The sequence below is a fragment of the Pinus tabuliformis genome, chromosome J, assembly GCF_031772625.1.
Source record: "Pinus tabuliformis cultivar Carrire ecotype Pingquan chromosome J, CPIR1, whole genome shotgun sequence".
NCBI lineage: Eukaryota > Viridiplantae > Streptophyta > Pinopsida > Pinales > Pinaceae > Pinus > Pinus tabuliformis.
The window spans coordinates 136,933,385-137,221,742 of NC_142295.1; the positions used below are offsets into that span (position 1 = coordinate 136,933,385).

At 38.6% G+C, this 288,358-nt stretch overlaps 1 protein-coding gene and 1 pseudogene across 3 annotated transcripts; both read left to right on the top strand.

Moving 5' to 3' along the window:
* Positions 1-85,993: 85,993 nt before the first annotated feature.
* On the top strand, positions 85,994-219,653 carry LOC149226006 (uncharacterized). 3 transcript variants are annotated; one of them, XM_089377375.1, is made up of 3 exons: positions 85,994-86,208; positions 99,894-99,998; positions 217,971-219,653. In XM_089377375.1, the coding sequence occupies exon 3, from the start codon at positions 217,990-217,992 to the stop codon at positions 219,073-219,075; it is 1,086 nt and encodes a 361-aa protein (XP_089233501.1). In that variant the 5' UTR covers positions 85,994-86,208; positions 99,894-99,998; positions 217,971-217,989; the 3' UTR covers positions 219,076-219,653. The 3 variants fall into 3 exon arrangements, with proteins under 3 accessions (XP_089233501.1, XP_089233502.1, XP_089233500.1); XM_089377376.1 differs by lacking the exon at positions 99,894-99,998 and having other exon boundaries at positions 85,994-86,171; XM_089377374.1 differs by lacking the exon at positions 99,894-99,998 and having other exon boundaries at positions 85,996-86,208.
* Positions 219,654-246,723: 27,070 nt separating this feature from the next.
* LOC149226007 (ubiquitin C-terminal hydrolase 12 pseudogene) lies at positions 246,724-248,103 on the top strand (annotated as a pseudogene).
* Positions 248,104-288,358: the final 40,255 nt, after the last annotated feature.

Consider the following 288,358-nt stretch of genomic DNA (forward strand, 5'->3'; position numbering starts at 1 on the left):
TGAAGGTGTCATGAATTTCATTAGGGTCGATTATTATATAATTTTCCTAATTCATGTCGACCCTAGGTGACTGAATACATCCTCCTAGATCTAGGAATAACCTATATAACCAAACCCTCTCAAGGGTGGAAGGAGAGGAAATAGATAGTATATCGTACTATTATGCTATAGAATTATCACTAGGAGACCATTCCATGATGCATAGATGTTCCTAATCTATGTTTGTGAGTCAGGGAAGGATTGAAATCGAGGAACCAGTGAGGAACACCTCGTTTCCAAGGTAAGTTGTATTTGTTGACCAAGTCTAGTATTTCTTTTGCCTTCAATACCTTACATATTGTTAAACTTCAAACTTCATTTCCCTCTTAGTCTTCAAAAAAATTACAAATTGTTCTGCAAGATGTCCTTCCTTGAATTCATCCTCATCATCTACTTATTCTTCTATTTTTGAGTTGCTTATTTTGGATTCTCTAACTTTATCACCATATTCAGACTCTTTTGTTCTTCTCCTAAGTCCTTGCAATTTTTGTTCACTACCATTTAACTATATGTTCTCTTAATTATTCTCCCATGGCTATGTCATCTTCTTTGAACCTTCATCTTACTTAGCTCACTCTTACAAAGATTATAACATTTATCTAATATGAGTTGGCACAATAAAGGGTTTGGCATGGCCAATTTTTGTTCCAATGATTTGTAAGAATGTGGTTAAATTAGAATGCACTATGACAACAATTAAGCATTCTATCTCTCACAACAATGTAGAAAAAAATCATAATAAGTCCCAATGATATCATTTATACATTCTTATTGAGAGTCAAAAATACCTATACAAATTTCAGATTGCTCTCTTGGCGTTATACTTGGCTCTTCATTATATCAATAAAAAACTTCCTAATTATTAAACCATTGGCTAATTGACATTAATGAATGTGGTCGTATTTATTCTTTATTGGTTTACTATCCAACTTCCATGAGCTCTTCACCTTTCTTCTTATGATTTTGTGTTCCTCTTTTATTGCTCAAATATGCATTTTAATCTTCACTTACCTCACCTTTGTTGATTGTAATTGTTCATCTTCTTTGGGGTATCATGGAAATGCCCATGCCACAATTATTCCATATCATGGTCATCATTATCTGCACTTCCTTTGGAATATCATGTACTTATTTCCTTTGTGCTCGAACTTCACAATGCACTTCTCTATCATGATTGCGCTTCTTATGGCAGAATTCACTTCTTCATCCGACACACTTCTTCTTCTGGCACACTTCCTTGTGTCACACTTGCTTGTCACATATTTGTACTTAACTTTATGTTGCGGCCTCAGAATTATGTTGCCGAAACTTGGGGGATAACCACCCGGTCCAGACCTTAAGACAGCTCCTTTTCCATTTAAAGTGGTGGCTCCGACTGGGGATAATGGGAAGAGTTTTCCAGTGTGGGTTTTAAGATGAGAGTGGGTGGTTCATGAGTGTTTGCAATAGAATAATGATAATCTAAGTGAACTATTCTATGATGCAATTCTCTAACTAACTTATTCTAATATAAACTCAGGTATTCTTGTGTGGTATGTGATCTACAAAGATATCTGTTTAACATGTGATAATAAATATTGAACACAATTAAACAGAGATGATAACGTAAAATATAATTCCTTTGACTAAATAATTAGTCAAAGAAATTTATAAAATATATCGCATATATGATGACTTATATATGAAAATCACAATTCTAGCTAGGCATCATACAAAAGTGCAATTAACGCTTAACAGAAACAATAAATCTCACATATAATTCATGAAAGTAAAGTTTTGCCACTAATTAAATGTAAACAGAATCAATCATACAAGATAATAGTACCATATGTGTGAAGTCCTGCTCATTTGACAAATGACATAGACCAACTTCTTTCTTCAAATCAAATTGTCTCCCAAGAATACAAAAGTGCATCAACAAAGGAAAGTAGTCTGATATCTAAAAGAAACGATCATGTTCCATAATTTCACCAAAGCATTCACAAACTTACAATAGTGCATTCTTTTCAAATGTTTTTGATAAAATTCTGGACCCTTCTCTAAATGCATGAGAAGGGTATAAATACTATTCTAACTAATGTGCAAAAATAGATTATACAAAATTTGAGGAGGTTTCAAACAACCTTCCTCCTAACTAGGTAACTAACTCCAAAAATAAACAGAGGCTAAATAAACAGAACTAAGAGGATGACTTGTTGTCTTCCAGCTTGTCCTTTAAATCGCAAATATCGGTCATCGGTTGAATTTGAGGAGGTGCCCCGAAATGTGTCCTGAGCTATCCTATGAAGATCGCATCGGTGAGCGATGGCAGCATTCGTTCAGTCGTATGAAGGGAACAGTTTAGAGTCATAATCTGGCTATGTGGCTTAATAAGATACTGCCAATACGACTCCCAGTTGGTCATGGTCAGTTTTGTAATTGCCTCTCTTTGACTCCCCGCCTTTTCTTGCCAACCTTTATACAGAGCATTTAAATCAGGCATTTCTTTTGTATTGCCTTCTTTAATGAGATTGGTGGTGAACAGGATGTGATTCACTGCCTTAATGATATTCTTTGATACCCTGGCTACCCTTGCGACTGCTAGCTCGGCCTATTTGATTCTTACATCCCAATCCGTGAAGAGAATGTCTTTATGAGTTTCCTCAATCTCGGGTAGATTGGATTTCCTTCCATCTTCTATTTCCTGCCATTCGATGAACTCAGAGATTCTGGTGTTTAAATTGTTAAACTCCGTTCTCTGGTCGATTGCCTTATCTATCAGCTGGTCACTAGTAGTCAGATAGGGAGTAATGTGTGACATCTTCTGGCAGAAATACTCCTGTTGTTTCACCATAAGGGAATTTAATTCCAGGGCCTCTTTAATAAACTCTTCAGTAGTGGGAACATCCTTGTATCTTTCCATGGATTGCTGCATTTCTTGGAGTTGCATGTTTTTGGCCGATATATCGGCTTCATGGCTTATTTTCAGGACCTCCATGTCTTGCTGCAATTGTGTGAGCTGCTCAGCCACTTGCCTATTTGCACTTGCTTTCTCTGTCTCGAGCTCTTGTTCGAGCTGCGCAATCCTCTCCTCTTTTTCCCTTAGTAAAGTAGAGACCTCAGTAGCCTTGTCCATAGTGGCTAATGCGTATGCTCCTATGAACTGTGATAGTCTAGTCAAGTTCTCAGCCGGATTGAAAGGAATGTCCTTCCAAACAACGTCCATCGGCTCGTTTCCAGGTGGGAATTCGGGTGTATCTACCCTTCTCCTTTTTCTCTGCCTTCTAACTATAGCCTTGTGGAGAGGGCTATAGAACACATCAAGTGGAGGTATTTCAGTTACTTTCAGAACAATTTCTGATGTGGGCAGAGTAGGGATAATTTCAGTATGCTGGGACGTTGTCGCTTGTTCCTCCATAGGCTTGGACTATTTGCCGATAGACTTGGGCTCTATATCCTTATGAACATGTAGAGGAGTTTTACATTCCTCTGTTTCTTGGGTATTTGAGGCTTTGGGAGTGCCTTGAAATTTCTTATTAAACTGATCCCACTCCTGCTCCAAACTACTGCTTTTGGCCTCTGAATTGATCTTTATAGTCGAGGTTCTCATCAGTTGTTTCTCAGCTGACTTCCTGCTGGACTTAGCAGTGTTGTCTGCGTCTTGAGGTTTCCCTGTGTATGATGTCTTCTTAGTGTTTACCTGAGACTATACTTGAGAGCTAGGACCTCCACTATTAACAATGACACTTGGTGTATACTTATCCTCGGGCTTCAGTAGATGCATTGGGATCACCTAGAGCCTCCCATTTCTGAATTCCTGGAATCTTTGAAAATCATCAGGGTTCAGATTTGCCTTTTCCCATTCGAACGCTTTTTCGGAGGATACAGACAACTGTAACAAATCCTCAAAATAATTATCTTCATGGTTGTATGGCTTGAGATTTACTCCAGTAGTGACATTATATGCCACTTTGTTTGGATCAAATTGCCTCTTAGGCAATGTATGAAGCCTGAGGGCTTCCATATGTGTTGATTCCTTAGTAGCATGAACAAAATTCACTAAAGAAAAAGAATCGCATTTGACAGGGAAATTGCGCCATAATGACTTATTGTCGTCTTTGAGAACTTTATTCAAGCCCCTTCCCATAGTTTGGTAGGCAATCTCTCTTGCTATTAACTTATCAGATACATATAAAGGAAGGATGTGTGGATCGGTTGTGCTACCAAAAACCCTAATGTAGGTGAACCATTCTTCAATGAAATACTTGCCGACAGTAAGCAGGTCTGTTGCGACTTCTTGGGAAAACCTAGGGGCTTTCTTATTGAAAATTATTTGATGTAGGGGCAACACAACAACATGAAATATCTTATAGAAGTGAGGTATGTAATGTGATTCCCATATTTGTTTATGACTGAGATGGATTGGGTAGGGGTCCTGTAAGGTCCATTTCCAACCCATGGTTGGAAATGTCGTGCAAAAACAGATAACATCCATAATGTAGGCACTAAAATAGAATGGAGGGAGGTTATCTGAAGAGGAGGCTTTCTTCTGTCGATATTCGGTAATGGTGGTGGCTAGGTTGTCAGATAGGATGGAGGGCCAATTCATGATATGGGAATTAACACAGGCATCAATCAGAGGAATCCATTCTATTGAAAACTTAGTATTATTGGGTAGCCCATACAATCTACATAACATGGTTGCTGCATAGTTGTAGGGGTTTTCCAAAGAGGTTATAGCATACATACCCGATTTTTCATATTTGAATTTGTTGTCCAACACCCTCCGACCCTGAATTAGATTGAATAGGTATGGGTTCTTCTTTGCGAAGTTATCCACAAATGTGTTGTCATAGATATCCTGCGGGTCAGGTATGTGGTAAATTTTCTTCAAGTCCTTTGCTCTGAACAACCCTATGAGTTCCATTCTTGAATTCTTGAACTGTCTATCTTCAATGATAAGGTTTTCGATCACCCACCTGATCATATCCATGTATGGGAGGATTTTAGCTCTTGCTCCTATCCTGCGAAGGAAGGAACAGGAAGCATATTAGTATTGAAGTCTTGAAGGCCTTGTTGAGTCAGTTTTTTCTCTCATGACAGTTGTTATCACCTGGATTGACCTCAGGCTAAAGGGAGGCAATTCTAGAGTAACCACAAACCACGCTTAACCTAGTAGCTAGCCCTACTAGGCCAGGAGAGGGCTCTCTCCTTATGGATCTCAGCCAAGATGACTGGATCAGGGACAAGATTTTAGGCTAGGTATAGTAGCACAATGTTTTTATTGAATTTGTTGGTATTTTGCTGGATCAGATGGAGCTGGGCAGTTTAGGTCTACGAAATTAGGTCAGAAATGTAGGGTGTTCTATGGGGCAAGGTAGGCATAGGCTTTAGCACTCTTAGGCTTGATGAGGTGAAGTCTTTGACTGGTGAGAAGCTAAGAAGGGAATGTGGAGGTAATGGATCCTTCTTAAACAGTAGAAAAACATGAAATGTTGTGTGCTTTCCCAAGGCAGAGCATCAAAATTCATGGATTCTACCTATCTGACTTGAAAACATTCAATAAGAAGCAATGAAATGAATGATGGCATACATAAAACATGCAAAAACATGATTACAAAAGAAGAAAATGTGCTAAAACTCCATACTATAGGGATCCCATAAAAATAGCTGCAAATCTTATTAATCTCCTTGCCAAACTGCTTTCAATGATGTATAATCAAGCTCTGAGCATCCAAGTGAGTCCAACCTCTCACAAAGAGAAAGAAGAAGAAGATAGAGACAAACATTCAACCTCCTCCCATCCTTAGGTGTTGAATCCCTAATATGAGGAGCTGATCTAACGGATACTAAACAAGAAACAAGAATATAGGCATCAGAAACAACCTGCCTCTAAAAATGAAAAACTTATTCATTTGACTTAAAACTAACTCCTAAAGCAATGAATATACCCTCTACAAATTTTTAAACATCATATTTACAAGCCATGACATCATTTACAATATTGAATAATCCACCATGAGATAGAATCCATGATCATAGAAAAAAACTGGAAAAATAGGCATCCTGAGCAAAATTTTCCCTATGCGCAATGCCATTTCAGGTCCCTTTTGAAGGCCTTCCCGGCATCCAAATTGATCCCATGATAGCTCATTGGAAAATTCTTCAAGTCTAATATCCAAAACACCTAGCATTTCTACATTTGGAGCTCATTTGACCCCTCAAAACTTGATTCTCCCAAGACTACTTCTGTGTGTCCAAAAAGTGGCAGAAAGGTCATTTTTAGGGTATTTTTGACCTTTTGGTGGACCAGTTCTGCCCCAAAAACTTTGAAACTTGCTAGGGTGCATGTCCTCATCGCTCTAAATCCAAAAATTCAAACCATTTCTTCATTGGGTTCCCGTTGGAAAAGCACAACGCCGGTGGCGCTGCGCTTCTAGACAGTTTTCCTGTGTGTGCAATTTCCAAAATTTGCAAATGAAAAAAAATTCTCCAAACTTGCCCAAATTGGTGAGCAGCACCACCATCAACCATCTTGATGAGCCAAGGAAGCTTCAGCAAGCAACCTAAGCCTATCCTCCTCTTTTTTCCCTTTCAGGTCCCGCCTTAGCCTAGATTTCATTTTCTTGACCCTTATGTTGCAAATTTTGTTTCGGGTCTTGTAATGATAGGCCATGTGTCTGATCATCTGATTGTCTCTGTTGGCCTTCCGTAGCTACTTCCCAAGGTGCAAGTTGACTCTCTCAAGCAAAGTCTCTCTAACATTTTCAATTTCCTGCTCAATACGGGTCAAAGTGACTTGTGTCTCTTTGTCACTTTGTCGTTTCACCTTGAGCATTTCCAGCTCCATGAGGACTTGTTTGTAACTCAATTGTTTGTTTTCTTGCACTAATTATGTGATGACATACTTGGCCCTCTCCAAATTGTCCATTAGATCCTGTACTTGGGCCTCCTTTTCTCGAATGATGATGTCTTTGATTGTTTCTTCATCCTGAGCCTCTAAATCAATGGTTTGGGTGTCATGTTGCTCAAGCTCATCATACTCTGCCAGATCAAAGTCTCTTTCCTCCTCATCATCAAGGTCTTCCTCCTGTCCATGTTTGCAAGGTATAAAGCTATACACTCCTAGAAAAGGGATAAGGGGAATGAATAGGAGTGTTTTATGAGTGAATGGATGTTTTAGGGTAGACTAGAAAATGAAGGGTAAGATGTGAATTATGAGAGTGAGGGAGAGGGGTTTTAGGATGAGGGGATATAATAAGGGGATATAGATGAGGGGATATATAGTGATGAAAAGAGGAGATTTAATTTTTAATGATAAGTAATGGGAACAAACATAGGGGGTTAGGGTTTTTAGAATGATATGGAGTGAAACTAGGGTTTGATTTTTAGCATGGAGAATGATGTTTATGATTTCAACATGCAAACCAAAAATGAAGCAAAGGAGGTCAACTTACTTGAAATAAGGGTAATAGAGAGAAATCTGGAAATTTCTTGAAGTTTTGAGGGCTTTAGAACCCTTCTCCCCCACGCGCAACGCCGGTACCCAGACACGCAACGCTGGCCTCAACGCGCAGCGCCAGTGTAAAAATACACTGTGAAATTTTGCCAAACGAGCAGTGTCGGCCTCAACGCGCAGCGCCACCTACTGAACGCGCAACGCTTTTTGCAGGCCACTTTTGGAGGCCTTCCCGATGTCCAAATTTGGCATGGGATAGCATGTTGGAAAGCTTCTTGAGTCTAATTTCCAGAACATCTTGAATTTTTCAATTTCGGTCTCATTGGCCCTATCAAAAGCTCAATCTCCCAAGACTGGTCAAAATGTGAAGAATGAGGCTACCAAAATGCAGAGTATTATTTCAGTCAACTTTAGGAGGTCTTCCTCAACTCCAAATTGAGCTCATGATAGATCATTGGAAATCTCTTTGTGTCTAGTTATCATTTGACTCATCAAGAAAGTCATTTGGTCATTCCATCTAGGAGAAAAAAGTTATTTTCCCAAGGTCACTCCAGAAGTGCAACAACTCTCCTGTGGCAAATTATTGTTTGGACATTTCTCCAAAACCATGAGACCTGTGTAAAAAATGAAGGAGTTTTTTCTTCTTGGGTCTATTATGGACAAAAACCTCTCTCAATTTTGTAAAATTCATCTTTTCTTGCTCAGAAACATCATTTGAATAAAACCTATCCCGATGTGTGGAATAAGGGATTTGTAGAAATGAAGGGAGATGAAGGGGATGAGGGGCTTCTAATTTCTTGAGAAAATTTTGGGAAGTAGGGAGGGATGTTAGGAAATAGGGGAAAGTGGAATTTCAAGGATTGAGTGAGGGGAAGGGGTCCAAAAGGGAAAAACACAGGCCTAACCTAGAAAAGTGTCAAATTGTAGCAATAGGCTAGGGTTTGTGGGAAAATGATGAATTTGAGGGATATCAGTGATGGGAAGTGTTTAAGAAGGTATATTAAGGATAGGGGAAGGTGTATGAGCATCAGGATACAAGTTTTTGTTGATGATTTTACCATCGGATTCATGAAACCAAGAAAAATTGCCTTCAAAACCCTAGGAGAGGGAAATGAGCCTTACCTAAGCACAACTGAAGCACAAACAAGGTGTAAAATGACCCATTGGAACATGAAATAATGATGACAACTCTTTGAATGATGGTACACTCATCCGAATGGTGACATGGACCAATATTTGGAAAACTTTGGAAGGAGTAAAACCAATCCTAGACCTAATACCTAATGACCAAATTTTACTTGAAGACTTACTGAAATGACAAAATTTGACTTTGACACCCTAAGACCACTTTGTAAGAGCATGTTTGATCACTGGTGGAAGGTTGCAAAGACTGACTCTAACATTGGCTCCATTGGGGATGGTAGCTCCTTGGAGGTGCCAAGAACACCGTAGACCAAGTAGCCTTATCCATTGGGCATGGAGTCAGAAAAACTCAATCTAAAATACATGACTGAATATTGATGACTCAAAGACACAAACTAACTCGAAACTGACTTGAAATTGACTGAAAAAATGACTCAAGACTTACTTAGTTGAAACAAGTACTTAGAAAACTTATTAATGGCAGCAGACCATCGAGTTGAGGACTTCAAATACTGATGACAACCACCTACCTACTGAAGAAATATGTACAATCATGTGAAGTGAACCTTCCAATGTAACCAATCCAGCAGATGGCTACTCACTGAAATTCTGCTCTCACTTTCCTCAAGCAAGCAGAACGATGTACATGTAGGCAACTCACAATAACAACTGAAACCAAGGCTTATGCTAACGAACCAGGCAACATTCATCTTCTCTAATGCTTGCAAAAGAATGCCGAAGGGATCTTGAAAATCCTGAAGCACTAGCTTGTCTTGAGATCCAGCAGCAAAAATACAAGTACTCCCTTCATTCTGATCTGAAAGAACAGTTGGTTGTTGATTGATAGGAAGGCATAGAGAAGTATAAGCTTCTGCTATCTGAGTGTTGGCTGTAAATTCCTCGAGCATGAGAAATTCTGACTCGATTTCTAGCATATTGTCTCTCTCAGGCTCATACTCCTCAATTTCATAGTCTAAGTCATTCTTAAACAAAAAACATTCTTCAAGATTATCAAACATGACAGCCCTATCATCTTCATGAAAGAAAACAATATATGTTCGTTGATCTATAAATCTAATTTCAAGACTGTCCTCATTTTCAAAAGTGGAAGAAGCTTCACTAACACCTTCTTGACTATGTGAACACTGCAGACTTGCATTAGCTTGGGCTGTAACATGACCTTTCAGGAGTTGATCTATCTCATCTTCAGACAAAGGAGATAGTACCTTTTGTTTTCTTTTTCCAAAACAATAATTGTCTTCTTGAAATAACAATTCAAAACATGAAATATGAGAAGAAAAATCTGAATGACAGTCCTCAATTCCCTGGTCTTCTGAAATTTGAATACATTGTTGATCATCTTCATATGACATGGCAACCAGATTGTCATGTTTCTTATCGCACTCATCAGTCATACGAGGGAAAACTTCAGATAGTTCTTGAAACTCAAAACTAACACTTCTATCATTTACCACTGAGTTATCCAAAGAAGATTTTTCACTTACTTGAACAAAGATCTCATCTTGTTTTTCATAAAATGACTGGATTACCTCCTCGTGAAGGCTTTGTTCTAATGAAATGAGAACACTTGGGTCAATAACTTTGTTTTCTTCATTCCAGATGATCTCAACAATAGAGCTCTCCTTCATGGGATTCAAAACAAGGTACTCTTCATCATCACGATCTGAATCTAGATCTGAAATAGCCAACTTGACTTTATCACAATCTGAAATTGGAACTTGATTTTCCTGCATACTGTCTTCTGCTATGAGCATATCTCAAATAAGACCTTGGCTTCCATCATTCTCAATTGTACTAACATCTTGAACCTGTTGCAAATTTTTCTAAGCATCTTGATAAGTATCCTCTAAGTTTTCTTTATGCTGCTGAAATGGATTTTCATACAGGGCTTCCATGATCTCATCGTCCATGAAGTCATCATCTTCATAAACTTTCTCAAGATTTTCAATAAAACTATAAACATGTTTACAACAGTTCTCAACTAATATTAAGGATGGACAAGATTCTTTATACCTTTCAAAGAACATGGTATGAAAATCCTTTAAACAGTAAATACTAGCAGGTGGCAAACTTTCATACCAAGATCGGGCTTCACCTTCCAGAGTGGCCATGAATATCTTCATCAAGCAGTCTTCAGGAAAATCAACCTTCAACTTGCGAGTATGCATGTGAAATCTAACCAGATGTAAAGCAGCATCATTCCTATCATCATCTTTAAACATAGGCAAATTCCTTTGCCAATCTACCTTAGGAATTTTATTTGGGAAACCTGGAATGTGATCTTGGCTCATGGGAGCATACCTTCGAGCAAACGAATCCATTTTGATAACAATGAATTCACCAAGAAATTCTTCAGGCTACTAGTTCTTGAAGAGTGGAGTTGCCATAAAAATTCTGAAGCTTGGGATTTTTTGACACTGGAGTCGCCAGGTGAATGATTTCAGCCTTCCGGTGTCTGATCATTGTCCACCATCAACAATCAGATCTAAACTTGATACATTTTATTGAGGAACATAAAACTACTTCCCCAGTATGGTCGCCACTATGTTATCACCTGGATTGACCTCAGGCTGAAGGGAGGCAATTCCAGGGTAACCATAAACCACACTTAACCTAGTAGCTAGCCCTACTAGGCTGGGAGAGGGCTCTCTCCTTATAAATCTCAGCCAAGATGACTGGATCAGGGACAAGATTTTAGGCTAGGTATAGTAGCACAATGTTTTGATTGAATTTGTTGGTATTTCGCTGGATCAGATGGAGCTAAGCAATTTAGGTCTAGGAAATTAGGTCAGAAGTGCAGGGTGTTCTATGGGGCAAGGTAGGCATAGGCTTTAGCACTCTTAGGCTTGATGAGGTGAAGTCTTTGACTGGTGAGAAGCTAAGAAGGGCATGTGGAAGTCATGGATCCTTCTTAAACAGTAGAAAAACATGAAAGTTGTGTGTTTTCCCAAGGCAGAGCATCAAAATTAATGGATTCTACCTATTTGACTTGAAAACATTCAATAAGAAGCAATGAAATGAATTATGGCAGACATAAAACATGTAAACAAATTATTACAAAAGAAGAAACTGTGCTAAAACTCCATACCACAGGGATCCCATAAAAATAGCTGCAAATCTTATTAATCTCCTTGCCAAACTGCTTTCAATGATGTACAATCAAGCTCTGAGCATCCAAGTGAGTCCAACCTCTCACAAAGAGAAAGAAGAAGATATAGACAAACATTCAACCTCCTCCCATCCTCAGGGGTCGAATCCCTAATGTGAGGAACTGATCTAACTAATACTAAACAAGAAATAGGAATATAGGCATCATCAACGACTTGCCTCTAAAAATGAAAAACTGATTCATTTGACTTCAAAATAACTCCTAAAGCAATGAATCTACCCTCTACAAATTTTTAACCATCATATTTACAAGCCATGACATCATTTACAATATTAAATCATCCACCATGAGAGAGAATCCATGATCATAGTCAAAAATTGGAAAAATAGGCATCCTGAGCAAAATTTGCCCTACGCGCAGCGCCACTTTCAGGTCCCTTTTGAAGGCCTTCCCGGCATCCAAATTGAGCCCATGATAGCTCATTGGAAAGGTCTTCAAGTCTACTTTCAAAAAGACCTAGAATTTCTGCATTTGGAGCTCATTTTCCCCTCAAAACTTGATTCTCCAAAGACTGCTTCTATGTGTCCAAAAACTAGCAGAAAGGTCATTTTTAGGGTGTTTTTCGACCTTTTGGTGGACCAATTCTGCCCCAAAAACTTTAAAACTTGCTATGGTGCATGTCCTCATCTGAATCCAAAAAGTCAAACCATTTCTTCATTGGGTGCCCCTAGGAAAAGTGCAGCGCCACCGAGATAGTTTTCCTGTGTGTGCAATTTCCAAAATTTGCAAATGACAAAAATTTCTCCAAACCTATCCAAAATTGGTGAGTAGCACCACCATCAACCATATTGATGAGCCAAGGAAGCTTTAGCAAGAAACCTAAGCCTATCCTCTTATTTTTTCCCTTTTAGGGCCCACCTTAGCCTAGATTTCATTTTCTTGACCCTTATGTTGCAAATTTTGTTTCGGGTCTTGTAATGATAGGCCATGTGTCTGATCATCTGATTGTCTCTGTTGGCCTTCCGTAGTAGCTTCACAAGGTGCAAGTTGACTCTCTCAATCCAAGTCTCTCTATCATTTTCAATTTCCTACTCAATAAGGGTCAAAGTGACTTGTGTCTCTTTGTCACTTTGTCGTTTCACCTTGAGAATTTCTAGCTCCATGAGGACTTGTTTGTCACTCAACTATTTGTTTTCTTGCTCTAAGTATGTGATGACATACTTGGCCCTCTCCAAATTGTCCATCAGAGCCTGTACTTGGGCCTCCTTTTCCCGAATGATGATGTCTTTGATTGTTTCTTCATCCTGAGCCTCTAAATCAATGGTTTGAGTGTCATGCTGCTCAAGCTCATCATACTCTGCCAGATCAAAGTCTCTTTCCTCCTCATCATCAAGGTCTTCCTCTTGTCCATGTTTGCAAGGTCTAAAGTTGTACACTCCTAGAAAATGGATAAGGGGAATGAATAGGAGTGTTTTAGGAGTGAAGGGATGTGTTAGGGTAGACTAGAAAATGAAGGGTAAGATGTGAATTATGAGAGTGAGGGAGAGGGGTTTTAGGATGAGAGGATATAATAAGGGGATATAGATGAGGGGATATATAGTGATGTAGAGAGGAGCTTTAAGTTTTAATGATAGGTAATGGGAACAAACATAGGGGGTTAGGGTTTTTAGAATGATATGGAGTGAAACTAGGGTTTGATTTTTAGCATGGAGAATGATGTTTATGATTTCAATATGCAAACCAAAAATGAAGCAAAGGAGGTCAACTTACTTGAAATAAGGGTAAGAGAGAGAAATATAGAAATTTCTTGAAGTTTTGAGGGCTTTAGAACCCTTCTCCCCAATGCGCAGCACCGGTACCCAGATGTGCAGCGCGGGCCTCAATGCGCAGCACCAATGTAAAAATACACTGTGAAATTTTGCCAAACGCGCAGCGCCACCTCTTGAACGTGTAGTGCTTTTTTCAGGCCACTTTTGGAGGCCTTCCCGGTGTCCAAATTGGGCGTGGGATAGCTCGTTGGAAATCTTGTCGAGTATACGTTCCAGAACATCTTTAATTTTTCAATTTGGATCTCATTAGCCCTGTCAAAAGCTCAATTCCCAAGACTGGGCAAAATGTGAAGAATGAGGTTGCCAAAACGCAGAGTGCTATTTCAGTCAACTTTAGAAGGTCTTCCTCAACTCCAAATTGAGCTCATGATAGATCATTGGAAATATTTCTATGTCTAGTTATCATTTGACTCATCAAGAAAGTCATTTGGTCATTCCATCTAGAAGAAAATGTTATTTTCCCAAGGTCACTCCGGAAGTGCAACAACTCTCCTGTGGCAAATTATTGTTTGGACATTTCTCCCAAACCATGAGACCTATGTAAAAACTGAAGGAGGTTTTTCTTCTTGGGTCTATTATGGACAAAAACCTCTCTCAACTTTGTAAAATTCATCTTTTCTTGCTCAAAAACATCATTTTAATAAAACCTATCCCGATGTGTGGAATAAGAGATTTGTAGAAATGAAGGGAGATGAAGGGGATGAGGGGCTTCTAATTTCTTGAGAAAGTTTTGAGAAGTAGGGAGGGATTTTAGGAAATAGGGGAAAATTTAATTTCAAGGATCGAGTGAGGGGAAGGGGTCCAAAAGGGCAAAACATAGGCCTAACTTAGAAAAGTGTCAAATTGTAGCAATAGGCTAGGGTTTGTGGGAAAATGATGAATTTGAGGGATATCAGTGATGGGAAGTGTTTAAGAAGGTATATTAAGGATAGGGGAAGGTGTATGAGCATCAGGATACAAGTTTTTGATGATTATTTGACCATTGGATTCATGAAACCAGGAAAAATTGCCTTCAAAACCCTAGGAGAGGGAAATGAGCCTTACCTAAGCACAATTGAAGCACAAACAAGGTGTAAAATGACCCATTGGAACATAAAATAATAATGACAACTCTTTGAATGATGGTACACTCAGCCAAATGGTGACATGGACCAATATTTGGAAAACTTTGGAAGGAGTAAAAACAATCCTAGACCTAATACCTAGTGACCAAATTTTACTTGAAGACTTACTGAAATGACAAAATTTGACTTTGACACCCTAAGACCACTTTGTAAGAGCATGTTTGATCGTTGGTGGAAGGTTGCAAAGACTGACTCTAACAACAGTGATTTTAGGACGCTCGTCCTCCAGCCTATTGTAAATCACTTCCCAAGCTATTGCGCCTACGACAGCATCACAAACTATATCAGCGAAGATAGGAGCCATCTCTGTAAACTCGGTTTCAACAATGGTCTGCCTAGTATGTTTCTGCATCACCTTTCTTAATGACATGTCTTTTGTAGCTTGCCTGAAATAAATAAGATATATCAGTGCAGACGATATCAGGTAATTAAGACTGAAAGCTTCTTTGAAATGACTTTGGATCATGAGAAAGGTTTAATGAGATACTCGATTATAAATACCCATAACCTAGAAAATGATTATCCTTCCTCGGGCCGCTAAATATTTATTAACCTGTCAATTCGTTTGTTTTGGTATTTAAAACGTAATTATTTCACACGTTTTACCGCTCTTAATTGCGCATCGCAATCTTTAAAGGGATACAGTATAGCGCTACCAGATGCATCAAGTGAAATGCAATTGCGGATATCGCAATATCACATTTCGCAAATCACTAACGGTCATTCTAATGGCATGGTTAAGTTTCTTGCGAACTCTGCGAAGTGTGAAATGCGATTGCGAAATGACAAGGTGCTGTTATCGGGTTATCGCAGCGGGAGACCTAATCGCAGATCACAATTTTTTAAAGGTGTTTTAAGATAGTCATGCGGAAAAGTGTGATTTGCGATTTTCGATGTGGATTTCATCCTTAGTTCGTTTTGCAAGGTTTTGCTAGGTATTTTCTTAGAGTTAGGTATTATTATCCTAAGCCTAAAAATTTAAAAGGGTCCCCATTTATAACTCTAACCTTAACTATTATTCTTTATAAATGGGGGGGGTTGTTTCGTAGTACAACAATTGGTGATTCACTTGGGAGAATCAGTTATCTCCGAGTAGTTTTCTAAAAAATTTAAAAACTTTCAAAGTAATTAGAGTAATAAGAATAATGATTACATGAGTTATAAGGTAAACAACATTTCTCTGGAATCATCATTTCTCATTTTATTTACCTAATTACTTTACTCTTGTAATGGTAGAAGTATAAACATTCGCATCAACCAATTATAAGGTTTAAAGTAATATAGCATGTATCTTCTGCATACTAGTTTTTTGGTGTTTACTCATTTATCACAGATAGAGCCTCTGCTGCCAGTGGGCGTTCATAGCCTTGATAGGGTTATCTTTTAACCAACAATAATTCATTATCCCATCTGTATGAATTTTCAAATTTCAAAATGATATTCACTTGGATTGAATCTCACTTGGACCTTGTCCCTTTTTTCCTTTTTTGAATGTAATATTTTTCTTTTTTGGTTTCTTAAAAGACATTGTATAGGCTTGGTAACCTACTGATGACAATGCCATTCATTGGTTGTAACTAAACTGAACAAGTTGGCTCTTGTGAGACCCCTTGTCTTCTGATCGAGGAGATCATTGGCTATTACCCTGTTTGATATGCAGTATTGGTAATATCAATTTAATCACTTCCCTATGAACATGGTAAACAAGCTCGTAATGAGACTTTTTATCTTCTAAGATCATATATTTTAGAATTACACTCTGAAAAAAGGAAACTTTTAACAGATGGGGTGGATCATTGGCTCTTTTGAGAGTTTTGGGTTATAATGATAGAGTTTTTAAGACACTGATGTGCAGAAAGTCCTTACTAGTTTAAAGATTCTTTTCTTGATTGATAACAAAACCTTCATATTCTATAAAGATCAGAGTTTGTTCGTAAAATAAATGTTTTAATCAAGATCAAGTTTTTCCAAAGAAATCAAGTTTACTTTAGTACTCAAATGCCCTAATTATTCCTTTTAACTCTTACTTTCTTATAAAAACGAAAAACATAAATGTTATCAAAGATTTTATTTTGAAAAGCCAAAAATAAATACTAGTTAACCATTATTTTCCTAAAAAGAAATATGTTACAAAATTGGAAGAGGTTATCTCTTAGGAAAAGTATTTTTTCAAAATTTGCCCATTAACGGGCAAAGAATCCTTCTTACCTAACAAGTCTTGTAAAAGAAACGTTGATTGTCCAATTTTTTCAATGATTTGAAAAGGGCCAAGCCATAGTCTTTGGAATTTGGTATGTCTACCTTTTTCCTCGTGTGCTTTGTCCCATTTCAGAACCAAGTCACCTACTTCAAGAGTTTTTTGACTGGCAGAAGTTGTGTCAAAAGAAGCTTTGACTAATTGTTGATGATGGAAGTGGGTTGCTTTAGCCTTTTCTCTTTCTTCTTCAAGCTTGAGAATTTGAAATTGTCTAGCCTGGAGAGAAGATGAAGGGTTTTCATCGATGAATTGTACTAGGGCAAGAGATGGGATTGCTACGTTTGTGGGAAGAACAGCTTCTTTTCCATAAACTAAAGCAAAAGGAGAAGAACCAATAGAGGCTTTCTGAGTAATCATGTCTGCCCATAGAGAAAATGTTAATGCTTTGTGCCAATTCCTGTGATTTTGATCAATAGTCCTTTTGATAATTCTGATGAGGTTCTTGTTTGTTGATTATGCTAATCCATTACCTTGAGGATAATAATTGGCTGAATATTTCAACTTGAAACCTCACTTTAGAGCAAATTATACCATTGTATTTCCAGAAAAGTAAGATGCATTGTCAAACATTAAAGTTGAGGGTAATCCAAACCTGGTAATTATGTATTGATCAACGAAGTCTGTGATGTTTTCTGTATTAGATATCTTAAATGGGACAGCTTCTACCCACTTTGTAAAATAATTAGTAGTTGTAAGGATGTACCTATGTTTTTTGGAAGAGTTAGGAACAATCTCACCAATTATGTCTAATCCCCATTGTTTGAATGGTTGTTGGATGTTAACTGGTTGTAAAGGGAATGTTGGCTTTCTTTCTCTTCCGGTTGTGGTTTGACAAGTTTTACACTTCCTTGCATATTCATGTGCATCTTTAACTACCGTTGGTCAATAGTATCCTGCATGTAAGATTTTGTGAGCTGTGGCATTTCCTCCAAAATGTCCTCTAGCTGATCCATCATGTAATTCCTGCATGACCTTTTCGACTTCAAGTTTCTCTAGGCATCTTAGCAATACTGAATCATAATTTTTCCTAAACAATACATCATTGACTAGCTCATACTAATTTGATTTCAATCTTAAAGCTCGCTTTGTTTTATAATTAAGATGCATAGGAGCATATCCATTTTTTAGATAAAATTTCAAATCAGCATATTGTGATTGTGTATCATTGAGGCTTACCTCTGATATTTGCACTTCATTACCTTGATCTTCTTCTGGTGGTAACTGGGAAGCTCTTGTTAACATCCTGCAAAAACCTTGGCCCCTGACAATTTTAGCTGGCCGGATTTCTACATCATATTCTTGGAGTGCAGTCACCCAATTAGCTATTTTCTCCCCTTCTTCTCTTTGGACCAATAGTTGTCTTACTGCAGGGTAAGGTACAACTATCTTTGTATGGGTTTTAGGAACAAAAGGTCTAAAATGTTTCAAAGTTTTAAAAACAGCAAATGCTTATTTCTTGACAGCTGAATAATTTAATTCGGCGCCTTGCAAGTTATAATTGAAAAAGGAAATGGGTGCCTCGATATTTTCATCGTTCAATTGTGTCAAAACTGTTGCATATGATGTATCGAATGAAAAAGTATATAATACAAAAGGTTTGAGAAAGTCAGGGGTTGTCAATGAAGGAGCATTAATAATGGATTTTTTAATCAACTCAAATGACTCTCTTTCATCCTTGTTCCATTTGAAAATTGCGTTTTTTCTTATCATTGCTTAAAGGGGTAGGACAATTTGTGAAAAATCTGGGACAAATCTTTTTAGAAAATTTATTTGGCCTAGGAATGATTGCATGGTTTTTTTGTTGTGTGGGAGGAGAATCTTTTCAATCTCTTGGACCCTATCAGGATAAATGTAAATTCATTTCTTGGATACTATAAACCCAAGGAGTTTGCCTTATAGTAAAGCAAAATAAGATTTTTTGGGATTTAAGGAAATGCCATATTTCTTGCATCTTTCAAAAATGTGCTTTAGGTTACTTAAGTGATTGTTTCTATCCTTAGAATAAACTGTGATGTCATCTAAGTAAATAACAACCGATTTATTAATTAGACCTCTGAAGGAAATGTCCATAGCACGTTGAAATGTGGCACCATCATTAATGAGTCTGAAAGGCATCTTCTGATAGGCATATGTTCCCCACTTGGTCCTGAATGTTGTCTTTAATTTGTCATCTGGATGAACAAGAATTTGATTATATCTTGAGAATCCATCTAAAAAATACATTAATTCGGAACCTGCAACTGATTGCAATATTTGTTCCATAGTAGGCAAGGGAAAATTATCTTTTTGGCAAGCTTTATTCAGGTTTCTAAAATCAATACAAATCCTAATATCACTGTTCTTTTTCCTTACGAGTACCATATTCGATACCCACTTAGAATGTCTAACAGGGAAGATTATTTTGGCCTTCAGAAGCTTGTTCAATTCAGATTTGATTTGACTCTCAAGGTTTGGGTGAATTTTGTGAAGCTTCTGTTGAATTGGATTTTCATTCGAAGTCATAGGTATGGTATGTTGAATTATAGAGGTATCGTAGGTCTTGAGATCTGCGTAATCCCAGGCAAATATGCCTTTATATGTTTTCAATAACCTAATGAATGATATTCTTTCTTCAGATGATAGGCCAAGACCTAGGTTGACATTTTGAGGTTTTTCATTTGACCCTAGGTTTACTACTTCAAATCTCAGAGTAGAACTTTGAGTTTTGGAGTTAGTAATTCTCTTGAACCTATCCTTTAGATCATAGAGATATTCCATCTTAACCACAGACTTTGGGATTGGGTTTTGATCATGATTATGTTTGATTTCTAGATCATGCTCATGTTCATCTATGATTTGTTCTTCATACGACCCTTCTGATGTAAGGAAATTAACTATATCCACATCATTGTTAAATACTCTCCAATTTGTTACAATGTCGGGGATAGATGGCCTAAATATTAACTCTATTGAAAATCTATCTAGACTAAAGTGTTATGAGGGTATAAACCTGGATTCCACATTAGCAAGTAATTTAGCACTTGCGTTTTGCAGTCTAGGGACTGAAGATATGTTAAAAGCAGAAAAATGAGAAGTCAATTTCTGAGCTAAAGATTGATAGTGTTTAAGGTGCCCAGAGACACAATGGATTGTATTTCTCACATGTTTCACAATTATTTTAGAATCACCATAGACTTGCAGGTATTTGACATTAAGACCGATGGCTTTATACAGTCCTTGGATCAGTGCTTCATATTCAGCGATATTATTAGTGCACTGGAATTCAAGTCTGCAGGCTAGCATGGTTTTCTCTCCTTGCGGATTGATCAAAATGCATCCTGCACCTACGTCGTCTTCTGATTTAGAACCATCAAAATAGAGAGTCCAGAACAGAGAGTTATTAGAAACTTTATCTACTAAATTTAGACATTTGGAAGCATCTGTTTGTGAAAAAAATTCGATTTGAGAAACTACAGCGTTATCTAAAAAGGGAGACCTTTGAGCATTAAAGGATCCTAAAGAGGACTCAGCTGAGTAATTTCTGATGATATTATTAGTGAAGGAAATAGGTTCGTTGCTTCCCTCAAGATGAGTAACTGTATATTTCATGAATTTCTCTCGATCTGCCTTGATTTGGTTTGGTTTACCGTTGTGTGGAAACCACATGTGAGACCAATCAGTTGCGAAATAAACGTGCAACTTTTCAGACCAATCCCTACTAAGAATCAAACCATAAAATTCAGGGATATTAGCCACCAAAATATCAATTATTTATGAAAATTTTGGACTAGAGGAAAGCCTAATTGAAACTGATGCTATTTCTCCAAGCACCTCTACTTTTGTCCTATCTAACTGAACTATGTGTACTGCATATTTTTGAGGTGTAATGTTCAATTTGGTACACACAGCTCTTGGCATTATATTTGAGGAGGCTCCTAAATCAATAAGGCAGTTGTGAACATTCCTGTTGAAAATTTCATAAGTGAGCAGAAATGGAGGAACATGAGAAATAAACCTATCACCAATCAAAACTAGATCTGAAGGATCTACTTTATTTGAGGATGAGGGAGGTTTTCCCATATTGTAGGCAATTTGAGTAACTATAGTAGATGGCAGGGGAGATACTAGAATTTCTTTCAACTCTCTTAATAGAATCTTTTGTTGCTGCTTGAGTTTAGTGAGCTCATGCAACGAGATGTTAGCTCTAGTATTTTTCATGTCTTCCACTATATTGTATTCGACTGTATCTGAGATTACCAATGTTTTTGAGGCATTTGGGGAATCTAGAGGAATAGGATCAGTTTGGCTAGTCTTAGATTTCTTAGCTATTGTTTTCTCCTTTGCAAGAGTAGCAGCTTTTTGCTTCTGATTTGTGATAGACATGTCAGGAGAGTTTTTACTTCTTGTAGTCATTGGCATTGCTTGTGCCTCTTCTTCAGTTGGGAGGATGAAATCCCACATCCCATTTAGTTCAATTTCTTCTTCCGTTTCAGCTTCCTCTTCGTTTGGCAAATCTTCTTCTGCTTCTTGGTCAGACTCAACATTTGAAATGGTGTTTGGGGGTTGTGATGTAGAAGAAGGGTTCCTTTTGAATGATCGAAAATGTTTCTTGGGAGCAGAGGATTCAGCGACCTATTTCTTGATCTGGACCATTTCATTAGACATTGTTTTTAACACTTTCTGAAGGCCTTCAAGATCGAAAGGTTCCTTTGAAGTTTTCTTCTTGGATCCATCCTTAAATGTTACTTTCTTTGACTTCCTTTCGTCTGTTTGTGATCTCTTTTCCAAAGCTATGATTCTTCTTTCTACATATAGGGCTTCTTTCATGTTTTCTACAAGGGTAGCCTTATTGGCTCTATCTACAAAAATCAAAATATTAGAAGGAAGAGATGATATATACCACTCTATTTTTACATCTACAGTAGGTTGAGAAGCAGCTGGGATTTTATTTAGAAATCCGTTAAATCTGGATTTGAAATCTGTGATCTTTTCATCTAGATTAGCTTTCAAATTAGAAAGATCATTGATCAAGGATGCTATGGTCCTATCATCACCAAATTTTGCAAGAAATACTTCTTGAAAAGTATCCCAATCTCTAATTGAACCCACTGGAAGGGAAAAATACCAAGACCCAGCAGATCCTTGGAAAGTATAAGGAAACAGTCTGATTACAACATCTTCATGTGCAACCCCATTGAGATTCATGGCTAACATAAAATTATTTATATGTTCTTCAGTCGGGAGAGCATCGTCAGGATTATACTTAGGCAACCATTTTTATGGGTTTGCTGGGAGTGCATTTGGATTTGCAACTAGGACAGCACCAGGATTTGTCCAAGGTTGATTGGCCATAACTTGAGTTGGGAACTGAGAAGATGGGAAGGTCGGTCCAGAAGTAGGTATAGATGGCGAAGAACTTACTACTGGATTAGTACTACTAATTGTAGTACTAATTGGAGAAGTGGATAGGTGAGAAGTCGTGGATTGTAGTCGCGGTTCTCATCACTTGTTTCTCAGCTGACTTCCTCCTGGACTCAGCTGTGTTGTCTACATCTTGGGGTTTCCCTGTGTCTAGTGTCTTCTTAGTGTTTACCTGAGAGTCTACTTGAGAGCTAGGACCTCCACTATCAACAGTGACACTTGGTGTAGACTTATCCTCGGGCTTTAATAGATGCATTTGGATCACCTAGAGCCTCTCATTTCTGAATTCCTGGAATCTTTGAAAATCTTCAGGTTTCAGATTCGCCTTTGCCCATTTGAATGCTTGTTCGAAGGATACGGACGACTGTAACAAATCCTCAAAATAATTATCTTCATGGTTGTATGGCTTGAGCTTTACTCCAATAGTGACATTATATGCCACTTTGTTTGGATCAAATTGCCTCTTAGGCAATGTATGAAGCCTGAGGGCTTCCATATGTGTTGATTCCTTAGTAGCATGAACAAAATTTTCTAAAGCAAAAGAACTGCATTTGACAGGGAAAGTGGGCCATAATGACTTATTGTTATCTTTGAGAACTTTAGTCGACCCTTTCCCACAGTCTGGTAGGCAATCTCTCTTGCTAATAACTTATCATAAACATATAAAGGAAGGATGTGTGGATTGGTTGTGCTACCAAAAACCCTAATTTAGGTGAACCATTCTTCAATGAAATACTTGTCGACAATAAGCAGGTATGTTGCAGCTTCTTGGGAAAACCTAGGGGCTTTCTTATTGAAAATTATTTGATGTAGGGAAAACACAACAGCATGAAATATCTTATAGAAGTGAGGTATGTAATGTGATTCGCATATTTGTTTATGATTGAGATGGATTGGGTAGGGGTCCTGTAAGGTCCATTTCCAACCCATGGTTTGAAATGTCGTGCAAAAACAGATAACATCCATAATCTAGGCACTAAAATAGAATGGAGGGAGGTTATATGAAGAGGAGGCTTTCTTCTATCGATATTCGGTAATGGTGGTGGATAGGTTGTCAGATAGGATGAAGGACCAATTCATGATATGGGAATTAACACAGGAATCAATCAGAGCTATCCATTCTATTGAAAACTTAGTATTATTGGGTAGCGCATACAATCTACATAACATGGTTGCCGCATAGTTGTATGGGTTTGCCAAAGAGACTATAGCATACATACCCGATTTGTCATATTTGAATTTGTTGTCCAACACTATCCAACCCTAAATTAGCTTGAAGGGGTATGGGTTCTTCTTTGCGAAGTTAGCCACAAATGTGTTGTTGTAGATATCCTGCGGGTCAGGTATGTGGTACATTTTCTTTAATTCCTCTACTCTAAACGACCCTATGAGCTCCATTCTTGAATTCTTGAACTACCTATCTTCAATGATAAGGTTTTCGATCACCACATGATCATATCTGTGTATGGGAGGATTTTAGCTCTTGCTCCTATCCTGTGAAGGAAAGAACACGAAACATCTTTGTATTGAAGTCCTGAAGGTCTTGTTGAGTCATTTGTTGCTCTCGTGACAGTGATTTTAGGATGCTTGTCCTCCAGCCTATTGTAAATCACTTCCCAAGCTGTTTCGCCTGCGGCAACATCACAAACTATATCAGTGAAGATAGGAGCCATCTCTGTAAACTCGGTTCCAACAATGGTCTGCCTGCTCTGTTTTTGCATCACATTTCTTAGTCACATGTCTTTTGTAGCTTTCTTGAAATAGACAAGATATATCAGCGCAGACAACATCAGGTAATTAAGACTGAAAGCTTCTCTGAAATGACTTTGGATTGTGAGAAAGGTTTTAATGAGATACTCGATTGTAACTACCCATAACCTGGAAAATTATTATCCTTCCTCGGGCCACTAAATATTTATTAACCTGTCAATTCATTTGTTTTGGTATTTAAAACATAATTATTTCACATGTTTTACCGCTCTTAATCATGCATCGCAATCTTTAAATGGATACAGTATAGCGCTACCAGATTCATCACGTGAAATACGATTGCAGATATCACATGTCGCATTTTGAAAATAGCTAATGGTCATTCTAATGGCATGGTTAAGTTTCTTGCGAACTCTACGAAGTGCGAAATGCGATTGCGAAATGACAAGGTGTTGTTATCAGGTTATCGCAGTGGGAGACCTAATTGCAGACCGCAATTTTTTAAAGGTATTTTAAGATAGTCATGCGGAAAAGTATGATTTGTGATGTGGATTTAATCCTTAGTTCATTTTTTGAGGTTTTGTTAGTTATTTTCTTAGAGTTAGGTATTATTATCCTAAGCCTAAAAATTTAAAAGGGTCCCCATTTATAACTCTAACCTTAACTATTGTTCTTTATAAATGGGGGGGGTTGTTTCGTAGTACAACACTTTCATACGGTGATGTTGTATCGTGTATCCAAAGTAACATCCTTGTCCTGAAATGTTTATTTTGGACCATTATCATTATTTGAATACAAAAAATGTATGTAATATCTCACTTTTAAATGTTTACACATGCAAAAACACATCTAAATTGTCCCACTATATATATGCATCTTCCATCTTGTTTGTCAAATTTCTCCCTTATCAAGATGATAATGTCCATGTACCTTACCATTTCTCATCACTTTTCACAACCCTTTAATTGCATGCCCATGTCCTATGTAAATATTGCAAATATATATAGGGTAAATAATGATAAAATGAGTGCATGTTCTCATGCTTCCAATGAATGCAATTTCATTAGATGAGTTAAAGAAATACAAAATTGTATAATAAATGGCCTAAAGATAAATTTAATACAAAAGTGTCTAAGAATCACAGATTGAAAGAAAATCATACTTAAATGCTCTAACCTCACCTCAAATAAAGTTTCTTCTCTATCTATAAATTATTTCAAAAAAAAACTAAATGACAAAACAAATAAATTTAGAGAGAATTTTTCTTTGACCAATTTTTTTTATGTTAAGTGTAATCAATAGGATACCAAGATCACTAATGATGTTAATACTAAGTGAAAGAAGATGCTAACTTAAGTACTTGCATCTAGACTAACAAAAAATCTGGCACTTCTAATCTCTTGTAAACTATCTTAGTCTCACAATTGTTATGCATATAGTATTAATCACAATACACATTCCCAAAACAATGTTAACACACATAGACAATTCAGAAGAGGAGTAATGATATGGATCAAAATTCCAACATAGGGATATACCCCATTGTTACAAAATGGTCTGCAACATCACAAAGATAACAACCACTTGCCAAAGATCACATCAATTTGACAATTTACACCTTAAAACCAATTTCTAGATTGAAAAAACTTTTGGTATGAGTAATACCTTATAAACCATCATTGTCTCAAATTATTGTGTATGTGGAATTTTTCATAACAAACAAACAAGGTTGACAATGTTAACACATATTGTAGAAGCCCAAAATTGTCTCTTTTTGACAACCTTCTTACACTCCATCCTCATTCTTTTTCACCCTAATAACTCTAATTGAGCATCAGTTTACAAGGTTCATGGTAATAGCAGGTACTTAAACATCTTTTATTTCATAAGTTTCATTGTTCTTTATTATTTAACTCAATATTTGCATAAGCTACTACATTGCACCAATAATGACTGATTCTGCAGCATAGTTGAAGGTTCGATGGGTTCCGAAACTCCAACCGAGGAATGAGACATATGGGCAGGTAGCTAATAGCTATCATAATGATATTTACCTATCTTCATGACCTGGATTGATCATAAGAACACCGTATAAGCCTAGTCAACGCGCAAGTCAACCAACAAAGAAGGAGCTGAAGGCGAACTAGGCAAGCGAGAGAATGAATGGAAACATGTATTTAGCCTCATGATTTGCTTCTCTGATATAAAATCATGAGGAAATCATGAGATATTATCTTCTTATGTTATTTTTAGTCTTTTTCGACTAGGATAGGCCCGTAAGTATCTAAAACAATTATTGATAGAGGTTATAAATCTACCTCTCGAAATGATAAACAACAGTTTTGCATATTGTTTTGTAAACTTTCTTTACAGTTATAAAAATTTTGTTTTGTTTGATACCTTTGTTGTGTGTTATCTCAATGTCTATATAATCCTTTTAAGAAGTCGTATTTTTACCTACATCTCACAAGAGGGCCCCCTGGAGTTGCAAAGTTTTATTGTTTTAATTAATATTTCAATTCTGCATTTTATATAGTGTTTAATTAGTTCATCTAACTGTCCAATTTCGATTTTGAATGAATGTTTAGGACTGAGTTGGAAGCAGGATTTGTTTAATCATTTTGTTGTAGGATGAATGAGTGAAGCCGAGATTAGGGAAAATTTTAAGAACCCCCCTAAATTTATATGTATAATAAGTGGGTGTCAGGTGAATCCCCATGATACATAGGAAAAATGGAAGGTGACTCTATCAATAATATAATATGTATATATAACTTTTTTGGCGAATCTCTCACTAGATTATATTATCTTGTAAAATCATGGCGCATCTTTCACTGAATTATAAAATCTTGTAAGATCTTGGCAAATTTTTCACCGAATAATAAAACATTATGAAGTCTTGGCGAATTTTTTGTTAAAGTATGAAAACATTTATGATAATAGGAAAACATATTCATTAAACTGTAATATACGAACTTACATGTTTGGAAGCTTCAGTGCGCGTGTTTGTCAAGGCTCTTACTGGACACTCTTGCATATCCCTCTATTAGTTTTGATAATATTCCACCACAAAGTTCTTGTATGTGTTGATCTTACCACCACTTCTATCCAGGTAGGAGAGATTAATCTTTTCTCTACCACTTCTGTCAAGCTATGAGAGATTAATGTTTGCACAAATTTTGTTTTACTTTTCTCCCAACTTCTCTTTCCTTGAGTGTTTCCATAACTACCTTGTTGATTCCATATCAAACCAATTTCTCAAATGCCAGCCTAACTGTGACAAAGGACTTTCTTGCTTCTACAAATTTGCAACCTCTTGCCTTATATCCATTATTTTGACTTTAAGTTGGCAAAGCCCAGGGCTCAAAATTTGTTCTCTCTTTTGCTTGGCAGTTCCCTACAAGCCCTTTTAGAATTTTTGATGATTATAGTTTTAACATTTATATTTTCGTCTGTAGCAACCCTGGTGACATGGGGAATGTTTCAATTCACCCTTTTCAAAAGGGTTCAAATGTTATAATTAGGCCTTATTCATAGAGGACATGCAATGTCTTCTGTGTGGGGGAATGTTGAAGCCCAAAATTGTCTCTTTTTGACAACATTCTTACACTCCATCCTCATTCTTTTTTACTCTAATAACTCTAATTGAGCATCAGTTTACAAGGTTCATGGCAATAGCAGGTACTTAAACATATTTTATTTCATAAGTTTCATTGTTCTTTATTATTTAACTCAATATTTGCATAAGCTACTGAATTGCACCAATTATGCAACTAATGATTGATTATGCAGCATAGTTGAAGGTTCGATGGGTTTCGAAACTCCAGCCGAGGAATGAGACATATGGGTAGGTGGCTAATAGTTAGCATAACAATATTTACCTATATTCATGACCTAGATGGATGATAAGAATGTCGTATAAGCACAATCAAAACGGAAGTCAGCCAATGAAGAAGGAGCGGAAGGCGAACCAGGCGAGTGAGAGAATTAATGGAAGCATATATTTAGCCTCGTGATTTGCTTCTCTGATACCAAATCATGAGGAAATCATGATATATTATCTTCTTGTGTTATTTTTAGTCTTTGTCGAGTAGGATAGGCTCATAAATCTCTAAAACAGTTATTGATAGAGGTTATAAATCTACCTCTCGACATGATAAACAACAGTCTTGCATATTGTTTTGAAAACTCTATTTACATTTATAAAAACTCTATTTTGTTTGATACCTTTAATGTTCATTATCTCAATGCGTATATATTCCTTTGAAGAAGTCGTGCTGTTACCTACATCTTACAGGAGCCCCCCCTGGAGTTGTAATGTTTTATCATTTTAATTAACATTTCAATTATGCATTTTATATAGTGTTTAATTAGTTCATCTAACTGACCAATTTCGATTTTGAATGAATGTTTAGGACTAAGTTGGAAGCAGGATTTGTTTAATCATTTTGTTGCAGGATGAATGAGTGAAGCCAAGATCTCTTATGCACATGAAGAGTAGTATGACAGAGTGTGGATTGAATTACGATTTGTAGTATAGTTTGAGTTACATCCGAGTTAAATTACATTTGAGTGAACAAGATTTCAATTTCCAATTAGTGTGATCATAGAGTTAATTTCTATTTTTTTATTGGAGTGATTTAGATTTAATTTCATTATTTAGCTAAGAAAGTGTGATATTAATTTCTACAAGTGTGACCTTTATTTTGAGCAAGTGTGATAATTCTAGTGTGATATTTCTTTCAAGAAAATGTGATAAACTTATTTTCATTTCTATTAAGTGTGACATCTTTACTTTATGCAAGAGTGATAGTTGTTAGAGAAAACATGTGCATCTTCATATCTCAATTTAATCTAGGAATGGATTGAATAATAAGGACTCCTAGCACAAACAATGCACATATATTTCATTAGTATACTAGCCTTGGTCGATAATTTATGTAGTAATTTAACATCAATTAAATTACCAAACACATATATATGCACAAATTATAAGAGGAGGATTGATGTGGAATAAAAATCCAACACAATAATAAAATAGATTGCAACATTACACAAATAATAACCATAAGGAATGACAATGAAACCATTAATGATGTTAGTATTGAAGTGTGGGCAAGACACTAACATACATTGGTGACTCCCCCAAATTCAATACCCAATTGATAAAGCTTTTGGTGGGTAATACCTTTTAAAGCATCATTGTTTTACAATTGTTATGTATGTGGTATCATTAACAACAAACACGCCTATGATTGTACAATATCCAATACCCTTTATACTAACCTACTAATACTTAATTAACAAGTGCAAGAAAACAATGTAGGCTTATGAAATATTTAACCATTCAATCACAATGGAACCGTAAATTATAATTACAGGTTTACAAATACGAATGAGACTAAACAAACTAGATATTAATTGCAATATTACACATGCAAACAAAACTCAAAAAACTAGAACGTGATAAAATTCATGACATAGATAAAACACATTTAGCCTAATTCATAATTATATTCATGAAAAATCATCTTTTCTAGAAATTATCCACCAAGTTGTTGCAACAACAACAAAAAATGTTCCACACAACCATAAGCTCCCTATTGCTCCAATTATGTAATGATAGAGGCCACCCCCAAATTAATACTCTGAATCCACAAGGTCAAATTTGTCCCATGGTTGGGTTTTATTCTCTTCACATGGTCCAATTCATAGGTTCACATTCAATTTTCCACCCAAAATAGTCTCAATCCATAGCTCTTTTTCCCTGTCTTCCTACACAACCCAAGGAATGGGATCCCTTCTCTACTCAGTAGTTCCTCACGCTATTCCACTTCCCTTCAAGGCTCCAACACATGCTAGCTAGTGAATCCCCCTACTAGGATTCAAGGGGTAAACAGTTACAACAAATTCATTCAATATCAATAATTATAAATTTGTATAGTCACAATTCATGGTTTTATCTTTCCATAACCCAATTATAGTAAAGTCTAGGGCTATTCTATCCCAAGGAGTAACTCTCCCAATTTCCCCAACATAATGACAATTCAAGCTCTTTCTCAACATAATGACAACTCAAACGCTCCAATAATTGGTAATTTAAATTCTAGCTTCAAATGATAATTTGAACAAAATAATGATTTAGACCAAAATGGTAGTTTGAATATACGGGTTACTCGAACTATTTGGTACACTAAATTCCTTAATGAGCTCTTAGGTAATTCAAATTGTCCCCCAAAAACATTTGATTTCCCTTTCTCCATTGCACGACCAAAAAAGGCATAGGGTAAAATTACATGTGAATGAGAAACCATGTGTCTCATGGAAAACATACATTTATCGTCTCTTATAACTAATTTCAAGGATTTAGAAATATTACTTAAGAAAGGTTAAGGAGTTGGGCTTATTAATAAAATATTATTACCTCTCTTTAGCCCCCTTGAGCCATGTCAAACCCATTTATTTCCCCTCTTGTGGAGTCAAAGCCCCCAATTTTTTTCTCCTTATCCTTCTATAACCTATGATGTAGTTTTTTATCATCATTCAATGCATAATATTACATATTACATCATTTAGATTTTAGTCATTCATCATAAATGTACACAATACTAAATTAGGAACCAAAGCTAGGTCATTAGATTGCCCTTCTCCTAGATTTTACATTGTCTTTGGTGCACATCACCATTATATACAACATTTTTTACATCAAAATGTCAAATCAAATGTGAATATGCCTCCTTCATTACATCCGCTAGCTCCCATGTTGCTTCTTTGAGGTTGTAGTGGGTCCATTTGACCTTTACTTGCCCTATGACTTCATTTCTGAGCATATTGATCTTTTTGTCCAATATACACATTGGTTGTACTTGGAAGTCTTCTTCTAATTCCACCTGAACGAAAGCTCGATTAATGACATGGTTAGGATGGCACGCATACTTTTTCAACAATGACACATGAAACACACTAATAATTTTTATGGTGGCAAGCAATGCAATCATGTAAGCAATGAGTTCTATCTTATTGAAGATCTCTAATTGGCCACATTATTTGGTTTTAAATTTAGTGGAACTCCCTAACTTCATTGAACTTTACTTTGGTTTCACGTTCAGAAATACATGCTCCCAAATTTTAAATTTCCTTCATTTTATAACTTTATTTTTCATATATTTTTGTCTATCCTATGTTTCCTTTAAATTCTACTTGCTAATTTTTCTTCCATTTATTTGAGCAACTCTGTCCCAAGTACTAATATGTATGATGGATTATCCTATCCATCTAGAGTTTTACACTTTCTATCATATAATGCCTCAAATAGGCTATCTTCAATGAAGTTCGATGTCAATTATTGTAAGTGCACTAATCCTTCATCTTGGATGGTTGATCCATCAGACACATTCTTAACATGTACTCAATCATTCAATTGACTCTTGCATTTTCCCATCTATTTGTGGGTGATAAGCTATACTAAAGTTAAGATTTGTACCGAAATCTTGAATAATCCCTTCCAAACTTTGGATTTTTGTCTAAAATAATTGCCTTAAGTATTGCATGTAACTTGGAAATATCTTTCAAGTAAATCTCTACTATATTTACTACCTTATTGATCCAAATTGGATTTTTTCCAAAATATTTTGTAAACTTTGTACAAGGCATTTAGTTGTTTTTCTGGGAAAAGTTGAGAGAATATCCAAATTACTTGGAAGTTGAAATGAACCATTATAATGGTTGGCCTCCCAAAGAAACCCACTAAGAATGAAGTTCGTGGTGAATAAGGACATCAACAACGGGATGAAAAATAGATCTTCATAAGCTTGAATGGCAGTAGCAAAGATGAGATCTTGAAGAATGCAACAGTCTTGAAGATCGAAGGATGAAGGAATCAAGTAGCCTATCCATGATGAGAAAAATTGTCTCTAAGCCATGAACATCTACATTTTTGTTTTTATAATGAGTAACAATGCATGGGATTTTTGAAGATACATATTTCAGCCTTTATAATGAATTTCTGAAGCATAAGAAGAATTGTTGGATCTAGTTTTCTGAGTTGGATTTCTAAGGTAAAATATTTATCTCTATTATTCAATGCTATGTGGATGTGTTTATGATAGATGTAACAACCCCGTGTTAAAATTTCATGTAATAAAGTTAATAAATACAAAATAAGACAAAGGTCATGGGACACGTATTCCAAGATGAATGTTGGGAAAAACATCCTAGTGGGTGTTCATTTGGTTTATTATGGCTAAAAAAATTGGAAAAAACAATGGCAAAGGTATTGAAAAGACAAAGAGGCATTAATTGACATTTTATTTATGAAAATAATGGAAAATAGGAGAAAAGGAAGGTGAAAGGTCATAGGTTTCATGTGAGGAGGAAATCAAAGGAAAATAATGGAAATTGAAGAAAATAGAGGCCTCATTGATAGAAAGGATTTTGAGGATCAATTCACAACCTTTTGTTAGTTCATTTTTGGAGCTATCTCTCTATTCTCTATATTCTTTCATACTCGTTCACACTTAGAGAATTCTTGGAACAATCTAGCATTGAAGAAAGGATGACAAAGGAAGGACAAGAAAGCAAGCGGAAGCAAAGATCAAGCAAGAAAGAGTTGGATCAAGCAACTAAAGTGGAACTACTTGCAGGTATTGAGTTGCATGTACGATTTCCTTGCTAGGTTTGGCATGTATGGTATATGCATGTGTGTATTTAGTTCTCTTGTTGTCATTGACATGGGTTTTGCCAGGTTGTGGTGAAGTAAAATTATAAGTGCGGACACGAATGAATTCCTCTAGCTCGATGATGGGTCTAGCCACAACAAATACATTCTATGGAAGATTTTCTTAGGTTAGAATCAATCAAGAGGGCCTACCTCTTGGTCGCTTATCCTGCTTGATGGTGTCCTCGCTTGCTCGCTCCATTAATCTCTCGCTTCCTTCTTCAAGCTCCTGAAACAAGTAAACAACAACAGCAAACAAACATAATAATAGACAGATTGCAATTCAACCTACTTAATGAGTCAAGAAGCATTAAGACACGAATATGTAATATTACAACACGTATGAAATTAATCGATAGTTGCATATATTAACATCAAAGAGATATTACAACCATTCGTCTTGACGTCGCAGTCTTCCTCTAACAAGACCGGGTTCCCACACACTTCTGCTAGCATTCCATGATGGCTTCAAACAACAATAGTTTAAAGGCTCTTCCCTTTAGGCTTCACTCCAAACCAAACACACTTCTCCCTCCCACAACTAGATGGATACAACTAGTAATAGCTTTCTTGTCTAATCAAAATAGTATACTCACACTCAGCCAACACCCTAACTAGCTTATGCTTGGGAAGAAGGGAGGTTTATATAGGAAATATGGATGGGAGATGGATCCTCTTCTCATTGGAGAAGGACTTATCCCTTGAGGTAATTCCATCATTATAGGGGAAAGGAGACCACACTGTCATCCTCGACCACATCCGGCCAAACCATTTACCAGAATTCTGTTACGAAGCTTCTAGAGTTGGAAACTTCGGCTCTAATTTCAAAAACTTTCCATAACAAAACCGGCGCGACTGGAACATAGCTCAGTCGCACCAGTCGGCGCGGGGAATAGTGCTAATCTTTGCACATCGACACGGGGGAGACAAAGGTCATTAACGTCGGCCTTGTAAACTGGGAAAAACAGAAGTTTCAGGGGAAATGGTGCAAAAGGGAAATGATTTGCTCATGAAGAGGGACATAATGGGACTTTCTCCATGAAGGCAAAGCATGCGGGGTTCACTGTAGAGGTCCTCCAATATCAAGGAATGGGGAGTACAGGGACAATGACAAAATGTTGTGTAATAGATGCCCCCTAAAGCATGAAGGTCGAGCCGGAGTGAGGGTTGAAATGCTTTATAAATTAGTCCGGGGAACCAGTCCGCCGTCGGAAAACCCTGCAAGCAAGTACATATACATATACATAAACTGAGATCTCCGTCAAATGATACATGAATCGTGGCATGGACGCAACCATCCAGAGAATGTCATGTAAATGGATCTAGGTATGGGCGCAGCCATCCGTCAAAGAGGATCATAACGAAACCAAGGTATGGTCGCAACCATCCAATAATAAGAAGGATCGCATATGATAACCCATGGTCTGGTCGCAACCGGCCATGTAAAAGAGACATGCGTATCATCATAACCATGTCACATCACTTCGCAACCTGGACTAGTGTGATCTGAGTCCAGGGTCTTGCGCTCCAACATGACCCGATCAATGTACAAATCCTAGCATGTGAATATATGTGTTGACGTCAAACATGCTAGAAAGTCACTTGATCACAAGTCAATGATATAAATTGTTAACAAGCGTGAGAGAAACCACCAATAATGACAATGGCCCTCAAGGTACTATCAGCACAATTCACGGAATGTGAATACAGGAACTGAAGTTGAACACCCGTGAAATCACTCGATCGAAAGCCAATGATGTGAACTTGTCGTCGAGTGCGAAGAACTTGCCATTAAGGCATGCAAGCTCTAAGGTACTGGAAGGGAGTCTCTCGATCAACTTCCCAGATAATGAGTTGAAGTCGATGGAAAGCGACCATGTCGAAGGAGGGTCATAATGAATCCCACATCATTGACGCGAGACGAGAGGATGCAAAATGATTTTGGATGATACAGAGAAACAGAGGTAAGTGTAACTACAGAAGGACAACTCTTGAACATATCAACGACACAACTGGAAGTTTGGCAGCTTTTGGATCCATGGGATCGGTGGTCATAATGACATGGCAAAGATAAAATGGAAGGCAAAAATGAATAGCCCAAATCCAGGAAGGTCAATGATACAAAGGAGGATGTCCCAACCTGACATGAAGCAAAGAGTGTCATGTTCAAGAGTAAGCTGCCGACACGACTTGATAGATTTCCAAATTTTCCCCCACCATTTCTGGCAAGTACCCCAATTATTTTTTAATCGCAAGCTTAAAGGGGATAGCATATGCTTGCACTGTAAGTTCATCCTTCAGACGAATCCGACCTAGTAAGTTTAACGAGCCCTAGGAAGGAGAAGCTCATGTCCATCATGATGACGAATCCGATGTCGTTTAATAGTTTAACGAGTCCAACAAAGGTGTAACTCAGTATCTTTTTCATGTTTAGAGAGTTTGAAAAATACATGTAAAAGAAAAATACACATGGTCCCTTTTCGTACCTTTGTGTCTCTCGAGCCCGAAAAGGTAGAAAACAATACTTGAGAGAACCGCTTGACCATTTCAGTCAAGGAGTACTTTTTTCGTAAATAGTGCCTTCCATCTCGAAAAAGGGGTAAACTTATACTAGGCACACGATGTTTCGCATCCATTAACGAGTTCGAAACGACAAGGGCTCGGCCATCTTTTTTCTTTTAAAGGGTTGGAAAAGCGTTGAAAGCGGACCCCCCATTTTTATTCTTTTTAACAAGTCAAAAAGGGAAAAAATACTCGGCAATATTTTCATATGAGTTTAACGAGTCGAGAAAAGAGCTTAAATGTGACTCATCATCATCGTCGAACATCCATCACCTGTTGCTGCACAAGTAAGGCAAAGTGTATTATCGAGTCCTTGAGGTAAAATAGGTCAAAATATTTACAAAACCTGATATTTTCATGAAAAAATGAATAAAAAGGGGAAAAGTAAATATATTTTTACCATTTACCATTTTACCTTTACAGTGAAGACTTTTTACCCACTTTTGCCCTAGTTTTTCCGAAGCAAATTACGGGAGATCCGGGAGGTCAATCGACAAGCCGTCAGTTCCAGGTAATAGCCGAAGCCCTGAGCTCCATTTTCATGCTATTCATTTCTATTTTTAGCCATTTTTTAGGATTTTTAGGGAGGTTTTTGAGAAAAAAAATCGCCCTCGGTCGGCGCGATTTCCAGGCACGGGATCGTGCCGACCGAGGGTTATTTGCATAACCATCCGCACCAACCGATGCGACTGTTTCTAAAACAAGCGCGTCGGCACCGTGGATAGGGAAAAACCATTTTTTCTCAAGAACTGACCATTAAAACTTGAATTTTATGTGCCAAAATTGATGATTGACTCAAATAAATGGCTTTTGCAAGAGAGAAATTGTCGAAAATGGTGGATTGGAAGGAAAGAGAACATGAAGATGTTGACACCCAGGCATTGAATGATCCAAATTTCCTGGAGGCTTTGAGGGCTTGCGGGCTCCTCAAATTTTTCCTTACACCAGGGATGCGGGCCCAGCCCGAGTTGCTTCGATACTTGATAAGCCTTTGGGACATCAATCGTCAAATTTTTGTCATTGGGAACCAGGAGCTGGAGTTGATAACTTCATATATCTACTTCATCACTGGATTGTCTTACAGAGGCGAGCCAGTGAACTTGTATGGGTCACGTCCGATCGGGGTAAGCATATATTCCCTACTTGCCGAACACTCTCCTGAGGCCCTGAAATCCAAGAGTGGGAAGATACAGATTTCCAGTGTGCAGGATATGATACTGAGGGTGCTTCTATTGACTATCAACAAAGCGGTGGGGTCCCAGGCGGAACATGAGACTAACAAGTTGAAGTTCCTTTATGCTATTGACTGCACAACTGCTACAATCTTCAACTAGGCAGAGGCCATGAAGATGAACATCAAGCGCTAGTTGTCCAATGCCAAGGCAGGGAATCTGAAGCAATTTGGCTTTGGATCAGTACTTGTGACCTTCTTCTTGGAACAAGTGCCACTGTTCCAGTATCAGTTGATTGAGGTCGATCCTCCTGCGCCACGTAATCCGCGGATGGCCCGCTGGAGTCGTCTAATGCCCAAGATCACTGGGGGTCAGCATATGTCATACCAACCAGAATTCTTCTCATGGCTACGATGACAGAAGATCGTCGTGGAGGACTGGTCGTATAGCGGCACTGATTTCCGTGGAGATCTAGATATGCCCTTACCAGATGGAGAGGACTTTGATGACGAAGGTAAAAAATCAAAACTTTTTTATTTTGATGTTTTTTAATTGTTTTTGGTATATGCATGCTTATAACATTTCTCTTGTTTATGCAGATGTTGGACCAGAGCGGCCAGTCGGGATGTCCCCGATAGCCAGGCGTGTCCCCCGTCCTATTGATGTTGTCACCCCTTATTAGGAAGGGAGTGATAATGAGGAGGAGATCGCGAGGAACCTTGAGGGGTTGACTCATGGTATCTCGAAGTATGCTCGGATAGGAGACATGCCCCGACGGTACTAGAGGCACACAGTGAGAGTCTTAGATCGGATCCGCCGACTGCTGATTCATGTTGCACAAGCTGTCTTGTGCTACCATGACCACTATGCTGAGTAGTTCCTAGGTCCAATAGTTACATATTTTTTGAGGCCTGCGTGCCACGGATGTACGAGGCCTGCAAGCCACTAATGTTATTATAGACACACATATTATTTTTTGGGGTTCTGATGTATCAAACATTATCACACACACACATATATATGTTGTATTTTCCTGTCTATTATGGTACAAATGGTTTACCTTATCTTTTACATGTTTCATAAATGTCTATCCAACACGTAATTAGCTAATGCATCTGTCAATGTATTCATACGTCTAGGAATATGATGATATGTAATATAATCAAAATGTCTTTCCAATAGATGGATACGTAGATACATACGTAATATTTGAGGGTTCCTGACGGAATATTGCCCGTTGATTTGAAGGATGACAAGCTATGAATCCAGGTTGAAAACCAATTCTCTGATGCCCAGAGCGATGCCTTTTGACAACAGTTTGATGACCGCATTGTATTCAGCAATGTTGTCGATTGTACGACCCAAGCAGATACCTTGAAGGTCAATCAACTGACTGTTAGGGTCATAGATAGCCCATGTCGTGGATGATAAGTTCTGGGTACTACGGCAAGCACCATTGGTGAAACCAACGTGAGGAGTTGTAGACATCTGCAAAGGAAGAAAAGCATAGTAAACAGGAAAGTTGTTTGAAAACTATCACACAAAACCACGTTGTACAAAAATGAATCACACACTAATGTACATAAGTATCCATGCAAGATGGCCTAAGCATAGTACATTTTGAGGTAGAGCCTGTTTCGGGGCTTATCGAGAGGATTTCCTTCATAATCAACAAGCTCATAGTCTCCTTTCTGCAAAACGTGTTTTACAATATAGGGCCCATGCCACATAGGTTCGAACTTGCCTGCCCCCAACTTATCGTTAGCTTGGTCGTATAGCAGGACCAAATCACCCTCAAAGAAAGTGCGAGGGGAGACTAACTGATCGAAATGGGATTTGACCCGTTTCTTTTGTGCTTCGATGACCAAGGCAGTGAGACGGTGAGTCTCGTCCAGTCATTCTAAATATAAGAGGTGTTCCTCTTGAGGTGATGTTTCGGGGAGGAGTTCAACAGCTAGATTGAGTGAAGGAATCTCACATTCGATCGGAAATGTTTCTTCCAGACCATAGACCAGCTGGAAAGGTGTGAAACCAATTCCGTCTTTGGTTGAAGTTCGTTAGGCCCACAGAGTTGAAAAAAACATGATAGGCCAATTTGACATGTGCATCCCAATAGTACGTTGAAGCATGGTGACCAAAACCTTGTTCATGGCTTCAACTTGGCCGTTGGCCTAAGGGTAATATGGGGTCGATCCATTGTGGCGCAAGCCCAATGCAGATGTCAATTCTGCCATCGTGTAATCTCTGAAATGGAAGCCATGGTCTGTGACAATGGCTTGGGGTATGTCGAACCTAGAAATAACATGGTTAAAAAAGAATTGAGTCGTCGTCTTACCATCTTCAGAATATGTAGGCATCGCTTCGGCCCATTTGGTGAAATAATCCACAGCGACGATAATATAGCCATGCCCTCCGGCCGAACGAGGGTTATAGGTCATATAATCAATGCCCCATTTGGAAAAGGTACCAATGATAATGACGAGGTGTAGGTGAGCGGGTGGGGCACGGATCTTGCGTTGGTAAATTTGGAATTCGTGACACTTGCAGACATATGTCTTGATCTCATCCGGAGAACAAGATACCCCAATATGAATGTGTTCAACGACACTGGGTTTGATATAAATTCCAATCGGTATCATTTGGGTAATATTACCCAAATTTCCTTCCGACCATACTTCATGAGTAACAGGCGGTGGGGGAAATGGAGAAGAGGACTCTTCGAAAGTGGTAGACATGGTCGTCGGGCGAGGCAGGAACGAGGATCGATGATGAGTATCGATCCATCGTGGTTCCTCGAGAGACATGATTTCCATGATACCTTCATCAGCGAGGAAGGTCTCGGCTAAGCGATCAAATGATTCCAAAGTGCCAAGCTAGGGGGATTAAGAATACATATCGAGAGAGGTCTTCGACATATGAGAATCAGAGGATGCAGAGTACGAAGCCGAACAATTTCCACATAATTGACTTCGGCGGGACTAAGCGGCATGACCTCGCCCCTAGAATCAACAAGATCTCGTGCAGGTATGACCCAGGGATCAGATTTGACCGAGACCATGTTGACAGAGGAAATATGAGGAGGTGGGAGTGGAAAATTTCCCATTAAGGCAGAATCTTTGAAGAGACATGTCCCCACACTCTCATAGGGAGCACCAAAGTGCTTGATGTACGGAACATTGCCATCCAAGGAGGAAGAGGCAAAGAAATACAATTGATCGACGGTGACAATCTTCCCTTGATGGGGAAAACAGATCACGCGAAACAAAGAGGAGACCACGGTATGCATGGCATGTGTCCAACTTCGGCTGAGTAGAAGATTATAATTGAGATTGGCGTCAACAATCTCTACTTCAACTTGCACTGTCTTGCCTTCCAAGGTGATGGCAAGGTTAGGTAAGACACTGAAGGGTCACGAATCGTACCCATCAAAAGCTTCCAAAGTGTTCGGAGACTGATTCAGTGCAGGGGAACCAATATCCTTCAACATGCAATTGACATGATGTAGGTAGAATCACCTTCATCAATGATAGTGCAGTGGATGGTCTTCTCATTAATGATTACCTGAATAAGGAAGGCAATCTGATGAGGGAGTCGTGGAACATGGTTCTCCAAATCGAAACATATCAAATTAGAATCAGTGGGATCGATGCCCCCGATAGCTGACAACAAAGATTTCCGTTGCGATGGGCATCTTTGGAGTACCTCAAGAGCTGACATAGCTGACAGTGCCTGAGCCAAATCTTCAACAATATTGTAGTGTTGAGTGGCTTGGGCATTGGGATTATACGAGGATTTCCGTAGCACACCTCGAGAGGGTGGCCGCGTAGCGGAATTAGGGTTAGGGCGCTCGATTTGCAGAGGGCCAGAACTCAGGGTAGAAGAAGAAGGTGCAGCTTCTTTTTCTTTCCCAGCTGCCAGAGCTGGAGTTTGATAATCTTTTGATCGGGTAGCCACATTAATGGGCATGTTCATCATGAACACTTGAGATCCAGAGGAAGTAGATCGGGGTTGGTCTACCATTTGAGTCTGCTGAGACGGAAATGGCTCTTTAAGGACAACAGGGGTCCCTTTGAGCAGGCGACTAACTTTAGATCGTCGTGGACAATCCTTAGTATAGTGATCCTCCTCGCAAATGAGGCAGGGATACTTAGGTTTCCGTTGCGAAGATTCGCCAGCAGACGATTTGGGAGGACCCTATTTCAGGGCATCAGCTTTAGCTTTGCCTTTACCTTTATTTTTTCCTTTCGAGGATTTGTCTACTGTGGTAGACTAGATAACGTGGAGCTCTGAGGTTTTACCAGGGCCTAGCGGATTTTGAGATGAACTATTAGGACTAGCATTCGAGACCGACTTCTGTTTGGAAGAATTTTTAGTAGGGGTCTGGGATACTAAACCAATAAATCCATCAACGGGAGGAACAGCTAGTGACTTTGATGCTACAGGATCAAATGATGGTCGTGGAGCATTGGGTAACAACTCGTATAAGGTGCCAGACTGAGAGTAGACCAGATCCAAGTACTGGGCACGAGCAATGGCTTGCTCTTCAGTGACGCATCCACCCATAGCTATATCGTGAGCAATTGGGGCTATGAATGATTTGGTAAACCATTCAGTGAGCAACTGATCAGCTATCTCGAACTTGATCAGGCGACGTCTACGTCTCCATTCATGGATATGATCAGAGATGTGCGTCACAGTGTCTTGCTTAAGTGATGTGAGCAAATAGGTGCTAGTTTCATAATGAACCGGCAGTTGAAAATGCGTGAGGAAAGCCATGGCTAATGAATTGAAGTCATGGAAAGTACTTCAAGGTAGCTCGATGTACCATTTCGCTGCGGCACCCATGAGGGTCCGTTGGAAAAGACGAAGATGAATGGAATCGTCCACGTACGAGTTCGACGAGCACCAGAGGTGATATGTCATCACATGGGCCTGAGGATATTCTTTAGCTTTTCCATCGAACTTTGGGCAATCACTTGGTATCTTGGATGGCACCGAAGGCCAGTACGACAAATGAAGGATCAGATCATTCGTAAGGCACGATACATCTGGCAACTCAAGTGTAGCCAAGAAAGGTAATTGAGTGTTAAAAGGCATGGGAGGTCGATAAGCGGGCCCATAGGGAGGAGCCCATCCCTGCTGGTAAAGATTTTGGCCCTGTAGTGGAGGATTTTGACCATATGGCATCTGAGGTTGCCCCCATTGCGGATTACCTTGACCAAAGGGAGGATTATGACCTTGAATACCTTGAAATTGTCCAAGAACAGGTTGTTGATAGGCAATGTATCGGTTGAAAGGTTGTTAAGCCCATTGACCTTGGATATATGGATATGTTCTGGACCTACAATCCTTGGGCATAAGGTTGATACACTTGTTGCCCTTGGACGTAGGGGTTTTGTACCTAGTGCCCTTGGCCGGCAGGATTTTCAACCTATTGACCTAGGACAAGAAGATTTTGCGCCTGCTACTGCAGGACTTCACCTTGACCCTGTCCCTGTAAGGGTTGACTTTGTCGATATGTATACAAGGGTTGTTGTTGCCCCGATTGGTTTTGCTCTTGCAAGGGTTGACCTTGTGGTTGCAAAATTTGTCCCTAGGTTTGTAGAGGTTGGCCCTGTGAGGGTATGGGTTGAGAGGTATGTGGAGCATATTACATCTGTTGCTGCGCGGCCTGTTGCAACTGTTGGAAGGATTGGCCTTGCAGTTGTTGCAGGAGACTTTGTTGCGGGATAATCTGCCCTTGCTATTTCGCGAAAAACCCTTAATGCAACAAAGGTTGCCCTTGCGGTAACAAAGGCTGCCATGGTTGTTGTAAAGGTTGTCCTTGTTGTTGCAAGGGTACTTGAACAGTGCCCGGGAAATTACCGAATTGAATCTGGTCGTAGCCAAGTTGGATGTACTGCCCAGATTGGAGGGTGTAAGGTTGATTAACCCAGAACACGTCTCTAGCCTAGACCTTCTAGATATGATCATTAATGTCAAATGTGCCTTAGGTTAATTTAATTCATTTTAGAGTTGATCTTGAGTTAAGTTTCAGTTTTCAGGTCTTAGCGATGCTACTCGAAAAACCTAAAATGCAACTAAATGGGACAAGACCCTTTCAATTCGATGAAATTCCTACACTAGAGAGGGTAGAAACTACTCAATCAAATGCAAACAATCAAGCAACTGAAAACGAAATGATCTTTCACTACTTCATTTTTTCAAAAAATAAACTAATGAAAAATGCATTCCAATTCCTAATTTCCTGATAAGCACTTATCTATCAGTCCTTTCAAAATGAAAAAATTTCTCTTCCTTTTTCAAATGCTGATGCAATTCTAGTTTTTAAGAGATGCAAATCATAATGATGCAACAAGCTAGAATTTCATACTTTCTCATGAAACAACAAAACAAACTTCGCATACAATCTTTCAATGAAAAATTTTTCGAGACTATGAGCTCTTCACGCAGATGAAAACATGAAAATAGAAGTTCATTCAGATCAATGAAATACCAACTTTACCAAACACAAGACCAACAATGTAATCTATGCCGAAAAAAGACGTTCAAGCTAGTAAACAAAACCTTTTTCAAACTTGTGCAAAAAGAGGTCAAAGTTGTAAAAGAACCAAAAAACAAATGCCCGGACTTGATGAGTCCACAAGCCGCTGAATGGGTGACCAACTACATACCCTAGTGTCGCTGACCACTCAATGACTCAGTCAATCAAATAGAAAGATGACAAGCCAACAAGCAAGCAAAAACCAAATGAAAGGTAGCTTCCTAATCAGGGAGAAAACAGTCAAAAGGGCTCGCGGGGTCAAAACCACAAGAGCAGAACACACTGGCCAAGATTCGGGTCAAGCCCTAATCTTCACTTACAGGTATCGACGTGACTACCTAATTGACAACAAGCACCAGAGGCTGGTCGGCACGAATATCAGCGGATTAAACGCGCTGGCCGAGGCAACTAAGGAAAAGTAAAAAGTAAATATTAAAACAGGGACCAGATCTGCTACTATGAATTTTAGACTTAGGCCAGTAAGCAGGAGAAAAGAAACAGAACCAAAGGGAAAATGCGAAACTAGCAAAGTTCTCACAAAATCATGAAAACCAAAACAAACAAAAGATGGGACCTCCCCAACGAAGTCGCCAATTTGTGGTGAAGTAAAATTATAAATGCGGACACGAACGAATTCCTCTAGCTCGATGATGGGTCTAGCCACAACATATACATTCTATGGAAGATTTCCTTAGGTTAGAATCAATCAAGAGGGCCTACCTCTTGGTCGCTTATCCTGCTTGATGGTGTCCTCGCTTGCTCGCTCCAGCAATCTCTCGCTTCCTTCTTCAAGCTCCTGAAACAAGTAAACAACAACAACACACAAACATAATAATAGACAAATTGCAATTCAACCTACTTAATGAGTCAAGAAGCATTAAGACACGAATATGTAATATTACAAAACATGTAGGAAATCAATCAATAGTTGCATATATTAACATCAAAGACAGATTACAACCATTCGTCTTGATGTCGCAGTCTTCCTCTGACAAGACTGGGTTCCCACACACTTCTACTAGCATTCCATGATGGCTTCAAACAACAATAGTTTAAAGGCTATTCCCTTTAGGCTTCACTCCAAACCAAACACACTTCTCCCTTCCACAACTAGATGGCTACAACTAGTAATAACTTGCTTGTCTAATCAAAATAGTATACTCACACTCAACCAACACTCTAACTAGCTTGTGCTTGGGAAGAAGGGAGGTTTATATAGGAAATATGGATGGGAGATGGATCCTCTTCTCATGGGAGAAGGACTTATCCCTTGAGGTAGTTCCATCATTATAGGGGAAAGGAGCCCAAACTTTCATCCTCGACCCCATCCGGCCAAACCATTTACCAGACTTTCGTTACGAAGCTTCTAGAGCTGGAAGCTTCGGCTCTAATTTAAAAAAATTTCCATAACAGGACTGGCATGACTGGAACACAACTCAATCGCACCGGTCAGCGCGGGGAATAGTGCTAATATCTGCACATCGGCGCAGGGGAGACAAAGGTCATTAGCGTCGGCCTTGTAAACTGGGAAAAACAAAAGTTTCAGGGGAAATGGTGCAAAAGGGAAATGATCTGCTCATGAAGAGGGACATAATGGGAGTTTCTCCATGAAGGCAAAGCATGTGGGGTTCACTGTATAGGTCCTCTAGGATCAAGGAACGGGGAGTACAGGGACAGTGACAAAACGTTGTGTAACATAGGTGTGAAAGTGGTTTCAACTTTTCCTTGTCGTTATTGGATAGCCATGGTGTGATGGGGTTCTTTCATTTGGTTGAGCTGGATTGCCAAATGGTTTTGGAACAAGTGAGGTGGTCTCAGAAAATTTCCCCAAGGGCCTAGGAATCCCTTAACCAGTAATGAAGAAATAAATGGCAAAGCCTGAGGGTGGAGATGAGAAAATTCCTCAAGGTATTGGTGAAGAAATCTGAAGGCATCCATGGTTATTTAGGGCCTAGTGATCCCTTGACCAGTTTTGGCAGGATTCCGGTAAAGCCTGGTAGTGTATGTTTATTATTTAGCATGAGGAAGCCCTGGTTGTTTTGTTGTAAGCCTGACATTCGTGCTTGGAATATGGCACAGGGGTGATTGGCTAAAAAAAGATTTGGTTCAACCCAATCTATGGTCGGGTGGTACGTGGAAGTCCCTGACTTGGTTGGTTTTTGCATATGTTAATAAGAGTTATTTTCCTCTTGTATTTATACTTGTTATTATATGGATTTGATGGTTGTTCTATCATTGTTATTATTTTGGTCATATGTTGGTTATAAGCATGCTTTTATGACAGACTTTAGTTATGGCTCTCATCATGTTTTGATGAGCAAATGAATGCATGACCTAATAGATGTTATTGCGGCTATTGTGAGAGGGCATCAAACCTTCTTGATGATTTTCAGGTAAGTATGAAACCCCTCTATTCAAATATGCATTTCTAGCCTGTAGATTACACGTTCACAATGTGTTTGACGAAATGTCTGTCATGTTCAGGATTTGTTAGGTCAAGTTATTGTATAAGATTTGAATTAATGGCTTTGACCTTGTGTCATTCATCAATCTGGAAAGTTCTATAAAGTTCCGGGCAGAGGTTTGTATCCTAGCCTTAAAAAAGTGGCTCAGATCTTGGGGCAGCATGCACAAAGTTGGGTGAATTAGACTGCAGTCATTAGGAGGTAGGCTTATCCATGTGACTGGAGGCTTACTATCATTAGAATGCCTTGTTATGAATGTGACTAGCAACCTAGGTCAGTGAAAAAGCAAGTTAACTCAGGTTTTAAGCACCTGGAGTGGTTGTTTAGCTCCTGAGGGTTTTGTAGCTCCTAAGGAGGGTCGGTAAGGTTTTAGCCTGTCGATTCCACTTCATTAACCGTACCTAGGAGGTTGAGTTATATCATAGTAACTCTTCGTCACATATTTACCCCGGTGGACCGGTGAACTTGGGTAAGTGTGGGAGGAGGGTGTTATAGATTGGTATAAGAGCATATTGCATTCTCTTTGGGTGATCTCTGATACTACAGAGTGGTATCAAAGCATGGTTCAACACTTGGACTAGATGGGCGGGATGTGTTTATCATGAATGCATGTCGGTTGTATATGTATTTTTTATGCATGTTAGTTGTCTATATGGTTGTTATGCATGCATTGTTATGGTTATGGTTATCATGCATGAGGTCATGGTATGTAGTTGGTATTTTCATGCATGATGTCAGTTTATTGATGTGATTATGATTATACATGTATCGTGCTAATCTGGTTGATCTTGCAAACGAGATATCCTCCCCTGAACTATACTGAGGTATGTTGGTTATGTTTATGTTTGGTTATCTGACATGATATACATGCAGGAAGAAGAGGATCAAAGATGACTAGCAAAATGGTGGATTATAATTCATGAGACTCTCCTTACAGATCAAATGAGCAACTTGGTGATGGGTACTTTCCTGACATAGCAGACACCTTGAGAAGTTTGAATGCGATGATAAGAAGTTTCAAACAATATAATGACAAGATCATTCAATCACAAGAGAGACTTTCCAAGGCACAAGAGAAACAAACAGAGATCAACGCAGTCATCCTTCAGAGCTGTCATATTTGCAGAGACATGGGCAACCATAGATCAGTTATGGGCTAGAGGATGGGACTAATGGGTTATATGGTAGCGGGTCTCATGGTGGGCACAATTTGGATAGAGATGACACAGTCAAAGATGGCAAGTTCTTGGATACACGTGACCGGAGAGGTGATGGACATGGGTTCTATTCTAGTTTTGGTTCAAATAGGTATCATGGTCGTCATCACTATCATCCTTATAGGAGGTATGATAGGGGATATTTTCCAGATGAGTTCAAGAATTCCAAGCCACCTACATTTAATGGAGAGTTGAAGAAGTCAGATGATGCAGAGGCGTGGTTACTTGGAATGAAAAAGTTCTTTGAGCTACATGAATATATAGAGAACATGAAGGCCTAGATAACTATTTTGAGTCTCAAAGGGAAGGAAAACATCTGGTGGGAAGATGTGAACCGTGTCAGAGATATCAATATAGAGGAGTTAAGTTGGCATGAATTCAAGAGACTCTTCAGGAATAAGTACTTTTCAGAGAGGTACTATAACGGTAAGGCCAAGGAGTTTTATGAGTTAAAGATGGGATCGATGATAGATGAGGAGTACATGAATAAGTTCCTTGAGTTATTGAGGTGTGTATCATATCTTAGGGATGATAAGGCCAAGTTTCAAAGATTTGTCAGTGGATTTCCAATAGCATAAGGATCAAATTGAGTATGATGAGCCTCGGTCACTAGAAGAAGTCATTGGGAATTTGAAACATTGTTATGAGCAATCGAAGCGTAATACAGAGTCTCAGCAAGGTTGAAAGGGAAAGATAAGACTAAAGGTAAATAGCCACCGTAGCGAACAAGATCTCAAGATGCAGGTGAGAAAGAGAATGTTGTTTCTTATAATAATTTTAATGCAGTTGAGAAGGGACATGGGTCGCAACCTAAAGACGGTGGTAGGGGACAATTGTAGTGTTGGATATGTGGCAAGGAGAATCTCAAGAAGGATTGTACATCATATCAGGGTGGTAGGCCTCAGATCTACAATGCATAGGAAACACAAACAATTGGGGATGTTGGGTAGAGCATTCTCAGATCTATGCGGCATTGGATAATAGGTAGGTGGATAACCAAGCATCTATTATCAAGATGGATGGTAAGCTTTGTGATCAAGTTGTTTCTATTTTGATTGACCCTGGATCTAATTATTGTTATGTTAACCCTGATCTGGTGGACAATGTGGTTTGAGAAAAGAAGTCATGCAGAGTCTTGGTTAGTGCAGTTTGCTACAGGTACTAAGAAGAGAGTTCATCATTACGTAAGATCTTATGAATTTGTGTTGAATGGTATGCCTACATCAGCACATCTGAATGTACTTCCATTAGGATCATACAATATGCTTTTGGGTATGGATTGGTTGTATCTTCATAGGAATAAGGTGGATTGTTATGAAAAGACTATTGAGTGTTTGGATGACAATGGAGAACAAAGAATCTTGCAGGATAAGAAGAAGACAACATCAGTCAGAATGGTTACAACTATGCAAGCAAAGTGCAATCGCGGGAAAGGATGTGTGTTATTTTTAGTTCATATATCTAGTGATAAAGGTAAGCATGTTGAGGATGCAGAAGAATTGAAGAGGTACCCAGTCTTCCAGCAGTTTCAGGACGTGTTTCCAGTAGATATTTTTGAGTTTCCACCTCACAGGGAAATATATTTTTCTATTGAGTTGGTACCAGGAGCAGCACGAGCATCAAAGGCACCATACAAGATGAGCAAACCAGAGTTAGTGGAATTGAAGTTGCATTTGAAGGAAATGCTTGATAAGGGATACATTAGGGCAAGTGTATCGTCGTGGTGTGCACCGTATTGTTTGTGAAGAAGAAGGATGGTACTCTCAGGTTGTGCATCGATTACAGGTAGTTGAACAAGGTGATAGTCAAGAACATGTATCTGTTGTCGAGGACTGATGACTTGTTTGACCAGTTGAAGGAAGAAACAGTGTTCTCAAAGATTGATTTGAGATCAGGATATCATCAAGTAAGCATCAAATAAGAGGACATCTATAATACTACTTTCTAGACTAGGTATGGGCATTATGAGTTTGTTGTAGTACCTTTCAGTTTGACTAATGCTCCAACTACTTTCATGTGTTTGATGAATAGTGTATTGCATCCTTATCTGGAAAATTTTGTGATTGTATTAATTGATTATATATTGATATATTCCAACAACGAGGAAGATCATGTTGAACACTTAGCAGCAATATTGAGGTTGCTAAGAGAGCATCAGTTGTATGCCAAGCTTAGTAAATGTAGTTTCTTTCAGACACAGGTACATTACTTAAGGCATGTTGTTTCCAAAGAAGGCATAGCAATGGATCCATAAAATATCAAAGCTATCACAGAATGGGAAGATATTAGGAATGTGGATGAGGTTAGATCATTCATGGGGTTAGTAGGTTACTACAGGAGGTTCATCAAGAAATTTTCACATATTTCCTATCCTATTACATCATTGCAGAGGAAAGAAAAGAAATTTGAATGGACACAAGAATGTGCCATGTTTTGAGCGATTAACCAGTTTCTTACAAATGATCCAATTCTAAAGATTGCAGATCTAGATAAAGAGTTCGTGGTGTGTACAAATGATTACAAGAGAGGACTTGGTGGAGTCATTATGTAAGAGGGACAGGTGGTATGCTATGAATCAAGGAAACTGAATGAACACGAGTAGAATTGTGTGACACATGATATTGAATTAGCAATAATCATTCATGCATTGAATATGTGGAGGAACTATCTTCTTGGAAGGAGGTTCATTATGATTAGTGATCGCAGTGGGTTGAGGTACTTATTTGACCAACCTAATCTGAATGCTAGGCAAGCTAGGTGGTTGGCCACACTGAGTGAGTTTAATTTTGAGATAAAGTACATCAAGGGTAAGGAGAATAGGGTTGCAGATGCTCTTAGCAGAAGAGTGCAGGTAAATCACATAGCGACTATGAGTTCATACAGGACATATTTACATGATCAGATGTTGCGTGAAGGAAAATAGGATTACAGGTACAGGGAGCTTAGGCACAGGTTCCAGCAGCAGGGCACAGGTGAATAGGATGTAGATTATCTTGACAAGATCTATGTTTCGAACAACAATGAACTCAAGAATCTTATCTTGAGGGACTTTCATGTTAAGTTGTATTCAGGTTACCTGGGATATCAAAAAACAATGACAATGGTTAATAAGTTCTACTATTGGCTGAATATAAAGAAAGAGGTAGTTGAGTTTGTTGCAAGGTGTTTCGATTGTCAACAGGTAATGGCAAAATGTAAGCATCTGGTGGTTTACTACAACCAATTTCGATTCTAGAATGGAAATGGAAGGTCATTTTTATGTATTTCATTACATGTTTGCCAAGGACATATAGGAAGCATGATTCCATCATGGTTGTGGTTGACAGGTTGACAAAGGTAGTTCACTTCATAGTAGTCAAATCTACTTATTTAGATAGTGAGGTAGCACAGGTCTTCATCAGGGAGATAGTGAGAGTATTCTGAAGAAGATTGTGTCAGACGGAGATGATAAGTTCACTTCTAGGTTTTGAAGGGATTTATTTGCAGGCTTCGGTACAGAGTTGGCTTACAGTACAACTCATCATCCACATACAGATGGATAAACAAAGAGGGTCAATAGGATTTTGGAGGACATGTTGAGAATGTATGTTATGCGTTAGCAAATGAGGTGGGAGGAGTATCTTCCACTGGTAGAGTTTGTGTATAACAATGGGTATCAAGAATCTTTGAAGATGAGTCAGTTTGAGGCACTTTATGGGTGGAATTGTAGTACTCCTATCATCTAGAGTGTTCTAGTGAACAGGGTGTTGATAGGACCAGACATGTTGGCAAAGATGGAATAGGAAATGCAGGTTATCAAGAAGAATCTAAAGACAACACAAGATAGACAAAAGAGCTATCAACACAAGTTGTTTAAGGAATTTCAAGTTGGGGAACATGTATACTTGCACATCAATCCCAAGAAGAGATCCATGAGGATTGGGTCATGTACGAAGTTGGCACCTCAGTATTGCAGGCCTTTAGAGATCCTTGAGAGGAATGGACCAGTGGCCCACAGAATGGCACTTCTTCCGACAATGAATGTCCATGATGTTTTTCATGTTTCATTGCTTAAAATATATATAAAGGATGTCGATAATGTGATTGATTGGTTTGTATTACAAGTGGATCCAGAAGGAGAATTATAGTCGAAACCTAAGTGCATTTTGCAGCGGAAACAACTCATGCGTCGGAACCGAGCAATCGAGTAAGCTAAAGTGCGATGGAAGCACTTTGGGCCTAATGAAGCTACATGGGAGATGGTTGATAGGATCCCGGTTATGTATCCTTCATTATTTGTCGGTGGAGGCAAATGAGTTTTGGTAGATGTACATATAAATGTATGGTTGTTATTGTAAATACTGCAGTGATTTTTGTTATAAATCTCCAATAAGTAGTATGGTTGTCATGTTGTCATGTTTGCCATGGTCATTTGCTTTTCAGCAGGTTGTTCATTGTAAATATTGCATTGAGCTAAGTTATAAAGCTCCATGGGTAGTAAGTTTTGGTCTTTAGTGATCTTACTGGTTGTAGGTGTCATAGAACATTGAGGACGATGTTCCCCTAAGGGGGAGGTATCTATAACAACCCCACGTTAAAAGTTCATGTACTAAAGTTAATAAAGGCAAAATAAGACTAAGTTCACAGAACATGTATTCTAAGTTGAATGTTGGGAAAAACATCCTAGTGGGTATTCATTTGGTTTATTATGGCTAAGGAAATTGGCAAAGGCAATGGAAAAGGAATTGAAAAGGCAAAGAGGCATTAATTGACATTTTATTTATGAAAATAATGGAAAATAGGAGAAAAGGAAGGTGAAAGGTCACAGGTTGCATGTGAGGAGGAAATTGAAGGAAAATAATGGAAATTGAAGAAAATAGAGGCCTCATTGATAAAAAGGATTCTGAGGATCAGTTCACAACCTTTTGTCAGTTCATTTTTGGAGCTCTCTCTCCATTCTCTCTATTCTCTCATACTCTTGCACACTTAGAGCATTCTTGGAGCACTTTGGCATTGGAGAAAGGAAGGTAAAGGAAGGACAAGAAATCAAATATCAATCAAGGAAGAGTTGGATCAGGTGGCTACAATGAGATTACTTGCAAGTATTGAGTTGAATGTAAGATTTCCTTGCTAGTTTGGCATGCATGGTATATGCACGTGTGTATTTGGTTCTCTTGTTGTCATTGGCATGAGTTTTTCTACGTATGATAGTGGCTTCAACTTTGCCTTTCCATTTATGGATAGCCATGGTGTGATGGGTTTCTTTCATTTGGTTGAGCTGGATTGTCGGTGTTATCACCTGGATTGAACCTCAGGTTGAAGGAAGGCAATGCCAGGGTAACCACAAACCACGCTTAGCCAAGTAGCTAGCCCTACTAGGCCAGGAGAGGGCTCTCTCCATAAGGATCTCAGCCAAGATGATTGGATCAAGAAAATGATATTAGGCTAGGTATAGTATCACAAGGTTTAATTTGATTTTTGAAGGGTTTTGCTGGATCAGGAGGAGCCAAACAGTTAGGGCAAGGAAATTAGGTCAAAATTGCAGGGTGTTTGATGGGGCAAGGTAGGCACAAGGCTCAACACTCTAGGGTTTGATGGGTGAGGTGATTTCAAGACAGGTGAGGAGCTAGAAAGAGCATGTAAGCAACATGGATTCTTCCTAAACTGAAGAAAACATTAACTGTGAATATTTTCCCAAAACAAAGCATAAATATTATGGGTTTTGCCTATCAACTTGAAAACATCCACTTAAAAGCAATGAAATGATTGATGAAGTACAAAAAACATTTTAACATATGATCACAATAGAGAAAACTAAACTGAACATCATACCACATGGATCCCAAAGAAATAGTTGCAACTTTTCATTAATCTCCTGTTGAAAACTGATACAAAATGATGTCTACTCAAAGCATAAGCATCCAACTGAGTCCAACCTGTAAAATGACTGAGAAAATACATAATATAGGACAACAACCAGCTCATCCTAGGCATCAAGGGTCAAATCCATGAGTGGAAGAGCAGTTGCAAGAAAGGTTGAACTGATAGCTGGAGTGTAGGGTGGTCAAAGTGACCCCCCCCCTCACTCTAGCAAACTGATTCATTACATGCCACATAGGCTATCTAACTGATGTATCTAACCTAGGTAAAAGTAAAAACATGATAATTACATCATCTAAATCAATTACATAGGTAAAACTTGAATTTCCCATAGATAAAAGTCAACTTGGAATGAAATAGTGAAAAATGTCGAAAACTATCAAACGCGCAGCGACACTTGTAAACACGCAACGTCCTCTTCAAGCTGACTTTTGATCGCCTTCTCGATGTCCAAACCTAGCCCAGGATAGCTAATTGGAAAGCTTATCCTATCTAGTTTCCAAAACTATCCTTGGTTTTAAAAATGGGCTTTCTTTACCCCTCCAAAATTGCAATCTCCCAAGACTGCTCAAATGCACAGCGACAAGGCCAGAAAAGAGGCAGAAAGGTAATTTTTTGATAGTTTTTGACCCTTTTGGCTGACCAGTTTTGCTCCAAATTCTTAGAAAAAGTATAGGGTTCATGCCCTCATTATTCTGAATCCAAAAACGTTGACCATTTTCTCATTGGATGCCCCAAACAAAAGTGCAGCATCTTAGGTGTTGCGCATTTGACCATGTTGACAGTGCCAAAATTTCTTCAAAAAACACAACAAAACACATCTTGCCAAAATTGTTCAAAAATGGCCAAAATTGGTGGGTTGATAGCTGGCTATATGTTTGAGGCATGGAGTGATGCCTCGGCAAGGATATCCAACCTCTTTTTCTCCTCTTGCTCGGTCAAGGCCTCGATTTTTGCATGAGCTCTTTTGAGATTGGCCCTTGCGATTTTTTCTCTCATGGCATAGTGCTTCGCCATCCTTCTTTGAATATCATTGTCCTTCTTGGCCTTGCCTAGGAGGTTCTCCAGATGGTAATTTACCTTGCCTAGGAGGTTCTCCAGATGGTAATTTACCTTATCAAGCCAATATTCTCGGCTTTCACTTACCATCTTGGCAAATTGCTCATTCAAGGTGAGCTGATTGGCCATTTCTTCCTCCCTTTTCCTTTCCTGCTCCAAGGCTCTTTTTAGGCCTCTAGTCCTTGGCCTTATTCTTGGCACCTATTCATCAAGTGGCTCACCATACTGCCCATATGCCTCATCAAGTAAGGCCTTTGCCTTTTCAGCCTCTCTCTTTTCCTTTCTGAGTTGAATCTCCATGAGCTCATTTTTTACCTCAAACTGCCTATTTTCCTGCTCATAGTAGGAAATGATCCATTTGGCCCTTTGCAAGTTGACCTCGAGCTCTCCTATGAGTGCATTCTTCTCCTTGATGACAATAGCTATGCTTTTACTGTCATCATGTTCATCTCACTCAACTAATTGAAACTCATGCTCTATCTCACAGAGGTCTTCCTCCTGCTGCTGGACCTTTGCCTCTACAAATTTTTCCTTACCCTTCTATACTTGCTTTGTCGATGAAGAAGGCAAGGCCCCTCCCACAATCAGTGGGGCAAACACTTTCCTATGCCCTCTCTGATAGGTATGTGCCAAGGTACCTAAACCAGCCCTTTTGGGCTTGTTGCTCTCACCATGCTCAATATGCTCTTGCTCACTTCCTTTATGTCAGCCATATGAATGAATAGGTTGATGAAATGGTGATGATGGAGGTGATGGTGTGGCTAACTCATGAGATGAAGATGAATGATGTTTAGGCTAAAGTGGAGGAATGGAGGTGGGTGGATGAGAGGATGAAGGGGCCTCTTGGCCATGCTGAATAGGTGGGACTATGAAAATCTCATTGGATATGAAAGTGTCCCATGCAATGTTAAGCTGATCAAGGCAGTGTAGGACTATCATTTTGATGAGAGAATGGTGAAATATGCTTTGCATTTGATGATCATGATCTTTCCTTCGGGAAATGTATGACATCTTGTCGATATCCCGGTAAAGATAGTAGGGCAGATTGAGCATTCTGACTCTTGTAAAATGCATGAGTAACCGAATATGATAGGAATAGAGCCTAGAAAACCTGCCCTCACATGTAAAGTACTTCATGATGATTTTCATCATAGGAACATATCTATCTAGGAGGTAAGAGAAAGGAAAAATCCTCCTTCTTTCATTCTTATGGTTGGGTTTAAGATATGGCTCATAATAGCAATAATCCAAATCTGCCTGTTTAAACCACTTTTCCCAACATCTGGGATCTTAGTAGCAGCTGATATGATAGCAGAAGATATGGTAAAGGTGACACCCGCCAAGGTTGCTTGATTTTCATGGAGGTTGATAATGAACTGTCTGGTCAATTCAGAATGATGTTGTGTCCTTTCCACCTTCTCACAAAACTCAAAACAGCCCATATGTTTAAAGCTTGTGACAGTGATGGGAGATGCCATGAGCTCTCTAGTATTGGTTGGTTCATATCTAATGATTTTCCCTCCTTTTTTATATTTCCTCCTTTGTTGTTTTTCTCCATCACTCTGACTTGTGTGTTCTTCTTCTGCCATGATTCGTTGCCTTTAAAACCCTAGGGGAATGATAGAATGGACTGTGGGTATTGGAAATGTGGAATGATGTGAGGAGAGATGATGAAGAGGAGATGGGGATATGTGGAATGAGGGAGATGATAGGGAATAGTCGTTAAGTGAGGGAGGAATAGTGATGAAAACTAAGAAATGTGCTTGTGAGATGATGGGAATGAATGGCTAGGGTTAGATCTTAGGAAAAACAACAAACAATTTAAACCCTATGTAGGCAAACAAAGGAGGGTAGGAGTGAGTAATTCTTCCACCAACCTGATTTGCTGGAGTGAATGATGATTAACCTGGAAACTTGGTGGCGAGGAAGGGTTTTTAGAACGTTTGGCTCCTTCCAGGTAAACATGCGGCCACTGCTATAGGAGCGCAGCGACTAGGCTAAATGCGCAACAATCTTGTTGAATGCGTCATCTTTCTCTGTTTTGCCCAATTTCACCTAAAAATCGCCAATTTTCTTTTGCTAAGGATTTGTGAGTGGTAGAGTGCAAATGAGGCTTTCATGAATGCGTTGAGAGGATTTATACTTGAATTGACTTTAATTTATGAGTTTGCATACCCACTTTCTAAAGTTCTTTGTCATTTTCAAATTCTCACTTTAATGCCTTTTTTACTTTCTGACCTTTTTTGCTCTTGACAGGTGGATGATGCTTTGGCAATCCTGATTTTTTCAATGGTTTCATTTTCTTGCAGCAAGGAGAAATGCTTGGGGCAGCTGGGAACACTTATTACATTAAATGACTTGAATTACATCAAAAAATATAAATCAACTAAAATACTATGTTTTCATCTCAAAAACATGTTTTTGAGATGAAAATTACATTAGTGAAATAAGATCTTTGTACAATAACCATGACTTACTAGCAATCACTCTTTGTTTATTGGTCATCCTCATACCTTTGATGCCCTTTATTTACACTTGAAACTATGCTTTTGACCTTGAAAATGAACCCTAAGACCTAATGGAAACATAATTGTTTCGACTCTAAAAATAACATAACTGAATACAACATGGAGATGGGTCAGCAAATGTACCTCATGAGGGAAAATTTGATTTTCTGAGAAGAAGACAACCATCAGTGGACCATTTTGACATGACCTAGTGGAATGATCCAAAAAATTCAGTATGAGACACCTAAAATGAAAATGCAAAGAGCAGATTTGATCCCTGATGGAAGTATGCAGATACTGACACTAACAGTCAGATGGTTTTGGAACTAGGTGAGGTGATCTCAGGAAAATTCCCAAGGGCCTAGGAATACCTTGACTGATAATGGAGGGATATACAGTAAAGCCTGAGGGTGGATACGATAAAATTCTTCAAGGTATTGGTGAAGAAATCCAGAGGCATTCATGCTTGTTTAGGGCCTAGTGATCCCTTGACTGATTTTGGTAGGATTGCGGTAAAGCTTAGTAGTGTATGTTTATTCTTTGCCCTAGTAATCCTTGACTGGTAATGGTGGGATTGCGGTAAAGATAAGTTGTATAAATGAGGGTTTTGGGCCTAGAAATCCCTTGACCGGTAATGGTGGGATATGTGGTAAGGCCTGCGGAAGCCCTCATTGTTTTGTTGTGAGTCCCACATTCATGCTTGGAATATGGCACGGGGGTGATTGGCTAAAAGAAAGATTTGATTCAGTCCAATCTATGGTCGGGTGGTACATGGAAATCCCTGACTTGATTGGCTTTTGCATATGTTAATAAGAGCTCTTTTCCTCTTGTGTTTTATGAGTATTTATAGTTGTTATTATGTGGATTTGATGTTTGTTCTATCATTGTTATTATTTTGGTTATATGTTGGTTATAAGCATGGTTTTATGATATACTTTCGTTATGGCTCTCATCATGCTTTGATTAGGAAATGAATGGTTAATGAATGCATGATCTAATAGATGTTATTACAGTTATTGTGAGAGGGCATCAAACATTCTTGATGATTTTCACATAAGTATGAGACCCCTATGTTCAAATATGCATTTATAGCTTGTAGATTACATGTTCACAATGTGTTTAACGAAATGTTTGTCATGGTCAAGCCTTGTTAGGTCAAGTTCTTGTCTAAGTTTTGCATTAATTCCTTTTTCCTTGTGTCATTCATCATTCTAGAAAGTTCTATCAACTTTTGGGCAGAGTTATGGCTCCTAGCCCTTAAAAAGTGGCCCAGATCTCAGGGTCGCATGCACCGAACTGGGTAAATTAGATTGCAGTTGTTGGGAGGCATGGTTATCCATGCGACTGGAGGCATACAATCACTAGCATGCCTTGTTATGCATGTGAATGGCATCTTAGGTCAATGAAAAATTAAGTTAACTCAAGGTTTGGGCACCTAGAGTGGTTGTTTAGCTCATGGGGGTCTTGTAGCTCCTACGAGGGTTAATAAGTTTTTAGTATGTTCATTCCACTTCCTTGACCGTACATAGGAGGCTAAGTCATATCATAGTAACTCTTCGTCGCATATTTACCTTGGTGGACCAGTGAACTTGGGTAAGTGTGGGAGGAGGGTATTGCAATAGATATCCAACTTTATTGGTCAAATATGTTCCCCAGTTCTCCATATAAACAACCTCTACTCTCCTATTACAACCGATTTCTCTCCACCTTCTCTACTTTTCTGTGTAAATATCTTCGCTCTTGTCTTGTCATCTTGGCTTGGAATTGAATTAGTAACTTAGTGATCCTTTTATTTTGTGTGAGTTAGCTGTGCATAATCTACATCGACAACCACATTAAACATAATAAATGCATTCTTAGAGGAATTTCAAGTGATTAGATGCGAGCTCCTTGACTACATTTGAGTGTGAAAATAAATAGAAATTTAAGGGTGAGTGGAGTTTACTTTGAGTAGGCTCACCATCACTTCCACATTATGCCATCTTTTTGGATTAATCTACAATGTTCTTGGAGTTTTTTTTTTTTTTTTTAGCTTACCATTGGTCAATTTATCTTTCCCAATGTATTGATTCAACTCCTCTTGACTCAAATGCTTGATTTTAAATGCACATGCAATAAATTCTCTACTAGAATATGATCTTGGCATTATAGTTCATTAACTAGCTTCAATTAAAATATTTCTTAGCAATGGCGCATTCTCTTTTACTTAAATCATTGTCAAAACTTCACCCTATAATGCACTTTAAATTTTCTAAGGTTGATTTTGTAAATAAACTAAGTTTTCATTGCAAGTGACGAACATAAAGAAGCTTGAACTCATAACCTATTTGTGGTTGCAATTGTGAAAAAATATAGCTACTCTATGAGTGCTATGTAAGAAAATTTAGAATGAAACATACATGTCATTAAACAATTGTTGAGCCTTTATGACAAAAATAGAAAGCTACATCCCAATTAAAGAATGAGAAATGAAGAAGCTTGAATTTTGAATTGTATAGACATTGAATTCAAATACACAAAAGATGCATGTTGATGAAGCATACATCCATAGGCCTACTATTTATGGATCATAAGGTATCAAAACAAGTTTTAAAGACTTGGAGAAGAATTACATGGTAAACACATGTAGCGGCTACCAAAATAGAGAAGCATTGCTACAAGGACTATTACAAAGCAAAAAACCTACGATGGTTGAAATGTATCATGAACAACATGACATAGAGGATCAAAAATCCAAGTTTACTCAGCTAGAGAAAAGCATTGCCACATTGACAAAATTGATAATGCAAATGTTGGTATCATAGAAGCAAACTTAGTAGAGACTAAGCATCAAGAAGACAAGGAACCCCGAGAAGATCCCACACAAAATGATTTGGGTAAAAATTGCTCTTTTTCTTCATCTTCCAATATTCCTTTCAAAGTCGAAGTGAAACTAGAAGTAGCCATGTTTTATGGAAAACTTAATGCTAAAGTCTTGACAGTGGGCTAAAACAAATGAAATTTTCTTTTTTCCTTTATAAAAACCAAGAAACATAATAGGTTTCTTTTACACATTTGAAGATGACCAACAATGCACTATTATGGTGGGAGAGTAATGTGGATCCATTGAGGGTAGGTAAGAAGCCCTTGATTTTGAAATTGTAGGTTCTAACCTCGTATAGAAATTCCCTACATACGAATTCTAAAAATAGAAAATAAACAATGGCGAGAGCATAAAACATAAAACATATATACACATAGATTTTCCCCTGGATCCCAAAACCGGGACTACCAGATTGATTTTTCATTATGTTCCTTTCAATGTTACAATACATATATATACATTCTAAAGCATCCATAAGCCCCAATCCATTAACCCTGGATTAGAACATAACTGTAGTTCCCTTGACCGAATCTACAAAATACCATGGACCGAAAAACATCGTGCCCAAAACCATTTGGGAAATTCATGCACAAAATCATAGGTAGGTTCACCCACCTAATATAGGGTCCAAAAAGAATTTCCCAGGGAGCTGCCCCAGACCCTGTGTAGGGGGATACTGCCCCCCGACAACGCCCGGCACAACGTACAAGGGGAACTAGTCGTGGAAAGAATATAACACAACCCAACATAGATGGGAGGAATTCAAGGCTTTGTTGAAGTCACAATTTTATCCCATAGTCTATGAAGAGGAGTAACTCATGAAGTGGTAGTAACTTTGAAAAGAATAAGGACAAGAGGTGCAAGAATACAATTATGAGTTAAGGAGGTAAACCATTAGGTTTGGTATCTCTTTAGAAGAACCAAGGGTAGTGGTGAAGTACCATAAAGGACTTTTCAACCACATCTAATGAAAAGTATAGATTAAGCGAGAAAGAAGGATTTCTATATTGATCCAAACTCCAAGAAGGGGCTGCAACATATAACCAATAAGAAACCAGTAAGGGAAAAGACAAGAAGAGTGTATCCACAACCCAAAAAATGAGGGATCCTAATGGGCATTATGAATGTTATGACGTGGATGGGAACATAGAAGAAAAGTGTTAAAAACTTCATTCAAATTTTTGATGAAAGTCGCTAAAGTCCAAGGACAAAGCAAAGGAAACTATCAAGACAAAAGAAGAAGTGGTAGAAAGCACCTCCAAACTGTACAAAGTCATGGTTTGCACCACATTGCAACAATCAAATGTGAGTATATATAAAACATGCAATATTTTGAATCAAAGTTTCAAGTAAAGAACTGGAAAGTAAATGTTCTATTTGACAACAATTCTCAATGTAATATGATTCCAAAAACATTAATTGATGGGCATGGTCTAGAAACTCATGAACAAGTTTAGCTAAGTTTACTAGTATGGGTGCAAAGGAAATTTGTCATGAGGATCATTGATAGATGTAAAAGCAAGTTTTCCATTAATGCTAGCTATGTCAGTGAAGTAGAATGTGAAGTTGTGCCATGAGACATACATGGAGTGATGTCTAGTAGACCATGCATATGGGATAAGGCTGCTACCATCTATAGAAGAGAAAAAAAATCTCATTTGGTCAAAGGTGGCAAGACATCCTTTGTAAAAGCACATAAAGGGTGGGAGATAATCACTCCTCTGAAAACAAAACATGGGAAAACAAGTAAGAAACAAGCAATCTTCGCCAATAATGGAATGTTGGATATGAAGAAGCAAATGGAGGTAATGTGCTTCCATCTCCTTAATGATTTGGCTTTTGGACACTAAAAGCCCACAAATACGAAGATGTGATCCAAAATGAATGCTTCCCATACTCCTTTGAAAACTTTGTCATAAGCACTTAGATGTTATTTTTGGAAAAGTTGAGAAAATTTCCAAAATTTACTTGGAAGTTGAAATGAACCATTGTGATGGTTACCCTTCAAAGGAAACTATTAAAAATGAAGGTTGTGTTGAAGAAGGATATTAATAGGGAGATTGGAAAGGAGAATTGGGAAGTTTGAAGGGCAGTGACAAAGATGAGAGCTCAAAGAGTGAAACCTTATAGAAGATCAGAAGATGAATGGGTCAAGAAGCATGTTCATAGCAAGCAAATGTGTATTTGAGCCATGGTCAGGTGTAATATTTTTGTAGTGAGTAACAATGCATGAGATTTCTAAGCATGCATACCTCACCATTTGTGAATAATTTCAAGCACAGTGAATCCCTATTAGATCTTGTAATATCCCCTGATAATAATAAATAAATAAAATAATATAATATTAAAATATAAGTAAATAGATAATAAACAATAAAGAAAAGATAATAATGGTAAATAAATAGTAAACAATAAAGAAAAGATAATAATAGTAAATAAATAATAAATAATGAAGAGAATATAATAATAATAAATAAATAAAATAGTAAATAATAAATTGGAGTTCTAAATAAATATATATAAAAGTAAATAAGTAAACTTAACAAAAAGTAAAAATGAATAAAGTAAAACTTAAATTAAGATAAATATTAAATTAAAATAAAGAAATAAAAGTTGCATGTTGACACATGGAATATGTGCACGCGAACCACTTTCTATTTTTTGGTCTACTTGATGGACGATGTAACAAAAAATTGAAAATGAAATAACAAACATGAATATATGTATACATATTTATTAATGCCCATATTTTATATGACTAAAGCTAAAGTGCGTTTTTTTCTTTTTTCTTTTTTTTTTGAAATATTTAACCTGTCATGAATGATTTGATTCATAATTACCAAACTAATGAAGGGACCATATAATACAATGTTGAATCCCTTGATATCGTTTAAATTATAGACTTGGGTACGATACATCATTAAACAAGGATTATTATACATATGATTTTTATTCTAACATTAATGTCGATTCGCCGATGAATTTAATCGTCCTAGGTTTGTGGTTGGCCCAGGCGCTAGTGGTACAAGCCCGTGCCTCGATCTCTACATGTGTATTAATCCTCTACGATTTTGGGGCTTGCTGGCAGCCTGAGGGCTTTCCGTCTATCCTTCTTCAACCATGCTTCTCGGAGTCTGGCCCTTTCATCGACGGTTCTCTGTAGCTGGCCGGATCGGACGGCTCATCGGTTGTCAGGCATTCATAACTCGGCTGAGGGGTCTCATTTGGTTATGGTTTTGCTTTGAGGGTTTTTGGCTCCCACCTGGTTCAGGTTCTCCGCGACAATGTTTCTTCGATTTGGCATCGTGGTCCCTCATGGAGGGTTCTGAGACTTCGCCATTACTCTGGAACACCGTCAATAGAGGCATGCATATCTTTTTCAGGTAATTAAAATGGTTAAGGTCTTTATTTAAGCTTTCATTTTGTTTTACAGCTCTGGTTCGATCTCAGGAATGCATATCCCGTGAGGTTCTAATACTGTTTCTTGTCATGGTGCAAGGTGAAGATCTCCGGACACGGGGGTTTGGAGTGGGTCTGCGGCTAACCCTTCAACTGGTTGTACTCTCCGCATTCTTACTGGGTATTCTAATCCTCTTCCGGTTCTAGAGTTAGCACAGGGTTGTTGGTTGTTCAGTTAAAAGTTTGTAATGGTTATTTCAAATGGAATCATTGAGTCTGTAGTAGTTTTGAATAGGTGAAATGAGACCGCAGGGGGTCGGCACTCCGCGGTTAGTTTTGTGCTGAATGTTATTTACTTTTTAAAGAGCCTTACGGCCTCAGCCGAAGGTGAAAGATCTGGCACTTGAGAGGATTGGTCGTTCTGTTTTCTCATTATCTAGACTATTTGATGGTTGAACCCTTTATGGTAATCTTTGGGGACAGAGACATTAATAGCGAGGTTTTTCTTTTCGTTTCACTTCTATGTATCTATAATGCTGCTTTTGGAATGTCGAATGGTTATTCACAACGTTCTTCAGAGTGAACCCTTGAATGTCTACTCTGTTTCTCCATATGTGATTCTCATCTATTTTTGTTGTCGAAAGGACTTCTGGTCGGATCTTTGGACATACTTAGGGTTTCTAAGTTAACTCGTAATTTCCTTTATGCTTATAAGAATAGTTTTTCTCTCAGAAATTCCTATCGATCTCGTGGTAAACACAAGATTTCCTGTGTTGTAGCCGTGAAGCTTTTGTGTAAGTAGAGAATGTACTTATTCTGTTTCGACTTACGTTACATGGTTTGGTTTATATTATCCCGTTGGGAGCCAAGTAAATCTGTGGTAAATTCACTTCTTGTCTTGAAAAAAAAAATCCTTTTCCTTTTTTTTAAAATGACTATTCTAGCTATTTTCCTGTTCTTGATTAAATGTTAATTCTATACATAACTGTGCAAGTCACGAACACCGAAGTCCTATCTTTTACAAAAAATTTGTCATTTTCGGCAAGTCATAGAAATTCCTTACTTTCTTTCTGTTTCTCTATACTCAATGTACAGGGTTTCTTTCACTTCCAGTTTTATCATGCAATTAGGAAATTTTAAATTACTTTTTCATCTAAATACAACAGTAATAATCACAAAATCTTTAACTAGCATAAAGTATTTTCTTCTAGATTTTTCTATATTTACTTTGCTTTTATTTATCAATGAAAACGACTCTGGAATGAAATTGATAAGGTTCTCTTGCCATAACTAAAATATCAGGGACCCTGCCTTTTAGTTTACAGCTGACACCTACAGTCATGATTTATTGAAATGGTTCTGAAATGAGATTAACAAGATTCTCTCACCATGCTTAAATAACAAAGATCATGTCTTTAAGTTTACAATAGTTACTTACAGTCATGATTTAATGACACAGTCTTAACAGACAAGCTAGATTGCAATAAATAACTTATATCAGAGATTCTTTTTACTTATCTGTTTCCGCTACTCCAGATTGATTTAAAAATCAAGATTTGCACTTAATTCCTCCCTGCCTTGAGATACCAGATTTGGTCAATCTCCCCCCATGCTACTCCTGGCTTCAGGAGTTCTCTACCTCAGAGATTTAATAATTTACTAGCTATCTGATCCTTACCAGACATAGCTTTCTCAAACTGTCTAACCCTTCAGCACAGTTTTCAAATTCTTAGTTCCTGATCTCAGATCCCCATCCTCTTGATCATTTACTGTATTATACTCTAGGATTTAGTTTTGAAACAGATAATTATTTCCATAACCAATTACCTAGTAAGAAAAAGAATAGTATTTACCCATAACTGTAAAATATTATCCTTTAATAACTGAAATTCCAAAAATAGTTTATAATTCAAACAAATAGTAATAGTCTGTTTGGTTGCAGTAAAATTAAAATATTTACATTAATGGGGGATATTACATCTTCCCCCCCTAAAATGGAACATCGTCCCGATGTTCTCCTCCTGCAAATAAACCCGGAAAGTTCTCTTTCATGACCTGTTCATCTTCCCAGGTAGCCTCTTCCGGCCCAAAGTGTTGCCACTGCACTTTAACTTGGGTGATTACTCGTTTCTGCAACGTTACTTTTGTCCGATCTAGTATAACCAAAGGCTCAACCAAGAATTCGCCTTCCGGTTCGACCTGAACATTGCAAAAAAATGTTAAGTCATTAACTAGTTATTTAACACATTTATAACATATACTTCACACATAAATATACCTCACCTGGATATCTTGCCATTGAATTATGTGTTTAGCGTCATATACATATTTCTTAAGTAGGAGACGTGAAATATGTTGTGTACACGAATATGACTAGGTAAGGCAAGTTGATAAGCCACCGGTCCTATTCGAGCCAAGATTTTAAATGGCCCGCAATATCAGGGTGCTAGTTTGGCACACCCGACCCATTGTAAGGTGCTTTTCTTGGCTTGCACTCGAATGTAGACATGATCTCCTACCTGGAATTCTCGGAAACTCCTCTTCGATCGATAAAGTTCTTTTTTCGGTCCTGAGCAACCTTTAAATTAATCTGAACCTTTTTCACCATTTCTTCCATTTCCTCCAACATGTCCGGCCCTAGTAACAATTTGTCCTCTGGTCCACTCCAACTTAAGGGTGTTCTGCATTTACGACCATATAAAACTTCAAAGGGGCTCATGTGAAGAGATGCATGGTACCCGTTGTTATATGCAAACTCTACCAGGTGTAAATAATCTTCCCATTTTGTGGGTTGTTGCATTACATACATTCGCAGCATGTCTTCAACCACTTGGTTTACCCTTTCAGTCTGCCCATCCGTTTGCGGATGGTAAGCTGTACTGAAGTGCAGTTGTGTGCCCAATCCCTCAAAGAGGGCTTTCCAGAAGGCTGATGTAAATTTTACATCTCAGTCAGAAATAATCATCTTAGGGATTCCATGCAGTTTAAATATGTTCTGCATAAAAATATTAGCAATTTGGACTGCCCTATAAGTTGATTGAACAGGTATGAAATGAGAAGATTTGCTCAGCTTGTCCACCACCACCATGATGGAGTCATTTTGCTTCCTTGATTTAGGTAGCCCGGTAATAAAATCTATAGATATGGTTTCCCATTTCCATTCTGGAATAGGTAGAGGGTGGAGTAACCCTGCTGGGTGTTGATGCTCAACTTTCACTTGCTAGCATTCCAAGCATCTGGCTAAATATTCTGCCACTTCCTTCTTCATACCAGGCCAGAAGAATTCCTTCCGCAAGGCAGAAATCATCTTTTGGTATCCGGGATGACCTGCATAAGGAATCTTATGGTATTCATCCAAAATTAAATTTTTGAGATGCTGCTGGTTGGGCACATAAATTATTTTCCTATAAACTAGTAAATTTTCTGCATTTATTTCATAACCCAGTTGTTGTTCATGGTTGTTAGAAATTTTTGCTTGCTTCCATAGTTGTCTATATGTAGAGTCCTGCATGGTTGATTCTTGAATCTGCCCAAAAAAAGTTGTTTGTGATTCACTAAAAGAAATTTCATATAAACAACTTACCTTTCGACTTAAAGCATCTGCCACTCAATTTTCCTTCCCTTTTATGTGTTTGATTTTGAAATCAAATTCACTTAGGAAGTCTGCCCAACGAGCTTGCCTGGCATTTAAAGTTGGCTGCTTGAAATAATTAATCAGACTATGGTGGTCAGTCATTAATAAAAATTTCTTACCTAAAAGATAATGGCGCACATTTTTAAGGCATGGATGACCACTGTCAATTCTAAATCATATGTTGAATATTTTTTTTCATATTCCTTTAGTTTTCTAGATTCATAAGCCACCACCCTGCCTTCTTGCATAAGTACGCCACCCACTCCCTCCTTACTAGCATCCGTACAAACCACATATTCCTTGTTGGGATCAGCGATGCTCAGAATGGGTGTGGTGGTAAGCAGATGTTTGAGCTGATCAAAACTCTTTTGACAATCAGGGGTCCACTTGAAAGTTCTTCCTTTCTTTTGTAAGGAAGTAATAGGATATGCCACTTTAGAGAATCCCTCCACAAACCTTCGGTAGTAACCAGCCAGGCCCATAAATGATCTTATGTCGGCCACATCCTTTGGCACTGGCCACTCCATAATGGTTCTTATCTTTTCCGGATCAACCGCAATTCCATCCTTGGTGATAACGTGTCCCAAGTATTGGATCTGCTCTTTAAAGAAGTCACATTTACTGTACTTAGCGTACAGTTGATGCTCTCTTAGGACTTGCAGTACAATGCGGAGATGTTCCTTATGCTCCTCCATATTCCAAGAGTAGATCAGAATGTCATCGATGAAGATTAATACAAATTTATCTAAAAACTGATGGAAAATGTTATTCATAAGACACATGAAGGTAGTTGGGGCATTAGTTAGCCCAAAAGGTAAAACCACAAACTCATAATGACCATAACGTGTCCTGAAAGCAGTTTTTGCAATATCTTCCTCCTTGATTCTGATCTGATGATACCCAGAACAGAGATCGATCTTTGAGAAGATGGTTGCACCCTTCACTTGGTCAAAAAGCTCATCTATACGGGGAAGGGGGTATTTGTTTTTAATGGTCAGCTTGTTTAGCTGGCGGTAATCCATGCACATTTGCAGGGTTCCGTCTTTCTTTTTAACAAATAATACCGGAGCTCCCCAAGGAGACACACTAGGACAAATATATTTCTTATCAAGCAACTCTTGGAGTTGCATCTTTAATTCTATTAGTTCGGGGATACTCATTCGGTATGGTGCCCGGGACACTGGGGCAGCTCCCAGAATCAGCTCAATAGTAAAATCTATGTCTCTTTTTGGGGGTAGGCCTGGTATTTCTTCGGGAAATACATCTGGAAAATTTTGTATTACAAGTATGTCTTCTAGTGATGTGGGTTTATCCTTAGAGTCAGCATACCCTACTTGTATAGCATATATTTGGCAACCTTTCCTGATGCATTTGGCTAGTTGGGAAGCTGTTATTGGCCTTATTTGCAGAGGTTTCTGAACACCCAGAATTTCTTGTCTTTCACCCTTTTCATCTCGGTAGCTAATAGCTTTTGTCTTACAATTTACCAAAGACTAGTGCTTTTCTAACCAGTCCATACCTATCAAAATGTTGTATGACCCTAGGGGTAGCACATTTAAATCAGCTATAATAGATTTACCATCTAATTTCAAGGGGCAATTATTTACCTTAGACAAAACTCTTCTTTTTGCTCCTGTGGCTAGTTGTACTAACCATGGGTTTTTAAATTTAACCACTTGTAATCTACATCGTTCTACTATCTTGGGATTGACATAACTTAACGTAGCTCTAGGATCTATTAAAATAGAGCAAGTCTGGTAAAAAATAGTACCTTCAAATTCAACCATAGTTGGTTGAAACTCCACCTGATGATCTTCAAGAGCTGTGTTGATCTTAGGGATGCTTCTAGCCACTTCTCCCATAGTGGAGGCCTCCTGAATTTGCGAAATCTGGTCTTCTCCCCTGCGTTGAGGGCAATTTTTAATATAATGCGGGCCTCCGCATCCCCAACACTGTACAGGGGGTCTATTAACTATTTCTGCTTCATTTTTTCCAGTTTGTTCATTGGTCCTAGTTTCTCCTGGTACCTTAAATCTGGGCTTATTCATATTCCGATTACCTTGACCTTTAAATAATCCCTTGTTGTTGTTGTTCTTATTTCCCTTATGGCTGGAAATGAATTTATTTCCCTTCTTGTCTGCCCACCTTTTACTCATATCTCCTTTTGGTTTATTCTGCTGATAACAGATTCGTGCTTTCCGAATGACCTCGTCCATGGTTTTTGGGTTGTCAAACTCCAGCCGTTCTTTCATAAATAATGGAAGACTACTGACAAACCGTTGTACTTTGGCCTTTTCTTCGCGAATATAAGGAACGTATCTCAGCAATGAGGTGAATTTTGTTATAAATTCATCCATGGTCATTTGGCCCAAGCGGAGGTCATGGAACTCCTTAGCTTTCTCATCATAAAATCTCTCGGTCAAATACTTTTCCTTGAAGAATTTTTGGAATTTATCCCAGGTTATACTCTGTTCATTGACCCCATGGACTGTTTTTACTTCTTCCCACCATAATGTAGCTTTCCCTTGAAGCTGGAAAATGGCCAGACAGGCCTTCAAATTGTAATCATATTCATACAATTGGAAATATTTGTTCATATTAATTAACCATGCTTCCACAGCCTCTTCTTGTTCCCCGTCGAAGAGAGGAGGCTTGATTTTTCGAAATTCTCCTTGGATTTCAATTTTCTGTTTCTTCTTTGTCTTGTGATCTGACACATTTCCTGATTCTTCCTCCTGGTTTTCTTCTCCTCTTTCTGTTTCCATGTTTTCAGTTCGGAATTCTTGTTCCCCAGTTGTGTGATCGTGCTCCGGACTAGGGGCTAGTGGATGGTGATTCTGTCTATTCGACAAGCTCTTTAAGATTTTCTCTTGTTCCTGCATTAGTCTTTCATTGTCTGCCCGGAGTCGGGCCATCTCACCTTTCAGTTCTTGGACAGTGGTTCGGAGGTCTGCGTTGGATTTTGTGTATCATCGCCCAGCTGCACCCAAACTTCCGGATTGCCTTCATGAAATGTTGTTGGCCATGTTCCCATTATGGAACCATGTGGTAAATTTCCGGTTCGCCTCATACTAAACCTTGTTGCTTCCTACGTGCACATTATCAAAAACTGTTATTTCTTACCCAGAGGTCTCAGTTTTGGAAACCTGAGTCCGCTCTGATACCATATGTAACACCTCCATATTAGACATATAATTTTTTTTTTGAAAATGAAACAACAAACACGAATATATGTATACATATTTATTAATGCCCATATTTTATATGACTAAAGCTAAAGTGCGTTTTTTCAAATATTTAACCTGTCATGAATGATTTGATTCATAATTACCAAACTAATGATGGGACCATATAATACAATGCCAATCCTTTGAAATCGATTAGATTACAGACTTGGGTACGATAATCATTAAACGAGGATTATTATACATATGATTTTTATTCTGACATTAATGTCGATTCACCAATGAATTTAATTGTTTTGGGTTCGTGGCTGGCCCAGGCGCTAGTGGTACAAGCCCGTGCCTCGATCTTTGCATGCGTATTAATCCTCTGCGATTTTGGGGCTTGCTGGCAGCCTGAGGGCTTTCCGTCTGTCCTTCTTCAACCATGCTTCTCGGAGTCTGGCCCTTTCATCGACGGTTCTCTGTAGCTGGCCGGATCGAACGGCTCATCGGTTGTCAGGCATTCATATCTCGGCTGAGGGGTCTCATTTGGTTATGGTTTTGCTTCGAGGGTTTTTGGCTCCCGCCTGGTTCAGGTTCTCCGCGACAATGTTTCTCCGATTTGGCATCGTGGTCTCTCACGGAGGGTTTTGAGACTCCGCCATTATTCTGGAACACCGTCAACAGAGGCATGCATATCTTCTTCAGGTAAGAAAATGGTTAAGGTCTTAATTCAAGCTTTCATTTCGTTTTATAGTTCTTGTTCGATCTCAGGCATGCATCTCCCATCAGGTTCTAATACTGTTTCTTGTCATGGTGCAAGGTGAAGATCTCTGGATACGGGGGTTTGGTGTGGGTCTACGGCTAACCCTTCAACTGGCTATACTCTTTGCATCCTTACCGGGTATTCTAATCCTCTTCCGGTTCTAAAGTTTGCACAGGGTTGTTGGTTGTTCAGATAAAAGTCTGTAATGGTTATTTCAAATGGAATCATTGAGTCTGTAAGTAGTTTTGAATAGGTGAAATGAGACCGCAGGGGGTCAACACTCCGCGGTTAGTTTTGTGTTAAATGTTATTTACTTTTTAAAGAGACTTACGACCTCTGCCGAGGGTGAAAGATCTGGCACTTGAGAGGACTTGTCGTTCTATTTTCTCATTATCTATACTATTTGATGGTTGAATCCCTTTATAGTAATCTTTGGGGACATAGACATTAATAGCGAGGTTTTTATTTTCGTTTCACCTCTATGTATCTATAATGCTGCTTTTGGAAAATCGAATGGTTATTCACAACATTCTTCAGAGTGATCCCTTAAATGTTTACTCAGTTTCTCCAGATGTGATTCTCATCTATTTTTGTTGTCGAAAGGACACTTGGTCGGATCTTTGGACATACTTAGGGTTTCTAAGTTAACTTGTAATTTCCTTAATGCTTATAAGAATAGTTTATCTCTCAGAGATTCCTATCGATCTCGTGGTAAACACAAGATTTTCCTGTGATGTAGCCGTGAGGCTTTTATGTAAGTAGAGAATGTACTTATTCCGTTTCGACTTACGTTACATGGTTTGGTTTTATATTATCCTGATTGGGAGCAGAGTAAATCTGTGGTAAATTCACTTCTTGTTTTGAAAAAGAAAATCCTTTTCCTTTTTTCTTAAATGACTATTATAGCTATTTTCTTGTTCTTAATTAAATGTTAATTCTATACATAACTCGGCAAGTCACAAACACCGAACTCCTATCTTTTACAGATTTTTTGTCATTTTCGGCAAGTCATAGAATTCTTTACTTTCTTTTTGTTTCTCTATACTCAATGTATAGGGTTTATTTCGCTTCCAGTTTTATCATGCAATAGGAAATTTTAAATTACTTTTTCATCTAAATACAACAATAATAATCGCAAAATCTTTAACTAGATTTTTCTATATTTAGCTTGCTTTTATTTATTAATGAAAACGACTCTGGAATGAAATTGATAAGGTTCTCTTGCCATAACTAAAATATCAAGGACCCTGCCTTTTAGTTTACAGTTGACACCTATAATCATGATTTATTGAAATGGTTATGAAATGAGATTAACAAGATTCTCTCACCATGCTTAAAATACAAAGATCTTGTCTTTAAGTTTACAACAGTTACTTACAGTCATGATTTAATGACACAGTGTTAATAGACAAGCTAGATTGCAATAAATAACTTATATCAGAGATTCTTTTTACTTATTTGTTTCCGCTACTCCGGATTGATTTAAAAATCAAGATTTGCACTTAATTCCTCCCTACCTTGAGATACCAGATTTGGTCAATCTCCCCCCGTGCTACTCCTGGCTTCAGGAGTTCTCTACCTCAGAGATTTAATAATTTACTGGCTATCTGATCCTTACCAGACATAGCTTTCTCAAACTGTCTGACCCTTCAGCACAGTTTTCAAATTCTTAGTTCCTGATCTCAGATCCCCATCCTCTTGATCATTTACTGTATTATACTCTAGGATTTAGTTTTGAAACAGATAACTGTTTCCATAACCAATTACCTAGTAAGAAAAAGAATAGTATTTACCCATAACTGTAAAATATTATCCTTTAATAACTGAAATTCCAAAAATAGTTTATAATTCAAACAAATAGTAATAGTCTGTTTGGTTGCAGTAAAATTAAAATATTTACATTAATGGGGGATATTACAGACGATGAGGAAGATGAGATCCCAAATGCATCTATCACTAAATCCCAAAAATCCAATCGAGTTCAAACCTTACTCTCACACCATATGTAACCACCCACAATTTAAATATACAAATAAGTGAACATTTTTAAGTTTAAAGTATATGTTATAAGAACTATGAGAATTAGTAAATCTTAAGTATATTTTAAATAATATAAAATAAATTCTGAGGGTTATATAATATTATATAACCCTCAGAATTTATTTTATATTATTTAAAATATACTTAAGATTTACTAATTCTCATAGTTCTTATAACATATACTTTAAACTTAAAAATGTTCACTTATTTGTATATTTAAATTGTGGGTTGTTACATATGGTATGAGAGCAAGGTTTGAACTTTATTAGACCTTTAAGATTTCATATTCTCATTTATTAATAATTATAAATAATATTTGATAATTAATTAAAAAAATGATAATATTGATGAAAAATGTATATATCTAAATCATATATATAATATTATTTGTCTTTATTTCAATTAAAAAGTAATTTAAAATTTATTATTATTTTTTAAATTAAAAATTATGTTAAGTTAATTATTTATAATTAGTGATAAATAACTAAAAGTTATTTGGTTCTCATTTTAAACTTTATGATTTTTGAATCAAAAATTATTTTGAAAATAGCTTTTTAAAAAAAAACCTAATTATGAACCATTTTCAGTGAACAATACCAACTAATTATGAAAATAAGTGAACAATTTTAAGTCTAAAGTATATGTTATAAGAATTATGAAAATTATTAAATATTAAGTATATTTTAAATAATATAAAATAAAGTATGAGGGTTATATAATATGAAATAAAATAAATGTTTTACATTGAGTTAAAGAAGGCTCTCACATATATTGTGTAGATTTTTTTTTAATCTATATATATTTTGTGAATTTGTTATCATATACTTTTTTTTTGTTGATAAGTGGGTGAATCCTGAAAATCACTCTTACCCTGTGGCTGAGAGGCCACGACTCAGGGGCATCTAAGCCGTCAAAATCACCCGGGGATCGCACCCGGCCTGAGCCGCACCAGCGGAAACCATGCTGGATTTTTTGGTATCAGCGAGACTAGAACCGGTGACCTTTGCATACGGAGCGCCTTAACAGCGTGCTCCTTCACCAACTGTTCTAGATCTCTTTGATTGAATTTGTTATCATATACATAATTATTAATAATATAAATTTTTTTATTGATGTTTACTCAAGTAAATTAATAGGATATTGGGTGAAAGTAATATTGATAGGGTATAATTTTAGTTATTTTTTATGTCAACATGAAAATGTTGATGTATAATATTGTGACAATGTTTCATGGCATGATGGTATGTGGTAAATGGTATAGTTTTGATGAGAGATTAATGATGCATATGTGTTGCTTATTTATTTATTTGTTATGATAATGATGTTGTATGTTTATAATGAATATGATATGCATAACAATTATGATGTTATGATACGAGGTATATTGATATGTGCATTTATTATGTAGTGATATGCGTTTGATGTTAATATATTGATTTTATAACTTGGGAGGATATTATTATGTGAAGCATGTGGTGATTGTATGTAGATTTATGACATGCAAAATTTTTTGATAACAAGGATGTTATGATCTCATGATGACATGCAAGAGTTGGCATGTGGGTTATCTTCTATGATATTATAATTATAACTAATGCATCACATGAATGTTGAGATGTGGTGATTGACAATAAATCCACAAATGGGCTGCGAGGGCAGATTTATTTCATGATCTCGTGGGTGCCCATACTTGCGAGGGAGAATATGTAACACCATATGGGTTGGGGACAAACTCAATCAACACTACATATGCCAGTGGTTCATTTTTCTTGTATAGCTCTTGATGGATATCTCTTGAGGGGCTATGGGACCATCTTGAGGAGGTCAAGTGCCTGATATTGGATTGGGATGCCGAAGTCTGGTAGGGGTGTGAGGACTTCAATCCTGGGGCTATGCACCTTAGTGAGTGTGGAGGGAGTGGGTCAGCCTTTCGAGATGCCTGGAGTACTACTGCATGGAGTACTGAGTCGGGTGCCTGCCTTAGGGCAGATGAGGTTTGAGTCAAGTGCGAGCCTTGACTATGGTATAGACCGATGAGGTTTATGCCTGGTTTCGAAAGTGGGAAAAATGACAGAGATTCCTTGAGATTTCCCGGGTGTTATGGAACCTTTCGATGCTTGCTGGTTATACTAGTTCAACAGAGGGTGTAGGGAAAACGTGAAGTAATAACTAAATAAAATAAAATAAAATGTTAAATGGTTCAACTTAATTTCGGGACGAAGTTCCTTAAAGAGGGAGAGTATATAATGTCCCATAATAATAATAAATAAATAAATAAAATAATATAATATTAAAATATAAGTAAATAAATAATAAACAATAAAGAAAAGATAATAATGGTAAATAAATAGTAAACAAAAAAAATTAGTAATAGTAAATAAATAATAAATAATGAAGATAATAATATAATCATAAATAAATAAAATAGTAAATAATAAACTTGGAGTTCTAAATAAATATATAAAAGTAAACTATAAAAATAAGTAAAGTTAACAAAAAGTAAAAAAGAATAAAATTAAATAAAAATTAAATTAAGAAAAATACTAAATTAAAAGAAGGTTGCATAGCTAGCATTTCCCTACAGCTTAGTTCAATTATTGAATTTTGAAATGTATGAACTAACTATTGTATTTGAACAAGGGCTACTTTGTAGATATTCTTGCTTATTTTAAGTATCCTTAAATTAGAGGCCCATGTCACAAATGTTATCAAATGTATTATTATAATAAACGTACATAAACACATGTTATAAACATTGACTAGGGCCAACCTAATTTTAAATATTAAATTAGTTTGTTTATACATAGGGCCCTAATAACGTGAAAGTGTTTATAAATAACGTTATAATATCAAATAATAGATATTATATAATTTAACGTGAATTTTAGTAAATTAACCATTAGTTATACATGGTTTAGGATAATATGTACTTTGACTGATTTGTAAATAAACAATAATATCATTAGATAGTGATAATATTATAATATTATTATCTCCATAGGCTAACGTGAAAGTGTTTATAAATAACGTTATAATATCAAATAATAAAAAAATTATAACTTTTTCATTTTTTTGAAATTTTAAACATTAAAATATAACTTTTAAAGAAAAATTTAACAGTTTCCAAGGCATCTTAATGATATAGATTTCTAATTGTGCTTGCCTTTTCCACGAGGAATTTCTATTTTTATCAACAAAAGCTCCACGCTATGCTTGGAGAAGGAGGCCAAATAAATTAATAATGATGGTATGTGGGAGGTATTTTGTTAGCTTGAATTTCCAGAAAAGGGGCCCACAATAATGATGGTGATTGCTCTAGGTCAATTATTTAATATATAGGTTTTAGATATTTATGTGGCTGAGAATGAAGCACATACACATCGAGCCTCACGATTGTGAAAGACGGGACCCGAAAAGTTGGTATGTAGTGTTGTACTTAATGCGTAATCCAACGGGGATAACGACTTTACTAAATGAATTTATTATGTGTACATTTGAATGAATTAACATTTTATTTTTTAGTATGGAGTACATCTATCATTTTATAGTGGAAGTTGTACATTAAATTGTACAATATTAATTAATAGTGAAGTACATTTGCCATCATTACATAATAAGAGGTGAAAGAATTGAACCAATAATATTTTAGATAAATGAATTTAAATATGGTTTAAAAATAATAAATTTTAATTTATAATGTTAAACTTTAGAAAAGTTTCATAAATTTTTGGACAACTTAGATTTAATGTCAACATCAATTTTTTTTTAATACGTTATTACCCTACTGCTGCAGGGAATAATAACTCTAATAGCATTGTATACGTATATCCTTCATTAAGCGAGAGGATACTCTATGAGGGTTTGGTTAGCTTGTGGCTGACTCACAAGGCATAGCCCTCATGGCTTCCTGGCTTGTTATCGTGAAAGTTAAACTACATTCTATGTTTCCTTTATTTTGTTAAAAAAATAATAAATTTAAAAAATCACTTTGCGTTTTTGTCTCGCATGGAACTTTAAACCACATGGGACAAATAAACTTGAAATTTTGTTTGATGGGCAAACCTTCGACTATATTTTTGAAACCTTTGGAAAAGGTGGGACATGCTCAATTATGATCATTCAAATCCCGGCTCCTTGACATTTGAACGACAAAAATAAAAGGAGTGTTCACTTGATGACAAACTACGAGGGAGTAGTTTTTAGTTTTGCCGGCGTGCATTAAATTCGAATTTCTGATATTATTTTACAGATTTCATTTGACATGTGGTGTTGGGATTTGCGTGTCCAAATTTCATTTGCCATTTAATCTTGCTATTTGTGCGTTGGGTGTTAAAATCAAGCATATTTATTATGGTACAATATGCAGTTCCTACTATACTATTTTGCATTTTAATATTAATTTTATAGTGGAAGTTGTACATTAAATTGTACAATATTAATTAATAGTGAAGTACATCTGCCATCATTACATAATAAGAGGTGAAAGAATTGAACCAATAATATTTTAGATAAATGAATTTAAATATAGTTTAAAAATAATAAATTTTAATTTATAATGTTAAACTTTGGAAAAGTTTCATAAATTTTTGGACAACTTAGATTTAATGTCAACATCAATTTTTTTTAATACGTTATTACCCTACTGTTGCAGGGAATAATAATGAAATAAAAGTTGCATGTTGACACATGGAATGTGTTCATGCGAACCATTTTCCATTTTTTGGTCTATTTAATGGATGATGAGGAGGATGAGATTCATCATTCCTTCATCCATTCTCTTGGGAGAAAAGTGTTGTGAGACAAAGGATTCCTAGCAGTAGTACGTTGATTGAGGGTTAGGGGTGGCCAGCTGTAGAAAGATTATGTGTCACTGAGCCTATGGTTGGGTGGAGAGTCATCCCAAAACTTTGTTACGGTTAACGAGATTCAAATAGCGTTCAACTCCGAAATTACATGTAAGGAATATCATCGCTACAGGTAAGTTGTCTTTGCTCATATTTTTCAAAATTCTATGCTAATTAGTTGAATAGAGGTGTGCTAATTATAAATCACATAATTGATCTAATTAGTTCTATATTTTAATTTCGGGTTGTTACATATCTACTTTTCCTAGTTGATTTTCCAGGGTCAAATCTTTGTGTCTCCATAATCTAATAAAGTGTGAATGTGTTTATGATAAAGCCACCTTTCTTAGGTCATCCCCCCCCCCCCATGTGTTGCATATGAATAATTTATCTTCCTTATCACAATATCTTTCTCTCTACATTTTCTATTTTTTTTGTATGTGATTATCTTCACTCTCATTTTTTCATCTTGGATTGTAATGGAATTGGTGAATTAGTGATGTTTTTATTCTAAGTGAGTCAGTTGGTTATTATATAGATTTGTAGGCGCATTGTCGACAATAGAGACATTGTTAGAAGTGTTTTCAATCATTGGGTATGGGATATTCCACTACATTTGAATGTGACAATAGATAAAGAGTCGAGTATGCATATAGTCTGCTTGGACTAGACCCACTGCCACTTACACTTTGTGCTATCTTTACCACATTGATTTGTGGTGTTTATGTTTTTTTTAAACTTACCACTAACCTATTTATCTTTCTTGATGTATTGATTTGACTTTGCTTGGTTTTGATACCTGATTTTAAATGCAAATTCAAATGCGAATACTCTTGTAGATTGTGTTCTTGGAGGTATACTTCATTAGTTCGCTTCAATTGAAATGTTGCTTAGTGCTATTGAATTATCTTTTATGTAAATCATTGTCTAAAGCTCACCCTACAATGTCCTTTAACTCTTCCAAGATCAATTTTCTGAATAAACTAAGTTTTCATTCCGATGATTAATTATGCACAAAGAAACTTGATCTCAGAGCTTGCTTGTGATTACAATTTTGTAGAGAGATGGTTGTTGTGTAAGCATATTTAAAAAGAAACATACTTGTAATTGAACAATTGTTAAGCCTTAAAGACAACAATAGAAAGGTACATCTTGAGTAAAGAACAATAAATGAATAAGCATAAAATCTGCATTATAATTGACTTCAAATTTCTACAGAGCATCTGTGTTGATGAAACTAATAGGCACAAGCCTCCCATTTATGGATAATTTATGAGTCAACTTAACTAGAATAAGCTAAACAACTTCCATTAATTTGTCCACCACTACCATTATTAAATCATGTTTCCTTGATATCTTGGGCAACTTAGTGTCAAAATCAATAGTTACCACTTCACATTCCCACTATGGAATTGGTATTGGTTGTAAGGAACCTATTGGATGTTTGTGCCTTGCCTTTAGTCTTTGACATTCACATACCCTGGTGATATAATTAGTCACATCCTTCTTCATTCTTAGCCAAATGTATTGAATTATTATTTCTGCAATCGTCTTTTAGTATCCATTATGTCTAACATGTGGAACATTATGCTTTTCTTTTAAACTAGTTTCCTTAATTTGGATGAATTAGGGACACTATTTTTATGCATTATAATTCCATTCCCTTCCAACTTGTAGCACTCATAATTTCCTTGTATATTCTTTGGATGTAAGGCTTCCTTTATTTATAAGTATTGCTCATAAGAGATAAGGGCCTCTAGATTTGTGTTCCTCAAATCAAATATGCACATATTAATGGTTATAATATGCATTAATGCATGTACTCTTCTATTAAGTGTGTCAAAAACCTTTTTCTCCTTCCCTCTAGTATGTTTAACATCAAAGCAACATTCACTAAGAATTTCTTGTCATCTTGTTTGCCTAACATTTAAAGCTTATTGTTTAAATAAATATTTTAGACTACTATTATCTATTCTTAATTCAAAAATCCCCCCCATTGAGTAATGTCTCCACATATTTAGTGCATGAGCAAATGCAATGAGTTCTAAGCCATGTGTGAAATAATCTTTTTCACGCTTGTAAGATTCTTGCATTCATAACAAATCACATGTCTATCTTGAGTAATAACTCCACCAAGTATCTATTTTCAAACATTGTACATACCACAAAATATTTATTTGGATCAACAATATTGAGAATGGGTGCACTACTAAGCAACTCCTTTAATAGCTGGAAACTTTATTCACATTTCGATATCCATTATTATTATTATTATTATTGTAAAGACGTTGTGGTATAAATAATCTTAGAAATTCCTCCTATGATCTTTTGTAGTATCTAGCAAGCTCTTTGAATGTTGGTACTTGTTCTATGTTCTTGGGTGTACTCTTTCCCCTAATGGCTTCGATCTTCTTTGGATCCACTATTATTCATTTCATAGAGATGATATGTCCCTAGTAATGAATCACCCTCTCGTAAAAGAAACACTTGCTTAGTTTAGAATACAACTAATGCTTTCTTGGAACTTCTAGTACCAAATTCAAGTGATCTTCATACTTGTCCTCTAACTTTAAATAAATAAGAATGCCATCTAGGAATACAATGACAAACTTCCCAATTAATTTCTAAATATTCCATTCACTAAGAACATGAAGGAGGTGCATTTGTTAGTCCAAATGTCACCACTACAAATTTGTAGTGGCCATATGTTGTTTTGAACTTTGTATTACTAATGTCTTCATCCCTTATCTTTATCTTATCGTAGCCTAACCTCAAATATGCATTTGAAAAGATATTCCTCCGCTTACTTGATCAAACATGCCATCAATTCTTGGTAGAGGATACTTATATCTCATAGTTACCTTGTTCAACCATCTAAATAAAAGCATAGTTGCAAAGTCCCATCTTTCCTCTTGACAAAGAGTACCAATGCTCCCAAAGGAGAGATACTTGGGTGTATATATCCTTTCTTTGACAATTATTCTAATTGCATTTGCAACTCCATTAATTCAGGTGTAGTTGTTTACGTGGAGACTTGGATATTGGAGTAGTTGCAGGCATCAAGTTAATAGATAAATCAAGATCTCCCTTTGGTGGTAAACTTAATATTTCTCCAAACACATCTACATGCTCATGCAGCTCTATAAAGTCCTAGATTTTTTAGCTTATGCACTTTCCTAGCTCTTCTGCATGAGCTACATAGAAATTGAACCCTTTTTTGCAGTATCTCTTCATCTATAAAGATGAAATATCCCTTAGAGAAATGGGTTCAGGAATGCCATTAACTATTCTCTACTTTCCTTCTTTATCAAGACAGGTGAAAATATTGTTATGATAATCTAGGAAAACATCATGTGCATCCAATCAATCCACTCCAATAAGAGTACCATATGAGTCAAGTGTTATTGTGCTTAGTTTCACAACAATGTTGACATCAATATCTAATGAGCTACCTTCGACAATCTCATTATTTTCATTTTAGTCTCAATAGCCAATGGAACCAACCATGGTTTCTCATGCTTACTTATTGCCAAATGAAATATTTCTTCCAAATTAAGGGCAATGTAACTGTGATTTGCTCCTAAATTGTTTACATTACAATAGGTGGATTGGTAATTTTGCCTTCAACATCAATCATGTTTGAATAATGATATGTTGGTTGATCTTTTAGGGTGGCATATATTCTTTGGATGGTTCTTCCCACATCTTATGTTGTAGTTCCCTCTTGTATGTGGTCCACATTCCTCATTCTACTTTCAAATTGAGGGAAATATCTATAGGAATGGTCTCCTTCATGTCCCCAACATTTGATTGGTTGCCTTGCACTTTTCCCCAATAATTATGTCATCTTAATTATACTATGAGTAGGTACTCTTTGCTAATATATAGTAGGAATATTCTCGAAGAAAGGACATTGAAAACCTTTCTTCTTCTAATCTTTCTATTCCTCTTTCCTATCTCTCCAAGACTTTTGAAACTTAACTTCGCCTTTGCTTTTGTCATACAAGTATTTGGCCTTCTTAATTGTCTCTTCAAGAGCCTTGGGTTCATCATTTTGACTTCTTTCTTTGCAATGTAAGAAACCCACTTAGGAACCTCTATATCTTTACCTTCTCATCTTTAAAATTGCTAACAACCATAGTAGCTCCAAAAACTTTTCATATTCTTTCATGGTCATGTTTCCCAACTTAAGTTAAAAAAATCCCCACATATTTTTGTCATACTAGCACTTAGAAAGATATCATTATTTGAAATAATTTATGAATTGCTTCCAAGAAATTATCCCCTCGTTAATGTGCTTGGCTTGTTTCAACTTAGTCCCCCAATAGAAGTTTCTCCTCATAGGTTGTATATGGTGATAATGGCTTCTACATTGAGTTATATTTATGCAGTGGAAGTAATTTTTTATCCTAACAACTAGTCTTCAACATCCTCTCCCAACTTGTTTTCACCATCAAAGGTTAGTGGCTTTATCTTCCTAAGATCTCTTTGAAAATGTTTTTTCTCTCACATTCTCCTTTGATATCTAAATGGGTACACTTATAGGTTGCTCCATGGTTATTCAAACACATATGGATTCCTCACTAAGGGTCCTAATAAGTAATGACATCTTTGAGTTTAACAACACTTTTTTAGTTCTTAGATCTATCATGCTTTTATCTTCTTGAATGGACTGGCCTCCTTCCTCATACCTTGAACCTAATCCATTCTTCATTTGCTTTTGTAAATGATTTAAGATTTGGAATAGATAAATGTTCACATGATTTTGCTTCTCTTGATATTTCAACATCCTCTCATTGCTAACTCTACAACTCTACACCTCAATATTCAAGCTCCTTATAGTTTCTACCAACTCCAATGACTCCATGCCCTTTCTATGACCATTAGACTATGTCTCTTCTACATTTATATTCAAGCCTCTAACTTCCTCTTCATGGATATAAGGTCCTTGTCCATCTTCTATCTCTCTTCTTCGATAATATTCTTCAATTTTGTTCTTTACTTGTCCTTATTGTAGCTTTGACTCTACAAGAAGTTTGCATACCAATAAAACTATTTAATACATCTCAATTCTAGATCTGCAACATTTTATTTCAAATTCTGGTAAATATGCACCTCATCGATTTTATCAAATCAAGGCTATTGCTCTCTTTCTTCTCAAGTTTTGAAATATTCTAAAGAACTTCTCCCAAATATGAGCCATCAAAATTATTTCCCTTGGAATTAACTTTCCAATGACTACTCATACCTAATTTGGGCTTTTGAGCTGAAAGTTATGGCTCTAAAGTCTCTTTCCCCATTTTTTTTCTAATCAAAGGGCATGCGATCACCATGAACCTTAAATATATGACTTCTCTAGTTCAATCCCCAATTGAATTATTTTGACCCTCTAAAGAAAATTTCCCCATTCCCTAACAATTTGATGCCACTATGACTAATTTAACTCATGTCCTCCTCTAAAATTAGGTATTTTCACAAATTTCTCAATCTTACACCAACTTGACACAAAGTTGAATTTTGTGATTGTATAATTTTCCTCAACACCCACTTCAACTCAACACTATGCTCTATTAGAAGTCATGATTCAAATATTTTAAGACTAGCAATTCTCAATTACGACTCGATGTCATGTTTTCTCATCATGGACATTTCATCAAACAATCAACTACAAACTACATTTTTACTCAATCTTCCATGAAGTGAACTCTACAATTCATGAGTTACACCAATTATACTTCTTTCGCTGTCCACTTACTCTAACATTATTCTAATATAAGAATTAGAGCCAATTTTAGATTTCTACACTCCCAGATATTCTCATGGAGACATTTTGTCAAACAATCCATATACAATTGTAATTTCTTCTTATACACATTGTTTTTTGGCCAATTTAACTCCAACTTTGTTATAACCAATAGCTCTAATGCCATATTTTAGCATACCTAATATCCTTTGTGCCTCGTTAAGGATACGATAAACACCAAATTTCACATTGATTGGTTATTCTAATACCTTTAGCAATAACCTACTACTAAGTAATTAACACGTGCTAACAATCAATGTAGGCTTATGCAACAATATTTAACCATTTAATCACAATGGAACCATAAACTATAGTTACGAGCTTACACATGAAAACATGATTAAAAAATATAGAAAGTAATAAAATCCATGACCTAAACAACATTAATTCAACAAATTCATGGGTAAATTCATGAATATTTATCTTTTATAGAAATTGTCCACCAACTCGCCGTGAAAGAAGGACATTCCATGCAACTATAAGGGCCCTCCTGTACCAATTCTCTTTGCAAAAGAGACCATCCTCGAATTGAGGCCACAAACATATAAATGTGAATTTTTCCTATGGTTGGCTCTAATTCTCTTCACACAACCCAACTCCTAGCTCCATATTCAATTTCTATTGTTGCATTCCCAATCCATAGCCTTTTTCCCAATTAGCCTATGCAACCCAAATAATGGAATCTCCTTCTCTTCTCAATAGTCATAGTGATCATACACTACATTATGTTTGAACTACCATTCCAATTTGGATCATCATTGCAATTTAACTATCATTCAATGGTAGAATTTGACTTATCAATAGTTGGGAGTGTTTGAGTTGCCATTCGGTTTGGAAATTTAGGGGAGCTTGACTTACCAATCTACTTGAGGAATTTTAGAGAGTTACTCCCTAAGCTAGAATGATCATAGACATACTATAATCAGGTTATGGAAACATACAATCATCAATGATGAGATAATTGTAACAATATGGAATGACAAACTATTGCTATTGAGTAAATTTAGCTACAACTGATAACCCATATAGTCCCAACATTGAGATTTCTCAGCTAGCCTATGTTTGAACCTTAAAGGGAAGTGGGATAGCTCGAGGCATTGCTTAGTAGAGAAGGAAATCTCATTCCTTGAGTTATGCAGTTTGAAGGGGAATGATGATATGGATTGGGAATCTTGTAGCTAGAAATATGAATGTCAATATTTGAATTGGGCTATCTGAAGAGAACTAGATCCAGCCATAGAAATACTTATGCCTATGGATTCATAGTTGTAGCTTGGGGTGGCCTTAGTCATGAATAGAATTTGGGCAACAAGGAGCATATGGTTAGGTGGAATGTCCTTCCCACAACCCAAGGAATGGGGTCCCTTCTCTGTTCAATAGTCCCCTAGGTTATGCCACTTCCCTCTAAGGCTCGAACAAAGGCTACCCATGAAATCTCACTGTTGTGCCCAAGGATTATTAGTTACAACTAAATTTATTCAATAACACCAATCATCATTTATATAGTCACAATTATCTCATCATTCATGACCATATCTTTCCATAACTCGATTATAATAACTATATGGTCATTCTAGCTCAGGGAGCAGTTCTCTCAAATTTCCTTAATAGAATGGTAATTCAAGCTCTCTGAAGTTTCCCAACTGAATGACAACTCAAACTCTCCCAACTATTGATAATTCAAATTTCTGCTATTGAATGGTAATTCAAACAGAATGATGATTCAAATTGGAATGCTAGTTTGAATATAATGGTCACATGATCCTGCTTGGTACTTTGAACTCCCTTATAATTTGAATTCTCAAGTAATTCAAATTGCCCCCAAAATATTCAAGCTCCCTCTGTTCCTTGCATGGCCAAAAAAGGTATCGGGTAAAATTGCATGTAATAGTGAGAAAGCACATGTCTTCATGGAAAGTACATAATTATCCTCTTATATAACCAATCCGAAGGATCAAGGGATACTAATTAAGCAAGGCTAAGGATTTATGCTTATTAATAAAATGATATTATCTTTCTTTAGCCTCCTTGAGCCCCCTAAGTGCCCTTTCTTTTCCCTCTTGTAGATTCATAGCTCCTAATTCTTTTGTCTTTCTCCTTTTGCGACTTGTGATGTAATTTTTTTTTTTTTTATTGTCACTCAATGTACAATCTTACATATTACGTTGTTTTAATTTTATCCATTCATCACATATATACCCAATACTAATAAATGAATCAAAATTGCCTATCATAATGATAATGTTGACACACACACACACAATTAGAAGATTAGTATTAATGTTGAACAAAATCCCAACACAAGGATATGCCATGACAAGAAGACAACTTGTAGCATCACATAGATAATAGCTACAAGCTAGAGATGACTCATAAGGCATGATGTCTTATTCATCAATAATTATAGCATTATAGAGAGGGAAGATGATATCACATTAACCCCAAGGACATGCACCTTAAACGCCAATGTTTAGATTGGTAAAGCTTTTGGTATAGGTAAAAGACAACTTGCAATTCATGACATCAAAATTGCTTGTAATTTTACTACCATAGTGAGGGTGGGTGCTATCACATCAATCTAAAGACTAGATTAATAAAACTTTTGGTGTGGTTAAAAGCTGATCCACTAGGCATAACACCAAAACCAATGGCGATGCTAGTGCTGATGTGAGGTAGGATGCTATCATATAAACTTGAGGAGTTGCACCCGCAAGCGAACTTCTAAAATAGCAAAACTTTTGGTGGAGGTAAAAGACAACTCACCAAGTATGATACAAAATTTGCTAAAGACACTAATATTAGAGTAAAGGAGAATGATATCACATCAATCTCAAGATTTGCACTCCAAAACAAGCTTCCAAATTAAGTAGAGGTTTTGTTGTAGGTAAAAAATGATACATGAGACATGCCATAAAATTGACTTCTAAATTTATGAAGGTTTTGATATGCACAATACCTTAAATTTATGAAGGTTTTGATATGCATAATACCTTGAAAAAGATTTTTATTGCACAATTATTATACATAATATTTACATTTTTTTAATATAGAAAATAAGGGATATTTTAAAACCCAACTCTATTTCTTAGTTATTATACATATTAGATTTTCGCAAAGTGAGAAAAGTACACAATTATTATACATATTAGATTTTCGCAAAGTGAGAAAAGTACATAATTTAAGGAAAAAATATAAATGCCAAATTTTAACATAGCAAAATAAATGTAAGACCAATGCACTCTTCGTATGTGTGCTGAATTATTTCAAACTTTATAATAGATGCGCTTGCTAAAAGCTGGCCCGCGTGTCTTTTGCCTTCCGACAAGAGTAAAGTTGATTGCTATTTTAGGTATCAGTCCGAAAAGTACCTGATTGCTATTTAAGTGTGCGTCTTAAAACTTCGTCGTAGCAAAGCATGTCATGTATTTGTATTCGATGCATGAATTCATTGGTGCAGGCATTTGATACAGAGGAGAAGATACTGCAGGTAGCCTTTCATCTAGTCCATCTGAACAGGGAAATAGGTAATACTCATTAACACTTCAATTGCTGATTGCTTCTCTTTGTATGCTTTTCAAATTACTTTTCCTACTGGGTTTTGCATAAAAGCCTAAATCTCATTCACGGATTAGTGGAGACTGTTTCATTAGCGGGTTACTGCTGTTTTTTGACCGAAAACATTCTGTGTAGTTCCCGATTTTTTACTCATTTGGGTTTGAACCTAACAATAAGCATACAATTGCCTTATTGTATATGTTTTCTTGACTTCATCCATACTTCATAGTTTCAGGATTTTCATGCAAATGGGTTTGAACCAAACAATCAGTATACAATCCCCTTATTGTCCAAGTATGTATATAACTAGTTGAATGAAATGGGTATTGTCTCATGTTAAGCGATGGCCTTTTCAAAGAGCCACTGCAGACCCAAAAATGCAGAAGGGCAGAATTTAGGGTGGGTAGATAAATATATTGTTTTTTACTCATACTTCACTGGTCGTGATGAAAGCTTTGTTTGTGGAGGCGTGCCATCTGACATTGCTACCGTCTTTGCAGACCTACTCAGACGCTCTTATTTGACCTCAGGATATTAGTTAATTAAATGAATCTTTGTTTAATGCATGCATATTCAAACTTAAAGAGGCAATCAGCTTCTAGCATTGCTTGAAATCAACGGGGGTGATCTGACTACCAAAAAAAATAGAGGAAACCACGAGACAATTAGTTGATGCACATCAAGGCACCTGGATATCTGTCCACATGACATTGGCAAGTTGGAGTTGCAAGATATCCAGGGGTGGGGAGGGCTAGAAGACAGAAAATGGGTCACTTTGTACCACTTCAAAGCCTTAAACCTGCAATAAAATGGACTGGAAATTCACTTGTTGAGCTTTTGGCGTCAAAACCTCCTGGATGCAAACCCATAAAATTATTCCAGCTAGATATGAAGGTTCTAATGGCTGGAAATGACTATTTTTTGCTACAAATGAAGATATAAAGTTATAAAATCAGACTTGAAGTTAAAACAAGGTGTGTTTAAGATACCTACCTGAAAAAATGCACCCTGTTTGGTGAGAAATCTGCAAGGAATGTCTAGCTACAACTGTAACTTGCTTCAGATCTGCACAAGTAACTTAGTACACCCATGAAATATATATACGTAAAATAAGCTCAAAATGGATGTACTTTATTCCTTAGCTTAGATCTAGAATTAATTGCTCTTTTACCCAATGATTTACTAACTATGTATGATAAAATTTATGCAGCAAGTTAGTTAATAAAACAAAAAATAGTTTTTTTTTTTAGATTTTATAAATAATGTGGTTGATGGAGTGAGATTTACCTTGGCCTAACCTACCACTTTGCTAAGTTGTGATCACAACCCTTTCTTTGTCAACTTTTCCTTGAGGACTAGAAATGAGTGAAGAGTCCGGGGTGAGACTATCTCACTCAACTTTTAGTCAAGAATATGTGCAAGAAATATAATCCCACTGTGAGGATCTACTTGTTCGAGATGCTCCAACTGCTATACAAACAATAGCTTCAATCCACACCTTTGTTGAAGATACCCCTTAAAGGGTTTGTCCAACTCTTGGGCATCTCTTCGGGATACTAGCTAAGGGTGAGCTCGAGGCCTTGAGCCTACATCTCCTCTTCCATCCGATTGTCTGTCCCTTAATGAATTATTATATCAGCTTTGTGATAACAAAATAGTACCTGCAAGTTAGTTCTTTAAAGCACAAATTAAAAGCTAACGCTCAGAACAAAGAGCAAAGAAAAATCAATCTGACACACAAGTGTCTTTGCAAATGGTTTCTTTATTGAATGGCATAAAATGATCTCATAATTAACAACAACATTTCTAGAGGAGAGATAAGCCTTTTATAAAACTTCTCTAGTGGCTAGTTACACAATTTCTCTGAAAAATAATATTTACTAGTTATCCACATATCGAAGATTTATGAATTTAATAAAATATTACATTACATTCATGAATTTCTCTGCTAAGGGTCAAAGTGACACAAATTTCCCCTGGAGGTCCATATTTCCTTTGCTTATGTTTGCGGAAGACCAAAAATAAAGAATAGTAAACATTGGAGAACGTCCAACTTGGAAAACTCGATTTCCTCATGGAATTTGATTTGGTTGAAGAGAAGACTCTTGATTTTCTAACGACTACATTTTTGTCCACTCATCAACTTTTTGGTCCATAACACCCCAACATTCCATTTGACTGTCTATAATGGCTAGTTTGAAGCTCTAATAGCTAATGGACTTGACCATTAATGCATAGTAAACTTGACTTCACCACCTTTTTCTTGATATTTAACGCCTTGGTGAATTTGATGATTCCGCCACGTGGATTTGCTGTAATCTGCCTTGATTTCACCTTGGTCTTGCTCCAATTTTTCATGTCATGCCATGTGTTGCCACATCATCACTACATTTTCCACATCATCACTCCCATGTGTTAGATCTCTAACTCCTTGAAGAACTTGGAAAATATGAGACATCGGTTTTGTTCCTCTTCTTGTAGACCACTTTTGACGTAATGCATGTCCAAAACTTTTCAACATTGCCTTTGTTCTGCCACTTGGAAACTTGTAGTACCTGTTGACCAACTTTGACCAACCATAACTTGAAAATGTATTCACTGTTTGGAAAAAATCAATTTGGCATGCCATCCTCTCATCAAATTAAACAAATTGGAACCAAGTTGACTTTTTGACTTCTAAGACCACTTGCATTAGGAAACATGAGTTGCCTCAGGAAGTGTGAAAAGTTGACTTTGTGAGACTATCACTTTGAGAAACATTTGAGGGATATTACACCAAGGCCAAGGCCATATATAGACTCAATATACACAACCATGCGGTAAGACATAGGTGCTTCTTGATGTAGGTTGGATTGGTCCCTACATTGGTGATCACCCCTACAAAAGCAAGATCCTCTAAAACCATGAATCCTCAAGTAAGCTCATCTAAGTCCCTCCAATCCTATCCAGGATGAAAGGAGCGAGAGATAAACCTAAAGGGATAGGCCATGGTTTGACCAAAAACAAAGTCTAGGACACCTAATACAGGGCCTCAACATGGTTGTTACAAGGCTTTAACTTGTGACAATAGTGTGAAAAATGCTACGAAAATATATATGTACCCTTGCTGAAATGGGGGCAATAGGTCATAAGATTGCATATGTTATCCATGTTAGATGGATTCTTAGGATGTAACTAGTTGCGAGTAAAGGATGAGGATAGACACAAGACAACTTTTACCACCCCATGAGGAATATATGAGTATTTGAGAATGTTATTTGGGTTAATGAATAATGAATGCAGGATCTACTTTTTAAAGGGTTGTGAATTTTGCTTTTAGGGACTTAATTGGGAAGATAATTGAAATATATCAGGATGATTTGTTCATATTTTCCAAAAATAGAGGTGATCATGTGTAGCATTTGAGGTAGGCATTTGAAAGGTGTGGAAAATGTGGGATATCATTGAACTAGAAGAAATGGGTCAAACTCCATGCGGGTCATCTTATTTATGGCAGGCGATATTTTTCTTGGATCCCTCTCATCGAGAGGTGTAGGATTGATCTAAAGATCATCCGATTCCGATAAGTATTCATGGAGTTATGAATTTATTTGTGTTATAAGACAATTCGTCAAGGTGGGCCAGCAACCAAATAAACCCCACATGTGCTCAACGTTTTAGTATAAATAGAGGTGGTCTTCAAGTCATTTGAACACACACTTGGGATTTCTTCCTCTCTCTACTTGTCTTTGGGTTTTAATAGGAGGAGAGATCCTAAGGGATAACGCTGTCCTGATCCAGAAAGTCGGAAAAGTTGGAACCGCCGGAACTACCGGAAAAGCCGGAAAAGCTGGAATTGTCTGAATTGCTGGAAAAGCTGGAACTGTCGAAAAAGCCAGAACTGTCGAAAAAGCCAGAACTGCCGGAAAAGCCGGAATTGCTGGAACTGTCAGAAAAGTCGGAAAAGTCGGAAAAGCCGGAAAAGCTGGAACTGCTGGAAAAGCCGGAAAAGCTGGAAGTGTCGGAAAAGTCGGAAAAGCCGGAAAAGCTGGAAAAGCTGGAAAAGCTGGAACAGTTGGAAAAGCCGGAAAAGCCGGAACTGTCGGAAAAGCCGGAAAAGCCGGAACTGCCGGAAAAGCTGGAATTGTTGGAAAAGCTGGAAAAGCCGGAACTGCTGGAAAAGCTGGAACTGCCGGAAAAGTCGGAACTGCCAGGAACAGCTGGAAATAGCCGGAACTGCCGAGAACAGTCAGAACAGCTGGAGCATCTGTCTCCGAAGGAGAGCAACATGCAAGGGATAACTAACTAACATTGGGACAGTTGTATGGTACTTAGCAGCAAATACACCAAGCATGCAATGTTACAGCTAGCATGCAAGGGACAACTAGCACGCAACAACAAGCATGCTAGGGACAACAAGCAAGCAAGAGACAACAAGCAAGCAAGGTGCAGCCAACACATAGGTCAGGATGGCAACATGGTGCAGCAATGGCACATAATGCAGGACAGTGATGGGTACAGTCATGATTAATGAAGCATGATGAAATGCAGCATAGTGATGATGGGTGCAGCATGGTGCAGCGCGGTGAGGTGCATCATGATGACGAAATGCAGCACAACGATAGGTGAAGGAGTCACCTTGGAGATTCAGTTGAAGCAGCATGTCTTCAATTAATCTCATGTATCATCTTCTTAGAGATGATCTATGCTCTTATCTAGATAAGTCAAAGTGTTGACTTCTGTTGTAAACGTACTATCTCTTTCTCTCTCTCTGCTAAACTATTGAAGAACATATAAGAAGATTTGATCAAGGGTTTCCCCACATTGGGGTTTGTCCCTGGCTAGCGCCACATCTTGTGTCCTCTTGTCTTGGCTTGTCTTCTGCTATTTATATTTATGTTCTATCTGCAGTTTACTTTAATGCTGATGTGATTGCTAATCTAGAAAAGTTATTGAGCTAACTGTGAAAATTGAAATAAATTGCTCTAGCATAGAACATACCTAAAATTAACATGGTATCAGAGTTGAGGTGAAGACAATGCCCAAGCAAGAGTGAAAGAGCAATCACTGAAGACAGTTGGGAAAGGACAAAAGGATCAGTGAATTCCTCATCCCTCTTCAAATTCACCGAGGGTGAAGTCGAAGCAGAGAATATTATCAGAATGGCGCAGCGGAAGTTTCTGATGGCCTACCCAAAGATCACTTCATTGGGAAGTTCGGATCTAAGGGTGGAAGGAAAGGCGGATGCTTTGGTTGTAATAAGTTTGGCCATTATGCGAAGGAGTGTTTGAATGGCAGAGACACATCTCTTGATGAAGATAACAATTATTCTAGGGATATCTTCAATGATCAAAGGAATGACAGGTAATGCAGGTCATCAAGGAAATGGTCGACTCTTCAAAGAAGGCAAGGAACCCTAGGTATGAAGAATCAAATGTTGTTTCTGATAAGATAAAGAAGTGTTATCTTGTATTGGCCCTCTCCTTCAGATTCTTTTGGAATCTGGCTTATTGATTGTAGTGCTTCAAAGCACTTCATCGGATAGATGGGTGCACTCTCTAATTTGGTAGAGATGGAAACAATCACGGGATTATACTTGGAGCCGATACCACCTATCCCGGAAAGGGTGTAGGGAATGTTATCCCTCAATTGAATGAGGGTAACTCAATTCATTTACAAAATCTCTTTTATGTACCTGATCGCAAGAAGAACCCGGTGTCCATTTCAGCAATGGAAGTCAAAGGTTTCAGCGTGGCACTCATCGATGGAAAGGTACGTGTTTGAAAATAGAATTTTCAAAGATGTTTTTGAGTTCAGGGTTTTATCAAGTTGTAGGAAGTCCACTGGGGACCATGCCCATTGACACATAGCACTGAAGGTCTGTGAGTCAGATGGTGACAGGGATGCTTGAATTCAAAAAGAGCATGAAAGTACATGTTTGAGATATATCGAAGGAAAATCTTACGAGGAGACCATTCCCCTCATGTAGCAGGTCCACAAGTTTGGAACAACCTGAGGGGTTTGAGATTGATGATAAGGAATCTCACGTATGCAGGTGGAAGAAAGCCCTCTATGGCTTGAAGCAAAACTCCCCGGGCGTAGTATGAGAGGATTGATAGCTGTCAGATGAAGCTGAGATTCACTAGGAGTGAAACCGATCCAAACCATTACTCGAAGGTTGTGGATGATAGACCTCTCATACCGGAACCTTATGAGGACGACCTATTTCTGACAGGTGCAGACCATCTCATTTGCAGAAGTAAGAGGGAGTTGGATTCCGAATGTGGAATGATAAAATGCAAGCCTATGACTACCTCGAGGATCTTAACTTTCAGAAGTTATATGGTAGTGATGTCGGACTAGATTTGGGAAATGCCTCTAAGTTTCATAAACTCATTCGTGTTGATGTTCTTGGTGAACTTCCATCCGGACATATGTTTTGTAGTTAGCATGGTGAGCTCATATTTGGTTGAGCCTTATTGGATTGGTGCCAAGAATCTTCTGAGATATCTTCAAGGGCACAATCTCTTATGGATTGAGATACACTGTCGGAAATATGAAACTGCATGATTATTCGAATGCTGAGTGGGCAGGCAATGTGGAGGATCACTAGAGCACTTCTCAGTGCTGGTTCTCTTTGGATTCTGCTTCGATATCATGGATGAGCAGGAAGCAGAAATCGGTTGCTATAAGCACCGTCGAAATCGAATACATAGCTGCGAGTATGATCTCGTGTGAAGCTGCATGGTTGCAGAAGCTCTTAAGTGAGTTGTTTGTACGTATGATCCTGTGATTCTCTGTGACAACCAGAGGTGGGATTCGATTATTGAGGAATCCTGTATTTGATGATTGCTCCAGCAAATAGACCAGATACTGCCTTATCTGGGATATGGTAAGTCGATGAGCGAGGAGGCTTCATCACATTGAGACTGATGTATAGATTGCAGACATTTTGTCAAAGCCCTGGGGAAAGGTCAAATTTGTGACTTTCCCGAACGACTTGGAGTCGTTGAGAGACCTTCTTATAAGGGTCCTGCATGTTGCATGCATTGAGCTCTGGGAGCTTTGGGGAGCTTGGGGTACTTACTGGAGCAACATATGACCACAGGGCGACTCACCCTCCCCTGGTGGTGCGCTATGAACAGGATGATTAGTTCTCCTGTGGGCCGGGATGATTAGTTCTCCCATGGCAACTGTGGAACAAGATGATTAGTTCTCCCGTGGGCCGGGATTATTAGTTCTCCCGTGGCAACTGTGGAACAGGATGATTAGTTCTCTTGTGGGCCGGGATGATTAGTTCTCTCATGGCAACTGTGGAACAAGATGATTAGTTCTCCTGTAGGCCAGGATGATTAGTTCTCCATGGCATCCACTGGACAGGATGATTTGTTTTCCTATGGACAGGATGATTAGTTCTCCTGTCGAGGCATCCTACCCATGCAGTCTGGGACTCATGGGAAGTACCTCTCATCTGATCAATGAGCAGGGAAATGAGGATAGGGACCATAGTAGTTCTATCGATGGACGCATCGTTGTATCTACCGTACTCCCTATGCTAGGATGACCTCCATTGATTTGGGATTAGTATGAGTGGTTTGAGACACTCTCTTGTGACATTGATCTGGGATCAATGAAACTGATCTGGGATCAGTATGAGTGGTTTGAGACACTCTCTTGTGATATTGATCTGGGATCAATAAAATTGACTTCGGGTCAGTAAGAGTGATGTGACACACTCTCTTTAGATAAAACTGACTTCGGGTCAGTAGAGAATGGTATGAGACATTCTCGATCAATTCTTCTTCTTCATGGTTCAACAGAGTAGAGCAAAGCAAAGCAGAGCTCAGCAGAGCAGAGCTCAGCAGAGCAGAGCAATGTAGGGCACTGATGGCAGAAATAGTACAGTCGGACATATGGATCAGCGGATGGAGTTCTCCATAGTTGAGAGGGAGTGCTAAAATTGGCAACTAGGGCCAAACTCCATGTGGGTCATCTTATTTATGGTAGCTGATATTTTTCTTGGATCCCTCTCATCGAGAGGTGTAGGATTGATCTAAAGATCATCCGATTCCGATAAGTATTCATGGAGTTATGAATTTATTTGTGTTATAAGAGAATTCGTCAAGGTCGGCCATCAACCAAATAAACCCCACATGTGCTTAACTTTTTAGTATAAATAGAGGTGGCCTTCAAGTCATTTTAACACACACTTGGGATCTCTTCCTCTCTCTACTTGTCTTTGGGTTTTAGTAGGAGAAGAGATCCTAAGGGATAACGCTGCCCTGATCCAGAAAGCCGGAAAAGCTGGAACTGCCGAAAATCTGGAAAGGCCGGAATTGTCGAAAAAGCTGGAACTGCCGGAAAAGCTGGAAAAGCCGAAAAAACCGAAAAAGCCAGAATCGCTGGAATTGTCGGAAAATCTGGAAAAGCCGTAATTGCTGAAAAAGGCGGAATTGCCGGAAAAGTCGGAAAAGCCGGAACTGCCGAAAAACTGGAACTGCTGGAAAAGCCGGACTTGCCGGAACTGCTGGAAAAGCCAGAACTGCTGGAAAAGCCGGAACTGCCGAAAAAGCCAGAAAAGCCGGAACTGCCGAAAAAGCCAGAAAAGCCGGAAAAGCTGGAACTACCAGAAAAGCTAGAACTGCCGGAAAAGCCGGTAAAGCCAGAATTGCGGGAACTGCCGCAAAAGTCGGAACTGTTGGAAAAGCCGGAACTGCCAGAAAAGCCAGAAAAGCCAGAAAAGCCGGAACTGCTAGAACTGCCAGGAACAGCTGGAACTTCCGGAACTGCAAGAACTGCCGGAACTGTAGGAACTGCCGGAAACCGAAACTGTCAGAACTGCCGGGAGCAACGGAAACTGCCAGAACTGCCGGAACAGTCGGAGCATCTGTCTTCGAAGGAGAGCAGCATGCAAGGGACAACTAACTAACATTGGGACAGTTGTATGGTACTTAGCAGTAAATACACCAAGCATGCAATGTTACAGCTAGCATGCAAGGGACAACTAGCATGCAACAACAAGCATGCTAGGGACAACAAGCAAGCAAGGGACAACAAGCAAGCAAGGTGCAGCCAACACATAGGTCAGGATGGCAACATGGTGCAGTAATGGCACATAATGTAGTACAGTGATGGGTACAGTCATGATTAATGAAGCGTGATGAGATGCAGCATACTGATGATGGGTGCAGCATGGTGTAGCGCAGTGAGGTGCAGCATGATGATGAAATGCAGCACAACGATAGGTGAAGGAGTCACCTTGGAGATTCAGTTGAAGCAGCATGTCTTCAACTGATCTCATGTATCATCTTCTTAGAGATGATCTATGCTCTTATCTAGATCAGTCAAAGTGTTGACTTCTGTTGTAAATGTACTATCTCTGTCTCTCTCTCTGCTGAACTATTGATAAACATATAAGAAGATTTGATCAAGGGTTTCCCCATATTGGGGTTTGTCCCTGGCTAGCGCCACATCTTGTGTCCTCTTGTCTTGGCTTGTCTTGTGCAATTTATATTTATGTTCTATCTGCAGTCTACTTTAATGCTGATGTGATTGCTAATCTGGAAAAGATATGGAGCTAACTGTGAAAATTGAAATAAATTGCTCTAGCATAGAACATACCTAAAATTAACACATATGTTATCCATGTTAGATGGATTCTTAGGATGTAACTAGTTGCGAGTAAAGGACGAGGATAGACACAAGACAACTTTTACCACCCCATGAGGAATATATGAGTATTTGAGAATGTTATTTGGGCTTATGAATAATGAATGCAGGATCTACTTTTTAAAGGGTTGTGAATTTTGCTTTTAGGGACTTAATTGGGAAGATAATTGAAATATATCAGGATGATTTGTTAATATTTTCCAAAAATAGAGGTGATCATGTGTAGCATTTGAGGTAGGTATTTGAAAGGTGTGGAAAATGTGGGATATCATTGAACTAGAAGAAATGTATTTTCGAAGTTGATGAAGGAAAGCTCCTCTGTCATGTCCTATGTAAGGAAGGAGTTAAGGTCGACCCATCAAGAATTGAATCCAGTCAACAAATTCCCCTATTATGAAGCAAGAAAGCAGTGCAATCTTTCTTTGGAAATATCAACTCCTTTTGGAGATTTATACCCAACTTTGCAGAAGTCGGGAAGGCAATAGCTAACCCGTTGAAGAAAGATCACGAGTTCAAATGGATTGATGAAAGTAGGAAGGCATTCAAGATGATTAAGGAAGCTATTATATTATCATCCATGTTGGTAAGCCCATATTATGCAAAGGGTTTTTTTTCATTTCCATGAAAGGACACTATTGTAGGTATGTTATTATAGATGAACAATCAAAATATGAAATTTCTTGTAGCATATATGAGCAAGGTGCTGAGAGATTTAGAGTTGAAATACCACATCATGGAGGAGTACGCATGTGCTCTGGCTCAGTCTCTAAATCATTTAAGGAGTTATGTGGGGTTTGCTAAGATTATAGCATATGTTCCTCATGTAGTTGTTAACGATATCTTGAGCTAGCAAGATTGTTTGGGCATTAGGGGAAAATGGGTGTTTAAAATTCAAGAGTATGACATGGAGGTTAGGTCAACAAAATTGGTAAAAGGATAAGGGTTAGAAAAAATGCTTACAAAAGGGAATGAAAAGGCATTGGATATGGATAAGGAGGAAATCTTGGAGATGATATTTTCAACTTTGGATGGATTAGATCAACATGAGTGTTACATGGACAATATTTACTATTTGAAGAATATGACGTCCAAATCAACTTGTTGATTACAAAATAGGAGGCTTGAGACTTAAAGCATCAAGATATAGTATTTTTCAAGGGGATCTAGGTTGGAGGAAGCTAGAAGGTTTGATCTTGATATGTGTAGATCATGTGGAGGTTTAGAGGTTGATGATAGAGCTACATGTTGGATTATGTGGACATTACACACCTAAACCACTACATAAGATCTTGAGGCCCGATTATTCTTGGTTGACAATATTTGTAGATGTCCATTAGCACGTTTGAACATGTCAACCATGTCAAATGTTTGGAGGGAAAGGTAGGATTTAACATTCTTACCTTTGCAGCTTTCTAGCAATGGGGCTTAGAAATGGATGATTCTAGAAATGGATTCTAGAAATGGATTCAAATGGATCCTTATCGCCAATGATTTTTTTGCCATGTGGGTTAAGGTGATACTCACTAAGAGGGCAAGCGATGGTGTGGTTATGGAATTTCTAGAAGATAAGATTATTATTAGATTCGATACCCCAATGAAGATAACAAGCAATAATAAAAAAGCATTTAGTTTAGCATACTTATCTACATCTTTTTCAATTATGGAATTGTCTTATCCCATCATCAAATTATTATCTAGAGGGGAATGGATTGGCGGAGTCGAGCGACGAGAATTTAATGGTTGGTATTAAGAAGAAAGTGTGTGAAAACAAAAGAAGTTGGCAAACTAACATTAAATATGCTCCATGGGTGCACAAAATAGCAAAGAAGCAAGCTACAGGGTAAAGCCCATTTGAGTTAGTGTACATGATGGAGGTTACATTGTCAATCCATTAAAAATCCTAGTTTTATAGTTATTGCAACACTTTACCACAAATTCAGAAGCAATTTAGGCAAGGGTGAACTAGTTGTTAGAGTTAGAGGAGATTAGAAGGAAAGCGTTCAATCACATCATTCAAAGTCAAGATAAAGTGAAATGGACATTTCATAAGAGGGCTCATCCAAGGATTCTATTAAAAATAGATCTTGTTCTCATGTGGGACAAGAGAAACAAGAACCTAGGAAAGCATGAAAAACTTGATAAGTTGTGGCACAAATTTGTTTTGCCTCAAGCACTTAAGCGGAGAGGTATTGCAACTACCTCTGAATGGGAAAATCTTGAAGCATTATTATTCTGATGGCAATCAGTGCCATAGTATTGGTAGAAGTAAGAAATGAATAAGTTCGTGTGAGCAATAGAGTAGAGTAGTTGCTTCATTTCATGTTCCCTTGGACATTTGGATCCTGTGTTGTGTTAGAGCTATTTTTGACCTCATGTAGTATATTTCATGCACTTATGTACTGTTTTGATTACTTTTTATGGTGGCCTAGGGTGATATTCTCACATTGTTATGTGGATCTTCTCTTTTCATGTTGAGCTATATTAGGTCATTGATTGAATAATAGAGTTTTCATGTACTCTATTTTAGAGCACATGCCCCCATGATTGGAGCTAATTGTAACCTCTCATAGTGTATGAGGTCACATCTATGATTCTTATCGCTAATAGTTGCACGTGATATACTTTGATGTCATTGATTGATTAGATGTAGGGTTTTATGGACGCACACACTTTCCATTGCATTACCCTTGTGGTTCCATTGACTAATCGCTTCAAGAGTCAGGTGTGTGATGTCTAGATAAGATAAAATAAATGTATTAATGTCTAGTTAGTAGGCCAATGGGAATATTAGGTACAATAATGTTTATACAAACTTCAAAGTAGGAGCACTAAAGTGGATCCTATATAAAAGCAAGAAGTAGGAAGTAAAATAGAATAGAGGTCTAATCTAAACCCTAGAAAGTCAATCCCAAAGATGGAGAGGTGATTTAGGAGAGAGATGTACAAACTTACAAAGTGAGTTGCTATTGTTTGCTCATAAATTTGATAAAGTAACCAATGAAATTCTTCAAGGTCAACTTGCTATGATGAATATATTGGCTATTTTAGAGAAGGATAAGTGACCACATCCTAGTTATCTTGCTAGACCTCAAGTCAATAAGAATAGGCTACCAAGAAGGACCTAAGACCAAAACCATATACCTGCTCCTAAGTAAAATGTTCCTAACATCTTTGCTCCTTCAGACATGGTTAACCAAGCAGGCGATGATGAATGGTGTCCTTATTGTGAGCAACCTCTTAGTATTGATGGCTGCCCTTATAATCAAGAAAGTGGTGAGGAAAATCCTGAACATTTAAACTTGATCAATGATACATATCACCCTATAATGTTACCCAAGAAAGAGTATCATCTCATAAAACAATAGCTTGAGGATTTGGTCAAAGGTCATATGAAAGTGAATGCAATTGAAACAAGGAACATGTTTAGTAAAGGGTTGCACTATACAAGAAGAAATAAGCAAAACACTAACCTTCCAACCAATAATGATAATGTCCCTTCTAGTGGATGGACTAGAACTTCAATACCTTTAAATACCAATCCTAGTTCTCCCTTAACTCAAAAGAATGATGGAGTTGCTTTGAATGTTGATTTGGGTAATGAGCTTGGTAAAGTAAATGTGTCCCTTCCCATCATTGAGTTGATTAAACTTGCACCCAAAGAGATCAAGTCAAAAGTTTCTCCAACTTTGACAAAGAACCGAAAGACCCTCTTGTTATATTACAAAACATGCATTATGAATGAAGAAATAGAGGGCATCGATCTTTCTTTCTCCCATTAGTTGTTAACAATCTTTGCTTCATAATTGTATGCTTGATTCTGGTACTTTTGCTAATGTGATGCCATTAAAGGTCATGAATAAACTTGAATTGCAAATTACTATACATTATAGGATTTTTTGTGGTGTTGATTCTAAATCTTTCAAGGTGCATGGTCTCATTAAAGACTTAAAGGTTACTCTTTCTACTTGCCCTGACATATCTATGCTCATGGATGTTGTTGTGATAGTTATCCTTGATGCATGGGGCATGCTGTTGTGTTAGAATTGGTCTACTACCTTGGGATGGAACTTGCAAATGGACCTATGATATGCTACCATTCCCACTTTTGAAGGTAAATCATTTATGTTATACAAAGAACCCACTACAAGGTACCATGTAGAGGTCCTAAATGATACTATCTATCAAGCATGTCATGCTAGTAGAGAGTTACAGAGTCATCATGACTCCACTAATTCAATGGCACCAACTAGAGAACATCCATATTCTGTTTTTCTTTAGAAGAGAATATTGATTAAGAGGTTTAGGAAACTAGAGCAAATGAAAGTGAACATATCAAACCTTTAAATCGTGATATTGCTTGGCAACATTTTAACCTTCAAACTCCTTTAGGGAATATTAATTTGGAAGAAAGGGGTAGAGTAGGAAATGAGATATGCAATTTAAATGCCTTGAAGAATTGTCTTCTCCTACTATTCAAACATTTATAACTCATCCATCTGATTGAAGGGTGAAAAGAAAGAGGAGACATAAAACCAAGAAGAACCCTAATCACAATATTAAAGGGGAAATATTTGAAAAAGGAAACTCAATAATAGTAGATGATGACCCCTGCTCATACAAGGTTCATGAAGTTATTGTGGTTGATTCTTTCTACATGACCAACCTTGCTGGGGTGTAGTTGCCATTTCCAGTTAATGGCCAACATCTTAAACCTTATACTGGCACTTGATTGATTATGATATGTTAGAGTAGATAGGGTAGGTTGACTATTAGGCATATTGATTTTGCATCGTTCTTTGTTTTTATCATGCTGATTTCAATGCATAAGTTATGTGCTTATTTGTTCCAAAAATAAAAAGAAATGGTAATTTAGTTTATATTTTGATATGTAGTATTATCAGTGTTGAAAATATCGGTATTGGCAAAATATCAGCGAGGGTCCAGAAAATATCTCATGGGCAATATCGACGAAAATATTGGAAAATATCGGCAAGCATAAAAAATGTATAATATATTCATTTTTTTCAGATTTCTAAACATATAAAGCAATAACAACATGAACTAAACACATTGGCACATAAATATGAAGAAGGCATTGATATATATGATGTCAAATAGAAATGATACATCAAACTTCAAAGGCGATACCAATTCCTGCTGATCCCTGATAATTGTCCAATCAAGGACTCAAACAAAATAACATCACATATCCTGTTGATCCCTGAATGATAATTGTCCAATCAAGGACTCAAACAAAATTAAATCACATATATAAAACTTTAGAAGTATTTCATCATCATGAGTTATAAACTTATATGTAGCAAAAGTTGCAAAACAAATAAAACTAGCAGCTATCTATCTGAGACCATTGGCCTCTCCCAACTTTCTTTCTGTCTTGTTCAACAATTGCTTCATGAGCTTTTTGTATAACCTCTGCACTAGAAACCATACAAGGCATTACATCTGCATCATATGTAGAGAGTCTAGCCAGATGGTATTTCAATCGTGTAACCCCTCCTGACATCTTGGTCCCACACAAGTTGCATGATATATATCCCTGATTTGCCCCACTGTAAAGTTTTGTAGATGTTCTATGCTAAGAGCAATTTCACTTTCCTCACAGCAATCATACAAGTAGATAAGCAAAATGCAGATAGAACATATAAGCAGATCTTACAGAAGACAAATCAGAAACAAGAAAAATGTATGTGTTCGTTTCGGCGGTCAACAGGATGCTTCAACCAGCAAAGTCTCCTTTGGTCAGCCAGCCCAGCATGTGTCACAACAACCCTCCAGGTAGCTCGTACTTTAGGATGAGAGAGGAAGATGTGAGTTGAGTTGTATTCAAATTCTCTCCAACTTTTCCTGTATATATATCCATCAATGAGGGTGTGTGACACATCTGTTGGGCATGTGAGCCTACATTACAAAACTGGCTGACCTTGCACATATAATTTATTAAGAATAATAAATTCAAAATATAAGTTCTGCTCATCGGATTAAGACTATTTTTATATGGATTTTACACCTCTCAGAAAGAGGAATCCAACAAAAATATTAGCCTCTTAATCTGAGCATCAGAACATGGAGTTTGGACCTAGTTGTCCAATTTTAACACTCCCTCTCAACTAGGTAGAACTCCATCTATTAGTGCAATTAACATCGTGAGTCATCCCGCCGAAACTTGCTTTGCTGGTTTCTTTATTTCAGAACAGAAGTGGGTCAGTCACAAAGACATCATTCCCCGACTGACATAATCAGTCCAGAGGTCCCAGACCTCACAAATCTTGATCCCAGATCAAGTGGTTGGACCATGCCATCCTAGATAGAGAGTACGGCAATCTCTGATGCGTCCATCAATCTTTGCTAATAGTCTCTAGCTTTTCCACACCTCATTGGCCAAATGAGAGGTACTTCCCATGAGCCCTGAACTCAATGGGTAGGATGCATACGGGGCACAGATTAAATGAGTGGCGAACCAGCTCAATAATCACAAGGGTGAGGCAGAAGCATTATGAGTGCTTATAGCTCCGAGAAGCTATCCCCAAAGCCCCCCAGAGCTCCCAGAGCTCATCGTCCAACAGGACCCACATCATAGGGTCTTTCCACGACACCAAGACTCTCACGGAAGGTTAGGAACTTGACCTTCCCCAGGGGCTTAGTGAGAATATCCGCGACCTGCTCATCAGTTCCTATATGATCGAGCCTTACGGCGCCTCGCTGTACCATATCCCGGATAAAGTGGTACCTGATATCAATATGCTTGGATCGGTCGTGGAACACAGGATTCTCAGTCATACGAATCCCACTTTGATTATCACAGAGTATTACAGTGGTATCTAGCACATGTTGGAACAGCTCACTAAAGAGCTTCCTCAACCAAACTGCTTCACAACAGGCCATACTAGCAGCAATGTATTCGGCCTCCGCGGTGCTCAAAGCCACCGACTTCTGCTTCCTGCTCATCCATGAGATCGAAGCAGAACCAAGATTGAAACAGCATCCAGATGTGCTCTTACGATCCACCACACTGCCAGCCCAATCGGCATCAGTATATCCCCAGAGTATCACACTCCCGGCAGTGTATCTCAGCCCATGGTTTATCGTGCCCCGAAGATATCTCAAAAGATTCTTGGCACCAACCCAGTGAAAATGATGAGGCTCAACCATCTGTTGACTCAAAGTATTCACTGCAAAACAAATGTCCGGACGGGTGTTCACTAAGAACATCAAAACTCCTATGAGTTGACGATACTCAGTAGGATTGGTCAAGATAGGCCCTGCAGCGCTGCCACTCAACTTCTTAAAGTTGAGTTCCATTGGTGTCGACACGGACTTACAGTCCACCATCCCAAATCTTTCCAGAAGCTTCACAGTATACTTTCCTTGAGAAAGGAAAATCTCTCCAGGTCTCTGCCAGACCTCTAGGCCTAGGAAATAGTGCATCAGTCCTAGGTCTTTCATCTCGAACTCAGCAGCAAGCTCCCTCTTACATTGATGAATGAGAGGGTCATCACCTGTCAGGAAGAGGTCGTCCACATACAACACTAGAATGAGAGGCTTTCCTTCCTCAACCTTAAAGTAAAGGTTTGGATCAGCATTGCTTCGAGTGAAGCCCAGCTTCATCAAGTAAATATCCATCCTCTCATACCAAGCTCTGGGTGCTTGCTTTAACCCATAGAGGGCTTTCTTCAACCTGCAGACATAAGTGTCTCGATCTTGAACTTCAAATCCCAGAGGTTGTTCTACATGCACCTCTTCCTTTATTGCACCATGCAGAAAAGCGGTCTTGACATCCATCTGATGAAGACTCCATCCTTGCGTAGCAGCAAGGGCTATGATGGATCGGATGGTGGTATATCGAGCCACAGGTGCAAATATATCGTCATAGTCAATTCCTTCCTTTTGAGAGAAGCCACGGGCAACAAATCTTGCCTTAAACTTTTCAGCACTCCCATCAGATCCATGTTTAATCTTGTAGAGCCATTTAGCGGTGACAACAGATTTGTCCTTCGGTCTCGGGACCACATCCCAGACATCATTCTTCATAATAGCCTCATATTCTTCATGCATAGCATCCTTCCAGACTTGATGCTTGATGGCTTCCTCAAAAGATCCAGGTTCAGATTGTATAATAGTACTCATGGCAGCTAGATACCCTTGGTATCTACACGGTTTCTTGCTTTCTCGGAATGTTCCCCTTGGGGCAGCATGACCCTCAGCATCTTCGAGGGTGTCCCTGAGCCATGATGGCCTCTTTCCTAGAGAAGGGGAAGGATCAATAGGGTCCATTGGCCCTTCAACATCAGGCATAGTCTCATCCTGGGTTCTTCCAGATTTCCAGGTCTTTCTTCATGGTTTTCTTCAGATCTAGGAAGATCTACTACTTTCTTCAGGGAAGCATCTTCGTCAAAAGTGACATCATGGCTTATCTCTACTTCCCTTTGACCAGGTACATAGACTCTATATGCCTTAGAAGTCTCACTGTAGCCCACAAACATTCCTTTCTTCCCAGTAGCATCCAGCTTACTTCTCTTTTCTTTCGGCACATAAAAATAGACAGGACATCCAAAAATTCTAAAATGTGAGACATCAGGTTTCTTACCAGAGAAAACCTCTTCGGGAGTTTTGGAGTCCAAAGCGGAATGAGGGCATCGGTTTTGAATGTACACAGCAGTATTTGCAGCTTCTCCCCACAGAAACTTTGGAAGACCCTGGTCACATAGCATGGCACGGGCAGCTTCCACAATAGTCCTATTCTTGGGTTCAGCAACACCATTCTGCTCAGGAGTATATGCAGTGGTAGTCTCCCTCTTAATGCCAGCTTCTCTGCAAAAGTCTTTGAACTCATTTGACTCATATTCAGTGCCATTGTCAGTCCTCAAAATCTTGATCTTCTTTCCGGTCATATTTTCCACCAAGGCTTTGAAGGTACGGAACCACATGAAAGCCTCATCCTTCTTCTTCAAGAAGTATATCCAGGTTTTGCGAGAGAAGTCATCAGTAAATGTCATATAGTAAGAACATCCCCCCAGGGAACATACCGGAAAGATCAGAATGGACCAGTTGCAATATCTCAGATGTCTTTGTGACACTTGAGGGGAAAGGTCCCCTTGTATGTTTTCCTTCAGCACAGCCCTTACATACACCTTTATGATTATTTCCAAAATCAGGCATCCCTGTCACCACCTTCCTTGCTTCGGGAAGAGCCTTGTAATGAAGGTGTCCAAATCTTCGGTGCCATAGTTCGGTTTGACGGATAGTATCACAAGTCATAGCTCCCAACGGACTCCCTCCAACCTGGTAGAGTGTACCAACTCTAAAACCAATTGAGATAGCTTCCTTGAAGCTCTTCTTCCAGATTGAGATCACAGATCTGAATATTGTGCATCATGGAAACTTATTTCATCAACACGATTCTGCAGAGATAGTTTGCCAAGATTTCTATCACTGTTGTTCATTGTGTTGGGGCTGCTACATGTATGCCACTGTATAATTGAAAACCTTTTCCTCACTGTGACTGCGAATGCACTATTGTGAGAGCACCGAGATATGTTTATCTACTTATATTCTGAGGCTACTGTCTCCCGAGTTGATGACTGTTCTTATAGCGAGGTGTAGTCAAACCCTTGGCCTCAGCTTCATGTGGAGATGACTACGGCTCCATATATAACTGCGGTTAACTACGTTTCCATATATAACTGCGGCTCATTGCGGCTTCATATATGACTGTGGCTCTTCATAGCTCCATTGCTTTTGACTGTGTATGCATTCTTCATTGACTGTGAGGGATCTCGATGGTGGTTTCATTACTGCGGCTGACTGTATCACTGCGGCTACCATGTTATGCGTGCGGCTCTACCTGCGGTTCTTCCGTGCTTGTTATCACTGCGGCTAGATGCTATACCTTACAACATATTAGTGAAGCTAGAGACAAAGTCGCGATTATATTGGAGACGAAACCACGTATTTTAGTGTCAGGACTACTGCGTCAAGGGATCACATATGACTGAGCTGAGATCTGTTATGTTGAGACTATAATATGCCGAGGAAACCATATTCGAACAGAGATCCATACCAATACATTACGCATAGGAATCATACTGGAATACAAGATTAGTCTCACATCTAATTACAGAGAATTGGACGGAGATTCAATATAATACATCACATAGAATTAGTGTCAATATCATTGCAGAGAATTAGGGCATGACTGAGTGTTTTGTACCAATGCGAGAGAATTATATATAGGCCTGTAGTTGCTACGTGAGAAATCTTGAGGCAAAGCGAGGAGAATATAGACCATGTGAGCTCTTGTCCTGTAATGAATGCGAGCTAGAATTCTAAACCATCAAAGAGAAGAACTCGAACCCATCTGAAATCTCAGAACCATCCATTTCCTGCGTATACATAACTCCAGCGTATGACTGCCAGAACCTCCTCTGCGTTATATATGCGTGTCCAGCGTATACATAACTCCTTGTACAGCGTATACATAACTCCAGCTTTTGATTGCACAGCGTATGACTTCATGACTGCGTTCTCCATTAGGGCATCATACTAGGCCGGCGTAATCTAGTGTTAATCTCCTTCGCTGTTTGCTCCAAAACGTCTCAGCGTATACATATAACCCTACGTATACATATAACTGTCCACGTGTTGCTGTTTGCTCCAACATACCAGCGTATATATATATATATATGTCAACCTGCGTATATATATATAACTGTCCACGCGTTGCTATCAAAACCCGACTGCTCAATGCGTATGTGAACTCTTGCACTGTTCTGTAGTTTTCTGTCTACGTGACAGTCACCAATCAGTCTACGTCTGCCGCAGATCTCTGTCCATGTGACAGATCACCAACGAACCCGCGCAATACACTCACTCCGCCGATTGCCAGGAACCGACAGCCTTATGGCGTGCGTAAAACCCCTGTGTGTTAATTCATGAACATCGATTGTTCACATAATCACGCGGTCATACCCCCACAGCTACTGCCGAACTCTGTTCATCAACCGAGACAAGCTTCTGTGCGTATAACCTCTGCGCTGTTACCTGCGTTGTGTTATACCCAGCCTGCTATCTACGTGCTCTGTTCACCGCTCACTGTCCCACCGAATCCCAAGCGAGAATTCTATACGACCACCGTATGAATAAGATGCATTAGAACTGCGCCATTTCTCTTCTGAGATCGAAGACCGAATGATCGATGATTGCTATAGATAGAGTTTGTCTTCACCTCAGCTCTGATACCATGTAAAGTTTTGTAGATGTTCTATGCTAAGAGCAATTTCACTTTCCTCACAGCAATCATACAAGTAGATAAGCAAAATGCAGATAGAACATATAAGCAGATCTTACAGAAGACAAATCAGAAACAAGAAAAATGTATGTGTTCGTTTCGGCGGTCAACAGGATGCTTCAACCAGCAAAGTCTCCTTTGGTCAGCCAGCCCAGCATGTGTCACAACAACCCTCCAGGTAGCTCGTACTTTAGGATGAGAGAGGAAGATGTGAGTTGAGTTGTATTCAAATTCTCTCCAACTTTTCCTGTATATATATCCATCAATGAGGGTGTGTGACACATCTGTTGGGCATGTGAGCCTACGTTACAAAACTGGCTGACCTTGCACATATAATTTATTAAGAATAATAAATTCAAAATATAAGTTCTGCTCATCGGATTAAGACTATTTTTATATGGATTTTACACCTCTCAGAAAGAGGAATCCAACAAAAATATTAGCCTCTTAATCTGAGCATCAGAACATGGAGTTTGGACCTAGTTGTCCAATTTTAACACCCACCAACAGCCTCCCCATGCTCCCAAAATGGGTCCAAGGCTTTTGGCATATTTGACATTTGTAGTGAACTAATTCAAACCTAGGGCACAAAAAAACAAAAAATTGGCATTAAACCTCCCAACACAAAATGAAAAAATAATAAGTAATAACCACCTCATTCAAAAAAAATTACTATATTATTTGCATTTTGCAATGTGAATGAAAAATGGCAATAAGAGGGTGCATAAGAAAGTTGAAAAAAAAATGAAGCTTGCTGTCCAAATATGGAGAAAACCCTTGCATTGGTTCATGGGCATGAAAATCATAGCAAATGGAAAAAAACAAAGAAACAAAATGTTGGTAGGCAAAGAGGCAAGCAAGCATAACCCTAAATCTATGAAAAAATCATTAACATAGGGGTTTTTAAGAACATACCTGTTAATGGAAGAAATGAAGTTTGTCTCACTATTCTTCAATCTTTGATCCACAAAAAAATCTTAGTTGGTGGTGATAATCGTTGTTTGATCCTCAAACCCTCCTTGACAACCACCACAAAATTCTTCCCCTTCCTTCTCCAACACTCTGAAACAAAAATGAAGAAAAAAAAATGATTTTCCCTTTTTGTAGCCGTGGCAAAACACGCCCGGCGATATTTTATATCGTCTCGCGATATTTTGCCGATATCTTGGAAATATCGTGATATTTTCGGGAGCCAAAAATATCGCGATATTTTCTCGGCGATATTTCGGCTCACCGAAAATATCGCAATATTTACGATATTTGGTGATATTTCGCCGATATTATCATTCTTCCTATTTCGGGGTGATGGTATCGCTTCGCCATTGTGCTACTAATAGTTTTGTTTGTAGAATCTGGCAAATGTTAGAGTGATGTAGGTTACAAGTTTGTGAATACTAGGGATTGCTAGTGTTCTCATGCTCTCTTTGTTCAAGTACATGGATCATGTGCTCTACGATGAGCACATGTCCTCGAGTTGGAGCACATGTTACCCATCCACATACATGGGTAACCCTAGGAGAATTTTTTTCTCCTATGATCCAACTTGCTAGTCAACCACCCTTATCGTGATCTACAGATAACCAACCTCAAATGTCTCTCACCTATTCTTTGGTCAACACATTCGTTTGTCTAGCCTACTTATCTAGTGAAGGTGAGTCATGTATTATGAGATACATAAATCATTTTTGCATTCAATTGCTTTCATAATGTTTAAGTCATTCTAGTATGGATCATAGGTTGAAATTGGATTATAGACCTCTATTGATTATGTTCTTGTTCCCACACTTTACCTTGGTGGTTAACATTTGTCCCTAGTCCAATGTGACCTTCCTTAGAGTCTTTCTTTCACTGTTTGTAAGGGGCACAAATAGGAGGCTTTGATGATGGGTGTTGGAAGAAAGTTGTTATTGATGTCAAAGGGTGAATAGGCCATTGACAAATTGGAAGTAACCCTTGACAGCTTGCATGTCTCATGGGTCCTCTTGAGAAATGTTCAGGTTTTGTTCTTCATGAAATAGGTTACAACTAATCTCCCCAAGAATTACCATTGAAGAAGTTATCAAAGACTTTTCTAAGAATGTCATCTCAAGATTTGTCTAGGAGTTCAAAAAGGAGGGCTTTTGTCAATTACATCTTCTAGTCCACATCTTCTACCTTCCGAAAGAATATTAGGATAATCAAATCTCATACTCTCTTAAAAGGCTGCCATCAAGGAATTTATTGTTCCCCGAAGTCGGCAATAGTCCTGCTACCACAAAATCTAGTAGGCCTTAGAGAGGGAAACCCTACAAGACAAAGAGCTAGACTAAGTGCTAACAATGGGACAATGGCCCATTGTCACCACAACCAAGCCCCCCTGCTCTTTACAGATTTTCACCGATGGGAGGAGTCTCGGTATGATTATGATCACCTATAATAGATATTCTAGGGTTGAAGGTACAAGGTGATGGAGCTAGAGCTCATTCGAAAGAGAGGCTCAATAAAGGTACAAGGCTTCAAAGAAGCAAATTGCTCTCTAAGAAAAGCCCTAGAAAAGAAGGCACAAGACCTAGGGTTTTGAGGTTTTTCAATGGTAATAGGTATTCACAAGGTCAAGGCCCGAGAGAAAAGGCTTCTTATGATATACTTCAACAAGTACTAAGCTCATACAACCTTCAAGGAAGTCCTCAAGTTGAGAGACAAGAAACTAGGGTTTTGCTCTTGAGGCAACATCTAGGGCAAGAGATTTTATGGATGAAACTCGAGTGGATGCCCACCAAACTTGGAGCATAGGTAGCCTAGACCCTAAGCTTGATGTTTAGGCTCTTGAATTCTCAAAAGTCTCCTCCCTAAAATTTCGCTGCAAGCCCTAGATTTTCACCCTAGCCTTAAAAGGACCGAATTTTAAGAGGAAAAATTATGGATGAAAAGTAGAGATGACCACCAAGGACTTGGATTAGTGCCTTGTCCTTTGGGCATATGGAGTCTTAGGATGTTCAAGATGAGCTAAATCGTCTCTAAGGAGGCTTAAAAATGATGCCCTAGGTACCACGTTTAAGCATTTACCCACTTCAAAGATAATGGAATTTCATGGAGAGTTCAAGAATTTCCTCCACTAGGAACATTCATTACATGCCATACATTGAATAACATATGCAATACTCAACTAGAAAGCCTTCCAAAATTAATTTTCAATAATTAGGGCACAATTAACACATTCTAGAAGCAACAATTCCATACATTAAACAAATTCAAGAGAAAATTTCCATCAACATTAAGCACTTACAAGATGACATGCAATATCCAAGAAATAGCTCCAAAGAAGAAATGCGAATTAGCTCCAAATGTCAAAATGCATTCCGAAAGATTCTCCAAGAGCCAAAGAAACAAGTGCGAGTTCTTATCAAGAGATCCAATCCAAGTGTGATGATGATGAGAGACTAAAATGAGGTCTCTCATATTTATACATGTCCAATCAAGTCTAATTTTAGCCTAAAGCCCCTCATAGTTGTCAAATGGAGGGTGAAAACTAATTGTGGTTACACGCCATCCACATAGCCAGTGTGAAATAATAAAAATCAACCCACTAGAGGGTCGAAATGCTGACGTCATCATTGTGTAGGCCTCTTAGAGGCATGCGTTGAGCTCCCTTGGTGCCAAACTGAGTCAAGAGGGTTTCGAAAATCATCCTCTGGGGGCTGGCTCCTAGATGTCCATGCAAATCAACATGTGGACTCTAGTTTTGTGTTTGGGGCACAAAATGGGTCTCCTGGTGATTAAATAGCCTGGATCTGCTCCAATGTTGAGGGCTCAGAGAATGGTGCTAGCCCTCCCATGTCCCAAAGGGTGAGGCAAACCTCATCTGGGCCTCGAATCAACTGCAAAACCATGTGTACACTACTAAGTTGGCTGGGGCATGCTAGTCCAAGTGCATCATCTCATGAATAATATGGGGAAAAGTGCAGACTATTGTGGTACTGTAGGTGCCCATGGCATGGAATGATGATGCTCTGCAAGTAACAGGAGTCCCATGGCTCTCAACACTTCACCTGGAGGGTGTCATATGCTCCTCTAGTGGACTTAGGCCCCAATTAAGTTGCCCAACCCATTATGAAACCACTTGCCAATCACATATAATGTTCAGTGCTGCATCCTCACCATTAGGTACAATAATTCATTAGTGCATCTAAGTGAACCAAGCTTGACAATCAAGGGCAAATGGAGACTTCATATGGGGCTTCTCTTCCAAATTTGGGTTTTGATCTCGTAATAGTGTTACCTCCCTAGGTAGGAGTGGCTAACAGACAATCCTATTAGGTGTTTCCAACCCCTAAGGGGAAAGACATGTCACCTGTACATCCTTCAATCAATAGGTGGCATATGAGTAATGATGAATGGATGGGGATAAAGGGGTCTCAGAGTCAAATGCCATGGGTACAAGGATAGCAATGATGAGGGAAGTCCACAAATTGGGCATACAGCTGTGAGGAGGGAGTAATCGTGGATACATGAGTTACCCTAGCCTTTGTTTTTTGACCCCTCTTTATTTTCCCTTTGCCTTTTCTTCACTTTTCTTTGTATTATTGCTCGAAGCTCCATGAAATGAGAGCATGCCGTGAATGATATAAAGCAGTTATTACCCCCTTAAGGGGGGACAATTCATCGCTCACCAGGGGTTGGGACGCGCATGGGTTCCTTTAATGATGTAAGGGGCACTCATGGGCCCTAGGAACCAAGGTGATGGCCATAATGATAAGGGTTAGAGCTCATGTTTGGCTTTTGCCCACGTGCTATATCAAATGTCCCGACCAGCTTTTGCATTTTATGATCTTCCTTTTCTTTTGTTTCTTATTATGGCCATGATATGTTTTTAACTTTCTTTTAGCTGCATCAACCTCCAAGGCAACCTTTCCATGGCCGACTTAGATATGTCGACAATGGGAGGGGGAGTGCCAATGCCTTGTGGATTCAGTGGTCATGTGGACTCAAAGAAGGAAAATGATGAAATAGGGCTCGTAATGTGTGGAGTGGAGTGAAAAATATGGAATGGGAAAACAGGACCACACTACCAAAATCAGGGTTTCCCAAGTAGTGCCTTCCTAAAGCCATAGGCCAATAGTGGAGATCCCACGGGACTAGGATTGAGGATTAACCCTCCCATTTAAGGTGGGGGAACAAAACCACGGTCAAAGCCCTTCCTTCTTCCAAGTTACCCAATAATCCATGCCTAAAATGCCCAAATGAAAAACAATTACAAGCATCCGATTTCACAATGAAAAACATACCTCTTGGGTTGGATTGCCTACCTTCGGACATATGCTCTCGACAGATGGGTGAGGAAACATACAACTGATGCGGGGAGCAGAGATAAAGAAGAGAAACCATTTGGAACAAAAACAATTAAATGTCTAGTCTACATCCAATACAACCTCTGACTAAGACACAACCAATTGATGAACAAAAAACCTGATAAAGATCCCATTGTGTTGGAAGATATTGATCCAACATCATATTGGGTAGTAGAGAGTCAACCAACAGAGTTTGACCTTGATGATGATGAGGATATTGGTCTTGATTTGGATTTAGAGATGGAGGCATTACTTGAACATAATGTTCAGTTAAATGTAGATCCACTAGTACCAGCCCCAGCCCCAGCCCCAAGTCCTCCAGTTGTAGGCACTTCCTCTACTCAGTGACAACACAGCACTTAGCTCGTTTATCTCAGCGTGCAGTTGTTGCGCCTGCTAGTGCTACTATTTCTACAGTTGTAGTTCGAGATCTTGATTAGGAGGAGGAGCCATGGGTTTCCCTGTCTGACTTTGATTCAGGGTCTGAGCCAGATGATGTTGGCTTCTCTAGCAGTAGCGACTAGTGATGTTTTGTTGTAGAGGCCATTTAGATTTTCCTTGGTTATGTGTTTTTGTTCTGATCTCTATATATTACATGTATTGGACAGTGCACTAGGTGCCATTTTGATATAATAGATATATTCATGAGCATACTTTGATCATATGTTGTCTTCTCTTGATATTCTAATGCTTTGAGTTTGGAAACATGAATGAAAATGTTTAAAATTATGTTTTTCATGAAAAAAACCAATATTTAATGTATTTTTTTACAAAGGTCAAGTCATTGAAATCAACTAGGCCGAGTCGATACCGATATAGAGCTTCCCTAAGCACAATAGCTCATAACAATGATACCAAATGGGAGCACAAAGCTCTATTATATAGAGAAATGGGAGCAAATAATAATGTAGCAACCAAGTGACAAATAGCCATGGAGATCCCGAGAAGGAAATCGAATTCCAAGTGGAGAGATGAAGTAGCATCCAACCAAACCAAAATCATGAAGTGTCCTCCCTCAAGCAAGTCGAAAATTCAAGTGTGAAGATAAGCAATGCCAAGTATGCAATGAGAGGGAGTTAACTCCTAACAACCAAGCCAAGAGATGCCACCTTGAGTTGATGCTTCCAAAGTGCCTAACGTAAATATCCTTGAGGAATGCGTGGTTCCTCCTTGATGATGCCAAGTGTGAGAGCTAAGAGGAGTGAAGTGGAGACAAGTCTCCATCAAATCCTCTCTCAAATATTCCATCTAATCCATGAGATATTTCAACATTTGCATTAACTCAAGAAATTTGATTTTCCATGTCACCAGCTGCTTCATTTATTGCAAAAAATTTGATTTCCTTGAATGGGCTATGTATTTATGATGCAAGGTGCCAAATCATCCTCCACTTGTCCTTTGACTCATTCCTTCGACTTGAGATAATTTCCAAGTCATTTCCATGCCCCATACAACTTCTCTAGACATCACTTATTACATTATACATTCAGATTTTATTCAAATTTCTGCCTTGTGGAAAAAAAAAAAAAACCCCTAGACCTAATCAAACTCCATGAAATTTTACGAGTGATCTGGTATGGTAATGTGTAATGGCTCTAGACACTAGGACTCACTTAAGACCTCCTCTTTAAGCTGTACTCCAACTTTGTGACTATGCTTGGAGGAAGAAATTCAATTAATTATTAAGTCCCCGTAAGGATATAATAACTAACCAAGTGAAAAAAACGTCCCAGAGTAAACTCACTTGATGACAAGGTCCCAGGCTACCTAGGCTTATTACATGACTCAAGTAATCGTACTAGCATCACTTTACATTATCCCCCCATGGCTTGTGGAATCCGAGTACAATAGAAGAAGATGAGAAGAAGTAGAGTTGAAAAACTCTGATGGTACTTGAAGCCTCTGATACATCCTTGGGCATGGCGTCTTCAAAAATATTTGGGTACACTTCAGTGGTTAACAATGATAATGTTAAAAATTTAAGTAAAAGGATGAAAATGAAAGACAAAGGAGAATGTTACTTTTACTTTAAGAATTTAACATTACCATTAACTGCATAACATTAGTAGGGCCTAGACAAATCCACTTCCCAACAAGTGGAATTCCTTCTAACATTACTTTATTGCCCTTAGGTGTACTCCAAAATCTTTGAAAGCTCCAAGCCTGTGATTGAATTGCGTGAGAATGAGGCAATAAATTGATTTTAAGTTGCTTTTTTCACTGGATATGTGTCCAAATTTCGGGACACCAATAGGGATCGTGTTTGACACGAGCCAAACTCATGTCCTATGAATAGTTTATGAGTCAAACTCGTGTCAAACATGTGTTGTGTCCAACATGCGAAATACATGACACTAGGGGGGGGAAGGACGTGTCATGTTACTTAGATGTAGACCCATTTTTTGACACGTAGGTAGACCTACTCTACATCATTAAATCAATAGGGTGATCATTGATGAGACACTTGTAATACAATTATCCTCTTTGTATCAAGTAGGATGCATGATGATTTCTATCTACATATTTATTAATTATCTAATGATTTCAGTTCCAATGTTGTGATTCTTGAATGGTTTTGATTTATATCTTTGAATATGTTTTTAAAAATAGAAAAAATATTATCATATCTTTTGTACGTGGCATTTCCCCATCGTACCTAAATCCTGACTTTTCAAAAATTGGGTGGATTTGTATCCGTTTTCATTTCGTGGTAACTTAGGGCATATAATAACCTAAGAAAAACCCTCCAATTGGTATTTAACAAGAAAGGAGCTAGGGTTTGAAATAGAGACTAGGGTTTAACTAAAGAAATAAGGGTTAGGGCTATTCGATATGCATAAACAACAAGGAAAGAGGCGACATCAACCCTTCTAGGGCTTGCAAGGAAATCTACAATGCTAGATTTTGCTTGTGTATGATGTATAGAGATTAACCTACAATTTAGAACCACCTTTAAGCAATAAAACAATTTTACACATGATAAAATATAGCTCACATTAAAGATAGTACCAGAGAAGAAATTCGGCAAAAAAGGCCTCAAGCCATAATCTCTATTCTCACATTATGTATTCATCTTCCAATGATACAAATATATAATACAATTATGAAACCACCTCAATTGCTCTCACCTTGACACCTCACAAAGAGATAAAGTAGGATGAGACAAAATAGGATCTAGAAACACACTTAAGATAAAAAACTATATCCCAAGATGTGAAATACATAAAGTTGGTATATTGGGACTTCATGATTGTATATGAGAAAGAAGCTAAGACTCCCCCCCCTCCCTCAATGATAAGTCCGAGCAATAATAACATAAATGCAACATAATCTGGTGCCATAGCCAAGCCTTCATGCTAAAACTCTTGTGCTGAGCTTTAATGAAGAACTGCCTGAAAAACTGCCAAAAATGGATGCCGAAAACTCCAATTTGAAGAGAGTGAACCAAGAGAAGTGAATCAACTGCAAGTTTGACACATCCATGAAAATGCTTGACAACTCAATCTAATGCCAAGATGCAATGCAAAATGATCCATCTTTCCTTTGCTAGGTTGAATGACCATCTAAGTGAACAAAAATGTCCAGAGATTTTGCTCTCAGTTAACATCCTAATCTTATATCACGTGTATGATTCAACTGCAAACATTGAACCATGATTCTTTCAAAGTTTGCTTACCCATCTGACATATTTAGTTGTGTTGTCAAAACTTTTAGTTTAACAACCAGTTTCAATTTCATCATCAGTCCCCCCTTTGTTAGTTGAAAGGAGAGACCAATTTACTTGATTTTTGAACTCCCCCCTTATGGTGTAGGAGAGTTCCTTCATTGTGCTCCCCCTTTCAGGGGCATGAGAATACTGTCTTTTTTTCACTATCAACTGCAATGTTTTTCTTCACTCGAGATTGAATTCTTCGGTAGAACTTGTTGGGAATTACGATTGCTGTTAGACCAAAACCCGCAGGTGTTAGTCAACAATCGCATCGCCAAAGATAAGGATCCACGAGAGGCAGTTAGTCCATGTCACGAAACACATGAAGAGCATTGGTTTAACCAATGTCCAACAATCTCCCCCCCGACACGAGCCGGGTGTGTATCGAACTTGTGACCTATGCTCTGATACCACTTGTTGGGAATCATGATTGCCGTTAGACCAAAACCCGCAGGTGTTAGTCAATGGTCGCATCGCCAGAGATAAGGATCCACGAGAGGCAGTTAGTCCATGTCACGAAACACACGGGGAGCGCTGGTTTATCCAATGTCCAACAAAACTGATGTAGTCGGCTGGCTGTTGATGACCACTCCCAAGGATCAAGCCATTCATTGTCAATATTCAATTTTGCAGGCTTGTTTCTTTTGGAGCATTTCTATGATGGATGATTGTTCTTGCCACATGGTGACAAGGATGAAGACCAAAACAAGTGTTGCAGGTGTAGAAATTTAAGACTAGATGGAAGCCCACTCAGATTCAAGTTATTTTGCATCAGATTTTCTCCCACAGTCCTAAACTAGAAATTTGATATAACACTTTTGAATGCAAATTTTTCTTGAACATTTAGGACTACCTCTACCATTTAACTTTCCAGCTGATATAAAATTAAATGCAAGCAACACACACAATTTATACACAGTGAACACAGTTGTTTTTGTTCAACAGACCCTGGAAAAACCCAGAAGGGGAAAACCAGTCTTCAAAGAGTTCTTATTGCTGTGAAAGAAATTGATACACAGAGAGAAAAAAGAAACTAATCTCCCTTCTCATCTTGCTGTAGTCACTGTTTGGTTACATGAAAATTGTGCCCTCTCCCTCTGCCATAAACTCAGACAGTCTTGGCCTAGATTTCAGTGCAAATAACAGTGGCTTGAATCTGCTAAACTGAGCATAACTGTCCTTAAATTTTCTGCTATCTCTTTCACTGCATACACTTCAAACTAAGTGTTGGAAGTAGCCCGAATAAACCCATAATTTAATTCTGTGATAGACCTTGAACTCTGTGTGAGTTTCAACCTAATAACCTCCATGAATTAGCTGAAATACACTCTCTTCCGACCTCCAAATGCAGAGATAACCTGCAGTTAAGTTCTTGGCCCCTTCTCCAACAAAAGTCTGCCTCCCCTCCAATAAAACACTGATCCAAAACACTTCTGATAGGGCCTCAAAAAACTCGCTGGTAACTTGGTATATTCCAGGCCTGCTCACCCAGACTTTTCGGCTTGTTTCTTTTAGCAAACTCGGGTTGACCTTCACTTTAAGTTCTGGGCTAAACTCGTCCAGAGAACACCGTAGATCTCAGCCTGATATACTGAAAAACTTCTCAGACTGAACTCGACCTAGAAACCACTATTAAACTCAACCTATTTCAACTGCTTTAAAATTTTGGGAATCGTAGCAGGACTCAGCTGAAAGTTCGGGATTTGTATCACACATAGCTGGAAGCTCGGTCTCCTCTTCAAGCTGTTCGAATTCCTTTCTTTCACCTGCAATCTTGCCTCCTTTCTCAGCTCCTTGCTTTCCTATGTTCTCCTCAAGTCCTTGAGGGAAGAATGAATGAGTATTTTCCGTCCTTTTGCCTTTTTGTCTTCTAAAGAGAGGGAAAACCTAAACCTAATGATCAAGGGCTGAGATCAAATCTCAGCCCATGAGATCAATGATTGAGATCAAGCTCCCACTTGACCCCCTCACTTAAAAACACTTTCTAGTACCTTTTAATGTTTTAGTACCATGGTCACTTTTTCTCTCATAAAGTGATTTTTAAAATATAAAAGTCACTTTAATAACATAAAGTGAACTTAAATACTTTTCACATAAAGTCACTTTATAACCCATGTGACTTTAATAAATTAAAATACTTATTAATTCTCCTCATAAAAGGTACTTTAGCCCCTTGACATTAATAAAACACATCATGTCAATAAACAAAAGGAATATCCCTTGTTACCAAACACTTGGCACCAATTTTCTCAACACTCCCTCTTACTGAGGAAGTTGTTTGCCACCACTCCATATTTATCCCTGAAGTGGATATGCTCACCCTTTGGTACCATCCTGTCACCCAATACTCTCGCCACATCACGACCCAACCTCTCTGGTGATCAACTCCCTCTCACTGACTCAAGTGCTTCCTTCAAGGAACCATAAAGCCTTCCCAGCTTCCTCATCCCTGAAGAGATCTCCTACACAAGTCTGGGAGCATCATCTCCATCCCCTGACACCTGTGGTCCTAATGAAGATGCCCCTGTGGTCTATAGTGATCTTGTACTCAAAGTTCTTGCACTTTGAGATCCTGCACTCTGTGAACTTGTCACCTGAGAGGCTAATTATCCTTGTGACCTCTGTAAACCTGTACTAGTGGACCCTGAAATCTGTAGTGAGCTCCTCTACCCAGGAGCTTGTGGCTATAGACGATCACCCTTCTCTGACCTCCTCACGGTCTTGAAAGGCTGAAACATGAACCTGTAATGTCTCCCCTCGCAGACACCAATCAGTCTACCAGATGCTATGCTAGATCCCACGAGATACATCGACACCTGTCCATCCCGGAACAACACAACATATCCCCTATCCTCAATATAGGAAACCGATATCAGGTTCCTCCATAGCCCCGGTAAATAAAAGACCTCCGTCACATTTAGAGGTGGAAATGACTTGCTCAGAAAGGATGCAGTCCCCACTCTTGCCGCCTTGACCCTGGTGTCATCTCCAAGCACCACCTCAGAGTCTGCACCTTCTGTAAGACTCGTAAAGTGCTCCCTCACTCTAGTCATATGGCAAGATACTCCACTGTCTATGAACTAGACACTCATGGATGTAGCATTAGTGGCTAAGCTTACCATTATCGCAAACTTTGTATCAAACCTCGAGGTGAACTCCACCTCGGTTGATGTTGGCACTTCCTTCTAGTTCTTCTTCCCTTGCTTTGCGGGACACTTGGATGGATAGGGACTCATCTTCGCACAAGCAAAACATTTCACTTTGCTCATGTCCTTCTCGGACTTCTTTCTCGTTCTACTGCTTGGTGCCACTGGTGCACGCCTGCTCCTTCTTCTTGCCCTTATTCACAAGGGCAACATTCTCCTCCTCACCTCCCCCACTACTCTAGGTGCCCACCTTAGCATTACTCCTGATCTCCTCCTGGATGAAATCGTCCCACATCATCCTCCAATTTGGAAAGTGCTCTCAGGCCACAATGTCATGTATGAATCCATCCCATTTCTCGATGAACCCATCTAATGCAATCCTGACCCACTGGTTCTCTGGGATAGCCTCTCCCACGGTAGCCAACTCTTCCTTCACCGACAAGATCCTAGTGAGGTATGAGGTCACACTGTCAGTCTTGGTCATCTTGGTGCATCTTAGCTTCTGCCTCAACACCATTTTCTTGTTTTCATTGGAACTCTATTGTAATGTGACAAGAGACTCCCACATCTCGTAGGAAAATCTCATCCCGGTCACATGAGGGAATATGTAGTCTCTGATGGCTTCGAGAATGATTCTCTTTGCTTTTATGTTCTTCTTGTTGAACTCACTCAACTGAACAAGATCTGTAGGAGATTGCACAAGACTCTCCACAATGTCCCATACCTCCAACTCCTCAAACAACAACGTCATCCTCTCCTCCCGGGGACCAAAATTTTCTGCTGCTACCAGTATGTCCTCAACCCTTATACCAGTCGCCATGACCCTCCAACCAACATAAAATTTCAGATCTCTCACGGATCTGACCCTAGGAAGCCTTCCTCCCTCTCAACCAACAGTCCTTTGGGTCTCTGAGAATGGTTTTAGGCTGGTTTCATACTTTTCAAGCAAAAGGTGGCTTGTTGCTATAAAATATCAGCTGAAAGGTACTCACATCTGAAAGGTCCTTTCTGAAATCTAGAGCTTGGGAAGCTCTGCTACCATGTAGAAATTTAAGAATAGATGGTGGCCCACTCAGATTTAAATTATTTTGCATCATATTTGCTCCCACAGTCCTAAACTAGAAATCTGATATAACACTTTTAATGCAAATATTTCTTGAACATTTAGGATTACCTCTAAAAATTAACTTTCCAGCTGATATAAAAATTAAATGCAAGCAACACACACAATTTATATATAGTGAACACAATTGCTTTTGGTCAACAGGTTCTGGAAAATCCCATAAGGGGAAAACCAGTCTTCAAGGAGTTCTTAGATTGCTTTGAAAGAAATTTACACATAGAGAGAAAAAAGTAAACTTATCTCCCTTATCATCTTGCTGTAGTCACTGTTTGGTTACATGAAAATTGGGCCCACTCTCTCCGCCATTAACTTAGACTTGGCCTAGATTTCAATGCAAATAACAGTGGCTTGAATCTGCTATCAAACTGAGCAGAACTGTCCTTAAATTTTCTGCTATCTCGATGACTGCATACACTTCGAAGTAAGTGCTGGAAGTAGCCCAAATCCTTCATGAATAAACCCAGAATTTAATTCTGGGACAGACCTCGAACTCTGTGTGCGTTTTAGCCTAATAACCTCCACGAATTAGCTGAGATACACTCTCTGCCATCCTCCAAATGCAGAGATAACCCTCAGTTAAGTTCTTGGCCTCTTCTCCAGTGAAAGTCTGCCTCCCATCCAATAAAACACTGACCCGAAACACTTTTGATGCGGCCTCAAAAAACTCACTGGCAACCTGATATATTCTGGGTTTGCTCGCCTAGAATTTTCAGCCTGTATCTTCCAGCAAACCCGGGCTGACTTTCACTTTAAGTTCTGACCTAAACTCGGCCAGAGAACACCACAAATCTCAGCCTGGTATACCAACAAACTTCTCAGATTAAACTCGACGTGGAAACCACTGAAAACTCTACCTGTTTCAATTGCCTGAAAATTCTGGGAATCATGCCAGGATTCAGCCAAAATTTTGGGATTTGTATCCATGTATAGCTGGAAGCTCGGTCTCCTCTCCAAGCTGTCCGAATTCCTTTATTTTGCCTACAATCTTGCCTCCTTCCTTAGCTCCCTGCTCTCCTATGTTCTCCTCAAGTCTTAGAGAAGAATGAATGAGTATTTTCTCTCATTTTTCCTTTTTGTCCTCTAAAGAGAGGGAAAACCTAAGCTTAATGATCATGGTCTAAGATTAAATCTCAATGAAGCGAACAAAGTTCCTTCTACAGATTAATTACTCCAAGATACACAAAAGATAGGTATATAGATATTTTATTAATAAATGAATAGACAGATGATGATTGTTTACATTGGGGTTCCTAGCTTATATATCGCCATGGGCACCCTTTGGGGAAGGGCATGATCTTATGATCGTGCCCTTTCGTTTAATTTAACCTAAAATTAAATAATAAACCTAAAACTAACTAATTTTTTACATAACATTGCCTTCCCCGAAAGAATGCTTTGTCCTCAAAGCATAAGTAACGACGGATGTTGTTGAAGAATGATTCATTCTCCCAAGAAGCGTCTTCTTCGGGTAAGTCTTTCCACTTGATCAAATATTCCAAGATGATCAAGGTTCCACACTTTAAAAGGTCTTGGATTAATCTCTCAATTTCCGTTTTTTGGAGATGTGGATATCGGTATGGCTTGATGTTAACAGAGTCTGACCCTGCCTTGACTTCTATTGTATGCTCAATTTCCCTATTAGGTGGCATCTTCATAGGTAGGTCTTGAAATACTTTTTCATGCTTTTGAATTAGATCTTGTATCTCTGGTGACTCTTAATTGATCATATTTGCAGATAACATTTCTAATTGGTGACATTGTACTACATAAGCGGGTGCTCCTTTTCGACTCAGCTTTATCATCTGAGCTGATGATACAACTTGATTTTCTGGTGCTTGGAATCTGTGTAGTTTGTACTTTTGACCTCCCCATTTGAATTTTATAAATTGTACTTGATGGTGGCGGCGTAAGTACCTAAAGTTCGTAGCCATTGGATACCTAAGACTACATCTACTCCTCCTAACAGTACTGTGAAGAATGGAGATTCTAAATTAAAGTCTTGAATTTGCAAATTGACCTTATGGCATTTCCCCACCTTTTCAATCTTCTTACCGTTAGCTACCATCACATTCATGTTTGGTAAGGGAAATGAAAAAATATTGAGTCTCTTTGCCACGGTTGCATCTAAAAAAGTGTGTGCTACCAGAGTCTATGAGAACCACCACGTTGTTCTTCTTTATGTGTCCTTTTAACTTTAAAGTCTGAGGTTGTGATATACCTGTCATAGCTGATAATGACACTTGCGGAATACTTCTGTCATCTAATTCTGGTGAGAATTCTGGTGCATCTTCTGTTTTTTCTATGTCAGAATCTTCATTATTTGAATCATTGGTTGCTTCACAATTATATAGGTTCTTTGGTTCTTTTCATTTAGCACATCTATGTTTGGGGTCCCACTTCTCACCATAGCGTCTACATTTACCCTCTTTTATCCTTTGCATTTCCACATTAGATTTTTCATCTTCACGACGATGTGGTGGAACATATATCGTATTATTTGAGTCCACATACTGGGGTATCCTTCGTCTTGAATATGTTTTTTTCCGCTTTTGACCAAAATATTGGTTCAAATTTCTTTTTCTGCTGTTTTTGATTTTCGTCTTGCTACTTCTATTGATGTAATGTCATGCGTCTCAAGTTCTGCTTATAAATAGGTTTTGAGTCCCGAGACGTATGACTGAATTAGACGAGATTCTGATAACGCAGGTACTTGTGTTACTAAGGTCTCCCATTCTTGAGTGTATTCGTCCACACTTCCTTTTTGTCGTAATTTGATGAGTTTTGAAAAGAACTCTTCTTCCTTTACACCTTGGAATCTTTTAAAGAATGCATCCTTAAATTTTCTCCAGCTAATGACGTGTGTTGTCTTTTTCCACCACATATACCAATTATATGCTTCCCCTTCCATTTTCATGGATGCGTGCCTGAGCTTTTCGTCATCATCATTGATGTCATATATCTCAAAGTATTCTTCTGCTTTATTTATCCATGCAACATTGTTTTTTTTCGTTTCCATCGAATTTAGGCATCTCGACTTTTGCCCTTCGTTGGTATGTCGCTAATGGTTGAGCAAAAAAGGGGTGTTGATTGGTAAAGGTATCCCAGAGTTGCTTGTTTGTAAGAGTCACGTTACTCCCTTCTTGGTGGGGTGTCGCTGATTTTTTTGGGGATTCAGCTTTTTCATGAGAGTCTGTTGACTTTGTTGAATCTGATGAGTTGTGCTCTTGATTCTCTTCATTTTCTCGTAGTAGTTGTGTGGGTGTACAATCCATCTTTTTACACAGAAGTTTCAGCAATGTTAAGGACTCTCTGAGATCTGATTCTATTTGGGCATGTTGATTTTCCATCTTTATTTCTATTTGATTTGTCATATCCTGAAGATTTTTTATATTGTCAGCCTGCTCCTTAAGCTTGATCTCGAAATCATCTAATCTTTTATTGACCTCGTCGTGGTTGTTATTTATCCTATGCTCCGTGTCAATCAATTTTTTTCTGGAAATCCGCCATTGTCATTATCGACATTGAGCGAGTTTGTGGGGGCGTGTATTTATTTGCCAGCTTATTTTTTTTTGTTTTATTCTTTATTGTTTTAAATAATTAAATTAAATTAATCAGTTTAATTATATGACATAAGTTTGTTTGTTTTTTTTTGTTTTTTAATGAAAATAAATTTAATTAATTAAATTAACTTATATATATATATATATATATATATTAACTTTTAATTAATTAAAATTAATTTATATTAATTAATTTAATTTATATATATATATATATATAAACTTTTAATTAATTAAAATAAATTTAATTAATTAAATTATATATATATATATAACTTTTAATTAATTAAAAAATTTATATATATATATAAACTATATATATAATAAATTTAATTTTAATTAATTATATATATATAATTTAATTAATTAAATAAATTTAGTAATTAAATATATATATATCCTACGGATAGTTACGACTGTTGGTAGGTCACCTTTTGTTTGATAGTTCAAAAGTAAAACCCCCAAGCGGATATCACCGCAGCAATTATTCCGACTAACCACAGGTCCACCCACACGGAACCGCAGAGCTTGCCACAGGTAAAAAAAATGATGTGGGTTTAGCGTATTATCACAGAGAGAACGATGCACCGAGATAGAGAGAAACGACCGACAGTGGAGCAACTGTGGACGCGAGGGCACGAACTGTGGAAATACTGTGGACGTGAACAACAAAGAGAGCGGTGAACAACAACGGGCAACAAATGACAACGGTGTGTGGTGTATGCACAGGGGCGGCGTTTCAAGAGACAATAGATAAGCTACAGATTTAACGAACAGATCTTACGTAGAGATAACAGAGAGGACGAAAACAGTTTAACAGTTTTTTCCTAGCTAAAGGACCGAAATGGCTTTGATACCAATGAAGCGGAAAACTTCTCGATACACAGAAGATATATATATATATATATATATATATATATATATATATTATTAATAAATGAATGGACAGATGATGATTGTTTACATTGGGGTTCCTGGCTTATATATTGCCATGGGCACCCTTTGGGGAAAGGGCATGATCTTATGATCGTGCCCTTTCGTCTAATTTAACCTAAAATTAAATAATAAACCTAAAACTAACTAATTTTTTACATAACACTCAACCCGTGAGATCAATGGTTGAGATCAAGCCTCCACTTGACCCCTTTTTCATGTTGACCCTCTCACCTAAAAACAAGTACCTTTTAATGTTTTAGTACCATGTTCACTTTTTCTCTCATAATGTGACTTTTAAAATATAAAAGTCACTTTAGTAACATAAAGTGGACTTAAGTACTTTTCACATAAAGTCACTTTATAACCTATGTGACTTCAATAAATTAAAATACTTAGTACTTCTCCTCATAAGATTACTTTAGCCCCTTGACATTAATAAAACACAATGTCAATAAACAAAATGATTATTAAAGTGCCTTCTTAGACCAAGATGATAAATGGCTAGGAAACACTTCCTTGGAACCAATTTTCTCAACACTCCATCTTACCGAGGAAGTTGTTTCTTACCACTCCATCTTTATCCTTGAAGTGGATATGCTCACCCTTTGGTACCATCTTGTCACCCACTACTCTCGCCACATCACCACCTAAGTCACCTGACATGGGGACACGGGACATGAAGGACCCAAGGATTCGAGTGATGGACACAGACACATTGACCCCCTAGAACAAGACACATTATATATATATATATATTAAAAATTAGATATTTCTTACACAAATTCATTGATTCAAACATAGATCTTCATCTAGATGTAAGTTTTACAAAGATACAATGTAACATTATGCATACAAATACAATTGTGACATATTCATCAATGATTCAATAGGAGAAAAACCAGATATTGTAGTTTTCTCATTAAGTCATCAAAATCAAAATGTGTTACATAGGTAGTACAATGCCAATGGAAAATAGAAATAGCAAATACAAAACAACTACAATTCTACAAGCCTCAAGCTAGTAGGTAGCTCATGAGTAATCAATCCTCATCATCAAAATCAACATAACTGTACTCATCATCATGGTCACCACTGCTCTCCTTTGCTGCATCCTCCGCCTCTGTATCCAAAGTAATCTCTGCATCTGCTGGTGTGGAGGATGACCCTTCTACAGTATCACCATCATCAAATGTGACAGGCTCTAGCACTGGCTCATTGAGATCCAAGTTGGCCAATGGCAACTCAACACTGCTGTCCAGATCCATATCATCAAGAAAGACATCCCACATCTGCCTTTCCCTTCAACCACTCATCCCTCTGCTTGTAAATAAGACGAAGGTTGGTGTGCACATACACCATTGTCTCTACTCTGGATTGCTCAAGCCTGCTCTTCTTGACACTATACAAATTCCCATATGTGCTCCAATTCCTCTCGCAACAAGAGGATGAAGTCACTTGAGAGTAGTGTTTTAAAAACCGGCCAGTTAGCAAGCCACTTTTACTTAAATTTTTAACATTACCATGAAATGACTTGGGATGTTTGAGAGTGGTTTTGACCTCACTGAATTTCATATGGAGAAACTAGAATTTTAGATTTCACTCAAAATTTAGCAAACTTAATGGTTTTCAGGATTTCATGGTTTGGGGTTTTGCAATGTTTCCATTTGATTCTATCATGCGTGATGGTATGAGATTGGCATTTGATCAAGAGCATGAAGCCCTTTAAGAACCTTGATCGTGGTGGCATTGATTGTTGAACTTTGTTGATGTTGGTGGTACTGATTGCTGAACTCCTCTACCACGACCTTAACAAGAATGCACCCTTCACTCAAAGGAAAACAACTAGTTAGGCATGTTAATCTTTTTCTACCACATTATAAGGTTGAGGAGATGAACCCTTCACTCAAACCAAAATCATTGGTTAGGCATGTTAAACCTTTTCAATTTCTATCATGTTATGAGGTTGAGCAATCCAATTCTGAAGAGTTTGAGCTAGATGATGTTCATGTATCTCTTGTTGATGATGTTTATGTATTTCTAGTAGCGCTAAGTCACCTGACACGGGGATTCTGGATTCGTAGGATTCGGGATTTGTAGTGTTGGATTTGGACACGTTGACCCCTCGGAACAGGACATGTAGGATTCATTATATATTATTTTATTATATATATATATATATATATATATATATATAGAGCAATAATTCTCTTGACACTCTTGTTGATGATGTTTATGTATTTCTAGTAGCGCTAAGTCACCTGATTCGGGATTCGTAGGATTCGGGATTTGTAGTGTTGGATTTGGACACGTTGACCCCTCGGAACATAGGATTCTTCTTATATTATTAGATTTCAAACATAGCTTCATATAGCATGCATAGCACTGAAGTATAATAAAAACTGTGCCTGTGATTATTAACTCATTTGAAAACAATGCAGCCAAAATTGCTACGGTAACGCCATAATACAATCAAATATTTCAATCTCAAGTCGTGCTCACACCAAAACTACTTAATATTCCTTAAATAGTACCAGGGTGAAAACTTTAATAAACATGTACATATAAAAATGTTAAAACAGCAGGAATCAAACCATCATAATCTCCTGCAAAATTGCTTAAAACAGACAAAATCACCGTCGAATAGATTTAAAATCATGCAATATGCTTCACCCACCAAGTATGGACTAAAATCTCTTCGAAACAACAGCGTATCCCATAACCACAGAAGTCACTTAACTTTCCGGTACCCCACATTCAACATGATCTAATGCTTATATAAATATTCCTTATACTGAAGATCCTCCAATATTCCTGGGCTTAGTGGTCAGTGGTCACATAAAATGCGGCCTTTTCTAACCTGTGGGAGTCCCTTTTCCGCTAAATGAGTCCTCGAAATCAGGACACGCAGTAAAAAATCAGGACACGTTGGCGATTTTCGGGACACGCTCGGGATTCGACGTGTTCTGATAGGATTTGACGTGTCCTGTTTTTAGGACACGTTTTTGGGACGAATCGTGTCCGACACGCCGGATTCGGACACGTGGCCCGTAAATAACGAATCTGGTTACTTAGTAGTAGCGTTGAATCAATGATGAGTTTCATGGGTGACCATGTTGATCAGTGATTTGTAGTTTTGATGTCTATTTTTGCTACTACTACTAAAGTTGTAGAGGAGTTTTAGGAGTCCTCAAACTCGGAGGCATATTATTTATGTAGCTCATGTTCATGATCTCTTGTCTAGTAGTGGTGATGAGTTTGATCATGATGAGTGATCATGTTGTTGATCACTGATATGTAGATTTGTAGTAGTTCAGTGACCCCATAGCTTAGAGCATTGTTTTCGGACTCTAGAGGCCATTTAGAGCCTCATTGATTATATATTTTGTTGCGGATATGTATTGCACTCAATACCATTTTGATATATTCACCTTTACATGGTATATAGATGAAAAAACCTTGCATATTTTGTTTCTCTTGGCTTGGAATCATGGTTTTAAATCTTAAAAATAGTTTTTTTTCATTAAAAATTAATTATTTAATGTATTGTTTTAAATCGGTTCGTTTAGACCTGACCAGTCCCAGTTCGAAACCATTTCATTAGGTGGACGGTCCGGTCATTGGTTCCGGTTTTTAAAACATTGCTTGAGAGAGGAGCCTCATGGCTAACTGTTGTAGAGGAGGGCTTGTTGCCCCATGAGTTTCCCACCAAGAATAGGGCTTCTTAGCCCCCCTGTCTCTAATAACATCATATCCTGCAAATCGACCAGTGCCAGTGGAAAAATCTGCAGAGGCATCGTCCACCTCATCAAGGGATGCTCTATCTTGAAAAGTATGACTGAATGCATTTTTCCTCCCCAGTGAGATTTCACCATCCATGTGAGGAGGGAATCTGCGGGAAGGTCCACCATTCAGCGACTCATGGCTGTAGTATTTTGGGTTCAATGAGTGAGCCAAACAATGTAAAGGTGTGCAATTCTTGTCCCATCCGCTGACAAGAATATCCTGTATGGTGGTGAAGAAGGCCTTTAATGATGTCTCATACTTGGGGCACTCACTCTATAAAATAATGCTCCTCACAAACTTAATCATGGAATCCCATCCCTCATAAACCTCTCCTAGGATGGGTTGGTCTGTATCTGCAAATCGAAGCAAAGAAATGATAGGGTCCATGATTTTAATAAGTAGATCTACCCTCTCCCACCATTTTGGAAATTGCTAATAAAATTGTATTTGTAATGTAATAAGTGATGTATAAAGAAGTTGTATGGGGTATGAGTAATGAAATTTGCACCTCTCACCCTCAACTTTCTACTATGACACACTTTGATGGGTTAAAAATGTGTTTTGAACCCTCAAAACCTCGGAAACCGGATTCGTCCAAAATAGGCCACGTGTCTGAATCCTACGAATTGGACACGATTTGATGGAAATTCGAATCCAAAAAATGGGACACGACGTGTCCTAATGGGACACGATCGAATCCCGGTCGTGTTCTGTTAGGACACATCGTGTCTCGATTTTGGGATTCGAATCCCAAAAGAGTGAAACCCGCAGCATAAAAACAACATTGTTCTTTTCATTATTTACCATTTCTCTCATTCGTTTTTGCAAATAGTGAGTTGTGGGCAAGTAGCGAAGGGTTTGGAGCGTTCGACAAAGGAGATTCAAGCACCAGGTAAGTGCATTTCATCTCTATTTTTTGCATTTTTATTATAGCAGTTTGTATATGCATTTCTTTTACAAATTTGTGCATGTTTTGTTTATTTTTTTTACAGTATTCATGGCTCAATCAAGGGCAGCAGAGAGGGCGCAAAGGAAGGGGAAGAATGTCTCCATTGGAGATGCCCCTTCTCCCCCAATATCATCAGAGTTTGCTGCAAGTAATGTTGAGGGAAGACTTTCTCCTAAAGACAACATTGAGACATATCCCTTGTGGAAATATGTCACAAGAGAGGATGGGACAAGCACCAAGGGGAAGGGAGGAGGCAATGTGCATTGGAGATGCAACTTTTGCCACAGTTCTTTCACAAGCACATATTACCGTGTGAAAGGCCATTTGTTGGCTTTACCAGGTTGTGGAGTTGGAGCTTGTAACGCTGTTCCTTTACAAAAGAGAAAAGAAATGGAAAAAGAGTTCACTGTTGGTATGGCAAATGTGGCTGCAAAATCAAGAAAAACTAAGAATGAAGACTCCTTTCCATTTTTGAGGAAAGGCACCACCAAATTTCCATTTGAGAGTTCTATTGGGGGACAAGCAGCAAAAAGAAAAGCAATTTCACTTGGTCCAATGGACAAGATTTTTCAAAAAGAGAAACGAGAAGAGCTTGATCTCACCATTGCCTTCTTTTTCTATCAAAACTTAATATCATTTAATGTTGCACGCTAACCTCTATTTATTGAGATGTGTCAAGCTCTAACTCACGGGTCTCCATCATGGTATGTGCCTCCTGGTTCAGAGAAGCTTAGAACCACATTGTTGACGAAGGCAAAAAAAGAGGTGCAAAAAATGCTTGAGCCTATTAAAGCATCATGGCCAACATCTGGGGTTAGCATTGTTTCTAATGGATGGACAGATCTAGCACGACACCCACTCATCAACTTCATGTTGTCTTCCTTGAATGGTCCAGTTTTCTTGAAAGAAGTGGATACACTTGGAGAATACAAGGATGCACAATTTATGGGTGATTTATTTATTAAAGTTATTGAAGATGTAGGTGTTGATTCTTGTGTGCAAATCATTACAGATAATGCACCTGTTTGCAAGGCTGCTGGCATGGTTGTGGAAGCTAAATATCCACAAGTGTTTTGGACACCTTACATTGTCCATTCATTGAACTTAGCACTGAAATCCATTGCTTCTGATGTGCTTTGGATTGGTAACGTTATTGAGGATGCATGACATATTCCTAACTTTGTGCAAAATCATACATATGCCTTCACTATCTACAAGGAGTACAACAATCTATCATTGTTGAAGATTGTTGATACACGATTTGCCTCTTCATTCACCATGTTGAAGAGGTTGAGGGAGGTCAAGACCGCTCTTGGGGCCATGGTTATTTATGAGTTTTGGTCTTTTTGGAGAAAGACAGATCAAGTAGCCTCTAAAAGAGTGAAAGACAGTGCTAGATGATGCTTGGTGGGCGAGGGTAGATCTAATTATTCAAAACATGGACCTTATCATTTCTTTGCTTTGATTTGCAGATACAGACCAACACATCCTATGAGAGGTTTATGAGGGATGGGATTCCATGATTGAGCCTATGAGGAGCATTATTCTACAGAGTGAGTGCGCCGAGTATGAGACATCACCAGAGGCCTTCTGTGGTACTATACAGGATATTCTTGTCAGCAGATGAGACGAATTGCACACCTTTACATTGTTTGGCTCACTCATTGAACCCAAAATATTACAACCATGAGTGGCTGAATGGTGGACCTTCCCGCAGATTCCCTCCTGACATGGATGGTGAAATCTCATAGGGGAGGAAAGATGCATTCAGGCGGGTTTTCCAGGATAGAGCATTGCTTGATGAGGTGGAGGATGCCTTTGCAGAGTTTTCCATTGGCACTGGTCGATTTGCAGGATATGATGTGATTAGAGATAGGGGGGCTAAGAAGCATTATTCTTGGTGGGCAAATCATGGGGCAACAAGCCCTCCTCTTCAACAGTTAGCCATGAGGCTCCTCTCTTAGGTGACTTCATCATCTTGTTGCGAGAGGAATTGGAGCACATATGGGAATTTGTATAGTGTGAAGAAGATCAGGCTTGAGCAGTCCAGGGCAGAGATAATGGTGTATGTGCACACCAACCTTCGTCTTATTTACAGGCAGAGGGAAGAGTGGTTGAGGGGAAAGACAAAGATGTGGGATGTCTTTCCTGATGATATGGGTCTGGACAACAATGTTGAGTTGGCATTGGGCAACATGGATCTCAATAATCTAGTGCTAGAGCCTGCTAGATTTGATGACGGTGATATTTTAGAGGGGTCATCCTCCACACCAGCAGATGCAGAGGCGACTATGGATACAGGGGAGGAGGAGGATGCAGAGGAGAGCAGTGGTGACCATGATGATGAGGACATTGATGTTGATTCTGATGATGACTATGAGGATTGATGACTCATGAGTCATGGGCTACCCACTGCCTTGAGGATTGTATACCTGTAGTTGTTATATATTTTCTATTTCTATTTGCCATTGGCATTGCACTACCTTTGTAACACATTTTGATTTGATGACTTAATGAGAAAACTACAGTTGTCAGTGTCTTTATCTTACTATTCTGTCTTTCACTTATGAATCATGATTTATATGACATGTATTTGAATTTTGTATGTACTATGCATGTTATAATGTTACTAACTTACTTTCTAAATAGTAAAACGAATATCTAGATGAAGATCTATGTTTGAAATCAATGAATTTGTATCATTAATGAGAATTTGTGTAAGAAATATTTAATTTTTAATATATATATATATATATATATTTTAAATAAAATAATATATAATGAATCCTACGTGTCTTGTTCCGGGGGGTCAATGTGTCCGAATCCGACACTCGAATCCCCGTATCCTACGAATCTCGAATCCCCGTGTCAAGTTACAATCCATTTTTCCTAGGTTTATTGGGAAATCTGGCAATTAATTAAGCCAAAAATTAAATAAATGGAGAAAAATAAATATCCACACATGTTAAATGTTGTGGAAATGAGGTGGAAAATTATGGGGGAGTTAAAGTGAAGTCCCAAGGTGATGTGGACTCCTAAAATCAAGGAAATGACATGTGCTCAAATAAAATTGAATTTCTAGCATAAAAGGAGAAAACTGCTTACTTGGAAATTCGAATTTGTGAAGTTAGTACACATGTGGGAGAATATTTGGTGGAGATTTTTGTGGGAAATTGTCCCCACATGGGTTACAACCCATATACACTTGTCATTCTATCATAAAATTCGAAATTGGCACATAAGGGAAGAAGAAAATGATGTCCACTTGCTAGAATTCGATTTTTACGCTTGGCATTGGAGCTCCATTCAACAAATTCGAATTTCTCTTTGGGATTGTCATCTCATGCCACTTGTTTAATTGCTTCTACATTGGGATTGGCTCCAATGCCATTTGTTATTATCATTCTTCATTGGGATTTGCTTCCAACTCTCTATATAATAGAGCCATGGGCTCTCATATTGTATCATGTAATAAGCTATTGGGTTTGAGGAAACTCTACCATTTTGTACTTGTATACTTTCTTAATATAATCAAGACCTTGGGGCTATTTGGCTGGCGTTCTCTTGGCGTTATGAGGTGATGTCCTTTCATACTACAACTATTGTGTTTAATTTCTTTCGCATGTTGAATTAATATTAGTTTATGCTTGCCATTTTGCTTGGATTGATGTGTGTAAGCTATCTTGCACATATCATTGATTTAGAGTAGTATTCTAGGGATAGGCTTGCCAATTCATTTTAGGATGAATGTTTGGTTTATCTTATTCATTATATTGCTCCAATCTTGTGCAAACTAATACATGTTCAAGTGTGTAGGAAAGATCTTTTGTATTGTGTGTAGGAATCCATCTGGAAGTGGGAGAAATCTCAATTAGATCAACTCACTCCTATAGTCACAACGATCCAAGACAGCCATTTTTTTGCTCCAAGTTTTCCATCCAACGAAGAGCAAAATGGAGTTTTCTTAGTCTTAGCTACTTGATCATCCATTTAAAATTCAAAATACTTCTTTGGTTCTATTTCTTTCAAAGTTATATCTCCTATTCAAGAGTCATTTTTAAATCTAGGCAAGTATGGGGGTTCACTTCCATTACTTGAGCTAGTACTTTGTAAGTTAAATTATAAATTTAGTTTTGGTTTCTTTTTCCTAATTTTACACTGACAATTGGTATTTTTTTGTGTTTTGCAGCCCATAGCCTTGAACATTGGGCCGCAAGGAGCTTGAGGAGAAGCTTTGGAGAACTACTCACTCGTGTGTATGCAGGACCCCCTCACGCTATCCAAAGACTGATAGAGTTGCAAACTCATCGAGGTCGTGGGCATTTTGAGCCTTGTGAATCTCTTTTGGAGAGTTTTTTTCATCTTCAATTTTTTTGTTGTTATATTTTTGGGGAGAGAGTCTAACTATGTTAGAGTCCCATCTTTGTAAAGATCTCTCTCGTATTGTGGGCTGCCATCTTAGAGGCATTTTACCCGCTTTAAGCACTAATAAAAGATAAAAAAAAAAATTGTTGGAGGGAGCTTGGGATTTTTCCCATGGCATCCCCCTTCCTCATTTAGAGGAGGGATTCTTGTGGGTGGTCTAATCTTGCTTTTAGGTTTTTTTAGCTTTCTAACTTTAAAATTTCATATTGTGCATGCTTAAAATCAATACATTTCACTCTACATGCAAATTTTTGCTAATCTTGTATTTAAATTCCCACATGCATACGCTCTCAAATTTTGCAAACTATTTATCTTTGAAGCATTTGGATTTGCGTTAGTTTAATTTAGGGAATTAACACAATTTGCACTTCATCTAGGAATTTTAGTATAGGAAGGCCCCAAGCCTCATTAAAACTTACCTCCAACTTAAATTGGTTGAATAGATTATTAGGGACCCTCTACCTCTATTGACTTCTCATTGTGAGATCCAAACATTTGAGCGAGGATGAGGTCTGAGGACTAGAGTTCAATTGTAACTTTGCCTTAGCACTAATTAATAAAATGAACCAAGGACAACATTCCATCACATTTCCTTTGGTCGAAGGTCTCGCATGCAAACCTTATTTCAAGAGGCACTTTGGATGCAAACATTGTAATCTCTTTTAATTTTGCAACAAGTTTAATCTTCTTGTACTTGGAAATTGACTCCTCTTTTGGTTTAATTGCATATTGTCATGAATGGTTGATTTCGCTTTCAAGTACTATTATTTTGGGTTGCAAACTTAATTGCATGTTGTCATATTGGTCTAACATTTGAGTTCTTTTTGTATCTTTTTGAGCAAGATAGTTTCCATGTTTTGATTTGTAGACTTATTAATCTTGAAAGCATTTATAATATCTTCTGTTAAAAATTTATTGTTTCACTTTTTAGGCTTATTTTGGCTTTCCATTTGAAAACATTTCACTTCATTTTAAGCAAAATACAATTTCATTTCTTTAAAAGCAAATACTTGGAAGGCACTGGTTGTTTATGTATTTCATGCTTATCTTATGATGGTTATTGCTCATATCAGTTTTTGCTTATAAATCTTAAATAGATAATCTATTTAACTCTAACAATTCTCCTAGAAACTCACATACTTTTTAACTTAACTTTTCATTAGGGACCATCCCCCTTTGCTAACCTAGGAGATAGCTTAAACGAAGAGAGTCGGGATTAGTTTGACAACCCCTTCTGAGTTCCCTGCCACCAACCATACCTTGTGGGGTTGAAGGCTTTTCTCACTAACTTGTAGGTAGGTGTAGGCGGCAGGGTCAATAGGTTCATACTAGTGTTAAAATGTTTCCAAAGTGACAAAGATCACAAGAACAATATGGACTGTAAAATTTTGTCTAAATTCTAATCTAGTGAGTCTAGTTAGTAATATTCAACAGTATACACCAGAAAGATAACACATGACAAAAATAGGAAACTAACCTTCTAAACTCAGCACAGGCATATCTTTGATCATCAGGCTTATTTCTTGCAATAATGGCCCTAATAGCTCCAGAGATTTGGCATACTTCATCCCTTGTTGCAGTATGCGTAAACTTGCTTTCCCTTGTGCTTAATACTGAATCACCTTATCTTCTCGACTACCTCTGTTAGTAGTTCCAACTATGCCTTTTGTTCCTCACTAAAACTCAAACCAAAGAAGTCATCAATGCAGTCACATGCTACTTGAAGGTTGCTTTATATCTCTCTCCAAAAGAAGGTAGAGGACAGTGAATCTGAAAAGTGTTCCATACTGGGAAAAGTATAACTTTATTTCCGCCTTTATTGCTTCTTCTTATCTAATTCATATGACTTTTAACCTAAGTCACCTGACACGGGGACACGGGACCCGAGGATTCGAGTGTCGGACACAGAGATGTTGACCCCTTGCAACAGGACATGTTATATATATATATATATATATATATTAAAAATTAGATATTTCTTACACAAATTCTCATTCATGATACAAATTCATTGATTCAAACATAGATCTACATAAGATGTAAGTTTTACAAAGTAACATTATGCATACAAATACAATTGTGACATAATACATATTCAATATTCATCAATGATTTGTTGAAGAAGATGTAACTAGGCTAGGTCTTCATGGATGTAATTTTGATATTTGTATTTATTCAGGAAAAGAGAAATTATTTTTATATTATTTGTCAATGAGTTTCTTGCTCATTAAAAATAGGTCAAACACATTTTAAAGTGCTTCTAGAGAGTCAAAGTCAAAATGTAATTATGATGAGACCCTTTGAGGGCATGTTACATCATGTATGTCAATGTACAAGGTCACGGGAACACCTCCAAGTCAAGTCAAATCCTCTCCTAGCCTCAACGAAGTCTCCAAGCAACCAAATAATGAATAAAAGATGAATTATGATGAAATTGTCAAGTCGGCCTAATGAACAGTCAAGTCGGTCTGAAAAGGAGGGACAAAACTCTATTTATAGAGGTTGTCCACTCCTCATTTGATATGAATTGAACTTTGAAATCTGCAAGAGAAAGAGGATAAGTAGAATGAAGGAAGCCGAGGAAAAGAAGTCTTGTAAGGCAACAAAGCAAGGGAGAAAGAAGTCGAGGTGGAAGGGACTGTGTTTCTAGAGTCAACACAGTCACACGTGCGAGAAAGGAAGGGTCTGCCTGCGGTCATTACAACAGGAAATCACAGTGACAAATATCTCTGTTTTGGGCTAATAAACAAGGCCTATAAGGCCTCCCAATCTAGCAAAGAAGGAAGGAAAAGACAACGAAGATAAGGGGACTGTTTTAGGGTTTCTGTCCACACGTGAAGATTTCAGCTGTAAACTTTTTGCAGATTTGACAACAGTTGAATGCAGCACATTTAGAAGCTTCATTTTGATGTGTAACTAGGTCTACAAGGTCTCCTAAGGAAAGCAAAGAAGGTTCTCTCTAAAGCGAAGTAAAGAAGCCCTAATTTTCTAGGGTTTCTCCTAAGAAGAAGAGAAGTCTAACTTAGATAAGCAACAGAAGAAGGACGAAGTACTAAGGAGCAAAGTGCCGAAAGAAAGAGGTCCATCTGCTGGAAGTTATAGTACATAAAGAGGAAGGATTTGATTTATGCTTGGAGGATATCCTAGTCAAGCGGCTAGGGTTTGGCAATTGTTCAAATAAGAAGCTTCAATAAGAGAAAACTTACCAAGGGTTTTCCTCTCAAGAGTGGAGAGGTTTTGTCCCTGACAGAGAACCAAACTTTGTGTTTTTATTATTTTGTTTTGGTAACAGTTTGATGAAACACACACACTAATAATAAGAAGAAGATAAATTGTCAAAGTGCATCAAAAATTGTTATCAAGTCAAGAAGAAATCACACTACACTTGATTTCCCTAGGTTCTTCAACATGATCCAATAGGAGAAAGACAAGATATTGTAGTTTTCTCATTAAGTCATCATAATCAAAATGTGTTGCATAGGTAGTAGCAATGCCAATGGCAAATAGAAATAGAAAATACAAAACAACTACAACCCTCAAGGCAGTAGGTAGTTCATGAGTCATCTATTCTCATCATCAAAATCAACATCACTGTACTCATCATCATGGTCACCACTGCTCTCCTCTGCTACATCCTCCTCCTCTGTATCTAATGTCATCTCTACATCTGCTCTATCCTCCTCCTTTGTATCCCCGTCCTTTGCACCATCCCTGTTGCCCTCTGTGGAGCCATGAATGCTATAAAAAAAAAAGAAAAAATGCACAAATTTGTAAAACAAATGCACATGCAAATTGCTGTAATGAAATTGCAAAAAAAATATAGAGAAAATGCACTTACTTGTTGCTTGAATTACTTCCAAAATGCTCCCACACCCTTTGCTCTTCGCTCTCACACACCCACAACAAACCCACAACAAGAGAGAATGAGTATTGTGAAATTGGAATGGCCCAAATCTACCTTTTATGGCCAAGCGGAGGTCAAAAAAGTGTGACAAGTGTCCTGGAATCGGGACACGTTGGTTTGCCATCAGGGCATGATCGGGACACGAGGTGTCCAGATGGGACGTGCTCGGACACGATTTGGAGGACACATGTCCCACCGAATCGTGTCCGATTCGGGACACGTGAGGCCCAGGCAACGAATCTAGTTTCTTAGATCACCACCCAACCTCTTTGGTGATCAACTACCCCTCACTGACTTAAGTGCTTCCTTCAAGGAATCATAAAGCCTTCCCGACTTCCTCATCCCTGAAGATATCTCCTCCACAAGTTTGGGAGCATCATCTCCATCCCCTTGCCCCTGTGGTCTGTAGTGATCCTGTGCTCAAAGTTCCTGCACTTTGAGATCATGCACTCAAAGATCTTGCACTCTGTGAACTTGTCACCCCAGAAGCTAGTAATCCTCCTGACCTCTGTGAACTTGTACCAGTGGACCCTGAAACCTGTAGTGCGCTCCTCTTCCCAGGAGCGTGCTTCTCTACACGATCACCCTCCTGTGACCTCCTCACGGTCTTGGAAGGTTGAAACATGAACTTGTAATGTCTCCCCTCGCAGAACACAATCACTCTAGCAGATGCTATGCTAGGTTCCATGGGATACATCAACACTTGTCCTTCTCGGAACAACACAACATATCCCCTGTCCTCAATATAGGAAACCGATATCAGGTTCCTCCTCAACTTCGGTACATAAAGGACCTTCGTCACGTTCAGAGGTGGAAATGACTCCCTCTGAAAGGAGATAATCCCCCCTCCTTCCGCTTTGACCCTGGTGTCATCTCCAAGCACCACCTCAGAGTCTACTCCCTCTGTAAGACTCGTAAAGTGCTTCCCCACTCCAATCATATGGCAAGATTTTCCACTATCTATGAACCAGACACTTGTGGATGTAGCACTAGTGGCTAAGCTCACCACCAGTGCAAACTCTGTATCGTACCTCGAGGTGAACTCCTCCACCTCAGCTGATGCTGGCACTTCCTTCTCCTTCTTCTTCCCTTTCTTCTCGGGAGACTTGGCAAGCAAAGCATTTCACTTTGTTCATGTCCTTCTCGAACTTCTCTTCCGCCTGCTGCTTCGCTCGACTGGTGGACCCTTGCTTCTTCTTCTTGCCCTTAGTCGCAAGGGCGACATTCTCCTCCTCACCTCCCCCATCACTCTAGTTGCCCCCCTTAGCGGTCCTCTTGATCTCCGCCTGGATGAAATCATCCCACATCCTCCTCCAATCTGGAAAGTGCTCTTTGGCCACAATGCCATGTATGAATCCATCCCATTTCTTGGTGAACCCATCTAATGCAATCTTGACCAACTGGTTCTCTGGGATAGCCTTTTCCATGGTAGCCAACTCATCCTTCCCTTGTGAGATCCTGGTGAGGTATGTGGTCACACTGTCAATCTTGGTCATCTTGTTGCTTCTTAGCTTTTGCCTCAACACCATTTTCCTATTCTCATTGGAACTCTGATGTAATTTGACAAGAGACTCCCACATCTCGTAGTCAAATCTCATCCCAGTCACATCCTGACCAATTGGTTCTCTGGGATAGCCTTTTCCATGGTAGCCAACTCATCCTTCCCTTGTGAGATCCTGGTGAGGTATGTAGTCACACTGTCAATCTTGGTCATCTTGTTGCTTCTTAGCTTCTGCCTCAACACCATTTTCCTATTTTCATTGGAACTCTCATGTAATTCGACAAGAGACTCCCACATTTCGTAGTCAAATCTCATCCCAGTCACATGAGGGAATAGGTGGTCCCTAAAGGCATCGAGAATGATTCTCTTCGCTTTTATGTTCTTCTTGTTGAACTCACTCATCTGAACTGGATCTGTAGGAGGTTGCACAGGACTCTCCACAATGTCCCCTACCTCCAACTCCTCAAACAACAACGTCATCCCCTTCTTCCGGGGGCCAAAATTTTCTGCCACTACCAGTCTATCCTCCACCCTTATATCAGTCACCATGACTCTCCAACCAACATAAAATTTCAGATCTCTCACAGATCTGACCCTAGGTAGCCTTGCTCCCTCTCAACCAACAGTCCTTTGGGTTTCTGGGAATGGTTTTAGGCTGGCTTCACACTGTTCAAGCAGAATGTAGCTTGCTGCTATAGAATATCAGCTGAAAGTTACTCATATTTGAAGGGTCCTTTCTCAGATCTAGAGGTTGGGAAGCTCTGATACCATTTAGAAATTTAAGACTAGATGGCAGCCAACTCAGATTCAAGTTATTTTGCATTAGATTTGCTCCCCCAGTCTTAAACTAGAAATTTGGTATAACGTTTAAATGCAAATTTTTCTTGAACATTTAGGACTACCTCTATCATTTAACTTTCCAGTTGATATAAAAATTAAATGCAAGAAACGCACACAATTCATACATAGTGAACACAGTTGTTTTTGGTCAACAGACCCTGGAAAAGCCCAGAAGGGGAAAACCAGTCTTCAAGGAGTTCTTAGATTGCTTTGAAAGAAATTGATACATAGAAAGAAAAAAAAACTCATCTCCCTTATCATCTTGCTGTAGTCACCGTTTGGCTTCATGAAAATTGGGCCCTCTCTCTGCCATAAAAACTCAGATGAACATGGCCTAGATTTTAGTGCATATAACAATGGCTTGAATTTGTTTTCAAACTGAGCAGAAATGCCCTTAAATTTTCTGCTATCTCTTTGACTGCATACACTTCGAACTAAGTGCTGGAAGTAGCCCGAATCCTTCACGAATAAACCCATAATTTAATTCTGGAACATAACTCGAACTCTGTGTGACTTTCAGCCTAATAACCTACACGAATTAGCTGAGATGCACTCTCTGCCAACCTCCAAATGCAGAGATAACCCTAAGTTAAGTTCTTGGCCTCTTTTGCAATGAAAGTCTGCCTCCCCTCCAATAAAACACTGAGCCAAAACTCTTCTGGTAGGGCCTCAAAAAACTCACTGGCAACCTAGTATATTCCGGGCCTGCTCACACAGATTTTTCTGCCTGTTTCTTCCAACAAACTCAGGCTGACTTTCACTTTAAGTTCTGGCCTAAACTCGGCCAGAGAACGCCACAAATCTCAACCTGATATACCAACAAACTTCTCAGACGGAAGTCGGCCTAGAAACCACTAAAAACTCATTCTATTTCAGCTGCCCAAAAATTTCGGAATTGTGCTAGGACTTTAACTGAAATTCTGAGATTTGTATCACAGTATAGCTGGAAACTCAGTCTTCTCTCCAAGCTGTTCAAATTACTTTCTTTCACCCGCAATCTTCCCTCCTTTCTTAACTCTTTGCTCTCCTACGTTCTCCTTAAGTCCTTGAGAGAAGAATGATTGAGTATTTTCTATCCTTTCACCTTTTTGTCTTCTAAAGAGAGGGAAAACCTAAACCTAATGATCAAGGGCTGAGATTAAATCTCAGCCCATGAGATCAATGGTTGAGATCAAGCCTCCACTTGACCCCCTCACTTAAAAACACTTCCTAGTACCTTTTAATGTTTTAGTACCATGGTTTCTTTTTTCTCCCATAAAGTGAATTTTAAAATATAAAAGTCACCTTAATAACATAAAGTGAACTTAAGTACTTTTCACAAAAAGTCACTTTATAACCTATGTGACTTTGATAAATTAAAATACTTAGTACTTCTCCTCATAAAAGTACTTTAAGCCCTTGACATTAATAAAACAAATAATGTCAATAAACAAAAGGATTATTAAAGTTCTTCCTAGGCCAAAAGGATAAATGCCTAGAAAGCACTTCTTTGGTACCAATTTTTTCAACAGCAGGAAAAGTACCCCCCCGCCCTTGCCTAGTTCAGGAGGCGGATTCATGTCTCAGACGGATCCGCGGGTGATCCTCGAGTGGAACTGTGGTTCTTCGCGATTTTGGTTCTGTTGAAGCATTGAAATGTCACTGCCTCAACATTGGGGATAACCACCTGGTCGGGAACTTGAAAACCGTTCTTTTTCCGTTTGGAATAGCGACTCCAACTGGGGATGATGGGACTAGTTTCCCTTTAAGAGTATATAATGGAATTTGAGATATAATGTAGGTGAAATGGTTGCGATGAATAGAAATACATAACTACAAACATATATATATATATATATATATATATATATATATATTACTAGCTATCTATTTCCCGAGATTTAACTTATCTTTATATGTGTGATTGAAAGATTCTCTAATATGCTAAACAATATAGATCATCTAGCAATTCAAGAAGTACAAGAAAGATAATTAATTTGATTAAATAGTTAATCAAATTAATTGTTAATACATATCGCATATAAGATTTTGTTGTTTTCACAATGCATTCAAAGATAACAACTTCATACTCTTCAATAGTGAATAAGTATTCAACTGCATATAAGATCATACATAGCAAAATAGTAAAGAAAAGGTATAACTATTAATCAGATATAAACACAGCAATAACACAAAGATAATAGTACCCGATATATCAGTGCTCTGCTTATAAGAAAAATAGTCTTGGTTCAGCTTTCCTATTAAGAAAATTCAAAAGGTACAATAGTGCAACTCTCTTAAGTCTTCTTACAAAAATTTAGAACCTCTTTCTAAAAGACATGAAAGGGTATTTATAATAAAAGGATTAACTGTAAAAATAGCAAATACTTGAAATGTTGAGGAGGTTCAAACAAACCATCCTTAAAATAAAACTAAAAGACAAAAATAGTCTGATTGAACAAATCATCCAGAATGAGAAGCGTACTGTCCTTTCATTTGTTGCCTGAGTTCAGAAATATCTATCATGGGCTTTAATTCTGGAGAATGAGCTGGGTTTAATCACATTTGGCCCGCATAAACGACATCAGAGAGTGCTGGGAGCATATGGGCAATTGTATTGGTTAAGCACCGTAACATAAGCCACTGTGCGGTTTAACGAAGTGTTGCTAGTAATGTTCAAAAGTTATATGGGATAACTTTTTGATGTTATCTGCCTTCGTCTTGGACCAATCCTGCCAATGTTTCATTAGTATCTTGACATCAGGAAATGCATCTATGGGGCATTCTTGAATCAAATTAGCATTGAAAAGGTTCTCGCAAATGGTTTCGATGATGTTATTTGCGACGTCCCTTGCACTAAAGATGGTTGCCTCTGCCTGTTTCATTCTCATATCCCAATCCCGAAAAAGGATTTCCTTCTGTGTGTCCTGAATCCTTGGAGGATCGACTGCTATGCCTTTTGCACTATCCTGCCAGGAAATATAGTCAGAGATCTTTTCTTCAATGTCATCGAAGTATGTCCTCAGATCAGACAATTGATTCATTAGTGAATTGCTTGTCTTACATAGATCATTGACTATTGTTAACTTTTGGTAGAAGACAACCTGCTGCTGAGCCAGAAGAGTATTAAGCTCCCCTACTTCCTTCTTGAAATCTTCAAGCTTAGGATTATCTTTGAGTTGATCAATCCTGAGCTGAAGTTGTTGCAATTGATCATTTTTGCTTTTGATCTTAGCTTCATGTTGAAGCTTCATCACATCAAAGCTTTTTTGCAGCTGATTTACCTGTGCTTGCCATCCCTCATCAATACTTTGTTTTGCATTGAGTAATGCCTGTTCTAATTGAAGGATCTTGTCATCCTTCTCCTTGACTAACTACTGTACTTTTGAGGCTTTATCCACGGTGGCTGTAGCATATGCTCCTGCGAATTGCGATAGCCTTGTTAGATCATTGGCAGGGTCAGTTTGTGGATCCTTCCAAACAATATCCAATGGTATATTTCCTGGAACTAAGGCCTGAGAATGTTCAATTCTTTTCCTCTTCCTCTGTCTGCTCATGACAACCCTATGCTTTGGACTGTAAAATACATCTAGGGGAGGGATTTCTTCTATCTTGAGCACAACTTCGGATGTAGGGTGAGCCAGAATGATTTCTAGGTCATCAGTATTGACCGCTTTATCTGAAGACTCAATAGTGAGTGGGACCTTCTTTGTAATCTCAGGAGTCTTAAGAGTTTCTTTCAGCGATGAGGTATGTGCTTCTTGTGATGTCGTATTAACAATTTTATCGAATTGTTCCCATACTTTGTCTAGCTCGCTGGTAGACGGTGATTCCTCAGTCTGCTGCGTTGATGTTGTGCTTTCTTTAGTTCCTTGATTGATCTCAAGGTCTTTTGAAATCTGGGCTATCACCTGTTCCTGTTGCGAAATCCCCAATATATCCAGGGGGAGATTCTCCAACCTTGAATTTCTGTATTCTCTGAACTTGACCAACTCTTCGGGTTTCAGGCGAGCTTTGGCTAACATTTCTACCTGATGATAGTCTCGGGTTGCTTCAAATAGGTCATCAAAATCGTTAGGTTCATGTTGAAATTGTCGAAATTTGACCCGAACTTTGACCTGGGCTGTGAAATTCTGGGCTACCTTGTCTGGATCATACTGCCTGGGCCGAATAGTGGGAAATTTCATACATAGTATATTATCAATTTCAAGCGTTGCATGCCTGAAATTCTCTAAAGTAAAAACTCCACAGTGAATAGGAAAAGACAGCCAGATAGATTTTTTGGCTTCCTTTAGGGATTTGGTTAGGCCATTTCCCACGGTTTGATAGGCAACTTCTCGGGCTAGGAGCTTATCGGGTACATAGAGAGGGAGGACATGAGGGGCAACAAGGCTTCCATAAATCCTAACATAAGTGAATGATTCTTCTCCAAACCATTTGCCAATAGCTGTAAGGTCATCCAAATCTTCTCTTAAAAACCTAGGTCTTTCATAAAAGATGACTTGGTACAAGGGTAACATCATTCCATGGCAGATTTTATAAAAATGGGGCTAGTAATTGGACTCCCAGAGGATTTTATGGTAAATATGGATCGGGGTAGGGTCTTGAAGGGTCCATTTCCATCCCATAGATGGAAAGTCAGAGGTGAAACATACTACGTCCATAATATAAGCACTCATGTAGAAAGGGGGCATGGTCCTGGCAGTAATGCTGTGTTTACTTCGGTAGGCTAGGATCCAGGAGACTAGATTGTTGGATAGGATAGTGGTCCAATCCATAATATAGGCTTCAGAGGCAACCTCCATTAGGGGAACCCATTCTATTGTGAATTTCTGTGTATTAGGTTGTCCGAATAGTCTACACATCATAGCAACAATGTGACAATGAGGACCAGCAAGGGAGGCAAGAGAATACATACCCTTGTCTTCATGTTTGTGCTTGTTTGGCTCGCGCCTCCACTGCCTTATTGGATCCGACTAAACTTCATTTTCTGCAGAAAACTTTTGAAGAAACTGTGCATTATAGATTTTTCTGTGGCTCTGGCAGATGATACATTCTTCTCAAATCTTCAGCTTTAAATGACCCAATTAGCGTCCTTGTCCTCAATGTTATGAAGGTTCTATCTGCGATGTTTACATCATCAATAATCCATTTGACCAAATCTGTGTATGGCATAATGTTTGGCTGAGCCGCAATTCGATGGAGATGGGAATTGGCGACGTCTGCCCAAGTGGTTTCTGAAGTCGATGTAGTGTCATCTGGTGCCATGATTTGTCTTGTAACTACTTTGGGTTCTTCTTCTTCAAATAGTTTATATATTGCTTCCCAAGAAGAACACCCGGAGTCGGTAGTGCATGTCGTATCAAATAACAATGGAGACATCTCAATAACCTCTGCAATAGGTGGAGCCAGCTGTGGTGGCACGGTTGGTTTCTTGTTCTTCTTAGCGACTCTCGACATTTCGCCTGATTTCTGTTTATCGGGGCTAGCCTGTAACAGAGAGAACGCAGAGAATAAGGAGGAAAACTTAGAATTAGAAACTTAAGGCGAAAATGGCGATCATGACATGAAAACAAATATTTAATGCAAAATCTTGAAACACTAAATGGAATCAATCAAATCATTTATATTATCGAGAACCATCAATACCGTTATAACTAATCATAAATGAAAAATCGTGGGTTCACACGCTCATTTCGCATCACAAGTTTGCTTGGCACACATATTTTCCAGTTTGCGAAATCTTCCTTTGGCCGATATGCGATGGGTTAACCTTTAAGATATGTGGCAAAAGGCTGGTTGCGGGAATTATCGCATCTGGAGTTACCTTGGCAGGAGTCGTCTTGAGTGTTGCGATGCGATATAAGTATTGCACAACGAAAACTGTGATGAGTACTTTTCGTGATATCGCAAAAAGTGTTATCGGGAGGTCGGAGTTGTGTTAACAAATGGGAAATGCCGATATAACTTTTGCGATGTTCTTTTTGCGATAAATGGCGTGGTTTGTTGGTGGGGCCGATTCTGACTTTTGTGCGCATGGAGGGTTTTCTCTTTATTAAAGTTATATAAGACCTATTGTTAGTTCATTAAGCCTTAGGCAGATTACATTGCGCTTTTACTTAAAGGCCTACTATGTTCTAACCTATGCGATTGTCGATATGCGATATATGATGGGTCCTATCAACTTTTGCTTAAGATATTTGATTTCCAAATAGATTTTAAGCCTAAGTGCAGATAACATATTTTTTGGTTTTTTTAGGAATCTTGTTTTATTTATTTATTGAAAGATTTTATCCTAAAATTTTAATTTTTAAAGGGTCCCCATTATAGCTAATTTAACTTATCAAATTATAATGGGGGTTGTTGAGTGACACAACAGGTTCCTTAACTTTCAAAATCGTGTTGGTTTCAAATCGCGGTTCCGACACAGTTCCACAAGCCTGAGCCACAGTTCTGCGATGGTTCTAGAAACTGTTGACATGGTTCTACGAAGCATTTTTGGTTTTTGTTTTTGAAATTTTCAAACCGCTATGTGAGGAACCATGCTTCTCAGGCACTCCCAAGGTGCTCCCTTGATGCTCCCCAGACGCTTCCTAGATGCTCCCTAATGGTAATGTTAAATTTTTAAAGTATCCTTTTACTTAAATTTTTTACATTACCATGAAATGTCTCGGGATGTTTGAGAGTGGTTCCAACCTCATCGAACTTCATATGGAGAAAATAGAATTTCATATCCTAATCAAAATTCAACGGACTAACTTATTTTCAGGATCAATGGGATTGTGGCATTTCATTAGATTATATCATGTATGAGGGTATGTGATTGGCGTTCAATCAAGAGCACCAAGCCCTATATGTACCCCAGTGTTGGTGGTGTTGATTGTTGAACTCCTTTGTCACAACCTTAGCAAAAATGTACCCCTCACTCAAGTCAAAATCATTGATAAAGCATGTTAAGCATTTTCTCCCATATTATAAGGCTTGGATTAGACAATTTGATCAAAGTTGGGCAATGTTGACTAATATCCCTAGAAAATCGAAGTAGAGGCAAAGGCTAGACAAGAGGAATGGAATCTAGATTCTAGATGGTTGATGCTCGAATAATTAATCATCAATGTTTTATGGATGCCATTTGTATCTTGATTTGTGTACAATATGCATGCTTTAATATATTTTGCAACTAATTTGGCACTCTGGATGTTTTTTTGAATATAAATGCAATGATATATATATATAGATGCGAAGCGTAATAGACACTTCTGGGATGCTTCACTTCCAAGGATTTTTGGAAAATGATGTTTCCGATGCTTCGCTTCCAAAAAACACCCCTGCTTCCAAAAAACGTCCCCGCTTCGTGCAACATTGATCAAAACATTTATCTTCCATGTGACCATTGCAATTGCAATGTTTGCACTTTTCTTTCTCCTCATTGCTGTTTGATGTTTCATTATCCAAAAAACCTCCATTGACAAACTTGATTGGTTTTGAATAATTTGGAATATGCAAGTTACTGTCATCTTTGTCATATCCTAACCCGTGTTGATTTTTGTTGTACTAGATTTCTTCCTAAGGTCTAATGTTGGCTTGCAAAAAGAAGGTTGAACTTGATCATGTAAAACTTCATCATCTTCTACACTTGTCGTTGTATCGCTGAATGGCTTAGAATCATCATCTTTATCATTTTCCTCCTCAAAAAGAGGGTTGTTATGAACCATTATTACTTCAAATTTCTTTTGTTGAAGCTCATCTTGAAGAAATTGAATTTGAGTTTGGAGAAGATTAACCTCAATTTGCTTTACTTGTAGAAAAGTTACCACTAACGGAGAGTGCTTTTGTGAATAATGATTGTGTTGTCTTTAGCGCTAATTATCAAAGTATTCAATAACTCCAATTCAATACTTCGCTCCATTTGAACTCACTTGCTTGAACTCCCTCACTTGAACTCCCTTGCCTGAATTTGTTTGCTTTATTCACTTGAACTTGCTCTCTTGAACTTCTGGCTCGCTTGTACTCTTGAACTCGCTTTCTTGCACTTGCTTGATTTTGTTTCAAGAAATTGAGGGTGTCAGATACTATCGAAAATGCACCCTAACTCATGATTTTTACAATGATATGAGTTTTAACTACTGAACGTTGTCAACCATGACTTACAATGACTTAGACAAGTGTCGAGTTCAATCGAAAATGCACCTAATAATTCCAATTCAACTTTATTTTGACACAGGCTCTTACAAAGAAACAATTGTAAGTACAATTCAATTTAATTACAAGTTAACTTATGAACATGATGTTTTCCATTTATAATTGACCTATTGAATGCTTCTCAATGCATTGAACTCATAAGCTTTGATTTGTACATCGATTTCATCGATTGATGTAGAATTGTTGTTGAACACTGGTGTGATTTGGTTGTTGTACTTGGACATGAGTCATTAAATTGCATATGTTTTCATTTCCTTAAATTTCCTTGGAATGTGTGTTGCATGCAATGACGAATGGTGAATATGTCAAAACTAGACATATACAAGAGTCTCAATGAAAAATCACCATCACACACAAGTACTCTAGTGTACCTATGATCCCCTTATTCAATTTCGGGTGGATCTAGGATAAAACATCACCAAAAAATTGATTTTATTATGATCATTACAACTTGCTCTTTAACATTGGAGAGTGACTTTTACAAGGGACAAACACTTGTGGCAAATGAAGTTATCAAATGAACTCCCTTTCTCTTCTTTTATAAATTCAAAATATACTCCAAACTACAATCACACTTCTGCTTCTGTTTCAATAAGTGGCCACAATCACACAACCAATCACTCGACGACAACCTCTCACAGTGCAACCCACGCAACATAGATTTTATTTAACATAGGTCCACTCTTCTCTCACCCCATCACTACTTTGTCCACAGTGGTTCCAACTTTCAATCCACACACGACAACTCTGTTTGATCTCACACAACATAATGGAATTTTATCTTATGGCCAACGACAAAATAGATAAACTGGTTAAAATCTAATGAAACTCCACCTTGTCCAGTGGTGTCATAAGTTGTGAACAAATTCCTAGTTGATTACACAAACCATCTTTCTTCTGATTTCCTCAAGTAACAATGCTCTTGACCCCCTTCCAAGATATAGACATTACTTGGAGTTCTTGTTCCCTTTATTATGATCTTACCTGTATCTAGATTTCATACCACATAATGCTTTGATCTGAAAACAACCTCATGTCCTTGGTCACACATTTGACTAACACCCAAAAATTAATGTCTTAATCCATCAATAAAAAAACATTTCCATCTTTAACCTTATCCTTTAACAAAACAATTCCTTTCCCTTTGATAGAAACATGTGAGTTATTTCCAAAGGTTACATTCTTTTCTTTCTTTTTAATCTCATAAAAAACTCTCACAAATAGTATAGAAAGCAGGTTGGTAAAGAGCATATCCAACCATTGTCAAAGCTCGTACATATCATTAAGTGTAAAAAATGCCAAGAGTTTACCTCAGCGAATTGGAAGCAACAATCATAGCTTTCTTTAGATCATAAGCATTAATTTGGTCTGTTCCCCAAACATCCATCGATTCAAACCACACTCTCAATCTCTCTTGATTGGCCACCCCGCTAATATTTTGATAATGATTATTTTGATATTGGAGAAAGGAAGGGGATTGTTGATGGCCAACGAAATCCTATGATCAGATATAAAAAAAATCGTTGGATATACATAAGTACCACCCATATAGACAAAAACTACACATGAAGGATCATAGGGGATTCGTTGAAACTAGTCCACCACTAGTCTTTTGAAGCGATTTAGTTGAATAATCCTCCAGACGATTCTGTGTAGCAAACAAATTGTGGCTTCGTTCCATGATTGATTTGTGGCAGATACACATTTGCTTGTTGAGCCCACTCGCTATAGGTACACGTTGATTCCAAATAGAAATTGGGCATGTTGTGTCAAAATGTTTAGGTCTCCATGCTCAAATAAAAATTATTTTGGTCTCCACATGACATCACGTGCAAGCTTACTCCAAGTGTAGACTTCGACCCTCCATTCCATGTGTATAGGATTCACATGAAATTGAGCGATTTTTCCAAACACTGAATCTTTCTTGGTAGTGGCCACTTCATAGTTTATTCAATGCCTTCCCATGGAACACTACCATGGAAATATTAGGCCCTAAGAACTATGAATTCTTTGATACCAATTGATAAAATATAGCTCTTAATAAAGATAATACCAGAGACAAATATATAATACAAATATGAAACCACCTTAATTTCTCTCACCTTGACACTTCATAAAGAGATAAAGTAGGATGAGACAAAATAGATCTAGAAACACACTTAGGATAATAACTATATCCCAAGATGTGAAATATGTAAAGGTGGTATATTAGGAATTCATGATTGTATATGAGAAAGAAGTTAACAACACATAAATCAGCTCCTAAACCCTAGTAGCTACCCTAGCCATCTAGGAGAAAATAATTTAGAATGGGTTTTGTTGCACTCAATTTGTCAAAGTTCCAAGGAAGCGGAAGTGCCAAAATTTTCAACAAGATCGGGTCATGTATCAGCAGTCTACATGTCATTGTAAACCCATTTTGCAAGTTATGTAATGTAAATGATGCTAGTAAGACCTTGAATATATGTAACAACTTAGGTAAGCCTATTATTTTGGCGAAAAGTTTCATCCTAGGAGGTTTTTCATTTCACTGACTCGTGTGTTTCTAAATACAGATGGTCGACAGAGTTTTCCCCTCCAGCCTCACCTCAAAGCTAGGGTGTAATTCTTCGTCAAAGTCCTAGGTGAGTCGTAGCGTTTTAATAAAGTCCTATGTAAAAGTCATTTGGGAATAATTTAAGCTAATTAGCTAAATTATTTTATTACAAATCACTTGGTCTACTAGCTCATATTGTGTTGCATATGGGGTATGTGTCTTGAGGGTCTAAGCCAAGTGTGTTTTCCCCCTTTGAGAGTTGTAAATGTAAAAATTTTATGTAAAAGAGGGTGGAAAAATATTAAATCCCCTCATGTGTAAATTAATTAATTTTCTGGCAAAATAAAATTAAATCATAAACCAAAAAATTAATTAATTGGAGTCAAATTAATTTGTCTTAGGAAAATTAATTCTCCAAGTGGAAAAATTCGTGGGTCTTAAAGGAATCAATTTTTAAAGGTCCTCCACCAAGGGAATATTGTATATTTCAAGAAAATTTGGACCCTTGGACCTTGGTAGTTAAGTCAAAGTCATTTTTCTGAGGAAATTAACTCAAAATGATTAATTTTGAGCTAATAAAAATGGAATTAAATGATAAATTCGAAACTTCCTCAAAAATAAAAAAAATCAAGGGCCAAGATTAAAATATAACTTCATATTTTTCAACGACCAAAATTATTTTGACAAGGATCAAAGAAACTAGCCATTATTTTTCCACTTGGAGGATTGAACTATAAATTAGAGAGTCATTTGAGTCTCTAGCATGATGATCTCTGGCTAGAAAATTGTTGTTGAAGCATCTTTGTAACACTATTGTCCCATTGGGAACTATTTTTTCTATCATAATAAAGACTTTGGGGTGCAATTCAAGGTGTTCTTGCTTATTGATTTGTGGTATGTACTGACTACGGGCATCTCTATGTTGCTCTGAATATTGATAATCTATTTTTTTCATTAGACGAAGATAAAGTCATACTATTGATAGTTTTGGGCTAATCTTAGGTGGTTTGATTCCCCATGTGATTAACAAATTATTTTGAGATAAATACATAGTGTTTGCAGGTACTTCAATCCTTGGCCTCCAAGTTCACAAACTTGGGCAGGAATCATTGTTGCTTGGATCCCAAATATTTGTATGGTGAATTAAATCTTCGCTAAGGCTATAATTCACATTGGGGTTTCTAAAGTATTTCTAGCTATTCATTAAAGAAAAACCATAGAATTAATTTTCTCAAAATTCAAATTTTCAAAACCCCTTGTAAATAATTTTGTAAATCTCATTTGTATATTATTTTTTCTAACTTGGGTTTTGGGGTTTTTTTAGTATTTTGTATGTATTTGTGGTTTGGGTGTTTTATTTTCATTTTTTGTAGGTTGAATCAAGAGATCAAGTTGAAGTAGAGCTAGATCTAGGCCCTTGAGGGTAAGATCTAGTCTCTAGAAAATTTTGCAGGGCTATCCACTAAAGATTTTGCAGCAAAATTTAGATCCAGAAGAGAAATAATTTTTTGAGACAAGGGTTTCATTTTTTCAAGCCTCTCGGGCCTAGATCTAGCCCTCCTAGGGCTAGCGTCTCCCTTCCTTGGCCTGCGTCAACCTTCTTCAGCCTCTGCGTCACCTTTCTGGGCCTCTTAGGGCCATCGTCAGCGTTTAGGGGCTTCATCTCTTCCTTGTGGGCCTTGTGTCGGGTTTTTTAGGCCTATTTTGGCCCTGCGTCGGGTTTTTTAGGCCTATTTTGGCCCAGCCGTGGCCTAAAAAGGCCTCAGCTTCCCTCTGGAACCCTAGATGACTGCCTTAGGGCAGGCCGTGGGCTTTTAAGCCCTTAAACCCTAGCCGTCTACCCTTCTAGCCTCAATGTCCAATAATTTTTCCCTCTCCCTCTAGCGTTGCATCTTTTTGGCCTCCTCTTGCCTCCTTATCCCCCGATTTTCCATCCTAGCCTCCTCTTCCCTCAACGCTAACCTTCCTTGGCCTAGCATTGGCTTTCCTTGGCCTTTTTCTGCCCTAGTTTGCCCTAATACCTCTTGAAATTTTCAGGATTGATTCCTTGGTGGTTTTGCAGGTTTTTGGGCTCCAAAAGTTTGATTTTCAGGTGACATCTTCATCCCAAATTTTTGGGCAATTTTGGCAAGTGCATCTACAAGGCCTTGGGCCTAGGGTTTGACCTCTAAACCCTCATTTTGGCTTTGTTTTATTACAACAAAAAAAACAGTGATAATTAGGCCCTAAAATCACATCTAACTTGGTCAAATTCACTTAAAATAGCAAAATCTTGATTTTCCTAAATTTTGGCCACTTGGGCATCTTAGATCTAGCCTAGATCTAATTTTTTGTTTGGTGGAATTTACTGCATAACTGAACATATCAGATCTGCAATTTCTGAATCACACACTTAAAGAGGGTAAAAAAATTGTTTTTTCAAGTTTCAGTGAAATTTTCCTATTTTTGGGCATATTTGGCATTGATTATAACATCATTAGCTTGCTGATCTATTAGTTTATTTGCTTCTGTAATACATAGATCAGATATGAAAATTTTCTGAATATTATATCTTAAGTAGGCTAACATATCTAATTCTTAAGTTGGTTAAGTTTATTTGGTGATTGGGTTACTTCTTGTGACATTGAGCAAGCATATACACTTTGAATTTGATATCTACTTGCTACTATCATATTAGTCATTTGCTGCTCATAAAAAGATCATTGGACATAAAGTGCGTAAGTGTCTTCATAGCTCTATATTTTGTTGTTACTTGTTCCTAGCATTTATACAGTGAAAGCGGCTAACATTGTGTTTTTCTTGTGAGTTTATGTGCTACAAGAATTCATATTTCACGTCTAATAAGCTCACTCACTTTATCAATAATATAAGTAGCGTCCATCCAAAAATCATCATATTACATTAAGCACAAGAAAGATATAAGCTCTTCATTTATTAACTATCCTAATAACATGAAAAACATCTACCTACAAAAATGAAATACTGAAATAAAAGGGTGTAGGGTTAGAAATACAATACAAATGATGCCCTATGGCATCAGATGTGCCATGTCCAATTCTGCGTACAGTAGGACTTTCCTATCCGAAAATCAAGCTGCTTGCGGCCATCTGATGCATCAAATCGCTTTCTCATTCTCTTTCTCTTGCGCTTTTTCTTTGTGGCAGGTTGTATTACTGATGATGTGGAATATTCTGCTTGAAAACTCTCAGATCAAGTATGTAAGATATGCGTGACATGTATTTCTCCATTCTGCATCTGCTCTATCAAGAATGATGGATCAATGTCACAGGTGTCATGAGTTATAACTTGATCTTTTTTAATTTCTTCTTTGATCATGTCATTTTTAGTTAAATCTTCGTTAATGGAGTTAGCCTCTTTCTCGGGATATTCACATGGCGGGACCCGTGATTTCCTCTCTTCCAACCTCTTATGTAATGAACTCATTTCTTTGGCATGTCTTACTATTAACTTTGCTTGATTGAGTTCAGTTTTCACGAATCTTTCTTGCAGAGTGACATGATTAGCTTGCATAGTCTTTATTTGATTCTGAATAATGAACATCTGATTAGAATGATTAACTTCCATTATTTTTAATCTGTTTTCGATGATATCTATTTCATCTGTATTTATGACATATGGTACCTGCTTTTCCTCTATGGCCAATAATTTATTCTGAAGAGATATTTGACGAACTTCCATGTCATTTATAATTTTATCATTCTTTGCTTTCATGCCCATGAAACAACTTTGCATATAGTTTATCTCTTTCTTATGATTTGCTTGCATGGTAGCTAAGTGATTATTATAATTGAATCTCATGATGGTCATTTCTTCATCCATAGTTGACAATTTGCTCTGAATCGAACTTATTTCATCTTGATAACTTGCTTCCATGGTAGTCACTTGATTTGAATGATTGAATTCCATGATCATCATCTTTTCCTCTAGGGCTAATAACTTGCTCTGCATAGAATTAATTTCCCTGGCATGATCAACTGTTAATCTTGCTTGATTAAGTTTCATATCTTTAATAAGTTGACCCTGATTAACTTCTGCATTCTTGCTTACTTGAGCCTGATTTAACTGTTTGTCTTTAACCATTTGAATTTGAATTAACTCCTTGAAATCATTTTCAACTTCTATAGTTTTCTGTACTTCAACTTTCGCTTTGACTTTGTCTTTATCTCCATATCTATCTTCAAAGGCATCAATGATTGATTGTAGAGAATCAAAAGTGTTATTAGGGAAATTAACAAACCAATCTAAAGCATCTCTAGATAAGGTAAGAATGAAAATCTTCATCTTCACATCTTCATATTTAGAATATGGGAGACGCTTATACAGAGGTTGACATTCTGAAGGTGAGTTTCGGCAGTAAAAGTATTGTTACCTTGAAAAGGAGGAAATTCATCGATGACGTCGCCAAAAAAAGAAGGATAACCATGTGGAGCTCCTTGAATATTAGTAAAATCACAAGGAGCAAACAAGTCATAATCCATGATGATTTGATTAACGGGAAAAATATGGATATCAGAGAGAGAGGTCCCTGCTCAAGAAAATCAAAACATCTACAAGAAGCGCGCTTCTAACATAAATTCTTGTAAAAAATGGAAGAAGTGGAGTTGCCACTTAAGCATGAATCTCTCACAAAGTTTCCAAAGGCGAAACCGAAAAGTTAGTGGATGTATGCAGATGGATATTCAAGGAGGGCTCCTTGTCTGGGATTAAATGAATAAATAAGTGGAGTCGCCACACAAACAGGAACCCAACTAGAATGTCCAGGTGCAGAAAGTGAAGATGAAAGGATTAGATGAGAGAGATGACGAGAGTTAAGATGGTGAGAAATAAAGAGACGAAATGACGCCTGAAAAATGAGATGAAATGCCGTAAAGCCAAGGTCGACTAAATTGGTCCTTAGTGGCAATGCCAAGAAGTGTTGGCTTTGCCGGCTCGAATGAGAAATGAGAAATGAGAAGAATGATGAGGAAATGTCGATGAAACGCCGAGAATAAAATATCCCCGGAAACGACGCCAAAAAATGGTGTGCTGCTTGACGGGCTAATGAATAGCGGGAAATATGATATGATTAGAAAAATGTTGTGAGGACTAATGACAAAAAAACTCTATCAGAAAACCAACAAAAAAATAAAATTTACAGATCTATGCACAAGAATGGTAGATCTATCAGATCTGAGTAGTATGAGTTCAACTCCGCTCCCAGATCTGATAATCTAAGGCTCTTAACAACTAGATCTATCAATTTCCCACACAAAAATTAAATTTTTAAAATTTAAGGAGGTGCTAACTCGAAACTTTTCGTGCATCACCAACAAAAGATCTTATGATAAGCCCGGGATTAATTTTGCTGGGCTCCTCAGAAAACATGGATCGAGAGTTGGCTGGTCCAACTAAAAACTTCCCGTAACGCCTGAGGATCTAAAAAAAGATTGCACAAGAGCTTATTGCTAAGCACACGACTCAAAGGTCGGATGAATCAATTGACAAATGACCTCCTATTTAAAGATAAATTCTCCAACGACTAGTTTGAGTGATCCTCGTCAAAGCAATCTTGACCGTTGATGAAGATTAAATTTTCTTTTAATCTCATCCGTCGAAATATTTAAATATTTGGGGAAATTCGAAATTTTTAATTAAATGCATTTTAATTAACTAAAAAATATTTTTTTTGAGTTAATTTCCCAAAAAATTTGACTTTGATTTAACCCCCAGGGATTTAAAATTTAGCAAAATAATTAATTTACCTTAGTTCCGGGACCTTTTAAAATTTAATTTTTAAGGACTAACGAATTTTGCCTTTGGAGAATTTAAATTTATTTAGGATCTATAATTAATTATATTTCTGGCTTAGGATTTTAATTAATTTTTGGCCAAAAAATTTAATTAATTAACCTATGAGGGGATAAATTATTTTTTCAACTCTCAAGACACTTTACATCATGATTTTCATATTTTTTACATTATAAGGGGGAAAACTGATTTGTAATAAACTCTCACGAACCACCCTTTTCTGCGACACAAATATAATCCAGCAGACCAAGCAATTTACATAGACTCCCAAATTACTTTTACATAGACTCTATTTAGAACACTAGGACTTGCCTACGATCCTAGCGACAAAATCCATTTCAGCTTTGGGGTAAGACTGAAGGAAAACTCTACCGACCATCCGAGAATGGATCAGTAAGACAAAAAACCTCCTAGAATGGAGATTGTCACTAGAAAAGTAGGTTTTCCTAGGTCGTTACATACATGACATGGATCTGCTGAGATTATTTACATTATACACATACAAAAAGGGTTTACATTATAACATGATGATCAAGTTGATGATGATAGCTGGATGACATAGACACATCGATCAAGCGCTATCCTTTTTGCGAAAAAAGGGGGTGTACTGCTATGGGACGTTGATACGTAGTGGTCAACAGTACCAATCTTTTGCAACACCTTGTAAGAACCATAGTACTTTGGTGATAATTTAATATCCTTCTTAGCTTGCTTAAAGGACATTTGTTTGTATGGTTGTAGCCGTAAAAGTACCCAGTCGCCTACATCAAAACTTCTTTTCCTGCAATGCTGATTTGCCTGTTGTTTCATTAGATTCTGTGCCAAAGTGAGGCTATCCTTTAATAATTGGAGAACTTGTTGTTGATGCTTGATGTGATCTTCCATTGCTTGAACCTTATAATTTTCTTTTAAAGATGATGTGATGGATGGTGGATGATGTCCATAAAGTGCCATAAATGGTGATCTGATAATCACCCTATGAGTGATTTCAGTTAAAGATTTATGACACGAAGGTATTACAGACTCATGTGCTAGTGTGTGTCTATGTTATTTAGGCAACGGATCGATCAGATTGCAAATACACAGACACTTGAAATGGAAAACAACAGAGAAATACAATAAGCAATATAAGAACACAAGAATTTAATAAGGAGTTCACCCTATCCTCCAGGGCTACGTCTCCGGTCCAGCTCTCAGTGGTGGCCTTCTTTTATTGTGTCTTAAAGCAAAGAATTACAATGAAGGAGCTCAATGTGAGTCTCCTGAAACGGAATTTGCTTGGCAGGGTGGTTCTTGGATGCCCCAAGCCACTAGAGTACACAGACTCTTTTCCTTACCAGCTTTGTGACCTTCTGGTCTATAATGGAGAGAGCCCAATGTGGTGCTCAGTCCGGACAGATCCTCTTTGGGATGGCTTGAATCTCTCAAGCTCTCTGGTGCTCGATGCTGCCTTCGGTCAACTCAGCTCTCTGTCTTACGTTCTCCTTTTGCTTCACTGTCTTTCTTTGGTTTTCTCTGTTTTCTTCCCTTTTTCTGTTTTTGTCCTCCTTTCAAGGTTCTCCTGTCCTTCTGCTTTACCTGTGCACGGCTTTAAGGCCATTCGTTCTCATGGCTGTTCGATTCCTCTTCCACTTCCCGTCGGATCGCCTGTTATAGCTTGGCTTGGAGTTCCCTGTTCGGTGTCATCATCAGGCTCACAGGGAGTGGCCACATGTCCTCCTGCAGCTGTGCCAACTCGCTTCGTCGGTTCGATTTTTCTGTTTCGTTGGGGAATGAGTCTTCTGCCACCTTGGCAGTCAAATCGGATGTCAAATTCTTATGAATCGTGGCTTAATCCCCCGTCGATTTCGCTTTCCCATCGGGCGCGATCTCAGTTGTTAGATCTGGGGCCTCCAGATCCGACGCCATTCGCACATTTCACGCGGTTGACTTGCTCGACCATTAGTGCGCGATCAGCGGCGGTTTTTTCTCTCCTTCGCCTACCACACGTTGGGCACTAAGTGGAATCGCTCCGTTTTCGCCAATTTCGCTTACCACTTGAGGGTGCCCCCGATCAATATCGTCGGTTTTCGGAGCGCGGGTCCCGCCTTGACCTTTAGCCTTTTCCCCACAGTTTTCCCGGCTCTTCATGCGATCGAGCGCTCGGGGCCTCTCCTTCTCAGTCTCCATGGGCCTTAGTCAGCGCGCTTTGACTGAGGTCCTCGTCGCTCCACGTTGGCTACTAACTGCCACTGTTCAGAGGTGTTTTGATCGCTGTTTCTTAGTTCTTTGATGTTTGTCCTGACCTAATACAGTCATGGTCCTTCCTTACAATTCTTCATGGATCCAATTCGGATCAAATGGGGTTATTGTTGCTGCAGTATGGAAGGAAGTGTTATACCACCATTCAACCAGAGGTAACCAATTGACCCATTGTGTTTGTTTATCAGATACAAAGCAACAGAGATATCCTTCCAAACATTTGTTCACTATCTCCGTTTGCCCATCAGATTGAGGATGATAAGGTGAGCTATGAGCTAATTGAGTACCCAGACAAGAAAATAATTCCATCTAAAAATTTTCAGTGAAAATGGGATCTCTGTCGCTTACAGTAATCTTTGGGTTTCCATGTAGCTTTTGAATTGTTTCCATAAATACAATGGCAAGTGTACTGACTTTAAATGGATGAGATAATGCACAAAAATGTGCATACTTGGTAAATCTATCAACTACCACCATGATGACACTCTTTCCTTCAAACTTGGGTAAACCTGTGATAAAATCCATTGAAACCTCCTCCTAACGTTGACATGGAATGGCTAAAGGTTGTAACAGACCCAGGGCTTAATTGTCTCAAATTTATTTTGTTGGCAAACCAAACATTCTGCCACAAACTTTTGAATATCAAATTTAAGGCCCTCCCAAAAAAATTCCTTCTTGACGTTGTGGTAAGTTTTTAAAAATCGCAAGTGCTCTCTTAAGGGAGGTGTGTAATTCCAAAAGATTCTCCGAGAATTCTTACAAAGATATAAGTGATCTTTGTACCATAATGAACCATTTTTCCAGTGAAATGTATTAGATATACTGAGATCTTGCTGCAACTTTTGAATGAGCGCCCACACTTCTTCATCATTTTTCCATTCATCTGTTGCTTCGGTTATCCAATCTGGTTGGATAATAGAAATGTCACAAAACAATCCTTCCACATCGTCATCCTTTCTTGAGAGTGCATCTGCAACAACATTTTGCTTCCCTTTCTTGTAGATGATTTCAAAGTCATAACCCAACATCTTTGTGACCCATTTTTGCTGCTCTTCTAAAGATAATCTTTGTTCCAAAAAGTATTTAAGACTATTATGATCTATTTTTACCTTGAAGTGCCTTCCCATTAGGTAAGGTTGACATTGCTTTAATGCATGTGGTAATGCCAACATTTCCTTCTCATAAATAGGTTTGTGTAAATACTTTCCTTTGATTGGACGACTTTCAAAAGCAATGGGTTTTCCTTCTTTCATTAAAACAACACCAAATCCATTTCCTAAGGCATCACATTCCATAATAAAGGTTTTGTGAAGTCTGGCATAGCTAAGACCGATGCTTGACACATTGCCTCTTTAAGATGTTCAAAGGCCTTAGTTGCTTCTGAAGTCCAAGAAAATGCATCTTTCTTCGGTAATGTTGTTAGAAGTGCTGCTATTCTCCCATAATTCTTAACAAACTTACGATGTCAACCCGAGAAATCCTCGAATATGCTTTATGGTTGTGGGGATTTTCCATTCGTTAATGGCTTTAATTTTGTTAGGATCTACCTTAACACCCTCAAGAGATACAAGATGACCTTGATATTCCACTTCCTGTACTCCAAAGAAACATTTGGAGGTTTTGTATATAATTGTTTCTCCTCCAATAGTTTGAGAACCCTGTCAACATGTTGAACATGATCCTTCCAAGACTTGCTGTAGATTAGTATATCATTAAAAAACACTAACACAAATTTTCTAAGGAAGGGTTTGAAAATGGAATTTATCAAACCTTGAAATGTAGAAGGTGCATTGGTAAGGCCAACAGGGATGACCAAAAATTCATAATGACCCTCATGAGTTCTAAATGCTGTTTTCGGAAAGTCTTCAGTCTTCATTCTAATTTGATGATATCTCGAACGAAGATCCAACTTGGTGAAGTAAATTGCTCCATGTAATTCATCCAACAATTCATCAATGACATGAATGGGAAATTTGTCTTTAATAGTGAACTTTTTGAGCTCCCTATAATCCGGACACATGTGCCATGATCCATCCTTCTTATGCACCAATACTACTGGAGCAGAGAAAGAACTTTGACTAGGTTGAATTATACCGACCTCTACAATTTCTGTAACCATACGTTAAATTTCACTCTTTTGGGCATAGGGATATCTATAAGCCCTGATGTTTGGAGGAACACTTCTTGGAATCAAATGAATAACATGATCATGATCACGAATAGGTGGGAGGCCTTTGGGAGTCTCAAATACCTTGCAATGATTGTCCAAGACTTTTTGGAGATCTAGAGAAATAGATGATTTCGATGTTTGAATCTCTAATGATCGTAATTGTGTAATTACTCCCCGTTGTTCTTTCTTTAGAAGCTTTGTCATGCTATTAGAGCTGATTATCTTTCTTGGTTTCCCTGCGATACCCCTTAATTCAACTTCCTTTCCTTACCAAAATAATTTCAAGATAATCAACTATTGTACCCAAAGATTGTAACCATTGGACTCCTAGTACAACATCAACATCACCCATTGGAATGGAAAACATTGGACTATTCAATTCATATTATACATGGTTAGCTTGATATTATGGCACTTTCCAGAGCAATTTATAGTTCCTCCATTTGCAACCATCACTTGACACTCTGGTGTTGGATGTAGGAAGCAATTCAATTCTTTGGCTATCTTACAATGAATAAAATTATGGGTACTACCCGAATCAATCAACACTATTACCTTTTTCTTCTTGATATGTCCTTCTATCTTGAGAGTTTGAGGAGTGGTAATTCCTGCCAATGCATTACAAGTTATGGTCGAATTCATTTCTTCTTTCTCCATTGTTGGTTCATGGTGTATATCATTTTCTATTGATGTTTCTTGTTCGTTTTCTTTGTCCTCTTCACAATCTATGTAAAATAATTTCTTCTTGGCACACTTATGACTTTTAGTGTATTTTCTATCACAACTGTAACAAAACCCTTTTGCTTTTTTTTCTTCCAATTGTTGTGGTGTCAACCTTTTAGTTGTGGAAGGCTAGGAGCAACAACACTTCTATCTTTATAGTTGTGAGTGGTAGACTTCCTTGTTGCTATAATTTTGCTTTCAACTTTTCTTGCCACTCTGAATGCCTTTCCAATGAATCAGGTTCCCAAAGACAAACCTTGTGTTGGATGTTGTCCTTTAAAGTCCCTATGAAGACATCAATCCTATGTTCCTCTGGAATATTGTTTAACCTTATATTCAATTTTTGGAAGTCCTCAATGTGTTCTGCCATTGAACCCTTTTGTTTGAGATTTATCAATTGGCTAAAGAAGGTGTTTCTCTTTATATCGTCATAATGTGCTATCATTTCCTCCGTAAAAATTGGCAAAGTGACAAGTGGGTTACGAAAACAAAGTCATCGATACCATACAAACTGAGTGGGTTCTAAATATAAAGTTGCAATGCGTACTTTTTGTGTGTTGCACATTATGGGGATCAAAATATTGCTCCATCTGCAGTATTCATGTTACTGGATTCTTGCCATCAAACTTCTTCATATTGATCTTTGGAATATCGATCTTTGGAATATGGTGGGTCTTCAATCCAACGTTAGAGTTTATGAAATCATGATTAACATTTCTTTTGCTCTCATCACGAGTTTCATCTAATTATCTTTTTGCCATTAGGAAGCATTTCTTGTAGAAACTTTGTCAAACCTTTTTTCAAACCTTCCATGTCTGCTTTTAAACCATCCTTCAAACCTTCCATGTCTGCTTTTAATCCATCCTTCAAATCTTCCATATCTGATTTTAAACCATTCTTCAAACCATCCATCTTAGCTTCCATTTCATGTTTGTTTACTCTTTGCGAGAGTGAAATTTGTTGCACTTGGTCTCGTAATTTTGATATTATCTTGCATTTCTTCCTCTTCTTCATGTGTCATAGAAGAGCTTTCTGGTTGCTTACTAGGTGTGTCCATTTTTTTGTTTCAACGCATTTTGAAATCAAACAATGATATCTATGCTTCACTATGCCCTTTGAATCACTTCAAATTGATTTTTCAAACAAGAGTTATGCAAAATTTAAAAAATGTACATTTTTATTTTTATTTTTAGGAGCTAGATATTGCGGTTGTTGTATCTCTATAATTGCAGATCTCCAAGATTTGAAATTTCGTCCTGTAGTAGCTCTTTGAGTCTTCTTTCCAACCCAACAAGTTAGACCAAGATTGGATTCTTCAAGAAAGAGTTATTCCCAATCTCCCACAATGACCTGATTACAGACTAGTTCAGTCGAGTGAACTTGTACGGAGTGCCACATGTCATTGTTTCGACTTTCGACCTTGAAAATGATACCCAAAAAATTGCAGTCTGTCCTCTTTCCATCACTTATGAAATTCAAATCCGATGCTCAGAGAGAAAGTTATGATGATTTTCCTTAGGTCACCTGTTTGAGATGGAATTCTGGAGCCTGCAAAAACCCTAACTTCCTCGGATCATATCTCTGAAAATATAGCGAGACAAGATCTGAAATTCGTACACGAAGTTCATCAAGATTTCGGCTCCACATGGTTGCAATTTCAACTTTTGAAGCGTCGTAGAAAAAAAGTAATAGCGAAAATTCCATGATGGCTTGTTTGAAGCAGTGAAACCTTAGAATCCAAAGCTCCGATACCAAATGTTATGTAGCCAGATCAAAAAAGAGATAGATCAACGACTTCAAAATTAGCCTCTTCGAGGGGGCAACCTCCTTTACATCACATAAATGAACAATTCTTGAATGATACAAATGACAAGACATCCTTTCTATATATAGGAGTCTAAGGGGTCACATTATAATCAAAGCCTACATAACAATAATAATGTAAGGGCACAACAATAACAATAGTGGGCTTCTATGGGGCACAATAATAACAATATGAGGATTACATGGGCACAACAATAAAAATAAGGGGGCTACACTAACAATAGCAATAAGGGGCTACACTAACAATAACAAGGGGCTACACTAGTAGTATAGTGACCTAACAATACATAACAATAATAATGTAAGGGCACAACAATAACAATAGTGGGCTTCTATGGGGCACAATAATAACAATATGAGGATTACATGGGCACAACAATAAAAATAAGGGGCTACACTAGTAGTATAGTGACCTAACAATCACACAGAGATTCTAGGATTTGCATATCATACATGTTAGTTGATCATTCAAGCAACGGGTGTCCATCTAGTTACTTGGCATTAATTTACATTAAGCAAGAATCGTGACTCCATAAGGCACTGGTCTCATACTTGAAAAATCTAATCTAATCATTAATCTTGCTAAAATTTTACCAAGTAGATAGGTCACTCATCCGTGTCATCCAAGCAAGTTGGTTCCCAACTTGTTTTCCTTTATCTCATTCCATAGGGGCTACCCCCTATAGCCTGTTATTGGAAGACAACCAGAACGAAGTGGGCAGGGATTAGAGTGACAACCCTCGCCCTGAGCGGTTGTTGCGGTGCCTGTACAATCCATATGACAATGGGTTTTATTTGGTTTTAGGGTGTTCAACACACTTTTAGACCAACGCTTTATCCTAAAAGGGCTAATGGAGTATGGCATAATATGTGGAGAAATCCAAGGCAACATCTAGACTAGATTCTTTAGCTCGATTTCTCATATGCTTGGACAAGTTCTTGTGATTATTATATTTGTTCTTTCTTATTATTACTATGTTCTTTTCATGATCAAGGCAAATGCCAGAATCAAGAAGATCTCAAAGACACCAGGGCTAGGGACTCAGCCAGGGCAAAACCCCTAGGAAGGGGAAAATCTAGTCAACTCTTCCAATAATAGATTCAAATTGAGATGACCAAGACCCTATTTACCTAGACCAACAACACCTTCCATCCATCAAGTCAACCTTGTTCAAGAACAACCGATATGTTAGTCCTTTTTCTTTATAAGTCAACGACAAGTAGTTCATCAAGATGCTTGTCCTTCTTTATGTAACCTCAGCTTCCTCAGTTTCTTTGATTCTGTAGTCTTCTATTACTTTGGTCCTCAGTCCTCGGTCCTGTACTCAATACATCGATCCACAGTCCTGTAGTAAATACTTCTGTCCTTAGTCTTGTACTCATTACTTCGTTCCATAGTCCTGTAGTAAATACTTCTGTCCTTAGTCTTGTACTCATTACTTCGTTCCATAGTCTTGTAGTCAGTACTTCGGTTCTGTAATGATGTGATACCTCAATCTTGTAGCTACCCAATACTTCGCTGTCCTATAGATGATCCAAATTATCTTGATAACCCAAAGTTGGTTGTCCTGTAATGTGCTTAACTTCGCTCTCTGTAATTCATCCGAATTCATTGACTTCTTTTACTTTGGGACGAGTTTACTTGGGTATATATAGTTGTTTCTACCTATATATTGAGCTGACATGAAGAATAGGGGAAGCTGAATTGCAGAAGGTGAAGTTGGAACCGATTTATAGAATAGCTTGAGGTCGACTTGATGGATGGAGGGTTTGATATGACAAAATAAATTTCTTTCTTTGACACCATGAACCCAAGGGTTTGTTACATAATAAATTTGACTTTGACTCAACAAAAATCCTAGAGCACTCAATGGGTGCTTTGACCTATTGACCATTGACCCAAGCATGAAACCCATGCTTTAATGAGTCAATAAATTTTTTCTTTTATTATTAATCTTTATTTTCATAAATACATGACTCAAATACAATTACGAAGACCGATACTAGTTACATTCTTCAACACTCCCTCTTAACTAGGGAGGTATTCATAATTACATACATATGAAGGTACATGGAAGATCTCAAAACGAAATGAACTATGAAGAGTTCTTCTAACACACACAATGCTACAGATTAGATACCTGACTAGGGTACTCTAATCGGGTGGGACTAAGGTGGACTCAAGCTTTAGCCACTATAGGTACCATCGGGCTTTTAAGCTCTACCACCAACCTAGGGATCTAGGTGCGTATCCAAGGTCGGAGCTCCATGACCAACGCCACCTTCCCTTCTTTGGGATCTAGACATCAACACATAGGTCGACCAGATGTTGTCCCAGGCATTTTGTAGTACACACGATGCCTCATCTCTCCTTAAATAAGATATATCCACTAGTCCAAGCATGCTTCAAATGTTCAACTTTTTATGGAGAGATCCTACACAATTACAACCCCAATTAGTAATAAACCTTAAAGTATATATACATGTAAACACAAACCTTCGGGGTCCTTAATTGTTTTGATGCTACTCATATCAACTTTGTCAGAAGCTTTCTTTTATTTCTTTAGTAGCACCAAATACAACCGCAGTACTTTCTCAAATCTTTAGTGTGCAAATCCATCTGTAGTACATTCATTTTTCTTTGATTTCATTCTTTCTTCAAGGTATTCATCATGACTGTCATAATATGCTCTCCCTCTCAACTGGGGAGATATACCCTTTTCTTCTAACCATGCTCCCTCACAACTCAGGGAGAACAACATTACCGGATATACTTCAGTCTTTCGAGGCTTCATTCTTTCTCATAACTTCCTTCATCGTGCTTATCATTATTATCAGACATCTTCAACATCTTGAAGATCATGTACCTGCAAAACCTTTAATAGCAAGTACAACCAAATGTAAACATATAGAAGCATGAAGTTAACTATATCAAAATCATATCATTACAATGGAAACATCAAAACATTCAAACCTTAGACATCATACACCTAAACCTAGATAGGTTCATAATCAACAAAGGTTACATCCTTTTATATACTAGACTTCAACTTCTCTCTAGGGTTTTGTCATAAACCCTAGACTCCATCTTCGAGACACAAACCCTTAGATCCAATTGTAGTATTTAAGGTTTCAACAATATGCTTTTAGAATTACATGACAAACTCTACTAGGGTTTGTTGCAAACCCAAGATTTTATCATATCAATGATTGAAAACAATATCATCATGTTCTAGAATATCAATAGCATACGTATATATACATATCTAGGGTTTCATTATGCATTAGTATATCATATCAAACCTCAATATATCAAAGTTAGATATGTAATAATTTTGACCAGGCTAGGGTTTCGATCGTACGAACAAATATACACCTCGGGTTTCATTCCTAGGATCTTATTACTCCTTTTTATAAACTTGGTAAGTTTAATGAAGGGCTCCCTTTGAAGTATTTTATCTCCTTCTTGGTCAACATGTGCTATAAGGATCATGTCACCATATACCTGCAATATTTTGATAGGTACTTCGAAGAAGACACTAGGGGTTTTTAGATCTAATTTCAAGAAGATATTACTTTGAATGAATTCCAAGGGATTTTAATTAGTATTATGTCAAAATATCAGTGTTGATAATATCGGTATCGGGAAAATATCGGCGAGGGTCCAGAAAATATCTTATCGGCAATATCGGCGAAAATATCGGTGAAAATATCGGCAAATATCGGCAAGCATAAAAAATGCATAATATATTCATTTTTTTCAGATTTTTAAACATATAAAGCAATAACAACATGAAATAAACACATTGGCACATAAATATGAAGAAAACACTGATATATATGATGTCAAATAGAAATGATACATCAAAGGCGATACCAAATCCTGCTGATCCCTGATAATTGTCCATTCAAGGACTCAAATGTGGAGAACCAATACAAAATAACATCACATATATAAAAGTATCTCATCATCATGAGTTATATGTAGCACAACAAATAAAACTAGCAGCTATCTATCTGAAATCACTGCCCTCTCCCCCTTTTACGGGAAAACATGATGGGCTGTTTGCCAGGCCTGCCCCTAGTAGTAGGAGGCCCTGACCCTGCCTTTGCACCTAATTTCAAATAATGAGTGCTAGGTATGGGGCTGTGCTCTCCTATATCTATAGCAGATGGTGTTGATGCTGATGCTCCCGCAGTGTCCTCCTCCTCCTCCTCTGAGTGTTGCTGCTCCTCTGACTCCGAGTCCTCCTCTTGCTGCCCTTGCTCTAATGGATCATTTGCCACTGGCTCTAACCATGAAGGTGACTCCTCCAAGAGGGGCTCCTCAGACTCCACCCTCCACGGAGACAATACATCAATATTGTCTAAGCTAAGTCACATGACACGAGGACACGAGACATGGAGGACACGTAAATACGAGTATTCAATACGAAACACAACGACCTGGAAACAAGACATGGGGGACACGTTTTATATATATATACCAAAATATAGTTTTTTATCCATATTAAATTGCAGGTTGAAGCTTATCTAATCAAATTAAAATATAATTACTTCTCAAAGTTCATAGTTCACTTTAAAAAAATAAATAGAATCAAAATTTACTATTTAGAAATTAGAATGTGATATGCTTGGTCTTGATTCTTGAATATTCAATGTTCATTGTTCATGTCCAACTTAAAAGCACATAAGAAAATAACTAAAGTCTAATCCTATTGATTTCCTCTGCCCCTCTTGCGAGAAAATGCCACAGCTTTCCCTTTCCCTCTAGATGTAGATGCTGGTGCTGGTGGAGTTGGCAATGGAGTTTGCTATGCTCTAGAAGCTGAAGAAATAGAAGTAGGAGCTATAGGAGGTAGACAACGTCCTCTACTGGTGGCAGGGGTAGCCTGGGCAGGTGGTGTCACCTGGAAACATTACAATCTCCCAATCCTGAAATCCTAAAAAACTGATAAGTCTGCTGCATTTTGAATGAAATCTAAAATTCTACTTTCTCCATATGAAATCCAATGAGGCCGGAACCACTCTCAAACATCCTGAGTCATTTCATGGTAATGTTAAAAATTTAAGTAAAAGGATGAAAATGAAGATTAAGGAGAATGTCACTTTTACTTTAAGAATTTAACATTACCATGAATAGCATATCAATACTAGGGCCTAGAACGCTCAAACCCTCCTTGGCAGCAACCACATAGCTCTCCCCTTCCTTCTCTAGCAATCAGAAATGAAAATGATATGAAAAAAAACCAAAATCGGATTTTTATAGGCCGTGCAAAAAAATTTTACAGTCACCGGGCGATATTTTCGATTGTCGCGCGATATTTTCCGAAATATCGGCGATATTTCGGAAATCGCGCGATATTTTCAAAAGCCGAAAATATCGCGATATTTTGTTGGCGATATTTCGGCTCGCCGAAAATATCGCGATATTTCCGAATATCGCCGATATCTCGGCGATATTATCAACACTGCAAAATATACATATCATACAATTCTAATTTTCACAAGTAGTTGTCCTATAGACTTTAGATTTCATGATTTAGAGATTAGAGGGAACAAGTGAACAAGATGAGGGCCTTTTTCTATGTAACTTCTGCAATATCAATATCTAGCCTATCCAAACTTTATGCTATACATACTTCAAAATTACATGCCTTTGATTTGATGTCCCATTGAGCTTAATGCTTTTTCTAGCAAACTGTAAACACATTGTTAGATGAAAAAATAATATCAATACTTACTTGAGTTTCGAGATCTCCTTCAACTGGCTAGAGCAAGATGCTAGATGCTTCTTTTGACTGTACAAGAAACCTTTTAAGATGCTAAGTCAATTCTTGCTATGGACTAGTTCCTTCTTTTAGGTAGGGATACTGAGCTCATTTAACAAGTTCTACCAAATTTTACTTTACTGCCCTTTTCAACAAGTCATAAGTTTCTTGATGTTGATTGATATATTCTTCCTTCAAGGTTGATATTTTCAATTCAACTTCTTTTCTCTATATACACAATTATCCAATTTTCTCCACAGGGTTCTTGTTTTTCTTCAAAGGGGACTGGAATTTTATGATAGTCTTACCTTGCTTTTGTATGACACTATTCTCATCCTTTTGATACTTGAACTTTTCAGCCACTTTAGTAACTACAAAACCTTTGAGATTTTGAGGTAGATTTAGATTTTCAGTTTCATGCACAAGCCTTCATTATTTCTTCAAAAAGACTTAGCGTTGTTTGGTCCTTAAAAGTGCTAATCAGTTGCTTACTCTATTATGATTCTTAAGTATTGATCCACGATCCTAATTAACTGAGGTCTGCGGCCTCATCAAGTTTTGAAGTGAGTTATTTCAGTTTTCCTCCTTGGTAGCTCGGTCTTGAGAGCTAGACACGAGACTTCTTTTTCCAACCATCAATGATCTTCTAGCTGCCTTTTATGCCATTTACGTTAGCTCTAAAATCATGCTGAGAAATCTAGGGAAACATGTAGACTAGATTCTTTAGTTCGATTTCTCATATACTTCGACAAGTTCTTTTGATTATTATATTTGATCTTTTGTTATTATTACTATGTTCTTTTCATCATCAAGACAAATGCCAAAAACAAAAAGATCACAAAGACACCAGAGATGGGCACTTAGCTAGGGAAAAACCCCTAGGAAGGGGAAAATCCAGTCAACTCTTCCAATAGTAGATTTAAATTGAGATGACCAAGACCCTATTTACCTAGACCAAGAACACCTTCCATCCATCAAGTCAGCCTTGTTCAGGAACAACTCATCCTCTAGTCCTTTTTATTTATAAGTCCATGACAAGTAGTTCATCAAGATGCTTGTCCTTCTTTATGTAACCCTAGGTTCCTCAGTAAGTAGTTCATCAAGATGCTTGTCCTTCTTTATGTAACCCCGACTTCCTCAATAAGTAGTTCATCAAGATGCTTGTCCTTCTTTATGTAACCTCGACTTCCTCAACTTCTTTGATTCCGTAATCTTATATTACTTTGGTCCTCAGTCCTCAGTGCTATAGTCAATACTTTGATCCACAGTACTGTAGTCAATACTCCGATCCTTAGTCCTGTACTCATTACTTCGTTCCATAGTCCTGTAGTCAATACTTCGGTCCTGTAGATGATTTGAATTATCTTTATAACCCAAACTTCACTGTCCTATAATGCACTTCACTTCTCTGTCTGTAATTCATCCGATTTCATTGACTTCTTGTACTTTGGGTTGAGTTTACTTGGGGTATATATAGTTGTTTCTTCCTATAATTGATCCGACATGAAGAATAAGAGAAACCGACTTGCAGAAGGTGAAGTTGGTAGCAATTTAGAAGAGCTTGAGGCCGACTTGATGGATGGAGGGTTTGACATGACAAAATAAATTTCTTTCTATGACACCATGAACCCAAGAAGGGTTTCTTACATAGTAAATTTGACTTTGAATCAACAAAAATCCTAGAGCACTGAATGGGTGCTTTGACCTATTTACCATTGACCCAAGCATGAAACCCATGCTTTAATGAGTCAATAAAATTTTTCTTTTATAAATAATCGTTCTTTTCTTTCTTTTCATAAACACATGACTCAAATACAATTATGAAGACCGATACTAGTTACATTCTTCAACACAATATACCAAGGAAGGTCAATGAAGGAGTAAAGGGGGATGCTTTAGGGCATCCACTTCTAAAACCCTGGTTATTATTCTTGTGAGGGGAAAAATTAATCGTAAGGTTCGCACATAAACAATTCCCTTATAGGCTTTGGAGAAGACAATTTTATATGCAATTATGAAGCAAAGTTTCAACAATGATAAACATTTATTCATGGAATAAGAGAAACCCTTCTTTAAACCTAAGTTACCAAGAAACGAAAACAAATATAGATCTAGACTTGGATATGGATACAGATCCACCAGATTTTTGAAAAGCCAAGATTCAAATACGGTGGGGAAACGCTACGTATATAAAATACACTAATATATTCAAAGTTAAAAGTCAAAACCATTCATGAATGACAACATTAGAACTAAAATCATTAGTTAATTCATAAATCTGAAGATTGAAATCATGATGCACCATGCTTTATACAAATAGAATATTTGTTAATACAAAATTGAGTGTCTCATCAATGTTCACTCTATTGGTATGATGATGTATGGTAGGTCTAACTACATGTCAAGAAATGGCTATATATGCTCATCAATTGAATATTTCAACTCTACATGTTAATCAACTTGTTGTCTTCCTTGACATTTGGTTGAAAATTTAAAGATTCCTATGCAGTTACAATGGTAAATGAATATTGTGCATTGTTTGGGAACGTGCCCAAGAAGACTCTTCACTTAGAGTTGGATGGGATTAATCTAATTAAATTATTAATGACACAACCATCCTTGTACATTATATATTATTATATATGTAGTTATTAAGCTTTCTTGTTAGGATTATTAAAAATTGAAAATTAACATTTTGATGTGTCAAACCCTTCCTAGTAGATTTATCATGTGCTATATAGCCGATAGATATTTAATAACTCATACAACTATACAACCTACAGATTACTAGTAAGCTATGTTGTTAGAAAATGTGGGTTTAGGGACCAGGACAGGTACGTCATTTTTTGAAACAAGGTACATGGGTTCATCGGGGATATATATATATATGAATTTGTATATTTTCCAATTTTAAACAAGAAAGTAAAATATTTATGATTTAAACTTTAAAGATTTAAACATGCACATCATTGAACATTTGTCATTCACATTGAAATTTCAAATTTCTAGTTTGATATCAAATGCAAATTGGAGTTAACATATTAATAAGAATCATGATATATGTCCATTGTCATACTACATTCAAAATTTTCCTTAAGGCATCTCCAACCATGAACAAGGAAATTTCAAAACAATGAATAATGGCTTCCTCAAGCCATGTCATCAACATCACTTAGCTCTTCAGTCAGCATACTCTCAAGGTAGGAATCACTCTCATCTTGAGGCTCCTGCTTATCAATAACAACTGGAGGTAGCTCAATAAGGTCATTTGGGTGTATCTTCTCGTCTACACACATAGCATCTTTTGTGTATTGGTCCCATCTCTTGAAAGGACCCTCCTTGTACCCAGGGTCTTTTCAAGATATGAGACGAAGTGTGCTATGAATGTACACTGAGTTCTCTGCCTTCTTTGAGCCCAACCTATTTCTCTTTACTGAATGGATAAATGCATAAGTACTCCAATTCCTCTCGCAAGATGAAGAACTAGCTACCTGAAATGTTAGGGGAGGCCCATTATATTAATTAAGAATTTAAAAATAAAAACTAAAATGAAAATTTAATACAAAAATTGAGAAATTCTGAAATAAGATGAGGAACTCCAAACTAGCTACCTGTCCAAGTAACCGTATGGCGAATTGCTACAACTCAGGAGCATCAACACCATGAAGCCACCACCAATAAATTGGATCCTTCTTCTTGTGTCTATCGACCAAAGCTGCATGTGAACCAAAGACACCTCGACCACGAGAAAAATGGGCAAACTGATATCATATGTTAGAGGTTCTTCTGTACAACCATAAATTCTCTTGACAATGGTCAAGAATCCTTTGAACACCTCTCTATCTTGAGAAGGAGGCCTCCTTCCTGTTGTTGGGTCATACCATTTTGGATTAGCTACATACGCTGCCATATGAAGAGGGGTGTTCAGTTTATTCCACTGCCCATGTATAAACTCTTTCAGCTATGGCTATAAAATAAGATCCTTCCTAGCTGTGATGGTTTGGATCCTCACACATGGAGTCCATGTTCTCATAAATCTCACACAAACATGGACCATCTATGTCTGCATAGCAGATCATATCACAAATCAGTTTTATAAATTTCACAACAAATGTGGCATCAACGCAAAAAGGATCATCCAAAATCAACCTCTTCACCTCCAAAGCTGCATCTGAAGTAGATAACCTCCACTGGTCCCACTTGTCACTGACAACTATGGCAGATAAAGCCTCCTCCATCTCCACAAGCTGCCTAAGTAAAATTTAGTAAGTTGCAAATCTAGTATCTGCTGGTTTGAGAAGCTCCATTTTGGCATGCTTGTGGTAAATGGCTTGTAATTGATGATGGTTGCATATAAACATTTGAATTTTGCAGCCATTTTCAATTAATGCTCGTATCCATTCAATTTTCCCAATGTCCTTCAATGCGTTATTCAAAGAATGCATGGCACATGGTGTCCAAAAAATATGTCTGGGTATATCAAGGACAAAATTAAAATATTAATAAATCAAAATTTTTATTGTTAAAAATTAAAAAAGAAATCAAACTAAAATAAATGAAACTTGAAAGTTAAAACTTGTCAGTGGTCACCAACCTGTACTCCTTTTGAACCATTACCCTTGCTTCTTTTCACACTGGAGATGCATCAATAATAACTTGGAAAACATTTAATGGCACCACTTTTTCAATGGCGGCACCACCTTTCCAATGGCGGCACCACCTTTCCAATGGCATCACATAATTGGTCTTTTAAGAAGATAGTGTTCATTTCTTGACCAAAACAATCAATGACCCTGAGAAAATAAGGACTAGACAGGGAAGGGACAATGATGTTTATCAATGAACGTTTTCTACAATTAGTCTATCCATCCATGACAATTGAGCATCCATCTACACTCCAAGATGCCTTCAAGGGTGCCATTGTCTTCTCAAGACGAGCTTTCTCCTTGTCCACCAACACAGTTCAAAGCTTCTCATAATCAGGCGCTTTATACTCTGGAGGTCCATCATTAATAACACGAACCATTTGCTCAAAATAGGGTAAACAGGTTGCATTGAAGGGAATGCCACATGCAAGAAAAAATATTGCTATTGCAAGATCAACACCCTCTCATCACCAACTTGAACTTCATCATCAAATGGTAATTCTTTCTTATTGAAGTCATCATTTTCATCAACATTACGACATGACTTGAAGATTGCCTTGCCTGCCTTACCATCAACCCTTTGTTACTCTCTTTGTACACTAGGGAGTCTAGTGGGATCATCCGGGTCTCCAGTATAAGCATCAACACCCTTCCTTGGTATCTTCATAAGATGAACTTTAACTCTAGTATAACTTCCTTAACATTCAAACTGACAGAAGTGGCATTTTATTGTTGCTGTCTTCCAACACTTTTTGGAGGTTGCTGCTTTTTCACATATTTCCAGAGTGGATATTTTGGATTTGATGAAGACATTGTTGATTTTGGAAATTAACGAAAATGCCAAATCTGAAAATTCAAAATAAGGACATTTGTCATTAGAAAATTTCAAAATTAAAAATCTGAAAGGCACAAAGCTATATATCCTAAGTTGGATTTTACTAGCTTCATTAATATTGATTTTGAGAAGCCATATTTCTGTAGGGTATGAAGGATATAATTACTATTAGTGTGTTTTAGATTTGTTGTGTTTTAGAGTGAGACACCATTAGTAAGCTATAGCTTCCTTTTACGACTAAGCAATTTTGTTGGAGCAATCTATCATTTGTCTTAGTGGATAGCCTCGGACAATCACGTTGAAAGTGCGGTCCTCCACATCCCCAAAAATTAACCTGGGACGGTCCCCTTGGGTCAGATTGTGAGTTTCTAGACAAGGAACTTCGTCCTCTTGTGCTACTTCCTCTCGCATTTCTTCCTCTATTAGAAGTTTCTCGAGATTTCCATGGACTTGTGTTTAATGATTCAACATCTATAATATTAACTGTCATGTGAGCTCTTGCTCCTACTCCTCTTGGGGTAAATCTATTACCATAAGGAGGTGGTCTCAAGCTACTTCCTTTGAAGATGTTTTGGGGAGTCTTCCCTAGAAATCCTGGCTGTGGGGGTCTTGTTGATCCGACATCTCTTTTGATTCCTAGATGTTCCTCTGCATAACGGGCACATTCAATTGCCTCTGTTATTGATAATGGCTTCCACATTCTGACCATGGCCCTGATTCGAGGATTTAGTCCATACACAAAACACTCAGCTTGACGTTCATCAGTATCAAGATAAGGAATGTATTTCACAAGCTCCATAAACCTTATTTCATATTCTTCCATTGTTTTGTTAGCTTGGACTAACATATGGAAAGCTCCGGCTTGCTGCTCTTGAAAGTAAGGTGGCAAGTATTTAGCACAAAATCTTTCCTCAAACAACTCCCAGGGAACATTATCCGTTGTGAGGTGTAATTGTTTTTGCAGATTTCCCCACCAAATCAAGGCACTTCCCCTTAACTGAAATACGACAATTTTTGTCTTGGAAGTAGAAGAGTCCTCTCTTAGCGTTCGGTTCATTCTTTCTAGCCATGCTTCAGCGCGTTTTCCAGCTCACCCTCCTGAAAATTCTCGGAACTTAATCTTCTGCAGCTCCCTAGAAATATCTTCCTTCGAATGTCTATAATCAAAACCTTTGGGCTCTTTTGGGTTTCTTTCCTCATGGTGAGGTTTCTCTTCCTTGATTAGCTATTGGTGGTCCTTTTAATGTTTCCAAGATGGCTTTCAATGAGCGCATTATAACAGTTAACTCAGGTGCTGAAGCGGTTGGCATTGATGATGGTCTCGGTGGTGGCGATGGTGATGGCGATGGTGGCGTTAGCGATGGCGGTGCTACCCGTTTGCATCGTTGTCATTGATATGTCTTTATCATCACAACTTTTCTTGGATACATAATAAGATTTATGAAAATTTGGGGTACAATTTAGATTCGATAAATATAATTTTCGTAAATTCAAGTTCACATACAGGTATAGTTTTTTTATGCTATTATTACTTGCAGGCATGTCTTACTGATACTGAATTCAAGGAGGGTGGTATCGCTACCTCCTTGTCCTAATGCATGGTGTTCTACCTTGATGCGTAATAGTTCTTAGTAAAATGCATGGGTCTTCATAGACCATAGTATTACTTTGTACTTTTTGTCTAGCATTTTCTAATCTTAATTATGGTCGTGGATGGGTTATTGACCTTCCATTATTTTATTTTATCCAGAGGCCTAACTACCAAAGTCATTTAAGGCATTGGAAAAGTGAAGAAAGTAGAGTATAAAATATAAGCTAAGATATGTCTAATTAAAATATTATTATAAAACTATATAAGAATAAATGAGTTGAACAATAATAATGTTCAAACTAATATCTTCGCACAAATGTTTTTTAATATTACAGTAAATAATTGAATAAATGTAATATATATTATAAATTTTTAAGGAAATTTGTTTTTAAATATTAACTTATGTATTATGCCTGCCTTAATCTGTAATAAGGTCTTAACATCTTTTCCAAGGCTTACTCCATAGCCTGTAGTTGGAGCTCCCTCTCAAAGGAAACTCGCATGGCCTTCTGCTCATCAAACTTGAGATCTCTGCAAACCACTGTCCTCCGACTGGTAGGCAAGTACACCCGATAGTTGTGAGGTGTATCAGTGTACCCCACAAGTATCCCCAACTCTGTTGTCAGCTCAAGCTTCTTTCGTGCATCCTTTGTCACATGGCAATATACCAATGAGCCAAAGATCCTGAAGTGACCCACATTTGGTCTCTTACCGGAGAAAGCTTTCTCTGGTGTCTTCATCCCAAGTATGTGATGCGGGCTTCTATTATGCAAATAGACCGCTGTGTTGCATGCCTCAACACACAAGTGAAGTGGTAGGCCTTGGTCATGCAACATTGCCCATGCGGCCCCTACAATAGTTCTGTTCTTCATCTCGGCCACCCCATTCTGCTGTGGGTTATGAGGTGCCGTCAACTCTCGTTTAATTCCTTCCGCTGCACAGAGGTCCTTAAAATCTTGAGAGACATATTCTCCACCATTGTCGCTTCTCAAGGCCTTGATCTTCTTCCTTGACTCTTTCTCGACCAAAGCTTTGAACTCACAAAACTTTGTGAAGGTTTGGTCCTTCTTCTCCATGAAATAAATCCAGCATTTACGAGAATAATGATCAATGAAAATCACATAATACCTTTGCTTCGCTGTGCATGCCGTTGAGAATGGTCCACACACATCAGTATGAACTCGCTCTAAGATAGCCTTTGCTCGACTGTCTCGATCATGAAAGGAAGACTTGGTGTACTTTCTCAAGGTACAACCTTTGCATGTGTCAACTTGCTCAAGTTTACCTTTGGGAAGTCCTATGGATGTCTGCTGCATTATCTTCAAAGCCCCATGATGCAAATGGCCCAACCGCTTGTGCCACAACTCGCCAATGTCTTGGCTTTGCACCAATTCTGCTTTCGTACTCAATGCTGCAGAATCATCTACGTCTAGTTTATAGAGATTCTTCACTCGAATCCCTATCCTCTTGGTCTGACTCGTGGCTATGTGTCTTAGGAACGCCTTTCCTTTACTGAAGACAACATCGTAGCCTTTGTCCTCCAACATCGTGACCGATACCAAGTTCTTTCAGTCCAGGTACATACTTTACATCTGTCAAGGTGATAGGAGCTCCATGCTCCCTCTGAAAAGCAACCGTGCCCACTCTTGAAACACTATACTTTTCGTCGTCACCCATCTCCTATGCGCATCTTGAGGTCTTTCTCCTCTAAGGCACTGAATAAATTTTTATCACTGGTCATGTGGAACGAGGCTCCACTGTCAAGATACCAGACACAACCCATCATCGATGACACCATGCATGCGATGAGGGTAAAGTCCATTTCGAACTGAGAGGCTAATGCCTCACCTTCCGATCCTTCCGAGGATCCCTTCTTGGACTTCTTCGATGGGCAATTAGTCGCATAATATTCCATCTCGTGACAATTTAAGCATCTCACTTTAGACATGTCACCCTTCTTTCCTCCATGAGAAGAATTCGATTTGGAATGGGAAGCCTTCCCCTTCCCTTTCCTTGCCTTACTTTCTAAGGCCAGATTTTCTTCATCATCATCCTTAGATGAAGAACCATCTTGTGTGCTCCTCCTGATCTCCTCGTGCATAAGATCCGACCACAGTCGTTCCCAATCCGGCAGTTTGTCCCTTCCTTTCACAGAGTCCTAGTAGCTATTCCAACTCTTTGGAAGTCCAAGGAGAGCGAGGCTCACCATATCTTCATCAGTAGTAGTTATTCCCACACTGCCAAGCTCATCTCTGCGGTGGTGAGCTTGTTCAGATATGTGGAAATAGTATTGCCCTTCTCCATCTTGATTATTCGAAGCTTATCCTTGAGCACCAATTTCCTTTGGTCGCTACTGTTTTGGTAGAGGTCCTTCAATGTCTTCCACATTGAAAATGGAGTATCCTTCCCATGGAGACTCGAGACAATATGGTCTCGAACTCCCTCAAGGATGATCCATCTCACCTTCGCCACACACTTCTTCCACTCAGCCAACTCTTGTGCATTAGTTGAAGTTGACTTTGGGATTTGTTGATTAATGAATTCCTTTAAGCCATTGTCTTCTAATACAACCTCCATTCTATCTTTCCATGCTATGTAATTCGAGCTACCTTCCAAGGCATACTCGAGTCTCAAGCCATAGAACACCATTGGCCAACCTTGAAATATGATATGAATTCGATTTGCACCTGCAACCCCGAACTTCAAACTTCGAATTCTCTTCTCAGTATACTGTTCACAGCTCGTTACCATGTAGAAAATTTCTACAAATCCAGCTTTGATACCATGTAGAAATTTCTACAAATCCAACTCTGGTGCCATGTAGAAAATCTGTATGTAGGTTAACCCAATAATGCAATATAAATCAAAGCATAATACTATAACCTACTTCTACTATCAATTTGCGGAAGCTTAAAGATCGAGCTGAACAATATAACCAGAAGAAGAAGAATCAATGCACAATACATATGAAAATACTTTGGGGAAAGCCGCAGCTAGAAACCCCACTATTTGTATTAGCATACAAGGTGGAAATACATAGGAATTATACAAAGCCTTAGCTCTCACAACTAGCCAACTCTTAGTACAATCCGCACAAATGCTCACAGGAAATCTTGGCTTTTCACAAGCCTCCTCTCTGCCCTCCAAGTTCCTATTTCCTTGCGCTGTTCCTTTGGGATGATTCACCTTCAACCAAATGGAACACTCTGATCTCACACACTATCAGAACTGCGCAATCCTCAAGGAATGATTCCTTGACTGCATGCATGAGTTTTCTTTCTAAGAAAACACATGCAACTGATAGTACACTGTCCTTGACTTTAATCTCAACTGGGTCTTTCTCAGAATAGACATGCATGAGTTTCTGATGAGGGAATCTTCAATTAACTGGATTACACTAGTTGAGTGCATGCATTCATCAACTGACTGTTAACTCTCTATTAGTTCCTCAAACAGTGTGGAACTAATTTAACTGGACTTAACTCAGTAAACTAAGTTAACTAATTACAACTCAAATATAACTCAATCTTATCTCCTTAATTTAAGGGATAACTCTTGCATGACTTCAGAAAGACTTCTAACTTTAATTTTTCCAACTAATTAATTCAAAATGAATTAATCAATTATTTTCAAGTAGTTGTTAAGACTAAATTCGATTTTAATTGACAATTTAATTCAAGGACAAATTAAATTGGAATATTCTTGTTGCCACATTTCAACAACTATGTCATATGGAAGACCATAATCTTCGCTGTTCTTGAGGAATACGATTTTGAGGCCTACGTCAAAAGTGTTGTGGTTGTTCTTGGTAACAGCGATCAGAAGAAGAAATACAAGGTCGAGCAGGGGAAGGCAAAGAGGTTGATTCTCGATGGAGTTCGAGATCATGTGGTCTCACACTTGCAAGGCAAGGATACAGCCCGAGAGATGTGGGAAGCCTTGTCTTCTCTGTATGAAGGCTCTTCCGAACAACAGAAGATGTATTTGGAGCAGAAGTTGCAGCAGACTTTGATGCAAAAGGGAGAAGGGGTGAACCTCTATCTTCAACGTCTTCAAGACACTAGAGACCAGCTTGTTGTAGTGGGGTCCACTTCGTAGCCAACCGCGATGGTGAGGATAGCCTTGAATGGAATCTCGGATGAATGGCTAGTTTTTGTCCAAAGCATATTGCGTAGAGAAAAACTACCTTCATGGGAGGAGATGTGGAAGATGTGGGCGCCTCTTCAAAGGGAGGAGTTAAGGAGGGACCTAGTGAAGGTCAACCTCAGTGGCAGCAGTGGGAGTAGCTCAAAGACTAAGGAGGAGGAGGAAGACGCAACTCTAGCATCGAAGGGACATTAGAAGTAGAAGTGGAAGAAGGACATTTCGAAGGTGAAATGTTTCAGATGTGGCGAATTGGGTCACTTTGCCTCTCAATGTTCTTTGAAGCAAAAGGATAAGGACGAGAAGCATGATCCTAAGGTTGCAACCACGAAGATTGATGAGGAAGAGTATGCCATGAGTGTCGACACATCTTCAGAAGGGAAATGGGGCGATATTGAGTTGTAGCCGGGAGGACTACATGTGGGCAGGATCCTTGAGGAGTCCACCTCCTAGATCAATTCCTTGCTACGGGAGCCCAAGATTCAGCAGTAGCGAGATGGACTTAGTGTTAGATGATGTAGTGGATTGTTTGGAGGATAGATGCAGTAGCTTGGGACCAGAGACTGATCAATGCAGAGCAAGGTTGGCAATAGTGCAGTTGGCACAGTGCAGGAGTTATCAACAACGTAAAAGATTCAGAGGGTCAGAATCAGCAGTAGTCAGATTCCAACATTCATTGTATTATGTTGAACACAGTTAAGTTCAACTAATTTTGGATGTTTTTCAGTTGCTTCTCTCAGCAACTGAGTTGCAGTACGAATGCAGTGTTAGCAGTGGCAGTGCTAGCAACATAGCAGATGTAACATTTGAGAGGGAGCTATAGTACAAATGCAGCAGTGGCAGTGTCATGGGTAGCAGTATAGTAGCAGCAGCAACACAATGTTGGTGGAAGCAACTGTGCGGAAAGTGAGATGCTTCAGAAGCATAGCAACAGGCAATTGGGCATTGTTGTTAGAGCACTTTCTTCGCTAAGAGGGAGTGTTAGTTTTTGGTAGCATCGAAAGTGCTCTAGCCTTGAAAATTGGTGGAGAGGCTAAGGCACATGAGTTCTAAAGAACCTAGAAACTGTTTGGTGAAATTCCACCCAGATTGTATTTTATTAAAATAATTAATATTTTTAATGGGGTTCCTAAGTCTAAACTTAGGAAAATTAAAATATTAATGGGTATTAATCAAAATATGGGTGAGAATGATCTAGAAGGCAGATCAAGTCATGTTTTAATCTTAGCCGTTGATTAGTGACTTAATCTCGGCTGTTGAAGACTCAATATGAAAAGTATAAAATGGAGGTTTGGGGTTCATTTGGAAACACACAAGGAGAGAACGAATTGATTAAGAATTCGATTCCTAGGGCAGGGTTTGTTAAGGATTTCGAATTAAGTGATCATTCTACAGCAGAGGGGCAGTGAGAATCTGGGAGAAGGACTTTCCGGAGAATACAGACAAAGAGGCGGAGAGAGCCAGCAGAGCAGAAAAGTTGCCTGTGACGCAGAAGCTGGAACTGCCAGAACAACCGAGAAAGCTGACGCAGAGGGCAAAAGTCGGAACTACTGGGAATAGTTGGAATTGCCGAAACAACCGGGAAAGCTGATGCAGAGGGCAGAAGCCGGAATTGCCGGAACAACCAAGAAAGCTGACGCAGAGGGTAGAAGCCGGAACTGCTGGAACAGCCGGAAAAGCTGACGCAGAGGGAAGAAGCCGGAACTGCCGGGAATAGCCGGAATTGCTGGGAACTGTCGGAACAGACAAGAAAGCTGACACAGAGGGCAGAAGAGGTGATGCAGAAATAGTCGAGGTTAGCTAGTCTTGTGTCGGATCAACGAGAATTCTATCGGGTGAAGTGAGGTAAAACTCACTCAGATTTTCTGCCAGTATTTTCTCTATAAAGGATTGCTAGATGAACATCCTAGATTTGTATTCAGATATTTCTCCTGCATAATAATAAAACCCTCAGAGCTGCTGCATTGGTTTTCCCGCATTGGTTTTTATGGGGACTATTGTGTCCAAGAATAAGTGTGTCCTATGTATCTTGTTCTTTGCTCTGTTTTTTGTTTCATGAGATCAAATATTTAATTAGTGTAGGCTGCAGAAGTAATTTGCTTCAGTGTTCGGAAGAATAACTTGGTTATTGTATATTAAAAATCAAGTAAGTGAAGTAGATTCAGATTTGCTGCAGTAGGGGTTCCTTCAGAGTGTAGGAATTTTCATAATTTAGTGGTTTGGTAGCGTGTTGTTGGAAATATTGAGAGTGGGGGTGAATCAATATTTCTTTTCAATTGCTATTTTTACCAGTTAGATCACTTATATTTATAACACAAAATGAACAATAAGAATAAATGCTTTTATTAATTTCTTCTTTACAGTAAATCGAGTACAATATATGTAGGGCTCCAACCCTAGATGAAGACACCGATCTTTAATCTCCCAGGCTCCAACTTGTATTTGCCAAGCACCGACTTGGACTTCCAAGGCTCCAACCTTGTCAATTTTGAGGCACCAACCCTATACTTGGTTCAAACTTCAACCTAGTTTCTTGAGGACTCTGATCCTCTAGGGCTCCAACCCTATCCTCCAACGCACCAACCTTGTCTTTTTGAGGCTCCAACCTCTTGGGATCCAACCCTCAACTTCACTTCGTCAAGATGTATTTGGTTATACTTCACGACTCCCAATGTCTTCTTCAACGAGCCCTGTCAATCTTCGCTTAGTCTTCACTGTAGTCTCCACGTTACGTCATCAATGACAAACTTGATTTCTTCACATGAAGGTATCTCTGCTGTCCTTCATGGTACCCAATCAAATTTTCCAAGTTACCTCATGATGACATCATTGATGCATCATGATCTTCAACGGTTTCTCCTAGATCTCTTAAGGCTTCTCAAAATGTCTTCAATATTCTTCAAGGTCACTGCATAAATACTTCAATCAAAGTCTCCAAAACCCTTCACTAACTTTGATTAGTGATGCACTTACTTGTATGTCCTTGACCAAATTCTTCACTGTTCAATCAGCTCCAAAACTTCTTGATCTTGACTTCACTATATCTTCACTGTACTTTGTCCACCATTTGACTTCACTGCTGCAATCTTAGTTCAACTCGGATTTTGGAAATGTAAAACTGGCCTTGAGCCCTTCTTGACTTGTTGACTGTACACTTTAGTTCTCTGAGATTAATACCATAGGAAATCTAACATAGAAGCTTTGAGATTAATACCACAACAAGGTGTATTTCTTAAGAATGATGATCCAAGCCACTGTTATTGTGTTTGTTGCACTATACTCCACCATTGTCCGAGATCAAAAAGTGAATTCGAGCTACTGTGCAACTGTGCTATACCCTTGTCCGAGCCACAATCAAGTAATCCGAATCACAGTTCCACTGTAATGATCAACTCCGAGGCCCAGTGTAATCCGAGCACTGTGCCACAGTGTTATTACAAGAGTCACAATCCGAAGTTTTATTTTTGAGCACAGTCACTCTAATAGGCTCCACAGGTTCGAGGTTCTGTGACAGTCCGAGCTTAAGGTAAACAATTATGTGTGTAAAAGTGCATTGAGCCACATGATTTAACCCATTGTTCGAGCTAGATATCACCGAGAATCCTTCTTCACATTTCAGGGATGAACCAGAGTCTGAAGCTGCTTGTGAATGTACATGTCCAAGCTGTAGAGGATGAAATCACAGTCTGTCCTTTTATAACCCAAACAAATCTTCAAAATTTTTTTCCTCGATGTCCCTAGTTCACGAGGTGTGAACTGTGGTATGTCTCTGTGTTTCTTTTCTGAAATTCCTATTTAGAAATGAAGGACAACGGTTATATTTATATTGATTTTGCTATGAAGTGAAGGGACATGACTTATGAAGTGTAGGCCGACTTGTATACTGAGGGTAGGTCGGCTCACATTAAAAATTATATTTTTCTAACCTTAAAAAATCATTTTCTCTTCAACCACCGAGAGTTTGAGGGCAAGTACGGCTCGTTAGAAAGAGGGAAAAATTCTCTTCAAGATGGTGAAGGAGCCAATGTTGAAAGGTTGCCTCTAAGGTGCCCAATTTTATTTTTCTTTGTAACTGTCCTTGAATTTTTATGTGCAAAATGTGATTAGGACAGCAAGGGCTTCTTCATTGTCATATGTCACCAAATGTTTTTAAGTGAGGTCTCCACTTGTTATGTCTTTAATCATCACATGTCATCAAGTGATCTCCAATTCCTTCATTTTTCATGTCATCAAATGTAATGTCACCATATACATCATCATGTGTGCCGTTAATGTCACCATGTCATCAAGATAGTGCAATGATATGTTATAGTGCAACATCATTAGGAAAGTTCCAAACTAGTCTTCCAACCATCAAATGAGATCTTCCACGTCATCATATAGTCTTCCAACCATGTCATCAAGACCATCATCAAGTGTGGTCATTCATGAAGTGTATGACATCATCATCTAGAACCAGGCATCTCAAGAATATTTGCCATATTGGTCAATGCCATATTGACATCAATGACAACCTTGACTAACACGTGTTTCTCTATGTGTTATGAGATTAAATTACGATACATAGAAACAAGTTTCTGAAATCAATTGTAATTTAAGGGATATCTCCAGCTGTACATTTAAATTAAGGTAAGTCTCACATGATTGAGTCACTGATTTTTTTTTCTTTTCTTTATAACTACGATAGTATGCCAGACTTAGAAAATTTTGAGCCATGGATCAGAATGAACAAACTTACAGTATGGAGACTAATTTGACTGCAACCCAAATTTAATTGGTGGATACTTATACAAATCTACCGAGATTAGTTACTTCTAAGTCCTGTAAGATCCCAAGGGTTCCTAACTCGCCCTGGTACCAGAATGTAGTACTCTGATACCCAAATGGACTTACTCTGGTGCCTAAAATGCAGAATTTTGAAGCAGAGCTTAAACCAATTATTATTTCTTATTTAATTTCTTAAATACATCCAAATTTAGCAACTACAATTTAAGTAATATGTCATCAATCTAATACATAGACACCTACTTGGTTTCCGTGAATGAAGTCGATCCTGAGGTGTTGTAGCCCCAAATCTGTTCTCGTTACCAAAATGACCGATTCCTCCCTGCCAAATTGGGCACAACCTCGATACCCAACTCCAGAATACTACGAGAATTCAGCTTTCTGGCCCCCATGCCCAAAAACTTCAAGAACAACCAAGGCTCAATTTACTAACTGCTTGAAATTCTTTCCTCCAATTCCAGAGAAAATAATAACCTTCCCTTCTCCCCTTTCACAAAACCCCCCTCCTCTTCTTAAATAGTGGAGGTTCCTTCCTTTCTATGCATTTTCCCATCGTCTTAAGAAAGGATAATATCTTTTGTTAAACAGTGGCTGCCTTGTCATATTTCTTCATTTAATTGAGTTACGGTGCCTGCGTTGTCATGGTTTGCATTAAATTGAATCGAATGACACTTTACATGGAGTGACATCACCTTTCTTTTAATTTAGGCAGTTGGTTTATTTTGATTTAGTAAATTAGTATATAGTTATATAATGATTGAATAATATTTATTTTATAACGTATAAGATTTAACAATAAAGTTTTGGATTTAGCTTATGAAATTATTTAAATTATATCTAGGGTTATAAGTGTATTTGTATACTAGGGTATAGCCATATATACGAGGTGGTAAACTTATGGAGAACTCAATATATTCATTATCTCTTAATATATATTTTCATTCTATTTACGAGGGTTAGGTGTTTAATTAACATCTTTGACAATTAATTTATTTACTCTATATTTAGACATTCTTCAAGAGTAATTAACACATATACTAGTGCAATATATGTGGTGCATACATATGTAGCTATCATATGCATGCCTCACATGCATGCTAATATTGCCATGCTACTCGCGATTCAGGATGGGTTGTTACAGATTGGAAGAGGGAGTGTAACAATTTGCTTGCTAGAGTGGATTGATTTGATTGAAGAGGGAGCCACAATTTTCTCCCTTATGATGTTGATTTCCCCTTCAACATTTTCAGATTTATCATTTGAAATTTGAAAAGTTCTAATTGAAAACTGTGGGAGAGGCAAAGCATTTAGGCCCTATGATGTACTTTGGAACCTAGAGAAAAAAGAGAATCCAAAAAACACATAGGAAGCAATTTTTTTAGAAAAGACAGAGAATGAAGCCAAAAAGGAAAATGTGGCAGATCTAAATGATTCAACTCACCCAAATAGTGGCCACAATCCATCCCCTGAACACTTAGTTGTCAATGCACAAGAAGAAGAGGTAGCTGATGATGAGGAAAACAAGTACGACTCTAAAGAGGAAAAGGAAGAAAATGAGGATGCATAGATGATATCAAAGAAAGAAAAAAGGGACAATGAAAAATAAGAGGAACGAGTGGTGGAACCAGATTTGGTGGTGGTTCAACCCACACCTTATAAATCCTTTGCTGAAGTTCTAAGGAAGACATCAAATCCCTCCACCCCCTTACAAGGGGAAAAAATCCAATCTTGATCAAAGAATGCAAGAAACAAAAATGAATATTCAAAGGGGGCATCAAACAACTCTCAAATGCCTTCTTCTAGGCTAACCACGTATTGCTTTTTGCTAGGCAAATGTTCACAAAATTAAGCATTGTAATAGTGATGAGAAATGTTCATGTGAAGCACTTTTAGCAGAACAACGACTTCCCTGGCCAGTTGTTTATCGAAATGCTTTCAAGCAGTTAAGAATTGGGCGTTGCCCAGAGGTACTGATTTTTTTTTGAAGTGTTATTATTTTTCTATTTTTATTTTATTTTCTTTGCTTTAGGGTTGGGGTTGAATCGAAGGGTCATACGATACCTGCTTTTCGCCTCCAACACCGTAACTCGTGGGATTTAATAGTCTTTGTAGGTTTGCCGCTGGTCGTGGAACACCGATTCACTAAATGTGCGCCACCCCTGTTCTGATTCACCAAACGTTGAGCTGCTTGTGCGAAAATGCCAAATTGAAATAACAATGCAAAGGATGGGTAGTCGGTTGGGTTATAACTTATAAACTTTGGTTTTTATTTAATAAAAAAAAAATATATTTTTATTGCCCACTACATCAAACGAACCCTCTACGCACTCGAAATCAAGGTTCGCCGAACTGATTGCAAGGAAAGAACCCGTCCGTTGATTATGGAGTATCGAGTTCTTATGAGAAGAACCTGGTTCGTATGTGTTCTTTTGAGATGTCCCCATTCCAGAATCCAGTTCGTGGGGACGAGAACCTGGGATGGGATCGAGAACCCCACCCCCGGGTGCGTGACTCGTGCTACATAGCTAATAAGTGATTTAACCAAAAATCTAAATAGAATATCTAAAAAAACCAAAATCTCTAATGTTATTTGTTTGGAATTCAATGTGAGAGCTAGTTGACATAGGATCCATTTCAATAGCATGGGATCCGTTTCCAAGTTTGAAGGATTAGTTTACATGGTAGATCCTACGTGGATCTTTATTCGAAACGAGGATCTACGAATCCAACTTCAAGACCTTGTGGATCTAGTAACATGAATGCGTGCAAAATATCCATGATTACGTAATAAACTTAGAAAAATCTTCCACAAAAGCACTTCTTTAAATCCCAAAATAATGTCTCGAAGCAAAAATCTCTTCCAATAGCAAGTTGCATCCAAAAAAGATCACATTATGCTTAACTAGCGAAAAAGAGATAAGTCTACACTCTCTTTAGAAGAGGCCACATTACATGTGTGTGATGATGAAAAGAGAAATTAGGGGAAGACTCTACTTTTATGAGTCTTCTCCTACTCATTTTACAAATAAAACAACTAGGAAGCCCTATTGACAAGTTCACTTTAAGTGTTCTGTAATGTCCTCTTCTAATTAATTGCCCAATGGAGGAAGTAATAGCCTATTGAATCCAATAGGCTATAGTCATTTGCAAAGGGGGAAACCCATTATTCAATGTTATTGGGGTAACATTGGGGTAATTGGAGGAAAACTTGCTAGACCATTGATGAGGATTAAAATTTCTTTTAATCTCATCCGTCGAAATATAAAATTTTTGAGGAAATTCGAATTTTTCAATTAAATGCATTTTAATTAACTCAAAATTTAAAATTTTGAGTTAATTTCCCCAAAATTTTGACTTTGACTTAACCCCAGGGATTAAAGGTTTAAAATTTACCAAAATAATTAATTTACCTTAGTCCTTGGCCTCTTAAAATTTAATTTTTTAAGGACCGACGAATTTTGCCTTTGGAGAATTTAAAATTACCTAGGACTTAGAATTAAATAGCTTAGGATTTTAATTGAATTTTGGTTAGAAAATTTAATTAACCTATGAGGGGATAAATTATTTTCCCAACCCTCAAGACACTTTACATCGTGATTTTCATATGTTTTACATCATAAGGGGGAAAACCCATTTGTAATAGACCCTCATAGACTATGCATTTCTGCGACACAAATATAATCCAACAGACCAAACAATTTGTAATAAAATTATCTAATCAAATAGTTAGGATTATTCCAAATCACTTTTACATAGACTCGATCTAGAACACTAGGACTTGCCTAAGATCCCAGTGACAAAATCCATTCCGGCTTTGGGGTAAGACTGAAGGAAAACTCTGCCAACCATCCGAGAATGGATTGGTGAAGCAAAAATCCTCTCGGAATGTAGATCATCACCAAAAAAGTAGGTTTACCTAGGCAATTACATACATGACACGAATCTGCTGAGATTATTTACATAATATACATGCAAAATGGGTTTACATTATAACATGATGATCTTGCTGATGATGATAGTTGGATGGCACGAACACATTGATCAGGTGCTATCCCTTTTGCGAAAAAGGGGGGTGTACTGCTATGGGTCGTTGACATGTAGTGGTCAACATCTAAATCTACTTGGGGACATGTTATTGCACTGGAGGAATGTGAAAATCCAGAATCTGCATCCACGCAACACACAATATAACATAAGCAACGTCCATCCAAAAATCATCATATAACGTTAAGCACATGAAAGATATAAGCTCTTCGTTCATTAACTATCCTAATAACATGAAAAGCATCTACCTAAAAAAATAAAATACTGAAATAGAAAGGGTGTAGGGTTAGAAATACAATACAAAGGATGCATAATGGCATCAAATGTGTTCAATGTAGTGCATGCTGAGCATTTGCCTGCTTTCAGGCAAATCTGTTGGCTGTTTCTCAGATGTGCCATGTTCAATCTTGCACATGGTAAGACTTTTTCTTATCCGAAAATCAAGCTGCTCGCGGCCATCAGATGGATCAAACCGCTTTCTCATTCTCTTTCTCTTGTCCTTTTTCTTTGTGGCAAGCTGTGATGTTGATGATGATGCGGTCGATGTACAAATTCCTTCTTGATTCGAAAAATGCTCATATGCGAAACTTGGAATGTTCAAAACTTCTGTGATCTGCGCTTCTTTATGAACTTGATCTGTTATGACTGGTGGATTAACCATGTGAGAATCAACTTGATTCTTATCAATTTCCATTTTATCTGGATCGCCTTCAATTAGCCACTTTTCAATGAAACAAATGCCCCCTCATAATAAGATGGAGCTTGTTGCAGCAGGGAGGGAGGCTTATGATCTCTTGGCATTTCCTTTTTCTTTCATTCTCTGACCGATGCTGAAATTTCTGTACTTGTATTGTTATGGCATCCATCTGGTTAGAGTGTTCAATCTTCATAACATTGATTTCCTTGGCATGGTTTTCCTCCATGGTCAATAACCTATTCTAAAGACATACCTGACCAACTTCCATGTCCTTTATTATTTTATCATTCTTTGCTTTCATGCCCATGAAGCAGCTCTGCATATAGTTTATCTCTTTCTTATGATTTGCTTGCATGGTAGCTAACTGATTATTGTAATCGAATCTCATGATGGTCATTTCTTCATCCATAATTGTCAATATGTTTTGAATCGAACTTATTTCTTCTTGATAACTTGCTTTCATGGCAGTTACTTGATTTGAATGATTGAATTCCATGATCGTCATCTGATTTGAATGATTGAATTCCATGACCATCATCTTTTCCTCTAGGGCTATAAACTTGCTTTGCATAGAACTAATTTCCCTGGCATGATCAGCTGTTAATCTTGCTTGATTAAGTTCCATACATTTAATAAGTTGAGCATGGTTAACCTTTGCATTCTTGCTTACTTAAGCTTGATTTAACTGTATGTCTTTAACCATTTGAATTAACTCCTTGAAATCATTTTCAACTTCTATAGTTTTCTTTACTCCAACTTTTTCTTTGACTTTGTCTTTATCTCCATATTTATCTTCAAAGGCATCAATGATTGATTGTAGAGAATCAAAAGTGTTATTAGGGAAATTAACATACCAATCAAAAGCATCTCCATATAAGGTAAGAATGAAAATCTTCATCTTCACATCTTCATATTTAGAATATGGGAGACACTTGTTTATACAAACGCTGACATTCTGAAGGTGATCTTCGGCAGTAAAAGCATTGTTACCTTGAAAAGGAGGAAATTCATCGATGGCTTCACCAAAAAAAGGAAGGATAGCCATGCAAAGCTCCTTGAATATTAGTAAAATCACAAGGAGCAAACAAGTCATATTCCATGATGATGGGAAAAAGATGGGCCAAATGGATATCAAAGAGAGAGATCTCTGCTCAAGAAAATCAAAACATTTACAAGAAGCGAGCTTCTAGCAAAAATTCTTATAAGAAATGGAAGAAGTGGAGTCGCCACTTGAGCATGAATCTCTCACAAAGAGACTAAAGGTGAAACTGAAAAAGTTAGTGGATGGAGGTAGATGGATATCCAGGGAGGGCTCCTTGTCTGGGATTAAATGAATGAATAAGTGGAGTCGCCACCCAAACAGGAAACCAATCCAGAATGTCCAGGTGCAGAAAGTGAAGATGAGAGGTTTAGATGAGAGATGACGAGAGCTAGGATGGAGAGACGAAATGACGTTAGGAAAATGAGATGAAATGTCACAAATCCAAGGCCAATAAATTGATCCTTGGTGGCAATTCCAAGAAGTGTTGGCTTAACAGCTCGAATGAGAGATGAGAAATGGGAAGAATGATAAGGAAATGTCGATGAAAATTAGAGAATAAAATATTCCCCGGCAACGGTGCCAAAAAATGTTGTCGCACAAAGTGTCTAGGCACCGCGACAATGCTCAAAGTAAGGACTGTCACTCTAATCCTTACTCACTTCGTTTAGACTCTCTCCTAGACAAGTCAAGGGGGGTAGTCCCTAAGGTAAATGGATGAGGATAGCCTGTGGAACACAAGCTCTAGGAGATTTTAAGGATGCATAACTTGATGAATTTAGAATAGGACTCGGTCAATTGAGATAGATAGACACAATCACAAGATAAAAATGACTATAGACCAGTGCTTTTAATTTGAATTAACCAAAAACTAAATAAATAACAAGTCACCCAGAGCAATTTATAGTGTGGCAAAGCGATGATCATGAACAATTAATTGTAAAATGCCCAAAACTTTAGCATATAGGATAATCTAGCAAAATAATCTTTCTCCAACAGCCAATATGATTTTTAAACATTTATCGCACCTTGACAATAGAGAAACCACGAAAATTTAAGATTTTGCACATAACACCAAAAACACCAAGGAACTTTAAATTAGTATTTTAATTATTCCTTAGGCAATTGCTTTAATGTGAAAAATGAGGAAGTAAAACAAATCAAAGGGTCAATAAAATAAATTTTTAATGGGCCATAGGCCACATTAAAAATATTTAATGTGAAAGCGCCAATACACCTTTAATTTATTTCATTTTCAATTTTTAGATTTTTTAATTTTTAAAATTATTAAATTTTAGAATTTTTTTAATGTTTTTTCAAATAAAAATAAAAAATTTAAAATTAGAAGTTAAAAATAAAAAGTAAAAAAAAAATAAAAAAATAAAAGTCAAAAACAAAGATCGAATTAAAAAAAATGAATCTAACCTAAGCTTCAAAAGGAAGGAAATCAGATTATAATAAAAAGGGAACTAACCTAAACCCTAACTGTGAAGACAAGAAAAAATTAAACAAATGAAACCTAAAAAATATAAAGTCGAATGTGTTTTGTGGCTGTGCAGGTGGAGCTCGACGGGGGAAAGGAAGAAGCTCGAGGTTTATGGCAGCGAGGTTTGTTTTGCAGGTCGAAAGGAAGGAGGAGGTAGACAGGCAACGAGGGAGGGATGAGCTGAGAGCGGAAGGGCAAGGATGGAACCATTGTAGGTTTGCGTGGAAGGGAGAAGACAATACATGGACGGAGAGGAGGCCGAACTGGAGCTGCGGCGACGAGCAGCGGTGGAAGAGTTGCAGCGATGGGCGTGGATCTGTTGCAGGGACGACGGAGCTTGGGCGAGGAGTGTATGATGCAGAAGAAAGGGATTTGCAGCATGGAGGTAGGGTAAAGCATGCAGGAGGAGGATTGGCAATGCTGGAGGTATGGAGAGAAAGCCTGCAAGGCAGCGAAGGGATGAGTGAGGCAAATGCAGGCAGAGAGAGATGGAAGCAAGGGTTTTGAGGGTAACATGCAAAGATAAAAACGCAGGTGTATAAAGAGCAGCGAATCAATGAGATGAGGGATCTTTGCAGGTTTAATGGAGCAGGCAACAATAAAGGATTGTGGGCCTTTCCTTTAAAAAATTGAATTTTGTAGTGAGTAGCGAATCGAAGAGATCAATCAGCAAAAATTGGTTGCCCAGAAACTCTTTGAAAATTTTCCAGAAATCTAAAAATGAAAATTTTAATTTAAACCCTTGGACTGCAAAATGTCTAAATAATATCCTTGGAAAATTATGTTGATAAACTCCCAAAGATCCAAATCTTACCCTCCAGGGCGTAGATCTGGACTCTACGCAAGTTTCTTCCTCAGATCTGTCGCTGCAAGACAACAAGAAACACCCAAACGATATATATACAATGATAAAAAAACTAAAACCCAAGTCAGAAAACCAAAAATAAATTACAGATCTATGCACAAGAATGGTAGATCTATCAGATCTGTGTTGGGTTGTGTTATATTCTTTCCACGACTAGCCCACGTAGTTAACTGAGGGGTTAGAAGGGGGGCAAAGCCTCCCCTTCGTTGCGCCGATTGCGTAGCGAGGGGAGTCATAGGGGGTTTGAGGGGTGTAGGTAACCCCACTCTATGGGGTCCGGGGCAGCGCCTTGGAAAATTTTGGTTTTGGACCCTATATTAGGTTGGGTGGACCTACCTATGGTTTTGTACATGTTTTTCGCACATGGTTTTGGACGTGATGGTTTTCGGTCCATGGTTTTGGACGCGATGGTTTTCGATCCATGGTATTGGATGCTTCAACCATGTATAAATATGTATTGTAACATTGAAAGGAAAATAATGAAAAATCAAGCTGGTAGTCCCGGTTTTGGGATCCAGGGGAAAATCTCTATGTATATGTGTTTTATGTTTTATGCTCTCACATTGTTTATTTTCTGTGTTCTAGAATTCGTATGCAGGTAATTTCTGTACGGGGTAAAAACCTACATTTGGTATTGGAGCTGTTTTGGCTTCAAGGGGACGCCTTAGCTGCTGAGGGGTTTCGCTCGAGCCTGTGGTAGACCCTGTTTAGTGGGAGAACTGCGGGATCGATTCTGGTGGTAAAAGAAGATGGCGAGCAGTGGAAAGATAGAGATCGAGAAATTTAATGGTCAGAGTTTTGAGTTATGGAAACTCAAGATGGAGGATCTGTTGGTGGATAAAGATTAATGGATTGCGGTAGATCCAGGTACTAAACCAACGGGAGTGTTCGATGAAGAATGGAAGAATTTGGATCGGAAGGCAAAGAGCACAATACGATTGTGTGTCTCAAATTCAGTATTGCTGAATGTATTAGGGGAAGCTATGGCGAAGGCTTTGTGAGACAAGTTAGGGACTTTATACCAATCTAAGTCTCTGGTGAATAAACTATTCCTACAGAAAAAGTTGTATAACCTAAGGATGAAAGATGGAGACTCAGTGACAGAGAATCTGAACGCATTTAATATTGTGGTAAGTTGGTTATCATCTGCTGATATTAAAATTTCAAATGAAGATAAGTACATCAGTTTGTTGTGTTCTCTACCAGATTCGTGGGATAGTCTGGTTATTGCAATAGGTAACAATGCAACTGCCTTGCAGTTTGATGAAATAGTCTCATCCTTGCTGACGGAGGAAATGAGATAGAAAAATATGGAGAGTCAGAATGGTGATGCCTTGTTTGTACGAGGACAGTCCTAGAACAGAAACAAAAATAAGTCATCGAGTGGGAGGTCTAAATCTAGAGGGAGATCTAAATCTCCAGGAAAACTTGTAAAGGTGGTGTGCTGGAAATGCCGAAAGGAAGGGCCCTACAAAAGGGACTGTAAATCTAAAGCTCTTGATAAGGAAAGGGATTTGATGATGCTCCTTCCGCAGAGGCGAAAACCACCTCAGATGAAGGTGGGGATGTGTACTTGGCTTCTTCAAGTACACATGTAGATCACGAGGCATGGTTGATTGGCTTAGGTGCATCCTTCCACTTTACTCCCCATAGAGAGTGGTTCTGCGAGTATGAGAAATATGATGGTGGTGATGTCTTCTTGGGGGATGACAGGAAGGCTAAATCATTGGTCGCGGGAAAGTAAAGTTGAAGTTGCAAAGTGGAAGGGTTAGAACACTTCCGGGTGTTTTGCATATTCTTGCATTAGCCAGAAATCTGATTTCTGTAAGCAAGCTAGATGATGCAGGTGTAAAAACAGTGTTCGAGAAGGATACCTGCAAGATGGTTCGAGGGGCACTGATATTGATGTGGGGAGTTCAAATTGGAACTTTGTACAAGTTGCAAGGTAGCATTGTTGTTGATGGGTGCAACAATTCTGTGGTTCTTGAAAGTGGAGCAGAAAATCTAGTGGTCTCTGGAGGGAAGACCAATGTTGTGGCATCAAAGGTTTGGACATATTGGAGAGAAGGGCTTTCGAATACTTCATGGTAAAGATATGGTAGAAGGTATGAGTAATAACTTTTTAGATTTTGATTTTTGTGAAAATTGTGTATATGGGAGCAGAATCGAGTGAGTTTCCCCTCTGGTGGTAAGAGGGCGAAATAGATATTAAAGCTTGTGCACAGTGATGTGTTTGGACTTGTGAAGGATCCATCACTGGGTAAGTCTGTGTACTATTTATCTTTTATAGATGAATTCTCAAAGAATACATGGATATATTTCCTTAAGAAGAAATCTGAAGTCTTTGACAGGTTTAAAGAATTTAAGGCTCTGGTGGAAAACCAGACAGAGAAGAAGATAAAGGTGCTGAGGACATATAACGATAGAGAGTTTTGCTGTAAGGAATTTGAAGAATTCTATAAGAAGTGTGGTATAACACGACATAAGACTACTCCATACACACCTGAGAAAAATGGAGTTGCAGAAAAAATGAACAAGACGTTGATGGATAGGGCAAGAAGCATGCTCAGTGGTGCCGAGTTAGGACAGAAATTTTGGGCAGAGGCAGTGGAGACAGCATGTTACCTGGTCAACAGATCACTTGTATCAGCGTTGAAGGATAAGACTCCACAAGAGGTATGGACTGGTAAGAAACACTCTCTTTCACATTTGAGGGTATTTGGATGTGATGCATATGTACATGTTCCAAAGGAGAAACGAACCAAGTTGGATAGTAAATCTGAAAAGCGCATCTTTATTGGGTATAAGGATAGTTTAAAGGGTTATAAGCTTTGGAACCTAGTAACAAGGAAGGTTGTGTACAGCCGAGATGTAGTGTTCAGAGAGGTAAAAAATGTTATTAAACATGAAGTCCAACCAAAGGAACTTGAGAAGATAGAGTTTGAGCTAAAGGAGGAAGAATCAGACTGTACAACAGAGGAAGAATCAGAAGATGAAGAGCCACAAACTTCGGGTGTGAGAAGATCAGTTCGAGAAAGAAGACAACTAGAAAGGTATAGTCCATCTGCTTTCTATTCAAATTTTGCTTTATCTATTACTGATGATGATCCCAGAACTGTGAAGGAAGCAGTAGATTCAGAGGATGGAAAACTGTGGAAAGAGGCCATGGTTGATGAAATGGCATCTTTGCACAAAAATGAGGCATGGGATCTGGTGGAGTTGTCGACTGGAAGGAAACCCATTGGTAGCAAATAGGTGTTCAAGAAGAAGACAAATGCAGAAGGAAAGGTGGAGAAATACAAAGCTCGGTTGGTAGAAAAAAGGTTATTCCCAGGTGCCGGGAATTGATTTTGGTGATATTTTTTCTCCTGTTGCTATGGTAACTTCTATTAGATTACTTTTATCTGTTGCTGTTGCTTTTGATTTTGAGGTAGAACAGATGGATGTGAAGACAACATTTCTTCACGGGGATCTGGAAGAGGAGATTTACATGAAGCAACTTGAAGGCTTTGCGATGAAAGGTAAGAAATAACTGGTATGCAAGTTAAAGAAGTCTATGTATGGGTTAAAACAGTCACCAAGGATGTGGTATCAGAAATTTGATACATTTATATGGGACTTGGCTTCACCAGAAGCAAAGCAGATCACTGTGTGTATTTTAAATTAATTGGTGACCATGTTATTTATCTGGTCTTGTATGTGGATGATATGTTGCTAGTTGGAAATGACAGAAATTATGTAGGATTTGAAGACCAATTTGTCCTCCAAATTCGACATGAAAGATCTTGGTGCTGCAAACTATATTTTAGGCATGGAAATTAAAAGAGATCGGACAAAGAGGAAGCTCTGGTTAAACCAGAGGAAGTATGTCGAGACAATATTGCAGAGGTTTAATATGCAGGATAGTAAACCAGTGAAGGTTCCTATTCTTGTAGGTGTAAAGTTATCTGCTGAACAGTGTCCCAAGACACAAGAAGAGGAAGAGGACATGTCCCGTGTTCCATATGCAAGTGCAGTCGGTAGCCTGATGTATGCGATGGTCTGTACTAGACCAGACATTGCACATGCAGTGGGAATATTGAGCAGGTTTATGTCAAAACCAGGGAAGGAGCACTGGACAGCAGTGAAGCGGGTTTTCAGGTATTTGTGTGGCGCTAGTGATTATGGTCTGTGCTACCAAGGAAGACCAGGATTGGACAGAGTGTTGGATATTCGTGGCTTTGTTGATGCAGACTGGGCTGGATATTTGGATCAGAGAAGATCTACAAGTGGGTATGTGTTTAACTTATTTGGAGGTGCAGTCAGTTGGATGAGTAAGAAACAATCTGTAGTGGCACTATCAACTACAGAGGCAGAATACATGGCTGCCACTCATGCAAGCAAGAAAGCAATTTGGTTGTAGAGATTGTGTTCAAGTATGGGGTTAGTACAGGGAGCTATAAGAATAGACTGTGACAGCCAAAGTGCAATATTCTTGGCAAAGAACCTTGCATATCATTTAAAGACAAAGCACATTGATGTTCAATATCACTTTGTGAGGGATATGATAGAAGACAAAATGGTGTTGCTGGTAAAGGTAGACACTTTGAAGAACACTGCAGATGCATTGACAAAATCTGTGAGCTCTGGGAAGTTCTCTTGGTGTAGAGAAACAATGGGCGTTGCAGGGCTGGATAAATGACTAAGCTCTTTTGTGGCCCCCTGTGGAAAGAAAACAACAAGTGGGAAAATGTTGGGTTGTGTTATATTCTTTCCATGACTAGCCCACGTAGTTAACTGGGGGTTAGAAGGGGGTGGAGCCCCCTCTTCGTTGCCCCGATTGCGTAGCGGGGGGAATCACAGGTGGTTTGAGGGGGGCGGGTAGCCCTTATCTACGGGGTCCGGGGCAGTGCCCCAGGAATTTTTTTTTTGGACCCTATATTAGGTTGGGCGGACCTACCTATGGTTTTGTACATGTTTTTCACACATGGTTTTGGATGTGATGGTTTTCGGTCCATGGTTTTGGATGCGATGGTTTTCGGTCCATGGTATTGGATGCTTCGGCCATGTATAAATATGTATTGTAACATTGAAAGGAAAATAATGAAAAATCAAGCTGGTATCCCGGTTTTGGGATCCAGGGGAAAATCTCTGTGTATATGTGTTTTATGTGTTATGCTCTCACATTGTTTATTTTTTGTGTTCTAGAATTCGTATGCAGGTAATTTTTGTACGGAGTTAAAACCTACAATCTAAGGAGTATGAGTCCAACTCCGCTCCTAGATCTGATAATCTAAGGCTCTCAACAGCTAGATCTATCAATTTCCCACACACTTTTTTTTTGTTTGGTTTCTTTGTTTATAAATTTTATGGAGGTGTTAACTTGAAATCCTTAATGCATCACCAACAAAAAATCTTATGATAAGTTCGGGATTAATTTTACTGGGCTCTTCAGAAAACACAGATCAGGAGTTGGATGGTTCAACTGAAAACTTCCCCTAATGTCCGAGGATCTAACATTAAGATTTCCCTGCAAAACTCGATCCAACCATTAAAAATAGAGCGAGAAAATAATAATAAAACTTAGACAAATAGAGATACTTGCTATTACGTTTAGAATTTAGATTATTATTCAAACCCCAGCGACTGAGCAAGATACCTATACTTAAATCACTCTTTAGAAGCTATCATCAATGTCTTTGGAAAAAATTATGCATGAAAACAATACATCTTACATTATTCTCATGAAGAGTAACACCAACTAAACTTAACCCCAAAGTCTTTCTTTATTATTCGATAAAAGATTACACAAGAGCTTCTTGCTAAGCACATGACTCAAAAGTCAGATGGATTGACTGACAAATGACTTCTTATTTAAAGATAAATCCTCCAACGGCTAGTTCGAGTGATCCTCGTCAAAGCAATCTCGACTGTTAATGAGGATTAAAATTTCTTTTAATCTCATTCGTCGAAATATTAAATTCTCGAGGAAATTCGAATTTTTCAATTAAATGCATTTTAATTAACTAAAAAATTAAATTTTTGAGCTAATTTCTCCAAAATTTCGACTTTGATTTAACCCCAGGGATCAAAGGTTTATAATTGATCAAAATAATTAATTTACCTTAGTTCCCAAGCCTCTTAAAATTTAATTTTTTAATGACCGAAGAATTTTGCCTTTGGAGAATTTAAAATTACCTAGGACTTAGAATTAATTAAACTTCTAGTTTAGGATTTTAATTCATTTTTTGGTTAGAAAATTTAACTTATGAGGGGATAAATTAATTTTCCAACTCTGAAGACACTTTACATCATGATTTTGATATTTTTTACATCATAAGGGGGAAAACCCATTTGTAATATACACTCACAGACTACCTATTTCTGTGACACAAATATAATCCAACAGACCAAACAATTTGTAATAAAATTACCTAACCAAATTGTTAGGATTATTCCCAAGTCACTTTTACATAGACTTGATCTAGAACACTAGGACTCGCCTAAGATCCCAGTGACAAAATCCATTCTGGCTTTTGGGGTAAGATTGAAGGAAAACTCTGCCGACCATCCAAGAATGGATTGGTGAGGCAAAAAGCCTCTCGGAATGTAGATTGTCACCAAAAAAGTAGGTTTACCTAGGCAATTACATACATGACACGAATTTGCTGAGATTATTTATATCATATACATGCAGAATGGGTTTACATTATAACATGATGATCTGGCTGATGATGATAGCTGGACGACACAGACACATCGATCAAGAGCTATCATTTTTGCGAAAAAAGGGGGTGTACTGCTATGGGTCATTGACACGTAGTGGTCAACGCTTCCATTACTTGAGCTAGTACTTTGTATATTAAATTTTAAGTTTAGTTTTGGTTTTTTTTTCCTAATTTCACAATGACAATTAGTTTTGTGTTTTGCAGCCCATAGGCTTGAGCATTGGGCATCAAGGAGCTTGAGGAGAAACTTTGGGAAACTACTCACTCGTGTTTATGCAAGACCCCCTCATGCTATCCAAACACATTTCTAGGGAAGCCATAAACACTTGGGAGAGAGTTGCAAACTCATCTAGACCGTGGGCCTTTTGAGCCTTGTGAATCTCTTTGGGATAGTTTTTTCCATCTTCATGTTTGTTGTTATTTTTTTGGGGGAGAGAGTTTAGCTTTGTTAGAGTCCCATCTTTGTAAAGATATCTCTCGTATTGTGGGCTGCCATTTTAAAGACATTTTTACCTGCTTTAAGCGCTAATAAAAGATAAAAAAAATTGTTTGAGGGAGCTTGGGATTTTTCCCATGTCATCCCCCTTACTCACGTAGAGGAGGGATTCTTGTGGGTGACCTAATCTTGCTTCTAGTTTTTCTTAGCTTTCCAGCTTTTAATTTCATATTATCCATGCTTAAAATCAACACATTTCGCTCGACATGCTAATTTTTACTAATCTTGTATTTAAATTCCCACATGTATATGCTTCCAAATTGTAAACTTGAGAAAATCTCATCTTATGTGTAAACACTTCATACTTTGGCAAGTTTTAATTGTTTCATAATTTCTTCAAGTATATGCTTCACTACTTGGTCAATTTACGTTATATGTCATTAAAACTATTGGAGCACTATTATTTATTTGAAACAATTGTAGCTTAAAGAAATCTATTCCATTTTACTTGCTTGTTTTCCATTCAATGGTGCAAACACATATGAGCTTATTTACATTTTAGCCTATGAAGTTTTGCAAACTATTTCTCTTTGAAGCATTTGCATGTAGCATTAGTTTAATTTGGGGAATTAACACACTTCATCTAGGCATTTTAGTATAGGAAAGCTCCAAGCATTACTAAAACTTACCTCCAACTTAAGTTGGTTGAATAGACTTTTAGGGACCCTCTACTTATTTTCCCAATCAAATCAGGTTCCAGCTCAAATCCCAATAACTACAGAACTTTCATGGTGGGTCACACATTCTCGAAGTTGTATGCTACTGTTCTACATAGGAAGCTCTCCAATGACCTTGAGCAGAGACAACTTAGAGCTAGGGGACAGGCAGGTTTTCAACCGGATCATCAGACCATTGACCACATCTTCACCCTTCGCGCCATGATTGAGGAGGCACGACACCGCTCTTCAAAAGTCTACTGTTGTTTCGTAGATTTTCGGAAAGCTTTTGACTCTGTTCCGAGGGAGGCCTTGCTCCAGAGACTCAGAGATATTGGCATCTCTGCAACCCTATTGACCGCTATTATGCGCCTATATGAGTCCGTTCTTGGTCGTCTTCACGCAGCCCATGGGATGTCTGATTTCATTTGAAGCACTTGGGGTTAAACAGGATTGTCCATTGTCCCCTACCCTGTTTGGGATCTATATTGATGAGTTGGAAGCATTTCTACACGAGCATATCCAGGACACTGATGGCTGCCTTCTTCACCAAGTTCTGATATCTATTCTACTCTTTGTTGACGACGTGGTCCTCCTCTCCTCATCCCCAAAAGGATTACAGAGGTAGCTGGATGCCTTAGCTCTGCTGTGTGACCATCGATAGTTGACAATCAACCTGGGTAAAACCAAGGTTATGATCTTCAATGGGGCGAAGAAAACCTCATACCTTCACTTTTTATTTAGAGGGGAGGAGATTGAGATCACCAGCACGTATACTTATTTGGGGGTGCAATTCTCAAGTCCCCAAGTACAGTTTGCGACCAGTGCTTCAGCCTCAGATCAACAAAGGATATGGATCCTTAGCCCTTCTTGAGAGACAGTGCTTTCGACATCACTTCAGGACATCTCATTCAAGATGAGCCTCATGGACACCTTGATTCGTCCCACTGTTCTATATGGCTCAGAGATTTGGGGACCATCTTTACTTGAGTCAGATTGGGCTTCAGCTGAGAGAGTCCAGATTCTTCTTCTCCGCTGCATCATTAGGTGCAAACTGACAGTGCCGCAACACATCATCCTTGCAGAGTTTGGAGCTCATCCCTTTCGGCTTGAGACGGTCTTCAGATTGGTTTCATTCTTACATCGTGTCCACAGCTTGGCAGACTCGATAAAGAGTAGGGACCGTTATCCTTACTTGGCATATTGCTCTTCTGAGACTATTGTCCGTTCTACTCCCTCAGGCCGAGCCAGATGTTGGTTTACAGGAGTTTCAAACCTCTTAGAGTCAGTGGGAATTAAGTTGGATGGTCTCCTTCCTTTCCTATATTCCTTAGATGCTCCTGGTCACCTTTTACCTACTAGACAGGAGCTAAACAAGATCATCAGGGAGGACATCTATAGGCAGTTGGTCCAAGTCACTTGGGTCAATCCTCCAGGAGGGTTGCGCCCAAAGATGGCCTTCTGCGCCGAGCACTTCTTGGAGTTGAGAGACAAGCTTATTGTTCAACCTCAGTATACATTTCACCATTGGATGCATGCTCTTCGCGTTCCTCTAGGCTAGTTCAGAGTGGGTTCTCATAGAATTCGGGCAGAGACAGACCACTAGGTGGATAAACTAGACAGACTCTGCCAGGTATGTCATTTACAGGAAGTGGAGACCGAGGTGCACTTCATCCTTGGATGCCCTGTCTACTACGAGATTAGAGGAAGGTTTCATTGCTTGTTCAGAGATTCTCGGACCCTCGCCGACTTTTTCAGGTACCCCAATCAGAGATGTTTGGCCCTATATATGCAGGAGGCTCTTAGGTTCTGAGCGCATATTCTTCAGCCTCCCATCAAACCAGACCCCACACAGAGGATCACGACATTTTTCAGGGTACTACCTTCAGACAGGGGCACCAAGAGATCGATTGATACCAATACGTATGTAGACTCCAAATCGGAGGATTCGTGGGACCTCACCCTGCCACACGAGATCTTAGCAGCAGTTCCGTCTTAGATCCGTTTCTGGGAGACATACTAGGTCCTCCAACATTCAGCGGCGTGTGAACCCTCCCAGCATACGATTTAGTGGACAGTCTGCACTTGCCATCGACTCTTCATCGAGCCAACAGACTTTGTTGAGTTTCTTCAGTGTTATTCATTCAACCTCAAATGTTAGGAGAGATGGGTCTGATCCTTAGACCTATTAGCTCCTGGATCTTCTCCGCTAGGGCCAGATGTTGATTTACTTCATGCATTGTATCTTTTATAGGAGACCGTTTGGTTCTCTTGCTTTGTATATACATCAATGTACTCAATAGTCCCTTTGACCTACTTTGTGGTCATTAGTTGGACATGAATATAATTATCTTATCTTATCTTATCTTCATTGTGAGATCCAAATATTTGGGCGAGGATGAGCTCTGAGGATTAGAGTTCAATTGTAACTTTGCCTTAGCACTAATTAATAAATTACAACAAGAACAACATTCCATCACATTTGCTTTGTTTTCAAAGTTCTTAAATTTCTTGCTATCTTGATGGTTTAAAGTCTCACATGCGAATCTTATTTCAAGAGACACTTTGGATTCAAACATTGTAATCTCTTTTAATTTTGCAACAAGTTCAATTTTCTTGTACTTGAAAATTGGCTTATCTTTTGGTTTAATTACATATTTCATGAATGATTGATTTCACTTTCAAGTACTATTATTTTGGGTTGCAAACTTAATTGCATCTTGGTCTAACATTTGAGTTTTTTTTGTATCCTTTTGAGCAAGATAGTTTCTATGCTTTGATTTGTAGACTTATTCATCTTAAAAACATTTATAATATCTTGTGCTAACAATTTATTGTTTCACTTTCTAGGATTACTTTGGCTTTCCATTTGAAAGCATTTCACTTATTTTTTAAGCAAATACAAATTCATTTCTTAAAGAGCAAATGCTTTGAAGACACTGGTTGTTTATGTATTTCATGCTTATCTTATGTATTGATGGTTATTGCTCATATTAGTTTTTGCTTATAAATCTTAAAGAAATAATCTATTTAACTCTTAACAATTCTCTTAGAAACTCACATCCTTTTTAACTTAACTTTTCATTAGGGACCACCCCCCTTAGCTAACCTAGGGGATAGCTCAAACATAGAGAGTCGGGATTAGTTTGACAGCCCCTTCTCTGAGTTCCCTGCCTCCAACCACACCTTGTGGGGTTGAAGGCTTTTCTCACTAACTTGTAGGTAGGTGTAGGCGGCAGGGTCAACAGGCCCACTAGGCACATCATCAATATCTCTAACACCAAACTTCATATGTTCAGTGTTTCAGCACTTGGGGGTTTCTTGGGATGTCAAGCATCATGTGAAGTCATCAAATATCCCAACGCTTGCTTTGGGTAGGCAATGTTGCATCATGAAGGTCAATTTCTCTCTCTTTCTACATTGGATATTACAACCTCTACTGCTTTGCTTAGGAGGTGGGGCAATTACCTCAAGAAGCTTTTGTTGATGTGATGTGAACCACTTGAAAAAACCTCCTCAAGATGAAGTGTAGATCAACAATCAATAGGTAACAAAAACCATAGATGCATCATGGACCATATTTAATGTTAGTTGCACAACCAAAACTTCACACAAAAGTCACCTTAAATATCTAACTAGACCATGTCCCATATAAGTGTTGCCTCTCTTATGTTAGGGATGACTAGATGGATAACCCTATTGGATGTTTCCAAACCTCAAGGGGAAGGAATAGGTTCTAGGTTAACCCATCAATCCATAGGTGCAAATGAAAATGGTGGTAACGGAGTGGGCATGACTTCAGGGCAAGGTGCCATAACTAAGTGACTAGCTAATGGTGGTCCAACATCTTGAGTGTATAGATGGAAGGAGGGAGCAATTGTGGAGGCATGCATTACCTCTTTCCTTGGCTTTGTTTTTCCACCCCTTTGGTGCGCCTTTTACTTCTTTATCAGAATGCTTTGATATGGGTGCATAACCAAGCTTGCTTTTGGGAGATTTAGCATTTATTGTCCCTTAATGATTAAACAATCTATTACTCATTACAGTTGGGACAATACAAGGGTTCCTTTTTATGGATGTAACATCAAGTGCTCTAGGAATCAGGTGAAGGCTAATGAGGGGGTAGAGCTCATGCTAGGCTTTTGCCCATGTGCTAATTTTTTGTCTTAGCCATCTTTTGCATTTTATATTTTTCTTTCATTGTTCCTTTTATGAAATTTCCTTAAATTGCAGGAACTGGAAATCTATTCTTCTAACTGATTAATTATGCAGTTAATTTGCTATGATAAACAACGAATAAATCACACTGCAATTCTTCACAAATATAAACGCTATGGAAAATAAAATGTTGCAACAGTGAAATTCCGAGTACAATCTAGATGCCCAAACTTGCCAATCCTCAGCAAGACAATCCTACAAAAATTATTGAGGGAATTTTTCCGTTCTCCATGAGCAATCCCGACACAACTTGCCTCAGAAGAAATGGTTGTCCAAACCCTTATGCAGGCCCTCTACGCAGTGCTTGCGTAGACCCTCAAACTTGTGGTCCGAATCTGCCTCTGATAAAGCCGTCCTACCTGCTACTGCTGCTGGAAGTCACTCTCTGACTCTCTGGAAAATTATCCCGACCTCTAGAACTTGAATTGACCAACTCCTCAACTAAATCGAACTGCTCACTAAAGCTGCTTGTGCACTTCTTGTGCAGCCTCTATGTGGAATACCTTTGCCTCTTGCTACTGCCTCTCTCGAACTAGAAACTTCCTCTGGAATCACTTTTGCTGCTCCCTCTCAGCCTCTCTGCCCCTTCTGGCTTGAACTTTTCTCCCAGCTGAATCAGTTCAACTGGGTAGCTCGATTTGATAAGGGAACTCACTCTCCTGATGTGTCTTCTCCATCCCCATTGAGTTGCTCTTATAATCTCTCGTTGGGGAACCAACGACCATAATTAGATCCCTATCAATGGCTAAGATCATCTCCAACTTGATTCGTGTGAGTTTCTAGAGAAATCTCACCCTTATCAATAAATTGCTGTTAATTAATCACTTTTCCTAAGTTAGACTTAGGAAATATCTAATTATTGATCAATTAGCTTAATTGAGCTATCTCTAGGTGTATTATCCTGAAACGTTTTCTGGGTTATGGAGATCTTGTGTTCCTTAGCCTCTCTGACCAAAGTCGAGACTAGAACACTTGTTTGATGCTACAAAAATAACACTCCCTCTTAACGAGGAAGGTGTTCTCTCACTTTGTCTCATAACATCCTCCCATACACGCTGCTAATATCTGACAACTGTGACAACCTGTCGCTGCCCACCTAGTCACTGTGCACCTTTGATTCATCTGCTACTTTGTAGCTGAATCATCTTGCATCTGCACTACTGCTGACACTGCACTGTACCACTTGTACTGCTGCCAACTCTGCTTTGCGTTGCAATTGATCTCATGCTACTGCTGCTACAACTAATGCAATCGAGTCCAAATTTGAATAAACAGTCTCTGCAGTTGTCTCCTGAGTCTCTGACTACTACTAGCCTCTGCACAATCCACTAAGTGATTGTCTGCAGTGCAGCTGCTTTGTGCCCCTCAACATCTAACTGCAACTAGTACTGCAACTGGTCCTCAATATTTGTTTGCGCCATTTGACATTGATCCTTTTGCTACTGAAAACTGTGGGACCTTGTAGCAAGGGTAACGATCCAAGAATAAACACATGTCCGATGTAGTCTTCCTTGGACCCTGCCCAAATCTCTGCAATCGTGGGAACTAGAGCTCGATGTCTCCCCACCTCTCTCCTGAAGGTATAACTGCATATAATGCGAATTCATCTTCCAATCTGGAAGACAAATTGTCAATCTCCGCCGAAGCTGCTGCCTGCCCTTGCTTCTCCTTCTTGTCCTTCTTCCTTTTCGGACAATGGGTACTGTAGTGACCAAACTCACCACATGTGAAGTACTTGATCTTCGACATATCCTTCTTTTTCTTTTCTCTTCCCTGTGAACCTTGTCCCTTGCTGGGACCTTACTTTGCCTTCCCCTTTGATGTAAGGGTTACATTCTCCTCTTCCTTTACACGCTTCGGTCCTTTGCTACTGCTACCACTGATATTGCCCTCAACTAGAGCAAACCTCATCTCCTCGTGCGTAAAATCTGCCCACAATCGATCCCAACCTGGTAGGTTGTCTCATCTAGTGATGCCTTTGACGAAAGTGGCCCACTGTTGAATTTCCACGACCTTGGTGTCTAGGATAGAATCTTAAATCTCGGACAAGGGATAATGGCCCTCAAATATCCACAAGTACAAGAATACAAGATATGATGACAATCTTGCTGCTCTAGTGCACAATCACAACCTCTATGTCGTATCTCGTCTTGCCGGTCCTTCGCTTCCGATCTGCTCTCTAGCTGCCCCTTAGTCCATCAAGGAACAACACATAAAGACTCCAGGAGGGCGGCCACCTATCATTGCTGCAAGTCACTTCTGCTACAATGAACACGGGTTGATCTAATCTGCTCCTCTAGGCTGGCCAATACCCGAGCATCAATCTGCCTTAGTAGCTTCCTTCGTCCATCAAAGAGCTACACATTATGCTCAATGCTTCACCCAATCATGCAACAATCCAAAGTCCTTCTTGTTTGCTGCTCTAGGGCTACTTTGGACATCTACATGCTGCCCTCCATCAGTCCAAAGATGCCCAATACTTCACTGTAGAATTTGCTCCTAGGAAAGGGCTTCTAACCTCCCTAGTTAGCCTCTTCCACTTGGTTTCTGCAGGCTGCAAATTATACCAGCCAATTGTCCAAACTAGGACAACATCCCTAGCAACAATTCAACTTCAGATCAACAATAACATACCTTAATTCTGGTCCAATTCTTCTCTAGGTTAGGTTCATTGGTTAGGGCAAGATGACAGAAACATCAACCCTCTTAACTCCTCCAAACTGCCTCCTAATATCGATGACTCCCTTCTTAAGTGCTTCTCCTGTGTGCTTGAGTTCTGAGCTATTAATAGCCCTTCAAATAAACCTGCGTGTTGATCTAGATTGTCATTAATGTTAATATGGCAATATTCTAGGATACTAAATGATGATATGAAGCCAAGGAGAAGCAGAGTAGATCCATGAAGAAACAGGAGCAAGAAGCCAAGGAGCAAAGCCATTAGGGAAGCCATCAGAAGAGGTCATTGGAAGCCACGAGAAGCAAAGAGGAACACATCAGCGGAGGTGCATAAACAGTGTTAACGGAGGAGTTAACATATCAGAGGAGTATTGTAAAATATCAGAGCAGAGAATATCGGAAGTCACAGGAGCTATCAAAGAAGAGCTATCGGAAGTCAAAGGAAGACCTATTGGAGCAAGAGAAGCATATTGAAAAAGTTCATCGGAAGCCATCATGAAGCCAAAGTGTAAGAGTGAAAGATTGAGGAGGAGCCACCGGAAAACCAAGCCATGAGTAACAGTAAAATATTTCATATGCTCAAGAGTAGGAGCCATATCGGGAGTATTGCATGTAATATATGACCAAGAAGTTCCGCAAAGAGGAAGAATTCATCAGAAGGAGCAAAGAGGAACACGTAGCGAGGAAAGAGCTAACAGGAACAACAATTGTTGGAAGAGCGGGGGTAGGAAAGTACTCGTGAAGTCCCGCACTTGGAATACCGCATCGCAAGTTATGAAAGGCTCGTCGCATTGCAAAATGAGTTGCGGACCCGATGGTTCCATTATAATACACCTTATAGAAATATCGCATCCGCCATACCGCAAGTTTTTAAAGCTATTGTCACATTAAAACCCCGATTGTGATATAAATATGCGGACCTGCTGCACCATTATATTACATCCTAAAGAAATATTGCATCCGTTGCATATCGCAAGTCTTGAAGAAATGTAACAATGGAAAACCGCCGATTGCGATAATTTTATGGGCCTAACGGGTATATTAACTACTGCTTAAGATCGCATCGCATTCGTTCCATCGGCAATAGCGGAATCACTGTGTTTTGTGTGAACCTCCGAAAAATTGCGATTGCGATTAAGGTGATCATGTGGTTGGTGGGACCACTCATTATATGTTTTGTTTTTAACTATGTTGATATATGAAGATTGATAATGTTGATACCGGAGGACAGAGTATGTTATGGGCACGATTTGTAAAAGACCTCCGGAAGCTGCGATTGCGATTAAAGGAATGACGCGACATGTGGATCTCCAATATGGCCTCTCTTCTGAATGAACGTGTCCTGTGAGTATTGGTGAACTCAAAGAGACAGAGGAAGCCAGAGATTGGGAAGCCGAAGATCAAGCGAGCGAAGATGGTCGAGTGAGTGCAAAGGAAGCTGAAGATCAAGCGACCGAAGAAGGAAGCCAAAAGGTCGAGTGAGTGCAGAGGAAGTGGAAGATCAAGCGAGCGAAAGGGAAGCCAAAGGTCAGGCGTAGCAGGCTTCTATAACAGAGAACAAGGAAGGTTCAAAAGCGTGCGAACTGTAAGAAACAGAGGAAGCCAAAGTTTTGGCAGAGGTGGAAGAAGCAGGAGGACAGAAGTAAGTCATAGGTCCAGCAGGGTTGGGAGCAGAGAATTACAACCAAACAAATCCAAACAGTTTACAGCAGAGGGTTGGAGCCCTTGGGGTTGGTGCCTCAGAACTGGAAGGATTGGTGTCCTAGGAGTTGGTGCTCCTAAATCCAAGGTTGGTGCCTTGATAAGACAGGGTTGGTGCTCTGGAGGTTGGAGCCTCACAAAGAGTCCAAGTTGGTGCTTGGCAACTGGTTGAATCCTTATATACATTGTACTTGATTTATTGCAAAGATTATATTAATAAAATCATTTATTCCTGTTGTCTATTTCTGTGTTCCAAATATAAATGATTTAACAAAAAAATAACAATTGAAAAGAAATACTGATTCACCCGCCCCCAGTATTTCCAACACTGCGGCCCCTCACCAAGATGATCTAGGGCTGCAACCCTCCTCAAATCACCCAAACAGACTTGCGACACCTTCTTTAGAGTTCTGCCCACATAAAATAAGCTTGAACACTGCCCATAATTATTCATTGAGGCCTCTGCCTACCTTTGCTCCTACTTGGCCCCTGAAATAGTCATGAACAGACCTCAAAACAACCCTATTTCTAAACTCAACCTTCCTTCTTGAATTGTGACTACCTCAGTTGTTGATATTCTATGAAATGTTGCACATGGATGTTTTAAAATGATCTCAACTCACCTCAATTTATACAAAAATGTGAGGGATCCAACGAATTTCTTTAAGAGGGCTTGCCAATTGCCATTAGGACCAACATATGTGCAAACCCAACCATTAACTTCAAAAATTCATAACTCATCGTAGACAACTCAGAATTTGATGAATTTTGAAGCGTTGGATTCTCCTCAACATCCTCTATCATCTCCATCCATCACATGTCCAAAATGCTCCATGGTTTTGGCCCAAACATCAATGGGTGCAAAACCCCAACCTTGGGTTCCAAGCCCACATGTGACTTTTGTAGTGCTCCACCCTCCAAACCCCGAACCCTAGGGCTTGGAGTACCTCCCAAGCTATCAAAAAAATCAACACTCCTCTTAGAGAGGGAGGTACTTCTAAGATTAGGAAGTAGCTCATCATCATCATCACTACTCGAAACACTCACCCAACTCCTCGTGCTCACAACTGCAACAATCCCTGTAGCGTGAACTACACCTATCTCGGAAATGTCACTATCATAGGAAGCATCCTGCTTCTTCTTATTTTCTTGAAATGTCTTCCACTCTCTCCATGATTCCTTCTTGGCAGCTGTAGGAGCACCCTTGCTCCCTACTGACCACATGCTCTTCTTGGGCTGCAAAGTCTCCCTCTGAACCTGCAAACTCCCTCTAGAACTCGACTCCCTCTGAGCCTCTGGAACCTGGAACTTCTTCTCTGGAACCTGTACCTGCCCCTCTGAAGCCTGCACTTGCACCTGCTTCTCTGGAACTTGCACCTGGTCCTCTTGCTTCTTCTTCTCATGATCCATAGGCTTGCCCGTGAGCCTCTATAGACCATGCTCTCTAACTCCAATCACAATGCCTGTAGAGCTATAGCCTCTGGGCTTGAGTCTTTCCTTCCCATCCTGGAATAAGACCTCAAACCCCTTCTTCTCGATCACTGAGACAGATATCATGCGATATCTGAGACCTGGTACAAATAGTTAATCCTAGACTTGCATAACTTGTCTTGACTCCATCCTGAATGGCACAAATCCCAATCCTTGGATCTCCTTCTGACTCTTGTTGCCCAACACGATGTGCAACTTTGAGTCCCACTCAGCTAGTGTCTCGAATACCTCCTGTGACCCTGTCATATGTTTCGACGCACCACTGTCCACTTATCATGCATCCTCATCGATGGTACCCTGCTAGAAATGAGGAATCATGCAAAGTCCTTCTCCAACCTCCTGGTGAGAGCATCTATCTTAGCAGAGGTGGCAACACGGACGACCTGGTTCCCTTTCTTCTTCTCATCATCTTCCGTCTTCTTCTTCATCAGACATCTCGACGAAAAATGACCCATCTCGCCATAGTTAAAACACTTGATTTTACTCAAGTCCTTCTTTTGTTTACTCGTCATTCGTGCTGCAAGTGCCACATCATCATCTGAAGCCCTCTTCTTCGAATGAAGATCCTCCTCTCGCAACTCTTCTTGAATGGAGTTGTCCCATAGCTTATTCCAGTCTAGCAACAATCCCCTTGATGAAGGGATTCCATTCCTCGGTGAACCCTTTCAAAGCAACCTCACCATATCAGAATCTGAAATAGTCACACTAACGGTAGCAAGCTCATCTGACTTGAGACAACCTCGTTAGATACAAAGTCACTCCTTCACCCTGTTTCATCTTAGTGGACTTCAACTTATCCTCCAATACCAGTGGCCAGTTCTCGTTCTTATTCTGGAACAAATTTTGAAGAGCCATCCACATCTCATGCGCAACGTTCTTCTTGGACAAATGAGGTATTAGGGGATCCTTCACACCATCTAGGATGACCAGTCTTGCCCTCGTGTCCAATTCCTCGTACGCTTCGATCTCCTTAGGGTCGGTTGGCTTCTTGATCTCTTTCTCGGCGAAGTCCCAGATTATGTTGATCTGCAATACCAACTTGATCCTTTCCTGCCAAGGACTATAGTTAGACAACCCTTCCAACCTGTCCTCATACCGATGACCAACTTGCAACTTTGACATTGTAGTGAGCCCTTCACCTATAATGTGACCAACTCCCTCTTAAGTTGTACTTCTCTTGTGCACTCTTTGATTCACTGTCTCTCAAAGTAGCTCAGACACGCTCTGATCCCATGTGGAATTTCCACAACCTTAGTGTTTAGGATAGAATCTTAAATCTCTGACACTACCAAAACCAAGAATCTCAACAAAGCTACTTAGCACAACAAAACAATATAATGCAGTAAATCAATCACGTGCATAATAAAAACAATAAAAATAAAATATATAAGCCAACTTCATTATATTATCAACATATAGTACAATAGTCTAGGGCTCCCGTACAAGGGATAATGTCCCTCAAATATCCACAAGTACAATAATACAAGATACAATGACAATCTTGCTGCTCTAGTGCACAATCATAGCCTTTATGTCGTGTGTTGTACTGCCGGTCCTTCGCTTCCGATCTGCTCTCTAGCTGCCCCTTAGTCCATCAAGGAACAACACATAGAGACTCCAAGAGGGCTGCCACCTATCACTGCTGCAAGTCACTTCTGCTACAATGAACACGGGTTGATCCAATCTGCTCCTCTAGGCTGGCCAATACTTGAGCATCAATCTGCCTTCTTAGTAGCTTCCTTCGTCCATCAAAGAGCTACACATTAGGCTCAATACTTCACCCAATCACGCAACAGTCCAAAGTCCCTCTGTTTGCTGCTCTAGGGCTACTTTGGACATCTACACGCTGCCCTCCATCAGTCCAAAGATGCCCAATACTTCACTGTAGAATTTGCTCCTAGGAAAGGGCTTCTAACCACCCTAGTTAGCCCTCTTCCACTTGTCTTACAAAGGCTACAAATTATACCATCCAACTGTCCAAACTAGCACACCATCCCTAACAACAATTCAACTTCAGATCAACAACAACATACGTTAATTCTCCAGGGTGAAACCATTGAGAGTTGTACGCACCAACTCACTCTCTTGAGGTGCTTCTCCAACTGCGGCAAGCTTGTCTCGGACATTCTAAAATCTGGTGAGATAAGGAGTGACTCCTTCACCCTTATGTATCCGGGTAGTCCTCAACTTCTGCTTCAAGAACATCTTTATAATATGATTTGTGCTTCAGTTTTAGTTCAACCATTGATTGGGGATGTGTATGAGCAAATGGTCAACATGCCAAGCTAGATCAAAGACATCATTGAGCCTAAAGATGTGAAATTGTATGATCATATTCTTAAATTGGTGGTCAAATAGTACGATAATATCAATGTTCCACTCCCTGCCTTATTATATATCTTTAGACAAAAATATCATTTTGCATCATGGTTGGCCAAACTGGCATTTGGGGGTGGGGATAAGAAAAGACCACACAGAGATCTAGAGGTTTAGAATGGATATATGATGCATTAGACAAATTAGTTCGTGATGGTTGCATGAGTACATCAGTGCACATGGCCCATTTGGTTTCATCCATTTAGTGAGAGATCGAGATAAGATGAATCCTATCCAATGGTGGAATTTGCATGCCAATTTTGCTCCACAATTGAGGCTGCTTTCACAGGTTGTGAACACTTATTATGTAAAGAGGTGCGAGGGAACCAATGTTTTATCCATGGTGTGAAGAGAAACAAGTTGAATGTAGATATGGTAAAAAGCTTGGTTTATGTGCACTATAATGTGAGGTTGTTATCACATTATTGTGAAACAATGAAGAATGATAGAAGATATAAGACTTGGCACAACAATTTAGAGGAGGATAATTTGTTGGATAGAGCAATATCTTTGGGGTGCTTGGTGGCTGAGCTTTTGGTTAATGGGGCTCAGGATGTCAATTGTGTAGAAATGCCATCCCCATCCATTGCCATTGTCAATAGGAGTTCAACTGCAACAACATCAACTTCGTAACTGTTAGAAAATGTAGCTAGGTTTGGTTTTCATAATTGTTATTGTACTTATGTTTTATATATTTCATGTAAAGATCAAAAGAAGAAAAAGAAAAATTATTTTATAAGCATGGGTTTCATGCTCAAATTGATTTGTCATCTAGGTCAAGCATGTTCTTCATGCTTTTAGGGTTTATTGAGTCAAAAGAATATTTGTCATAAGTCAAAATTATTGTATTGGAGTCAAGTCCCATTTGGACTCTAAAAAGAAAGTGAAAAAATAAATTTATTTGAGTAAAAAATGTAATTTTTGTACCCACAAGACTAAGTCAGCCCTGGAAGGGGTAATTTGACCTCCTGGATTTGTATAAATAAAGACAGTTCAACCTTATTTGAAGCACCACAAGCAAGTTCAAGTTTTGGGACAAAAAGAGCGAAATTCAAGAGAAGGAGCAAGAAATCAATAGAAAGAAAGCAAAGTCTAAGGAGGACAAAAATCAAAGTTTCTGCCCTATTCCTCTCGCACATGTGAAGTTTCTGGAGTTGCTGCAGGGGCCGGAATTGCAGATCTACCGCAGGTCTGAAATTTTGTTGCTGGGGGCTGAAATTCTATTGTTGGAGCAGATTTGGAAGGTTTTGACTTGAGTTGACTTTGACTTGTTGGAAAAGCTTGGAAGGAGGGCTGACTTGGTTCTTGTTGGAGGTCTTGGTCTTGTTGTTTGGGTCTTGGATTTCTCATTTGATCTGATTCTATAAGAAGAGAAGAATTTTTTTAGATTTCCCCCTTGGAGGGGTTTTGCCCTTGGCTTGGAGCCTACATCTTGTGTTCATTGTTTTTTTGTGATCTTCATAGTTTATGGTTTTGGTAATTGTTTGATGAAAAAAACATAATAAAGTAATAAGAAACCAACATAACTTCACAAGCAATTATCAAGTAAAGAGAAATCACCCTAATGACTGCCCCTATCGATTTCTCAACAACCTCCACAACAGTTAGGGCCATGTAGCTCTTGATGGTGCTCATCCCAGTGTTCCACTTCCTACTACTACTGCTGTTATATCATGGGAAAAAAGATTATCATTAGACATTGCTCGTGGCATGAGAAAAACAAGTAGTTAATAGAATTGTTTTTATTTTTTAGTTTGAGTGCTCTCAATGTTCACTTTTCAATTTCTAATTTATTTTTATAAATTGGGCAGATGGCCTATTTTATAAACATGATATGACAATTGATTGCATATTCTATCTCTTTGGTCAGGATGGCCTATTTCATTTCATGGTTGATGTTATTTGTTAGATGTTGATGATTGATGGTATTTGTTGAAACTTGATGTTATAACTTGTAACTGCTAGATAGTTGATGTTATCCATGTTTTAAATGGTTGGTGCTCTCTTAATCTACAATATATTACATTTCTAGATCATTACAAATGTACTATTCACCTGCAAGTAGCACAACTCTCTCTCTCTCTCTCTCTCTCTCTATATATATATTTTCTGCAACTAATTTGGTATTGTGTATGTGTTAAAATATATAATACTTGCACAACTCTCTCTCTCTCTCTCTCTATATATATATATATTTCTGCAACTAATTTGGTATTGTGTATGTGTTAAAATATATAAAACTATGTATTATAAAGAAGTCTCCCAAAATGCTTCACTCCTAGGATTTTTTTGGAATTGGTTCTCTGTTGCCCCTATTCCTGCCCCCGACACTTAGTTTGCTCCCTTGCCAACATAACGAGTACCAATTTTATTTAGTTATAAGTTGTAATTTAAGTAAGATTCTTAAGTCGGATGAATTGGAATTTTATGTTGCCTAGTTTTTTGAACACGATTGCATGACTTTGCACGTGGTGAGAACATTTTGTTCAGAGTAATGATAGAAGAGCAATTTCAGTTACTGCAAAATATTTTTCTTTCTTCTTAATGTTCTTGGTGTACATTTAAAGAATCAAATTATTATCAAGGAAATGATTGGCTGCTATTACCTTCAAGGAAACTAGTGAAATTCAACGTTCCACCAAGTTTGAAAGATGGAGGAATGTGGGGACAGGGAACCCATGGGGATGTCAGGGTTCCTATCATCAGGGAATCCATCTTCAATTCTTAGGAAAATAAATTTAAATATATGGAAAACATAAATGATACATCTCACTGTTAATTGTTAACGTATGGAAAACATATATGATACATCTCACTGTTAACATATGGAAAGCAACAAATTTATGATTTGAATCAATCACAAACATGGACAATGAAACAATGAAATATATATGCACATTGGCATGTAAGAATAACAATCACAATTCATCGTTCACCATTTTATTTCTCATTGAATTGATAATACGCAAACATGGACAATGAAACCGTGAAATATATATGCACATTGGCATGTAAGATGTAAGAATAACAATCACAATTCATCATTCACCGTTTTATTTCTCACTGAATTTATATTAATCAAAAAATATTTATCAGTGATACATTCAGCTTGAATCTCACGGTTCAATAATTAAACCTCAGGGTTGATGTTTAACAGTGCTCACCCAAACAAATTCAATCATATGCAAGTGAGAAATGGTTATGGGTTGAGCTTATGTGCTTTTAGAAGGTGTCAATAGGGTTTAGGAGGCTAGACAAATTAGTGCTGTTTTTTAATTTTAATTTTTAATTTAATATTTTCTCTAAATTTTAATTTTTTTGGTGATATTTTGCAAAAGCCTATGGCTGATTTTGGGGTAAGCTCCAAAGAGCACTTCCCCAGAAAAAAAGAGAGGAAAGTTCCTCATTTTTGGGGAAACGTTTTCCATGCATTTCCCCATACCCCACTAACAGGCCAGTGCGGGGAAATGTTTCTGAGGACGTTTCTACATCCAAGGAGTGCAGTGGACAAGGGGTGTGCATCCCCATGTAGCATGGTTAAAATAAGTTATTTTTTTATGTTCAAGAAAATGCTACTGATGGTGAAAACCTTAAGTAGAAAAAATATTGATGGACATTGATTTCTTCACGTCAAAGTTAGCAGGTTCAATTTTTTGACAACTATCAATGAAAATCATAATGAAGCATGGAATAGAGAAACAAAGGTATCTTCTTAAGTTACATTACAGTTTGTATGGACAGCATGAAATGACATACACAATTTTATTTCCACATGTCTGTTATATGGTGTTTATTTTTTAGTTCTTTGAACATTGAAGAAAACAGTTATCTCTGATTCGTAAGCCTTAATGAATCTGATGTATTGATAGGAGGTGAGGTAGCTTCAATATGTTGCGCAAGTCACGCCAGCGTTGTTCTTCAAGGAAAATATGCTTCAGGAGATCAATCTTTTTTCTTATTGTTGTGTCAATTTGCATCCTAAGCATATACTGGCAGGGGCATAAAATATCTTACATTTTACGGCCCATTTGGGACACTCCACCAAAGCCCTTTCATCATATCCCTCATTATTATGCTGAAGATATGCCCATGGAGCACCTTTGTTATCTTCATGGCTGGCGAGTTCGGCAGATTCCTAGGCGTGTTTATGATGCTGTGCTATTTAGCAATGAGTTGGACATTCTTGAAATCAGATGGCAGGAGTTGCTTCCTTTGATAACAAAGTTTATTATTGTGGAATCAGACACTACTTTTACAGGCATGCCAAAGCTATTATATTTTGCTAACAACAGAGAAAGGTTTGAATTTGCTGAACCCAAGGTGGTATATGGAATGTTTCCAGGCCGACCCCTTTTACTTGGAGAGAATCCCTTTGTACAAGAAACAGAACATAGGTCAGCGTTGGATCGCCTAATAAGAGAAGCAGGTATCTGGGATGATGACCTGCTTATCATGTCTGATGTGGATGAGATTCCTAGTCGACACACTATAAACCTCCTTAGGTGGTGTGATGGTATACCGGCAGTCATGCATCTGCAAATGCGGAATTATTTATACTCCTTTGAATTTCTTGTTGACTATAACAGTTGGCGCGCATCAGTCCACCTGTATCAATATTATACACGCTATGGTCATTCCCGTCGAACAGATGAGCTCTTTGTAGATGCAGGTTGGCACTGCAGCTTCTGCTTTCGCTACATGAGGGAATTTGTATTTAAAATGAAAGCATACAGTCATGTAGACCGCGTGAAGTTCTCTTATTACTTGAACTCTTCTAGAATTCAACAAATTATTTGTCATGGAACAGATCTCTATGACATGTTACCAGAAGAGTATACCTTTCAAGATATACTAAAAAAGATGGGTTCAATACCCCGCACATTTTCTGCTGTCCATCTCCCATCTTATTTGATAAAGAATGCTGACAAGTTCAGGTTCCTTCTTCCAGGCAGCTGTCTGCGAAGACCTGGCTGACTTTTGGAAATACAATCAGATAGCTGACACAGTTATGCAATAAAAGAACTCTTCATGATTGCTATGTCTTCAAGCTACACTTATGGTGGGTTACAACTTACAAGCTTCTTTGGGCTTATATCAACAGCTATCCTCATGGGGCAGTGAAATTTTTGGTTTAAAGAAATTGCCCCTCTATTTCGGAATCTCCCCTTATATTTCAGAATCTCACCTAATTTTTTGACCCAGAATCAAAGATATCAGACAATTCTTTCCAGCCAAGGAGGATCAATGCAAAGATTATCGCTGGTGGGACTTCTTAGACTGCAGTCTCATAACATACAGAGCTGATGAAGGGTTGGTGATTTCGATGAGCTCTTATCTTGTAGTCAAATTTCTTGAGTAGGTTCTAAACGGAACATCCAAAGGTGTGTTTAAGCTGGTGAAGGATAGGAGAATGACTTCAAATGGCTGAGCTAGGAAGCTTCTGTACATTTCAGTTAATGTCTTTTACTAGATTGTAGATGAATTTGCTTCTCCAACTTAAGTTACATTACAGTTTGTATGGACAGAATGAAATGACATACATAATTGTATTTCCACATGTCTGTTATATGGTGTTTATTTTTTAGTTCTTTGAACATTGAAGAAAACAGTTATCTCTGATTCGTAAGCCTTATTGAATCTGCTGTATTGATAGGAGGTGAGGTAGCTTCAATATGTTGCACAAGTCACGCCAGCGTTGTTCTTCAAGGAAAATATGCTTCTGTACATTTCAGTTAATGTCTTTTACTAGATTGTAGATGAATTTGCTTCTCCAACTTAAGTTACATTACAGTTTGTATGGACAGCATGAAATGACATACATAATTTTATTTCCACATGTCTGTTACATGGTGTTTATTTTTTAGTTCTTTGAACATTGAAGAAAACAGTTATCTCTGATTCGTAAGCCTTATTGAATCTGCTGTATTGATAGGAGGTGAGGTAGCTTCAATAAGTTGCACAAGCCACGCCAGCCTTGTTCTTCAAGGAAAATATGCTTCTGTACATTTCAGTTAATGTCTTTTACTAGATTGTAGATGAATTTGCTTCTCCAACTTTCACCCTGTATACTTAGTTAAGGTAAACTAGTCCCAATCTTTGGGTTCTAATTCTTTTAGTTTCTCTCTATCTTCTTTTCAGTTATCTAGTCCACCATGTCTCAGGTCAATAATCTCTATTTTTTCCTGGTTTTTTTCTTCTTTTATGGACACATCCATTTACAAATATTCTATAATTGAAATTGTGCTATAATTTAGCTGAAAACTCTACCCCTAATCTTTCGTAAAAATTGAAATTTTCACTAGAAAGATCTAGCTCTTGAGCTAGCTGACCATGTCAAAACTATTTGAATTGTTGTCCTTCAGTTCTTTTTGAGCTAAATAGTTTTATTAACAAGAAGAAACTTTACGTGAAACTTTCCACGAGAAAGCAGATGGCAGTAGCTTTTAACTTCTTTGCGGTAAATCTTTTTCTAGTCCTTGCAGCCCTAGCTTACTGTGAAGTTAAAATTCTTAGAGTAACATATGGTGATTAACTTATTATGTAGTGGTTCTTTAAGTGGTTAATAATTATGGACTTGGGAATATGTTTTGAAAATATGGATTTCAATATTCTACTTCAAGCAGATATGTGAGAGTACAGCCACAAAGGATTTCATATTATTGAGTTCAGATGGCATGGTAATATATCAGGTGGAACCCTAGAGCCTCAAAACATAGAGCAGAAAGTCTAGCCTGGTTCTTGAAGGGCCAAATAACTCCAAATGCTAGAATAATATATGTGATCCTCTAGAGCAATGTGTTTTTAGCTAATACTGATATTAGGGATAATATTTTAGTAATATTTATGATTAGTAGATACCACATCTTAATATAGAGTATGGGACGGTTCACAGGATTACAAAGCTTAGTCCTTTCCCTGTCAGAATCTTGTCTGAGTTCAAGGCTGCCTCATTAGCTCCCTTTCAATCTGATTGGCTTTACTGCCTCTGGTAAACTGAATTGTGGCTCTCTCTTGAGGATTCATTTAGTGGCAGTGGTTTTGGAGACACATCGATGTTCTTCCCAGGTTGACCTGCAAATACAAAGGATTTCGGAGACCTTGAATGCCACTCTTTACTTGTCCTACAAGGAAGCCATCAAGCGTGGAGAGCAAACATATTGCATTCTGGCTGAGAAGAAGCTTAGTTCTAGTGGACAAATTAAAATGAAGTATCACTTACCAGAAATAAAAAAGAGAAGCTATATAATGTGAAATTTTCAACTATATTGCAGCAACTGGAAATTATTCTTCTAACTGATTAAAATTAAGTGTAGTTTATTTGCTATGACAAACAATTAATAAAATCACAACTGCAATTTTCACCATAAAAATGCTTAAAAAATCAAACGCTGGAACTAAGAAATATAGAGCAAACACAAAATGAAAATGACACTGTTATTTTTGGACAAATGTCCCTAGAAAAATCCAATGTGGGAAAACCGGTGCAACAGAGGAGGGTTTTATTATCATTATGCAACAATGGAATTCTGAGTACAATCTGGATGTCCAAAATTGGCAATCCTCCATAAGATAATCCGGCCAAAAATTAATGAAACAGATTTTGTCTCACCAACACTGATCCAGCTCCAAAACTGACACAAACAGGCCACCTGAACTGCTCCTGCGTCAACCTCTATGCGGCCTCTACGTAGGCCAAAATCACACTCGCTGGAAGCTGCTTTGGTCAAGATGTCCAACCCCACTCAACGTATAAGAATGACTTGCTTGGCCTTCTTGAATTTCTCCCAACCTTTAGCAACTGAATCGATCTTCACTCCAGTTGAATCAAACTCTCCTCCTCTAAAGCTCCCTGCACAGTCCCTATATAGCCTAACTGAGGAAAAATTGGCCCTCTTGTAACTGACTCTCTGGAACTGGAATCTCCTTTGGAATCATTGTCTTTGCCCCTCATTGAATCTGCTTCCCCTCTGGCTCGAACTCCTCTTCTCTACTTAGCTGCTGTAGCTGGATAGCTCGATCTGCCAAGGAAGATCGATCTCCAGTGTAACTTGCTCCAACCCCATCGATCTCCTCTTATAAATTCTCATTGGCTCACCAATGGCCATGATTAAATCCTCATCAATGACTAAGATCATCTCTAAGTCGATCCGTGTGAGTTTCTAGAGAAATGTCATCTTTCTTAATTAATTCTTATTAATTGATCACTTTTCTTAAGTTAGACTTAGGAATTGTTTAATTATTGACTAATTAACTTAATTGGGTCATCACTAAGTGCTTTCTCTTGAAGCTTTTTATGGGTTCTAGAGTGATAGTGTTTCTAAGTCTCTTTGACCAAAGTCGAGACTAGAACATCTGTTCGATACTACCCAACCATAAAAAACTAACACTCCCTCTTAGTGAGGAAGGTGTTTAAGACGATCTCATAACATCCTCCCATACACGTTGTCGATGTCTGACAACTATGACAACTTGCCACTGCCCACCAAGCCACTGCACAACTCTGATTCATCTGCTACTATGAGCCGAACTAATCTGCATTTGCGCTGCTGCTGACACTACACTGTATTACTTGTACTGATTCCAACTCTGCTCTGCATTGCTGCTGACACTACACTATATTACCTGCACTGTTTCCAACTCTGCTCTGCGCTGCAATTGATCTCATGTTGCTGCATTTCAACTACTGCAACTGAGAACAAATCTTTGAATCAATTTTGTTTCTGGAGTGGCTCTGCTGCTGCCTCCCAAGTCTCTGGCTGCTACTAGCCTCTACACTGCCTATTGAGTAACTGTATGTGCTATCACTGCTCTCTGCCTCTCAACATATGATTGCAACTAGTAATGCAACTGTCCCTAAAGATCTGATTATTGCATCCTCAACACAGATCCATTTGCTATTGAATGTGGGCTCCTGTAGCAAGGGTATTGATCCAAGAGGAAACATCTGCTCGATGCTAAACACCTGTTGGATGCTCAACATCTTTCCAATGTTCTCCCTGAAGGATCCTGCCCGACTCTGCGCAACTCTGGAGTCTAGAGCTCAATGTCTCCCAGTCTCTCTCCCGGATATGTAACTGCATACAAAGTGAAGTCTTCCTCCAACTTGGATGACAACTTGTCAATCTCTGCCAAAGCTGTTGCTTGCTGTTGCTTCTCCTTCTTGTCTTTCTTCCTCTGAGGACATTGGATACTGTAGTGACCAAACTCACCACACCTGAAGCATTTGATCTTTGACATATCCTTCTTTTTTTCACCTCCTTGTGAGCCTTGTCCCTGACTAAGACCTTTCTTTTCCTTTCCCTTCGATGCAAGGGTTACATTCTCCTCCTCACTCTTCAATCTTCTACTGTTGCCATTGAGATTACTCGACTAGAGCAAGTCACATCTCCTCCTGCATGAAATTTTCCCACAATCGATCCCAACCTGGTAATTGATTTGTCCAGTAATACCTTCGACGAAATTAGACCACTCCTTGGTGAAACCATTGATAGCTACACACCAGCTCATTGTCTTTAGGTGTCTCTAAAATTGTGGCAAGCTCATTCTGGACAACCTGAATCCTAGTGAGGTAGGGGTAACACCTTCTCCCTTTTGCATCTTAGTGGTTCTCAGCTTCTCTTTCAGGAACATCTTCCTATTCTCGGAAGGATTTTGGTATAGTGGTACGAGAGCATCCCACATTTCTTTGGCCGTACTCTTGGCTGCTATGTGTGAGACTATACGATCTCGAACTCCATCGAGAATCAACCACTTCACCTTGGCCATCTCCTTATTGTAGTTCTCTAGCTACTGCGGGTCTGTTGGTACGACTACAATTCTCTTTGCGTACATCTTCAGACCATGCTCATCTAGCAGGAAAGACATCTTGGCTTCCCAGATACAATAATTTGAGGCTCCATCTAGCCTATCTTCATCTTAGAGCCTACCGAGGCCATTTTATACAAAACTCACAACTGGGAAAATAAACAAGAATCTCCTTTTTTACTTGGCTACTTGCTACTACTACTTGCACTCCCTCCTGGAATGTGTAAATATGCTTCTGCTATTGGCACCTACAATTGGAAATTACAAATTTTGATTTGAAAATCACTCGTGAGTGACCTTAGTTAATTAATTAATGAATAAAGGTATTACAGACTCATGTGCTGGTATGTGTCTATGTTATTTTAGGCAACAGATCGATCAGATTGCAAAATACACATAATGGAAAATGGAAAACAGTAAAGAAAACACAACAAGCAAATGCAAAAACACAACAATTAATAAGGAGTTCACCCTATTCTCCAGGGCTACATCTCCGTCTAGCTTTCAGTGGTGGCCTTCTTTTATTGTGTCTTTAAAGTAGAGATTTACAATGAGGAGCTCAATTTGAGTCTCCTGAAACAGATGATGTTGGTAGGGTGGTTCTTGGATTCCCCAAGCCACTAGAGTGCACAGACTCTTCTCCTTACCAAATCTTGACCTCTCTGGTCTTTAATGGGAGGAGCCCAATGTGGTGCTCAATTCCCGACAGATCCTCTCAAGGATTGCTTGAACCTCTCAAGCTTTCTGTCTGCTCGATGCTGCCTATGGTCAGCTCGACTCTCTGTTTTCTGCTTCTTGCTTTACTGTCTTTTTCTTTCTTACATTTCTCTCCTTCTCTGTCTGTTATGCTCTCTGGCTGTTCATGGCTTAAAGCCAATCTGTCCTTGACTGTTCGCTTCCTCTTCTGCCCCTTCGGATCGCTTGTTGCTGTTCGTTTGGAGTTCCCTGCCTCTGCGTCATCGCCAATGTCTCATAGGGAGTGGCCACTTGTCCTCTCACGAACTGCGCCAGCTCTTCCTTGACGGTTTGGTATTTTCGGTTACGTTGTGGAATGACTCATCTGCCGACTCAAAGGTCAAATCGGACGTCAAACTTCTCTATGCTGCGGCTTAATCCCCTGTCAAATCCGGTTCCTCCATCGGGCGCAATCTCCACCGTCAGATCTGGAGCCCCCAGATCCTACGATATTCGCTCATTTCACGCGGTTGACTTGCTCGACCGTTAGCGCGTGATGAGAGGTAGTTTTCTCTCTCATCCCTCGGACACGCGTCGTGCACTGAATGGAATCGCTCACTTTTAGCCAAATTCGCTTACCGCCCAAGGATGCCCCCGAATACCACCGGTTATGGAGTGCGGGTCCCGCCTTTCACCTTGGTGCTTTTCCCACGGTTTCCCGGCTTCTCATGCGACTGAGCGCTCGGGGCCTTTCCTTCTCGAGGGGTTTTTCCTAGCGATCGCGCATTAGAAATGGCCTCCATTTCTCGATCCGGGCTTTCCAAGTGCCAGTTTTGCCTCTTGCGCAGTCTCCATGGGCCTCGGTCAGCGCGCTTTGACCGAGGTCCTCGTCATTCTTTGCTGGCTGCAAACTGCCACTGTCCAGAGGTCTTCCTGATCGCTCTTGCATAAATTCGAAGTCTGTCCTGTTTGGATACAGTCATGGCACTTTGATTATTTTTCATGGATCCAATTCGGATCACAACCTTCCCACTGAAAAAGCTTTTGGACCACCAAAAGTTGGTTTTCAAGCATCGACTAAGTGAGGGTACAATTGTCTCACTTGTCCAATCTCTATCCACTTTTCACTACTTGGCTTTGAACCCTTGAGCCCAACTCTGAGGTACTTAACATCTCCCCTGCGCGTCGTCCTCACCTTCCTGTCCAGCATTGTGTCTTCTTGCAATTCATTAAGATATTTAGGTAACAGAGCATCAATAGAAGGCAATTGACTCTGCTCTTTTGGATCCTCAATTAGTGAAGGTTCAAACAGCCTCAAGCAATCTGCATTCACGACTGAGTAGATGTGCATGTAAGCTGGTAGATCAAGGCGAAAAGAATTCTCACCAATCTTCTCAAGTATCTTGAAAGGTCCATACTTGATAGGCTTTAGCTTTTTACCTTCACCTTGCACCCTGTCCTTACTGATGTACAGCCAGACTTGGTCACCAACTTGGAAACTATGCTCCATCCGATGCTTGTCATGCCTTGCCTTGTATTTGGCTTGGCTCTTTTCCAGCTATTCCTGTACTGCCTGGTGGATCTCTTGGATCTGTTCAATGAACGTAGTTGCCCTGTCCACATCACTGTGTCCTTCAACTGTGGTGTCTTTACCAAAGGCAAAATCCAAAGGAGACCTTGGTGTGAAACCAAAACAGGTCTCAAAAGGAGATCTCTGTGTAGAAGAATGTTTTGCTCTGTTGTAAGCATGCTGCACATAACACAAATGTTCATCCCAAAGCTTAGGATGTTTGCTGCAATATCCCCTGAGCAACTGGATCACTGTCCTATTGACTACTTCGGTCTAGCCATTAGTTTGTGGATGAAAAGCTGTGCTTTTCTTCAGTTTGGTGTCCATCAATTCCCACAAACTTGACCAAAACTTCCCCACAAATCGGGTGTCTCGATCAGATACAATGGAAGTGGGTAATCTAAAATGAACCCATACATGTTGAAAGAATAGTTTTGCGTTTGTTCAACTGTAATCTGTTTATTACAAGGTATCAAAATACACATTTTGCTGAACCTATCCACAACAACATACAGATAATCATGACCTTTCCTAGATTTAGGCGGTCCTCCAACAAAATCCATGGAAACACTTTCCCAAGGGTGATAAGGAACTGGTAATGGAGTGTACACGCCTAGTTTTCTATTGCTGGGCTTGCTTTTTACACACATAGTACACCCTCTTACATATCTAGAAACTGTCTTATTCATTTTTGGCCAATAACAAAATCTTTGCAGTTGTGCAACTGTTTTACTTACCCCAAAGTGACATGATATTAGAGAAGTGTGTGCTTCTCGAATTATCTTTACTCTTTCAGTTTGTTGAATGCATAACTTCCCACAATGGTATAAGAGTCGGTCCTTTACGTGATAGTCCAATTCTTCTACTCTTTTGCATTGACTTAAAGTTGCATATACATCTTTAAAGTCTATATCTTGAGCATATTGTTCAATGTAACTCTCATGTAACACAGAATTATGCTCAAGTATAGTATATGCATTTATAATAGGTCTAGATAACATGTTTGCAACTTTATTATGTATGCCCTTTTTATATCTGATGACTAAATGAAACCGTTGTAGCAAAACCATCCATCTATAGTGTCTTGATTGCTGCAACTTAGTTTGCGAGTGTAGATATTGAAGTGGTTGATGATCAATATGGATTACTGTCTCTTTGCCCATTAAGTAATGTTTCCACTTTTTCACATTCTGTACTAATGCATACAATTCTTTGTCATATGTAGGATAATTAACTACTGCAGAATTAAATGTCTCAGAATGATAACATATGGGTTTACGGTGCTGTGTCAACACTGCTCCCATGGCATAGTCACTGGCATCTGTTTGGATCTCAAATGGTCTCTGAAGATCAGGCAGCGCTAGTACAGGTGTTGTGTTAATCTTTTCTTTCAAGGTGTCGAAGGCTTTCTGCTGCTTGCCTCCCCATTGAAACATCTTGTTCAATCCTGTTAAAGCATGTAAGGGCGCTGCAATTAGGGAAAAGTTAGAAATGAAATTTCTCCAATATTGTGCTGCTCCTAAGAAGCTTCTAACTTCTGTAGCAGATTTGGGTTTAGGCCAGTTTACAATCACTGCCACCTTAGAGGGATCTATCTTCAATTCACCACCCCCTACTATATGACCCAAATAATTCAGAGATGTTTTGCCAAATTCACATTTTGAGAGTTTAACATAAAGTTTTTCTCTTTTCAAAACATCTAGTGTTTGCTTAACATGCTATAATTGTTCTTCCCATATTTTGCTAAGTATCAGAATGTCATCCAGATACACAATAACAAAATCATCAACAAAAGGTCTGAGTACATCATTCATTAATCTCATGAAAGTAGCAGGAGCATTAGTTAAGCCAAAAGACATAATCAGCGACTCATACAATCCCTGCTTTGTTTTGAAAGCAGTCTTCCATGCATCTTGTTCTGCAACTCTGACCTGATGGTATCCATTGTGCAAGTCTAACTTGGAAAATAAACAACGTCCTTCAATTGATCTAAAAGATCATCTATGCGAGGAAGGGGATAATGATTTTTTATTGTTATCTTATTCAGTGCTCGGTAATCAATGCACATTCTTCACGAGCCATCTTTTTTTCTCACCAAAACGATTGGTGACCCACATGGTGATGTGCTAGAACCCTTTCTCGAGCAACTCCTGCGCTTGCTTTTTGATTTCAACATTCTCTAAAGCAGACAACTTGTACATTCCAATGTTAAGCAATGGAGCATCTTGCTGCAAAATAATATCATGTACTATTTCCTTTTTGGGTGGCAGACTTTTAGGTTCTTGAAACAAGATATCATACTCTGAAACAACTTTTTCTAAATCAGCTTGCTGTTCAGCATTACAACCTTCAAATACATTGGTTTTATCAGGTTTCTTTTCCTTTACAACCATCAGTAAAAAATGTTTACATGAATTTATCATTCATTTCATTTGCCTCGAGTTTATGAGAGTATAATTATTCTTGAGCTTATGAGATTTTAGAAAGAATTCGATTCCATCTTTAACAAGTAGATACTTGTTTTCAGCTCTATAGCAATAGCTTTTCTGTCATACAAGGACTTTCTAAAACAATTCCAAATATATCCAAATGAATTATGTCTAACTCAACCTCATTTACAAATGCTGACCCAAAAGAAAACTTGAGTTTGCACTGTCTAGTCACTTGTAGTTGTGCTTTATCATTCAACCATCCTAATGGGAATGGTTTCTTGTGAGGTGTAGTTACTAATCCCAACTTCTTTACAATTGCTTCAGAAATTAAATTTACTTGTGAGCCACTATCAAACAAAGTATCAATTTTTTGATGTTTGGAAATAACTCGAATATGGAAAAGCTCATGTTTTTTTCTCTCATTCTCTTCATCAATAATAGATTGTGCAGAATTACTAGTAGATGCTTCAGAATTCTTACATTTTATCCCTGTGGCTACAATAGTTGTTTCATCTCCTGAGTCTGACCCCAAATCCTTCTGAATAGCTGCAACAGTCTTCTTCTTCTTGCCCTCGAACTTCTTAGGTCTCATCTCTGGATGCAGAATCCAACAGTGCTCATCATCATGCCCATCCTTTTTACAGTGAGTGCATGAAGCCTTGTTTTTCTGTGCAGTGTTAGCCTTCCTTGCTTTCCATTTCTGCTTTCTTTTCTCCTTATTCTTGCTTGCAGTGGGTTGGGATGATCCCCCAACTTTTGGACTTCCATTCTTTCCTCTAGCTTCTAGATGAGTAGCTTGTACAGATACCTCATCTATACTAGTGGGATTAAACATGAGGATAGTGTGCCTCATGTAGCTGTGTAGACCACCAATGTATTTCAATAGAGTCTCAGGTGAGTCTAATGAGATTCCTAGAATCAATGCTCTCTTTCTAAATTCTTGAGTATACCCTTGCACACTTTGCCCTTTCAACTGTCGAAGAGTTTGCCAACTCATCATGGCTTGCTGCATGTAGGCCAATGGATAGAACTGTTTTTTTGATTGCAGAAACAAATTCACTCCAGACAGAGTCTTACCATGTCTCTTCAGGTCAACTTGGGTCATGCCTTCCCACCAAACCAAGGCGGTGCTTTCAAGGCGTAGGCTTGCTCGCTGAATCTTCCCCTTGTTTGATTCAATACTCCGCACTTTGCAATAAACATCAATTTGTCTAATCCAATTGTTCAGCTTTTCTGCATTCAACTCTCCATCATATATAGGCAAATCAAATTTAACACCTAGTTTGATCAAAGATGCTTTCTTTTTATGTTCAGGGCTATTAGGAGGTGTGAAAAAGTGTTCTTCTTTCCCTTTGCCTTTTAAGTGGTCATGGAGGAAGGATTCATCTTCTCCTTTGTCTTGTTTGGAGCCTGATGCATCTTCATCCTTGTGTTTTCTAAAGTCCGTATACATTTCTTCTACCATGGACCTTATGGCTAGGAAACTATCTATGAATTGAGGGTCTGGCCCTACAAAACCTTCTTCTGACATTGTCTTCCGAGAATAGACTCTCCCAATTTCAGGATTAGTTTCGACCAACTCTCCTTCTCCTAATTTGAGCTTTGATCTAGTTAGCATTCAACGGCTAAACCAACACAAGCTTGTCTAACCTTAACAACCTAGAGCTCTGATACCACTTGATCTGAAAATCACTCGTGAGTAACCTCAGTTTATTAATTAATGAATAAAGGTATTACAAACTCATGTGCTGGTGTGTGTCTATGTTATTTTAGGCAACGGATCGATCAGATTGCAAAATACACAGACACTGGAAAATGGAAAACAATAAGGAAAACACAGTAAGAAAATGAAAGAACACAACAATTAATAAGGAGTTCACCTTATTCTCTAGGGCTACATCTCCTGTTCAGCTTTCAGTGGTGGTTTTCTTTTATTGTGTCTTTAAAGCAGAGATTTATAATGAGGAGCTCAATTTGAGTCTCCTGAAACAGATGATGTTGATAGGGTGGTTCTTGGATCCCCCAAGCCACTAGAGTGCACAGACTCTTCTCCTTACCAAATCTTGACCTCTCTGGTCTTTAATGGGAGGAGCCCAATGTGGTGCTCAATTCCAGACAGATCCTCTCGGGGATTGCTTGAAATTCTCAAGATTTCTGTCTGCTCGATGCTCCCTATGGTCAGTCCGGCTCTCTGTTTTCTGCTTCTTGCTTTACTGTCTTTTTCTTTCCTACAGTGCTCTCCTTTTTTGTCGGTTCTGCTATCTGGCTATTCATGGCTTAAAGCCAATCTGTCCTTGACTGTTCGCTTCCTCTTCTGCCCCTTCGAATTGCCTGCTGCTGTTTGTTTAGAGTTCCCTGCCTCTACGTCATCGCCAACGTCTCACAGGGAGTGGCCACTTGTCTATCACGAACTACGCCAGCTCTTCCTTGACGATTCAGTATTTTTGGTTACGTTGTGGAATGACTCATCTGCCGATTCAGCGGTCAAATCGGACGTCAAACTTTTCTATGCCGCAGCTTAATCCCCTATCAATTCCGGTTCCTCCATCAGGCATAATCTCCGCCGTCAGATCTAGGGCCCCTAGATCCTACGATATTCGCTCATTTCGCGTGGTTGACTTGCTCTACCTTTAGCGCGCGACGAGAGGCGGTTTTCTCACTTTCAGCCAAATCCGCTTACCACCCAAGGATGCCCCTGATATACTGCTAGTTTTGGAGCGCAGGTCCTGCCTTTCGCCTTAGCGCTTTCCCCACGGTTTCCCGGCTTCCATGTGACCGAGCGCTCGGAGTCTTTCCTTCTCGAGGGGTTTTGCCTAGTCGCGCATAAGAAATGGCCTCCGTTTCCCGATTCGGGCTTCCCAAGTGCAAGTTTTTCCTCCTGCGCAGTCTCCATGCGCCTCGGTCAGCGTGCTTTGACCGAGATCCTCGTCGTTCCTTGCTGGCTGCAAACTGCCACTGTCCAGAGGTCTTTCTGATCGCTCTTGCATAAATTCGAAGTCTGTCCTGTTTGGATACAGTCATGGCACTTTGATTATTTTTCATGGATCCAATTCAGATGAAATTTCCTCCAAACTGGATCTGGAAACCCTCTGAGAAAAAAAATCCTTCTATGTGTGCTATTTCTCTTTCACCCTGCCCAACATTGATCTTGCTCTGTGAATCTGCTGCAAAATCAACTGCTCCTAGATCAAGAATCTGCTCTTCGAAAACACTGATCTGCTCACCTATTGCGCGCGGGAATTGCTCATGGGCAATTCGATTTTTTCTTGCAACCTAACACTGGAAAAATCAAACACTCTGCTCAACAACTCGAACTGGTTGGTTGGATCTACGCAAATATGGAAATTGATTTGTTAGACTCCCTTTGAATCTGCACGAATTCTTCCTTCTGCCTCTAAGCTTCCGATCTGATCAACTTTCTCTGATACCATGTGAAATTTGTAGAATTTCTCACTGTAGATCACCTGATAATGCAATATACTAAAGCAAAATACTTGATCTACTTCTACAAACAAACTTGCGGAAGCTTAATCGATTTTGAGCAAGATTAAATAGAACACATATAACAGAGAACGAGAAATCAATCACACATGAACACGGAAGAATACTATGGGGAAAGCCTCAGCTAAAAACCCCGCTATCTGTATTATCATACAAGTGGAAATATTTTCGGATTACACAAAGCTTTAGCTCACAAGCTATCCAACTCTCAGTACAATCCCTCAATGCTGCTCATAGACTAAATCGACACAACATATGCCTTCCCTCTGTCCTCCAAGCCTCTATTTCCTTGTGCAGTTTCTACTGGGTCCTCTGGCTGCCACATGTGTGAATTCACCTCTCACACAACTCACCAAACTCAAAAGTAACTACGCAATTTCCAAGGAATGAATTCCTTCTGCATGCAAGAGATATCTTCAATGGAATATTCCTGCAACTGATAGTACACTATCCCATCCTCTGATCTCAACTGGGTCATTGATTGAACTGACATGCATGAGTTATTTATGAGAGAATATTCAGTTATCTGAAGTACGGTAGTTACATGCATGCATGCATTAACTAACTGAACTCACAATCAGTTCCACAAACTGTTGGAACTAATCTAACTGGACTTAACTCAGTTAACTGGGCTAACTAATTACAATTCAAAGTACAACTCATCCTGATCTCCTTAATCAAGGGATAACTTCCTCAATCAAAGGGAAAACTGTTGCATGTCTTCACATATACTTCATGTTTGATTTTCTCCAACTAATTAACTCAAGATGAATTAATTAATTATTTTTCAAACAGCTGCTAAGATCAAATTCAAATTTTAATTCTCAATTTTAGTTTAGTGACTAACTAAAATTGGAATGTATCACAAAATGCTATTTTTAGCATTTATTGTTGTTATTTTCAACATTTCAATTCTATTGCAACAACTGAAAATTATTCTTCTAATTGATTAAAATTAAGTGCATTTTATTTGCTACGACAAACAACGAATAAAATCACAACTGCAATTTTCACCATAAAAACACTACGGAAAATAAAATGTTAGAATTGAGAAATATAGAGCACACAAAATAAAATGACACCGTTATTTTTGGACAAATGTCCCCAGAAAAACTCAATGCAGGAAAATCGATGCAACAAATGAGGGTTTTATTATTATTATGCAACAGTGAAATTCTGAGTACAATTTGGATGCCCAAAACTAACAATCCTTTACAAGATAATCTGGCCAAAAATTAGTGAAACAAATTTGTCTCACCCGACATTGATCCAACTCCAAAACTGGCACAAACATGCCACTTGAACTGCCCTTACGTCAGCGTTTGCACAAGACAAACTTGCACTTCCTGGACGCTGCTCTGATCAAGACGTCCAAACCAACTCAACCTCTGAGAATGACTCGCTTGGCCTTCTGGAATTTCTCCTGACCTCCAACAACTGAATCAATCCTCGCTCTAGCTGAATCGAACTTCTCCCCTTATGATGTCTATTCAACCTCACTGAGGAAAACTCAAACCTCTTGTAACTGACTCTCCAGAACTGGATCTCCTCCGGAATCACTGTCTTTGCTACTCACTGACTCTACTTCCCCTCTGGCTTGAACTTCTCTTCCTTGCTCAGTTGCTGCTGCTAGATAGCTCGGTCTGCCAAGGAAAATCGATCTCCACATCTTGCTCGAACCCCATTGACCTCCTCTTATAATCTCTCATTGGCTCACCAACGATGATGATTAAATCCTCATCAACGATTAAGATCATCTCTGAGTCGATCCATGTGATTTTTTAGAGAAATCCCACCTTTCTCAATTAATTCTTTTTAATTAATCACTCTTCCTAAGTTAGACTCCAGAATGATTTAATTATTGACTAATTAACTTAGTTAAGCCATCACTAAGTGTTTTCTCCTGAAATTTTTCTGGGTTCTAGAGTTCTAGTGTTTCTAAGCCTTCTTGACCAAAGTCAAGACTAGAACATCTGCCTGATACTACCCAAAAAAAACTAACATAATGTACATGATTTGCAAACACATTTCAATGATTCTTATCCTCAAGAATTGGAACTGGTTTACCTTACACTCACATCTAAACTTGGTGCCTACATAAGCGAAAACTCTAAAGTATTGTGTAAACCCATCATAGAAGGGGATTTACAAACTCACCTCTCACACAACTCACCAAACTCAAAAGTAACCGCACAATCTCCAAGGAATGAATTCCTTCTACATGCAAGAGATATCCTCAATGGAATGTTCCTGCAACTGATCGTACACTATCCCATCCTTTGATCTCAACTGGGTCTCTGACTGAGCTGACATGCATGAGTTATTTATGAGAGAATATTCAGTGATCTGAAGTACAATAGTTACATGCATGCATGCATTAACTAACTGAACTCACAATCAATTCCACAAATTGTTGGAACTAATCTAACTGGGCTTAACTCAGTTAACTGAGCTAACTAATTACAACTCAAAGTACAACTCATCTTGATCTCCTTAATCAAGGGATAACTTCCTCAATCAAAGGGAAAATTGTTGCATGTCTTCACATATACTTCATGTTTGATTTTCTCCAACTAATTAACTCAAGATGAATTAATTAATTATTTTTCAAACAACTGCTAAGATCAAATTCAAATTTTAATTTTCAATTTTAGTTCAGGGACTAACTAAAATTGGAATGTATCTCGAAATGCTATTTATAGAAATGCTATTTTTAGCATTTATACATTTAGCATTTCTTGTTGCTATTTTCAACGCTCCCTCTCAACAAAAAAGGGATTATCTGTCACCCCAATCCTGTCTCTGTGGAACTCAAATTTGCATTTTGACAATGCCTTAGTCAAAATATCTACAACCTGTTCCTTGGTCGAAACATACAATAACAACATGATCCTCTTCACCACATAGTCTCGAAGATGATGATACCGGATATTGATGTGCTTGGACCTATCATGAAATACTGGATTCCCAGAGAGTTTGATACAACTCTGATTATCGCAATAGATCACAGTTGGATCCATCATCTGACCAAAAAATCCAACTAGAATTTTCGCATCCAAATAGCCTCACATGCTGCTTGATTGGAAGCCATGTATTCAGCGTTTGCTGAGTTAAGTGCAACTGACCTCTGTTCCTACTGTACCAAGAAATAGCAGCTGAACCAAGGTTGAAAATTCCTCCTGAAGTGCTCTTCCGGTCTGATGGACTCCCTGCCCAATCTGCACCTGTGAAGCCCTAAAGCTTCACTCCCTCTGTCTGTCTGAACCATAATCCATACTGAGATGTGCCTCTGAGGTATCTCAACACATGCTTCGTTGCCTTCCAAAACAGCGTGGTAGGTTGAACCATAGCTTGACTCAGTTAGTTCACTACAAGCACAAATCTGGTCGTGTGTTCACTAAATACATCAATAAGCCCACAAGCTGCCGATAAATAATAGCAACTACTACCTCACCTGAAGTAGCATCCTCCTTCCTCAGTTACCTGCTAGAGGAGTCTGCATGGGTTTGCACTTCTCCATGTGGAATCGCTTGAGTATCTCATTGGCATACTTGCCTTGAGACACAAACTTCTACTACATTTCTATGCCTAGAAAGTAGTGCATAAGACCCGTGTCTTTCATCTCGAACTCTCTTGCAATGTCCTCCTTGAAAGACTTGATCAACTGATCATCACCTGTTAATATCAGATCATCAACATAAAGAACAATGATCAATGGCTTACCTTCTACCATGATGTGGTAAGGGTTTGCATCTGCTTCACTCTTTGTGAAGCCCAACCCAGTGAAATAGCTGTCGATCCTGGTGTACCAAGCACAAGGTGCTTGCTTCAACCTGTACAAAGCTCTCTTGAGTCAGCACACATGCAACTCACGATTGAAGGTCTCAAATCCTTTCGGTTGCTCTATGTACACCTCTTCTTCAATCTTGCCATTGAGGAACGCAGTCTTCACATCCATCTGATGGATCTTCCAACCCATATGCTGATAGTGCCAACATCGATATGATAGATGAGTACCTTGCTACAGGAGCAAAAGTATCATCATAGTCGATCCCCTCGACCTATGAGAAACCACGGGTAACAAACCTTGCCTTATGTTTTTCCACACTCCAATCAGCGGCTTGCTTTACCTTGTAAAGCCATCGAGAACTCACCACTGACTTGTCCTCCGGTCTTGGGACAACATCCCAAACACTGTTCCGAACGATGGAGTCATACTCCTCTACCATAGCATGAACCCAAACTGGTTGCTGCATTGCTTCCTCGAAGGAAGAAGGTTCGGTCTCTACACACTCCCCAACTAGGGCCATGTAACCAGTGTACTGCTCGGGTGATCTCCTCTGTCTGCGCTGAGAGGATGGCCATCCCACATTCTCTCTTGCATCCATCACCAATCTGTCAGCTTCTCTTGAGCGTTTCCGCCCATCTCTGGAAGACACTGCATGAGTGGATGTCTCCACTCCTTGATCCTATGCATGCGGCTACTCCGCATCAGTCTAAAGCTCTCCTCCTTAGGAACCAAAAGTTACTCCTCTGCATGTAACTTGAGCTCCTTCTCAAGGGAAACTCGCATGGCATTCTGCTCATCGAACTTCAGATTTCTGTGTACCACTGTCCTCTGATTGGTAGGCAAGAACACGCGATAGTTGTGGAGTGTATCAATGTACCCCACAAGTATCCTCAACTCTGCTGTTGCTCTAGCTTCTTCCAGGCATCTTTGGTCACATGGCAATAAACCGATGATCCAAAGATCCTGAAGTGACTCACATCTGGTCTCTTCCGGAAAAGGCCTCCACTGGTGTCTTCATCCCCAATATATGATGCAGGGTTCTATTCTGCAAGTATACTGCTGTATTGCATGCCTTAGCCCGCAAATGAAGTGGTAGGCTTTGGTCATGCAATATCGCCTGAGCTGCTCCCATAATCGATCTGTTCTTCCTTTCAGCCACCCCATTTTGTTGTGGGTTATGGAGTGTCGTCAACTCTCGTTTAATTCCTTTTGCTGCACAGAAGTCCTTAAACTGTTGGGAGACATACTCTCCACCATTGTCGCTTCGCAAGGCCCTTATTTTCTTTCCAGATTCTTTCTCTGCCAAGGGTTTGAACTCACAAAACCTTGAGTAGATTTGATCCTTCTTCTCCATGAAGTAGATCCAACATCTATGAGAAAAATCATCAATAAAAATAACATAGTACCTTTGTTTAGTGGTGGAGGCTATCGAGAATGGTCCACACACATCTGTATGAACTCGCTCCAGGATTGCTCCAGCTCGACTGTCTCGATCCTGAAAGGAAGATTTTTCATACTTACCCAAGGTACAACCTTTGCATGTATCCACTTGCTCCAGTTTACCCTTGGGAACTCTGGTAGAAATCTGCTGCATGATCTTCAAGGCCCCATGGTGCAAGTGGCCCAATCTTCTATGCCATAGCTCGCCAATATCTTGGCTCTGCACCAACTCTGCTTTGGAACTCAATGCAACATAGTCATCTACCTCCAGCTTGTAGAGATTATTTACTCGAATCCCAATCCTCTTGGTTTGTCCAGTGCCGATGTACCTCAAGAATTCTTTTTCTTTACTAAAGACTACATCATAGCCTTTGTCTTCCAACATAGCGACAGACGCAAGGTTCTTCTTCAGACCAGACACATACTTTACATCAGTCAGGGTGAGAGGAGCTCCATGCTCCCTCTGAAACACAACCGTGCCTTCACCTGAAACATGGTACTTTCCATCATCGCCCATCTCTATGCGCATCTGAAGGTCTTTCTCCTCCAAGGCACTGAAAAGACTCTTGTCGCCAGTTATGTGGAATGAGGCTCCACTGTCCAGGTACCAAACACAACCCACCATCGATGAAACCATGCATGCGATGAGGGTGAAATCCAATTCAAACTGTGAAGCCAGTGCCTCACCATCTGATCCTTACGAGGATCCCTTCTTGGATTTCTTCTGTGGAAAATTCGTAGCATAATGACCCACCTCATGACAATGAAAGCATTGCACTTTCGATTTGTCAATCTTCTTCCCACCATGGGAAGAACTTGATTTGGAATGGGACGCATTCCCTTTCCCTTTCCTTGCATTACTCGCTAAGGCTAGATTTTCTTCATCATCTTGCTTTGATGAAGATCCATCTTTGGTGCTTCTCCTTATCTCCTCCTGCATCAGATCTGACCAAAGTCGTTCCCAATCTGGCAGTTTCTCTCTTCCATTTACTGAGCCTTGGTAGCTATGCCAGCTCTTAGGAAGACTGAGGAGAGCAAGACTCACGATGTTATCATCCGCTGTCGTGATTCTTACACTTCCAAGCTCATCCCTACAGGTGGTGAGCTCGTTTAGATATGTAGAGATCATGTCGCCCTTTTCACACTTGATTTTCCGAAGCTTGTCTTTCAGCGCCAACTTCCACTGACCGCTTCTGTTCTGATATAGATCCTTCAATGTTTTCCACATTGAAAATGGTGTCTCATTCCCATGGAGACTCGAGACAATGTGGTCTCGAACTCCTTCTAGAAGAATCCTCCTCGCTCTAGCCACACATTTCTTCCATTCCACCAATTCTTGGGCATTAGCAGCTGCTGCCTTGGGGACTTCTTGATCAATTAAGTCCTTCAAACCGTTGTCCTCTAATACCGCTTCCATGCGATCCTTCCAGGCTATATAATTCGAGCTACCATCCAGGGCATACTCAAGTCTCAAACCGTTGAATGCCATTGGTGAAATTTGAGATGTGATAAGAATTCGATTTCTATAATGAGGGACTTCAAACTTCGAACTTCTCCTTTATTTGTATACTGTTCTCTGCTTTGATCACCTTTGCTCTGATACCATGTAGAATTTCTCACTGTAAATCACCTGATAATGCAATATACTAAAGCAAAATACTTTATCTACTTCTACAAACAAACTTGCGGAAGCTTAATCGATTTTGAGCAAGATCAAATAGAACACATATAATAGAGAATGAGAAATCAAGCACACATGAAAACAGAAGAATACTTTGGGGAAAGCCTCAACTAAAAATCACGCTATCTATATTATCATACAAGTGGAAATATCTTCGGATTACAAAAAGCTTTAGCTCACAAGCTATCCAACGCTCAGTACAATCCCTCAATGCTACTCATACACTGAATAGACACTACATATGCATTCTCTCTGTCCTCCAAACCTCCTATTTCCTTGCGTTGTTTCTCTTGGGTCCTCTGGTTGCCACCTGTATGAATTCACCTCTCACACAACTCACCAAACTCAGAAGTAATTGCGGAATCTCCAAGGAATGAATTCCTTCTGCATGTAAGAGATATTCTCAATGGAATATTTCTGCAACTGATAGTACATTGTTCCATCCTCTGTTCTCAACTGGGTCTCTGACTGAACTGACATGCATGAGTTATTTATGAGAGAATATTCAGTTATCTGAAGTACAGTAGTTACATGCATGCATGCATTAACTAACTGAACTCACAATCAGTTCCACGAACTGTTGGAACTAATATAACTGGACTTAACTCAGTTAACTGGGCTAACTAATTACAACTCAAAGTACAATTCATCTTGATCTCCTTAATCAAAAGATAACTTCCTCAATCAAACAGAAAACTAGGGCATGTCTTCACATAGACTTCATGCTTGATTTTTTCCAACTAATTAACTTAAGATGAATTAATTAATTATTTTTCAAACAACTGCTAAGATAAAATTCGAATTTTAATTCTCAATTTTAGTTCAGGGACTAACTAAAATTGGAATGTATCCCGAAATGCTATTTTTAGCACTTCTATATTTAGCATTTCTTGTTGCTATTTTCAACATTTCAATTCTATTGCAACAATTGAAAATTATTTTTCTAACTGATTAAACTTAAGTGCATTTTATTTGCTACGACAAACAACGAATAAAATCACAACTGCAATTTTCACCATAAAGACACTATGGAAAATAAAATGTTGGAATTGAGAAATATAGAGCACACAAAATAAAATGACACCGTTATTTTTGGACAGATGTCCCCGGAAAAACCCAATGCTGGAAAATCGATGCAAAAAATGAGGGTTTTATTATTATTATGCAACAGTGAAATTCTGAGTACAATTTGGATGCCCAAAATTGACAATCATTTACAAGATAATCTGGCCAAAAATTAGTGAGACAAATTTGTCTCACCTGAAACTTATCCAACTCCAAAACTGGCACAAACAGGCCACTTGAACTGCCCTTGCATCAACCTTTGCAACAAAGAAACTCGCACTTCCTGGAAGATGCTCTGATCAAGACGTCCAAACCAACTCAATCTCTGAGAATGACTCGCTTGGCCTTCTGGAATTTCTCCTGACCTTCAACAATTGAATCAATCCTCACTGTAGCTGAATCGAACTTCTCCCCTTATGATGTCTGTTCAACCTCATCGAGGAAAACTCAAACCTCTTGTAACTGACTCTCCAGAATTGGATCTCCTCTGGAATCACTGTCTTTGCCGCTCACTGACTCTGCTTCCCCTCTGGCTTGAACTTCTCTTCCTTTCTTAGTTGCTATTGCTAGATAGCTTAGTCTGCCAAGGAAAATCGATCTCCACATCTTGCTCCAACCCCATCGATCTCCTCTTATAATCTCTCATTGGCTCACCAACGACGATGATTAAATCTTCATCAAAGATTAAGATCATATCTAAGCCGATCCATGTGATTTTTTAGAGAAATCACACCTTTCTCAATTAATTCTTTTTAATTAATCACTCTTCCTAAGTTAGACTTCAGAATTATTTAATTATTGACTAATTAACTTAGTTAAGCCATCACTAAGTGTTTTCTCCTGAAATATTTTCTGGGTTCTAGAGTTCTAGTGTTTCTAAACCTCCCTGACCAAATTCAAGACTAGAACATCTGCCTGATGCTAGGTACGATATATTCCATCACCATGACATCTTCTATGCCATAAACTAACCGGAAAGGTGTTTGTCCCATCAGTTTCTTGCATGTTATTCTGTAAGCCCATAGCACTGCAGGTACGGGTACGTCCCAATCGCTTTTCTGCGCATTGCACACTTTGGTTAGTGCAGTCTCGAGTATTTTGTTGAATGCTTCTACTGTTCCATTGGCTTGTGGGTGATATGGTGTACTTTTCTGATGATACACCTGGAACTCTTTTGTGAGCACGCTGATGGTTTCATTCAGGAAATGTTTACCGCGATCACTCATTAAGATTTTCGGACAGCCAAATTGGGTCAACACATTTTCAAACAAAATCATTTGAGCTGTAGCGACCGTGCAGTCTTTGACTAACTACGCTTCTGCCCATCGTGTTAGGTACTCTGTCGCAGTGATAATGTAGCGTGCACCCATTTTTCCGTGAGGTTTCATAGGTCCCACAAAGTCGATTCCCATTTTTCGAAGGGCTGCAGTGTCATTTGTGGATTCAATGGCATCTCATCCCTTCGCGATGGTTTTCTGGTCCTTTGACATATATTACAGGCCTTACAGTGTGCTTTTGAATCCTAGTGAAGGGTTGGCCACCACAACCCTGCGTGAAGAATCTTTTGCGTGGCCACTCGTCCTGCATAGTGTCCTCCTGTAGCGCCCCCATGTGCTTCCACGAGGATCTGACTTCTTTCAAATTCAGATATGTACCTTCACAATATCTCATCATTTCCCATTTTGTATAGGTGCTTCGTGATGACAGAAAAATCCGCCGTGCGCACCACCAATTCCTTTTTCTATTGGACGCAGTATTCCTTTGGTGCAGTCCCTGTTGTTAGAAAGTGGATTATATCTTCTATGTGCCCATCCGCGATGCGCACAGAAATGAGTTGTGTGTTCAGTAATCCTTCCTCCAAACTATTAGCTTCCTTACCTGTCTCAATATGCGACAAGTGATCTGGTCCTGCGTTCAGGCGTCCAGGTTTTACCACGACCTCAAATTCATATTATTGGAACAATAAGAGCCACCTACATATGTGCCCCCCCACAGGCTTCTTGACCAAGTACTTTAGCGCAGAATGGTCTGTATACATATTGAAATGCCCTCCTAGAAAATAGTGCCAGTATTTTTGGAGCGCATACACCATCGCCAACCCCTTGCGCTCAGTTGTGGAATATTTCTTCTTAGCTTTGGACAATATACGACTTGCAAACACGATAGGGTGGTCCAAGCCCTCTCTGCCCTCTTGTGTGAGCACTTCTCCCAGTGCGATACACGATGCATCAACATGGACATGAAACTCCACATCCCATTTTGGGAAGACCAGGATTGGAGCGAAGGCCAATTTACCCTTTAAGACATCCAGGCTCTTCATGCAATCATCATTCCAACAAAATGTGACATCCTTTTTCAATAGTTTCTCCATCGGCACCGCAATTTTGGCATAGATTTTGAGGAACTTCCTGTAGTACCCTGTGTGTCCTAAGGTAGAGCATAATTGTTTAACAATTCATGGTGTTTCCAAATTTAGAATCACTACAATCTTCGTGGATTTGCAGACCACATGTCCCAATAGGTTCCTAAAGGGAATGAGGAATGTGCACTTCTTAAGGTTCAACACAATCTGGTGTTGTCGGCAAGTATCCAGCATCAAGCGTAAGCTTGCTACATGGTGCTTAACCAATCCGAAGACAGTCCAATCATCCAGATAGACCTCCAGGAACTTGTGGATGTATTCTTTGAATGCGGCAACAACGATGCGTGAAAAGATGGCTGGCGTGTTCTTCAACCCAAACGGCATAACGGTGTATTGAAAGCAGCCCCATTCCATTGCAAAGATTGTCTTGCTTCTATCTTCCAGCACGATCTTGATCTGGTGGTACCCTGAGAACCCATCCATGAATGAGTATGCTTCTTGTTCACCAAAATTTTCCAATACTTCATTTGTGAATGATGTCGGGAATGGGTCGTGTACATAGGCGTCATTCAACTTCATTAGGTCCACGCATATTCTTATTTTACCCTTATGCTTTTTCTCCTGTACTACCATAGGGCTCACATAGTCGGATTCTTCCACTGGCTCAATAATTCTGGCTGTGAGCATTTTGTCTAGTTTTACGCAGACCTTTTCCTTATACTTTGGATTCAAGAGGTAAGGCCTCTGCTTGACTAACTTCGCATCGGGTTTTAGGGTGATCTTCATCATCCCTAAGTCACCAACAATCCCTTTTAAGTCCGTAATCTTGGTCGGGAATAAGTCTTGGTATTCGCAGAGTAACTCAGCGACCTTATCCACCATGGCATCATCCCAATAGTCACTGAGCATTGCATACTTTGGTTCAGCCTCCATCCCAATGTTTACTTGCTTCGTTTTTAGTGGCGCGGTGATGTCGGGATCTTCAATCAATGGTCCTCGAATCTCACGACAACCTTCAGTTTCTGGAATGTTAATTTTCTGTGGATCTTCATCCTCCTCAATATTTACACTATAACACTCTACCGTGCAGCTCAGCTGGGTCGCCCATTCCGGCTGAAGCACTTCCAATAGCTCATGGGGTATTTGGAAGATAGATACTTTTACTGCTTGTAGCGCATCATCAACAATATCCCACCAATGATCCTCAAAAGTGAAGGTTAACATGAATCCTTCACGTAATATATCCCATTCGCTCATGCCATGGTGGAGCTCTGTTTCAGTATACCAATTCATGGGTATGACATCCAGGGTATGACAGAACAAATGCACCCATTCAGGTTATGGCTCTTCCCCATAGTCCTTGGTCCATTTCACGAGGTGTGCACGTGGATCATCCCGTCCATCATACTTGTCTATTAGCCGCATCTACGACTTCCCAAATCGTAGGCACATCATCCTTCTGCATCCCCGCCAGTCCTTAAAATTCTTTTGGTGCGTACCCCACCACCTTGCAGGCGTAGCACACAGTACCCATTTCAAAGCATCAAAACGCTACTGTTTTGACACCTCTTTTTCAAATTTGGTCAGGAAATCATTCACTTCGCTCAACCCATCATACATAGGCAGATCTCTTACCTCTATTGTCACACAACGCAGTGATATTACCATCATGTTGCAATTGAGTGTGGTTACCTCGTGTAACTGGTTCTACCATCGTTCTATTTCTTCATCCAAATCTGATGTGCAAGAGATTTCACGCTACCACAAAATCTTGCCATCCACTGTTGGATTCACCTAGTCCTTCTCCCACGCGGTTATCTTGTAGATGCAGTCTAGATTGTCATCATGCACTAGCTCTGTGTAGCGTGATCCTTCCGTAGGGTCTATAGGTACGACTACGCGTAGTGATTTTTTTCTCAAAAATCATCTTGAACTTGTTTAGATTTATCTCTCCATTCATATCAGTGGCCCAATCTATCCGCAGTAGTGCAGGATAGGGATTGCTGTCATCAACAATCTCTATCACTTCGAAAATCTGCAAGCACACTCACACCTTCGATATCTACTGTTATTCCCTGCAATCTTCCCATCGATAGGATCTTTTGTTGGTTCGCCATTCGCAATTGAATAGGAGACCATTGCAACGCAGGCCTGCCCATGCACTCCCATGTTTTCTTTGGCAGGACGTTCGTGTCCGATCCTAGATCCAAAATTACTTGATCCATTTCATATTCCTCGATTTACACAGTAAATCTCATTTCCATTCCTTTTCGCATTGTGTGTTTCCTGAGCTTCCAGACTACGTGCGGTTCCCATGATCCAACACATCTAGTGATGAGTTCTTGCAGTCCCTTCACAGCCTTGCTGTCGTGCAGTAACTTCATGCATGTCTCCAGAAAGGTAGTAAGCATTGATGGGTCCATCTCCAGTTCTAGTTTGTCTTTACTACCTAAAGTGGAGGCCTCCATGAAGCTCTTCTTAGATTCCATGAATGTCTCCTTTGCACACTCCAAATTGAACTCTGGTTCCTTTGTTGGAGCCTTGCGAACCCAAGCACTCTCTTCTGGCTACTTACCTTTGTCATCTCCTGTCATGATACTGCTTCGGAGCACGATGTTTACATTCGGGTCCTCCTTGCGCGACTCAGACCTCATCATTTGCAGGTTCTGAGTCGGGGGAGGTTGGAGTATTCCTTTATCGCACAACCTCGCTATCAGTGTGGGGTAGTCCTCCATCTCATGATCAAACTAGGTACAATATAAACATGATTCTCTCATCAGATTTGTACAATCGCGGGCACAATGTCCTGGCCCTCCACAATTGTAACAAATCAGCTGTCCATGACCCCTTCCTGGTCCCATTCCACCTGGACCTCGTCCGCGCCCCTAAAATCTAATGCACGCCATCCCCACATTTTGATCAAGGGCTCATGTTTTGGTCTGAACTCTGTAGGTAAGAGTCCGATCCATCATCAGTTCATAACTTCTACAGGTGTGCTCATCATGGCCTACCGACCTGCAGAAATTACAGAACGATTGTTGGGATGTTTGCGTATACTTCTTAATAGGTGGTGTTAGAGTCGGTCTTGTCAGTCCTCCGTCAGAGATCAAAACTCTTTTTGCATTTCATTTTTAGGTGTCTCGCTCAATTCACTCAGTTACATTCCGCTAGGGACATGTCATTATCTGACGAAAAGAACTTGTCGTTTATCCCCCTCATGCCTTATCTTGCTGGCTCAGGTCTGTTCATCAAATCAATTTTAAGGTTATTTACAGTCCTGTTTAATGTTTAGGTCAGCAAAGATTCATTTTAGTCACTAGGTCTAGGTTTCGCAAATTGTTGTTCCCAAGGTGTTCAATAACGCCTGCAGGCCAGAGGGAGGATCAATAAGTTTTCGTTTCAAGCTTGCCATCGTCAATAATGCTCAAAGATATTTCTTCTTCAAAACTATGTTTTGAAGAAGAAATCGTCAATTTTTAATGTTTGTAATAAATTTGTAATTTTATCATGGAATACTTCACATGCAGCCTCTCCTGATCCTTTGCCGAAGTCCAAAGGCCATCATCCCGCACAAATCAACCAAGAGGCTATCATTCAATTTCATAAAATCGAAAAGGAAAACTTGCAGAACAGAGTTTGTATTAAAATTGAAAAGTGCCGAAGTTCAGTTGGTGTGCACAAATCAAAAGTCAAATCCCTGTCATAAGAGACATTTCTATGTTCTAACATCTCATTTGCATGCCAAATAACATCAGAGAACTGAAGGGAAAACATGGAGAAAGCAAATTCAATGTTGGAGGTCGAAATTGTGTTGAAACAGAGCTGCGCGGTGCATAGGAAGAAGGCACGGCGCACATGGGCCGCGCGGCGCATTGGGCGCTCCTCCGTAGTGTAAATTAACACTGGCGCAACGCACTCACCAGGTGCGGCGCACTGGGAGTGCGTGCGGCGCACAGAGCCCCAAGGCCGAAATTCATCATCAATTCATCAAAAACTCAATTTGTTTCAGCTCAATTCTTCTCCAAGTAAGTCGACAGGGCCTGTTCAGTGATTTTATTCATGTATGATGTGTTTAGAAGCGAAGACATTGGAGTTTAAATGGTGAAAGACTTTGACCTGTTTTGGATATTCGAGTATCTGTGACGGGAGGTGTGCATTCTGATCTCGTGAAAAGGGTGCTTCGTTACATCCATCGTGCTGGACAGGAGCCAGAGGAAATCATTCACCAGATTTCTGAAGCAGTTGTGTATTTTTTGAAAGGATTTGCATCAAAATGGATTTGTAAGGGGGGCCGTTGATACAATGGAACCAGCACAAAGCAAGTCAGTGAGTACAGTAGAGAATCAGCCCACGAAGGAGCCCCCAGTATTCAAATTCACTTGGCTGATTGAGCATGTTTCCAAATTGAATGTAAAGAAGTGTTACTCGAATGTTTTCATAGTAGGGGGTTATAAATGGCGTGTCTTGGTATTCCCCAAAAGAAACAACGTGGACCACTTATCCATTTACTTAGATGTGGCAGATTCCGCTACATTACCTTATGGTTGGAGCAGATATGCCTTTTTCAGTCTGGCTATCATTAATCAGATTCATCACAAGTTCACCATCAAGAAAGAAACACAACACCAGTTTAATGCCCGGGAGAGCGATTGAGGATACACATCATTCATGCCTTTACCTGATGTGTACGACCCCACAAAAGGATATTTGATAGACGATACTTTGATTGTGGAAGCAGGAGTCAATGCACGAAGGGTACCTGATTATTGGGTGTATGATTCTAAAAAGCAGACGGGTTTTGTTGGGCTGAAGAATCAAGGGGCGACATGCTACATGAATTCTTTGCTTCAGACATTGTATCATATTCCTTACTTTAGAAAGGATGTCTATCATATGCCCACAACTGAAAATGATATACCCTCAAAAAGTATTCCATTGGCTCTATAGAGCTTGTTTTATAAAGTCCAGCACAGTGACACCAACGTTTCAACAAAAGACTTGACCAAATCATTCAGATGGGACACATATGATTCTTTCATGCAACATGATGTGGAGGAGCTAAACCGAGTACTCTGCGAGAAGTTAGAAGATAAAATGAAGGGCACAGCTGTTGAGGATACAATAAAGCATCTATTTGAAGGACATCATATGAACTACATCGAGTGCATAAATGTGGATTATAAATCTACAAGGAAGGAATCATTCTATGATTTACAACTTGATGTTAAAGGCTGCCGAGATGTCTATGCTTCATTTGATAAGTATGTTGAAGTTGAACAACTTGATGGTGATAACAAATATCATGTAGAGCAGTATGGACTTCAGGAGGCAAGAAAAGGTGTTCTTTTCCTTGGTTTTCCTCCTGTACTACAACTTCAGTTGAAGCGTTGAATATGATTTCATGCGAGACACAATGGTCAAGATAAATGATCGATATGAATTTCTACTTCACTTGACTTGGACAGAGACAATGGAAAATATCTCTCTCCAGATGCAGATAGAAGTGTGCGCAATTTATATACTCTTCATAGTGTTTTGGTTCACAGTGGAGGTGTGCAGGGTGGTCATTATTACGCTTTCATTAGACCAACTCTCTCAGACCAGTGGTACAAGTTTGATGATGAACGTGTCACAAAGGAAGAAGTAAAGAGAGCACTTGAGGAGAAATATCATGGTGATTAGACCGGATCAGATGCATGCGTTTTTTTTTGTCTAATCACAGGGCACCATACTATTAAAACAAAGTAACGGCAAAGGGAAGGCAAAAAGTCAGAAACCGTAAAGCCTAAATTAAAACGCAAAATACTTACCACAGCAGAAAGATAGGAACAGATTGCCTATTTTTATCTTCAGTTGCGGTTCAAAGGAATTTACACCTACAGATTTCACGTCTTCATTGGTCATCGACAGATTCGAGGAGAGATGTAATGCTGCTCCTTTTTAGAGCAGACTTTTCCTATTTTCATGATTTTAGGTGAAACTGCTCCCTATTCTCATCGATTTGCTTTCCCCAGCTATGAGTTATATATTGTATTGAAAATCATTTGTAGGGGGTTCAGAGAGTTCTAAGGAAAAGTGTGGGAGGAAAAAACCCAGCACTATCACTGTACAATTTTGACAGAGGATTAATTAAATGGTGCAGCTCTGATTTATAAGATTCTTGCGGTATGAATTTAGCATGTGTTTCTTCCTTTATGTTTCATATGTCTTTGTTATGTTTCGCCATTCATTCATGATCATTTCCAGCTGAATACTTTTAAGTGAGAAAGGTAGAATTCAGTCATTGCTCTGCCTTGAGGAAGTGTTAAGACTTTATGTGTTTTCTTCTTCCTGGAAAGGATTCATACATTGATGCCCTTTTAACTTTCTTAAATAGTCTTTCACCCCATTTAAATTCAATTTGATTGCTAAAACCTCATGCCTATCTCGCCTTATGAAATATCCTGTGCCTTTGGTTAAATCTCTGCTCATGCTGTCCTTGTCCCATACAGACCATAAACTCAGTGATTTATTGAGTCAACTCTTTCATATCTGTTTACTAGCCTAAAATCATTATCAGTTTTGCATTTGGGTCATCTTAGGCTCTATTGGATATCTTTTGCCGAGATAGGCTCGGAGAGAGCCCTCTCCTGTCCTCATAGGGCTAGCTATGAGGTTGAGCTTGGTTTGATGTTACCTTGAATCCTGCTTTCCTTCAGCCTAAGGCAGATTCGAGCTCTAACAAGTGGTAATTATCTGTAGCATGCTTCCCTCCTATCTGACAAATCGCACACCATAATGCAGGCACCGTACTTGGTCCCACTTATGCCTCTAGTCTCAATGGCATTGGTCCTCCTCCCGCCAGGTAGTTCGCAAAGACTTGAGAATGGTCCTTGTCATGTCCCTGGCCTTTGCATTTTATGCACCATACATCCTCGCGCACTTCTGGGTGAGTTGTCCTTGTATTGTTTCAAACTTTGGATCTCTAGACATAGGTTTTTCAACTGCACATGGATCTGTTGGACTCCTAGTCTAGGATATTGTATTGGGGTCTCATGTAGCCTCATTACAATCTCCAAGGCTTTAGCCTGGGTGGATAACTTCTGCTGTGACAACATGGTCGTTAGATGTAGCGTTAGTGACACTACAAACCATGCACGGTGCTGTCCATCTGTCAAGGTCATGTTGGCTTCATGAATCATACCCTTCAGTCTTTGATCCAACTCCCAGGGGGTCTCGCCTGGAAGCATTGCGATTTCCTTAAACCCGATAATCGACTGTGTATCTGATTTTGGCCTATTAAATTCCCTATTCAGCGTAGCTTGGATACGCGATCCCTAAGTTTGGATTGTCATTGGAATGCTTAATGTATGACATCAATGTGCGATCCTGCAACGCGCTTACCAGTGTTGCCTTCTTCATGTTGTCATCTGTGACTCCTTGTGCTTCCCATACAACCTTTACCACGAACCAAAATTGGTTTGGATCTTCATTCCCTAACCCTTTGAACATCGACAACTTTATTACGCTTGCATATTGAACTGTGGTGGTGGTGGAGGTGGTGTGGGTGAAGATGGGGCTGAAGATGGTGAAACTGGTGGTGGTGTAAGTGGAAGTGGTATGCGTGGAATTCCTTGTCTTATCTGATTGATCGCACTCCTTGGTGAAACCTTCATGAGCTCTTCCTCGCTTTCTCCCTGAGGTGAAATCAAGGGGCTAGTTTCTATTTCTGCACTACCTTTGTTTCTATAGATACTCCCACTTCGCGTAGCCCCAAACATCAATTTATTTGCATAACCCACTTTTCACACAGTAGCATTTTAATCCAAGTGTTCAAATATTTAACATACTTACCTCGCAGTCCTTTGAGGAAACGTCGTTTCGCCTTGCTTTAGCTAACTGATGTATCTACCATGAACTCAGTGATAAACCCTCCTATAATTCGATAGATCTAATGGCCCACAGCGCGCGCGATCTTATCTTCTGATGCTTCTAGTCTACGCACCAACTCTGGATTCCACACAATCGGTTTGTCGAGCCTACACCTTCCTTGACTGCCTACTAGCTTCGCGATCCACTCGTACAACTCAGAGGGAAAGGATGCAAAGAAAATTTCATGGATTTCCATATATAAGTAGCGCTCTAACCATTGTTCCTTCAGTACTTGCAGATTCCTATTTTCCTGCACCGCAAACTCCTGAATCTTTCTGTCCAGCCACTCTTCAATTTCTTTCTTTGTTGGATTCGAGTGACACTACATCAGACATCTCTTATACAAATCTCAGTCCCGGCAACAGAACCATTTGTTGGCTTATTGGGGCCTGACCCAGGTTCATAGGTGATTTAGCCAAAAAATCCTGGTACTATTGGCCCTTTCATCAACAATCCACAGAGTGCGGATTGAGGTCTCACCCGAAGTAGTATGGGATGGTGCTAGAACCAGGTTTCTGCACCTTGGAGATGTCTAATGAGTTCAAGTGGTCCACGGTTCGACCCTGCGCACGTCGCTACGTACACTTACCCATTCCTCATAGCCTGAGGTGCTGCCTTCGCGCAACCCTACTTGGGGGCTGAACATCGTTATTACCCAAGCCTTGACTATTATTCCATTGTTAGTTGATTAACTTAGCTTATTTGTATGCGTTTAAGTTATCTTTAGCAATATAAACCAGTCATACATGTGCGCGCAGTAAATAAACAGTATATTTGTGATTTACATTAACCATGCATTAATCCAATAATAGATACACGAATTGGTAACAAAACCTTTCTTTATTAATCTCTTCTTCAGTTACAAACTCGACTCCGCCCTGCGCACTCAGCTGCAGGGGTCCGCGCACTCAGCTGTGGACTTCTAGGCCTCTGCACACTCAGCTGTAGAGCTTTTCCTACTCTACGACCCAAAGAAACAATTAGTCACTTAGACTCTTGCTCTTCGCTTCTATTTCCTCATCTATTACTTTCCTTTTTTACACTTAGAGCCTCGCTCTATTTATACAATCCCATGGTTTGTGGACCATGGGTAGGCCGACATTACATTACAAGACTAGGGCAGACGACCTTGTGACTCTATCACACATTTTGCGCTCCTCGCCCACAATTCGCGGAGTATTTACAACAATATTTGGTCAAAACTTAGGCTTTGAGCCCCAAAACATGTCGTGGGGGGATTCCATGCCCAACAGGCACGAGGCAAACAAAGGTCATTAGCATCGGTCTTGTAAATTGGAAAAAACAGAAGTTGTTAGGTCCCTATAATACTAATGATTCATCAATTACTATTATCGTTGTATCCCTTATTAATATTTTTGTGCCCATATTGTTATTAATGTACCCCATAGAATCCCTCTATTGTTATTTTTGTGCCTTCATATTATTATTGTTAGGTCGGATTGGTTATATTGTGACCCCTTAGACTCCTATATATAGAAAGGAGTTTTTGTCATTTGAATAATCTAAGAATTGTTCATTTGTGTAATGTAAAAGAGGTTTCCCACTCAAAGAGGCTTATTTCTAAGGTGTTGATCTATCTTTTCTATCTTTTTGTGAGTTGGTTTCATAACATTTGGTATTAGAGCTTTCGATTCTAGGGTTTCGCTGCTCCAAATAGGTCATCGTGAAATTTTCGCTATAACTCTTTTTTTTGCGACATTTCAAAATCTACAAAAGAACCCATTTAATCTGAAATCAATCTAAACTCCAGGTCCTGATTTCAGAGCTTTTCTTGCTATATTTGCGGAGATATTATTTGAGGAAGTTAGGTTTTTTTGCAGACTCCTGAATTACATTCCAAACAGGTGACCTAGGGAAAATAGTCATAACCTTTGTTTTGAGCATCATATTTCCATTTCATAGGAATTTTTAGAAAGAGGACAGCGTTTGGTTTTTTGTGGATCAGTTTCAAGTACTAAGGTTGAAACACTGACATGTGGCATGTCATACAAGTTTGCTCTACTGAACTAGTCTATAATCAGGCCACCGTGGGAGATTTGTCATAACTCTTCCTTGGAGAATCCAATCTTGATCAGACTTGCGAGGTTAAAAAGAGGACTCAAAGGGCTACCGCATGATGAGATTTCAGATATCTAAGATCCACAGTTACAGAGATACAATAGATTCAATATCAAGCTCTTACAAAGTGAAAAAAAGTGTGTAGTTTTTTTTTTTTTTTTTAAATTTTGCATAAGGTTGGTTTGAAAAATTAGTTTGAAGGAATTCAAAGGGAATAGTGAAGAATTATTAGCATTAATTAACGCCCTAAAGAAATAAAATGGAAACACCTAGTAAGCAACCTGAAAGCTCTAGCATGACTTGTGAAGAAAAGGAAGAAATGCAACATGATATATCAACATTACAAAACCAAGTACAACAAATTTCACTCTCACTAAAGGTAAATGAAGCCAAGATGAATGGCATGGAAACTAATATGAATGGCATGCAAGTTAAAATGAATGGAGTGGAAGCTAATATGGATGGCATGGAAGCTAAGATGAATGGCATGGATGCTAAGATGGAAGCTAAGATGAATAGCATGGACGATAAGATGGAAGAATTGAAGATAAATTTGAATAAGTTGCTACAAGAAATGGTCACTAATGGTGAAAGAGTAGTAAAGGAAACTCATGATGAGAACAAAATAACTGTTAATCATGATTTCATAGACTCTAATGTTGGATTGAAGACCCACCATGTTTCAAAAATCGATATGAGGAAGTTTTATGGCAAGGATCCTAGAACATGGATACTACAGATGGAGCAATTTTTCGATCTCCATAATGTGAAAAACACACAAAAGGTATGTATTACAACTTTATATTTGGAACCAAATCAGTTTGTATGGTATCAATGGCTTTTCTCTCATAAACAAATAGTCACTTGGGCAATTTTTATGGAAGAAATGATAGCACATTAGGAGGATACAAAAAGCAACACCTTTTTTAGCTAATTGATAAATCTCAAACAAAAGGGTTCAATGATGGAGCACGTTGAGGACTTCCAAAAATTGAACATAAGGGTAAAAGATATTTTAGAGGAGCATAGGATTGATGTGTTCATAGGGACTTTAAAAGGATAATATCCAACATGAGGTTCACCTTTGGGAACCTGATTCATTGGAGAAGGCATTTAGGTTAGCAAGAAAAATGGAAAGCAAAATTATGGCAACCAGGAACCCTACCACTCACAACTATAAAGATGGAAGTGTTGTTGCCCCTAGCCTTCCACAACCTACAAGGTTGACACCACAACAATTGGAAGAAAAAAGAGCAAAAGGGCTTGTGATAGAAAATACACTAAAGGTCATAAGTGTGCTGAGAAGAAATTATTCTACATAGATTGTGAAGAGGAGGAAGAAAAGGAACAAGAAATGTCAAAAGAAGAGGATATACTCCAGGAACAAGCCCTAGATAAATGAATCCATTGGATGGAATTACCACTCCTCAAACTATCAAGATAGAAGGACATATCAAGAAGAAAAAGGTAATAGTGTTGATTGATTCAGGAAGTACCCACAATTTTATTCATTGTAAGATAGCAAAAGAATTGAATTACTTCCTATATCCAGCACCAGAGTGTCAAGTGATGGTTGCAAGTGGAGGAACCATAAATTGCTCTGGAAAGTGCCATAATATCAAGCTATCCATGGGAGAATATGTATTGAATAGCCCAATGCTTTCCATTCCAATGGGTGGTGTTGATGTTGTACTAGGAGTCTAATGGCTACAATCCTTGGGTACAATAGCTTTTAATTTTCAAGAACTTTTCATAAAATTTTTTGTGGAAGGAAAGGAAGTTGAATTAAGGGGTATTGCAGGGAAATTGGGAAAGATGATCAGCTCTAACGGTATGGCAAAGATTCTAAAGAAGGAACAATGAGGCATAATTACACAATTATGTTCGCTAGAGGTTTCCACATCGAAATCATCTATTTCTCCAGATCTCCAAAAAGTCTTGGACAATCATTCCAAGGTATTTGAGACTCCCAAAGGTCTCCCACCTATTCCTGATCATGATCATGTTATTCATTTGATTCAAGAAGTGTTCCTCCAAAAATTAGGCCGTACAGATATCCCTATGCCCAAAAGAGTGGAATTGAACATATGGTTGCAGAAATACTAGAGGCTAGTATAATTCAACCTAGTCAAAGTTCTTTCTCTGCTCCTGTAGTATTGGTGTACAAGAAGGATGGATCATGGTGCATGTGTCTGGATTATAGGGAGCTCAACAAGCTCACTATTAAAAATAAATTTCCCATTCCTGTCATTGATGAATTATTGGATGAATTGCATGGATCAATTTACTTCACCAAGTTGGATCTTCATTTAGGATATCATCAAATCATAATGAAGACTGAAGACATTCCGAAAACAATATTTAGAACTCATGAGGCTCATTATGAATTCTTGGTCATGCCTTTTGGCCTTACCAATGCACCTTCTACATTTCAAGGTTTGATGAATTCCATTTTCAAATCCTTCCTTAGAAAATTTGTGTGAAATTTTGATGATATACTAATCTACAGCAAGTCTTGGAAGGATCATGTTGAACATGTTGACAGGGTGCTCAAACTATTGGAGGAGAAACAATTATATGCAAAAGCTCCAAATGTTTCTTTGGTGTACAAGAGGTGGAATATCTGGGTCATATTGTATCTTATGAAGGTGTTAAGGCAGACCCTAGCAAAATTAAATCCATTAAGGAATGGAAAATCCCCACATCCATAAAGCATCTGTGAGGATTTCTTTGGTTGACATGGTATTATCGCAAGTTTGTTAAAAATTATGGGAGAATAGCAGCACCTATAACAACATTATTGAAGAAAGATGCATTTTCATGGACTCCAGGAGCAACAAAGGCCTTCGAACATCTTAAAGAGGCAATGTGCCAAGAATCGATCTTAACTACATCGGACTTCACAAAAACCTTTATTGTGGAATGTGATGCTTCAGGAAATGGAATTGGTGTTGTTTTAATGCAAGATGAAAGACCTATTGCTTTCGAAAGTCATCCAATCAAGGGAAAGTATTTACACAAAGCTATTTATGAGAAGGAAATGTTGGCAATACTACATGCACTTAAGAAATGGCGACCCTACCTAATGGGAAGACACTTCAAGGTAAAAGCAGATCATGATAGTCTTAAATAATTTTTAGAACAAAGATTATCCTTTGAAGAGCAACAAAAATGGGTCACAAAGATGTTGGATTATGACTTTGAAATCATCTACAAAAAAGGGAAGCAAAATGTTGTGGCAGATGCACTCTCAAGAAAGGATGAGGATGTGGAAGCATTGTTGTGCGCAATTTCTATTATCCAACCAGATTGGATAAACAAATCAAGGGAGGAATGGAAGAATGACGAAGAAGTGTGGGAACTCATTCGAAAGTTACAACAAGATTCTAGTACATCTAATACATTTAGCTGGAAAAATGATTCGTTATGGTACAAAGATCGCTTATACCTATGTAAGAATTCCCAACTCAAACAAAATATTTTTATGGAATTGCACACTTCTCCCATAGGAGGGCACTCAGGATTTTTAAAAACTTTCCACAGGGTTAAGAAGGAATTTTTTTGGGATGGCCTTAAATTAGATATACAAAAGTTTGTGGCCGAATGTTTGGTTTGCCAACAAAATAAAGTTGAAACAATTAAGACCCCAGGTCTATTACAACCTTTATCCATTCCAAGCCAATGTTGGGAGGTGATTTCAATGGATTTTATCATAGGTTTACCCAAGTCCAAAGGAAAGAGTGTCATCATGGTGGTAGTTGACAGACTTACCAAGTATGCACACTTTTGTGCATTATCACATTCATTTAAAGCCAATGCAATTTCTACTGCATTTATGGAAACAATTCAAAAGATACATGGAAACCCAAAGATTATTGTAAGCGATAGAGATCCCATTTTCACTGGAAGTTTTTTGGACAAAATTATTTTCTTGTCTCAGTACTCAGTTAGCTCATAGCTCATCTTATCATCCTCAATCTGATGGGAAAACTGAGATAGTAAACAAATGTTTGGAAGGATATCTTCATTGCTTTGTATATGATAAACAGACACAATGGGTCAAATGGTTGCCTCTGTTGAATGGTGGTATAACACTTCCTTCCATACTACAGCAAAAATGACCCCATTTATGGCACTTTATGGATATCATCCACCATCCATCACATCATATTTAAGAGAAAATTCTAAGGTTCAAGCAGTGGAACATCACATCGAGCATCAACAACAAGTTCTCCAACTCTTAAAGGATAACCTCACGTTGGCGCAGAATAGAATGAAACAACAGGTAGATCAACATTGTAGCGAAAGAAGTTTCGATGTAGGTGACTGGGTATTCCTACGGCTACAACCATATAAATAAATGTCCCTCAAGCAAGCTAGAAGGATAATAAATTATCACCAAAGTATTATGGTCCGTACAAGGTGTTGCAAAAGATTGGTACTATGGCATACAAATTGAAGCTTCCTATAGCTTCTTGAGTGCACCCAGTTTTCCATGTTTCATGTTTAAAGAAAGTTATAGGCGAAAAGCTCCCAGTTCAAACAATATTTCCAAAACTTGACGAGGAAGGAAAAATTATATTGGAATCGGAAGCAGTCACAGAAACAAGAACTCGACAGCTATGAAATCGATCAATTCCAGAGTATCTCATCAAGTGGAAGAACTTATCCACTGAAGATTCCACATGGAAGGATGAGAATTTTATACAGAAGCTTCTAGAACTACTCAAGCGTTGAGGACAAGCCTTTTTTGAAGGAGAGGGGCATGTTAGGTCCCTATAATACTAGTGATTCCCCTATTACTATTGTTGTTGTATCCCTTATTAATATTGTTGTGCCCCTATTGTCCCCATATTGTTGTTAGTGTGCCCCATAGAATCCCTCTATTGTTATTTGTGTGCCTTTATATTATTATTGTTAGGTCGGCTTGGTTATATTGTGACCTCTTAGACTCCTATATATAGAAAGGAGGTTTTGTCATTTGAATCATCTAATAATTGTTCATTTGTGTAATGTAAGGGAGGTTGCCCCCTCGAAGAGGCTTATTTATAAGGCGTTGATCTATCTTTTCTATATTTTTGTGAGTTAGTTTCATAATAGAAGTTTCAGGGGAAATGGTGCAAAAGGGAAATGATCTGCTCATGAAGAGGGACATAATGGGAGTTTCTCCATGAAGGCAAAGCATGCGGAGTTCATTGTAGAGGTCCTCTAGGATCAAGGAACGGGGAGTATAGGGATAGTGACAAATTTCTTTGTAACACCCATAGAATAATACCCGTGGTATTGTAACTAAAAAATGCTATAAGTAACAAGTTGCATTTTGTAAAAGGACAAATTGTTGACCACAATGTAGTTTTTATAGTTATTCACTATTTTAATAAGAAGTTTCTTTGTGATTTTGTTTATTGTGTGTTCTTCTCTTTTCTTCTATCATTTTAATTTTTTCCATCTTGGGGGTATCCCCCCATGATCCAGATTAGTGATATCATATTTAGGTTACGACTCTATCAGAATGAGGGTTTGAAACATATTTCAGTTTCACAGTTTTGCAACAATCTTCAACAAACTTTATGCAATTTATACGACCTCCAAAAAAAAATTAGAAGGAGAAAAATATATTATTTGAAAGTATTTAATGTTAAATAAAATGGGTTTTTACAAAATTTTATTTCGTTTCCCGGTTTGAGAGATATGAGCAATTGAAGTTACACATGTATAGAACATTATGCAACCGTGCGTACCATGAGTTTATGGAATCATTTTCTCACTCCAAGGGTCATCAAATTTCAAGTGTCTTATATCAATGGAAATATATCTTGAATAATTCAAATGGGTCTCTGATGGAATTTGATTTCATCACCTGTAGTAGAAGTTATCAACAAAGTTGCAACAAGAGGTCTATAATGTGAAGGAAGCCTTTACAACATCTCATTGGATAGGAGAATGTATCAGATAAGCCACCATGCTTTTACCAAGAAAACTAACAAGAATCACGGTTATAACCACCTAGAAACCCAAGGTTATGGGTCAACTGCACAAAACCATTTTCATTGATGTCCATTTTCTAGGCTGCATATTGTTAATATCACAATTGGTCACAAGCATTACAGGGTATTTCTATCCTCGAATCTTCTTTTTTAATGGTTATGGGCCATACAAAAACCCATGCTTCATCGAAGTCCATTTTCTACACTGAAAAATTTCAATATAACAATTGAACATAAGCATTACAGGGTATCTCTATCCTTGGATCTTCGTTCATCATGTTTATGGGTTAACCACACAAAACCCTTATCTTTAGTGGCTTTTCATATTCAACAAAGGCTTCCTAGGAGGGAACTTCATGCAATGGGGACCATTGCTTCTTAAGGGGTGAGGAATGATCCAAATGAAAAGTGGAATCCACCCATGGTATTGTAAGTGGAATATATCCAAGGTATTCATTCACCCATGGTATTTATCCACCTATGGTATTCATCCACACATGGATTTACCCATGGTATTGTACCCATGGTATTTATCTACCCATGGTAATTATCCATGGTATTGTAAGTGACATATACCGATGGTAATCATTCACCCATGGTATTTACCCACCCATAGAATAATACCCATGGTATTCTAACTTAAAAAGGCTATAAGTAACAAGTCACATTTTATAAAAGGACAAATTTTCCACCATAATGTAGATTTTACAGTGATTCTTTGTTTTAATAAAATGTTTCCTTGTGGTTTTGTTTATTATGTGTTCTTCCCTTTTATTCTAGAATTTTAATTTTTTATATCTTGGGGGTCTGCCCCCAAGATCTAGATCAATGATATCAGATTCAAGTTACGGCTCCATGAGAATGAGGGTTTGAAGCATATTTCAGTTTCACATTTTTGTAGCAACATTCCACAAACTTCATGCAAGTTATACAACCTCCACATATCATTTTAGAATGATAAAATATCTTATTTGAAAGTATTTTCTATTAACTCAAATGATTTTTTTTTGAATTTGATTTCATTTCCCGATTTGAGAGATATGAACAAATGAATTTACATGTCTTGAACATTGCACAACGGCACATACCATGAGTTTCTAGAATCATTTTCTCACTCCACAGGTCATCAAAGTTCAAGTGCCTTATATCAATAGAAATATCTATTCAATACTTCAAATGGGTCTTTGAAAAAATTTGGATTAATCACCTATAGCAGAAGTTATTAGTAGAGTTGCAACAATAGCTCTATAATGTGAAAGAACCCTTTACAACATCTCATTAGATAGGAGAATCTACCAAACAAGCCACCATGATTTTACCAAGCAGACTAACAAGCATAATAGTTATGGGTTACCCACAAACCCAAGGTTATGGGTCGACTGCACAAAACCCTTGTCATTGAAATCCATTTTTGGGTCGCATACTATTAATATCATAGTTGGTCACAAGCATTATAGGGTATTTCTATCCTCAGATCTTCATTTTTCATGGTTATGGGCCATCCACAAACCTACACTTCATCAAAGTCCATTTGCTAGGCTACACACTTTCAATATCACAATTGGTCATAAGAATTACAGGGTATCTCTATCCTTGGATCTTCGTTCATCACGTGTATAGGTTAACCACACAAAACCCTTGTCTTCAATGGCTCTTCATATTCAACAAAGGCTTCTTAGGAGGGAACTTCATGCGATGGGGAGCATTTCTTCTTAAGGGGCAAGGAATGATCCAAATGAAAAGTGGAATCCACAAACCCACGCTTCATCGAAGACCATTTTCTAGGCCGCACACTATCAATATCATAGTTGGTCACAAGAATTACATGGTATCTCTATCCTCAGATATTTGTTCATCATGGTTATGGGTTAACCACACAAAACCATTCTCTTAGTAGTTCTTCATATGCAACACAGGCTTCTTAGGAGGGAACTTCATGTAATGGGGACCATTGCTTCTTAAGGGGGGGAAGAATGATCTAAATGAAAAGTGGCATTCACCCATGGTATTCATCCACCCATGATATTTATTTGCTCATGGTATTGTGAGTTGCATCTATCCAAGGTATTCATTCACCCATTTATCCACCTATGGTATTCATCCACACATGAAATTTACCCATGGTATTGTAAATGGCATCCACCCATGGTATTCATCCACCCATGTAGTTACCCATGGTATTGTAAATGAAAAATACCCTTGGTATTCATTCAACCATGGTATTTACCTAGCCATGTAATTTACCCGTCATATTGTAACTAAAATTAAAAGCTATAAGTAAGAAGTCACATTTTGTAAAAGGAGAGATTGTCCACCACAATGTAGCTTTTACAGTTATTCTATGTTTTAATAAAAAAATTGTTTGTGGTTTTATTTATTGTGTGTTCTCCACTTTTCTTCTAACATTTCAATTTTTTATATCGTAGGGGTCTCCCCCTGAGATCCGGATGAGTGGTATCAAATTTAGGTTACGGCTCCATGCGAATGAGGGTTCGAATCATATTTTAGTTTTACAGTTTTGCAATAATCTTCAACAAAATTCATGCAAGTGCTACGGCCTCCATATATCATTTTATAAGGTGAAAAATATATTATTTGAAAGTATTTTTTGTTAACTCAAATGATTTTTTTACAGACTTTGATTTTGTTTCTCGGTTTGAGAGATATAGGCAATTGAAGTTACACATGTCTAGAACGTTATTGTGCATACCATGAGTTTCTAGAATCATTTTCTCACTCCACAAGTCTGGTAAGCCTTGTTATTGCACCAAGAGTGCTACAACTCCCAAGATCTCCTTAACTCTATTTATAAACCCACGGTTCGTACAAACTTCTAGGTGACAATGCTATAAGAACAGTAGATGATATTCTACTCATTCCACCCTCAACTAGGACATTTGATCAATAGTAGTCAAAGACCATTCCTCCTACTGAATTATAATGTAATCTAGCTAATGAAGGTGCAATTTAGAAGCTACCTCTAACTATGAAAAATAAATGCTATTAACTTCAACTTACAAATGCTATTGAAACAATTCATGAAAAGACAAGAGCTAAACTACTTGCAGAAAGGAAGCTAAATTATCTTGCAATCATCCATCTAGTTATCATATCTACTTGCAGAAAATAAGTTAAACTACCAAACCATAATTCAAGATTCTATGTACCATCCAACTAGCTCACACTTGCATGTAAATCAATGTTCTATTTGTGCCAAATCTGTGGTAAGGAAACTAACACTATTCTATTTTTGCAGTGAAGGAAAAGGATGGTTTGGAATGGCCTAAGAGATTCCCTTGATCATAAAGTTACAACTGGGGGTCAAGATCCTTCTAAAGTAAGCCCAAGTTGCAGTAAGGATGAAAACTAGTGAAGAAAAAGGTTGCTACAGGTGTGCTATAGGAGGCTGCTACATGTGCCCTGTATTGTTATAAGAGGGACTGCAATGCTATAAGAGGGTTGCCGAGAAGGTTTAAGAGGTGAAAATGATGGTTTAAGGGTATGTAAAGGTGGATGGAGGTTGAGGTAAATGAGTAAAGGGTGGCCAAAGTCCATAACCAAGCTCAAAGCCTTTTGAAGGCCTATTTTACACTAGGAGGGATGCTCTCGGTGACCCTAGAAAAATGATCTCATGAAACAGAATTTTTGGGACAGAAATTGGGGTTCACAAGAGAAGGTGAGGGAATCCAAGATGGAGGTGGTGAAGGTTCCCTTGCCTGCAGATCCAAACAACCCTGCAATCATTACATTTATACATCCATTTATCATTGAAAAAAATGAAACAACTAGTAATGGAAAATATGAGATGAATTTAAATGCTAAGGCTAATCTATGCCAAAATTTGATCTAATCAATAAACCAACTCTTAAGCTACAACAAGCACACAAAAAATAAGATAACTAAAACAAAAATTCTTCCAATAAATCATAAACATAATGATTTTGGGTTGTGGTTGTAAATTCTTCTATTCATGCTCACATAAGAGAAATGAGGTAAAGGCTACAATCACAGATTTTGATGGATTATTCTCTACGGAAATGAAAGAAACTAAAAAATAGTAAAAAACTAAAAGAGCTACAAATACACAAGAGAGACCTAAGTCATTAGGTTGGGCCTAAACCCAAGAGCCTTAGCCCTCTGGAAGTAACTCACTGATGAATCAATAAGAAACTTCTCATTATCATTGTATCAATGTCTAATACATCAAATGAAAATGCCAAGTTCTTGAACTCAATAGCTACCTAGCTAAAAACAAAACTCAAATCTTAACGAGCTCTTCTACATGCTTATTTATAAAAGAGGGTAGCTACTAGAAACTCCCTAGAAAATATGAATATTTGTCTCCTACAACTCAAGAATGGTGGATCTTGTTCCTCATTACTTTCACTTGCTTGGCTGCCAATGACAACGAGATAATGAGAGAGAGAGTGTTGTGATCTTGGGTTGATTGAGGGAGTTAAAGAGGTGGACAACCCCCTAGATTCTCTCCTTGTTGTTTAGTCCAAGGCCCCGCATAGAAATCATCTCAGAAATTGCTCCATTTCCTGTAATTAAACAATATTAGGCCACATTAAATGAAAAATATCTTTTGTCCTTCTCACTAAGCATAATATAACAAAAAATGTAAATAAATGTGAGAAAGAGATAGTTCTAAAGCTGGAGGATGGCATCATGACAACATAATAATAATAATAATAATAATAATAATAAATATCCCTAGGTGAAAACCTCTCTTGAGGCACCTAGGGCAGGCATGTAGGTTGAAAACCTCCTCTGAGGCAGCCTGTGTGTCTAAATAAAGAAGGAAAAAAACAAAGGAAAAGAGAAAACACAAGGAAAGAGTTTTACCATGTCTACTGACTTTTTTTTTTCATTTTGTAGGATTATATACAGTGGCAAATGTCATGGCTACAGGGCTAAAATTTTCAATATTTCCTTCATTCTTCCATTCATCCAATTACTATCCGTCATCTCCACTCATGTGGTCACCTCTTTCCACCATTTCAGTAGCCCGAAATCTAAGTTTAACCTCCTCTTGAGACTACTATAGGACCTGCATTGCTACAGGAAGGTCCAATGGTGCTACCAAAGGGTTCTGAAAAGCTATATGAGGGAGTGTCATAGCTTCCAGTCCATAACACTTTTAGATATTTTTGTTGAAAAAAAAATAAAAGGCTTGGATGAAAACCTCTATGAGGCATATGAGGTTGCCTCCTGGGTTGAAAACCTCTTTTAGACAACCCAGGAGAAAAAATTGGGGCTAGATGCACCCTTGATCTTGAATCACTCAAAGTAGGTCTTCTCCGAGGGATCAGGGAGAAAATGTTGGAGACCCTCAACATGCTGTCTAGGGGAGATATCTATCAATTATCTTATGATGACATTAAAACTATGTTCAAGAATCACTCTAGGGCTGCTAGAAAGAAGGGTAGGGCTAGTCAAGGCTTGGCCAGTCCCTCTCCTTCCACAACCTCCATTAAGAATGAGATTGGGAACATCTTGGAGGACTTTAAAAGTGAAATGTTGCATACTTTTTATTTGTAAATGGATACCATGGAAATTAAGAGGAAACAAGAGGAAGCATAGTGATCCCTAGCTATTTTCTACCCTAAATGCACTAGAAGGTGCCATAGGAATGAATATCCATTAAATGTCATAGAGGTCTGCTCAGTTTGCGAGGAAAATCATGCCACAGATAAATGCCCTTCTTTTCCTAGTTTAAAAGCTATATACCAAAGGGAAGAAGGTGGGGCTAAGCAACTCTACTTTATAAATCAAAGGAGGCCTCAAGGACTTGGACCATACCAACAAAGCATGCAAGGCATATCTTACTCTTATTACAATCCAAACTAGAATGCACCCTTTCCACCTTGGTACTCTTATACTCATCCATCATGGTCCACACCTCCTTCTTGGTCTTATGCTCCTCAATATCCTCCTCAACTTGTCAATCAACCATTTCATCCATATGCTCCCCAACCTCCTCAATGGAATAACCCATCACAATGGTGGAGGCCTTAACTCAACCAACCTTCTTCTTTACTGCCTCCACTCCAACCTCAACCACATCTCACTCATCCTAGGACCCTTAGAAGACTATGAGGAGAGATTACAACTCAGTTATAGGAGGTCTAGATGCATCCTTGATCCTGAATCACTCAAGCTAGTTCTTCTCTAAGGTAGGAGTGTGGAATTTTATAAATGAAGATGATGGCTTCTTTGCATTTATGTATTTTGCTTTTAAAAGGTAAGACAAAGTGGAGGATTTGAGTGATTTTTTTGTGTGGAATGAGATGGATGAGTGATGTTTGGATAATGAAAAATAATGGGGGAACCTTCTTCATCATTTTCAAAGGTCACAAGCTTCCTTTTTGGATTTCCTTATCCTTCGATCTACCTCTTGGAGCTTTTCAGAACCCTCTTGTAGCACCTCAAGACCTTCATGTAGTAATATAGGTTCTTCCTGTAGCATTCCTGAGAGGAGGTGAAATTTGGAGTTCAGGATAATGATACGGTGGATATAGGTGACCACATGAGTGGAGATGATAGATAGGAAGTGTATGGATGGAAGAAAGAATGAAATCTTAAAAATTTTAGCCCTGTAGCCATGAAATCTACCAGTTTGTATAATCCCGCAAAATAGAAAAAAAGTCAACATACATGGTAAAACTCTTTCCTTGTGTTTTCTCTTCTTATTTTTTTTTCTTGAGGCACGCAAGCTACCTCAAAGGAGGTTTTCAATGTGCATATCTACCCTAGGTGCCTCAAGAGAGGTTTTCAACTAGGGATCTTTATTATTATTATTATTAATGTTTTTGCTCCTAGGCTACCTCAGAGAGGTTTTCAACCCAGGAGGTGGCCTCAAATGCCTCATAGAGGTTTTCATCAAGGCCTTTTATTTTTTTGTTTAACAAAAATATCTAAAAGTGTTGTGAACTGGAAGTTATGACACTCCCAATCACATTGAATTCTCTGTTGATTGTACTGATGAATTCTGCCTTAGACATAGTTTTCTTGTATAAGTTTAGCCTATAGCCATTGACAAGCAAGGGGATCCCTTCCTCATCAATGGTTATGATTTAGACAACTCCATTGTCATGACATTTTTGTACTAGGTATGGGCCTAACCACCTTGTCATTAGTTTTCCTTTAAAATTTTTGAACCTAGAATCATATAAGAAGGCCCAATCCCCTTGTTGAAAAACCTTTTCCTTTATATGCTTATCATGCCAGACCTTCCTTTGCAATTGTATAACTTCAGTGTGTAGGAGGGACTTCATTCTAAACTCACCTAATCCATTCAATTAGAGCAACCTTTCTTTCTATTCTATGGTGAAATCTAAGTCCAATTGGGCTTCCAATCACAAAGTGTTGTATTCAAACACAATAGAAAGCAAATATTTTTTCCCATAAACTAAATCATATGGAGTGAACTCAGTAGTTGTCTTCCAAGTGGTGTTATAGGCCCAAGTGGCCTCCACTAATCTATCTGACCAATCTCTCCTACTGCTGCTCACAACCTTGGTGAGGATGATCTCCAATGCCTTGTTTGTAACCTCTACTTGACAATTTTCTCGAAGGTTATAGGAAATAGATGTTCTGTGTTTGATATTATGCTACCTTAGGAGATTCTCAATCAAATGTGATGTCAATTGAGCTCCCTGATTAGCGACTATATCCCTTGGATACCCAAAATTGTAGAAACAAAATTCCCTTAAGAACCAAGCCACTTTATCCTCTATTGTTACTTTTACATCCTTTGTCTCATCCCAATTTTTCAATCAATCAGTGCAAACAATGATGTACTTTTTCTTCCCTAATGGTGGATCATTTGGAACAATGAAATCCACGCCCCACTTGTCAAATGACTCTAATACAACTTGAGGTTGTAGAGGCATCTCATCTCTGGATGTGGGTTTCCCCATCTTTTGGCACTGATCACATCTATTGGTATACCTTCTTGCATCTTGATGGAGAGTGGGCCAATAGTAGCCAGCTTGTAAATCTTTCAAAGCTATTCTCTTGGCAGCAAAATTACCCCCAAAGGGCCCATCATAGTAGGCTAAGAGGATGTCAAATACATCCTCTTCCCTGAATCTCCTCCTTAAAATTTGATCTTGTCCCAGTTTGAAAAGGTTTCCCCTAATCCAAGTCAAAGGGGAACTTTTCCTTACAATTTTGCTCTTCTCCCTGGATGACAAATTTGGAGGAAATCTCCTAGAAACTAGGTAGTTGGATATGTCAACAAACTAGGGAGAGAACATTGAGATAGAAAATAGGTGCTCATCTGGAAGCTGATGATCGACCATCCCTTCATCACTTGCAGGAAGAGTAATTATAGAAAAAAATAAGCAACTACATTTTCTTTTCCTAGCTTGTCAATGATAGTTAAATATAACAGTTGTAAAAATAAAAACCATCTAATAATCCTAGCATTCACATCAAACTTATTCATTAAACATTTAATAATCCATGATTAGTATGCACAAAAATTTGGTATCCAGTGATATAGTTCTTGAATTTGTTTAAGGAGTGTACAACAACTAAGAGTTCTTTTTCAATGACAGTGTAGTTCAATTCACCCTTTGACAAATTTTTACTAATGAAATAAATGGAATAGGGTAACTTATCATCTATTTACCCCAAGTTTTCCCCCACAAATTTGTCTACTGCATTGATATGGATATGGAAAGGCAGAGCCCAATTGGGACCACTAAGTATGGGTGTAGTGGTCAATTTCTCTTTTAATATTTCAAGGGTCTCTTGACAGCTACTTAACCAACAAAAATCTGAGTCCTTGTTCAAAATTCCAATCAGCAGTGAAGCCACTTTACTAAAATCCTTGATAAAACTTCTATAATAACCAGCGAAGCCCAATAAAATCCTAACATCCCTTCGCTTTTGAGGGTAGGGACGCTTTTATGATGGAAATTTTGTTTGGGTCCAACTGTATCCCCTCCCGAGATATGGAATGGCCAAGGACAATCCCTGCATTAATTAAGAATTCACATTTCTTAGGACATAGTGATAGGTTCATTTCAATGCATTTTCTTATGAATTTACCCATATTAGAGAGAGCCTCTAGGAAGTCACACCCATAGGGAGTGAAATCATCCATGTAGATATCCACAAAGTCATGAACAAGCTCAACAAAGATGATAAAAAATTCCCTTTAAAAATTGGTAGGGGAATTGCATAGACCGAATGGGAGGACTCTATAAGAAAAGGTGCCCCAAGGACATGTAAATGTAGCCTTGTCTTAGTCTTCAGGGATAATATGGATTTGATTGTAACCACTAAATCCATCCAAGAAAGAGAATAAATTCTTCCCTGCAAGACCATCTAAAACTTGGTCAATGAAAGGAAAAGGAAATGATCTTTCTTTTTTGCCTTTATTAGTGCTTCGTAATCCACATAGATCCTCCACTTCCCATTCTTCCTTGGGACTAAGACTAGAGGGGACACCCACTCACTATCTGAGATGGTGTATATGAAACCTGCATCCAACAACTTTTGTAATTCTTCCTTCATTATGTTCTTGAGAACTGGGTTCATTCTCCTATGAGGTTGGCACACAGATTTTCATCCCTCTTTGATATAAATATGACAAGTACAAACCGAGTGATGCACCCCCTTCATTTCTTTATAGTCCCAAGAAAAGGCATCTAAGTTTTCTCTCAACATCTTGCATAATTTCTCTTCTTGTTTGGCCGAGAGAGGGGTTAATATTTAAGGTTCTGGATGGACCAAACTCTACAAATTTGACATGTTCAGGACTTGGGCGAACTGAGCATAACTTAGTCCAAGGACTACTCTTAGATTCTTTCACTATCTCATCAAGAGGAATGGTATTGGGGAGTTGATTTTGAAGGATATGGTCAATGAGGTCATATTCATAAGGTTCCCCCCCTCTATAACAACATCTAAGATACATATTGGGTAGGGTGTTGTATAAGAAACTCCATCTTCTTCCTCCTCTTCCAGACATAAGGGTAAGTCATGCTCAATGGATGGCTAAGCTGGAGGATGCAATACCAATTGTTTAGACAAATGTCCATTTTTAATGGTCATGTTCCCAGCCTTGAAACTAATGTAAGCATCAATAGTAGTTAACCATGGCCTTCCTAAGATGAGAGGATATCCATTGAAATTAGTTTTGTGCTAGAGAACTAGGAAGTCAGTAGGATACTCCCAAGAGTCAATGGAGACCTTGACATCCTAAACAACTCCCTCATGATCTATTGTGGATATATCTGCAAGTTGCAACACTATAGTGGTCTTTCTCAAAGTTCCTTGGAGGTTTAGGTTTAACATGGTTTCTTTAGTCATCACATTGATGGCAACCCCAAGATCAATTAGGGTATGAGGGACAATGATGTCATCAATGTGCACATCCACTACTGGACTTCCAAGGTCTAAGTATTTTGGAAAAATTACTCTCCCAAACACCAAATCAGATAATTGAACAACAACATTGATGGTGGGGTGTCTTTTTTTATTCTCCTAGGATGTTTGAAACATTTCTCATTGATAAGCGTATTATAGATGGGAACATCCTTAATAGCATGTAGAAGAGGTATCTTAACACAGATTCTTCAATTCTCCCATAAGTTCAATCTCATATGGGGTGTTCTAGATAGGGTGAATCAATCTCTCAGGAAAAGGAGGTGGATTTACTTGAGGGCTAATCTCTTCCTTTTCCTTTTCAAGCTCTTCAGGTGGAGATGGTGGATGGTTATCTGGAAGAACTCTCCCAAACCTAAGGTTGATCTCTTGGATCTCCACAACAAAGGCAGGATAAGATGTCTCTCCATTGTAGACCTATTGTGCCTGCTTGTTATTTGGGTTCAAATTGATTTAAGAAAACATCTGAGGTTGCTTGGGTGGAGCAGGATGAGTGAGTTGTGGTTGAGGTTGGGGTGGAGGAATTAAAGCAGGAGGTTGGTTGAGTTGAGGCCTCCACCCTTGTGATGGGTTGTTCCATTGAGGAGGTTGGGGAGCATATGGCTGAAATGGTTGATTGACAGATTGAGGAGGATATTGAGGAGAATAAGGCCAAGAAGGAGGTGTGGACCATGATGGATGAGTGGAAGAGTATCAAGGTGGAAAGGGTGCGTTCTGGTTTGGATTGTAATAAGAGTAATATACACCTTGCATTCTATGTTGATTTGGTCGAGGTCCTTGAGGCCTCCTTTTATTTATAAAGCAGATTTTCCCAACCCCACCTTCTACCCCTTGCTATACAAATTTTAAACGAGAAAAAGAAGGTCATTTATCTATGGCATGGTTTTCCTCACAGACTAAGTATGCCTCTATCACATTTAATGGGCATTCATTCCTAGGGTACCTTATAGTGCATTTAAGGCAAAAAATAGCTAGGGATCTCTCTGCTTCCTCTTGATATACATGGTATCCATTTACAAAGAAAAGGTATGCAACATTTCACTTTTAAAGTCCTCCAATATGTTCCCAATCACATTCTTGATGGAGGTTGTGGAAGGTGAGGGACTGACCAATCCTTGACTAGCCCTACCCTTCTTTCTGGCAGCCCCACAATGATTCTTGAACACAATTATAATGTCATCATAGGATAAATGATAGGTATCTCCCCCAGACATCATGTTGAGGGTCTCCAACATGTCCTCCATGATCCCTCGAAGAAGAACTAGTTTGAGTGATTCAGGATCAAAGGTGCATCTGACCCTCCCATAACTGAGTTGAAATATCTCCTCATAGTCTTCTAGGGATTCATCTAGTCTAAGAGTTATTCTAAATGTTTCTTCCTTAGTTTCATTGGACCTACATGAGTCCTTGTACTTGTTATTAAAGGCCCATTTCATTTGGGCCCAGGTAGTGATGCTACCCCCAGGTATACCCATAAACCAGTGCAATGATGCATCCTTAAGGGTAGAGGGGAAAAACTTTAGCTCTTGGCCATAAGAGGCATATTCATAGGTCCTACAGAAAATAAACAAATTCAAAAATGAAGGTGTCAGGATCCTCATAGGTCAAGCCATGGAAGTGTGGAAGGGCAGTAGGGCTTATATTCTTCATTCTAGCCTATCCACTAGTCTATCTGATAGAGAAAACCTCATTGTTCCTATTTTCAGCCATAGTGTGGATAGGTGAAGTGGTCTCTTATTTTGCCCCCATAGTTTCTTCAAAAATTTTAGGTTTCTCACCTAGGGGTTCTTATAACTCCCCTATAGTTAAAGAGGGAAGCTAACAGTCACCAAAGAAGAGTGAAGGTTGATTGCTTAAGGGTGTAGGGGTTTTTGGTAAGAATTTTCCTTGAGTATCTCTACCTCTATGAGGCATGAATTTCCTTTTCTCTTTTTCTTTTATGTTGCTTCTTCAAAACTTTATGCAAAATAGAAAACAATGCTTAAGCATAAATAACATCTACCTAGACACCTCCCTGAAAATGTCGCCAAAAAGTGGTGAGCCCTGGTATTGCACCAAGAGTGCTGCAACTCCCAAGGGCTCTTCAACTCTATTTATCAACTCGAGGTTCGTACAAGCTTTCAGGTGATACTCCTATATGCACAATAGATGGGATTATACTCATGCCACCCTCAACTAGGAAATTTGATCAATAATTCTCCAAGACCATTCCTCCTACTGAATTAGAATTAAAGCTAGCTAATGAAGGTGCAATTTAGAAGCTACCTCTAACTATGAAAGGGAAAATGATATTAACTTAAACTTGCAAATTCTATTGAAACAATTGATGGAAAGACAAGAGATAAACTACTTGAAAAAAGGAAACTACATTATCATGCAATCATCGATCTAGTTATCAAATATACTTGCATAAAATAAGCTAACTTACCAAACCATAATTCAATATTCTATGTACCATATAAATAGCTCACACTTGCATGTAAATTAATGTCCTATTTGTGCCAAATATGTGATAAGGAAACTAACAATATTCAATTTTAATAGTGAAGGAAAATGAGCGTTTGGAGTGGCCTAAGAGTTTACCTTGATCATGAAGTCACAACTGGGGGTCAAAATCCTTCTAAACTAAGCCCAAGTTGTAGTAAGGACAAAAAATGGTGAAGAAAAGGGCTACTATAGGTGTGCTACAAGAGGCTACTACAGGTGCCTTGTATTGCTACAGGAGGGCCTTGAATTCTATACGATGACTTCAGAGAAGGTTTAAGAGGTGGAAATGATGGTTTAAGGGTGTGAAAAGGTGGATGGAGGTTGAGGTAAATGAGTAAAGGGTGTCCAAAGCCCCTATCCAATCTCAGAACCTTTTGAAGGTCTGTTTTTCACTAGGAGGGATGCTCTCAGTGACCTTAGGAAAATGATCTCATGAAACCAAATTTTTGGGACAGAATTTGAGGTTCACAAGAGAAGGTGAGGGAGTCCAAGATGGAGGTGGTTAAGGTGCCCTTGCATACAGGTCCAAAAATCCTCACAACCATTACATGCATACATCCATTTATCATTGACAAATATGGAACAACTAGTAGCAGAAAAGATGAGTTAAATTTAAATGCTATCTAATTGATGCCAGAACTCTGATCTAATCAACAAATAAAATCCTAAGCTACAAAAATCACATGCAAAATAAGATAACTAACGCAACTCTTCTTCGAAGAAATCATAAACATAATGATTTTGGGTTATGGTTGTAAATCCTTCTATTCATGCTCCCATGAGAGAGATGAGTTAGAGGTTGAAATCATGGATTTTAATGGATTATTCTCTACTTAAATGCAAGAAACTAGACAATACTCTGAAACTAATAGAGATACAAAAACAAAAGAGAGACCTAAGCCACTGGGTTGGGCCCAAACCAAAGAGCCTCAGCCCTCTAGAACTAACTCAGTGATGAATCAATAAGAAACTTCTCATTATCATTGAATCAATGTCTAATACATCAAATAATAGTCAAAATAATAGTGCCAAGTTCTCGATCTCAATAACTATTTAACTGAAAACAAAACTCAAATCCTAATGAGTTCTTCTACATGATTATTTATACAAGAGGGTAGCTACTGGCATCTCCCTAGAAAATAGGAATATTTATCTCATACAGCTAGAGAATTATGGATCTTGTTCCTCATTACTTTCACTTTCTTGTCTTCTAATGACCTCAAGTTGATGAGAGAAAGAGTGTTGTGATCTTGGGCTGATTGAGGAAGTTAAAGAGGTGGACAAACCCCTATATTCTCTCCTTGTTGTCTACTCTAAGCCCCTACATAGAAATCATCTCAAAAATTGCTCCATTTCCTGTAATTAACCCATATTAGGCCGCATGACATTACAAACATCTTTTATCCTTCTCACTAAGCATAATATAACAAAAAATGTAAATAAATGTGAGAAAGAGATAGTTCTAAATATGGAGGACGACATCATGACCCTTAAAATGTACCTATTAATGAGCCTCATTAAGGTCATCAAAGTTCAAGTGTTTTATATCAATGGAAATATCTCTTCAATACTTCAAATGGGTCTTTGACAGAATTTGATTTCATCACCTGTAGTAGAAGTTATCAACAAAGTTGCAACAATAGGTCTATAATGTGAAAGAAGCATTTACAACATCTCATTGGATAGGAGAATCTACCAGAGAAGCCACCATGCTTTTACCAAGAAAACTGACAAGCATCACGGTTATGGGTCACCCACAAACCCAAGGTTATGGGTCAACCACACAAAACCCTTGTCATCGAAGTCCATTTGCTAGGTTGCACACTGTTAGTATCACAGTTGGTCACAAACATTACATGGTATCTCTATCCTTGGATCTTAATTTTTCATGGTTATGGGTCACCCACAAACCCACGCTTCATTGAAGTCTAATTGCTAGGAAACACACTATTAGTATCGCAGTTGGTCACAAGTATTATAGGGTATCTCTATCCTCAGATCTTTGTTCATCATAGTTATGGTTTAACCAGACAAAACCCTTCTCTTCAATGGTTTTTCATATTCAACAAAGGCTTCTTAGGAGGGAACTTCATGCAACGGGGACTATTTCTTCTTGGGGGGAGGAATGATCCAAATGAAAAGTGGCATCCACTGATGGTATTCATCCACCCATGGTATTGTAAGTGGCATCTATCCATTGTGTTCACTCACCCATGGTATTTATCCACCCACGGATTCATCCACACATGGAATTTACCCATGTTATTGTAAGTGGAATCCACCCATGGTAATTACCATGGTATTGTAAGTGATATCTACCCATGGTATTCATTCACCCTTGGTATTTACCCACCCATGGAATTTACTCATGGTATTTGTTATCACTCCTTCGGATCTCCAAGGCTGAGGAAGAGTCTGACTGAGGTAACCACAAACCAATCTTTTAGCTTGGTAGCTAGCCCTACCAAGCTGGAGAGGGCTCTCTCCAAAGGGTCATAGCTAGGGGGGCAGGATAGTTTAGGGTTTTAGGCTAGATGTATATTGTAGAGGGTTGTCTGATTTGATTTGGTTGGGTAATCGCAAAGATGAGTGATTTGGGTTAGAGGGACTAGGTCATGGAAAATGAGATATGATTGTAGACATTCAAAGGGGCAAGGTAGTGTTGTCACGTCAAATGTTTTTTGTACCGACAAAGGGAACCAACCCGATTGCAGACCCCAATTAGATCCGCTTTCGTTTGGAGTGGCTAGTTCCAACGAGTTTTAAAGGATCCCGTAAACTGTTATAGGTGTTGAAAGATTGCTCCTTGGAGGAAGACTTCAATTAAATCAACAAAAGAAACAACTAACTTATACGCACTAAGCTCTACCTATACAGATTCTACCTACTTGTGTTAATCTTAACTATTCTAACCTATCCTGCAGGAGCATAATCAAAAGAGATTAAACATCATATATAGATTCCAAGTCCAAATGAATTAATTACTGAGTTTACCGATGAACAAGGCTGTATTTAAGCTTAATTATAATCTAATTATTCATACAAGAATACACATTCCTATTTTTACAAATAAAACTTGCAATTGATGTTTAGTATAGCTTTGAATCGGAGACCGCTCATGAGTTAACCATGATAACGAATTATATTCAAATAACCAAGACTAGTCATAAGCTGTCTATTATCACTATGCACAAAAACAAAACATATATATCCTTATGCCAATCGCAACATCCTGATTCCAAACATGAAAGAAAAAGGAAAATGAATCTGAAAAAATGCTTCTTTTTGACCAAAACAGGCTTCTTTATTAGCATAATAAAATTGACCCCTCTTTCGCCAAAAAAAAGTCCTCCTCCCATCTCTGGAGGTAATATTTATGTAGAAAAAGACTAACCCTGTATCTTCCCCCCGTTTTCCACCTTCCTCCCATTTTCAATATACAAATCAAAATATGCAGACGTAGAATGGTTGGTGAAACCACTGACACGTCGAGGTCACGTTTGCTGGAGTGTTCTATTTCCTGGGTGGAGTGAATGGATGGCGATGGAAAGGAGAATGACTGCATGTCATCTCCTCATGATGAAACCCAGGACAACATCATTTTCGAAATACACAGGTAACACATGGAAACCCGACTATGAATGCCTAAGGCCAGATCTTAAATAGAGTACACCTGCATATATATATATTCTTCGGATCCGCTTATGCATCTTTTACCTGGATCCATTCTTGATGCTTACGCATCCGCTCTTTGACCTTGCTTGCCATCTCTTGGTCCTCGCTTGTAGAAATAATAAACATCAACTATGCTTATGAAAATGTGATAGAAATGCCTAAAAACACAAGTCTTGCCCTCAATAAAACTTTTATAAAATCAAAAGGAACAAGTGTGAAAGAATCGACCCCTGGTTCAACCAAGGTTGTGATGCGATCAAGTCGCAATCACACATCGCAGTGGGCAGTCACATGCAACATCAACCCTGGTCCTACCGATTGTGATTTGCGATTGGCCAGACCCGAAAATATATGTGTTGTGTTTAATAATCTCGGCGGGTCCGCCATATTGCATCGCGCTTTATGTATAAACATTGGGTTTCACCGATTTCGATTTTCAATTGGGGAGTGGACCCAAAATCATATGTGTTATGCTTAATAGTCCCGTCGGGTCTGCTGTATCGCATCGCACCTTATGTATAAGCTTTGAATTCTGCCAATTGCGATTTGTGATGGGCTTCGGACCTGAAATCATATGTGTTGTGCTTAATAATCCCGGCGGGTCCACCATATCACGGAATGCCTTATGTATGGGCCTTGGGTTCCACCGATTGTGATTTGTGATGGAGGAGTGGACAAGTGATTGCAATAAGCGATGTAACGGCGGACCTGAAAGGATATGGACGTGGTTAATTGCATTTGAAGTCCGGAAGGTCCTCGCTTATCGGATGCAAAAGAGGAAGGCACAGTGTAACCGCGGAAATTGAGAGATTGTGATAGTGATAAAGGTAGGCATCAAGAAATGTATAAAGACCAAAAAAGCATGGAAAAGGTAAGTTAAATATCCTTGTAAAGTATTTCTATTACAAAAGTGTTATAATAGAAATAAAGGCGTGATAGAAGGTTTTGTGGGTTGAGTCCACATACAACCATACTAAAGAGTGGGTGTTGGTTATATGTGTAGGCATAGAGCACCATGAAGGTTTATGAGGATTGAAAAAGTCCTGATGAAAGATATGAATGAAGGGGTAGACTGGGTTATAAATGAATCATGCTGCAGAGATTTATTCAGGGGGGTCTTAACCATTAAGAGTTGAAGATTTGACTTGGCAGAGAGTTAAAATCCTTGGGATAAAATTAGATCATTCAGAGAGTTATCATTCAGAGAAATCAAAGATAAAACTTCTAGGGGACCCATTCAAATTTTCCACCAGAGAAGGTTTTAATAGGGTGGTGGTTGTGGCCACAACAAATTGCGAACCGCTAGGCGAACTAGTTATCTCTGTTACCAAATAAACTTTGATCCGTAGAACATCAGGGTGTTAAGATAAACTTGAAATGCAAATTGTATATACAGATAGGCATGGGTTCCACTTTAGCACTAATTTCTTTGGGGGGGATAAAGACAAATACCGATAGGGTTTTGAAAGACATTCTCTAATGGTCGTATTATGGGATTCATTGACCCTCCTTTACCTATTTTCTACTTTCAAAATCCTTTCGGGGCCACCAATGGTTTGTCAATACCTGTTTAGGTGGGTACCTAAGCTCTTTATCAGGTATCAAGCTTGATGAATATATGTAGATATGCTTATCTACACTTTATGTAAGAAATTTTAGTGCTATACTTTCGTATGATCAAATGGGGTGCAGTCATGGATCATGCCATATTTTTAAACTGCTTAAGCAAGGTTGGTCTTGATGTGTCAATCGATACTCTGAGCCCAACAATAGTCCCTACTCCAACCGGCTTCCCAAACAACCTGTACTTCCAGATTGGCACAAGGACTCGACATTTCATTTTCTTTTAAATAAGTCCTTCTAGTTTCAAGCACAAGGACTAGAGCGCAATTGGATTTGCCACAGGATAAATGACAGTGAGCTTAGCCCATGAAAGGAGGTTGGCTTGTAGATGATAGATATTGGAAATTTTAGTATGGTGGATGGAACCAAAGGAGAATAACTGAAAACCTCATAGACAAGTATAGGCTAGTTCTAGGTGGGATTTTGAAAATGCAGTGTTGTGCCATGCCAATCTAATCCGTAGTTACACATTTTTCATTTTATAAAGATGTCCCTACATGCTTTAGGTATCCAAGTTATCAACAGAGCCTTCCTAGTTCCCAACATGTGCCAATGAGTGGCTTTGACACGAATTTCACCGCTGATTTTGAAAGTTCTCATAGGATCATCGAAGGCTCACTTGATTTGCAAGGTAATAATGAATTTAGGATCTGTAAACTCATCAGCTGGTTAATGAGGGAAGCAAAAAGTTGAAGGCAGTGAATGAGGGCAATCGAAAGAGGGTTATAAAAGGTGAAAACGAGACTTGAAAGACCAAAATCAATTGATTGAAAAGGACTGAAATTCAAAACAGTAGGAAGATAAACTTTGTGTAAAACAAGAACAGACAAGATGAAAATATAACTAAGCTAACAAAAAAGAATAAAATGAATCCTAACCTACTCAGGAGGTAACCACCATGTGGTGGCTACTGGAAGTACCTCTTAAGATGTTGGCCATTAACAGGGAGTTTTTTGGTTTCTCCCTGTAAAGTTTTCAATCTATAGGTTCCCTGACCAATTTTTTCCTCAACTTGGAACGGGCCCAGCCATAAGTGTTGGAATTTTGTGTGCTTACCTTTTGGCTCACTCAACTTGTCCCATTTCAGGACAAGCTCTCTGACTTGGTAATATTTATCTCCTGCCAGATGGTGATCAAACCATCTCTTCACGATCATTTGGTGATTCCTGAACTTGTTTCTGGCATTATCTCTCAATTCCTCCAACCTCACCAGTTGGTTGATCCTTTTTTGAAGTAAGGCTGAAGGGGTCCCTCTCGAGGCTTGGGAGAGCTGTAACGAGGGAAGGGTAACGTTGGGAGGTAAGATGGCTTCCTATCCATAGATGAGGAAGTATGGGGAGTTTCCTAATGCTACTTTTGGGGTGACCCTATCAGCCCAAAGGGCGTTTGTTAGGGCGTTGTGCCAGTTCCTCTGGTTGTCAGCGACAGATTTATGGATTATGCAGATGAGGTTTTTATTTGAGGACTCTGCAACTCCATTTCCCTGGGGGTAATATTTTGATGCATACCTTATGCGAATTGATTTATTGATAGCAAATTCAGTCAATTTTGGTGATGAAAAGTAAGAAGAATTATCAAATATGAGAGTGTCAGGGATGCCAAACCTATTGATAATAAATTTCTCAATAAAAGATATTACCTCATCTTCGTTAACCTTCCGAAGTGAGATGGGTTCGATCCATCTGGTGAAGTAGTCAGTTGCCGTGAGTATATACTTATGCTGTTGTGAAGAGTTCGGAGTGATCTCACCTATGACATCTAGGCCCCACTACTGGAACGGGTGATAGATCATAATGGGCCTGAGGGGAACGAATGGCTTTCTTTCTCACCCTGTGGTAGTTTGACACATCCTACATTTACGAGCGTAGGCATGCGAGTGTCTAAACACTGTGGACCAATAATACCCAACTCTTAATATTTTGTGAGCAGTGGTCTCTCCGCCATAGTGACCACCTGCTGGGTTGTTGTGCATTTCTTTCAAAACATGATCAATGTCGTCCTTTTCCAAACACCTTAGGAAAACTCCATCATAATTTTTTCTGTATAATTTGTCATTAGCCAAGTGATACTGATTACATTCTAATCTGAGTGCTCTCGTTTGTGATGCATCCATGTGCTCAGGACATGATCCCCGTGTTAGATAAAAGCGTATGTTGTAATACCATGACTCAGGGACCAAAGGGACTTCCATCGTTTCATGCTCACACATCAGCATTTTGTTAGTCCATCCGAGCTCCTCCTTGAATTCTACTTGCGTGTCCCATGTGCTCTGCGCTTCTGGTTCTTCCGATGCCCCTTCTTTATCTGCCAAGGCTTCTACCGTGAGCTTACACAATCCCTACCCTCAAACTATCTTTGATGGATTAATCTCGAGGTCTTATTCTTGAATAGTGGTTATCTAGTTCCCTCTCTGTTCCCCCATCTCCCTCTACACAAAGAGGGATCTTACACCAGGGTGGGGGACAATTACTTTAGTCCTGGCCTTTAATAAATAAGGGCAGAAATGTTTCACGGCTTTAAAAACCACAAAAAATTGTTTCTCCACATCTGGGTAGTTCAGTTCTACTCCCTGAAGATTAGAGCTCATATAAGAAATAGGGACTTCATCGCCGTTGTCATTTTTTTGGGTGAGGATTGTGGCATATGAAACTTCTGAAGCAAAAGTGTACAGGAGGAATTCCTTGTCAAAATTGGGGCTAACCAACGCAGGAGCTTCTACGATGGCCTCCTTAATTCATTGAAATGATTTGTTAGCTTCATCATTCCACCTATACATAGCGTCTTCCTTCATCATTAGCTGAATGGGATGCACTATTTCTGCGAAACCTGAAACAAATTTCCTAACAAAATTAATTTTCTCGAAAAAATATTGCATTTCCCTTTTACTTGCAAGGGGTTGTATTCTCATGATGGTCTCTATTCTTTCAAGATCAATAATAACCCCTTCGTTAGAGAGGATATGACCCAATAGTTTCCCTTCTATAACTGTGAAAACGCTCTTCTTGGGATTCAACGATATTTCATACCTTCGGCATCTTTCAAAAATCTATTTCAAGTGATAAATATGATCCCTTTTGTGATATGAATACACAGTAATGTCATCCATGTAAACCACTATTGATCTATTAATCAATCCTCGGAAAGCTATGTCCATAGCTCTCTGAAATGTGGCGTGCACATTAATAAGTCCAAACGGAATTTTGCGATATGTGTAAGTGCCCCATTTAGTGTTGAAGGTTGTCTTAAGTTGATCTCCATTCACCACCAACACTTGATTATATCCCGAAATCCCATACAATAGGGACAACATTTCAGACCTAGAAACGCATTGAAGAATGTGTTCCATAAAAGGGACATGATAGTTATCTTTCTGTGATTCTTTGTTCAGGTTTCTAAAATTGATACATAACTTGATGTCTCCATTTTTCTTTCTTGCACGAGATTGGCTACCCAGCAGGTGTGTTTGATAGGAAAAATGATTTTGGCATCTAGAATTTTGTTTAATTCTTTCTTCACTAATGGTTCCATGCTTGGATGCATCTTGCGAAGCTTTTGTTGGTAGGGCTTGACATCCTTTTCCAAAGGAATTGCATACTACATAATGCCGGTATTGAAGGTTTTTAAGTCGCCATATGTCCATGCAAAGACGTCCTTGTACTCTTTAAACAGCTTAACAAATGCAGCCTTTTCTTGTGGAGAGCATCCCAAGCCCAAATTAACATTTTTTGGGTCTTCTTCGGTTCCAAGGTTGATCGACTCATACTTCATGGATGAGCTATACGTTTTGCAGTTAGTCGGCTTCTTAAATTTATCATGCAGGTCATAAAAGTGCTCCATATTGACAACTGACTTGGGGATTATATTGGACTGATCATTTTCCTCATCTTCACTCCCGTTCATAAGTTTGTCATGCTCTTTTTCATCAATGACTGCATTTTTGAACATTTTTTCGCAATGCAGGAACTCAAGGATTTGCTCATCACCTTCGAACACCCGCCAATTTGAGATGTTATCAGGCAAGGATGGTCTGAAAATCAATTCAACATAATATTTATTCTTCTTTAATCTAAGATCAGGCAAAAGTTTCATAGCCATCCCAGCCATTAGATCAGCATCTCGGTTTTGCCCTCGAGGTATGTATGTGATATTAAAAGAATCAAAACTGTCAATTAACCTCCATACCTCATGTTGGTATCTTACTAGGTGTGACGAATTGCAATGTATCCTTTTCCAAACCTGGTCCACAATTATCTGTGAGTCACCAAAAACTTTAAGATTTTTTATCTTCATATCAATGGCTTTTTTCAAGCCCTGCAGCAAGCCTTCATATTCTGTTGTGTTGTTTGTGCATGTGAACTCCAACCAACTGGCCATCAGATGTTGGTTCCCTTGCGGGTCAATGAGAATGCTCCTAGCACCTGCACCTTCAAGGTAGTTAGAGCCATCAAAGTAGAGTGTCCAAAATATATAATCTAATGTTACATCAAATGACCTGCTTCCTACGAAATTAGTTCTATCATCTACTATATTACAAGTTGGCTCATTAGTTGGACTACGGGGGAAAGCTTCTAACTATGTGTTTATTGTAGTTTCTTCAATTGTCTCTGCATGGAATTCTCCAAAACAGGTTTCCGTGGCATAAACATCGAAACTATAATTCCCAAGGATAGAGTTGGTAAACATTATAGGTTCATTGGGGTCATTTAGTTTTGTCACTACATACTTCATGTATCTTTCTCGATCAACTCTCAGCATATCACCTTTTCCCTTCTGAGGCAACAAGAGATGGGACCAATCAGTTGAGAAATATCCATTCATTTTTGTTGACCATTCCCTACTACGCAGCATTCCATATGCCTCAGGTATGTCGACTACCACTATGTCAATGACTTGTGTGTATTGTGGTTTAGTAGCCATCCGAATCAACACATCTTTCAATTATCCAATTATTTTTACATTCGTTTTGTACAGTTGCATAATTTGAGTTCTAGTTTTCTCGGGTATTGCATGAATTCTTTTAGCAACAACGTAAGGCATAATAGTAGAAGAGGCACCGGAATCTACCAAGCAATTCTATACGTTCATGTTGAATATTTCAAACGTGATAAGGAAATGTGGAGTCATGGATTTTGATTTCCTTCCTATCATGGCTACATTGACATCTTGGGGGGTTCGATTCATTTTTGATAGAGTGGCTTCCATGGCCGATGGTGTTTGGGCTATACTGGGGTACTAACAGGTCTGGATGTCGACTTCTTGATTTGGCTACTCGGATTGGTGGGAGATTTGCAATTCTGTTCATTCATAGATTTCAAAAGCAGATCTCTTTGCTGCGTTAACTTTAACAAATCGAAGTATGTGATATTAGCTCAAGATTTCTTAAGATCATCCACAATGCTGTAATCAATGTTATAAATAGGGTAGGGCAGAGTAAACATACCTGTTTTTCCATTCTTAGGTGTGGCGAATTGCAATGTATCCTTTTCCATACTTGGTCCACAATTATCTGTGAGTCACCAAAAACTTTAGATTTTTTATCTTCATATCAATGGCTTTTTTCAAGCCCTGCAGCAAGCCTTCATATTCTATTGTGTTGTTTGTGCACATGAACTCCAACCAACTGGCCATCAGATGTTGGTTCCCTTGCGGGTCAATGAGAATGCTCCTAGCACCTGCACCTTCAAGGCAGTTAGAGCCATCAAAGTAGAGTGTCCAAAATATATAATCTAATGTTACATCAAATGACCTGCTTCCTATGAAATTAGTTCTATCATCTACTATATTACAAGTTGGCTCATTAGTTGGACTACGGGGGAAAGCTTCTAACTATGTGTTTATTGTAGTTTCTTCAATTGTCTCTGCATGGAATTCTCCAAAACAGGTTTCCGTGGCATAAACATCGAAACTATAATTCCCAAGGATAGAGTTGGTAAACATTATAGGTTCATTGGGGTCATTTAGTTTTGTCACTACATACTTCATGTATCTTTCTCGATCAACTCTCAGCATATCACCTTTTCCTTTATGAGGCAACAAAAGATGGGACCAATCAGTTGAGAAATATCCATTCATTTTTGTTGACCATTCCCTACTACTCAGCATTCCATATGCCTCGGGTATGTCGACTACCACTATGTCAATGACTTGTGTGTATTGTGGTTTAGCAGCCATCCGAATCAACACATCTTTCAATTATCCACTTACTTTTACATTCGTTTTGTACAGTTGCATAATTTGAGTTCTAGTTTTCTCGGGTATTGCATGAATTCTTTTAGCAACAGCGTAAGGCATAATAGTAGAAGAGGCACTGGAATCTACCAAGAAATTCTATACGTTCATGTTGAAGATTTCAAATGTGATAAGGAAAGGTGGAGTCATGGATTTTGATTTCCTTCCTATCATGGCTACACTGACATCTTGGGGGGTTCGATTCATTTTTGATAGAGTGGCTTCCATGGCCGATGGTGTTTGGGCTGTACTGGGGGTACTAACAGGTCTGGATGTCGACTTCTTGATTTGGCTACTCAGATTGGTGGGAGATTTGCAATTCTGTTCATTCATAGCTTTCAAAAGCAGATCTCTTTGCTGCGTTAACTTTAACAAATCGAAGTATGTGATATTAGCTCAAGATTTCTTAAGATCATCCACAATGTTGTAATCAATGTTATAAATAGGGTAGGGCAGAGTAAACATACCTGTTTTTCCATTCTTAGGTGTGGCGAATTGCAATGTATCCTTTTCCATACCTGGTCCACAATTATCTGTGAGTCAACAAAAACTTTAGATTTTTTATCTTCATATCAATGGCTTTTTTCAAGCCCTGCAGCAAGCCTTGATATTCTGTTGTGTTGTTTGTGCACGTGAACTCCAACCAGCTGGCCATCAGATGTTGGTTCCCTTGCGGGTCAATGAGAATGCTCCTAGCACCTGCACCTTCAAGGCAGTTAGAACCATCAAAGTAGAGTGTCCAAAATATATAATCTAATGTTACATCAAATGACCTGCTTCCTACGAAATTAGTTCTATCATCTACTATATTACAAGTTGGCTCATTAGTTGGACTACGGGGGAAAGCTTCTAACTATGTGTTTATTGTAGTTTCTTCAATTGTCTCTGCATGGAATTCTCCAAAACAGGTTTCCGTGGCATAAACATCGAAATTATAATTCCCAAGGATAGAGTTGGTAAACATTATAGGTTCATTGGGGTCATTTAGTTTTGTCACTACATACTTCATGTATCTTTCTCGATCAACTCTCAGCATATCACCTTTTCCCTTCTGAGGCAACAAGAGATGGGACCAATCAGTTGAGAAATATCCATTCATTTTTGGTGACCATTCCCTACTACGCAGCATTCCATATGCCTCGGGTATGTCGACTACCACTATGTCAATGACTTGTGTGTATTGTGGTTTAGCAGCCATCCGAATCAACACATCTTTCAATTATCCAATTACTTTTACATTCGTTTTGTACAGTTGCATAATTTGAGTTCTAGTTTTCTCGGGTATTGCATGAATTCTTTTAGCAACAGCGTAAGGCATAATAGTAGAAGAGGCACCAAAATCTACCAAGCAATTCTATACGTTCATGTTGAAGATTTCAAATGTGATAAGGAAAGGTGGAGTCATGGATTTTGATTTCCTTCCTATCATTGCTACACTGACATCTTGGGGGGTTCAATTCATTTTTGATAGAGTGGCTTCCATGGCCGATGGTGTTTGGGCTATACTGGGGGTACTAACAGGTCTGGATGTCGACTTCTTGATTTGGCTACTCGAATTGGTGGGAGATTTGCAATTCTGTTCATTCATAGATTTCAAAAGCAGATCTCTTTGCTGCGTTAACTTTAACAAATCGAAGTATGTGATATTAGCTCAAGGTTTCTTAAGATCATCCACAATGCTATAATCAATGTTATAAATAGGGTAGGGCAGAGTAAACATACCTGTTTTTCCATTCTTAGGTGGGAGTTTACCATTTTGAGTCACCTTCGTTGCATTTGGAGATGTATTATCTTTCTATGGATAGTTCACAACTGGAGTACTCTTGGAATCACCACTACGTCTACACTTCTCAACAGGAACTTTAGGAGCAGATGCCTTCAAAGGGCAAACACATTTCTTTGTCTGGTCTACATGCTTCATCACGCCTGCAAGTGGCCCTTTACTTCATGTATGGATTTAATTAGTGTGGATTTCTGTCGTACTATCTCCTTCGTCATCATCGTTCTCATTTGTATAGAAATCCCACAATACATTGATTTGAGATTCCTCATCCAAGGGCTCTTCTACTTGGTATTCTTCCTCATTTTCTTATTCTGGCTCCAGCTCCACTATAGCTTCTTCTTTAGTAAGGAGCGATCTGATAAGAGCCAACTCTTCCATATTTAAAATCCCTTCATTGGGTGGAGCAGGCAACACAAGTTGGCCATGACCACCTTCTATCTTCTTACGATAGAAAGGTTTGAAGGATTTTCTGTTTTTATAATCTCCTCCATTCCCATTTGTACTCTCTCCAAAATTCCTTTTCATATCGATGACTGTGTTTGTCAATTTCTTAATGATCTGATGCAAACCTTCCACATTTGTGGTATCCTTTTCTTTGACCTCAGCCACTTTGTTATCACTCCCATTATTCTTCTTGGATGACCAAGAGGATTTCTTTTCTTCGATTGTATGATGACATTCTGTGAGACTGATCATTTCATTCTTGACTTTTACTGCTTCATTGATATCACCTTGTAAGGTTTGTGCATTACTCCTCTTGACCCACATCGCAATAGGGATAGGGAGAGCAGTGATGCAGAATTACAAGAGCACCTCATCAGTAGGTCTAGCATTAGCCGGGATTCTATTGAACAAAGTGTTGAATCGGATGTTAAAATCCTTGACCTTTTCTTTGGCTTCCATTTTTAAATGGGATAGTTATAAAACTAAGGCTGCAGGCATCTTATCATTGCTAAACTTGTCTAAGAAGGCCTGCTGAAAGGCACCCCATGAGGTGATCGATCCTATTCTCAAGCTAAAGTACCATGTGGAGGCTGCACCAATCAGAGTAAAAGGGAATAATCGACATACTACATCTTCATTGGCTACCTAAAACATGTGCACTGATAGAAAGAAAGAGTGAATATGGTTATTAGCAGTGTCTCCCCACTCAAGGTCGAATTTAGGCAATACTCTTTCTGCATTCTTGGGTAAGGCATGCTGCTGCCCAGGTACCATTACGACATCCTGTACAAGCCAGGGAGGGAGTGCTCCCGGAGGAGGTGGTGGTTGATTCCCACCTAGAGGAGGTAGTAGAGGCAGATTCCCACCTGGAGTGGGTAGTGGAGGCAGATTTCCACCTGGAGGGGGAAAGTTAGCCATATTATGGATAGGGAGGTTCTGGTTGAAGGTTTCTTTGAGGCATTCTTTGTTAGGATTTTCCAAATTAGGCCAGGGATTACCTTTAGAGGGGGGATCCTCAGGAATTTCCTCCCAAGGAGTGTCGATACTTTGCAAAGAATCTAGCACAATATCTTCAAGAGAAGGGGTTGTAGATGTCTCTTTGCTTATGGGAAAGACCCTTGGCTTTCTTTTAGCTTTTAGAGGTAAAGAGTGAAAGATGGGGAGCTGAGAGAGGGAACGAGTGTAAGCCCAAGTAAGTACTCTGACTGGTTGTTCCTGAGTGACAGGATACTCCCATAGTCTCTCTTCTTTGGGTGACCCAAACACGGGACTTAGAGGGATCTCTGCTTCTTAGAAATGAGGCTCTTCCAAATGGGCAGAATGATCTTTTCGACCTTTACAATCCATACATTAATCTTTTCGAATCCATGTGCGACATTTATAGATGAAATCATGAAAAGCTATGGACGACGGTTCAGGCCCTCCTTCTAGCACCAATTTGTTGTCACGTCGAATGTTTGTTGTGCCAACAAAGGGAACCAACCTGATCGCAGACCCCAATTAGTTCTGCTTTTGTTTGGAGTGGCTAGTTCCAATGGGTTTTAAAGGATCCCGTAAACTGTTATAGGTGTTGAAAGATTGCTTCTTGGAGGTAGACTTCAATTAAATCAACAAAATAAATAGCTAACCTATATGCACTAAGCTCTACCTATATAGATTCTACCTACTTGTGTTAATCTTAACTATTCTAACCTATCCTGCAGGAGCATAATCAAAAGAGATTAAACATCATATATAGATTCCAAGTCCAAATGAATCAATTACTGAGTTCACTGATGAAAAAGGTTGTATTTAAGTTTAAGTGCAATCTAATTATTCATACAAGAATACACATTCTTGTTTCTACAAATAAAACTTGCAACTGATGTTTAACATAGCTTCGAATCGGAGACCGCTCATGAGTTAACCATGATAACGAATTATATTCAAATAACCAAGACTAGTCATATGTTATCTGTTATCACTGTGCACAAAAATAAAACATATATATCCTCATGCCAGTCACAACACCCTGATTCCAAACATGAAAGAAAAAGGAAAATGAATCTGAAAAAAGGCTTCTTCTTGACCGAAACAGTCTTCTTTATTAGCATAATAAAATTGACCCCTCTTCCACCAAAAAAAAGTCCTCCTCCCATCTCTGGAGGTAATATTTATGCAGAAAAAGATCGACCCTCCATCTCCCCCCTGACTTTCCACCTTCCTCCCCTTTTAAATATACAAATAAAAATATAAAGACGTAGAACTATTGGTGAAACTACTGACATGTCGAGGTCACATTTGTTGGAGCGTTCTATTTCTTGGGAGGAATGAATGGATGCCGATGGAAAGGAGAATGACTGCGTGTCATCTCCTCATGATGAAACCCGGGACAACATCATTTTCGGAATACACAGGTAACACATGGAAACCTGACCATGAACGTATAAGGCGAGATCTTAAATATAGTACACTTGCATAAATATATTCTTCAGATCCGCTTATGCATCTTTTACCTGGAGCCATTCTTGATGCTTACACATCCGCTCTTCGACCTCACTTGCCTTCTCTTGGTCCTCGCCTGCAGAAATAATCAACATCAGCTATGCTTATGAAAATATGATAGAAATGCCTAAAAACACAAATCTTGCCCTCAATAAAACTTTTATAAAATAAAAAGGAACAAGTGTGAAAGAATTGGTCCCTGGTTCAACGAAGGCTGCGATGCGATCAAGTTGCAATAGCACATCATAGTGGGAAGTCACATGCAACATCATCCCTGATCCCACCGATTGCAATTTGCGATTGGCCAGACCCGAAAATATATGTGTTGCGTTTAATAATCTCAGTGGGTTTGCCATATCGCATCACACTTTATGTATAAACGTTGGGTTTCACTGATTACGATTTGTGATTGGGGAGTAGACCCAAAATCATATGTGTTATGCTTAATAGTCTTGTTGGGTCTGTTGTATCGCATCGCGCCTTATGTATAAGCTTCGAATTCCACCGATTGTGATTTGTGATGGGTTTCAGACCCAAAATCATATGTGCTGTGCTTAATAATCCTGGAGGGTCTGCCATATCGTAGAATGCCTTATGTATGGGCCTTGGGTTCCGTTGATTGTGATTTGTGATGGAGAAGCAGACAAGAGATTACGATAAGCGATGTAATGGCGGGCCCATAAGGTCCTCGCTTATCAGATGCAAAAGATGAAGGCACAGTGTAACTGTAGAAATTGATAGATTATGATAGCGATAAAGGCAAGCATCGAGAAATGTATAAAGACTGAAAAAGCATGGAAATGGTAAGCTAAATATGCTTGCACAGTATTTC

Bases quoted from the DNA above. Each gene is read 5' to 3' on its own strand.
- LOC149226006 (XM_089377375.1), top strand. From the start codon at position 217,990: ATGTTGCGCAAGTCACGCCAGCGTTGTTCTTCAAGGAAAATATGCTTC.